This window comes from Periophthalmus magnuspinnatus, chromosome 15 (assembly GCF_009829125.3).
Source record: "Periophthalmus magnuspinnatus isolate fPerMag1 chromosome 15, fPerMag1.2.pri, whole genome shotgun sequence".
NCBI lineage: Eukaryota > Metazoa > Chordata > Actinopteri > Gobiiformes > Gobiidae > Periophthalmus > Periophthalmus magnuspinnatus.
Window position 1 is genome coordinate 5,942,392 of NC_047140.1, and position 288,358 is coordinate 6,230,749.

At 38.7% G+C, this 288,358-nt stretch overlaps 11 protein-coding genes across 13 annotated transcripts; 6 read left to right on the forward strand and 5 right to left on the reverse strand.

Moving 5' to 3' along the window:
- Positions 1-3,388: 3,388 nt before the first annotated feature.
- chst3a (carbohydrate (chondroitin 6) sulfotransferase 3a) lies at positions 3,389-19,349 on the reverse strand. The gene is made up of 5 exons (XM_033979844.2): positions 18,983-19,349; positions 14,779-14,941; positions 10,783-11,304; positions 8,610-8,865; positions 3,389-3,901 (listed from the first exon to the last, which is right to left on the reverse strand). Exons 2-5 carry the CDS (start codon positions 14,856-14,858, stop codon positions 3,461-3,463), a joined length of 1,299 nt encoding a protein of 432 aa, XP_033835735.1. The 5' UTR covers positions 14,859-14,941; positions 18,983-19,349; the 3' UTR covers positions 3,389-3,460.
- A 6,306-nt stretch (positions 19,350-25,655) lies between these two features.
- Positions 25,656-44,046, forward strand: cdhr1a (cadherin-related family member 1a). The gene is made up of 17 exons (XM_033979812.2): positions 25,656-25,769; positions 27,556-27,651; positions 29,447-29,592; positions 29,668-29,718; positions 29,788-29,877; positions 30,258-30,344; positions 31,115-31,231; positions 31,888-32,031; positions 32,278-32,356; positions 32,443-32,543; positions 32,617-32,820; positions 34,453-34,605; positions 36,359-36,523; positions 38,800-38,867; positions 40,705-40,933; positions 41,402-41,659; positions 43,455-44,046. The coding sequence occupies exons 1-17, from the start codon at positions 25,691-25,693 to the stop codon at positions 44,004-44,006; spliced, it is 2,619 nt and encodes an 872-aa protein (XP_033835703.2). The 5' UTR covers positions 25,656-25,690; the 3' UTR covers positions 44,007-44,046.
- Positions 44,047-53,270: 9,224 nt separating this feature from the next.
- Positions 53,271-56,498, reverse strand: lrit2 (leucine-rich repeat, immunoglobulin-like and transmembrane domains 2). Of its 2 annotated transcripts, XM_055227357.1 has the most exons (4): positions 56,379-56,498; positions 55,048-55,838; positions 53,847-54,586; positions 53,271-53,386 (listed from the first exon to the last, which is right to left on the reverse strand). In XM_055227357.1, the coding sequence occupies exons 1-4, from the start codon at positions 56,486-56,488 to the stop codon at positions 53,372-53,374; spliced, it is 1,656 nt and encodes a 551-aa protein (XP_055083332.1). In that variant the 5' UTR covers positions 56,489-56,498; the 3' UTR covers positions 53,271-53,371. The 2 variants fall into 2 exon arrangements, with proteins under 2 accessions (XP_055083332.1, XP_033836011.1); XM_033980120.2 differs by lacking the exon at positions 53,271-53,386 and having other exon boundaries at positions 53,787-54,586.
- A 1,687-nt stretch (positions 56,499-58,185) lies between these two features.
- Positions 58,186-62,499, reverse strand: lrit1a (leucine-rich repeat, immunoglobulin-like and transmembrane domains 1a). Its single transcript, XM_033980276.2, has 4 exons — positions 62,077-62,499; positions 61,000-61,460; positions 59,620-59,925; positions 58,186-59,273 (listed from the first exon to the last, which is right to left on the reverse strand). Exons 1-4 carry the CDS (start codon positions 62,196-62,198, stop codon positions 58,207-58,209), a joined length of 1,956 nt encoding a protein of 651 aa, XP_033836167.1. The 5' UTR covers positions 62,199-62,499; the 3' UTR covers positions 58,186-58,206.
- A 7,057-nt stretch (positions 62,500-69,556) lies between these two features.
- Positions 69,557-82,049, forward strand: rgra (retinal G protein coupled receptor a). The gene is made up of 7 exons (XM_033979628.2): positions 69,557-70,097; positions 70,317-70,473; positions 71,814-71,935; positions 73,502-73,655; positions 74,548-74,665; positions 80,863-80,976; positions 81,230-82,049. The coding sequence occupies exons 1-7, from the start codon at positions 70,019-70,021 to the stop codon at positions 81,371-81,373; spliced, it is 888 nt and encodes a 295-aa protein (XP_033835519.1). The 5' UTR covers positions 69,557-70,018; the 3' UTR covers positions 81,374-82,049.
- A 21,174-nt stretch (positions 82,050-103,223) lies between these two features.
- Positions 103,224-105,425, forward strand: slc18a3a (solute carrier family 18 member 3a). The gene has a single exon (XM_033979834.2). It carries the CDS (start codon positions 103,511-103,513, stop codon positions 105,059-105,061), a length of 1,551 nt encoding a protein of 516 aa, XP_033835725.1. The 5' UTR covers positions 103,224-103,510; the 3' UTR covers positions 105,062-105,425.
- A 612-nt stretch (positions 105,426-106,037) lies between these two features.
- On the forward strand, positions 106,038-134,244 carry chata (choline O-acetyltransferase a). Its single transcript, XM_033980122.2, has 15 exons — positions 106,038-106,197; positions 106,907-106,976; positions 109,237-109,428; positions 112,420-112,538; positions 121,593-121,646; positions 122,791-122,971; positions 125,249-125,426; positions 127,051-127,220; positions 128,518-128,618; positions 128,704-128,832; positions 128,895-129,017; positions 130,694-130,835; positions 131,037-131,093; positions 132,114-132,251; positions 133,191-134,244. Exons 2-15 carry the CDS (start codon positions 106,929-106,931, stop codon positions 133,542-133,544), a joined length of 1,986 nt encoding a protein of 661 aa, XP_033836013.1. The 5' UTR covers positions 106,038-106,197; positions 106,907-106,928; the 3' UTR covers positions 133,545-134,244.
- A 478-nt stretch (positions 134,245-134,722) lies between these two features.
- On the forward strand, positions 134,723-135,828 carry c15h10orf53 (chromosome 15 C10orf53 homolog). Its single transcript, XM_033980123.1, has 3 exons — positions 134,723-134,816; positions 134,893-135,012; positions 135,749-135,828. Exons 1-3 carry the CDS (start codon positions 134,723-134,725, stop codon positions 135,826-135,828), a joined length of 294 nt encoding a protein of 97 aa, XP_033836014.1.
- Positions 135,829-157,068: 21,240 nt separating this feature from the next.
- Positions 157,069-195,753, reverse strand: parga (poly (ADP-ribose) glycohydrolase a). Of its 2 annotated transcripts, XM_033979960.2 has the most exons (18): positions 195,595-195,753; positions 195,141-195,215; positions 194,494-195,054; positions 194,259-194,391; positions 193,189-193,311; positions 193,035-193,115; positions 192,280-192,354; positions 183,949-184,041; positions 180,532-180,686; positions 176,277-176,356; positions 176,144-176,204; positions 175,207-175,282; positions 173,138-173,285; positions 167,411-167,489; positions 166,945-167,053; positions 165,014-165,119; positions 162,174-162,302; positions 157,069-158,801 (listed from the first exon to the last, which is right to left on the reverse strand). In XM_033979960.2, the coding sequence occupies exons 2-18, from the start codon at positions 195,155-195,157 to the stop codon at positions 158,617-158,619; spliced, it is 2,211 nt and encodes a 736-aa protein (XP_033835851.1). In that variant the 5' UTR covers positions 195,158-195,215; positions 195,595-195,753; the 3' UTR covers positions 157,069-158,616. The 2 variants fall into 2 exon arrangements, with proteins under 2 accessions (XP_033835851.1, XP_055083331.1); XM_055227356.1 differs by lacking the exon at positions 195,595-195,753 and having other exon boundaries at positions 158,497-158,801; positions 195,141-195,238.
- Positions 195,754-196,156: 403 nt separating this feature from the next.
- myofl (myoferlin like) lies at positions 196,157-228,994 on the reverse strand. Its single transcript, XM_055227362.1, is given in 55 exon segments — positions 196,157-196,198; positions 196,265-196,412; positions 196,558-196,667; positions 196,736-196,929; positions 198,022-198,121; positions 198,197-198,338; positions 198,759-198,854; positions 198,932-199,020; positions 199,084-199,223; positions 199,636-199,784; positions 200,465-200,635; positions 200,709-200,800; positions 202,219-202,374; positions 203,190-203,318; positions 203,984-204,082; positions 204,338-204,352; positions 204,439-204,509; positions 204,582-204,744; positions 205,257-205,418; positions 205,513-205,614; positions 206,632-206,790; positions 207,162-207,343; positions 208,170-208,247; positions 208,402-208,489; positions 209,500-209,664; positions 211,277-211,416; positions 211,487-211,589; positions 212,424-212,538; positions 214,644-214,780; positions 214,782-214,808; positions 215,578-215,709; positions 216,088-216,243; positions 216,648-216,840; positions 216,951-217,057; positions 217,129-217,253; positions 217,387-217,564; positions 218,236-218,349; positions 219,095-219,210; positions 219,297-219,323; positions 219,407-219,489; positions 219,775-219,818; positions 220,549-220,617; positions 220,690-220,793; positions 220,854-220,977; positions 221,046-221,161; positions 221,978-222,008; positions 222,112-222,162; positions 222,254-222,316; positions 222,735-222,863; positions 223,814-223,983; positions 224,207-224,303; positions 224,394-224,502; positions 227,289-227,380; positions 228,470-228,525; positions 228,819-228,994. Coding segments are annotated over 55 exon segments (6,135 nt in total). The 5' UTR covers positions 228,907-228,994; the 3' UTR covers positions 196,157-196,159.
- An 18,890-nt stretch (positions 228,995-247,884) lies between these two features.
- On the forward strand, positions 247,885-261,696 carry LOC117382886 (cone cGMP-specific 3',5'-cyclic phosphodiesterase subunit alpha'-like). The gene is made up of 22 exons (XM_055227468.1): positions 247,885-248,352; positions 249,399-249,551; positions 250,612-250,701; positions 250,770-250,910; positions 251,859-251,933; positions 252,007-252,071; positions 252,158-252,224; positions 253,265-253,312; positions 253,386-253,535; positions 253,629-253,772; positions 254,275-254,340; positions 254,426-254,572; positions 255,584-255,691; positions 255,769-255,878; positions 256,123-256,210; positions 256,765-256,865; positions 257,092-257,199; positions 257,807-257,870; positions 258,242-258,316; positions 258,397-258,480; positions 260,283-260,436; positions 261,665-261,696. The coding sequence occupies exons 1-22, from the start codon at positions 247,885-247,887 to the stop codon at positions 261,694-261,696; spliced, it is 2,538 nt and encodes an 845-aa protein (XP_055083443.1).
- The last annotated feature ends 26,662 nt before the right edge of the window (positions 261,697-288,358 follow it).

Sequence of the window (288,358 nt, forward strand, 5' to 3'; positions counted from 1 at the left end):
GAAGAATGTTCCAAAGTATGGTTTTAGCTTTCTATTTCCATGCAACCATGAAGCTGACTCCAGAAAGTTACATACTGTACCTTTAAATGAATATGAAAAATATATATATCTTTAAGAATTGCATAAAACCAAGAAAACTCCCAATGCGCACTGTAATATTTAAACTTTACAGTGGTGTTTCCTCGAGCACTCTTGGCTCTCCTCCTCCATCGCAGGGCAGTACTTTGGTTGTTATAATGTATTCATATTTATGTAGTGAGCCAGCACCAGGGCAGGGACAGACCACTACTATATGTGCCTCCTCCACACAGCCGCCTCAGAGGTACCTCAGCCAAGTCCTTACAATAGTCCCTTTGACCCGCCTGCACACAACCTGCCTTTATACACCATCAGGAGGGCGGCCAGCGAGCTTAAAGTCACCCACGAGACATATTTTTCTGCCTTTAACAGCTCTTAATTGTATTATTGTAATGTTTCCTCGTAATAAACATACCTGGAGTTGTATTTTTGTGAAACTAACTTAAAAGTCCTATACTGTACAAAACTGTGAGCTTTTAGTCATGTTGTAATGCTGTTAGCTCATCAAAAACAAACCTGGAGTTGTGTTTTGTTTCATTCACACATGTCAGTTATCCTTTATTATAAGTCAAAATGCTCCGTTCCACCATGTACACCATGTAGTGTTAGTTTTCAATTAGCTAACCTTTTTTTTACCTATTTAAAGGAACAGTATGATAGATTTTGATTAAAATTGGATAAATTCCATGAACATGATTTGATTTGGTGTCTCAAGGCAATTATCCAACCAGAGCCTCACATGATTCTCTCATTTTAAGTTGCAAGTTTCAATGCTAAAATGCCTCTCTCTGATCTGAATGGTCACTACCTAAACTCCAGCACGTGCAGCCGATCATGACTAGTGCAGCTAGTGCAGCCTCTGCAGCTGAATTCTGGAGGTTCTGAGCTTCACATGAGGCCTGTCCATAAACTGAGAATGAGAAGAACTCGTATTTGTCCTCTATCTGCAGTTTAAGGTGCCAGAAACAGGTGCAGTTGTGATTGTAGTAACTTTTTTACAGACTACATCCTTTAACAACAATGAAAAAGAACCAGAACCAATCAAGCAGCTTTCTGTGGTTCACAACTAGCGCAGAATTTACACTATTTTCTACTGTTATTATTACTATTAGCATTACAGAGCTTTATTAGCCTTTGGGGAACACACACACTATTTAGTTGTACAAACTGAAACATCAATGTAAAGGCTACTAAAGCAAAACACTCTGAAACAAACTCAACACATTCAACGTGGTTCAAGACTCTGCTACTGTGTTTTTATTGCAAAAGCATCAGCATCTGTGGTTGACACATTTGATGAAAACAGAACATGTCTTCCAGGCCACATAAATATAAATATATCCATACATCATATGTGTCTCATTTGAATTGCAATGACTCTGATGGCTTCATTCTGCATTTGGTAAATATGAGGCTAAAGTGAGAATATACTTAAACATCTGATAGCATTTTTTCATATTTAGGATTTTACCTGAGATCAAATGGAAATATAGTGTGGTTGGTGCATAGCTGTCAATGTAAAACATCATATTTGAAGACAATGTAAATGAACTCAAAGTTATTATCTGGTTGAGCACAGTTCAGCCTTTTCACACTGCAGTTTTCTCTGTCTCATAATGTTTTCATGCTTTTTGGAGTAACCTCAGGTGCTCTGGTCGTGTCCTCAAGAGGCAATTTTGTCACAAGCAGCTACTGTAATTATCCTCATTCAAGGCACTTTCCGCAGCAGCCCAGAGAAACTATTTTGTGTTTTAATGTGAAATACATTTTTTTTTTTTCATTTTGGAGCAGATTTCAATGTAAGTGGATGCCAAATATTTTACAATAATAATTAAGATTTCTTAATTTGATTTGAATACATTTTACTTACATTATTGTTTAAAAAGTGTAACATCGAGCTGTGAGAACATGACCCGGTAGATTGTCCAAAACTGGGACAGTTTGATCCACAAAAACAAAGCCTTTCACCTCATGCCGCTGGAGCACAGTGTCATCAGTGTGGCTGTGTGTGTCTGTGTCTCCTTCACCATTGAGAGAAATATAATGCATTTCCCTCCACGGTTCTCCCTAGTTATTTTAGCTTATCAAAATGGGCTCATATTTCAGGACACTAACTTCCTTTTGAGGTGAATGCCACATGAACCCAATAATCTTCAGTACCAGACCTGGTACTTTGAACATAAAGTCCAAATAAACATGGAAACATCATGAGGCATTAGACCCAAAGAAGAGGCACATTGATGAGCATCACATGGGTGTTTCTTATGAACCTGTAGCACTTTATATTACAGCAGCAGACACAGCCAGTGGGAGGAGTTTACCAAAGTTTGAACTCGTTGCCATTTTGTTATTAGTAGTAATTTCTCTAATCTCAGTCTGGTTTGGCTGGTAAAATAGTTTGGGAAGAGAATAGACTTTCAAGTGAGGATTATCCAATCTCAACTGAACAAAATGCTACAATGCTAAACCAAAAATGTACCTGAAAATGTTTTGTTATAAAAAAAAAGTGCTAGTGATACAAATTTTTTGATTCCAGGGGGAGCAGTTTAGCAAGCATTGTCACCACAAATAAATTAAAGAACATATTATGCATTTTTTAAAAAGCTTTTAAGCATTGTTCCCTCATAAAAAAAAAAAAAAAAACTTTAAAAAACAGGGGTTGTATTTGCTTCATTCACGCTTGTTTAATTAATCCTGTGTATGAAATCATTTAACTCGGCACATCAGAAATCAATAAAAATTTCCCTGGTTTATTACGTTAAAGGTAAATCTTTAAAGGATCATCACAGTCGTTACTGTAGTCAAACTGCATTCATTACACCTGCGTTCTTATGTTAGCATGCCAGCCACATTAAAAGGCTAATAGAAAACTGCAGTGTCCATTGGGAGCTGACATCACCGCAAACATAATCATAAAGAGCAGTGTAGCTGTCGGCTGCACATCACACTAGTGAGTACCAGATTTTATTTTTTTTTCATTTATACTAAAATGGCTGCACGATGCTGCCAAATCCTACCTGTATCACGATTAAGAAAAAAAATTGGAGAACAAAGTACAAAGCGTGGATGCGTACTGAAAATGGGGGTAGATCTGAGCAATGACGTCTTGAATACAGGAGAATAAAGATGACTCTGATGAAATGAATCACTCTGAATACAACTTTGAGAAGGTAAAGAACGTGAAACTGTAACACGGTTAAAAGCTCTAAAAGGTCAATTTGCAAAATAAGTCTACTTTAACCCACTAATCCTCCGTTGAGTCAGACTCTTCCTTGGATTATTGTTTATCAGAAATGAATATTATCCCATTATTATCATTACTGAGCTGTATTATAAAGTGCTGACCAGGGCCCTTTAGCTACATACAGTCTTCCCTTGTGCATTAGTAGAACATCCTCTCCTCCAGCAGACTTATGGACTTATTCACAAGCGTCTTTTCATCATGGACGAACTTGTATCCAAACAGCCTCATGGTGGGCCCGCACACCCTCTGCACCACCTGCGCCAGCGTGAATGGGATGTTGAACCTCCACTTCTCCGCCTGCTCCGATGAGTTCTTCTGGGTGGAGTAGATCCCGCTAGTTCCCTGCGTGGTTTGGGTATTCCTCACGATCCACTCCCGGGCCTTGTTGCTAAAAGGTATCCCGGTGAAGCGGTACATCTCCTGAGCCTTCTCCATGGGGTAACGCGCGATGTCCTCGTAGCGCACTAGCATGTAGCGGCCTCGTAGCCAGCGCGGCTGCCTCAGTCCCACCTCCGCGGACATCCGGATGTGGTCACAGTTGCCCTTAAGTCTCTTCACCTCCTCGTCGTCTTCTGGAACCTGGAGTGAAAAGAGAGCATGGAAGGATAATAAAAAGCAGTGATGGAAGATGCACTCAAGTTTGTTACTTCAGTAAAAGTAAAAGAAAAAAAACTACTAAAGTAAAAGTATTAAAGTACCCGTTTAAAAATGTACTTAAGGAGTAAAAAGTAAAAGTGTTTTGCGCAGAGTTTGGGATCTAATGATGCTTTAAATGTAGCACTTCTGATTTTGTTCAACAGAAACAACTGAATTCATATATCTGTTTTTTCCTTGGATATTTTTTTTGGTCAAACTATGAACATGTTAAAATTAAACCCTCAGCCTTTTCAGCAGGTCTCAAACAATAATAAAAATAATTTTACTATTTCAGTCCTGTTCAAAAATGCACTAGAATAAAAAGTATCTTGAAAATCAACTTAAGTAAAGTACACATACCTAACTACTACTTTACTACTTTTACTTCATTACATTCCACCACTGTATCAAAGTAATACTTGAATGGATTTTGTATTGTTTGTATTGTTGGTAAAATGTTAAAAATGACTAAGATTTACATTGACTTGTCAAGCTTTTCAAACTCAATTTTATACTAAGGAATAGACTCAATACCATTACGATACCAGAATGAAAATTAAAAATGCAACTTTTTTGGAACTAGAATGTGACTTTCAACACAAAATACTACTTCGTTCTTCATGTTAGCATGACGTCTTATACTTGGAGTTGAAAAGTAGCACTTGCTATTCACTGTAAGTTAAGTTTATTTGTATAGAACCATTCGTACACAAAGTAATTCAAAGTGTTTTACAGAATAAGTAAGACATTAAAATCCCAATGCAACAAATCAAAACATAAATAATCATCATAAAATTAATATTAAAAGAGAAGAGGCAGAATAAAAACCTTTCAGTCTCAGTGAGTCTGCATCTCATCAGCTGCAGGCCTTGTTTTGTAACAATGTTTATTTGGCAGGACCAATGCAATCAGACATTAGGTTTTAGTTACGAGGATCCAAATAAATACAACCTCATGTCTGATTGTGTTGCCTCTGCCAAATAAATAAATAAATAAATACACCCTGATAAAAATAAAAAATAAAAATCATACTAAAACTGTTCAGGAAAACTCAATTTTTTGCAGTATTGATACCTGCTCAAATGAGTATCTCGTTTCAATATTAGTTTCAGTATCAGATTTTTGATACTTACCTAACAATAAGTCCATTATTGATTCACTTTCACTAGGCTGCAATGATTAATTGGCATAATGAATTAAAATAATTGTTATTGATTTTAATAATAAATGAAATTACTAATTAAACTGTTAGTGGTTATCAGAACTAAACCGTTAAAACACAAGAGGTTTTTGATCACAAACACAGCGACACTGTTAAATACAAAGGTCAAACAAGAAAAGACATTTTGTGATTTTTATCTTTAACTCACTTTATTTGTAAATACTCTGTATCTAGAAGCCTTCAGTCATCATATTTTACCTTCATATGGGTAAAATACATTTTAAAATCCTAAATTTATCAACTCCTAAAATAATTGTTAGTTGCAGCTCTATGTTTCACATTAATTCTGTGGCCACACCTGCCCTGAGGCTGACTGACTCAGTGTGACTGTGACGTCACCCATAGCGCTTAGCTCCAGTCAAATGAAACTCATCGAGGTTGGAGGTTACGGGATGAATTTTTGGAATTTTGACCACGAGTATCATAGCAATCAAAGAGCCAATCGAAGTTGTAGAAGGAAACACCCCTTCCTCCCCACACCGCTTGTTTAGCAGGGGGCAGGGGCTTAACAACGCTGTCAATCAAACCTGTTGCTAACGCTAGTGGGAGTGACCTCTATAAAAGACAAAGCCAGAGTCCATAGAGCTGGAAGTGCAGCCCATGATCACTTCCTACTTGGAACGCGGTGGCTAGCAGGTTAGCCATGTCTATTTATATAAACAGTCTCTGATTTGGATTCTATTCTGCTGCAAAGGCCTCTCTGACACCAAACTATCACAGGCAAAGTATTTTTCAAGATTTTTTTTTTTTAATACAATGGCACAGGATTGTCAAATTATCAGAAATCCAATACTAATCGATGTTTAAATATATTTTGTTTTGATGCCAGTTTTAAGTATCGGTACTAAAAAGGTCACATTCACAGGACAGAAATGAACCTTTTCTGAATAACCAGCTGTATCAAAACAAGTATAAGACACAGTATAAGACTAGTATACACTCATGAATATGAAAGAAAGTACTAGGCAAGGCAAGGCAAGTTTATTTGTATATGACTAAGTAGAGTATGGAGGGGGATTGTTTTAGCTCCATTTTGAATGAAACATACTCAAAAGATGAAAACACTCCAAATGACAATCTGTGAGTAACTAAATTATCTCTAAAAAATGCACACACACCTCCACCCTTTTTGTTTACTCGTGTTTCAGATTCAAATTTGAAGTTGGGTGGAGTTGATTCCACTAGAATTGCATTACCTGTGTTTTTGTCAAGCCATGTTTCGGTTATAAACATAAAGTCAAGACTAAAAGAAGAAATAAAATCATTAATTAAAAAGGACTTGTTATCATCTTACAGGGAATGTGAACTAAATGTCTCTGATTGGACAGTCTAACTGTCCTTTTGTTAATCAGTCTATGTGTTGTAACTGTAGATATAGCTCCATCACAGGCCTCAGCATATTATTTTTTATCATGACTGTATGTCCTGAGACAGCAGAGGTCCTGTGTGTCCTAGCTCTTGTTGATAACAGCTCTGGGGGAGGGCAGGGAAGGGCGAGGAGGAGGGAGTTTGGGTGAGGGACCGGGTGAGAGAGCAGGGGGGAGTTTGGGTGAGGGACCAGGTGAATGAGCAGGGGGGAGTTTGGGTGAGGGACCAGGTGAGGGCCGAGGAGGCGGAGCAGGGGGAGTTTGGGTGAAAGACGAGGGGGGATAGGTGGGTACGGGGAAGAGTTCAGCATAGTTGATGCCAGAACTCTCGATCGCTCTATATTAGGTGTGAGAGGAGCCATCTTAATTCCTGATCTGATGAGACTTTCTAGATGGTCGGGAAGGTCCATAGGTGAAGGTGGGGAGGAAAAGGAGAGTGAGGAGTCCCTAGAGGGAGTAGATGTAGCAAAGGGGACCCAGGGCTGGTCTGTGGGCAGGGGAGGTGAGGTGGGTGCTGCTGCGACTTAAACCTCTGCTGGGGCTGTCACAGACAGGTTCAAGGCCTGTGATGTGGGCCCTGAGGGAAGTGACGCTGGAGATGCATCCTTCACTTTTGAATCCTTCGCTGGGGGAGATGGTTGTGCTGCTGGTGGTGAGTCTTTCGCTGGGGGAGGTGGTGGTTGTAGTTGTAGTGTTGCTGGTGGTGCTGACACATTGGCTCGGTCTCTGGTTGGTGAAGCAGGAATGCTTCTCTCATTCCTCTTTTCTCTCACTGGCCCAGGACCCTGTCCAGGCCGGTTTCTCAGAGCGTGGAGGAGGTTATCCGTCAACACTCTTACTCCACCTCTGCTCAGGTGCGGGCCATTTCCCTTGAACAGATCCTCTCGTTTCCAGAAAAGATCAAAGTTCTCAATGTAGTGCAGCCCTCCGGCTGCACATTCGTTGAACAGCCATGTGTTCAGCTGAAGCAGCCGGGTAAATTTGTTCATCTTCCTCCTGTCTATGGTAGGAAGAGGTCCACTGATGAAAGTCTTAACCTCCACTTTATCAAGCTCCTCAAATAATTCAATGAAATGCTTTTTCAAGATTTCAGTCTGATTCATTCTGGTGTCAACTGCACCCACGTGCACAATCAGCTTTTTTAGCTCCTTGGTATGTTGACAAAACTTTTGGGAGGAGTTTTGTAATCTCAGAGACAGTGTGACTGGGGTACGAGCAAGTTTGGATTCCTCTGTGAGTCACATCTCTGATAGCCCCATCTCCTAGCAGCAGCATATCTCTGACCTTGACGTTTGTCACAGACCACCTGTCTGCCGCCGCTCTTTTGCCAACTTCATTGCTCTTGTTTTGTGACAAAAATCCATTTTCCGTTTGTATATTAACATCAACATCAGTCTGTGACAGTGGTAAAAATCTGTTTGTAATTTGTATTTTGGGTGATGTAACTATATTAGCATTGTCTCTTATCACTTGTCGCGTTGCCTTGAAATTCTTGTCTTTACAAAGTTTTGGAAAAGACACCGTATCACTCAGGTTTAAGTTGAAAGTAGCAGTTTTTTCACTCTCTTCTCTGAAAGTAACTGTAGGCTGCTTACCGCTGGAAGTCACAGGGAGCGTTCAGTGAAGTCCTTTTTCAGATTCTAAAACAAATATCCGTGCTTGAAGCTCAATAATTTGTTGTTGATAGTTCCAACAGCGTTCGCAGAAAGAATTTCTTTTGTTTCTTCCTCCGGACATGTTGGTGGCTCGTCAAAAATTTTGTTAAAAATGTAAAAATGGTTTAAAAATCTTGGTTTACTTAAACTATTGTTTAATGTTCAAACCCACATTCTATTATCTAAAGAGTGTTTTTTTTAATTATCATTTTGGTAAAGGAAAGAATATTGAATATTGAGTCTATTCCTTCAAAATTGACGTTTAAATTTTTTAATTTTTTTCATATCTTGGCAACTCTACAGTGGCAGGCTATACAAAAATATGTATATAACATCGTATGATGGCAAGTGGATGACTTATTTCATCAATAAAATGTTATCTGTGGTATAAATGAAAGTGAGCTGACCTGGCCGTCCAGCGCCCAGGTCTTCCAGGTCTGGTACTTAGAGGAAAAGGCCACCATGCGGGAGGCCAGGATGGCTCGAGGGTCCCGCACCAGCTGGATGATGCGGATGTCGAGGCGGGGGTCCTCCACTAGGGGCTGTAGTGAGTCGAGCTGCTTGACGCGCACAGTCTTTATGGCGTGGTGCTGTTTGGACAGACATGACTCAGAGGCCAGGGTCAGGTTGAGAGGGCCGCAGCGTCGACTCTTACAGTGATACCTCAGGACAAAGTACAACAAAAGTACATGTGATATGTGCATGCTTATCTACAAGTACACACTGATATCACACACAATCTTATCATTTTACTATCAGTTATCATTTTCTCATTAAAAAACATTTTTGTAATTCAATCAAAGACAAAGACAGATACTGAAGTGTCACTGCATTGTTTCAGTGAGTAAAGTGCACATTGTGGTGAGAGGCACAGGATGGAAACATTTCACTTCCTTTTGAGAAGCAGTGGGTGAAAGTTCTTACTCATAAGCACTAGTACATAAACATATACCTACATATGGTCATGTTTGAATGGTTGAGTTACTATGGCTTCCTCATTGTAACTGAAAGAAATGTGGATGAAGTCAAATATAACACATAGGTTAAATGGGGATGATGATTAGTGAGGCTTTCATTAGAATCCTGCTCAGTCATTTCAGTCAGTGCTGACGTGGCTCTACATATAAATCTTAAACTTTGTAGTACCACACAGTGCCCTCATCCGGGAAGTCCAGACTTTGGCCTGAAAGTCAAACTCAGAGAAAGTTTATTTGGCTGTCTGGCCTCTGGCAGTACCTACTGCATACTGTGTTTAATTAACCACTAAAATCCCAATAATAAGGATTACATTGCGATACAGACCTAAAATGAATGAGAGCTGCACAGGTAATCGTTATCACATCGATCATTTGATCAACTGTGATTCATGTGATAATTGATAAGAATGAGTGGTGCAATTATCACATCACAAAGGCTGCAGTATTTCAGATGAAAAGTCCTCCACAAAGAACACAATATCTGGTCTTTACAGAACAATGCTGTTGTGTGATCTCAACAAACATGTTCTGAAGTGCATGGGATTCTTGTATTAGTAAAAGTTGTTCAGTCTTCTCTCAAATGTCAATGGTCATGCATTGTTTACAGTGTGCACTCCTACTTTGAAAGGGCCCATATTACTCTATTTTTTAAAATCTCTTTTATAATGTTGTTTCCTCATCACAAACAGACCTAGAGTTGTGTTTAGTTTCACTCACACATGTTTAACACACAAACCCTGCAGATTTAGGCTGAGTTCTTCTTCGGATGGCGCAGATTGGCAGCCTCGCTTCCGTCAGTCTGCCCCAGGGCAGCTGTGGCTACAGTAGTAGCTTACCATCACTAAGTGTGGAAATGAATGAATAATGACTATAGTGTAGCCCTTTGACAAGCCTGTAAAGCGCATTACAAGTGTAAGCCATTATTATTATTATTACCATCTGTTGTTATGTATAGGGTGTATCTCTTGTTTGTGTCTAGCGGCCTCCAGCCACGTTGATTAGACTAAACTGGTGCGATTGTTTTGATGGTATAAATTGTCAGCTGAGGGCGAGACGACACTATTAGGGACAACAGCTCTTGTGCACAATTAATTCAATAAACCAGACTTTTTGATTCAAGACAAGTCTTCTCTGTTGATTTTCATATATATATACTATATACATATATAATTTTGTCACGCGCACATTAGTAACCTTTGAACTGAGTCACCTTAACTTATCTAAACTTACCTTATAATGAACAGATTTTTTAAAAGATACTGTCATTTTTAAAGCTATATAAATGCAAGAGTCATTAAAAAAAATAACAACAAAATAAAATAAAATTTTAGATTCAGCTCATTAGTGAGTCATGCTATTTTTAGAATGGGTGACATGGTGCATATATATATATATATATATATATATATATATATATATATATATATATATATATATATATATATATATATATATATATATATATATATATATATATATATATATATATATATATATATATATATATATATATATATATATTAGGTTTTTACTATTATAAATTCCACAACAAGCCCCTCTGTGAATAGGTTTGGGCAACCCTGCTCCAGCCCCACCCCCTCACCTCTCAAACACGTCCTTCACCGGGGCCGTGCACACTGGTTCCTCACACAGAGACAGACTGGACTCCCTCCTGAAGAGCGCAGCTGTCACGTGGTCATGAGGCGAGGGGGAGATGAACCTCTCCAGTGGGCCAAAGTCACACACAAACAGCCCCTGCAGCACATCCCTGTAGATACCCCCGGTGCCGTTGCTGCTCTCCGGCACGCTAGCTAACATCCGCTCCACGTGCCAAAGCGGCTCGAACAGGTAGAACATGCTCTCCCCGTGCTGGTTGAAGAACTCCCCCACAAACGAGGAGCCGGTGCGGGTGGTGGCCAGAAGGAGGATGTGCTTTTGACCTCCACTTGAACCGGATCTGTTCCATGCCTCCTGATCGTCAAGGAGATCAGAGAAATTCCTGTTGTTGATGAGTTTGGAGAGCAGGAGTTTGAACATGCTGAAGGATCTGTTGGTGTTGTTGTAGTCCAGGGGAGTCTGAGGCGTCTGCACAGGGTTCTGTCTCTGGATCAGCTTATCCGACACCCTGGTAAACAAGACAACAGAAGAATATTTACAATATAAACTGTATAGGCAATTTACATGGCTCTCATTTGTCATCAAGGTCAAGCAAAGCAGGATCTTAAAGGACAAAATTATATTAATGATAGATTCCTTGGGTCAGGTTAGTCTACAGCTGACCTAAGCTTAGGTCTTAAGAGGGGAAAAGTAGCAGGAGGTGTGGCTATTCTGTGGGACTGGACTCTGGTGTCACAGCACAACAAGAAAAAAGTGATAGTTAATGTATAATGTATATACTTTATATGAATGTAAACAAAACAAAGTGGAATACGCTCACTTTTATTAGTGCCTTTATACAGAATGAAACTCCTTCAAGGTGTGTATGTCACTGGTGAATGCAAATATTTTGGACCGGAATTCTACTTTTAGACATTTAGATTGGTGTAGAAAATCAACTAATTCTGTCTAGTAGAGAGCTCTTGCCAGAGCAGAGTTACACTTGCATAAGTGACACCTGGCACACTCATGGACTACTACATCCTACAGATGATGCCCATGCTGCTCTGACAGGCTTATATGAAATGCCCAGTGATCATCTCTGTATCCATGTCTATTAGATTTGATAACATACGTATCTGCAGACTGCAAATAATGTAAAAAGTGAATATTTGGACTGGTGTGATCTCTCTTCAGATGAGCTTGCCTGCTGTTTTGCTCACACTGATAAATTGTTTAAATAATACTGAGCTGCCAATAGGAGCAGTCATGTGTACAGACTCCAACTGCACTAAAGCACAGGGTGGGTATATCCTGTGACATATACATATATGAGCTGAGTCCATGGCTAAAAAAAACTTTTAAGTAACAATACTAAGGCTTTCTGGAAAGAGCTGAATATTAATAATGAACATATCCTGAGTAGGCTGAATAATCACATGATCTCCACAGACAGATCAGTTTGGTTTTAAAGCCTCGACACTGGCATGTGTATTATGCTTTAAAAGAATTATTAAGTCAATACAAAAGTAGACACTCAACTGTTTTATGTGTTTCCCAGATGCCTCTAAGGCTTTGGACCATGTGAACCAACCAGCTATAACTGACTGTGCTGTAGTGAGTCGCACAGTGTAGGGTCTAGTCACTAAAAGGAGTTAAAGGGGAATCATGGCCAGGACACTGGCCAAGTGGCAGGAGTTTTAACCTCAAGGTTAAAGGTGATCCTGGTTAAATAAAGGATTGAATGAAACAACAGAAATGATCAGGTTTAACATTTGTGAAGTACAGTGTCCTCAATAGGAAAAACTGTCTCTTGTGCTCCATCTGGGAGTATGACATCATCACATCTGAAAACCACCCAGCGGCTGCGTTCACATTTTAGAATCTGTCATAATTTCAGATGGATTTTGTGGGAGTTTAAAGAAATACCAAACTTATGATCCACAAATATTCAACCTTATCATTATTTGCTTGGGATTAGCTCCACAAACGTGCCATATCAATCTTGAAGTCCTTTCAACTGACATCAAGCAGGTCTTTAGGGTTGAATAATAGCACTACTTTTTGAAGCTATTGTGAAAACAAAGTATTACTTTTATTTCTTTGTGTTGAGAGAATGTTGAATTTGAACCAGTTTTGTTTCACGTGGACAGGTTAAGTAATTGCAGAGATATTAACCATAAAACAGGTCAACAAATCTGCAATCAGACAATTAAACAGCAAATTTTATCACAGAAATCTGACCTGTCATTTCCCGACAAATCCAGAATGATATCTGTTTGTATTTTTAAACAGAGGGACATCATTCTGGTCTCTGCTCAGTCGCGTCTCAAGCCAGAACCAAACATGATTGTGCCGGAGTTGATTGGTCATTTACATTCTGTCCCCTGTGATATTTTTCCCTTTTTTTTCTCGTAAGCAGCCATATTTGTTTTGATGCAAACGAACCAAGCTTGTCCCTGACTGGCTAATCCACCTGTCAATCACACCCATCTGACCTGAGGGAGATACAGCACTGACTATTGTGTATTCTGGATCCCAGGAAAGGCCTGTGCTCCAGCTTTGTGATGTTCAGTTGTTTCATATTTTATACTAATCACATTTTCAACATAAATGATTCCTTTTTAAACCCCATTATTGAGTCTGATCTGCATATTTCGCGTAAACATTATGCAGTTCAGTTTCCATGACCACTGTCCAATTCCATCTATTTATTACACATTTTTAACTCCATTGACTGTATAATTTGCAATAACTTCAGTTTCCTTGAGTTACCATAAGCCGATAGTAATAGTGTTGATATATTTATGCTGTTTGTTATCACCATCTGAGGCTTAGACATTACATGAGTCAGTGGCACATGTAATTCTAACCTTCCCTGCATGTTAAGTCTTCATCTGCACACACTGATATCAGCCTAAACATACATGTATCGTATACTGTGTTCCCCCTGTGGACCATGTGTCTTATGTTTATGTATTTTATCATTAGGATGTATGGTTCACATCATGGAGTCGTCCCGTTGGATCAATTAGACCTGCACACCCTGATGCTGCCTCATAAACACTACACATGTTGCATTTTATTATTTATGACAATGTGCTGTGGATCTTATAGGCTTCTTGGTACTTTAATATTTTACAGATTAACCCAGTTGGCTTTAAAAATGAATTAATACACTGCAGTTTGTCATTATTTATTTTTTAAATGTTGCTTTATTTTATGTTTCTTATATTATCTTCAGTGTTTTTATAGCTATACTCAAAAGTTCTATATTACATAAAGTTGTGGTGAGCTTTAAAGTGTTAGAATGTTGTTATCTCTTCAAAAACATACCTTGAGTTGTGTTTTGTTTCATTCACACATGTTTCGGTACTCCTTTATTATAAGTCTGTCTATATCTGCAAAGCTCAAAATGCTCTGTTCCACCTTGTGATGTCATGAAGTGGTAGTTTTCAAGTTAACAGCTACATTTTACCTTTAGTTCAGTTGAGATTGGCCATTCCAGAGCTGAAATTATCCAAATGATTCTAGTGAATGTGTATGGAGTTTAAAAACACAGCACTTCCTGTATTACCACATGATGACATCACAAGGTGGAACACAGTTTTTTTTCCATTTGAGAGAAGAACTCAGCCTAAATATGCAGGGTTTATGTGTTAAACTTGTGTGAGTGGAACAAAACACAACTCCAAGTCTGTTTGTGATGAGGATATTTCACAGTATGACCGCTAAGTTACAGGTCAGATCTCTGGAAAGGTGATCTTGTTCACAATTAAAATTCATTCAAATTCATGAATGCATATTTTATTACCATACTGTGACACATTCTCAGCAAAGCAATAATATCTCTATGGTGACTCCCTATCGGAAAAGTTAAATAGAGCAGCTTTAAGGCCTAGTCATCGTAGCAGCAAAACCATCAGCCACCTCAGACTCTCCATCTTCTCTTCAGACCTCACTAATAGTCTGTAAAATAAATGCTTGACAGAGGTCCCCTTACCTGGAGATGATGTTGCTCTCCTTCTCGATGATGACCAGGGCCACGATACAGATGAAGACAATGGCATATTTGGTCTTCATTCTTGAGTCCTGGCTTCGTTCATGAAACTCTACATAACACGCATAGTCCTCACGGTTTGTCGTACAGCGGCCGGAACTTCATACTGCAAACAAAAGGTGACAGGGACTTGTAAAATAGTCTTTTAACCCTGTGAATGCTATGCTAAAAGACCCATGTGTTCGTTGTGAATATAATTTGACTATAGAATGAGTCCGGTGATGGTTTATGGGGTGAAAAACTGCGTAGGAAAAGTCCAGAGTTTTATCTATGACGCAACTAAACAGGCAAAATGCAAACAGAGCATTTTTGAGCGTTCAGAAAAGATGAGTTTGGATTAATGGATTCATGAAACAAGCGTGAATGAAGCAAAAAAAATACAGCTCCAGATATGTTTTGATGAAAGGACAACTGTATAACAAGGTCAAAAGGTCAAACTGATGAACACATAAAGACAGTCTCTTCCTCTTCTTCTCTTCCTCTGTCTTTGACCTTTGTTTCAAGTTTAAGTGCAAAAAAGCGTGGGCGATAGTCTTTAGTTGATGAGAAATTGTAATTACTTATATATGCACAACTGCAGAAAGGGGAAAAAAAGTCAGTTAGTTGGACTTAGCGTTGTCAAAAGTATCAACAATCAGATACTCATCCATACTAAATCTAGTATCAACACTTTATACACATTTGAGTGAGTATCAATACTAGAAAAGTCACATCCACAGCACAGAAATGAACCTTTCCTGAATATCTTTAGAATGATCTTGAGCTGTATCAGCACAAGTATAAGACACATAGACTAGTATACGCCCATGAATGTTGAAAGTGTTGAGATCACCAGACCAGATGATTTTGGATGTTCCAAGACTAAAAACTCAAGGGGACTGGGCTTTTCCTGTAGCTGGCCCCAGACTCTAGAACAGTCTTCCTCTGTGTATCAGAACAGCCCAAACTTTAAATATTTTAAAATAATTGTTGAAAACTCATTTGTTTTGATTCTTGTACTGTATTGTATTTGCTGTGTTCTATTGTATTTTTGCATGTTTTGTTTTATAAGATTGCGCTTTATATTGTACAGCATTTTGGACAGCGGTGGTTGTTGTGTGCTTATGTGCTTTATAAATACATTTGACGTGACTTGGCATGAACCACTATGGAACCTACCTGGACCACTGAGGGATTATACAGATATAAGACTACATGGGAATATAAAGGATAGTACTATTATTTAATGTTCAAAATCACATTCGTCTGTAGTCAACCAAGAATTTTTTAGTCAACAAGTTCTGACCCTGTGCCACTATTGCTATAATATTTTGGTAGTAGTGGTGCAGGTACAGTATTCAGGTTACAAAATCTCAAACTCGATTTTAATATTAAGGAACCGATGTTGAATCTGGATACTCAATACCAATTCCGATACCACAATAATAATCAAAAACACTCTTTTTATAATAGAAAGTCATTTGCAATATTAAATCATAGTACTTTCCTTTATATTCCCATGTGGTCTTATATCTGTGTAATCCCTCAGTCGTCCAGTAGGTTCATATTGGTCCATGTGTGTATACTAGTCTGTGTCTTATCCTTCTTCTTATACAGCTCAACATCATTCTAAAGATATTCAGGAAAGGTTCATTTCTGTCCTGTGAATGTGAATTTTTTAGTATCGATACCTGCTCCACTGAGTATCTAGTTTTGATACTTGCTTTACTATCGATTAGTATTGGATTGTTGATACTTTTGACAGCTCTAATTCAAGTCAGTAGTAGTATCAGGGAGAACATGCAAGCTCCACATTCAAAACAAACAATCCATATGCGACAAAACGCTATTCAAGGGAGAATTCAAGTATCAAAACCAGACCAAAAAAAGACTCAAAACACAACAACTCACCGAAAATGTAGGTAGATTTAAAATGGCAGAGGTATGCAAAAATGTAGGCCTCAGTATGAATCACAAAAATCCTCAAAAAGCTCAAGAACGGACATTATCACACAGAGGTATAAAATGATCTATCAGAGAACAATGGGAAGGAGTGGAGTTTATATTCCTGAGACCTGAGATGGACCGAATGAGGGTGGAGTTCGCAAATCTACAGGGAGGAAACAATAATTAACCTGTTGATGGAGTTTTGATAGAGTTAGCCAAAATTTGTTTTAGTTGACTTATTATTTTGTTTAGGTCATAAGGTTGGAACAACAGTGGAAAGGAGTGGGTGATCTAGCTGAAGTTGCAGTACTTTATTGTATTTATATGTAAAAAGGCAGATTAAACTCTCTCTGTTTTTTGATCTATGTTGTCATGTTTTTAACTATGACTAAAAAAACATAAACGTTTGATCAGGCTGAACCCACCCTTGTGTCAGATGAACACATCCCTCCTCTCCTCTATCAGCCTTGTACACTGCAGCCTCAGACCTATAATCAGACCTGTCCCAATGTGGAAAGTGAAGAAATCACTCCACAAAGCTCCACCTGTGCGTGCTCAAGCAGACCCTGTGCTGTTTCCCAGAAGTCCTCACGTAGCTCAGAAATATGTCGAACAGAAATATCCAGGCAAATGAGGAGGGCAAATCAGGTTTCAGATATGATGAAGATTGGGCTGGTTGTCGAGGGTGATCTGTGACACGCCCTTAGTCACCCAAAGATCAGGAGGGGGCTGTGTAGACTGTAATAAAGAGAGATTCAGTCATTTCTGTCAGTGATCAGCCTTTCAAGATGTCCAAAGCCCTTCACGGTGCATTATTTATTCTCTCCACACACTGATTTAGCCACAGCTGCTCTGGGGCAGACTGATGGAAGCGAGGCTGCCAATCTGCGCCATCTGTCCCCCTGACCACCACCAACACTCACACACGACTCTCATGTTAGACAATATTTTGAACCACTGCTGCCCAACTGTGGCACCTGGTGTTCCCAGCAGACTCCCATCCACTACAGTGCACAGGGTCTATAAAGAGACTGTGAAATCCTTATTTTTGAGACATTATACCCGTATTTACCCAGCCAATAAGCACTGTCTGTCTCCCATATGGAAAAGTGTCCAGTCTTTATTCCCACTGCTCAGTAGCTCCAGAGGATATGACTGTGCACATCCACACACAAGGAAAACATGCAAACTCCATCCCTCAGTCAGATTTGACTTTTTCCACCATCCCCACTAATATTAAGCTGTTTGAATCCCAGAGGAGGAAAAAAAAAAAACACTGACAACGAAGGCAATTTGAAATGAGATGCAACTCAACGTGTTATTTTAAGTGCCAAAAGAGTAAATACCATTCGGATCTGTCAGGGGAGTGAATAACGTCTACGAAGCATATCATTAAGAAAGAAAGAGACACCGTTTCAGAGTGTGTGCGCCCTGTACGTAAATATCACCCAATTATCTAAGCTTAATACGCCATCGCCGTCAAACTGTCAGGCGGGCGCACGTACTTCTCCATATTCAGCAGTCAGCGAAGCGTTTGGCGAATCTGACTCGGTCTACTCGAGCAGAAACGGCACATCACTCCGTTTATCATCTCACTACAAATTACATTAATGGCTGCAGCCTTCAGAACGAGGGGGATGAGGAGGAGGAGGAGGCGAGAAACCCACAACAACTCTCCTCTTACTGTAACAATTAACGCGTAAGATTTAGATTTGGGGTGGCGTAATCTTTTTTTTTTTTGACGTGATTGAGAGATTTGACTGCGCGTTTTTTTTCTTTCTCTGGTGAATGGGAGCTACCCCCATCCTTCCTCCTCTTCTTTGCGCCCGTATAAAGCGGTGATTTAGGGGGATGGGGCTTCTCAATGGGCACAAACATCGCTTCAATTGAGTCCGTCTGAATACGCACTAATACGCGCTTGTGCATGTCATTAATACGTGATGAGGAAATCGCTCTTCACACATTCCTGCGTGAATATTCAAAACAAAACGTGCCAGGATGTGACTTGAAAGCCAATTGATTAGGATACGGGTTCTGTTGACGCGTTTGTCCAATAAAAACAAACGTTACAGTAACAGTGGCGCGTTAATGGTTCATTGGCGCGTTGTGTCTTCTTCATAAGGATGTTTATGTTTGTTACGCACGCTGATTCCTCCTCGCTTCGTATTTTTCATTGATAAAATCGTGATGCAAAGATGTACAGATGCGCATCGGTACAAACCTGTCGCCCGTGTCAGTCCAGGGTGGTAAACATCCAGCGTCTTGGAGAAAAAAATGTCATTTCTTGCTCAAATCCGAAGCAACCCGCCGCATTGTCTCACATAAGGACACACAGTGGTCCATTATGTCCACGGGCTCCTTCCCCCTCGTGGAGGAGAGGCAGCGCCGAGTGTGCGTCTTGGACAAACATCCGTGTCAAAAAACTAAGTGTGAAGGGGGAAAAAATACAAAACCCAACCAAAAACCTGAAAAGTTGCTGTTTTTACGTAAGAATCAGAGCACGTGGTGATGCGTAATGATGCAGTGTTCCAGAGTGAGTCAAGTGTATCGTCGTAAAAAAGTTTTATGGGGAACTTTTGCGCACCGCCGGGAGCAGGCGCAGACTTCGGTGAGTGAGTGAAGTGGCCACGCTTCACTTCTCCAGCCGCTCTCACCGTGTGGGACATCCTGTGCAGGCCAGACCACGTGACTCCAAACACCCTGCAATTTGTGCACACAGACCCCCCATGTCAGAGGAAGTGCCCGCTACTGCAGGCGCGAGGGGGTGGAGGGGGTGGAGGGGGTGGAGGGGGAGGAGGGGGAGACAACGAGCAAGAACAGGGACAGCAGGTACAAGAAGTGCTGCATAGTCTGTTTGCTCCAAAAATAGTTTATACAGACGTAAACAAATATCACAGCTGCACATTGGGGAGTTCACTGTGTTACATTTCACTTTTAAACATTATGAGGATCTCAGTGGTAACTTAAAGGTACACTATGTCACTTTTCTGGTGGAGGGTCTTCCTCCAGCTTGTTTCCATGGCGATTGCATTGCTTTCCCTGGGATGTTCCACACATTATGGCATTAAAGAAGAGTGCTTTTGTCTGATTTATCATAATCTATGACACCTAATACATTTGACCAGCATAATGAGTCAGCAATAGGGAAAAAATGTTTCAGTCATTTATTGAAAGGTTTCTTTCCAATATGTTACCTTAAAAAGTACTGCTCAAGCACAGAATTACAAGGAAATATAAATGAGAAAATAATTAAAGGTGAACAAATATGTTACTGCTTTGACAGGAATATTCCACAGTAGGGTAAAGCATTTATTTCCTTCACAGATCTGACCAGTGACACGGCCTGACAACATAAATGGTATTGGTAAATAGTTACATTTTTATATAGCTCTTTTCCGCATTTAAGGCCCATAGTACTTTACATCAGGAACCACTCACACATTCACACACACATTCATACACCAGTGTACACAGAGTGGGATTCGAACCACCAACTTTCAGATTAGTGGACACTCCATTATCTGCTTGTCTCCATGGAAAAAACAAACAAAAAACAAAGTAAAACCATCTCCACTCATCTTCCATCTCGAAAAGGAGGTGGTGGACCCTCTTCCAGAAAAGCTGCATAGTGCGTCTTTAAGGCTGATAAATGGACCAGGTATAACAGATTATTTGTCTGTGTGATGCTGTGATGCTGTGATGCTGATGGACGTCTCAACAATAAGCCCCCACATCATTTGAAAAGCTTATGTTTCTGCTGTATTTCCACACTTAAATACTGAAGTATTAGTGAGTGACACTCCCATCACCACTGTGGACTCCAGAACCTCTCACCATAAGAACAGTCTGTTCCTCTGCAGTGCACTGCATCGGGCCCTTGACACAAACACCAGGACTGCACCAACCAAACCCCACCTGCACACAAAATGATAATACCACACGGCAATGCACTTAAGGATGGAGCCGTGATATATTCAGACAAAGGTGTGAGTTTGTCCACTGACCCACAGGTTGATGGTTCGATTCCAGGTCCCACAGACGAATACTGTCGTTGTGTCCTTGGGCAAGACACTTAACCCACTTAGCCCCCAGTGTCTGCATACATTGGTGTATGAAATGTGTGTGTGAAAGGGGAAGTGGTTCGTTGATGTAAAGTGGTTTGAGAGCCTTAAAGGTGGAAAAGTGCTATACAAAAATGTGTCCACTGTTTTATTTATCTGCTTTTAATGCATGTGCTTAAAAAAAATCTATCATAGTTCACATTTACTCCTATTATTTCATCTTTTATGGTGCACCATAAAGTCAACGCAAGTTCCTAATTTTGCTCACTGACAATGGCAATAAAATGTGTTCTGACTCTAGTCAAATAAATAAATACTGTAAATCATTTATATCACCACTAGAGTTCTACCACTAGATGTCAGCAGAGAACAACAGAAGACCCCAGCTTCACACTCAAAGCACATTGTCCTTACTCCCTGGCTCTAATGATTATATATATAATTCTGTTTCTGTTTTCATTTAATATATACTTCAAGTGTCGTCATCAAATATAAATATTTAAAATATTGTTAATTTAATAATTGCTAATAATTTCCAAATATACACATGAATAATTATGATTTTAGTATAGGTAAATACATCATAAACATTCATTGTGAACTATAGAATTCAGCCTTACATTTGATGCATATTTCATGCACATATAAATATATTATTACATTTTCATTCTATAATCATAAACAAAATATGAAAAGGAAAATTGTGGAAAACATACATCATTTTCTGGATGCAGAGATTACCATGTGACCTACTTTTTGAATGGACCATGAAAGACAAACGTCCAGCCCAGATTATCAATAATAATCCAAATGCTGCAAACAGAGCAGGCATACAGAACAGGTGCTTTACTTCCCTTTCTATTTATAAACAGGACATTCTGGGTGAGCTCTGGACTGGGATTTTTTACCATAGACTATATGGGACCTGATACAGAAATGAATATTGTTGTTAAAGTGGAACTAAACACTGAATCAACTGTTTTTGCTACAAAACTGCACGTTTATGGAGTTGAACAACATTCTGCACTGTTCCTAGTGCTTTTTTGGTGTAATTTTAGTGCAAACTAGGTTAATTTGAAGCTTATTGGTCAGAAATGTGTAAAAATGACCTGGCTCCAGTTGCTTCTACAATTATAAGTGCTTGGTCACATCACACAGCACTGCCCTGATTACAGCCAGGTGTTAGATATCTGTTAGACCAATCACTTGGTTTCCTCATAAGCACAGAAACCGCTCCTCCGCCCCCTTTATGTCCTTCAGGTACTGCCCAGTTTATCAGCTCATTTTGAAATGTGCTTGTGGGCGGAGTTTGGGTGTTAAGTCCCACTTTAAAATGTTGTAAACAAAATGCAGTTGATATATGTATTGATTATGTGTGTGTATTAAGTGTCTGTCGCCCTCTGCAGGTAACAGTGAAGAGTGACGCATTTGGAAATTACAATCAAAAGCACTTTTATTGTAGTAAAAAAAAAACTATAATGATAATAATAATAATAATAATAATAATAATAATAATAATAATAATTTACATAGTACACATGTATTTTATTTAAACAGTAGTTTTTTGCTCATGCTCTACAACATTACGTAGTTTTTTCCCATCCAAATACCTACTATTGTAATTTTCAATAGAATTTGTTATATACATAACACCCCCCCCTGAAACGGAGGCTACGTTTTTTACTGTAACAGTCTGCTACTGTTACCTCTCTATCAGTCAGCTCCTCTCTCTCCCCTTCTATTCCCATCTCCACCGCTACAGCAGAACTATTAGCCTCCCCAACCCTCTAGACTCTTCCTCTTCACTAACCCTTCACTGCATCATTGACATCTCTACCTGCCAGGGACTAACTGCCAAACTTTATCCATCCATAGCAATTTAAGGAGACGTATTATGCAAAATTGACGTTTTGAGATTTTAACCATATTGTCATGCCAAAAACATGGACCTGGAGTTATATTTTGGTAGTTTTGTTGCGTCATAAGTAAAAATTCATCTAGGAGTATTTTAAGTTCCTAAACTATCACCAGACTATGGTCAAACTGTGTCCACAACAAATGCTGAGATAAGGACTTTGTTTACTTTACTTGCTCGTTCCTGTTGCGGTTTAATGACTCATTGGATATGGAAGTGTAGTTTATAAAGTGTGTTTTCCAAATGTAGACTATTATTTTAAATTACACAATGTGAAAAATGTATCCCGAGGTGACCAAAAGCATGTTTAAAAGAGAATTAAAATAAAAAAGAATGCATATGTGCTCAGTAACATTAAATAGTGTGGTTTTAGAGCAGCCAAAAGTCCTCAAAATGGTGGACAAGAAAAATATGTGATTGAAATCCATGACTCAACTTTATTATACACCAGAAGATACTAGAATGTGCTAAACATCCTCCAGACCAAATATGAGTCAGGTTTGTGGAAATGCAAGCCCACTCACAGTAAGGACGCACGTTTTTCTATATTTTTTTTTCTTTTGTACACTTAAACATCCATAAAGTCCATTATTGTGTCGGATGTTAGCCTTTCTGCAGAACTACATCTGATTACCAGGAAAACAGACTTACATTTATGCGTACTTCCTATAACATACTTTATTCATAATCTGCAGTCACTCACAGGTCAGTGGGCTACGTGTAATACTAATGTGGATTTGAATGGAAGGATATGGCTACTTAATGGTGCCATCATGGACTTTGTAAAGCCTGACTTGTGAACTCTATGTGAGATATACTGTTATGTCTGTGCAGCGATCTGTTTGCTGAAGGTCTGATGCCACAGTCCCAATGCGCAGACAGGCCGAGCAGAGCGGTGCATTACAAGATGAGCAGAGGATTATGGGAGAGTGGGTTAATCTGAAGGACGCCATCTGTCACCTGGACAGCACAAAGTCACAGGGCAGGTGAAGTGTGCAGGGAGTGCTCATATACTGCCCCAGGACCACATGCTAACATCTGTGTGCTTTCATTTGTTTTTAGAGTTTTTATTGCATCTTAAACAAACATGAAATGAAGCGTTTGAACTCCAGGTACTGTTGAGTCTTTTATTAACAGAGATGGCTTTCCCCTGGAGGTTAAGATATAGTGTCATGTATTTGACCAGCATCAAACTTAGACCTACCGGAGCTCATGGCAGATATGTGTAGCACTAGTAATAGTTGAGTTCTACACAACAAACTGGAACAGCTCAGGAAAACGAGGAACATCCAGACAAATACTTGAATCTGATTGGCCGAACCGTCACAACAGCGGAACAAGACCAAAAAAATCAAACTTTTGTTAAATCCAGTTTCCAAACCACAAATCTACAAACATCCTCTGCATTTCCGTTAGAATAGGCTAAAGTATGTCACCATGTTGGTTTTGATTCCAAACCATAATGCTGGCCTGTGATTGGTCTGAAAAACCAGGTAAACAGCAGTCACAGCAGTGGGATTCTCTTCTGTGCAGGGTTAGCTCAGGCCAAGAGTCTTTCTCATGACTGGATTTGGACTTGTGACTTTATTATGGGCAGTGGCTTGCGTGTCATCTGAAATGTTTTGTTCAATTTCTTATGGAAAGCACTTGTACTGATAATATCCTCTGCAGCGTGTACAGTATGAGTAGAGATTAAAGCGGTGCTCTGGCCTGTGTAAGAATGGGCTGTAAACGGTTTATTGTTAAGTGTAAATCCCTGTGCATGCGACATGGTTATAATAACTGTTCACATGTTCAGCTCTACACTTAATACAACTCTGTGTGCACGGACCATTGTGACTCTGTGATCTCATGTACCAGCTCTGTGTGGGATTATTGTTTACATTATTATTACAAATGACTCATGCAAACAATGCAATGAATACTGGTCATTAAGTATATCTGGCAAAAGGCATAAAGGAATATCAATAAAAGTATGTTATATCTGCAGTGAACACTTTTGACATAATAAATCAACAGCAAATGGCATATGGTATATTGTCCCACCAGCAAATATCAAAGACATGTAGTAAAAGTCTACCACATGACTATGTAGTAGTGTTTATTTAGCAGTAAATAAAAGTAGAGAGGATTAGCCGGAGTCACTACACAGACTCCTCTCTCTGAGCACACATTAGTGTAATTAATAGAGCACATTACACTGATTGGAGATTAGAGAAAACACAACACGGGATTCAAATACTACTTAGTGTCACTGAGCAACTTCTCTGTTCAACCACACGAATATATGAGAAAATGCCACTCAAAACATGAGTCATATATAATCTGTGCTGTGGTTGTGTTTACTGAGACTGGCAAAGCCCCCCTATAGTGGGCAACTATTGGTAAAGGTGCTGGTGCAGGGTCTGTCATCTGCTTGTCTCCATGGACATGTTCCATTGTATGGCATTGACTTTATCAATCTCCATGAAGATGAGCAGGTGGCACCACCGGACCAAGTTAAGTTTAGTGCATGTTTTCATGGCATTTTTTAAATCAGCCATTTAAACACCTGTTATAAAGGAGGTTAAGAGGAGTGGCTGGTAACATCTAACTTGGTTAGCAAGAAAACTTTATCTACAAATTAAATGTTTAAAATGAGATGGTGAAGGTGAATGGACCAGACAAGGGATGTTTTTATAAGAAAACAACATTATGATCTGTCAAAAAGCTAAAATGTAGCATAACGTGCCTACATTTAACCTTGTAGCACTTCCAAAAACATGTTGCCTGTGTTGTTTACAGGTAGTACGCAGCTGTCCGTTGGGAGTGCAGGGACCAAATGGTAACTCTCTAAGTCAAGAAGTGTCATTGGATTATCTGTGGTGCACCTGCTTTGGATCCAGGCTCTCCTCTCAGATCTGCACCTGTGTCTCCGGGCGCTCCTCGTGAGCCCAGTACCTGCTGAAATGACATGACTGCCCGCTTTACCATGAGGAATGTCCAGGTTCTACAACTACCACACGTTTTCCTCTTCATCCATACCTGCTTTGGTGAGTCACACATTTGGATTTCAAACATTAGCATTAACATGTAATTTGAGACGGCTTCTGAAGTCACTGGACTGTTGTCGAGTTTCTGAGGTTTCTAAAGGCCTGTGATACTCCGAGACTTGCAGAGAACTTAATGTGTAATGTGGCGCAGTGAGTTAAGAGTTTGCCCACTAATAAAAGGTTGCTGGTTCACGTCTTATCTGACCGCACAGGGTTGTTGTGTACATGGGGTAGGTTTAAATCGCATCTGCCTATATACAATAATAATAACTACATCTTAATTATCCTTAATAAAGCATGAACAAGAACTTCATAGGCTTCATAATTATTTCATTAATACCCTAAATCCAAACAACAAATTAATTATGTTTATTAAGGCTGTGAACAGTGTAGTTACATGAAGTGTTACCTAAAAGACTTTAATGTGGCAATCCCAATTAAATAAATCATTAAACTGAAGGGAAGTAAATACTTATATACGATCTTAGTCCAGCTTTAATCCCATGTACTCATACTATTGTTTATATGTTTCTGGGGCGCCGTGTATTTTTAGCTCTGACCAGTTGTGACATAGTTGGAGTGACTTGTCCAGTTCTCGTGATGTTGAACAGAAAAGAATGTACAGAAGAACTGAAAGAGATTAGGACTATGTATAGAGAGAGTATTTTTGGAGTGCCTTTAATCCTCAGAGCAAAGACTGGGTTTAATAGGAGCTGGTGAAGGCCTCTTTGTTTACGCCTTACATAAAATTATATTACATTCAACTGGTGGGTACAACGGGATATTTGAGTTTATACTTTGGATTATCATAAACAGTTTGACTCTTGGGCCAAAAAATGTATCGTTCAAGTTTAAATTTGTAAGTAGATTCAAAGGAAATAATTTTAGAGATGATTTATTTACAATTTAACATGAAATTGGACCAAGACAATTCAATTTATTTATTTAGGGCCAACATTTCTATATCCATTTTTTTATGCTCATCTGTCACTGAAATAGACTCTAACTCATTTTTATTCCGACGAAAACCTAGAAATGTAAATTAAGACAGACTCATTATGATGCAATCTGAACAAACAAAGCCCATAATTATAAGGCAAATGGTGTGTTCCCCGTGGATTTGAGCAACCATTGTCCAATAGGGTTGCTATAGTTAGAAGCAATAAAAGAAAGTATACCTGATAAAGTGGTCAGTGACTGTGCAGTATATTATAAGCTGTGGTGGAAGGTAACAAAGTAAAAGCAGTAAAGTGTACTTAAGTAGAATTTTTAGGTATCTCTACTTTACTTCAGTATGTTTTACAGTGGATACTTTTTACTTTTACTTCACTACATTTGAGAGCAGTATCTGTACTTTCTACTCTACTATTTTTGAACAGGACAGAAAAGTAAAAAAGTACTTTTCATATGATTTGAGGGGTTATTTTTACCATGTTCGTGGAAACATCCTGACTGAAGTTTTTGAGTTCAAACTTAAGCTTTGGGCAAACAAAAATAAATACTGTACACAAAATTCATGAGGAAAGTTAAGAAATTGATTTGTATTTCTTAATCAATACCACTATACATTTACACAACAAAATCTGTGAGAAATACTTTTTACTCTTTCAGTACATTTAAACAGGTTCTTAAATACTTTCGCTTAAGTAGATTTTTTCATGTGATACTTTTACTTTTGCATGAGTAACTTTGTACTTCTGTATCTGTACTTTTACTTAAGCAACACACTTGAGTACTTCTTCCACCTCTGATTGTAAATGAACATTTATCTGATGTGTCTCTGCAGCTCAAGCAGACTTCGGCCCATACTTCTACGACAATGGACCGTACAGCAAGAATGGAAACATGGCACTGTTCAGCCTCTCAGAAGACACGCCTGTTGGTAAGAAAAACACATTAAGCACATTTGCAATATGCTGAGGAGACTGATGGATCTGCTGCTCCGGTGGAGAAGAGGTGGTCAAGGGTGAAGAGGAAAGAGAGTGACTTGAGAAGTAAAGTTAGTGGTCTGTGATTGGCTGACAGAAAGTACCAAATGTCATAGTTCCGGGATATACAACACATTTGACTATAATGTAAACTTAACTATGTAATTTTATCCTCACTGGTTAAAAAGGAAATGTCTTTGGTTAGTCCCAAGTCCTGATAAATACTGCTGTTGAAGGGAGGGGCATCTGACGTAAAACAACAATGCCAAGATGCACACAAACGGCTTATTTACTAAACGGGTTTTTGGACACGGCTGAGTACTTGATGGGCACTTTGCATTGCTGACATTCCTAAAATGATAAAAAACAAGCTTAAAAACCTTATCTAACCTAGCTTTTTCCAAAATAAGCTCTTGCCTCTGACATCTTGGTCCTAATTTTAGAGCACTACTTGTGCTTGAATTCCTCTGGGACCAATGAGTTTCCCACAAAACTTCACATAGACTAACTCTCCAGACCCAGAGTGCAGCCAGTCAAGAGCTGGGACTAATCTGATTTTAGTCAACTGCAACTTTATAACCACCATAAATCTGCATAACAAAACTCAGTACCAAGTTCTTGATTACGAGTCAGAGCTTCCAAACATCTATTGGATAATGTCTAAAGCATGCGGCCTGTGAGCCAGCACTGAGGTGATCTGGTTTGTCTGAAGGTGCAATAAGCCACCCACGTTCTGTATTAATTGGTTTCATGTGACTGTGTGTTGTATGGGTGTGTCACAGGCCCCAGAGGCGGCTCAGTGGCTTAGCGGCTAGCGCTCATGCTTCATGGCAAGAAAGTTCTGAGACAGATTCTTGGGTGACCTGGGCCTTTTTGTTTGCATGTTCTGCCCATGTCTGAGTGGGTTCCTTTAGGCACTCTGATTTCCCCCATCAACCCAAAACATGCAGCATAAGTACACTCCTCCAGCTAAGGCAGTCTTGACCAAGACTAGCTCAAAGTCTGTCGATGGGTCCCTGGCAGTGCCTCGCCCTCTGCTCCGGACGAGGTGCCACAGTGGATTGAACAAATTCCCCTACGGGGTCAGTACAGTGTGGCAATGCCCCAATACGTAATAGAAAACAAAAGCTCCTTTTTTATTCCACTGAAAAACATGTCCTTACTGTAAATGGCCTTGCCTCTCCACAAACCTGGATCTTATTTGACTCTTGTCGCTTGTTTCTATGGAAATATTGTTCCTTTGGCTACAATCTCCCACAGTATGGCATACAACATAGAGAATGTTCCAAAGTATGGTTTTAACTTAATATTTCCATAGTGACATGCCACTTTCAGAACGTTAGATAGAGTTTCTTTAAGTCAGGGGTCCCCAAACTTTTTTCACCTAGGGCCACATCGTGAAAAATAATCGACATGGAGGGCCACAGACCAGGGGTCAATACAGTGGATAATTCAGATGGTGCATTTAACATACTTTAAATAAGGCTTAAAATATTAATATTAGGTCTGTATGACAGTGCAATGTGATGTTATTTAGGTTATACTGGTATGATTACTCAAATTTGCCTTAAAAAGTACTGATTATGATCAATTGGGCCAGTTCAACTGAAGACCTGAGGGCCAATAAAAATTGGTCTAAGTGCAAAACCACATACAGTAAACTGTGTCTACCACAGCAGCAGAACCATCAACCTCCCCAACTGCTCAATTTTCTCTTTAACTTGATTCCTTTCTTATGTCGTCCTTTAGGCACACAGATCTACTGTCTCAATGGCACGGACCCTGAAGGTAACACGGTGAGCTACGGCCTTTCATTTGACCCAGGAACCAAACAGTACTTCAGGGTCAACCCCAGAACAGGAAATGTTACTCTCATCGAACCACTGGACAGAGAAGTAATTTAAATGCTGTCCATTTATTATTTTATTCATACAGTTTGTTTTATTTAAATTTGGGTGCTACTTCTGCAGAGAAAAGATTCACTTGACGTCCTGGTCAGTATCAGCGATGGACAAAGCAAGGTAGGGTTTTTTATGTGGATGTTTATACTGTCTTTAGTTGTTGGTTTTGAGCAAGTTTATGTTTTATAGGTTGAAGAGCGAGTCACAGTTTTTATCATGGACACCAACGATGAGAAACCAGAATTCCAAAACCTACCAGGAATGACTAGTGTGCTAGAGGTAAGTCATACGAGGGGTTTTTGCTTTGGAAGTGTGTCTGTGTAATCCCTCAGTCATCCAGGTAAGATCCACACCAAAAGGAGAATTCAATTTTTTTGCTTTGCTTTGGAAACATTTCTATACGTTAAAATAAATGACCCTGAATTATATTGAATCTCGCTTTTGAGGGGTCAGATCCACAGATGAATGCTGTCATTGTGTCCTTGGGCAAGATACTTAACCCACCTCCCCCTCAGTGTCTGTGTACACTGGTGTGTGAATGGGTTAGTGGCTTGTTGATGTAAAGCCCTTTGAGTGCCTTGTGCTATATAAAAATGTGATCATTTGCCATTTATTATACTTGTCAAATACAAATGATTTTATCTGTTTGAATTTGACAGACAACTGAACCAGACACCAGCATCTACAGAGTGGACGCCATAGACAGAGACACGGGGTCAGGTGGCTCTGTAACCTACTTTTTACAGGTAATTTCACTAACCCGTTTAACACCACATACTATTAGCTCATGGAGGACAGTCATTTGATTTGCTGGTGTCATTGTTTACCTGTGAGCTCATGCTGTGTGACGAGAGGAGCTTAATCTTTGTCCTGCAGGTAGAGCAATGCTGGGGTCAAGTTGGCAAGTGTGTACATTAGCATTTTTGGCTGTTAGCAAATCAACAGCTGTCCTGTAGTGGTATGAGAGGGGTGGGAGCACATTTAACCTATGTGCCCCGCCCACCAACATAAGGGACCCATACATCCAGATGGACAGAGGATTTAGAGTGTGGCCTAGTTTGATGCCAACCAAGGGTTTTTGCAGCCGTCTGACTGCTTGGTGTCATGTGACTGTTGAATGATGGTCATATAATTCTTTGGTGGAAAGGGTTATTTTTCATATATAAAAGCGACCAATCACAAACAAGCGCTAATCTTCCTTTGGTTTGTTGTTTATAACTGCAGTGGAAATGATGTAGTCCACTTTTAGACCTGGTTTAGTTCTAGATTAGACCTGGAATAGTTCTGTATTGCACTCAGTTTAGATCCATAATCTGTAAAATTTTCTTAACACACTGGAAAATCATTTATTGAAACAAGTCACTGTAAATTTGTCTAAATCAAATATATTACTTCTGCAATGAAAAATAAAACTAACTCACTTTTTTCACAGTAGAAGGATCTTTTGGTGCATAGAACTCTACAAAGAAGATTATTGGTTAAACTTCGATAAATATTGTTGTTTTGTGTTTGTCAGGACCCATCGTCCAGCCTGTTCACCATAGACAGATACAGCGGAATCCTGAAAATCAAGTCTGGAGAAACGCTGGACTATGAGAAATCCAAGACACATTTTGTCACCGTGATCGCCAAGGTAATGGGGGCAAATTTTAAAGTAATGATGCACAATTGAATAGATTAACTTCTGATTCATTTTTTCCATGTGCTTTTAAAGAGATGTCTATATAGAATAATGCAATCAGCTGTAGGGTAACTGACTATAATAATACTTTGTATTTGCAAATAAATATTGTAAAGCTGAGTCAAAAAGGTGATGTGTGAATATGTTTTGTTATTTTTAAATTTCTGGTCATTGATCACCATATCAACATGTCCAAAATGCACAGCTAAGTAGCTAGCTCACAAAAAATATGTTTCTATTTTTTTTCCCAACTTGAACTGTAGCTTGAGAGTAGCTCAGTTGGTAGAGTTTGTCCACTGCTCCAAAGGTCAGAGGTTTGAATCCCGCTCTTAACATAAACATCACTGGTAGAGCTGTCAGATCCACTGATCCATAGGTTGGTGGTGCGATTCCAGCTCTCACAAATGAATACTGTGTGTTCTTGGCAAGACACTTAACCCACTTTGCCCCCAGTGTCACTGGTGTAAGAATGTGTGTGTGTGATGTAAAAGTGTTTTCAGTGCCTTGAAGGTGGAAAAGCGCTGTATAAAAATGTGGCCATTTTACCATTTGTGACAAGTATAGATTTCTTTGAATAAGAAATATCTCATATGTACATGTGATTTCAGGATGGAGGTGGAAATTACAAAGGAAAGGAGCAGTTTCTGTCCTCTTCTGCCACTCTCACCATCAATGTCATCGATGCACAAGACACGCCCCCCATTTTCATCGGGACACCATACTTCGGATACGTGTATGAAGTCACATCACCTGTGAGTCATGTGCAGCAGTTTGTTATCAATAACTCTGAAGCCTCACTGACACTGATCTCACACATAAAGGTGCACTAGGGAACTTTTAAGGTGGAGGGTCTGCCACCTGCTTGTCTCCATGGATGTGTTGTTGCTTTGCTGTAAATGTCCCACAGAATGGCTTTGGAAGTTACCTAGATGGATAGATAAGATAGATAGAGGGTAAAGCCATATTGCGGAACTTTAAAACTTAATTGGTTTCTTTAGGGATCTGAAATTTTCCACGTGGAAGCCAAAGATGGTGACGTGGGCAGTCCAAATTCAGTCCAGTACTCGTTTGACGAAGGTAAGAAATGAGATTGTGAACAAAGGTTAATCATTTACACATTTAAAATTAAACTTTTATTATTATTATTATTTTTGTTTTACTAGGCGCTGATGGTGTTTTCAGCATCAACAAGTCCAATGGGCGCATCACTCTTTTGACCAGCCCGGCCAATCTGAGGAGGGAGATCTTTAACATACGAGTGAGGGTAAGTTCAGGACTGTAATTTTTTTTCTAAAGTGTGTTTTTAGTTTTATTTCATGCTCATAAATCTTGTCCAGGCTACAGAGGTGAGCACAGATGGCGTTCTGCTGGACCACTCTTCCACTACAGTTGTAATCCGAGTGGTGGATTTGAACAACAACCCTCCCACATTCTACGGAGAGAACGGCCCCCAGAACATGTTTGAGCTGACCATGCACGAGCACCCGCCCGAGGGAGAGATCCTAAGGGGGCTCAAAATCACTGTCAATGACTCCGATCAGGTTAGAAACACTCATCATGTCACAGTGTGGTCCATTAAAGGGCCCAGACTGCACTATTTTCTGATCTACGTATGTTATGTTTCCTCATCGCAAACAGACCTGGAGTTATGTTTTGTTTCATTCACACATGTTTAACACACAAACCCTGCATATTTAGACTGCATTCTTCTCTCAAACTGAAAACACTCTGTTCCACCTTGTGATGTCATCATGTGGTAATACAGGAAGTGCTCCATTGTGTTTTTAAACTGCATTCACCCTCATTAGAATCAAGTGAATGATTTCAGCACAGGAATTGACAATCTCTACTGAACTAAAGGTAAAAGGTAGTTGTCAACTTGAAAACTACCACTTCGTGACATCACAAGGTGGAAGAGAGCATTTTGAGTTTTGGAAATGTAGACAATAATCCAGAATTACTCAAACATGTGTGAATGAAACAAAACACAACTCCAATAATGTTTTTGATAAGGTAAGAGCATTTGAACATAGGTTAAATCTCACAGGAGTCAATTTTGTGTAATATAGGACTTTTAATATTGTACCTGATAAAATCTATGATAAAGTTTGTGTGGTAGTTTTGGGCACATTAAACGTTAAAACAATATTAACTCGTCAGTCCTCCATTTTCCCCATTTTGGAGTCACTTGAACTGTCCTCCTATGTTTAGATTACAGCTGCAACTAGCAATCATTTTAATAGCTATTAGTTTTTCAATTAGTTGAATAGTGATGGCTTCTAAATAGACAATATTCACGAACAAAGTGTGAGATAATTAAAAATCGGAAATAGCTTTTGCTCTCTTTGATATTTTAATTCAATAATGCCACTGTCTTTGTTATAAAAAGGTCTTTTTGTATCTGTTTTAGGGTCTATATAGTCCAGATAATGGTTACAATGATCAGAATACGATTAGTCACAGTCGATTAATCATTTCAGCCTTGGAATATTCATGTTCCTTGTAATTGGGTTTGGTAAAATAAGTAATAAATAAATAAATTGGAATACATTTTTGATTATATTGTAGAGTTCTGATGTAAGGTTGTTTATTTCTGAACACAAGAGCTACTATAGGCCGTAATCCACACCAAAACAAGAGCAAAACAACAGTAGTCTCAACTCACTAAAGCCAGCCTCCAGAACTGTATATACTTTATCTGTTTTTCCTGTCAGAGAAGTTTGTTTTTTACCTTGATGATTATATATTTTTCTCATCTACTCTATTTGCTTGTATTTGTCAAGAGCGCTAATACTATTGTTACTATAATTATTACATAACTATTCCTGTTTTATAATGAGACAGATAGAGTGGTTTGTGCTGTAACATTTGGTCCACAGTGAATGAGAGCACGTCCTAATCGCAGAATAAATTATAACATTAGTCTGATTATGCAATTGTCTTTCTCCTACTTATTATACTGTGGCATTTGTGCTGTAATATTTCCCAGAATAGCACTACTGCAACTGATATTCCATCTCCTTCTCAGAGACACCACTATCTGAACAAGCCCCAAGCATTTTATTGATTAAATGGTGGATTACATTATGTTATTTGTGAATTATTTTCAGTGTATTACTATAAATAGACATTGGTATGAGTGGATATGTAACGTTATGTAATGTGCTTGACAGGGGGCGAACGCTAAATTCAACCTGCGGCTGCTCGGGCCAGGGCGGATGCTCAGAGTCGTGCCGCAGACGGTTCTCAATGAAGCTCAGGTCACCATTTTGGTCGACGACTCTGCCGCCATGGACTATGAGAGACACCACTTCCTCACATTCAAGGTGGAGCTGTAGAAATGTAGAGAAGAGAGGGCTGACAGTAGTTCAGCTGGTAGAGTGTTTGTCCACTGATCTGAAGGTCGGTGGTTAGACTCCTGCTCTCGACATGAAACATCATTGATTGAGCAGTGTCTGTGTACACTGGTGTGTGAATGTGTGTGTGAATGTGTGTGTGGTTTCTTGATGTAAATTGCTTTGAGTGTTTTCAAAGTGGAAAAGCGTTGTATAAAATGTGACCACTGATTGTGGGAAAGATGGACTGGTGTGGGCAGAGTTGTGTTTTAGTTTTTGTTTTTCCTCGAGTGATGCAGAAAAGAGGGAGCCACTGTCTGTGTGAATGGAGGAGATGGTGTATCAATGTTGAATTAAATATATATGTACATGCTATAACCTTGCAATCTATATAAATCATAATTCTTTATTTGCAATATGGTGTATTGTAAGGATTTATCAAACTTATTTCTAGAAAGTAATTATTTACGTTCTAAAAATAACCCGCAATGGGCGAAATCTGCAAAGTAGTCAGTTTTATTTTTTACAATTATTATATATATTTTAAGGCTGTAAAACCCCTCACCACACACCTTATACACATTAACATTTAACATTTTGTCACATTTCTCTCTTGTTTAAACTCTCTCAAAGTTCAAACCTTCGTAGGCGCCTTTGTCGGTGCAGAACGTTTCATCGTGCGTTTTGACGGGGAGAAAACTTGCAAACATACAGCACTTCAGAGTCACACTGTGATGCAACATTTATGTAAATTTGTGGGAACACATTCTGTACTGTACAGGAGACACGGCACGGAGGAGACTGATGGACAATGGTCTACAGTCCCTCAGCCAATCAGGACGCAGAACACAATGCACGTTCATACACTGTAAAAAAAAAAGGCATGCAAAATTGCACTAGAAAAATCTGCAAAACAGCGAGGCCACAAAAGGTGAACTGTGATATAGGGAAGGACCTCTGTAATTAAAATAGGTACATTTTCCTAGACAATAACTGGCTCAATTGAAATAGTACTTTACTAACTATTCAGGGGTTTCAACTTCTGGTTATATTCAACAATCTGAGGATTTTTCACCATATATTTTAAATTGTTAATCGCTATGGTAACAGTCCTATTTTTTCAAACACAGATAACATTCCCATTACAGCCTGTTATTATACAGTATGTGACTCCAGTGGGCAATGTGGGTAATGTGTCTTGCTAAAATGTCCTATTTGAACCGTACCATAGCACCAAACCGTCAGATCAACTGTTTACTCATTTATAATACATATCACCTATATTCTTGCTATCTAAATAAATCAAAAGTTTGGATTTTGTAATACGACAATTGCAATGTGATGGTAAATATTTGTAATGTGAAATATAAGCAACCAAATTATCATATTTTGCAAACAGGATAATAATTCATTCTATCATAACAGTATTTTAACCACATAAACTTGCATACATCTTGTGTATTTTCATATGTTCATATATTTGTGATCGGTGCCTTTTTATAAAACTCACTCTACCAAAGATTTAACTATGCAGATGCTAGTCCCAGCCGCAACCGTTTATACCATGCCACCGGACTAGGAAACTTTAACATATCTTGCTCAAGGGCACAATTTCGAGCAAGATCTAAACAATACCACTGTACCATCAAAGTTTCACGTCCACTGTCTTAAGGAGAATATATATTTTTTCTTCTACAGAGTATAATCATATTCCAAGATATTCACTCACCTCTTTCTCTTTTAGTTACTGGCAGTAGAGGTGGACACTCCAGAGCGCTTCAGTGCCACAGCAGACATCGTCATCCATCTTCTCGACACCAACGACAACGCTCCTAAATTCTCTGCCGAATACTACATCGCCCGCATCCCGGAGAACTCACCCGGAGGCACGGACGTTGTCACGGTTACGGTAAGACTGTACAAAAATATGACAACTACCAGACAATGATTCACATAATTGTAAATGAATGAGGTTCAATGAAACGTATATATGTACCTTGTTGGCCTACCTAGAAAATGGTGGGGATGAAGAGAGGGAAAACTGAGAGGCTGAGGAGGCGGATGGTTCTACTGCTGCAGTGGAAGTGTGGTTTATTTGTATATTTTCAGCGGTACAAAGTTACTCCTCACTTACCTAATGCTTCTTAATTATTAATCGAGATGAGTTTTCACAAGTTTCAGAGCCCAGAGCTGAATTTGCAGTCACAGTAACGCTAACAACAACTAGCATGCTAACTGGGAACCTCCTGGTTATCAGACAATTGAATGCTTTATAATTAAATGTAGGCAGTACACAGCAGACTTATTTTGAGCTTAAGAGCTGCTTGTACAATATATCTGTACTGGGACAGGACAAATTTTGCTCAAAAACATGGGCAAAAAATGAAATACAGTAAATGTAGCAGCTAATGTCATCTTCCTGGTTGAATTTAAACTTAATATTTCAGCATGAGTGATGTCAAGTCCTGTAAACTAAAGCCAGATGAGATCAGCTGCCAGATGGGGATCACTTTCATTTTATTGTGTAACACCAAAATTCATGCACTTTTAGGTTGTGTCTGAAGCATAGACTGTATATCTAAACGGATATAGCTACCCTGCTAGATGCCACATTCTAAATAGGAAGTGATCATGTGTGTGATTTCGGATCCATCGACTCTGGCTTCAATTCACTTTACATTGAAAAACTGTGTCCCCTCTCTCTATAACTGCTGCTGTCAGGCTCGTCATTTTAATCTTAAAATGTTCGTATTAATCCGCGCTACACGATCCTGGTATTTTTATTTCACTATTGTGTCCGTAAATCAAGATATGAACGTTAATAACAGACAAATCAGGCGTCTTCTTTCACCAAGGTCACTCCCACTAGTGCTAGCAACAGGTTTGATTGACAGAGTTACTAAGCGCTCGATCAGTGCTAAACAGTGTGGGCAGGAATGGGCATTACTTTTATCAGCCTCGCTCTGGATTGGCTCTTTGGTTGCTATGATACTCATGGTCAGAATTCCAAATATGGAACTCAGCTCCAAATTCACCCCTATAACCACTAGCCTTAATGAACTTCAACTGACTGGAGCCAAACGCTGTAGGTGACGTCATACTCACTTAATCCATTTATTTATCTGTTCAAAGTTCACATTTATTTCACATCCAGGTGCACTGACAAAAACACTGATCTATAAACTGATATAAACTGACATACTGATATAAAAATCACATTTCAGAACACGTTTGCACAGATCAGAACCACAGGGTTTTGCAGACAGGATATCTTGTTCTTTGTGAAGGAAATTATAGTACTTAAAAAAATGTGATTTGCTAATTGCTTCCATTTGATTTGAGCCTTATTCTGAAGCTTTGTCGCACGTGCAGCTGTAGTAGACAGATATGAACAGGGGACATTTTGGATTTGTCAGACAGACTTTGACATTTTCAGTGCTCTTTTATCCCCTGCCCTTGTGTCCGATGAGCAGCAGGGAGGTGCACTAATAAATCCGTGGCTTGTGTGAGCGAGAGTCAGGCACGATGCCTTGATCCAGGGCAATTTCAATCAGATAAAAGAACAAACCAACAGCGACCTTGTGCAAGCAGACAGACAGTGAAAGAGCAGATGTCCACCAACTAGTCACAAATTAGGTTCTGGAAAATATGTTTGCTCCAAAGTGTGAAAACAAAAGTTGACTCTTTTTATAGATGGAGATGTGGGTGGTGCTGATAAACCATAGTATGCATGTTCACATCATCAGCTGCTTGGCTGTCCAGTAAGAATATTTAAAGGACTCCTATTACACTATTTCTTTAACAGTATCTGAATACATTTTCAAATCAAATTTAACCTGATATTTTTGGTTAGTTACTTTGTTTACATTTGTTCAGGCTAAATGTAAAGGGGTCTACATATGTTTAGAAGAGGGGCAGGGGGCATTTCTTGTGTGCATTTAGTATGAAGTTACAGAAACTTGCATCTGTATGTTTGTATTTATGATGTAGTTAAAGCTACTGAAGTATTTTTACGAATTTAGAAACTTAAAAACAACAAATAGCATGCTAACAGCACACCACTGTCATTTCCTGGGTTGTGGATGATAAATACATGCAGACAGCACACATTTTGACCCTAAGAGCTGCTTTTACGATGTATCAGAGGTATTTCTCTATTAAAACAAAACGTCCTCTTTGCTGTAGGCCTCGGACCCAGATTCTGGACCATGGGGTGACGTGAAGTACTCTTTGTACGGATCTGGAGCTGAGCTGTGAGTATGGTCCTAACACTTTTTATCCAATCATGCAAAAGATTTGCTAAATAAAATGTCAATATTGTTGTTTGGTGAATACTTTGTAGTTCATCTATTTTTACTGTAGTAATAACCTCACAAACTCTCTGGTGTCTGTTGAGGTCAAATATGCAGCCGTATCTAAATCTTTGTTTACCCTGAGCTCAAGAGTGCCCCAAAGCGTTTCCTGGGTTTACAATGAACTTGACTTTTATTATATTTCCACGGCAACCAAAATGGAAGCTTAGAGAGCAATGGTTTGTTTTCTTGCAATTTACAATACAGTCAAAATGTAGCGTCTGGTTATGTAAACACTGTAACTCCTCTTTTTATGGGTCCTAGTATTTCAGACCTTAGTGTGACGTTTAAGAGCCTTCAAACAGAGTAATTCCAGTATACAAGTAAACGTGGAACATTGTTACTATAATACAGAGTGACAGGTCTTAGTCTTTAGGGATTTTCAAGTCAACCAACCTACTTCCAATAAATATTCTTTGGGTAAAAGCGTATTTTAGGAAGAACTTTAGGTTCTTAGGCAGAGATGTGTTTTCAAAAGAGCAGTTTTAGCAGTTCTAATGGACAGATTTGAAATACTTGAAGATTAGTCCATATTTATTTTGTCCAAAATCACTTTATATCTCTAGGGATTAACCTGAAATGCCCCCTAAAGTTTATGTTTCAAGCTTTTTGTTGCTAAATACAATGGCTCTGTGTCTAAAATTGTAGAGAGCTTTTTCCCTTGCTTTTTGGTTGCACACTTCAGAGAGTCACCAGGGGAAGTAGGACTGATCTTTGGTGGCGTCTAGTAAGCCTATAATTGGATTGTGTGAGGAAATAGACTGGGCCTTCACCTAGTTCACAGTGGGGAGTTTGTGCAGTAAACACTCACTACATAACCTTGCCTCACTGCAGTATCACGCTATGTATTCGACAATACTTTACTTTGCATGTTGATAGGTGTTAACAATGCTTTGAAGTACATTGTTTTAAAAGGTTACAGTAAAACACTGTAACTTTACTTCATGATTGTCGTTTATGAAATAGGTTAGTGTCAGTTGTGTGTGTGCAAGAGATGAGTGAGAGAATGTTTCACTGTGTTATTCCTCACTTACCTTATGTATTCTGAGTATCCTAATTATTCACCGCAATGAGTTAATAAGCACTTTTCCGTGACCAGAGCAGAGTTTTGCTGTGACGATGAAGCTAACATGACAACAGCTAGCATGACAACAAGCACTTCAGGACAGAAAAAAACTCTTTATAATTAGATGCAGGCAGCACACACAGACTAGTTTTGACCATAAGAGCTGCTTATACAATACATCTGCACTGAAACCAGATGATTTTTGCTCAGATGGGGAAAAAATCAATCACAGGCAGTATTGTTGCTTTTATGGCACAAACAACAGAATAAAATAATGTTTTCTGTAATGTCACTGTAAACAATAAATTTAGTCAGTCTTGTACGATTAGCAAACTAATCTAATACTGTTTTCAGATACACAAAGAGAATAGACTAATTGTGAAATGTATTATGTTCTTTCAAAATATATGAACTGTACTGTTATTTTACTTAATAATATAATAATGATTATACTACAATGTTATGTTCTCGTTGTTAACAGACAACATTGCAAAGACCTTAGGCTTTTAGTAATGTGACAAGGAAAGAATGTTGTTGTAAACTGTATTATTTCTACCAAAAAAAAAAAAAAAAAAAAGTGTTGTAGGAAATGTGAGAGGTAGGACAATTGACTGTACTGGAGATCCCTACCTCTATAATAAAGTCTAAACACATGCTCAATGCTCTCCATAGCTTCCTGATCCAGCCTGCGTCAGGCATCATCTACACACAGCCCTGGGCCAGTCTGGATGCAGAGGTGCGCTCCAAGTATAACTTCTATGTGAAGGCCGAGGACGCAGAGGGGAAGTACAGTGTGGCTGAGGTGTTTCTCACTGTGTTAGACCTGAACGACCACCCACCAGCGTTCAACCAGAACCTCATGGAGAAGACCATGGTGATCGGGGCTCCTGTCAAGATAGAGGTACTAGTATTATTTAAACATATTATGTATTCTACAGTAGGCTGAAGGTACTATAAATGCTCATTCCATTACTCACTGCAGTATAGAAAAACATGTTTTAATGTTAAATTGTGCAGCAGTATTTTCAACATAAGCCCTGTTTATCTTTGTGCAGTGTGAAATCCCAGCGCCCGATAGAACAGATTAAAGACTGAGATACAATGATTAACAACTACTGTGCTATGTTTAAAATATTTACAATTAAGTGCTCCATTCAAAATATTGTTGACCAACTACACATGTTTACTTCTGTATAAAGAGACATAAAAAATATTGAAGACACATTCAATATGGTGTGACAACATTATTATAACATTTACACTGTCACAGTGTAAAGTGTATATGTTTTTTGTTTAGTTTCTCTTTTGATCAATGTGTACTTTTTCTATGTTTCCTTCTCATGTAATGTCTTATCTATGTCTTCCACAGGCTGTTGACGACGATGCAGAAATACCCAACAATGTGATCGAGTACACGATCATGAAGGCCGAACCCGACCCGAACATTTTTGACATCAACGCAGACACTGGAGAGATCAACCTCAAGTCCTACATCAAGTCTCTGGCGATCATCCAGAACATCACCAACAAGCGCGACTACAGCTGGTCCCTAGTGGTGCAGGCGCGGGACAGGGGACAGCCGTCTTTTAGTACAACTGCAGTGGTCAAGATCGACATCACAGAGGCGGTAAGTTAAAAAAAATTAAACCACTTAAATATCTGGTTAAAGTCACAGTATGTAACTTTGTTTACCATCAGGAGAATAGACTGAAGTAAAAGCATGTTTTTTTCATTTTGGTTGTGTATGTTGCCCTGACAAAGGTACAAAATGATGCATCCTTATTATAAGTGAGCTTGCATTTCCACAAACCTGACTCTTCTTTGGCCTGGCGAAGGACCTCATCTGGCTCGTATCCATGGAAATGTTGTTCCTTTGGCTATAATATTCCATAGTATGGCATAAATCTTATCTGTCTCCATGAAGAATAATTTGAAGTATAGTTTTAACTTTCTATTTCCATTAAATTATGCAGATGACATGCTATCTCCTTTAATACCTTTAGTACGTTTTAGTACCTTTAATAACGCTAAGCAATTAAAAAAAAGAATAGATTCAAGAACATTTTTACAATGGGGAAATTCCAGAGTTGCAACGTAAAGCCCAAGAATAGCAAGAGCATAGAAATATGTAATAACAATTAAATAAAAATTGAGATAAATAACTCAGATATTAGAAAGACTTTAAACAGAGTTAAGGGCAAAAAAGGTGTTCAGATAAAGACAATAAAATACAACACTGCAAGCGCAGTAAAAATATCAAATCTGTTGAGAAGAGCCTTTTTTAAAGTTATCAATTTATTGAAACCAAATCTTTGAATATTGTTTTATACTTTATATTTTTAGAGCCAGACTAGAATATATGATATATTCTGGAGGCTAATCACTGAACAAGAATAAAAAGACAGAGAATTTAAGCTATTTTTGCTAGGTTTTTAGACAAGTCTATTGTAGAGTGCAATTTGTACACAACATAATTAAAAAGGGATTTACAAAATAAGAAAGATGCTTTTACTTGGATTAGCACCAATTTAACAATAATAGCAGTGCAGAAAACTGGAAACAAATTGGACATGGAGCTAGCACAAGAACAAAGAAGCAGCTAACTGAGCGAAAGCTAATATTACTACAAATAACTATGTAGCCTGTTACTAAAACACTGAAAGTTTTGAACCTCTGTTATGTAATAAGTGATTTAACATGTAGCTTTTGAAATGTGCCTTACCCAGATCCACTTGTCCTGTTGCAGATCAAATCCCAGTTTTATTCGTACTTCCTGAGCCTAAAGAAACGCCCCGGCAAAGTGTTTGGCCTCTGTCTGACCGTGGTCACGTTTGCCGTGGCTCTGACCGTCTTGATTTCCACTCTTATTTACTGGAACTCTGTGAAAAAGTCCCGCGTGAAACCAAAGAGCAAGATCAGAAAGATTGCACGGAGGCCTGTGACGTAGCCATGAGGTCACAGCACTATGCTAACCTGCTGCTTACCGTTACAAGTGTAGCGATTTTGTTTTACATCTTTGACTTTTATACTATGTAGGGATTTTGTAAAATTATTGCAAAGAAATTTAAATGTATAGGGTCTGTAAAGGAGTACTGGAGCACAATCTTTAATTTTATTTAATTTAAATTTGATGAATAGGTTATTTTTAAATAAACAAATTATAGAAAGTGAGGCGTAATAATTGACCAACTTTTTAAGCATACTGTTTTATTTGAATTTGTTGTATAGTCTCAGCAAAGGTTTCACCGCCAACCTTTCTGATCTTGACACGCTAAAACTAGACGCCATCATCAAAACTGGCAACGCAAAAATACGTAAACCAGCGCATATTTTCTGTGTTAGCTAAAAGTATATGAAGCTTTACTATTTACACGTTTGACTTCACTCCCATGGACGTGAACTCTCCTTGTGCTCTTTTACAGACCAAACTGAGTGGGGGGCCCTTGTCCACCATGATAATGCAGAGTAGGAACAAGCCGTTGCACGTGCTCGGCATGTTGGCCGGTGCCATCTGCCTCATGATCATAGTCACGGTCCTCATCTCCACTGTAATGTTCATGCGTACCAAGAAATCCAACCGTATCCTTCCCAACCGGCGAATACGCAGGAGAAAAACGCAGCCGCAGAAACCGTGGATCAGCAGCCCCTTCAAGAGACAAGACCCAGACAAGTTCAAAGTGGACGAAGTAGAGCACGAACCGGAGACTGCAGCTGAGAACGTGAACTCCAACAACAATGTCAGTAGCGTAGTGAGGATATGGCCGCCTCCTCCACCGCCCTGCGCTCCGTCGCTCCCTCCTCCTCCGCCTCTTAGCTTCACCAGGGACAAGCAGTGGACCGTGCCAACCGTGTCCGCCCACGTGGTGCCCAAACCCCGCAAGAAGCCAGCCATGACCCGGCAGGACACTGTGAACAAGGCGCTGGTGTCGGAGCTCAAACTAAGACTGGAGCAGAAACGGTTAAATTATCAATAATGTGATTTATGTGTAATAATAAAGGTCTAAAACTGCCACAATAAATACTGCAAAACTATATACGTGTCTAGTTTAAAATAACTTGAATTACGTATTTAGCTTGACTTTTCTTACTTAAAGGTCCCATATTACACAAAATGGATTCTTGTGAGCTTAAAGCCATGTTATAATGTTGTTACCTCATCAAAAACATACCTGGAGTTCACATTCACATGTTTGAGTACCGGTAACCCTTTATTATTAGTCTGTAACATCTCCAAAGCTCAAAATGCTCCGTTCCACCTTGTGATGTCATATAGCGGTACTTTTCAAGTTAACGGTTGCGTTTTACCTTTAGTTCAGTACAGCTTGTTAATTCTAGGGCTCAACTCACACAAATGATTTTAGTGAAGCATGTGTGAAGTTTAAAAACACAGTTGAGCACTTCCTGTTTTACAGCATGACATCACAAGGTGGAACAGAGTCTAAATATGCAGAGTTTGTGTGTTAAACATGTGTGACTGAAACAAAACACAACTCTGGATATGTTTTTGATGAGGAAACCGCATTATAACATAGATCAGAACATTGCGTAACATGGGCTCTTTAAATGTAACACGGAGCAAATTAATTAACATTTTATGCTGGTTATTGAAAATAGCCAGAAATACACTATTTATATTTTTTTAAGTAGACTGTAAATACATTACAACTTGTGTTTTGTCCATAATGGATAACTAAATTGTTTACCGTTAGCTTAAATGCTATACAGTAACTATTACATTGTTACATCTGTGTCATTGTTTGCCATTTAACAAACTGTTGGAATTCATAGTGAAAATGAACAGAACAGAACATATAACAGTATTTTTCATTGAAGACAACATTTATTATGACAGTTTTGGTCTTCTATCGTGTAAATGCCTTGTAAAATATATAAAAGCATAATCCGCGTGTTTACTGACAGAGAAGCGACTTTTACAGAATCCTTACTGGGAACTCATTCAGATCTGAACAAGTGAGACGTTTCATTTGGGATCAGCTCAAGCTTCTTACCAGAGATTTCCTTGACACTTGAACTGAGTAAAGAGATCAGTTCTGCGGAGGGGAGGTGCAGGGAGCGCGTTAGGAGGAAGGCGAGCTGTAATCCCACTGCGCAGGTGTAAAAGACAGTTGAGTAACACTGCAACAAAGGATGAAATGACTAGAATTCAAATGTAATTACTTTAGTTTTCCGTTGGTCTGCACATTTGACATGTTTTATGGTATTTCCAATTGGGTTAAAACCAATTGTGGAATGTAACAAAGTAAAAGTAGTAAAGTTTTAGGTATCTGTACTTTACTCAAGTAGATTTTACAGTGGATACTTTTTACTTTTACTTAACTACATTTGAGAGCAGTACCTGTACTTTCTTCTCTACTACAGTTTTGGACAGGACTGAAAAGTAAAAAGTACTTTTCATATGAGTTGAGAGATTATTTTGACCATGTTCACGGTAACATCCTGACTAAAGTTTTTGAGTTCAAACTTCGGCTTTGAGCAAACAAAAATAAATACACAAAATTCATGTCAAATTGATTCATATTGTTACTGATGACCAAAATCAATATCATTACATGAACACTAACAAATTATAACACTTGTGTGAAATACTTTTACTTTTTACTTTAATCTTAAATGTAATCAACTTGTTTGCTATTTTCTTTTTTGCAGTGTGTACACAGATTGTGGGTTGTTTACATTGGTGCTGGTGAAGCTGTTCCTCATTTAGCATTTCTGTTCACAATCAGATGGATTTTCTAACCAATAAATTGATTTTTAATTTTCTGTCATTCTGTTGTTGGAGTAATTAGAACATTGCACATGTGACGAGCTTTACTGCACATGTTTTGATTATTGGATTACTATATACTTTTCTGAGTCAGACTGGGATGAAGGTTAAAGGGTAAAGATTAGCGCCTCTTGAAGACACTTGAAATCTTCTGCCTACTGACACCTGCTGGAGAAAGACATGAAACTGCTTGGTATAAATGAAAACTCCCATGCCATGCTTTGTTTAGTCATTAGGAGATCATTGCATTGGTATTTTAACCTTTTATAGCTTCAGATAAGGTGTTCATTTGGATTTTAAGGGATTAGTTTCACTTTCATTTTCCTTTTGAATGACTGGATTAGGTGCCTGTCTCCCCCTACTGGTAACAGTGGAGGGTGTAGTGCAGAGGTGTCAAACACATTTTCACCAAGGGCCACATCAGCAAAATGGCTGCTCTCAAAGGGCCAGATGTAAAATAAATCTAACACATTTTTCAACTTGTTAATTAACTGTTTCTGTATTTATTACTTATTCAAGTTACAAATATTGCATATGCATTTGCCTAGATGTAAAAATATGGCTGTGTAACTGCGTATATCCTGATAAATTGAGATTTTAAGACCATCATACCTTTTGATTTACCCTGTCAAGGGCCACATAAAATGATATGGAGGGCCGCATTTGGCCCGCAGGCCTTGACTTTGACACATGTGGTGTAGAGTATCAGAAAACGAAAGGGAAAGGCCCAATATTAGCATGTCAAAAAGGTGTAGTTAGCATAAAGGAAACTTTTAAAAGGTAAGTTGCATTGTGTGTTTTGGCTATGCATATGGTTTAAGTATGGTCCTGGTGTTAGCCTCGTTTGAGTCCAAACACAGAGTTGGTTTGGTCCTGTTCTTGTCCCATTTTAATCCTGGTCTAGTCCAAATGTCTGAGTTTAGTTACACGTCCTGATTTTGATGGGGTGATTCTGTAAGTGTGGACGCTCCCTTAAAGTATCTCGCATCAAAATAATGGCATGTGCAGGAAATATAAAGACTTAAGTTTTATGTCAATAGCATAAAATACACGTGATAAGCTGGTGGAGCTATATTTGGAAAAAATAATCCACTGAAATCAAATGCTGCCATTTGACACACATATACCAATGGACACAGAGGACAACCATAGATTATTTTGTCTGAAAGCTAAGTTGTCACGAAATGTAAAATCAATCAATAAATGTATCATTTTGGTCAAGCTTTAAATTCATTTAAAAAACATGGCAGGTCATTAAAGGTATTTGAGCTGAATGTCTTGCTCCAGTTCAGATACTATATAGTATAAGGAGCTCTTTGGGTCAAAATATGTCCACTGTGTGTTGTCTGCATCTAATTACAAAGTGTTTTATTGTCCAATGATCAGGAAGTGTGTGTTAGCATGATGGTTGTTGTCAGCTTTATTGTGATGACAAAACTCTGCCCTGATCTCTGTTGTGAAAACCACTTCTAAACTCATTGTGTTGAATAATTAGGATGCTCAAAATGTATAAGGTAAGTGAGGAATAACTTTGGACCACTGCAAATCTTTAAACATTTTAAAGGTCCTATATTACACAAAATTGACTTGACTTGAGTGATTTTTAAGACATATTGTTACCTCCTCAAAAACATACGTGGAGTTGTGTTTTGTTTCATTCACACATGTTTGAGTAATCTTTTATTATTAGTCTGTCTACATCTCCAAAGCTCAAAATGCTCTGTTCCACCTTGTGATGTCATGCCGTGGTAGTTTCCAAGTTAACAGCTACATGTTACCTTTTGTTCAGTAGAGATGGACAGTTCCATCAAGATGTAATATGATGTAATATGGGCCCTTTAAGACAGCAAAAAATTAGGTGCAGTGCCTTTAAGAGCTTGTTCTTTAATGTCATGTCAATCGTGTGTTACATAAAACATGAAATTTTGCAGATTACCGTGTCTCTAATCTAGGGACTAATTTGTTTTTCTTTTTGCAATATTGAACCGTTGGCGCCCCACCAAAGTCCCAGTGCCCAAACCTCTGAGTTTGGCTGAAGCGTGTGTGTGGCATATTAGTTATGATGACGCAGACAGGACTAGGATTATCCTTATTTGACCATCTGAAATGCCAGTGGATGCAAAAATTTAAGACAGATTGAATTGATGTTATTTTTGCAAGTGTTTCTGTGCAAATATATTCCATGTTGTCAATAAAGTCAAATTTATACATCAAGACAATCAAAGTAGTGTTCTGGTATTAGGAAATGTGCAGATCTTTTTCTTTTTGTGTATTTTCTGAAACAACAGCAGTCCCAACTCACTAGAGCCAGTCTCCAAAACAGATCACAGAACACTCACGTCAACTCGTCACATTCAGAAACAGATACAACAACAACAACACAAACATTTACAAGAACAACAAAAATATCATAAAATATTTGATCATAACAATATCTATACCTATACCTAGCCATGATGATAACAGTCATAATTTGGTGCCACTGTGCCAGTTGTCTAGACCAGGGGTCAGGAACCTTTTTAGCTGAGAGAGCCAAAAAGTCACATATTTTAGAATGTGTTTCTGTGAGAACTCTGAATAAACTAAAAGTGTGATTTTTTTAAACATTTTTTTATTCTTTTTTAATAATGTTGTTATACTGAGGCTCTCCGATACATAAAATACTTCTTACCATTAATGTGACTCCTGGTGCTGTGTGGTTTTGTCGATGGCTTTGTCTGATTGATACATGGTGAGGTTAAGCTTCATGCAGACGTTGAGTCTTTCACCTGTTAAATGTGATCGCAGGTTGTTCTTGATGTTTTTTATATGTGGGAACGACATGGTTAATATGTCATTACTCACACGCTGCAGTGTGTGACATGTGACAGGAAGCTCGTTCCAAGTTTTGACAATCAGCTGATCCTCAGGTTGAAGTTTTTTCATTTCTGCCCACTTGTTTTTACTTGGTAGCTCTGCTTGCTGCCTTTCAAAATCTTCATTCAGTGATTTGAAGTTATTCACCCACATGTCTGAGGCCTCCAGATCAGCAACTTCTACCTCAAGATCTGATAGAGACACGAGGGATGTAAATCAGGTCGACTTTGTCCACTGGACACTCGCGTGGTTGAGTGATGAATTTAAAAAAAACAAGCGTGCTCACGAAATTCTCTGAAGCGTGCATTGAGTGACTACAAGAGATTAGATGTGAAGCCAGCGAGCTGCTGGAGATCAAAATGTTGAGCGGGGTCACTTGCTGTGCACGTATCTTTAAATTCTCTCAGTTTTTCAAAGTGTAGTAAACGACCTGTTCCAATATCCACGCTTGTTTTCAAAGGCAAACACTGCTTGTTGAAGGGATAAGACTGTATTTCCAATGCCTTGCATTTTCACATTGAGCTGGTTTAAATGTTCAGTCCACGAGATAGTACAGCTTCAGGAGCCACTCAGCTATTATTGATTATCATTAATTAGCTAATTCGGGCTGCTCGATGTCTTTCATTTCAAGAAGAGTCTGAATGACCAGCGACATCACCGAGCTGTGCATCACACAGTTGAGCACAAAGAGCCTCCTAATATAACATGCAATAAAAACTTAGGATGGATCTATTTTCATTTTCACAAAGAAACTCTACAATTCCTTTGTTTTTCCCCACCATACACAAGGACTCCATCAGTACACACCAAAATAAGTTTATCCATCTGAAGATTTTTTTCTTTTGCAAACGACTTGAATAAATCCTCTCCTCTCGTTGACACTTTCCTTGGCAAAACGACACACACACAGTGCGTCAGTGTGTGTACTTCACACTGAACTGGGATAAATGACTTACATCTGTTGATTCATCCAAAACGAAGGAATAATAAGTTGCTGCATTTATGTCCTTCATTTGTTTTTCGTCCACTTGATTTGCCATCATGATGAACAGTTCTTGCTGACAAAGGCAGGTCTTTTATTTGTTTGATTATCTTATGTTTATTCGTAAAGTCATCGAAAAGTTCATTAGCCACATCAAGAAACTTGCCATCTTTGAATTGCTTTCTGTTCCTCACTTTTCCTAAAGAGCCAACAAAGCTCATTGAATTCCCATCACCGTGTTGGGTTCATACATGGAGTTGCTGCTGACTGGCTTGCACTCTGTTTAGTAGCTCTTGGCAGGCCTTCTTCTTGCTGTCCCTTGCTGGATATTTCGATGCAAATGTGGCATAACATGTGCCGAAGTGTCGCTTTATATTTGACTGTTTCAGCAATGAAATTACCATTGTATATTAGACACACCGCAGTTCCTGCTCTCTTCACAAAGGTGAATTCCTCTGTCCATTCCTGCTGAAATGTACGGTACTCCTCATCTTTTTTTCTTTTCGCCATCTTCTTCATCAAAAGGTTTGCTCTGCATAAATCTGATAGCTGACTTACTAATTAAACGGCCTACTTGTGTAAGCTACTGCATATAATCCAGTAAAAATAGAGGTGTGGGACACTCCTGTACCCTGATTGGCTCCAGCACAGCCCTGAAAATGTGCGGTAAAAAAATAATGTATGGATTAAACCAAATTCATTTTTCGAAGATCATTTGTATCACTGTGATTTCTGTAAAGTTTTACTTGAATATCAGCAGATTTATTCATTACTTATTTTGTTAAGAAATGTCAGCTAAGATTTATCTGAGAGCCAGGTGCAGTCAAAAGAGCCACATCTGGCTCAGGAGTCATAAGGCCCCGACCCCTGGTCTAGACTACACCCCCAGTGCCTACACCAGTCAAAAGTTAAGGAGGAGGAACAACTGGAGTCAAAATAGTCACGACCTCCACCTCTACATACATGAGTCAAAAGAGCAAAAACACAAGCTGTGTGCTATAGCTGCATTATGTACATTTTATGATTATCTCCATATCTAATGTTATTTCTTTGCCTGTAAAGTTTGACAGTATGACATGAAACCTTTCTGTTTCCATGGAGACAAGCAAGTGACACCACCAGGCTAAGTTACAGATCAGATTGATGAAGAGGCGAGCCTGCTCACAATAAAAATGCATGTTTTTGAAGGTATTTACTTTATCAGTTAAACATTTGTAGTTGAATAAGTGCAAGATAGGTAAGTTTAATGCTATACTGTGTAACATTGCAAGCAAAGCAATAATATCTACATGCAGACAACCAGAAAAGTTACAAAGTGCACCTTTAGTGTAACTTAAAAAATGAAACAATTGTATTTGTACTTATAATGTGTACTTTTATTAACTCAAAGGATGTAAATAGAAAAGGACTGTATAATACATATAATACACATGGTCAGGTATATCATGTATTGCAACTTACACAGAGGGATTACAACCAAGACCACCCTCAATCCCCCAACAACTGAAGAGCAGATGCAGTTCAGAAAATGTTCACCAGGTCAACATCAATAATACAAACCAATCGAGGAGGATCGGTTGGGTTGCTGTGGTATTATGTCAAATGAACAATGGCGCGGTGTGCAGTGTGTGCGCTAAGCCGTCTGTTTGAGCGGTCAGATCCAGAGTGACGTGTTGTGCTTAGAGAGACACATGTATAAGATGTGTCGCCCGTGTGCAGTGACGCAGAGAGGCTTAAGCATATGCTCTTGTTAATGTACATCATTGAAACAGCAGCTTTGTGTAATCTGGCAGCATCTATTAAAGAGCAGACACAAAGACGCTCTAATGACTAAATCTCAACTCAATTCCCTTCCCATCCAAAACACACAGTTATAATTTGTAAATCAGTTAGACAGATTATGTAAAGTGTGCATTTATTTGGGGCAGTTATGGAATTTAAAGAGTAGATATGCAAAACTAGCATCCCCTCATCAAAAACATGCCTGAAGAGGTTTTAGATGTCATCCATGCATGTGTGAGCAATTTAGCAATCTCTCCTGGGCCTTATTCAACCCTTCCTTACGAGTTGGTTCAAGACTCAACCCACAAGCCTACATCAGCAACAAAAGCAACAAAACAATACTCTACAACTTCACAAACCTGATTAGCAGGATGCACATCAACTGTAGCAAAAGTAGGGGGACTCAGAGCATCAAAAACAAAAATGAAACCTAAGCCTCGTTTCTACTTTTACTTTTAGGAGCGAGTCAGTACAGGCTGCAAGTCTCTGCACTGTCTAAAGCAAACCACACTGTCTCGTTTGAAGGGTCCAAAGTGGGGGGGCCAGCGCCAAGCCTTCTGTGGATTGCCCTGGACCCAGAGTCGTGCTTAGAGCATAAAAACACAACTCGACTGGAAGGAGCTGCACCAAACAGATCTGCTCCATCAGGGCCCCAAGCAAACCATGCAGTGGAAGAGGTTTTTATTAAACATCTTAACGTTGAAGCTTTTATTTTGACCTTTCAACACTTATTTAACAATGTTTAAAGAAATGATAATGGCAAGACAAGAAACTGTGAACACCATATTAGACAAAGTATTTTTTTAATTGCCTGTTGCCATGAAAACAACACCTTTTTTGAAGGCTTGGATTTGTATTGATTTATTTTTCAATACTACTTGCTTTTTCAAGTGGTTAGTATCAAGTTGTAACATGCATGGATCATTATTTTACATTTCGTTGAAATCACAATATAAAGTGGGTTTATAATAGAAGCAGGTCCATTGACTTCCTGCTCCAAACTGCAGTAATATTTCACTGTAACAAGCAGCAAATGATCATTTAAGTGTTTCAAACAATACTGGATTACTCAAACATGCACTGGTCAGTCTAAATACTTGCCTGGCCAGCCAAAATCACACTACAAAGACATTTTGGTGGATTAACCAATCAGAGAAACATGTTTGTGTCAATACAGAAATGGCAATTTACTATTCAAATAAATAAATAACACAGATGACTGAGTAACAGCACAATTTCCTGCAGAATGAACAAACACTAAACTCGTATGTATCAGAGGTAAAACCTTTATTTATCCAGGAAAGTCCCATTGAGGCTACTGATCTCTTTTTCAAGGGAGTCCTGCCCAAGTCAGCAGCAGAGATCAAACAGTGCATCAGCAAACATTTAGAAGAAGAAGAAGAATTTTAAACAAAACCATAGATCTCATTTCTAAACATTTTACCATTAATTTAAATTGACCCACTGGAACCAGTTATTTTACTTTCCAAGAAGAAGTAATATATATTGTTCTGAATGATGCAAGAATATTCCAGAGGAGATGATACACATAAGGCTGTTACTGGACCGTCTCACGTGAAGACGGTTGTTTGATGCACTTAATGGTCTGGATCCAGACCTTTCTGCATTTAAACAGAAAGTAGGAGGAACTGGTGGGTCCAGCATCCAAAATACAACTTTGAGTAAGCTTAAGATGCAGAAATACCATGGCCAGAAGCACATTAAAGTCGATTTAATATGTCACAATATGTCCCCTTTAAACCTATTTTCTTCATAGAGATCATAGAGTTTATTATTTATTTTAAAATGGTTGTTTAGTAGAACTTTGTATGTAAGTGTGGCACAGTCAGCTGTGATGTTACATGTTACAGAGAGTTCAGAGATGAGCTGAGGCTGTGGCCTATAGCACTGGAGCCAGCGCTTTATGTCCACTATCACACCTCCTGGGCCTAGAACAGAGGAACACAGCATTAAGACAGAAAACGTCTGTGTCACCACCTCTACACACATGGTCACACTCAGGACTGGTCTAAGGGGAATGGCGGGCGGAACAGTTTGCTCCAAAATGCACAGGTTCTGTTGTATTTTGGTCATTTGGTCAATTTGACCAACTGTTCACATTACGGCACTGCTAACAATAACTAGCTTGCGAACAGCACATCTGCCTTACTTCAGGGTTAAAGGTGAATAAAACACATAGTGAATATAAAACACATAGTAATCAGATGCAGACAGCATAGAGCAAAACAAATTTTCCTTTAGCCTATTATATGAAAAAACATCTGACACAGGATCTTACTTTGCAGATTCCCAGACATCAAAACAGACATACTCATATTTGAAAAGAGTTCAGTAGAGCTGATCACTGAGCCTGCCTTTGTGCGGCCTGTCCTCTGACCTCCTCCTCACCTTGCGGTCATCACTGGAGTCCTTATTGACCAGGCCCTCGTCGCTGGCTGCCTGCAGACTGTCAAATGTCCCCTGCCTCTCCCTGTCCGCCCCCGAGGACCTGCTCGCTCTCCTGTTCTTCCACGAGCTAAGAATTCTCTCCACACATGCTAATTTAGTGTCTGTAGTGCACGCATACATCCCTATGGGCACTGCTAGCACCATGGCTAACACTATCACCACTATGTGAATCAGCTTCTCCCGCTGCTCCATTTCTGTGATGTCACTTCCTGTCACAAACACGATGCACTGGCCAGGTCGTGGATTTTGATTTTTTAGGGTGACACAGATTTCGTATTTGGTAGCAGGTAGCAAGTCGTTAACTGTGTAAGAGTGGATTCCCGGGCCGATAAAAATGGCTTCTTTCTTTTGGTCAATGCGTCCAAAGTGAAGAGTGAACCAAGTCTGATCGGCATGTTCTAAAGCAGCATACCACTCAATGGATATGCCCCGTACGGTTTGTTTGGCGATGCGGATGTCGATGTAGACGTTTTCCTCAGCAGAAGAGGGTGGGGCTGCATCTCCACGTGGGGACTGAGCAGTGGAGCCCTGAGGAGTCTGGATGTCCAGTTGGATGGTGGCAGAGGAGTTGCCCATGTAGTTGACGGCAGTGCAGGTGTAGATGCCTCGGTCGGACACTTGAAGAGAGGGGATCGCCAGGTAGGAGCGAACAGTGTCCTCATCCACCCTCTCCTGGAACTCTGCAGGTAAAAATGAGAATGTTTGCAACTGTCACTGTCAAAACTATAGCAAGAACATTCAAGATTCTGTAGTTTTTCACGAGAGTAACAGCAATGATTGTTGTGTAGCAAAGGATCATATTCCCTGAAATGTGACAGATCTCAAGTATCACTTTGTTTTACTAATGAATCAGATGATTTGTTCACACTGTGTCACTGTCGCTGGGCTGTATACTACATGTGAGAGTAGGGAAAGGTCAGGCGGAGCGATGCAGAGCTGGGCACGTTACATAGTGGACCACACTTTCATTCATTAGACCACAGTCCTCTGTAATCTCTTAGTCTTAATCAAGTTCACATGCACACGCACACACTATGGTAATTATACATGCGTTTATGTAGATGTGGAGCTTTATGTTCACTGGAGGACTCTGTGATTAAACCCTCTTGATGTGTCTGTGCTGGGTGTGACTGGCTCTCACCATGAAATCCTCTGATTATCTTGAGTCCATATGTCCACCACAGTGAGGCCTGGGGCCGCGCCTTGGCCAGGCACTGCAGGGTGACGTTGGTGCCCTGTGGCAGGCTCATGTTGGCAGTGGCAGTGCTGACCACAGGGCTGATGCAGGAGCGCACATCCACCTCATGGAAGAACTGTCCGGCCTTAAAGTCCGGCCCGGAGCAGCTCAAGTAAGAGTTCATGAGAATAATGGGAGGGCTCAAGGAGCGTGTGAACTCCACAAAGCCTTTTAGGCGGCAGTCGCACAGCCAGGGGTTGTTGTGCAGCGCTAGCACCACGTTGGGCCCCACAGCTCCCCCCTCTGGACTCTCCTGGCTCTGCAGCTTCTGATATAGGGGCCAGTTGAGGAAGACCTCCTTGGATATGACTGTTAGCTGATTGAAGGACAAGTCTAAGTAAGTGAGCCCAGGTAAATATTTGAGAGCATGCTCTGGAAGGACATCCAGTTGGTTGTGCTTCAGGTCCAGGATCTTGAGAGTCGGCGTGTCCTCGAAGGCGGTCCATGGCAGAGAGCGCAACTTGTTCCCCTGCAGGCGCAGCTCAGTCAGATTGGACAATCCCTCCAGACCTCTAGAATTGATCAGAGCGATTTCATTGAAGTTCAGCCACAGGTTTTCTAAGGCGGTGCTCCTGGAAAAGACTCCACGTGGGATCTCAGTGAAGTGGGACTTTTCTATGCGCACTTTAGTCAGGCCCTCAGGCAGCTCATCTGGAATACTCCTGAACAAACTGTCCTCCATGCAAGTGAGAGACCTACAGCCAAAGAATGTTAGGATTAGTAAATGTTTTTACACTTAGAACAGGCAAGAGGAAAGTATGGGAAATTCATTATTCATTATTTTCAAGATTTTCAAGATTCATTATTTTCTTCCAATCTGAAACAGTAAATTGAATTCAAATGTAAAACAGGCCTAGCTGGTTTCCCTTGAAAGGCACTCTGAAATTAGCTATTTTGTTGTTGTCAAAAGTCTAACACTTTGAAATTAAATTAAAGGTGCATTGTTGTTAAATGTCTCCTAAACATATGCATTATCATTTAGAAATAACTGGACCTTTATATAAGGTATTTTGTCATCCACAGCAATCCTGTTTTTTGTGGATCCAGTTTCCATTCTAGTTTCGGTCATTTCCTTACCACTGACTCAATCTTTATTGTTACAAAAAGCAGCACTAAAGCACTAAATGTTAGCTTTACCCTCTTATAAACTCCATATTGCTGTAGACCTGTTTATTGTCTCTCAGTGACACAGTGAGAGAGTTAAAAATACTCTGAGATTACTGGAGCAGCCTTACCTTCCATGTCGGTCTTCTACACAGCTACACCCACGCAAACACTGGGAGAATGCCGCACATGCCTGAATCTGAACCAGAACTATCACGAATAAAAAACCCAATATGTCCATAGTCCAACCAAAAGCCCAAAGTTTAGGGCAACATTCGCGTTCAAGTCATGTCAAGACAGCGGACAGGAGAAGCCTATTAGTCTTAATCCATGACGTGCCGTGGACCAAACAAGAGGACCTAATTCTCCCCCCAGATCATGATTAACACGGCACTGTCCGACTGCTGCCCTGACCCACAAAACTGCCATAGTTACTTAACCAAACAGGAACCTCCAGATTTCACAAATCACGCAAATGATGAGCTTCTTTGACAGGAAAGTGGAGTTGACATGCTTAAGCAAAGTGTCTGATATTTAAAACATATCAAATTGCACATTTTCTGTCAGATATTGTAACTTTTTTAATTGGACAGGGCAGCTGTGGCATGAAATGGGTTGAGACATTTAGTTTATGATCATGGTAGGGAGACGAGATGAGTAACACTTTAAACCACAGTAACCTGGATAGCATCTGTAATGTTATGCGAGAGTACAACAATACAGGGCAATTGAATTACAAACACAATTAATCAAATGTCTCCTTTTGAAAAGGTCTGTTGAAATTTGCTGTAAGACTAGCACTGATTTTAAGCCACAAGAGCCAACAGAGATGGGACTTTGTGCGCAGCTGTTGAGGAAGTCTCTGCAATCTATTATTTTTTGTGTTCATTTATTTATTTATTTTTTCTTTTTTTTTCAAAAATGAGATTAGAATTTAAATGCTAAGCATCAGTGACCAAAATTACACATTTGAAGTTTGCAATAAACATGAAACAAAAGTCAGAATAAATGCATAAATTGGGTTATTATTGATTTAATAGAAAACTTGATTTGACATAACTTGGTATATATACAGAATACATATTTATACATGAGAGCACAGGTCTGGGGCTAACATTAAATATGTAGAGAATAAAAATACATTAGATTTGATCTGTATTTACAGTGTCATAGTTGAGTCGCTCTCTCCAGCTCCAGCTCTCTCCTCACTGCAGTGTGACCATGCCTGTGTGTATATCTCCTCACAACATATGACACATGTATATTATACAGAGATATATACAGAGGCACACACTCATGGAGCTATATGTACCAAAACATGTAATCTAGATCTGCTCTTTCAGTGCCCTTCACAAATCAGGAGGCAGGGGGCGCTGGCCATGCTAAGAAAATCAATACTCACACGACCATCAGTGTAGACAATGATATTCTACTCCATGGTTCAGTTTTTCTATGCTGTTATTACACCTTTAGCTTAAAATAAAGTTTGGTTGTAGCAAGGTCAAACACCTGTAATGTGGTTCAAAATGTACATGTAGAACATCTTATCCAAAAGGTAGTGACTAGTGGGCAATAGAGGTGCAAAGTTCTCTACACTGATATCTCCATGATGGTGCAGCGTGCAAAAGCTCTCTGATAGAAGGTGGTCCTCTGTTGAGGTGGTGTGGAGGGCATGATCCAGCGAGGAGGGACAGGGGGAGGGCTGTCCCAGGGCAAAGAGGTGTGGGAGCGTGTTTTGGGGGTGCTGACCTCAGGAGGCCATGGTGGGTGGGGGTGCTGGAGCTGTGGGTGATGGTGGGTCTGCTGTAGGTGTGGAAGCGTACAGGGGTGTGGGATGGCATTCTGCTGGTTGGAATGTTGGTGATGCGGGTGCTGCTGGTGGGTGCTCAGGTGCAGGTGGGGCAGGTGATGGGGGTGCGTGTGGGGTGTGGGCTGTGGAGCCGGAGCTGGAGCATGATGTCAGCAGAAGTACTCGTTGGGCTGTCCTTCGATCTTGGCCGTGGCCTCAGAGTCCAGACTGGAGCGGGCCGACAGCAGCCGGTTGGATTCCTCTGGGTTTAGTCTGTTTAGATACTCTCCCTCCAGCCCTTTGGCCTTAGTGCCTGGGGACAAAGTCTCAAAGGTCACATAGGAGTCCTGGATGTCCTTGGATTTCTTCCCCCAGTACTTCTTAATACGCCTCTTGATGGCGCCGCAGCACACGATGACTGTGAGAGGGACAGCAATGATACAGGCCACTGTGATGACAATGACATTGATAAGCCTCTGTGTGCCTGTAGCACTGGCAGCCTCATCAGTAGAGAAGATGACGCACTGCTCCTTTCTGGGGATGAGGCCCTTTACACAGACACAGGCGATGTACTTGGTCCTGGGAACCAGGCCATCGATGGTCACCCGCATCTGTCCTGCTCCTACATTGATCTTCCTCATGTCCCTCTCTCCAAAGACTGCATACAGCACGCTGAAGGAGGTGGTGTTCTTGGCCTTAGGGGCTCTCCAGTTCAAAGAAATGGTATTGTCTGTGTCGCCCACCACTTTGACGCCTTTGACCATCCTGTCAGGGTCCTGCTGGAGGGAGGAGGTATTGGCAGAGAGGTTGCTCAGGTTGGTCCTCTCCAGCTCCAGTAGGGTGTCTGGGTTGGAGGTGGTGACAGGGGCGGGAGTGGCCTGGTCTGCTACACTGTAACTATCCACAGACAGCACTGAGCCCAGCCCCAGAGGGACCCCCGACTGCATGGCCTGCAGTGTGGGTGCAGTGGAGGTGGGTACCACATACCGAGCCACCAGCTTCTCCTGGTACGCGGCTTTGCCGACTGGACCAGACTTCTTCACCTTTGTCTTTTTATCATTGTTTGACTGACTTCCATCTGCTTTGGTTGAGTTGGTAACAACAAGTGAGATGACCGCCTCTGCGTTCCCAGCGTAGTTTGAGGCTTTGCAGATGTACTTTCCCGAGTCCTGATAGGACACTGCAGGCACGCTGAGGATGGACCAGGTGATACCCTCCTTAGATGTTTCCTGCTGGACTGTGAAGAGAACATATTGAGAACATGAGATCTAGGATGGTGTGTAATATGCAGCTACTTTATTATTTCCATTACCAGTGGAATAACACAAATGATCAGATTCAGTGTTGTAGTATATTGAGATTCTCTGCCCTGGGATCTGATCAGACAACTGTCCTTTGTGATTATTCAATGTTGAGTCAGTACTGATCATTGCATAACTGTGTAGCAGCAGCAGCAGCTGTCAGTCAGACTTAAGGCATTACAATCCACTCACAGCTTTCTCTTTAATTAACAGCTCTAAAAAACATCCTAGCTCAGACTGTAGATGTGGAAACTGCAGGGCACACTGGAGACTCAGACTCACCTGTACCATTGAGAGGTCGTCCATCGGCCCTGCGCCAGCTCAAGTCTGGGATAGGCACTCCGAGGGTCCCACAGCGGAGCAGCACACTGTTGCCCACAGCGCTGCGCACTCGGGCCACTGCAGTGTGGATGCGGGGCAGCTGGCACTGGCGCAGCTCAGCATCACTGAACAGGACACCCGACACACTCTCTGGAGCAGAACAGCGCAGCCGCGTGTCAATGAACGCCACAGACAGGCTGGGAGACTTCTGAAACTGCACCAGCTCGTATAGTCGGCAGTCACACACCCACGGGTTGTCATGGAGACCTGCGGGCAAAGGCACAGGGCAGCTCAGACGAGCAGGGAGAGCATCCAGCTGCGGACAATGTGAAAGAGCAGTCTGCAGATGGCAGTGTGGATGCTAGCATGCTAATCCTGTAAGAGGATTAACATTTAATTCATAAAGTCCGTACCCCTGTCCATGACTACACCAGGGATGAGCAGAACAGAAGATGGATGGACATGATGAAGATGAAGAGGATGCTGATGACTCAGGTGGTGGTTCTTCACAGAAAATGTGGAAATGAAAAGAATGTTCAGGAGTGAATAGATTGAACAAATCAGATATTTACTAAAAGTACACATATCACACGCATATCAGCAATGGCCATTTTGTCCAGTTGTGCCACGATTATGATGGTCAATATAATAATAACCAATAATATCACGATAATCTTTTTTAAATGTAAAAAAAAATGTAATGAAACATAAATATATTCAAATGACCATTCTATACACGTCATGCACATGTACTGTAAAAAGATATAAGCAAAACCTCATAAGGAAATAAGTTCCATGTTTAAACAACTGTTAAAGAATTGTCCACTGTACAGCAGTGATCTTGTGTGTGTGGATCAGTAGCTTCTTCCTGCTCTGGTGGGGTAATAACATTTGTTTATTTTTGTTGGAGATTATCACGATTATACAAAAAGTACCACAATGATTATTGTTATCCTTTTTTATCCCAATTACCAAAATGATTGTTTATTGTCCCGTCCCTACTCCCGACAACAGACCATGCACTATCTGTAATAAGAAACTGTGCAGTGAGCCGCTCCCATCAGCTCTTAAACCGGAGCTTACTGTCACTGTCACGACAAGGCATTTTATGAGTTTATCAAATCAAACAGAATGAAAAGTCCACATAGGAGAGTGATGTGGTTATTAAGTTGATCTGCCCTCATTCAACACTAACATGTAGACATGATTTATTTCTAATCATCAGTATGATCCAGAGCTACTTATAACCACAGATGGTCGCTTAGCAACAGTACTGTCCAGCTGTTGATGTGATGACTTATGAATGAGTTTTAATGAACTAGAAGATGACTGCACTCTTACCCAGTATCATTTTGGAGCTCTCCGGGCCCTGGGCGGGCCTCACTGCCAGCCAGGTGCTAAGCACCTCAGGGGGCAGGGTGAGCAGGCTGTTGCTGGACAGGTCCAGGTAGGTGAGGTTGCGGATGTAGGTGGTGGCCTCCGGGGGCAGGGAGCTAAGCTGGTTGTTATGCAGGTCCAACAGTCTGAGGCTGGGCATGTCCAGCAGACATTCCCAGGGAAACACACTCAGATCGTTCCCGTCCAGCCGCAGTTCCTCCAGGCTCAGCAGCCCTCTGAAGCTGTCCACAGCTACAGAGGACAGCGTGTTAAAGGACAGCCACAGGAACTCCAGGCTGCACAGGGAGCTGAAGGCCTCACTGGGGACTCTCTGGATGGACGTCTTCTCAATGCGCAGTTTGGACGTGTCCACGGGGAAGCCCACAGGCACCAGGGACATGTCTGGGTCATTACAGATGACACTCCTGCAGCACACACACAGGAGGTGAGGGATCGCTCCACACAAAGATCATATTCATTTAGTCAGAAACAGTAAATGATCTACTGATTTATCCACTTTTATGAATTCTGATTTGAGGAAAAAGTCAAACCTTTTCTGCTTTTACAAAACACATGGAAAACAGAAAAAGGTTTGATTTAAAAGAGTGAGGATTAAAACGGGACTTTCATCATCATCATCATTATTATTATTATTATTATTATTATTATTATTATTTTTTATGTTTTATTATTATTTTTTTAATTATTATTATTGTTTTAATTATTATAAATTATCCTACAGACAACATATTAATATATGAATTCAGTAATACAAGTTGAACTGCACTTAAAGCTCTGAGTCTGTAAAATACCGGTCCTGTAAATTACAAAGAATAAATTATAGACGGAGAGGCTGAAAGTGCCTTTGACACATAATCCTGCATTAAATAAAATTGGACGGACATGCACTCCCCGAATTATCTTGTGCACACGTGTTCACCTCTGCGCTCACATCTGTCGCACCAACAGGACACCAAAAGACGCAGCAGGACGCGCGTAAAAGTGATGATCAGATAAACATTTAGCTTTGTAGAGTCGTACCTGGCCTTGGATCCGTCGCTGAGGTTGTGGTAGAAGCAGCTGCACTGTGAGGGGCAGCAGCTGACCGCAGAGAACAGACCACCTGAGGCCAAGTAGAGCCCCACGAGCAGCACGGCCAGCATCTCGGCGCACTTTTACGCACACGCTCTGTCTTGGTTTGTGGCTCCAGTTTGCCCCCGCTCAAGTCCAGAAGCCCCGCGATTTGAGTCATTTACGGGAGTGTGCTCGTCATGGCTGTGCCCCGCCGCTGCCCTGTCCCATAGTGATGCCACGGCAGCGGGTCCCGAGATCAAAAGGATAGACAGGGATTAGAGAAAGGACTGGCGTTCTTTTCATTTGGATGCGTATTGCCTCCCGCTGAATCCGATAGGCTGCGCACAAACGTCTCAGTGTAGAGCGCACAAACGCTTCCGAATGCTCATAATCCACTGATGTTTGGATTTGTCTGTGCCTCAAATGGAGCTTGTTCATTTGGGTTTTGACGTGACTATAATCTGAGTGTGCGCTCTTTTGCCACAAGGGGGCCCCTGCACCGCGCCCTGTGGCCTTGGTCCTTGGTCTCTGCCTGTGGCCCTGAGCTCAAACACAATGCTCTGTGGCCCGTGTCTCTTGTCACAGTCTCACGTCCTTTAAGCATAAATAAACTCTTAATAATGTTTAAAGGACGAAAAAAAAAAATAAAAAATAAAAATATTTGCATTATCCCATATCGTTGGAAGAGGAGCATATATGAATATAAATGAATAAATAGAATACACATTTTGAGCATTTTGATTTAACTCTGTTTGATTAAAGCATAAGAATCTAAAATGTTTTCTTTGTTTTGTTTTGGGGGTTTTTCTTCATATTTGCAGTCTGTCATAGCCCTGCTTTTCTAAACTGACTGAAGCAACTATTGATTTGATTGGATTTGATTGGATTTATTTATTTATCAATTTTATTTATTCAACAATTTAATTTATTTATCAATTGTATTTATTTATTTATTTATTTATGTATCCATTTTATTTATTTGTTCATTCATTCATTTAAAACAAAGACAAAACAAAAAAACAACAACATTTATCTCCAGAGGAAAGGGTCTCAGATTTAGCTACACTCTCTGTTCCATGTGCAGTCCTTGGGCAGGTCCAGAAGACGTTAAAGAGCTTATTTTACATGAAAGCACCTCTGACAATGTTCCCTCTCTTATTATAAAGTTACTCTTGTGTATTTGAATTGTAGACCTATTGAGTATAAGTATTAATATTAACAACAATACACATTTTTACTTTTTGAGTGTCAAAATGTTTCTTGGTAAATAGTCCCATTTTTATATAGCGCTTTTCCACCTTCAAGACACTCAAAGGAACCACTCACCCATTCACACACACAGACACACATACACCAGTGTACACAGACACTGGGCACTGAGGGCGAGGTGGGTTAAGTGTCTTTCCAAAGACACAACAACAGCATTCATCTGTGGGAGCTGGATTTGCACAGCCAACCTGTGAGTCAGTGAATCTGACCGCTCGACTAATGATGTTTATGTAGAGTGCAGGATTCGTACTGCCAATCTTGGGACCAGTGGAAAAACTGAGCTACTGTCGTTCATCTTCTTGTTCCACTTCATATAAGCCTAACTTCAGACAGCATGATGTCTGCTTTTTACATTTAACATCTTGTTTTAAAGTGACAACATCTTTGAGGAATCTTATCAAACCAGTTGAATTTGACCTCCATCTTTGAGTTATCTAAGGATTACGACCCAAACTAAAAATACCTCTGTAGTGTTTTTCTATTACCGCAACTCTACTTTCTTGATTTCGTCACCTACTTTCTGTGTAACACTTTCAGCCTTTTAAAGCATGCCAACGTTATTAAAACTCACACCTTAACGTCAGAGCAACTTGGCACCATGAATGACCTAAATTTTAATTTGTCAAAAACATGGGGAAAAAAATGAAACAAGAAGTACAAGGAGTGTTTCTTTACTTTACTTTATTTTATTTAAAGGACAATGTGCAGTTACATTAAAAGATGGCTGCACCAGATTTAGCATAATGCTACTTTCCATCTGTAGTCCTAAAACAACAACTAATATAACAGTTAAACAGCAATTAAAACAACAATTAACACATACAATGTAAAAATAATACAGTACAGATCGGTGCAAGAATTCAAAAGTACAGATTATTCAGTGTTCAACAGACTAGTCTGATAACAGTTCCATCAAACTGCCCTTTAGGTCAAAGTTGACAGTGTGCATGCTATTAGGGAGGTGCAGGTCTTAACTATTGGGCAACATTAAAAACCTTAAACATTCCATATGCTAATCTCTGTATTTTAAGCCCTTTCATCAGAATTATGAACTGAAGAATGGGCTGTGAGGCCTGCAGTGTCACAGTTAGCCTGCAATGTTCAAAGCTATAATAGAGGAATTAATGATAGTATTAGTGGATTACATACTAGTGAAGTAAAGTAGTATTTGTTAGTATTAGTATATGTGGCATTAATATTAGAAGTATATTAGTAGTAATGGAGTTGATATTTGTAATATGTAACTGTTGAACATAAATGAATAAGAATAAGAAAAATAATTTTGATGGAAACTCAAAGACATTTTAAAGTGCATTATTCATTCACTCCACACTACTACTGTAGCCACAGCTGCCCTGGGGTAGACTGACAAAAGTAAGGCTGCCAGTCTGTGCCGTTGCCTCGTCTGATCACCACCAACAGTCACACACAGAGTCATACTAGCCAACATGGGCAAAGTGTCTCGCTAAAGGACATACTGACAGTTTGTACTAGAGCCGCAGTTTCACTGTGGCACCTGGTGTTCTACATCTACATCTAATGTACACTGGATGCACTGGAAACAGTATGATTTGTACGACTAGTACAATATATGCTATTTATAGTAAAAGTAACAGAAGTAGTACTAGTAGCAGCAGCAGTGGTTTGGGAATAGCCTAAATATAGGGTGAACTCGAGTAACTATGGATGGTGACTATTTTAAAGTCAGGAGTTGAACCAACGACTCCTGGTCCCAAAGCTGGTGTACCCACTTCATTACGACTGACACAGAAAAGAAGATTTGTCGGAGCTGATTTCTCTGCTCACACAAAGTTTAAGTGATGCCAGCTGTGAAGAACATGGCATGCTGGGTAATAAAACCAGTCAAACCTGTGGATGATGCTGTGAGCAGGACTGGGACTCTGGTCTTCAGAGTGTAAGGCCAGATTTTTACTCTTGACACATTTGCACCTCCACTTCACAGGCTGCTGATCTGATAATCCCCGAGCCGCACAGGGTTAAACAACAATGTCCGCCTTGTTCCATGTGTGGTATGAAAAGCTCTGGAGATGAAGACAGCGGCTTTATACCTCACAAACACATGACATGTAACCTACCCACAAACTGTTAACTTTTGAGATTAGACTTATAACGAGTTATACCATAGAGAGCACATACCTCAAACTCAGGCCCGGGGGCCAAATCTGCCCCGGGGTGGAATTATATTTGGCCCCTGAGATCATATCAATTATGCATTAGTTCTGCCCTGCTGGTGTATAGCACATGCACCACTAGTACTACAAATCCCAGAATGCTTTGCTAGGAGACATTGGAGACAATGGCAGAGTAAATCTGAATGTAGCAAATTGAGCTTGAATATATTTTTTCTGTATGCACTTTTTCTATGCCAAGGCAGGGACTGTTAATAGCTAATAGTCCAGTCGAATTTTCAGTTAATGAAATTATTATTATGATTATTTTATTTTATTTTTGTCAGCTTGTTTAAAAAAACAATACTTTAAAAAAGAACTTGAAAGGTTACAGAGAGAGCCATAATACATTTTATTTATTTAAATATGAAATAAATACTACTGATGTGTCTTTTATTTCAAATTTAATTTCTCTTTCTGTTTGTAATATTAAGCTTGAGTTGTTGTGTTTCAGCAAAACTAAACTTCATATGAAAAGGTTAAACATTACATATCCGTTTCAGTCAGTTTTTCAATAAATATTGAGTTTGGCCCATGAATTTGTCTCAGTTTTAAATTTTGGCCCACTGTGAGTTTGAGTTTGACCCACTGGTAGAGAGGGTCAAATGTGACCCATAGCTCCAGTACATTCAGAGCTCTCCTCAGCTCTGTCCTCAGATCTCCACTGGCTCCCCATCCCCCCGCACATCAATTCCACCTCCTCACCATTGTGTACAAGTCCCTCCATAACCTCGCCCCCGTCTACCGCTCCCCCCCCCCCCCCCCCACTCACCCTGTCCCTTCAGCAGTCTTAGCCCCTCCCCCTCTCACATCAGAGACTCATCCACACTCACCATCTTCAAAAAAAACCCTGAAAATTCACCTGTGTAAAACAGCACTGCGCTAAAATGATGCTATTTTCTGATCAATGTTATAATGTTGTTTCCTCATCACAAACAGACCTGGAGTTGTGTTTTGTTTCATTCACACATGTTTAACACACAAACCCTGCATATTTAGGCTGAGTTCTTCTCTCAAACTGAAAACATCTTGTTCCACCTTGTGATGTCATGTGGTGACACATGAAGTGCTCCACTGTGTTTTTAAACTCCATACACCTTCACTAAAATCATTTGGATGATTTCAGCCCCAGAATTACCAATCTCTACTGAAATAAGGGTAAAATGTAGCTGTTAACTTGAAAACTACCACTACATGACGTCACAAGGTGGGACAGAGCAATTTGAGCTTTGGAGATGTTACAGACTAATAATAAAATGTAACTCAAACATGTGTGAATGAAACAAAACACACCTCCAGGTCTGTTTTGCTGAGGTAACAACATTATAACATCACTTAAAGATCATAAGAGTTCATTTTGTGTAATACAGGACCTTTAACGTATTTGCAGGTTGTTTGCAACTTGTGAACAACTTTGAACTGAATTTTGTGTGTTTTGCCATTTTTACATATTTGTCTACTCTTCTGCATTCCATAGCTGATCTGTAATACCAATGCTCAGATCCTGTTCCCATGCCTTTTTTGTACTGGTGTTGCTCATGGCAGGCATAACAGATCTTTTTATTTTGCAGCTGGACAGTTTGGGACAAAATATTTTCTCGTTCATGTGGTTTTTTTTTGGGTTTTTTTTATGTGCTTTATATTCTGTAATCGACTTTGAGTAAGTCTATAAATAACATAATCCTTACTATAATGCTGAAATGAGATTATTGGAACATTTGTGTTTCTTGTGCTGCTCCTTCAGATATTTTTTTTCTCATTTTTGTGTTCTACTCTTTACATTTTAATGATTATTTAATGTTTTGTCTGTACAAATTCTTCAAGACCCTATAGCTGTTTTTTTCCTCATTACAGATATATTGTAAAAGCAGCTGTTCAGGTCAAAATATATCCATGTCATGCTGTCTGCATCTCATTAGAAAATGTTTTATTGTCTGAAAATCAGGAGGTGCGCATTAGCATGCTGCTATTGTCATGGCAAAACTTCTCTCTGTGTTCTGAACGTTGTGAATAGTAGTATAAAATGTCACTGCACTGAATAATTAGGATGCTCCACATGCTTAAGGTAAGTGAGGAAAATCTTTGGACCACTGTAAACTGTTTATAACTAGTTCTGTTTTTCATGTTTTTACGACAGTAAAAATCAGGTAGAGCTTCAACTTCAAATTATAAATATATTATTATTATTATATATGTCCACTCCAGACAGTTACCCTTACTATTACTTAAGCTCTAGTTCCCCAAATCCTTTTTTTTTACTTTTATTTGAATAATTTCTTTGACCAGAATGTACTTTTACTTGAGTGGTTATTTTTGACTACTCTACCACCTCTTCTGTGTGTTCTGTGTGTTCCATTGTCTTTTAAAAGGGTGTCATGTTTTCCAGACTGGTTCAGAGTCAGATTAAACCATGGTGGTGAAAGTGGTTGGATGTGGTTAGTGTCAAGCCTTAGCTTGATTTCTTAACAGGGATGGGACAAGGTCTTATGCCACAAAATCTCATGAGATAAAATTCCTGCAAGATTTTGCACACAAGAGGAAAATCATCTCATGAGATTTATTTATTTATTTTATATGTTTTTACATTTGGATCGGCCGTGCCGGTGAGTTTTACCTTGTGTGCCTCTAGCAGTGCTACATTGATAACAAAAATACTAATAAAATAAATTTAAAAATATACATATAAAAACTTAAAATTAGGACACTAAAACTGTGAACTGGATTGCACAGTTTACTTTTTATAAATAATGCCTTGTTGACTTATTTCATATCTCACCTTGTCTTTAAAATTGGCTCCTGTCCCTGTTTCATAATGTCGACGGTGCGTTCAAAGCATGACAGTGTGGCAAAGCATTACTTCTCACTTTTTCTTCTTTTTGGTAAATTACTTGTGTACTATTGATAAAATAATGTAACCTCCAGAACTTTGTTGTGCTTTATTCCTGAAAATCTAGTCAATACTGTATTCTAATTTTGTTTGTATGTAAGTATTTTATTCAGTCATTACATTCAAAATCAAACATTATTCAACTTGTATAAGGCTGTACATAACATCTCTATTAGTTAAAGCTGAACTCCAAATAAAGTCAGCTTTAGTTCAGTTCCCTGCAGCGTTATCATCAGCAATGACACCATCAACAGCCCAAACATGAACAGAACAGGTTTCCTCCAGACACACCTCTCCTGAGCAGAGGGAGGAAAACAACTCTGAAGGAACTTTAAAGGTTGTGGTGATAGTGTGAAGTTGTGGTGATAGTGCCTTTAAGCGGGGGGGGGGGGGGGGGGGGGGGGGGGGGGGAGTGTGTGTATGTGAGTGTGTGGGGGTGTGTGTGTGTGTGTGTGTGTGAGGCGCCCAGAATAACATCTTTATTCATGTCTCTTTCACACAGCAGTTTGTGTGTAACAAAGGCCAACAACAGACATGGAAATGTGCTATAAAGAAATATCGTTCAAAACAAATACTTTTGTAATGTAGACTTGTGCCCACAGGGTTGGGGTTACTAAGTTCCTTGGGTTAGGATCTCCAGAGCTTTGGGAGTTTTGAAAAGGCACTGCCCCATAGAGAAGAGAGGGGTGTAGTGAGGAGGGTCTGCCCCCAGGAGCCAAGAGCAACCAGGGATACACAGCATGAAGGATGTTTAGAGTTTTGAAGATTTATTTATTTATTTATTTATTTATTTATTTATTTATTTATTTATTTATTTATTTATTTATTTATGATCAAGTCATAAAGTGCCATAACCAGTGTAATGAAGTTATAGTTCTAATATGGCACTGTTTTGTTCCTCAGACCCATTTACCCAGGACAGCTTTGGTCCCACACCCTCTCAATGTATCACTGTGTTTGAATGTGTTTAACTGTGTGTAATTATTGTTATATGATTGAATAAACTTTAGTTCAAAGGAGTCAGAAAAGGTGGGCAGGTACTCGTTCACTCATCAGACCTCCCTCGTTCGCAGTGAACACCTGTTGTGCGCTCTGGCGGCGCATCCTACGTAGTGTCGTCGTCAACAGCAGCTGCAGCAGAGGCGCAGACAGACCCACAGACAGACCTACAGACAGCAGCATCCTCCGCGCGAGGAGCCGGACACAAAGGCTTGTTGTGTAACTAATTGAGGGCTTTAGTGTTGCGGTGGTCAAATGCGTATTAGAGCCACGGCTCGCGGCTGGTGTGGGTTCGATCATTAAGACATTCCTGTGCGGATAAAGGGGCGAATCGCGCAGAAACAGAGAGCGTAGCAGCTTTACATAATAAAGTGCCGAGGTTTTCACGTGAAATCCCTCTATATAAAGCGACCGAACCTTCAGCCAGAACCGAGGAATATCGTGAGGAGCAGCGCGCGGGGCAGAGGAGGAGACAGCGAGTGAAAAGTGAAGAGACAGCAAGAGTTGTTGTTGTTGTTGTTGTTGTTGTTGTTGTTATTGTTGAGGTGGTACGCCAGGCTTCATCATGGTCTCGTCTTACCCGCTGCCTGAAGGCTTCTCCGAGTTTGATGTGTTCTCCCTGGGATCGTGCCTGCTCGTGGAGGGTGAGTGAGTCTGGAGCCGAGCCAAGAGGCTTCCCTGGCTGGGCTTTATGCGCAAACCCGTTACTAGCCCTGCGCAATTGGCTCGTGCTTTTGTTTACACTTTGTAGCGGCTTTCAAACTCATTTTCACAGCACTTTGAGGCACACTAAAAGTTCTGGTTAATGTGACTTGTGTGCATTGTTACGCGTTTGCTTTTACGCACGTGTCTTCTCTTCACAGGGCTGTTGGGATTCTTCCTGAACGCGGTGACCATCGTTTCTTTCTTCAAAATCCGGGAGCTGCGGACGCCCAGTAATTTCCTCGTGTTGAGCCTGGCCATGGCAGACATCGGCATCTCCATGAACGCCACCGTTGCCGCCTTCTCCAGCTTTCTAAGGTCAGTGACGTAACCGCAGCGCACTTTCGTAATGGCTTTGGCAAGGTGACACCGAGGCGCGCCGAGGCAGATGCAATCAACTAATAATAATCAGTGATTGTCAGCTCCTGAATATGCAATAATCGATAGAGTAGTATCGATAGTAGTAATCGATAGTGCGCAGTCTGTGTGTTCAAATCAAGTAGTTCCTTTTTAATTTAATTTATTTTATATTACATGTTTACATTTTATTTTCTCTTATAAAGACTATGATTTCCATTTAACATATTTTTTATATTTTATTTTATTTTATATTACAATTTTTACATGTTTTTTTCTCTTATAAAGACTATGATTTTTATTTTATACTTTTTATATGGTGATCAAAAGTAAACAAAGGGCATCATGTGAACCTGTTTTAGAATAAATTAAGCATAAACAATAAATATCATAATTACAAAGACGCTAACAAAGATTTCAAATAAATAAACAAACTTGCATGTAATTATACGTTGTCACTGCAATAGGTTTGGAGCTCAATTTCCGTTGCTGTCTGGCTCTATGGATTTTTTCCATAATAGCTGAGAGAATGCAGAGAACACAGAGACACTGGTCTGAAGCTTCTATTATGTAATTAATATTTCTCCATCAAAGGTAGAACAACACTGTTTAAATGTCCTTACAGAGCTGTACAGATGTGTGGATACAAACAGACGAGACTAGAAAAACACTGCAGCTTTGTAATTCAACTTTTAATTTCATGTACTTGTCCCATCATCAGTGGTGGAAATACTGCTGAAAATGTGTACTTAAATAAAAGTACAGTTACATGACTAACACTGTGCAAGTACAAAATAGTGCTGTTTCTTTTTTCATGCAGACTAATGAACAAAAGAAGTAAGAATACATGTATCCAGTACGCTCAATGTATTTCTTTTTTTTCTTATTTAACCTCGAAAAGGAGCGTGAAGAAGAAAACGTATTAAATCCCACCCCAGTCTTCCTTTAAAACATAAGTTAAATCCTTTGTTTAAGCGCATTTTTAGTTGAACAAAAATATATGTAAAAATTGAAACCATAGTCCACATATAGTCTAAGTTATGTGTGTATTTAAAGTACTGAGATAACTGTGTATATGTATATGGACTGTCACTTCACTGTCACTGTACTCAGTAACTTATGTAGTTTTACATGTAGCTTGTTACTATTACATTACACCTGATTACAAGTACAGGCTTAAAAATATATTCAAAATAAGTACAAGTACTCAAAGAATCTAGTCAGTTCCACTATTACAGTATTTATAAGCAGTTACTTTCCTCCGCTGACCATCATCTTGTTGTGATCTCTCTTCCTCACAGATACTGGCCCTATGGCTCTGATGGTTGCCAGACACACGGTTTCCAGGGCTTCATGACGGCTCTGGCCAGTCTGCACTTCATCGCTGCTATCGCCTGGGACCGCTACCACCAGTACTGCACAAGTGAGCACAAAATACAAGCTGAAGTACCAAAAGTATCACATGAAGTACTTTCAGAGTAAAAAAGTAAAAGTATTTCAGCCAGATTTTGAGAGCTATTAAAACGGCAAATGCAGTGATAAAGAATAATGTTGTTTTTGTTGAACAGTGAGTTGATTTCTTAAATGAACTGTATGTGGCCTGCACTCTTAGAATTAAAAAGAGATACTTCATACTATACTGATTCAAACACATTTACCTCGTATCTGGGGATATGTTTATGGAAATAAAAATTAAAATCCTAAAAATGGTTCCTTTAAGTAGAGTACAGATGCCTAAAAATTTGAATTAAGTGCAGTACTTTTACTTTTCTACCGCTGTCCACAGCCCATAGGCACAACAAACACCTCTCTCAGCCTGGGCATCCAATTAACTGGCTTTGTTTACGACAATGGGCAGAACAGGTGGCTTGTGAATAAAAAATGTCAGTTTTACTGTGATAAAGCTGAGGTCAGTGGGATTGTGAAGTGTGGTTAAAAGCCGCTGGGTAAAATTAGCACAGGTGTCTGAGGAAGAAGAATGGACTGTCAGAGATTTTGTGAAAATGGGAAAGTAGACATAATTACCTCTCATTAGTATTCTGTTTCTTTCACACGGGTTTAACCTTCATGTTTAAATCCTCAAAAACATACAGAAGTAGTAGTAGTAGCAGTAGCAGTAGTAGTATTATTTAGTTTTGTTCAGTAGTATTTTGTGATGATTTATGGTTTACGGTGCTAAAAGCATCTGTCTGTTAGCCTTATGTTTGAAGTAGCCATGCTGCTAATTTGTAATTTCAACATGCTTCATTCCTCACTGTTGCCAGTAGAGGGCTGTAGACTACAATAGTGCCCCAAATCAGTACTTTTTTGGTTTATGTTCAGGAAATTAGTGTTAGAAGTCCTTTTTATTTGTCTTGAACAGACAAAAATAAATAACAAAAATCTATCAATATTGTTTAAGGGAAAAGAATGTGTCAAATAGCCCATACATATCCCGAGTTTTGTTTCATTCAGACATGTTCGAGTAATCTTTTATTATTAGTCTGTTTACATCTGCAAAGCTCAAAATGCTCATTTGCACCTTGTGATGTCACCGGTTGTTTTCAAGTTAACAGCTCCTTTTACCTTTTTCCAGTACAGATTTGTAATTCAATATCTGAAATGATCCAAATGATTCTAGTCAAGGTGTGTGGAGTTTACAAACACAGTGGAGCACTTCCTGTATTACCACATGACATCACAAGGTGGAAAAGAGTGTTTTCTGTTTGCAGATTTAGACTGGATTTTCTCTCAGAGTTTGTGTGTTAAACATGTGTGAATGAAACAAAACACAACTCCAGGTCTGTTTGTGATGATGAAACAACATTGTAATAGATCAGAAATAGTGTAATATGGGCCCTTCAAGCAACATGGGAAATAAAAGATCCTGCTAATCCCGGTTTATTAGTACAGGATAATCCCAGACATCTGATTTCTTGACCTGTTCCTGTTCCCAAAGACATTTATTTTGATCCCTTATTGACAATGTGTGAATGTGTTTTTGCCACAGGGACAAAGCTTCAGTGGAGCAGTGCCATCACTCTGGCCATCTTCATCTGGCTCTTCAGCGCGTTCTGGTCTGCCATGCCCCTCTTCGGCTGGGGAGAGTACGACTACGAGCCCCTCCGTACCTGCTGCACCCTGGACTACAGCAAGGGAGACAGGTGGGGGCAAGAAATCAGTTTGCCACCAAAAAAAAAAAAAAGATTGAAAAAGAGTAGTACAATCTGACAATATTTCCTCTTCAGAAAACAAAACATTTCATGGAGTCTTGATAAAGTCCCGCTGTTCAACATTTCAGCTGTTAAACAGACTTGGATAAAACTGCAATAAAAGTTTAAATGCAAGTGCCCACCACTGGACCAAGTTACATGCCAGGTTTGTGGAGAGGCAAGTCCAGTCCAAGTAAGGATGTAAGGTCTCAATCGTATTTTTTTTAGCTATAAAAACACAATAGTTCTTTTATTTAATGTTACACAGTGGTGCTTTTTATGTAACACAGTGGTGCTTTATGTATGAAATCTGTTAACCCTGTTTTTTAGAACTTTACAAACATGTTTTTAAAGCCAAAGTGCGGATTTTTTTTTTTTTTTTGCTAGAAAATACACTAGCTTCAGTTATTAGACTTTTGTTAGTTTTCTGTTCTTTGTCAGTTTTTTTGTGTTTATTACTCTGAAAAACTTGCATCTTTACTCTGAGCAGGCTTGCATCTCCACACTCCCACTTGTTTCCATAGAAATGTTGTTCCTTTGGCTATAATATTCCACAGTATGGCATAAAACTAATCTATCTCAAGGGAGAGAAACTTTCTATTTCCATGGACTCACGCACGTGACGTCACCAGAAATGTACACACTCTACTTTTAAATGCAAGTTTTTGTATTATTTTAGCAGTTAATATTTCATGCTTCTGGTAAAAAGATGTAATTGAACCTTGATTTTATTAAAAGAAAATAATTTAAATCTAACTGAAGTTTTAGTTCCACATTATACCAAGATGTACTCCCTGATTATGACATTACTTTGACTATTATGTTCATTTTTGTCTTTTTGTAGAAACTATGTGTCCTACCTGATCCCCATGACCATCTTCAACATGGTCGTGCAGGTGTTTGTGGTGATGTCCTCCTACCAGTCCATCGCACAGAAGTTCAAGAAGACTGGAAACCCCAGGGTAAGTCAATGTGTCTCTGAGGGCCTATAAATGTGGTGCACGTAGACCCTGGACTTGGTAGCAGTGGTGTACAGTCAGGGCAAGTGTGCTTGTCCAATAAAATCTAAAGTCATCGCATGTCAAATGTTTAAATTGGTTAAAATGTTACGAAATATATCCAAATAATCCCATTTTATCTTCACTTCTGTCTGTTTGAAGCATGGTTGTATTCACGGTGTCCTTTAGTACAGCCTATTGGCACCTGCATCGATCGCAGTTACAAATGTCTGATTAGCCTGTATTGTTGTTTTTACAACTGGAGAGGACGGTCAGTTGTTTTAGAGGCTTGTGCCTTTGTGCTGAAGACCACAGCAAGTTCAAACAGCGCTGAATAAACCCCATGAGGGAATCTGAGGAGGGACATCTGAAGAGATTTCTAGTGAGTGTGACTTGCTTCATGTTTCTAGTGATTAGATGTTAGTAATACAGACAGTCATTTAGTCAAAGAGTGATGTAGCTTCAGGACTAGTTTGTGTGAAATGGAGGATCTGGATGGAGCAGTGGAGTGACAGCAGCTGGAGAGGAGCTCTGCTGGTCTGTGACCTTTGTGTTTATGAAGCAACAGCATTAGTGGAATAATGGAAATATTACACATGTGTGGAGGAACATGTGGATGTTCTGGACTTACTCCGCTTCAGGGAAAAACTGGAGTTACTTCAGGAAAGACCTGGTGTCAGCGTGCTGTTCTAAAACAGGACTGTGTTAAAGGTGACGTTTGTAACACAAGGCTGTATTATAAATGCACCTGTCTGAGCAGTGTGCTGTTGCTGTTAGTATCTCTTCATGAATGTACATTTTGTGTAGTAAGTGCATCTGTAGAACTGTCATGTCAGTCATGTGGTTTCTAGATGCATAATGATAATTACATAGAGAGTAATAATACTGAAGGTTTAGCGGCATAAATGAGGTGTGAAGAAACAAATATGTGAAGAAACAAATGGCCCACTGACAAGGCCAGTCCAATATATACAAATATTAATGAAGTATAGGTCGAGACTTCTCTAATTTGATTCCAAACAGTTCAATATTTATGCATTTAGCATGTCAGTAAAAATAAAGATACTCATTTGCCTGTAGTTTATATCAACAAAACACGGACATTCACCCCAACTCTGCTTTACTATAAAAGTCACCACTGCTGTTTGGTACTAAAATATAATCCAGTCACAAGGCAAAATAAGTCCATACCTGAGCTATACAAACTTTGGAGTTTTTGTGGTAAAGTCAAAAATATCCGATAGCCAAAATATATATAACTAAGCAGGAATTCTGGTTTTAAATTATTATGTCAGATGCCCTTCCTGTCACAACCAGTCAACATAACAGTAGAAGTAGTAGCATTATTTGCAGTAATAGTAGTAGTAGTATCAGTAGTAGTAGTAGTAGTAGTAGTAGTAGTAGCCTTATTAAGTGGAGTGCTAGTTGCATTTGTAGCTGGTGAATAAGTAGCAGTATTATTTGCAGAAGTAGAAGTAGTACTTGCAGTATTAATAGTAATTGTGCAAGTAATACCAATAGTAGACCTCATTGTAGTTGCATTATATTATTGTAGTAGTAATAGTAGTAGTAGTAGCAGTAGCACAATTGACATCTTTCAAAACCCAAAACCTTGAGCTAGTCAAATCCCCTCTAGACCCTTACGTAATCTGTAAAAAAAAAATGCACTGAAAATACTTTTCGTGCTTTGAAGTCATCTGCTCGTATGACCTGCGGGAACGCTCCGACATCTTTTTTCCATTCTCCTTAAAGCCCCCCGCACCCACGTGGTCCTATTCAAAGCAACATAACACAGTGAACGCCAGGCATGCACTCAGAGCGCCAATATAGGTCAGGGCCACCCCACTGGAGCCCCGAGCAAAATGTGAGCTAGTGTCGTCACTTGAATAGTTTGTTATAGTAAAGAAGATGCCAGTATCCTCTAGGTGCACAGTGAGTTATGTAAAAGCTATTACTCACACTTAGCTAACTTTTTCATCAGACGCCAAGCTAGCTAGCAGTACCACAACAATCCAATTACGTAACACCTCAGAAATGCTCTTAATATCTCTCTTAGCGACGTTACCCAGGCGAGATTTTAAAGGGATTGTAAGGGATTGTAACTGATTGTCATGAAAAAGACAAAAAACGATTAGCGGTTATGTGTTTAAGTATGACAGAAAAAAAACACAAACACAGTTGTTTCCTCATGGTTCTCATCCAGCAGCGTCTCTGGTTGGACAAAAATGTTTGTCCCTGGCATTTGCGTCCAACGAAATGCTTTATAAAATGTATAGTCAACTTACTCTTACTGGTGGAATAGCTATGTTTTCTTTACGTAACTGTTAGCATGTAGCAATAATTGAACTAAAATAAACAATCGGCTGGTTGCTATGTTATTTTAGAAAGTTGGAAATAGATTATAATAACGTTTTAATGAGAAGGTTCCACAGTCAAATCCCTGATCCTGTAAAATGGCCTTTCGATGAGGAGTTTGCATGTTCTGATGGGTTTGTTTTAGGTACTCAGGGACACCCCCATTGGGTCACCCTCATTCACCCTAAGTGGTTGAAAACTGTGTCAAATCCTGAAGGCAAATTTCTGTAAAATTGTTGCTGCAAAACAAAAACAAAAAACAACTTTTGCAGAATTCTTTGTTTGCCAAGTTGTGTTTTTAGGTTCTTTTAGGTTTTTAACTTTATATTAGAGAAATAATAGCATAGCATATGATTAACAATGACTTTTTAATGGAGAAATAGCATGGGAGGATAAGCTGTTGCATCCACTTAATATTCTATAAAACATTTTGGGTTGTGCTGGGGTGTAACGGTCAAATGAAATAACTGTTATCTATTGCGTTAGAGGAAAGAAATGATGAAAACACACATGACAGATAGTTGTGTGTTTAGGGAGAAGTTCCTATGTGTGCCGTGAGCCGTTCTGTCATTGGAATGCACTGGTCACGTGGCATCAGGCTGGCTCCGCAGTGCATTTTTACTACACATTTATGGCTGTTTTATTTGGAAGAGTCCGTCGAAACTTATGATATACTGACAGTTACGAGTCACTTCAAAAGCTGTTTTTTGACTTTGTTTCAAACTATGTAACACGAGCTGAGTGGACCACTTCAGGTCTACACTGTTTTTTTTCATAGCTAGCTTCAACTTTTATCTTACATAGAGCTAATTTTTCCAGTTGAAGTGTCTAGCCAATGTAAAGAGAGATAATTTGACTAATATTTACTTGGGATGTACAAAGCAAAGAAAGAAATTAAACAAAAAACGTACATAAATAGAAGTTAGAAGTTGAAGTTACACATTTTTGACTCTGAAAAGTTTAACCTAATTAAATATATTAAGTATATAACATTATTTTGTCCATTCAGATAATTTATGTTCGATTAAAGGCGCTGTACCTGATTTTTACTGAAAAACTAGTTCATTTCAAACTGTTTGCAATGGTCCAAAGTTATTCCTGACTTACCTTATACATCCTAATTATTCACCATGATGAGTTTATAAGCACTTTTTACAACTCTCAGAGACCAGTAAAGCTAACAACAACTAGCTTTGTTTATTTCTGACAATAAAATGCCTGATTAAGTGCAGCCAGCTAATTTTGCTCAAATATATAGGAAGAATCAGGTACGGAGGCATTAATAGAGTCAACATTTCATTTTTAGAGTGTAGCTGGCTTAAAAAGTAGGTTGATTAAAACTATATCTTATCAGTAAGTAAAGAGTAAGAGGATTTCTCAAAGCTACTTATAAGAAAGAAGAAAAGTGTTTGATAAATTCTTGAGTAGGTCTGTGGACAATGGTCTTTTTGACCATTGGATTATATATAACCTTCTCAAGACTGAGCATAGAATCTTAAACCTGGAACATGCTTCTCTTTATCCCAGGCGTATGATTTCAGTCCTATGACTCACGGTGTTATGTCTCATACTGGTCTTAAAAGTCGTCTAAATTACGAGGATATTAAGAATGTAAAAAATGTAAAGTAGAGCTGGAAGATTTATCGCAATCAAGCCGAAGTTGCATTTGAAGGGACGCATTTAGCAAATCTCAAAGGCTGCAACTTTTGGAGTGCCATAATTTCCTCCACTAATAAAATCTCCTGCCTTATTTTGCATAAATAGTGCTAACCCTGTAGTTTAGATGTGTACAAACATGCTCTGAAATGTCCCTGTGTCAGATGCCCTCCCTGTGTCTCCATGGGATCTTATTGTGCCTAAAAACGGCTAACCCTGTAGTTTAGATCTGTGCAAACATGTTGTGAAATGCAATTCTTGTACTAGTTTATTTCAGTCTTTTTGTCAATTCTGGATGCATTTAAAAAGTGAACTTTGAACAGAAGCCATTTATTCAAACTTAAATTGCTAATCTAATCGCAAAAAAAAAAAAAGCTATTAGACAAGCAGATGGCAGCCACTTTTCTAGAGAAGTTCCATAGTGCACCTTTGAATTCTAAAACTGAAAAAAAAGAAATATATATATATATATATATATATATATATATATATATATATATATATATATATATATATATATATATATATATATATATATATATGCAAAGATGTCCAAAAGTATTGCTGGAGGTGTTTTACATGTATCTCTGTGGTGGAATGTTCATCAGTTTCCATGGTGATACAATGCACACATTAGCAAACACTGACAAATTGCTCATTCCTCATGTAAAGTGATGAGACTGTTGTGTTTGCAGTTAAGCTAAATGATAGAAGTACACAATGGTGATTGATTTGGTCCAGTTATAGTCCTGGTTTGGTCCTGTTATAGTCCTGGTTTGGTCCTGTTTGGTCCTGTTATAGTCTGGGTTTGGTCCAGTTATAGTCCTGGTTTGGTCCAGTTATAGTCCTGGTTTGGTCCTGTTATAGTCCTGGTTTGGTCCTGTTATAGTCCTGGTTTGGTCCTGTTATAGTCTGAGTTTGGTCCAGTTATAGTCCTGGTTTGGTCCTGTTATAGTCCTGGTTTGGTCCTGTTATAGTCCTGGTTTGGTCCTGTTATAGTCTGGGTTTAGTTCTGTTATAGTCCTGGTTTGGTCCTGTTATAGTCCTGGTTTAGTCCAAATTTAGTGTTTTGTGATGCAGCCTTAGTAACATTTAGAGTAAACTATAATGATAATGCAAATGACGCCTGGTATGCTAGAGTCATCTTGTTTTATGGAGTTTTATGCCATTTGGTGGAACATTCCAGGCAAAACAATAACACCTCTATGGAGAAAACTGATTGTACAATAGTGTGTTAAGCGCTCACCCACCAACCAAATGATCACCAGTTCACCAACAGCAAATCATTTCACCCATACGGCCTTTAGTCCAGACCAAGATTTAAACAAGAAAGGTCATTTAATCCAGTATTATCACGATGCGACTGGTGCACCAAGGCAACCCCCAGTTAGTGAAAAGGAATTATTCAAAATCTAATGATACACAGGTACACTGCTAATGAGTATGTGAGTGGTAAATGTGTCCTTGAAATTAAATTGTGTAAACTGTTTCAGAGCAGGGCTAATATTTCTATGTTGCTGGGTTTCAGATCACATTACAACATTCATCTGGCCAGGAATTTTTAGTGAAGATGCGGTTAATATTGTTAAAATGCAGATTTTTGTTGTAATACAGCAGGTTAATGGTTGGGTCTAGTCACTAATAGAAAAGATCAGGTTCAACATTTGTGAATTTACCTTTTGAATATTTCATGGCAAAGTGCAATGTAATCAATAAGAAGTATGACAACATCACATTAATCTGAAAACCAGTGATTAATGATATGGTATATATAAATCCACAGTGCATTTTGACATTTTCCCATGTCAATTGCTGTATACATTTCTATAGATTAGATTAAAACAGCAGTTAAAGGCACTGTGTCTTGATGAAACAAAACAAGTTCATTATTTCAACAGTTTGCAGTGGTGAAAGGTACTCCTCACCTACCTTATTCACAATTTTCAACAACTAGCATGCTAACTACACACTTTGTGATTCACAGAAAAATAAAATGCTTTTATAATTAGATGCAGGCAGTACACAGGGGACTTACTTTGACCTTGAGAGTCACTTATACAATATATCTGTTTCAGGTACAAGCCCTTTAACACAATACAAAACCTAACTCATCAACGCTAATTCACTTTTTCTGTTGACTTTTCCTACAGTTCAACCCTAATACTCCCCTCAAGACTCTGCTCCTGTGCTGGGGTCCCTACGGCATCCTAGCCTTCTACGCTGCTATCGAGAACGCCACTCTGGTCTCCCCCAAGCTAAGAATGGTACGCCCCGCCACCATCACCCATTTCACACCCCAAAAATGGCTTTTTTTTGTGTTGGCTTGTTGTGTTTTGTTCCATTCACACATGTTTAACACACAAACCCTGTATATTTAGGCTGTGTAATATTGGAACTTGAATGTTGAAAATGACCTCCTACTGTTGAAATAAATAATAACGCATTTTTATTATCATTGTGGTATTGTAATCAGTATTGAGTCTGTTCCATGACAATTCTACTATCTTCTTCCCTCAGATGGCTCCTATCTTGGCCAAAACCTCTCCAACCATCAACGCTTTCCTGTACGCTTTGGGCAACGAGAACTACAGAGGAGGCATCTGGCAGTTTCTTACCGGAGAGAAGATTGAAGTGCCTCAAATTGAGAATAAGTCCAAATAAACTAAGCATGTGATACTTTAAAACTCTGCTCACTGTCCTGGTTTCTGCAAGGTACCTTCTGTAGATGTATTTTGTTGTGCCTGTGTTAGTAGAAAGTCATTGGTTTGTACTGTTCAAAACGTTAGCGAAAATGAGAAATGTAGTATTTCCCATCATGGTAGTAAATCATGCAAAATGTGGTAAAAAGACTGAGCACAAAATTAGTTATTATTAAAATTATGAATATTTAAAGTACTCAAGTTACACAAGTCAAACTGATTAAATATAAAATGCAGTATTTTGGGGAAAATTTTGGAAAGGTAAACAGAAGGAGCAAGACAAGACGAAGATGACCAAATGCATGGCTATATATTTGGATATCACATTAAAAAAAAAGTGGTGGAAAAGCAGAAACACAGAGGGAACTACATAACCCATAATCCTTTGCTCCATTTCAGTGTGATATACAGCTGTTACTGAATGCTTTTTCAATTTATTTAAACATGATAATAATTAATGCATGCTAATCTGGGTATTTTAAGAAGAATGGGTTCCCAAGTTTTGACAATTTGAGTTTATCAACAATATAAGTCAATATTACACCACCAATGATGTTAAAAATTTGAATATTGTTGTGTTGATTTTATCGCATAGGCTACTTAATTAAAATATAGTAGAAAGCTATGATTCAAAGCTTAAAAATAAGAAAAAAACAAACAAAAAAAAAAAACACTCAATGCAGTGACGTGTGTAAAATTAAGTGGCATAGTGAGTTAAGCCTCCACCTACCTACCAGAGGATCATCAGTCCAAAACTCCTCTGTTGTTTTATAAATATAAGATCTGAAATAGAGTCATAAAAAGTGATGTCAGTATCAGTAGCCAAGAAAAACTGGGTGTCAGGGCGCATTGTAAACATTGGCTCTGTGAACAACTGCACTTGGAGGTTTTTGCAGAGTCACGCTATAAAATGAATAAAGATCAGGCAGTGGACAAAGAGCTGCAGGTGGAGGTCACTGACAATATGTTAAAAACTACACAAATAAAATGAATACATCAGTGGAGGACACTTCGGTATTTAGAAAGAGAGATGTTTGTGTCTCAGTGCTAATGCTAATGCAAATTTTGAGGTGTAATTGATATTGTAACAAAGAAGAAGTATTTTACATATATGATTTTATTTGAATACAGTTTATTTTATGTTTTTTGATTTTAATAGAAGTGACTGTTAGCTTTGGGACACAGCCTTACGACACACAATATTATGGTCCCTCACTTTAAACACTGAAGAATTATTGTTTACATTTGGTGAAACAGGGTCATTTAATGTGACATACCGATCTACAGATGAACCAGAACCAACTGCACCAACTGAAATGGACCATTATTTAGCACGTTGTACCCAATGATACTTGGTCACTGCAGCTTTAAATACTTTTAATTTGATAGCGTGACTTCCATTGTCCTTGTCCAACACTGACTATAATGCAGTATTTGTATAACAGGTAATATGATTATAGTTACATTTTAGTCTGTCCAAAACGGTGATGAATAATGATGGATGCTGATGCCAGGATTTCAGATAGTTTTGAGACACACAGAGCTTGAAATTTTAAATAAATTAGCAAATAGTTACCCTACATTTCCGTTGTCGCTCAAGTAATGGGCAAGTGATTTGTTAAAAAATATTTATATCAAATTTTTCTGACAGCTTCGTTTATGGTTTTATCATAGGCTAATTCATGCACTCTGAGCAGCTTTATATTGCATTGCAGAGGTAACTAAAGTTATCTACACCTCACTGTGATTGGTTGAATCCACTTGTCAATCACTCAGAGCATGACAGAGACTGACCAATAGGATGAGTGTGTAGGGAAAAGTGCACAGAGCAGCATTAAATTGGGGAAAAATTATCACATAAGAAAATATCACCAAAATAGCGTATCAGCAGGCCCGTCGACAGAAATATCAGGGCCGTGGGCAAGAAATCTCACATGGGCCCCCCTCATAAATTAATGAAGGTCCAATTATGGGCCCCGGGACAAGAGACCCCTTTATCCCCCCTGTCCACTCCCCTGCATGTCAGATCACAATTAGATTTTTATTGTCTTATCATCCAACCGTATCTCAAGTGTTAAATAAATAAATTGCTATGGGCCCTATATGTACTGACAATCACATTAGTTGTTAAAATAGACAAACTTTTTTTTTTTTTAAGTAGCCTATGACCTGAAGGCCATCATCTCCTCAGTGTTGGGGGTTTGTAACCTTAGTCGCTATTAGCATCACCTCCCCTTATAGCCCAGTTTTGTTTATTAGCATGTGAGGTAAAATCCTGTGTGCATTTACGACCACTAACCTCTTTTAATGCTAGGAAGTAAGAGCAAAAATGCTAATCCTATGAACAAAAGAGCTATTCTTTAATTTGTCCACCCCAACAACAAGTTACAGATTAGCATAAGTGGTAGATTAATTAGCTTTCAGACGGAAATGCCACGGAAATGTCACTGTATAACACATGTGACGGGACATTTGCAAGGATATTTGATTCGATTTGAGATAAATGCATTCGCTAATTAGCCTATCTTGCGTGAAATGCTAGTAGCCAAGTGACATTACGCTAGCACACACTTTGCTAATGGAGCAGAGATCAACAGTTCATGAAAAGAATGCAATTAATAGAGTTTGCATCTTTGAACGAAAGGAAAAAAAAAATTTAAAAGCCACATTACTTCAAATTTGTTCCTGTCTGACTTAATTTGCCACTAATTAAACCATTGTTTTGCCATTGCTTCTGTTTACTTCTCCATGTTACACTGAATGAAATCTTTATTTTTGTACTTCACTTATGGTGAGTGCCAAACCTGTCTGAAACACAATAATGCATTATGACAGTGCCAGTGTTAAAGGATGAAAAACCCAGTGGAGGGCTTTAATTGTAGGCTTTATGTAGAGATAAGAGGCATGGGCTACTTTGTAAACCCTTTAAAAGTGCACTATGGAACGTTTCTGGTGGAGGGTCCCTAATTGCTGGCTTGGAATTTTGCACAGTATGGCATTAAGACAAGCAGCAGACACAAACCAGCACAGGCGGCAGGTCAGATCTAGTTTTATAGCAGATATAGTTGAGATATGAGGCTGACACTCCTCACAGCAGGAGCACATGATGGTCAAGGCATTAAACACATCTAATTCAATATTTTCAAGAAGAACGAGTTTAATGCCAGGCAAATAGTAACATCTCTCCATGGAAATGTCTCCATGGAAACCCCATCAGAAAAGTGACATAGTGCATCTTCATGATCAATGCTGCGTGTACTTTGCCAAACTACTGCTGCTTATGTCTTGACTTGAAAGTATATGTCTAAACCAGCAAACCTGTATTCACCCGAGTTTGTGGCGTAACGTGATAACCGAAGCACAATGGTTGTTTTATTTTTTCAAACTGTTGATGATGTCATATGTCTATGTATATGTTGCTTTTTGACAGATGTGATTTGAAGAACAGTATTTTGAAATTATCCTGGAATGTAAATTATCAGATGAATATAAATTATAAATAAAGATTTTGAAATTTCAACAGTTTCTTTTTATTTATTTCTATAGCCTACCACACTGGTTACAACAAAATGAAAAAAAGAGAAATAGAGTCTTGGGCGTCATCGGTAAGTAACAAATTAGAAACGTAAATGTACTGTACTGTATTAGAAGTATATGTACTTCAGCACATTTTAAAGTGAATACTTTTCACTCATGTTTTAAGTATATTTCTTTATGGTTTCAGATCTGTTGAAATGGCGTGATGTTTAGCACATTCATAATTTAAGTTAGCATCCCAACTTTGAGCAAACAAAATATACAAATCACTACAATTCAGTACTTTTACCGAAGTAGATATTTTGTTAATGTGATACTTTTACTGGAGTAATTGTTTTGCTCTTGTATCTGTACTTTTACATACAGAATGAAGTACTTCATATGCCACTGTTGAGCACAGCTTGAAAAAAGATGTCAAAACATCTGGCTCATTTTGAGAGAATGACAGAATTTGGTTAAATTGACTAAAATGACTAATACCAAATGGACAGTAGCTGTATTCACGTGGGTCACAGAACACCACCCTGCACATTTACTTCCCAACAGAAGACACACACCACAAACTCACCATATTATTTTTGATGTCTTCTTGTCTCTGTACTTACAACAACTGTGTAGTCTGGTTCTGAATACTTTGTTTATTTTTGCCTCCTGGGAAAATGCTGAACTTTGGCCATTTTTGTTTATTTCATGTAAGACTTGGAACAAACATCAAGAAACTGTTTTTATCTAAACTCACCATGTCTGTGCTGGACCAGTATGCAACACAAATGAAAAATGAGCCTCTATGGACACTCATTAACCAAAACAATATCAGAAAAATAAACAAAAAAGTCATGTAACAAATCGCTACTGGTCACTACAGTAACAATAAACAATACATATAGTTTAGTATATAACATCTGAAGTCTCCATCGCATTGAAAGGCTATACTGAAAACTCCAGAAGGTTTGATCAAACTACTGCGGCAACAGTAGCTCAGTTGGTTGAGTGTTTGTTCACTGATCCGAAGGCTGGCAGGTCGATATAAACATCATTGGTAGAGCGGTCAGATTCATGGACCCACAGGTCGATGGTGCAACTTCAGCTCCCACAAATGAATACTGTTGTTCTGACTTGGGCAAGACACTTAACCCTCTTCACCCTCAGTGTCTGTGTACCCTAATGTTTGAATGTGTGCATGAATGGGTAAGTGGTTCCTTGATGTAAAGTGCTTTGAGAGCCTGGAATGTGGAAAAATATAAAAATGTAACCACCACCACCGCAAAGCAATCCCATACTCTTTATAGGCCCAGTCATTTCAAAGATATTAACCATAAATCAAGTTAAAACAGATGAGATGCGTATTCTGTGATGGAGGGCAAGTATGACAACAGCTTCTGAATCAAGCCTTAGTACCACAGCTCTCATACCCAGCTCCCCACATGTACCAGAGTGATTATGCGTTAACGGAAATTAAAACACTGCGGAGTCCTCAGATGTTGTTTTAAGCTGATTATTGACACATACTCATAGACTCCACTGTTGCATAATTACTCACCACACTGAACACTGATGAGCCATGTCAACAACACTTATGCCAACTATGCCAGTCAGCAACAACAAGCAGCAGTAGTGGTGCTAGTACAAGTAGTAGTAGTGCAACAGTAGTAGTGGTAGTAGAAGGAGTAATAGTGACAACAGTAGTGGTGGTAGAAGTAGAAGTAGTAGTAGTGCAACAGTAGTAGTGGTAGTAGAAGTAGTAGTAGTGCAACAGTAGTAGTGGTAGTAGTAGGAGTAGCAGTGCAACAGTAGTGGTGGTAGAAGTAGAAGTAGTAGTAGTGCAACAGTAGTAGTGGTAGTAGAAGTAGTAGTAGTGCAACAGTAGTAGTGGTAGTAGTAGGAGTAGCAGTGCAACAGTAGTGGTGGTAGAAGTAGAAGTAGTAGTAGCTGTAGTGGTGGTAATAGAAGTAGACGTAGTAGTACACAGTAGTGGTGGTAGTAAAAGTAGTAGTAGTACAACAGTAGTGGTGGTAGTAAAAGTAGTAGTAGTACAACAGTAGTGGTGGTAGTAAAAGTAGTAGTAGTGCAACAGTAGTGGTGGTAGAAGTAGGAGTAGTGCAACAGTAGTGGTGGTAGTAGTAGGAGTAATAGTAACAACAGTAGTGATGGTAGAAGTAGACGTAGTAGTACACAGTAGTGGTGGTAGTAAAAGTAGTAGTAGTACAACAGTAGTGGTGGTAGTAAAAGTAGTAGTAGTACAACAGTAGTGGTGGTAGTAGTAGGAGTAATAGTAACAACAGTAATGGTGGTAGAAGTAGAAGTAGTAGTAGCTGTAGTGGTGGTAATAGAAGTAGAAGTAGTAGTACAACAGTAGTGGTGGTAGTAAAAGTAGTAGTAGCACAACAGTAGTGGTGGTAGTAAAAGTAGTAGTAGCACAACAGTAGTGGTGGTAGAAAAAGTAGTAGTAGTACAACAGTAGTGGTGGTAGTAAAAGTAGTAGTAGCACAACAGTAGTGGTGGTAGTAGTAGGAGTAATAGTAACAACAGTAGTAATGGTAGAAGTAGAAGTAGTAGTAGTAGCTGTAGTGGTGGTAGTAGTAGGAGTGAAAGTAACAATAGGGTGGTGGTAGAAGTAGTAGTAGCTGTAGTGTTGGTAGTAGAAGTAGAAGTAGTAGAAGTAGTAGTAGTAGTAGTACAACAGTAGTGGTGGTAGAAGTAGAAGTAATAACAACAGTAGTCATGGTAGAAGTAGGAGTAGTAACAACAGTAGTAGTAGTAGCAGAAGTAATACCAAGAGTAGTGGTGATGGTAGAAGTAGTAATTGTACAACAGTAGCTGCAAGACTCAATGTCAGTCGTCTCCAGGTCTACTGTAAAGAACCTTGGAGTCTTGACCAAGAGCTCTGATTCACAGTATATACAAATCCTGTAAAAGCAAAGTAAAACTTTTAGCCTTTTATCCATACATTTGTGACATCCAGGCTAAACCGCTGTAATTCTCTGGGAGCGGTGCTAGTCCTAAAAGCTCTATAAAAAAAACAAAAAAACTTTCCACTGATTCAAAGTGCAGCAACATTCACAGAGTCCCTTCACTGTCTTACTGTTGAGCTTATAACTACATTGAAGTGACACAGTAGTATCTGAACTTTCTCTTTCTTTCTTTATTTTTATTGATACAGGGGAACCCAATGAGAGCACTGGGTGTTTTTCATGGGCTCCCTGTTCAAAAACACAACACAAACACAACAAATAAGTATATAAGTCCATATAAAACTTTAAAAACAGATGCGGGTGTGTGTATAAAAGTTTGTTGCCAGATTATTAAATTGCAATTGTGGCACCAAAGTATCCAATTTATCTTGACCTTGAAATATGTTCCAGTTTTGTGCAGCTGAGCAACTAAAAGCCTCTTCTCCGTCTCAGTTCTGATGCAGCTGGACCTTAGCCTTATGCATTCATGTGATCTGGTATTAAATGTTCACATATACAGTGCTGTTCTCTTCTTATAGACAGTGATGCCCAACTCACTTTTCCATCGAGAGCACAGGGATGGGCTTCAAATGCTGTAATGAAACGAAGGGCCAAATGAAAGTGTGGAACTAATGGTTTCAAAGCAGAGGCCAAAGCCTGCATGTATGTCTCTGCTCTGGACTATTGTTCTAGAGAGTTTCTACAAGCACAGTAGGAGGTAGAGCGTTTTCTCACAAGCTCCTGTGTTATGGAAGAAACCTAGAGTGTTCCACATGTGGCAAAGTGAAATATATTTCTACGGAGACAAGCAGATGACAACCAATATACCGCTGTGAGCTTTAAGTCATGTTATAATGCTGTTACCTCACCAAAAACAGATCTGGAATTGTGTTTTGTTTCATTCACACATGTTTTAGTAACACTTAACTATTAGTCTGTCTACATCTCCAAAGCTCAAAATGCTCTGTTTCACTTTGTGATGTCATGAAGTGGTAGTTTTAACAGCTATGTTTTACTTTTAGTTCAGTAGAAATTGGCAATTCTAGGTCTGAAATTATACAACTGATTGTAGTGAAGGTGTATGGAATTTAAAACACAGTAGAGCACTTCCTGTATTACCACATGACATCACAAGGTGGAACAAGGTGTTTTCAGTTTGAGAGAAGAACTCAGCCTAAGTTTTCAGGGTTTGTGTGTTAAACATGTGTGAATGAAACAAAACACAACTCTTGGTCCGTTTGTGATGAGAGAGAGATAATAATGCATGTTTTTCCAGAATTAATTCATTTTAAACTGTTTGCAGTCATCTAATTTATTCCTTTCTTTCCAAATGCATTTCTAGCATTATAATTATTCACAGTGATGAGATTATAAGCACTTTTCGCAACTCAGAGTTTTTCCGTCACATTAATGCTAATAACAACCAGCATTCTGACTTCCTGGTTTGTGGAAATAAACATACTGTACTTTATAATTAGATGCTGACAGCTTGCAGCGATCTCATTTTTATCCTAAACTGCTTATATAATATATCTGTACAGGGGCAAAAAATGGTACAGCCCCTTTAAGACAAAATGTTTCATGACGCACCTTTGAAGAGTAATTTGGGAGCCATCTTAAGCCCCGCATTAAAATGATTAGCGGGTTATTCGAGGATACAGCTAAACCTACGCCAATTAATCTTGTTTTTGTCTCCTGTCAGAAACTAGAACATGATTTTTCCCTTCGTTACATTACTGGCGCTTCAGTCGCCTACATTCGCTGTAATCAAATACCAGAGATTCTATAAATGGGCTCTCTGTCACCGCTGACGTGGGCAGATAAATTATTTAAAATACACTGGCATGAGATTAACATGGTGGATTATTTTTCAACCAAATCCCAAATTTCTGGCAGCCAAATGTAACCTTTTCTTTATCAGCTCATAATCTCGTACAGTCAAACATATTCTGGTATTTAGAGTTGACCAGGGATTACGTCTGGTTCACCAATCAAGATTTCTGTTTTTTGAGCGGATTAAGTAGAAATATGAACAGAAGGGAACATCGCAAAAACCGCAAGACTCATCCCAAAATGTCAACAGAATGTTCAAAATGATTCTAGACTGGAATCAACTGGAGGCAAATGAAGTATATATACATAACACTTAAATATGACCAATATTTAACTGATCTAATTGATAATAATTTTTGGTATTTCGGCAATAACCTAACCTGGATAGAAAGTTTGTAAATTTGCTTTGTATTTTCTGGCCTCCAAATTGTATTTTAATTATAACTTTTAACTGTTCACAACTTTTTGAGATCAGAGTGGAGTTTTGACATCATGGCAATTCTAACAACAACAACAACGCTTTTAATTAGATACAGACGGTACATAGCTGTCTTATTTCAAACCCTATATCTGTAATGGAGCAACACAAATTTCCACAAAAACATGAGAAAAATCATGTACGGGGTCTTTAATTAAATGTGGAACAATCTTTCTATACATATTTATTTTGCACATAGCACTCAACAGTGTCAGACATGTAAATCCTCTGGCATTTTTCTCTGAGTGTTGACAGCCTGTCTTCTCACATTACAACACACGTGTGAGTGTGTGTCCTGAGGTCATGTGCAGTGTGCCTCACCTCCTCACAGTGTGACCACAGTTATGTAAGCTGCAGTCTGCTTCTGTGGCTCGTCTGCAGTACACAGCACATGTATCTCTGGCTGTACAGTGGCTGAGGGGCTTAAAGAAAGAAAGAGTCCTGAATCGACTCCCGGGTCTTTCTGTATGGAGTGTGTCTGAGTCCTCATCTGGCTCCGTATCCAATACAAGGTCCTCCTGGTTACGTACAAGTCCTTCCATAACCTGGCCCCTCCTTCTCTCTCACTGACCTCCTCCATCCTCTGTCCCACCTGCCACCTCAGATCAGCCGACACTAACCTCCTCACTCCCCTCATCAGGACAAAGCACCGAACCTTGGGGGAGAGAGCCTTCGCTGCTGCCGTCCCCGCCTTCAGGAACTGACTCCCACAACCCATCAGGAGCTCGGACTCATTGCAGCACTTCAAATCACTACTAAAAAGTCACCTGTTCAATCTGGCATTACCCCCATGATTTCCACTGTCGTCTTCATCTACTGTTTCCTCATCGTATATAAAGTGTCTTAAAGTGTCCAAAAAGCGCTGTTTTAGTGTAGTGTTGTTGTTGTTGTTGTAATTTGCTTTGTTGTTGTTGTTGTCATTGTTGTTATGATTGTTGTTGTTGTCGTTGTTGTCATTGTTATTGTCATTGTCGTTGTGGTCTTTGCTGTCATTGTTGTCGTTGTTGTCTTTGTTGTCATTGTTGTTGTTGTCTTTGCTGTCATTGTTGTTGTAGTTGTTGTCGTTGTTATTGTCATTATTGTTGTGATCTTTGCTGTCATTGTTGTAGTTGCTGTCTTTGCTGTCTTTGCTGTCATTGTTGTCTTTGTTGTCATTGTTGTAGTTGTTGTCTTTTTGTTGTAGTTGTTGTCATTGTTGTTGTCATTGTTGTAGATGTTGTCATTGTTGTAGATGTTGTCATTGTTGTAGATGTTGTCATTGTTGTAGTTGTTGTTGCCGTTGTCATCGTTGTATTCGTTGTTTTCATCGTTGCCGTTGCAGTCGTTGTCATCGTTGTTGTTGTCGTTGCCATTGCCATTGTCCTTGTCATCGTTGTCATCATTGTCGTCGTTGCCGTTGTAGTTGTCGTCGTTGTAAACCCTGTATTGAGTGCACGTGTGTGATTGTGGCAGAGGCAGTGGACACAGGCAGCAGCTGTACTCTGATTAAGTGAATGGGTTTCACACATATGGGCCCCGCTGCCTATAATCTATTCAGACTCATGGATTATGCTATTAATCAACTCCCTTTATCTGTAAATGTAGTACACAGCAATACTACACACACATATTCAAGTACTTACACTACTACTGTTCAAATACTGGAGAATGGTGGGGTTGTGTGTATGGTCCTGTATATTTCAGGATTATGCATCAAGTAAATACTATAAGAAGTTTGAAGTGTGAATATTTGTACTGTTATATAACTTGTGGATGGCAGATGAGATCCTTAATGGCTGATCAGTGATAGGCCACACATCTCTACACAGCTATAAAAAGGCTAGAGTGTTTTAAAAAGACATATTGTGCTTCTATCTGCTATACAGCTATAATCTGAGACAGCCCTGGATCACTGTGTTATAATTTGCTCATTTTAAATCGCAATATTCTTCTAAAATGACTTAATAAAAAAACAAGTCCACTGATTTCTACGTTAGAAAACTGCAGTGCAGAGTGGGAGCTGATGTTGGAGTAAACATCTTCACAATAAAGAATCGTCACCTCAGATGAACAGCTGCAGATCACACTAGCAAGCAGCGGATTTTTTTTCATTTGTACCAAAACTACGCAATGCTCCTGAATCTCATGCGTATTACTGATTAAATACAACTTTGAGAGGGTAATTGAGAAGAGGAACCGACTATAACATGGTTAAATGTTGATTTGGTAGAATAGGTCTGCTTTAAACTAAATGTTTTTGAAGGAGGGTGAAATCTGTGAAGTATCAGCTTTATTTTTTACAATTATTCTATATGTTTTGCAGCTGTAAAACCCCTCACCACACACTTTATACTCTTTTCTCACACAGGCATTAACATTTTCTCACATTTCTCTCTTGTTTAAACTCTCTCAAAGTTCAAACCTTCGTAGGTCCTTTGTCGGTGCAGAACGTTTCATCGACATTGTGGGTTTTGTCGGGGAGAAAACTTGCAAACATACAGCACTTCAGAGTCACACTGCGATCGAATATTTATGTAAATTTGTCTGAACACATTCTGTACTGTACAGGAGACACGGCACAGAGGAGACTGATGGACAATGATCTACAGTCCCTCAGCCAATCAGGACGCAGAACACAATGCACGTTCATACACTGTAAAAAAGCATGGAAAATTGCACTAAAAAATCTGCGAAACAGCAAGACCGCAAAAGGTGAACTGTGATATAAAAGGGACCACTGTAAATGTATCTACTGCCATGGAGAAAAGCAGTTGGCACCACTACGCTAAGATAACGGTAAGAAAGTGTGCCTTTAAATGTAATATTCTGATTATATAAATGTATGAAGAAAGACAATTGTTTGAATACAGTGAATTTATAAATGTCTTAATTGCTATGAATAAAATATGATTTTACTGTACATCTGTTTGACTGTCTCTGTATGTAGTTGTATTAATCCTCAGGCTTTGACCCATCCTTTACTGTGCATGTTTTAGATTGACGAGGATCACAAAGACACATGGAGAACATTCAAAAGGTCACCTTATAAATCTTGGGACTATAACTGTAAACAGATGCCCCAGTCCAGACAACCCGTTTCCTTCAGGAGCAGCTGACATCTCTTCATCACATTCTCAGCCAATCATTATTCAGCTGTCCTCATTTTAAGTGTCCAAGGCACATGGTTTGGACCAGTGACACTGAAAGTCCATATTCTGATTTGTTTTTAGAGAGGGAATTTCTCAAGACAAAGATATTCAAGAACATTTATCAAACACAATAGAGAAACATTTTTTCATATTTTTCACCTCAATGGAAAGATCTATCCCGGCCCTAATCACAGGATTTCACATCACGTGTAACGTAGGATCTTCTGTGAGAGTGAAGTCAGGGTAAAAGAGGCAGTGGTGGAACAAAGTAAAAGTAGTAAAGTACTGTACTTAAGTATGAATTTTTGATATCTGTACTTTACTTAAGTAAATTTTAAAGTGGATACTTTTACTTCACTTTGAGAACAGTATCTGTACTTTCTAATCCACTATATTTTAGAACATGACTTGAAAGTAAACGTTTTATTATTGTCTGAGACCTGCTGAAAAGACTGAGTGTTTATTTTTAACACATTTGTACTTTGAGCAAACAAAAATATTTTAACAAAATTTTACAAAATTCAGCACAAATCTTTATCAGAATCACAACATTTGAAGCTTTATAAGACCTCAAAATCTGCATGAAATACTTTTAATTTTTACTCTTTAAGTACATTTTTAAACAGGCACTTTAATACTTTTACTTAAGTAGATTTTTTCATGTGATACTTTTAGTTTTACTTGAGTATTTTTCTGTGCTGGTATCTGTACTTTTACTACAGTAACAAAATTGAGTACTTCTTCCACCGCTGATAATGGATCATTAAGGATTACGTTTTTATATTATTCTAAATCGTATTTGTAGCACATTGACCTCATTTAAACCCATCATATTTTGTGTCTGGATCAGTCTAATCTGTGCTGGTTATTTTGTCTCTGCAGTGACGTTGTGCCCTTGAGCATTTGGCTGCACTGGTCTGGGGTTTTATGGATATTAATACTTTAGCTGTACTGTAGATTACACAGTGAGTTAGATTCTCCTGAGCATGGATCCAAATCAGATATGTGCAGGCAAAACACAGGAAAAACGGATCGTCTACAACAGCCAATCAGATGAGTCGTTACAGTTTTAGCCCCGCCTCTTCTCAAATGCCAATATAAATGTTTGTGTGACCAAATTCCAGGTTTTATGAAGGAGTTTAAGCTTTTCTGTTAACAGCGTGTTGACAGGAGAAATTATGGAATGTTGCCTCACCACAGTGACATAACAAACCTAAAAATAAAACTACAAATCTGGACTAATATTTATTATACTTTATTGCCATGGCGACGTCAAACTAAGCACTAAAGGGAAGTGGCTGGAAGGTTCAGTCATATTTAAGTAGACATGTTATGCTTTTCTATTCATGAAACTAATAATATGTGTAGACAGGGCAGCAGTCACCCCAGACGCTTCCTCGAGCTCCTCCGGTGGGACCCCAAGATATTCCCAAGCCAAGCGAGAAACATCGTCCCTCCCACGTGTCCTAAGGGCCTCCTCCCTGTGGGACATGTCTAGAACACCTCCCCAGGTAGGTGGGACAACATGTAGGACTTGCAAGTACAGTATACAGTTGTGGGCGGAGATAGGGGGTAGGTGAAAATGGGAATTTTCTGTGCACTCAAGTCTCAATCTAAATACTTTGAGTAAACTAATGATACTACCGATAATACTGTTATAACATTAAAAGCTCAACGAGTGTGGTAGTTTTGCACTTTTGTGGGTTATTTTACAGTCACTTCAGTATAGTGGGATGAGAGTATAGGGGCAGTATTATTTGCATATTCTCATGGACATAATCCACAGAAAGAACATCCAAAGGCAGCGAGTGTTCTCACTCAAGCAAGAGGCAGGTCTGACTTTCAAAGAATAAGGCTATGGGGACATCTGCTGGACACAAAAGGGATAGATAAATGTGCAGCACACACACACACACATAAACATGTGAAGGCTATTTCTGCTCTTTTTTTTTTATCAAATCTACAAGTTTAATTTTTCTTCTTTTGTGTCACTCTTTTGATTCATTTTGATTTATAAAATCAACTATCAAGCAGCTTTTGTGCCTGCTACGATACTGTCACATATGAAATACTATTTAACTACTGGCTCCAATAGAAATGTAACTTATTTTTCAAACCATTAGCGTCCATATAAACACGCCATAAAGAAGCAAAGACAAAAATATAAACTTTTGAATAGGCAAAATGTGAATAAAGAGGTTTTGTCTGTGTTTGGACAGAAGAGTAACAAAGACATGACATAAACACGAAACACTTAGTTAGGTTTATTAAGTCTTCTCTATTGATTAAACTTTAGATTTTTATGTACAAACCTCTGTTTCATACCTTGACAGTTTTGCTGCACTCTGCAAAACGAAAAACCATCTCATGGACTTGGACAAGGCTAAGGTCATATAGGCGGAGAGAGCATCAACGAGTGTCACTTTTGGATCAGGGGGCCATCGAGATCCATAAACGCGCCCCCCACATTGTGAATCAGGATAAAGGGGCTTTCACTCTGTCACACCAAAGACGGTTCTGAAAAAAACGTCCTGCAAATCTGTTTAAATCAGCTGAGCACACACATCACCACAACACAGAGGAGGACTGTAACGCAGTGCAAGTAATTAGTACTGTAACCTAAGTATATTTTACTGTGGATACTTTTTACTTTTATTTCACTACATTTGAGAGCAGTATCTGTACTTTCTACAAACCACCAAGATGGTTTGTGCTCAGAATTTTGTGCTACTGCCCTCCTCTGCAAAAAAAAGTACTCTTTTAGTCTTAAAGTACATTTGTAAGGGGGTACTTTTTCATGTGATACTTTTATCTTTACTTGAGTAATCTTGTTTGTACTTCATTCACTGCTGCTGCATCATGTAACACTTTTGAGGAAAGTGGATCCCAAAGTAAGAATCTAAAGTATGAAACATCCTTACAAATACACACAAGTGTGTGTGACTTGAGGTTGTGGGCTGGACCATGTGGAGGCGGGAACTAGTTTAAGTTCTTTTTGTTTCAGTGTTTTTGTGTATTTTGTGTTCAGTATTTTTGTGTTTTTATAGTTTTATTTTAAACACTGTTGTTAAAGAGACAGAGGGCCTCATTGAGCAGTTAAATGGACACTTTGTTAAAGTTAAAATCTAACTGGCATCTATGGAATGATTAGTATTTACCTGGAGAGAGTCTAAAAGAAGAGTGTAATCCATCAGGGGAACGTCAGTGTAGCCCTGGTGCACGTGAGGGTTTCCTTAGTTTTGTTTATTTCTGTTGCTTTTGATTAAGTTGAGCACAGTTCAATTTTGTAAATATGTATTATATTTTGCCACGTTTGACCAGAGAGAATCTGAATACATTTTGTTGGATGAGATTTTTTTTTCTCAGTCCGCCTCCTGCTTCATACCACATCAGCTGGCTTTATGTCTTTTATTGTAGTGAAGCACTGGTTTGCGATCTGTTTAGAGACAGAGAGCAGGTGAAACTGCTCATTGTAGCTAATCTTATCTGTGATAGAAATAAATCTTGTATCTCCTTGAATTACAGAAAATAAACTCTTCATGCAACCTTCTTTCTGTACAAGATTATGGAGATATAATATACATGCAGATTTCAACCTCTACTTTGAAACCTTTAGATACGTTTTCACTCAGCCCTTCATTTCATAACAGATGAAGAAAAAGTAGGTTGGCCATCACTATCTGTCACAAGAGAAAAACACTGTAAAATGTATGGTTATTCAATCTGTCAATAGACATCAATCTGCCCATCACTTGGTTATGCCGCTCCATGTATGTTTTCCCTGCAGCGTCTTTCACCCTGCAGTTATGTCCTGGATTGTCTCAGGGGCCTCTTTGCACAGCTACACCTTGGGTCTTGTCTGGTGTGGTAGATCTGGGCCTCTATCGCTCTGGTGCTCAAGGCCTGCTCCAGGATGAGCCTCTGTCCTTCAGTCCAGCTTTCTCAACCCATTGGTAGGATTTCTTGATATCAGCCACTTCAGTTATGTTCCAGTGGTACATCCCGGGAAGGGGCTTGACCTTCGATGACGGTTCCTCCTGCACCTCTTCCTCTGCACTCTACTGTCTGAGACGTTCACTGAGCACGTCATCTATTGTGGCCTTGTCCTTGATGTATTTATGGACCTTGGATGTTTCATCCTGGACAGAGGCTTTCATCCTCACTAGTCCTCTGTCTCCTTCCTTACGGCTCACGTACAGCCTCAGGGTGCTGGATTTGGGATGGAACACGTCATGCATGGTCAGGAGCTATAGCTGACTCCTTAGGATTTGCCTTTCTTGTGGGAGGCATTTGGCTGTGGCTGCTTTCCTTGTTTCCTCTTCAAGGTTGCTATTTGATTGTGGGATACTAAGGTACTTGTATCTGTACTGTACTCAATGTCTGAGGACAGTTAATCACTTGCTGCGCTACAAGAATCAAGTCATAATTTTATAAGAATAAAGTTGTACCCAAAAAAGTCGACATTTAATGATTTAGAGCTGGACACCAAATCAAAATGAACCCAGACTCAAAAGGCTGGCACTTGGATGAGTTAAGGCTAACATAAAAGCCCATTAAGGATATCAAACTTTGTAATACTAACATTTTACACCTCCCATAAGTTTGTAAGTTATTAGACAGATCTGCACCGCGGTTTAGCTGCACCTCTACACTCGTGCGCATCAGTCACAAACTGCTGAGTGAAGTAGGCTACATGTTCTCCCCGTGGAGTGACTGGACTCCTCCCTGAAAAAAAGCTGCAAAGCGTGGCACCCCCTGGGGCTCATAGGGCAGGACACAGGCTGTGCTCCAGCTGCAGACAGGTGGAGTCTCAGGGCACACCCATACTCCGCTCTGCTTCGCTTCTAAACATGGGCACTGTTCAAAGATGTGTTCATTGTGGACAACTTCAGCCCCTCATTATGGGCCTGTGGAGCCGTGTGCATTGGGCAGCCCCGGTGTTACGCACCGATTATAATGTAGCCAAAGTTCAATACCACATACTGTCCTCGCTGTTTCCCAGTACAGGCTCTGGAGCACTGCGCACACCCTGTATCTGTGGATGTTCCAGGTGCACTACGTGCAAACTCTCCAACACCTGCCAGTGTCCTGCCCAGGAGTGCTCAGCTACACGCAAAGGCGCATGGGGCTCATTTTTGGAGAAATGGTTCAATAGTTGTTAATGTTTAAAAGGCCAGCAGTAGAAAGTTCTACTGTCGTACGCTGGTTTTCATTTCACCTTTTAACTCAAATAACAAATTTATTCTGGTCAAATTGTTACATTAATGTCAAAATGTTACGATTTCTTGTAGTACCCACATACATACATACATACATACATACATACATACATACATACATATATATATATATATATATATATATATATATATATATATATATATATATATATATATATATATATATATATATATATATATATATATATATACATACACACACACACACACACACACCCCCACACACACCCCCACACACCCACACACACACACACACACACACACACACACAGTTATACAGACAACTGGTCCCGGGCTGGTCTGGGCTGCTGTGTGTTTATTGTGTGTTTATAGTTCCTCTTACCTGACCATCGCTGGTTGGACTCGAACCGACGTTCGGGCCGGTGGAATCTTCAGATTCAGATATTTATATCTTATTTAACTATGTTCTTCAATGTACCAATAGAAGTCAGTGCGATTTCAAAAGCTGCTGTATGCACAAAACAAGGCCTGAAATGACAGCTGCTGGCACTGTTCCCTCTAAACGCACTGCTGACACGGTCTCCGCGCACAGAAAATCTGTGCTGCGCACAAAAAAATCGAACCGGAATTGAAAATAAACACACAACAATTCATTCTGCGCTATTTTTCAGTATTTGTCAGTGAGTGTGACCGGGGACGAGCTGCTCCAGACAATTATGTGATTCACAGACGTATTTGCGCAGCTTATCCACGTCATTGACAGGCTCCTCATGCGCCGCTACCAGAGTTTTAGCCGATGTGGCCGATGTGGACTGAAGACTCGCTAATGATGCTAAGTGTTTATCCCCTTAACGTTCCGACGGCCCGCCCTCGGGCAAAGATCCGCGCGTAAAATTACGCACGCGTAATTGCTTAATTTTACGCACTGTTTTGCAGCAGTTTTGCGTTTTAAACATGACGAAACGGACAAAAGAAAGGAAGTACGCGACCGAGGACACTGTGGCTGTTTGTACAAGTTAAACTATTACATTTGCAAACTCAGTAAATGTAACATTCATTCATTGACTTGTGTTTGGTCATGTTTAGGCCAATTGAAGGTGCTGTTATTTTTTCTTCTATATATTTTTGATTGTTATCTCTGTAGTTTGAAGAACTCAAGGGCCTTTGTTTTATTGGGTTTGTGGTCTGATGTTATATTTATTTATAAGGGACTAGGTCATAGATTGTCTCTGAACTCTGATAAAGGGGATTTTAATATAAGATCTCATAATGGCCTACGTCTAAAATATGGCTGCACCAGAACAGAAATGGAAAATAAGCTTTTGGTTATTTTGCTTCTGACCCTAACCCCAAAAATGTGTACATTGTCCCTGTTAAATAAACTAGTATGTCAGACATTATGCAAATATATTTCATTAAGTCATGCCAAATAGAAGGTAGGTCTGTCTGTAAGGTCCTGTAAGAAGGCGTAGTGTTTAATATTCAGTCTCGTCTTGAGAGCTTAAAGGTGCTATATTACACAGAACTGACTCCTGTGAGGTTTAACCCATGTTATAATGCTGTCGCCTCATCAAAAATATACCTGGAGTTATTAGTTTGTATACATCCCCAAAGTTCAAAATGCTCTGTTCCACCTGGTGATGTCATGAAGTGGTAGTTTTCAAGTTAACAGCTCCTTTTGCCTTCAGTTCAGTAGAGACTGGAAATTATCTATATGATTCTAGTGAACTCCAGGTCTGTCAGTGATGAGGAAACAACATTATAATATACATCAGAAAATAGTGTAATAAAATGCTCCACACACACATTTATACAGATGTGAATAATGCACAGGCCATATAAAAACAGTGGTGACACCAGCACCTCTCACTTCGGCCTATATTGACCTGTAAATAAATCCCGTCTCAACTCAACCCTTTTCTTAAGTGGCTCTTTAACAAACAAATCTGTGTCCAATCACTGATCAAACAGGGCTGACTCCCCTGGGACCGCTCCATGGATCACGTTTCCTGTCTCTCTGTATTAAAACAACACATTTATCTTTTGTTGTTATTGTGATTTTAGGGAACACAAGTGACAACACATTTTGATTTGATTTGTGAATTATGTTTTTAAGATTCATCATTTGTAACACGTCCAGCGTCTGAGAGAAGACTGGAATCTGCTGAACTAAAACAAGAACCTCATGCATTTGTAGAGGTCTCAACATTAGGGTTAATGTTCTGTTTTATAAATAGGCAGAGGTATTTTGGATGCAGGACATAGTAAAAGAAAAATTCAATTCTGTCATGAAATGTTTTTGTTTTTTCTTTTTGTTATTTGTTTTTTATTATCATGTTATTTCATCTAAATAACTGCTGGAGAGTTGTTAATTGTGCCTATTCAAATTTTGATTTTGACTCACAATTTACCTGTTCATTTTATTTTTGATAGAACGTCTACTTAACTAAATGTTTTGTCATTTCAGACGTCAGATTTTAAACATTACATGCAGATCTGATTTCTTGAGTTATTGTAAACCCTGCAACCCTATAAACCCTGCATATTTACGCTCTGTTCCACCTTGTGATGTCATGTGGTAATACAGGAAGTGCTCCACACACCTTCATTAGAATCATGTGGATAATTTCAGCTGTGGAATTTCCAGTCTCTACTGAACTAAAGGTAAAATGTAGTTATTAACTTGAAAACTACCACTTCATGACATCACAAGGTGGAAAAGAGTGTTTTGAGTCTTGGAGATTTAGACAGACTAATAATAAAGAGTTATTCAAACGTGTGTGAATGAAACAGAACATAACATTATAATATGACATAGGACCTTTAAACTTTTGATTTGACTGAATAAAAAAGTGTAATGTGTAAACTAATGTGTAAAATGGTAAATAGTAAACGGTCAATTTTTATGTAGCGCTACATTCGCACACACATTTATACACCTGTGTTCACAGACAGTGGGGGTGAGGTTGGTTAAGTGTCTTGCCCAAGGACACAATGATAGCATTTATCTGTTAGAGCTGGAATTGCACCGCCAACCTGTGGGTCAGTGGATCAGACCACTCTACTAATGATGTTTATGTCTGCCAACCTTCAGATCATTGGACAAACTACCAACTGAGCTACTGTAGCTCCCATACTGGTCAAAAGACAAAAATTAAAGGCAAAAACAGGTTAAAGATTGAAAGTTGTTGTTGAGTTATTATTTAAAAATTCAAATGCAACACTTACTTTAAAAATCCATCAGACTGAATTAGTGGATTCCTGTTTTCTTTTCATTAGCACAGGTCTCTGCTCCATCTGTGCTCCTGTCCCCAGAGCTCCGGACCCCTCGGTGACCCTTGCACCTCCTATAGATATATGAACTGTTTTGATTTAGTGAATAAAAACTACATGTAAATAGATCATATATAACCCGTGGTGCCATGTAATAAAGTAAAAGTAGTAAAGTATCTGTACTTTGTGTAAGTACTTTTTAAAGAAAATTACCAGAGACAAAAACATACAAATAATAACAGCCAGAAAAAAATGGTTCATTCAGTTGTTTCTGTTTAACAAAATTCATCACAAATTTGTATCAAAATCGCTACATTTGAAGATTTATTAGATCTCAAAATTTGTGTGAAATACTTTTGCTTCTTACTCTTTAAGTTCATTTTTAAACAAGTACTTTAATACTTTTACTTAAACAGATTTTTTTCTTGTATTTTTGTTCTGGTATCTGTACTTTTACTTAAGTATCAAAATCAAGTACTTCTTCCACCACTGTATATATCTGACCTGCACAAAACGTAATGTTTCACTAACAAATTCTACTTCTATAGATTTCAAACTGTACATGTGGGCAACTGCTGTAATATTTTTCTGTTAGATGTGGATTTAAACGTGACGCTGCAAATAAACTTCGGCTCAGGCTGTGTTAAATGTGCCAGCGCGTGTATCCTCCAGTAGATGGCAGCATTGAGCCGCAGTTTATCAGCTCATTGTGCGCGTGAAGCTCAGGAGGGTTGCAGTCGTGACGCGCACAATTTGTAGCTCCTGTGGTTATCAGTGCTTATTAGAAATATACAATCTAAAAATGCAACCCGGTTTAAAAAAATAAATAAATAACATCGATTTGAAATAAACCATTAAAAGAGCATCTATTCCCTCGCTCACTGGCGAGATTTGATTTTGAGAAGAGTTACATTGCAACAGGCTCCAGATTTATGTGGGGAGAAAAACTTTCAATGCCACAATGAGAGCTGGGGTTGATTTAACGTGTCTGAAGCCGCAGTGCGTGACGCGTCCCGGAGCTGTCCTGGCGCGTGGTGCTGAAACCAGCGGCGCTGCTTTTCTACTTTTGCGCAGCATTTTATTAGACTTTAAACCAGACCAAAGACAGATCCTCAAATACAGAGTCACTTGAAGTGCCTAAACCAGAGCGGTTTCACTGGGGCGCTGAGGTAATTAGCATAAAAGATGTTCTGGAGAGCTGCGGGATTGTGCGTCATTGAGACAGCGCCAGAGCGGAGGGGGGAGGGGGACACCGGGGGGAATTAACAAACTGCGGAGTGAATTCCGTCCAAGGCCGACAAAAGCAGTCCTGCACGAGTCAAACGATGACTGGGCACAGACCAGAGCATTACAGGTAGCGGAGGACCGTGGCACAGCTCGGCACAGCTCGGCACGCGGACAGAGCGCAGCGCGGATGGAGCCTGCTCTACACTGAGCTGTGCGCTGCCCGGGACCAGCGCGTCACCTGAATGTGGAGACATGAGACAGGAGAGCGCAGGGGCAGAGGGGACACCGCCAGTCCCAGTCACGAGAGTGGGCTCGAGCCAGCAATGACTCACAGGGCGCGCGGAAAAGAAACGAGGTAAAGCAGTGGAACTTTTCACGAGAGAAAAGACTGAACTAATGAGCCACGCGCGCTCTTTCCTGTGAACTATCAACAGTTTGACCCTCGAGTAGCGCTTCCAGACAGAGGAAACGATGGAGCCGGAGGGCAACACCGAGACAGCGGCCACGAACCTGGCGCAGACCGCCGCCTCCAAACTGTCCCAGATGAGTGAGAGAACTAAACAGCTGGGCACGGTCATGCAGGACCCGGTGCGCCAGAAGCGCGTCATCCTGGTGATCGTGTGCATAGCGCTGCTTTTGGACAATATGCTGTACATGGTGATTGTGCCCATCATCCCGGATTACCTGGAGGACCTGCAGAAACAAGCAGCGCAAGGAGTGGTACGCACGAACTTCACAAACGGCACCGCGCCCAAAGTGACCAAGGAGAACTTTGACGTGCAGATCGGAGTTCTGTTCGCGTCCAAAGCCGTGGTACAGCTGATCGTCAACCCGCTGAGTGGCACTTTCATAGACCGGGTGGGCTATGACATCCCACTCTTCATCGGTCTCAACATTATGTTCCTGTCCACAGTCATCTTTGCCTTCGCGGAAAACTATGCCACACTGTTCCTCGCGCGCAGCATGCAGGGCCTGGGCTCGGCGTTCGCGGACACATCGGGCATCGCGCTCATCGCTGACAGGTACACGGAGGAGGCGGAGCGCAGCAAGGCGCTGGGGATCGCACTGGCCTTCATCTCCTTTGGGAGCCTCGTGGCACCCCCTTTTGGCGGGTTGCTCTATGAGTTTGCTGGGAAGCACGTGCCCTTCATAGTCCTCGCGGCCATGTGCCTGGGGGACGGTATCATGTGCCTGACGGTGCTCAAGCCCTTCTCCAACCGGGAGCGCGAGAACATGCCCGTGGGTACGCCCATCTACAAACTCATGGTTGACCCGTACATCGCGGTGGTGGCGGGCGCGCTCATCATATGCAACATCCCGCTGGCCTTCCTGGAGCCCACCATCGCCAACTGGATGGAGGAGACCATGCACTCGGAGCAGTGGCAGGTGGGCTTGACGTGGTTCCCCGCCTTCTTCCCGCACGTGCTGGGTGTGTTTTTGACGGTTAAACTCGCGGCTAAGTACCCCCACCTACAGTGGTTCTATGGGGCTATTGGCATGGTGTTCATTGGGGCGAGCTCGTGCACAATCCCCGCGTGTAAAACCTTTGGACAGCTCATGATCCCGTTGTGCGGAATCTGCTTTGGCATCGCCTTCGTGGACACGGCCCTGCTGCCCACTCTGGGCTTCCTGGTGGATGTGAGGCACGTGTCCGTGTACGGCAGCGTGTACGCCATCGCAGACATCTCGTACTGCGTGGCATACGCCATGGGGCCCATCGTGGCGGGAAAAATAGTGCATGACTTGGGGTTTATTCAGTTGAACTTAGGAATGGGCCTGGCTAACATGCTTTACGCACCGGCGCTGCTGCTACTCAAAAACGTGTCCAAAATGAAGCCGTCCTACTCCGAGAGAAACATGCTGTTGGAGGACGGCACCACGGGACTGTACGACACGATCAAGATGGAACAGCGGGAGAAGAAGAAGAAGGGCCTGTGCACCACAATAGACGAGAACGGCATCGAAACTTTCGCAAAGCGCTCCTTCTCAGAGGAGGAGTCCTCAGGCGGAGAGTACGCGTAAAGACGCACTGTTCCTCTATCCAAGTGCCAATGTAAACGTGTGTGCATCCCGTCCTCCCACTCGTCATTAGGGTTGTGTAATAACATCCATTATTTAGCGCGTCACGGGAGCGCCTCCTCTGGGTATTGTCACATAGAGTTAATTGCGAGATCGATGTCCATTAATTAACACTGTATTTATCACTGTGGATATGATATTCAGGGACTGTCTTAACTAAAGAGCGATTGTCATGTCAAGGCCTCGTGTTCGCTGTTTTCTTTTTGCTGCTAACTTAATATGCAATACTGTGTGTGACTGCGACGTGACTGACGTACTGTTTGTTTTGAATGATGTTCTGTGGAATGCATAGCCTCTGTATATGAGCTCCCTGTACATTCATGTATATCATGTATATAATTAAATGAACACAGTGGACACAACGCTCTTATGACCCGTCATTTGTGCCATCAACACATGTGTTTTAAACTTTACGCACAACAAAATGAAATCCTAATATTAATATGAGAAATACAAAAAATACTATAAACCATAATTGATACATTACACGAGGATTATTTTTTAGTCGGTCTAATCCCCACACCAAATTCGACTCCAGAGCGAACCTTTTACGCAAACGGCATAATTTGGTCCCTAACAGGCCACACACAAACCCAGTTATCATGTGTCACTCTTCATCTTCCCGGAACAAATTTGCAAATAGAGCGATTCAATCAGAAAGCGAGAGGAAAATACGCGGCATAAACAGAAGCCTAAACAATCTCCGCGGGAAAATTCAAAAATAATCCAGTCGCTCGCGCTCTCCAAAATGTCCTGGTGCCGATAATGGATCACGCACAGCGCTGATGGAAATAAAGTGGCGCGCGCGTGTCCGGTGCCAAACAAAGTTGTGGACGAATAGCAGGACTTCTGGGAGGAGGAGCCTGCGCGCCTGGAGAGCGAGGTACCACCAGCATTTCCACTCAGCAGACCAGGGACTGCGTGCTTTGTCTGATGGGGACGGAGCGGTGTGGCTGAGTGATGCGCGCAGTGGCACCGGAGCGAGCGCGTAAAAGTCACCGGCTGAGACGCACGAACTTGGATCAACATGGACACACCGTGACTGCGCTCCAGGACGAGGCGCGGGCTCCTTCTGATCGGTAAGACCATTTCTGATATGTGTATGTGAAATTATTACTATTTTCCAATTTCTGAAAATACCATATTGGCCTTGGTGATGTTTTAGCACGTGCCCTTTGCCCTCTGGCACTACATTACGCATCACTATATATTACAAAATATTTTGTATTCAATTTATTTCGCACGTCATGCGTAATTGTAATATTTAAAGATAACTGATTCACTACAATACTGCTATTCAGAAAAACTTACAGCTTTTTTCTCTACAATTTCGAGACACATATATTAAACTTAATCCAAAGAAACAACAATTCAGCTTGTCTTTTCGTCGATGCGTAAACAAACGTGTACAGCCAGTGTGGAGAGGGAGATCAGGTGCGTAATAGTGATTAATGGTCTGTGAATGTTATTGGTTTACACTAAACATTTATGTTACAAGAAACAGTGTTAATATTACTATCTTATGAAACTAGTTCATATAATTTCGGCAAATGGTAATAATAAATAATAATAATAATATTAATGGATTAAAATAATTACTTTTATGTGGTGTGGTATTATAAGTTTGAGGGTTTATGGTCAATGCAATGTTGATCTTAAAGAATACCTAATACTTGGGTAGTTCGTATTGATAGTGGATGTTTATTTTGCCTCTATAATTGATTTGAATACATTTTCCATAAACAAATACATGTGTGTTGATTTATACATTTTTGGTAGAATCTACAGTGTGACCTGACCCTCCTCCATCATGCCGGTCCTGGAGACAGAGAGCTCCAAAGACAAAGGAGGCGACAATGTGAGTGGATATTTTACATATTCAAGACATCTATTAGATGGTCCTATTGTTTTATATTGTTCAAATACTCAATGAACAATTTGTTAAATCCCCCTGTCACTCACTAAGACCATGACAGATCCTGACCAATCAGAGGAGTCTGTGGGGAAAAGTGTTTGTGTTTGAGCAGCTGGGGATCTCTACCAGAGGCCTGGGAGCTTGAGGGTTCTACAGTATCATTGCTGTTCCTGTACTACACTTTTCTGGACTGAGATGTCTGATGTTTTTCCTGTGATCTGCTGTAGCCACTCCTCCAGTTTGGGGGTCACTGCCCCGAGTGCTCCGATGACCACGGGCATCACTGATTCCTTCACCTTCCAGGCCTTCTCCAGCTCTTCTCTGAACCCCTGGTATTTCTCTAGTTTGGAATCATTTGAAATGTCCGATAGGATCTTGGCTTGATCATTCTCCACTACCTTTGGAGGAGTTTCCCACCTTGACCTTGGGGTCTCCAGTCCGTACTCTGCACAGATGTTTCTGTACACTATGCCCGTTACTTGGTTATGCCGCTCCATGTATGTTTTCCCTGCAGCGTCTTTCACCCTGCAGTTATGTGCTGGATTGTCTCAGGGCCTCTTTGCACAGCTACACCTTGGGTCTTGTCTAGTGTGGTAGATCTGGGCCTCTATCGCTCTGGTGCTCAAGGCCTGCTCCAGGATGAGCCTCTGTCCTTCAGTCCAGCTTTCTCAACCCATTAGTAGGATTTCTTGATATCAGCCACAGTTATGTTCCGGTGGTGCATCCCGGGCTTGTCCTCCCATGTTGGTTCCTCCAGCACCTCTTCCTCTGCAGTCCACTGTCTGATCTTTTGGCTTTCTAGTCACAGTAGACATCAAATCAATAAATAAAACATAACACAACTACACATTTGTTTTTAGTGAAGGAGCAACTTTTTAAAGGGGCTATGTTATTTCTTCATCAAAATCACACCTGGACTTTTGTTTTGTTTGATTCACACATGTTAAACACACACTTCCTGCATGTGTTCTTCTCTCAAGCAGAAAGTGCTCTGTTCCACCTTGTGATGTCAGCTGGTAATGTAGGAAGAGCTCCACTCCATGCAGCTTCAGTAGAATCATTTGGATAATTTCAAACCTGGAATTGCCAATGTCTCCTGAACTAAAAATAAAAGGTAGTTGTTAACATGACATCACAAGGTGGAACAGAGCATTTTAAGCTTTGGAAATGTAGACAGACTAATAAACCAGGATTACTCAAACATGTGTGAATGAAACAAAACACAACTCCAGGTCTGTTTTTGAGGAGGAAACAGCATTATAGCATAGCTTAAAGCTCATAAGAATACATTTAATTTAGTATATTAGTTTTTTTTACATTGAAAAAGTAGTTATTTAATAAAACAACCATTATCGCCTCAGCTTTGAGCAAGAGAGATCTGGCTGCAGACCTCCACCCAGAGGACCCCGCAGAAAGACCCTCACATGACTTACCTCTGTCCACAAGTCCCTAAAGTAAACACAGCAGTCATGCTAACAGACCATCAAAGCCTGCGGTTTCCTTACTACTTTCAAATTTACAAAAATGATAATGTTTTAGACTAAAGACAAGCCCAAACCCTTTTCCTAATCTTAACCATTATAGATTAGAGAAGTATTGGGAATTACACTATTTGAAATGCTAATATAAGTGCAAACCAATTTAAATTAGCTTTATCACCTTCAATAACATTTAAAGGGCCCATATTATCCTATTTTCTGTCATAATGTTGTTTCCTCATCACAAACATACGTGGAGCTGTGTTTTGTTTAATTCACACATTTAAGACAAAAACCCTGCATATTTAACCTGAGTTCTTCTCTCAAACAGAAAACACTCTGTTCCACCTTGTGATGTCATGTGGCTCCACCGTGTTTTTAAACTCCACACACTTCCACTTGATTCATATGGATAATTTAAACCCTGGATTATTCAAACATGTGTGAATGAAAGAAAGCACAACACCAGACATGTTCTAACATGGCTAAACGCTCATACAAGTCAATTTTGTGTAATATAGGACCTTTTAATAGTAAACTATGGCAACGATTTATATAAAGTGCAATTAAATAGCTTATAAAGAGTAAATTAATGAAAAAGGACATGCAGGTGGAGGTGCATCCTGGTGGAGTTCTGTGGGGTAGGGTCCTCTGGGTGGAGCACTACAGTCAGTCTCTTGTTTTAACCCACGTGTGATGCATATTTATTGTGTATTTTCCGCTAGGCCCTTCCTAAGCTGCCGATTCCAGAGCTGACAGACACTCTACACCTTTACCTCCGCTGTGTGAAGCACCTGCTCACAGACGAACAGTTCAACAAGACACAGACCATAGTCCAACAGTTCAGCGCCCCCGGAGGAGTGGGGGAGCTACTGCAGCAAAAACTCAAGGAGAGAAGGGACAAGACCGACAACTGGGTAAATATAAAACTTACAAATAATTTATGCGGCAACTTAGCGCCAAATCAAAGTTGAATTAATGCTAGTTTCTTTATTGTTATTTTTACACTTTAATTTTGTTGTCTATTCTGGTGTTGGAAAAGATATTGCAGGTTTATGTGTGATGTCACTTCCGGGACCATCAGCTGATTGAAAACAAAGATGTTACAATTTACTCTTTTTTTTGAACAACAACAGATCTCACATTAAAAAGGGATCGTAGTCGTTTAAAGCTAACGAGGTTATAAACATGAAGGCTAAGATAAGATAGCGTTAGCATGGAACAGCAGTTGGTGTATGTTATTCTAGTTCAGGGGTGTCAAACACATTTTCACCGAGGGCCACATTAGCAAAATGGCTGCTCTCAAAGGGCCAAATGTAAAATAAACCTAACCTAACAATAAAACCTAACAGGCTATTTATTTTGTAAGGTAAATACAATTTTCACGAACTGGAATATACTGAAAATTGTCGTCCCCTGTTTAAATCTCTCTTAAGTGAAACAGACCTATAGAACTGTATTATATCACCTAACACAGGATAGAACAGAAAATCAACAAGAACAACAGAAATTTACAAGAAAATGTTTAATCCACCCTGAATGAAGTGCATTTATTCATTTCTTATTACTATTTTTATTTCTATTTTTTGTTAACTTTCAACCTAAACAGTAGTAGTAAGTAGTCTGTCTGTGTAACTGTGCATACACTCTTTCATTTTCTTTCTCAAATGTACTTTTTATGCTAATTTAAAACTGCCACATTCACATCTTTTGCTTCATGACATTCATTTTCAACTAAAATAATTTTCTGAATGCCTCTACTTGCTCTTCACCCCATTTCATTATTATTTCACTATTGTGTCCTTAATGCTTTTGTGCACCTTCGTATTTCATTATCACTGTATTATCATGTAGTATGTGTTTATCAAAGGTAAAAGTGATTCAGCTTCTATCCATCGTCAGTCTGGAATAACTCCTGTTGATATTGTTCAGGAAGAGGAGGGACTCTCGGTGGAGTTTCAGCCAATCACAGAAGCCCTAATAGACACACACAAGAATAAAATACAAAGTGACACATTTAAAACCTAAAAACTGTGTACATTTAAAAAAAAGTGTTTAAAACTTTGAGGTTTATAAAGTTTCAGAAAGACATCGCACATCATTTATTTATTTATTTATTCATTACATTTTACCCTGGAGCACTTAAAAACTCATTATGGTGAGTAATTAGGATGTTTGGAATGCTTAAATGAGGGATAACTTTGGACCACTGCACACTGTTTAAGATGAACTAACTGTTTTTAATGTTTTTGAGACAGTAAAGTACATATGAAGTTAGACGACTACTTTCTCTAAAACAGTTTGTAAAAGTTGTAGTTTAGTTTTGGTGAAGTTTATAATTGTACTTCCTAATTCCATAACTGTTACCTAGCAACCATAAAGTTAATAAGGGTCAAAACTTGTCTAAATTACAAAATAGTTATGATTTGACAAATACAAATAAATGACAACACTTGTATTTTGTTAAATCAATGTTTAAACTGTCAGAAAAATGTCTTCCTTGTGCGTAAATTGTCTGTATTTTGGATGGACAGTTGATGGCACAGGTAGAGGTCTACTTTTCCACACAAACTGCCACTTAACTGATGTAAAATTATGATGAATTTTAACCTCGGGTATTACCCCACCAAACCAGGTCAGTTAGAAAAATATGTGAATATGTCCGATGCCTAAGAGCTGGTGAGCTACATCTCTTAAGAGGCTGTAGTTCCAAAAAGCACCACTAGGATGACAGCAAAAATATTAAATAAAGTAAATAAATAATGGTAAGTCCAAAAGTGTGAACTGAACCACACAATTTATTTATTACAAATTATATCAAAATCGTGTCTCATCCCGCCCCTAATACATACCTTTTCTTGTCACAGTTTCTGTCTAGTTCCAATGCCCCCTGGAGGTAAAAGTTGGCGGTGTTTAAATGAGGCTTCATACAGTAGCTGCAGCTCACTGTCATCTGTCTATATGACTCCTATTTACACACCATATAGTCAAATGTGAACTATAGCACACACGCCTCAAAGTGCAGTTAAGTTATAAAACAAGTTTGCATTGAGCTAAGGTCAGACCATATTGACACAGTGGCATCATGCTGGGGGTGTTCTACATGTGTCTCTATAGTGGAATGGTCAACCGCTACCGTGGTAACATAATGCACACATTAGCAAACGCTGTCAAAAAAAGATTTAAGATCGTCAGTTGTTTTGTGTTTCATATTCAACTAAAACGATGAGAATGAATAACTATAAAATCAGGCTAATGCAACCTAGCTTGTGACTGTTATGTTATTTGTGTTTAAAAAAAAAGAAGATCAGATTAAAGACTAACTTGAGTGACAGAGCTTCAGACAGAGCAGAGCCTACAGTTAGCATCAAACCCCCAGGAAATGTTAATGCAAGTGAACTAATTACATCTAAACACAACTCAAGTTAGATGTCCACACACTATTTCGAAACTTCTTCAATACTCTTACTTCACAACTAGTCTTGAAATAGTCTCTTGCATTTGTCAGTTATAATTCCCCGGGCAACTTCCTGCAATCTTGTGGCTTTCTGGAGCCGTGCTGATAAACTGTTTTTTCTAATACAGTACTGTAATATTACGGACCCTCATAGACACACACAGGTATATAATTAAAAAGTGACACATTTAAAACCTAAAATTTGTGTACAAGTTTAAAACTTTGAGGTTTATAAAGTTTCAGAAAGACATCGTACATCATTTATGTATTTATTTATTACATTTTATCCCGGAGCACTTAAAAACTCATCATGGTGAATAATTAGGATGTTTGGAATGCTTAAAGTGCTGTTTAAAATGAACTAACTCTGTTTTTTACGTTTTTAAGTAAAAATCAGATACAGCGTCTTAAAGTGCAACATGCCTATGCCTGTGTGTCTCCATGGCGACAGGTGTACGAGTACTGGCTGAATGACATGTACCTGAACAACCGGTTGCCTCTGCCCGTGCACTCCAGCCCCGCCATGGTGTTCCCCCCTCAGAACTTCAGAGGGCCCTCAGACTGCCTCAGGTACGACAACACACCTGCAACACACACCATATACAGTCACACACATTGAAAAGTCTATTTACTATTATGTTTTATTTGGTTTTTCGTGTTGGGACAAGTCTCAGGTCTGCGATTCAGATGACATCACAACATTATATACGTCAGTAATATTTAACACAGATGGAGAGGTCTAAATGTTGTTAAAACCGACACTGTGCACTTAAAAATGTTTATCTAAAATCTAATGTCTGAACTGAAGTGAACATGTGATGAAAGGTACAAAGCTGGAAAAGGCCGTAACCTTTGAACTTGGAGAGGTCATAAGGTTGAATGATCCCATCTTCTCTTCATCTTATCTGATTTGGTCACCTCCTCCATTGACTCCGCAGCTCTAAACGTAAACAAAAAACACATGACAGTTTAGATAGAAAATGTAAGTGAGAGCCCACATTTCCCATAATGCATTAGTGCAAAACAAGGAACGTCCACAACATTTCTAGCAAGCTATAATTAAAGCCACAGTATGTAACCTTTAAGCCAAAAAAAAAAACAAAAAAACATACAGTTGTTGTTGTTTTTTTTTATTTTTTGGTTGTGTTTATTGAACTAAAAACCATAGAAAAGCGGGCTTGCATCTCCATGAACCTGACTCTTGTTACCATGCAAATGTTGCTCTGACTATAATCTTCAGGATGGCATAAAACTGATCTGTCTTCATGGAGATTGTTTGCATCTCCTCAGTTCTGATCTGTAAATTTGCCTGGTGATGTAAACTTGTCTTGTGTCCTTGTCCTACACAGTGCACCTTTAAGGTTTGAGGTTCAATGCTCGCTCAGTGTCGTTGTGTCTCTGGGCAACACACTTCACCCACTCACCTTATGAATGTGGTGAGTGAGTAAATAGTTTGGTTGGTGTTTGGGTCAGACGGAATGTCAATTTTTTTTTCAGCCTAAATAAGGAGTTAGATTTTTTTTTTTTTAAAGGGCCCATATTGCCCTATTTTATGATCTCTGTTATAATGTTGCTTCCTCATCACAAAGCTGTGTTTTGTTTCACTCACACATGTTTAACAGTTCTTCTCGCAAACAGAAAACACTCTGTTCCACCTTGTGATGTCATGTGGTAATACAGGAAGTGCTCCACTGTGTTGTAAAACTGCATACACCTTCTTTTTAGCCCTGGAACTGCTAATCTAGCTGTTGAAAACTCCCACTTCATGACATCAGAAGGTGGAACAGATCATTTTGAGCGTTGAAGATACATTAATAGACAGTAGACAGACTGATAATAAATGGTTACTGAAACTTTTGTGAATGAAACTAAACACGACTTTTGATGAGGTAACAGTATTCTAACATGGCTTACAGCTCACAAGAGTCCATTTTGTGTAATACAGGACCTTTAAAATACGCTTCTTATCCACTTAGTTCCTTTTTATTAGCTACATTTTTATTATCACACTACAGTCAGTAGCTCGTAGCTCAGTAAAGAAAGAACATGAATTAAAAAATTAGACATTCCATATAAATCCAAGCTATTACTATTGTTTAAAGGTGCACTGTGGAACTTTTCTGGTTGCGTGTCTGCCACTTGCTGCCATGGAGACCCAGAGAGTGACAAGGAGCAAAAAAGAGAAAGAATGAGACTAACTAGAGGGGGATGAGAGAGGAGGGAGAAAGAAGAGAAACTGAGGAGGGGGGGCATAGGAGACAGAGAGTGAGGGAGGAGGGGAGAGGGAGAGAGGGGAGACATTGAAGAAGGAGGGAAAGAGAGAAAGGTAAAAAGACCAAGGACAGGGGAGGTGGAGAGAGGAGGGAGAGGGAAGAGAGAGAGAGGGAGAGACGGTGAGGAGAGACAGACAGAGCAGATATGAGGTGGGGGAGGAAAGAGGACATGGAAAGAACGTAGGAAAAAGAGTAGGAGAGGGAGGTGAGACAGAGAGAGAGAGCGGGGGGATGTGGGAAGAAAAGTGGTAAAACAGGTAAGATGAAGAAAAAAAAGAAGAAAGGGACAGACTTGACTTTTGAAGATTTAGGGACAAGAGAGAAAGGGAGAAGAGAGGGGGAGAGAGGATAAAGGGGGAGGAGAAAGGGATAGGGTTGGTTGGAGAGAGAGAGAGGGAGAGAGAGAGAAAGAGAAGAGGAACAGAGAAAGAGAGATGAGCAGAACTTGAGGGGGATAAGAAGACATAAGTATATGCAGAGAAGAAGGAAGAGAGAGAGGTCAGAGAAAGAGAGATGACAGGAGAAAAAGGAAGAGAGAGAGAAGACAAGAAAAAGGACAAGAAAAAAGAGAGATAAGGAGAGGAGAAGGAAGAAAAGAGGGAGAAGGGAGACAAAGAAGAGAACAAGAAGGGGAGAGGAGCAGGAGCGATGGGGTGAGGGACAGAGAGAGGGAGGAAAGAGAAAGTAGAGACAAGAATATGGGGGAGGGAGAGATGACAGACTCATTATAACATCACCTGTTCAGAAATCAGCTTTTGAGGTTTGGTTGTATTTAATTTTGGCGCGTTGCCGTGGAGACTGTAAACAGAGGTCACACAGGAATAGTATTAGTGAGAGTGGAGCTTTGTAAGTTTGATCTTTTACATGAGGCGGAGGTGAAGGAGGAGTCACAACGGGGCCACAACGTTTTCTCTCTCTGACTGTGTAATGAAGAGATCTGGGCAAGTTTATACACATTTAATTAAGGACAGTGGCTCAGTTGGTAGAGTGTTTGTCCACTGTTCAAATCTTACTTTCAACATAAACATCATTAGTAGAGCATCAGATCCACTGAACCACAGGTTATCGATGCAATTCCAGCTCCCATAAATGAATACTGTTGTTGTATCCTCGGGCAAGACACTTAACCCACTTCGCCCCCAGTGTCTGTGTACACAAGTATGTAAGTGTGTGTGAATGGGTGAGTGGTTCCTTGATGTGAAGCGCTTTGAAGGTGGAAAAGTGATATATAAAAATGTGACTATTTACCATTTGTTTACTTTCTAAAGTTTGTTCTAATGCCTAAATGCCTCATGGGAAACTGAGGTGTAGTTTATAAAATATTTTTTTCCAAATGCAGACATTATTTTAAGTGTTTTAAGTGTTGATATTGTTAAACCCATAGACCCCAGGTCCTTCTGTTCAGATCAGTTCAAACGCAGCACTCTGAGGTCAAAGTTATCCACAGGCCATTGTTTTGTATTGGCTTAAATGTGACCAGATGCATGCACTCAAATGGCTACCAGTGCACAAGGAGGATGAGCTCATTTAGAATGAACCTCATTGGATAAAAATCAGATTTACCTGATTCTTTATCAGATAAAAAATTCAATGTCCGGTATCCAATTTCTGCCAATATCATGACAGAAAGAGGAGGCTGAAGCCACAGTACCTGATTTAGATGCCATGAAAGGAGGAGGTATGTTTTTTAAATTTGTGTAATTTGTTTCTAGCTCTCACAAACCCTTAGACACATCTCTAGTATTCACATGCCTGAGATTTCAGACACGTTCACACCTTTAGAAGAGCCTGAACCAGTTCAGCAATATCTTTTTGACAAGCTAGCTTTTTTTAGGTGGAGCTGTCGATTTGTCAGCATATCATCTTGAGGGCACATCAGCAGGGTTTCCAGATGTATGATAACTATCGTATTTGTATAATAATTAACAAAAATTTGAAAAAAGGCCAAATATTCGATCATTTCAGAGTGCCAGATAAAGTCATCTTTAATGATTTATTTCCATTCTGCTGATGTGCTGCCTGCCTTATCTGGACTCTCCGGTTAGACAGAGAAACTGACCCAGGATCAGTAGTAACCGTGAGTGGACGCGTGTGGAGCTGTGTGTGTTCTGACATTTGATTGGTCAACACTGACATGTGCTCTGGCACCGGCATCTGTCTTGTTTATAAATGAGCCATCTGAAACGGACAGCAGAAGTTACCAAAGGAGTTGAAACACTGGATGTGTTCTGTGGACTGTATATATGGAAAAAACAGGGCGAGGACAAGCAGACCTCCATGAGAAGACAGAACAACACAGTAAGTGTCAGTGCAGTGTGATGTTTGCGGTTAACTCAAGTGTCCTGCATGAGTCCTTTATGTGATGTGTAATGTTGTTGCACGTTTCAGTAACATTGAGTTGTGAGTTCTCCCTGTTATACAATATATCTGTACTGAAGCAAGACACATTTTGCAGCTATGTTTCATTTTGTTTAAGTTGGAAACTTGCACATTTGTGTTGACTTAATTTACTGATGCAGAGAGTGGATCAGTTTCATGGAATTTACATTGAATACTTTTTATGCTATTTGTGAATTGAAATAATAGTATATATACTGTATAATAAATCAAAAATAGTAAATCTATTTGCATATTCATGTGTTTGGCCCATTCTATTTGCATAATGAGGTGTGTTAGGCGTGTTCTTATCAAAATGACGACTGGATTCGATCAGTTCAAATCTCAAAAGTTTATTCCCCTGACAGATACAATCTAATACAGTACCCGGGGTCAAAATGATCTATCCCTCGTTTGTGCAGCAGGCGGTCTGTCTGCTTTTCCCTGGCCCCAAAGAATAAAATGTAACATGTAACATGAATATGCAAATATTGTGATGAGTAGGTTGACGCCTTGGTTCCTCCTTCCAGCCTCGTTCACTTCTCCGGGCAGCACCGGTTTGTTTTTCGGCCTTGGGTCTCGTCCGGCCGCCTTATCTCTGTGAAAGGAGTTTCTGCAAAGAACCAGCTGCCCCCCATGACTCACATCTTGCAATGCCTCCTTTAATATGGGAGTATTATACTGAGTGAATAGTTTCGGTGTTAGTACATATTGTTCAAACTTTAGCATAAACATGGTGCCCATTAGATGACCTTAAAAGAGTGCAACATTCAAAGGATACATGAATTCAGTATACACATAGTGGTTACATGACAATATTCAAAACTTCTATGATTTCAGTGTCAAAAGGTATATATGTAGATGTGATGTACCTAAGAAGCTTTATTCAATCAATATGCATTCAATAATTTTGATATATGTATTTGTAATGCAACTCAGAAGCTTTATTATTTGTCATACCCTTCAGGTGACATCACAACACTCAATGAATGGAGTAATATTGTGGAGACGTGTGCTCTCTGCTGTTCATTTGACCTCAGACACAGACACAGATCACACAGACTCACTAGAGCTTGTGAACCATTATTGCAAACATGTCTCCAGTTTTGGAATTCACTGATTTCCAAGATGACCAAGATGTTGAGATGACAGGTATGGAGATAGATATAAGATCTCCAAAACCACTCATTGTGGACCAACAAACCATCCCCGAGACCAAATACAAGGTGTTGGGAATCGTTGGAGAGGGATGCTGCCGTGATTGAGGAACAGCTTTAAAACTCCTGAAAGATGTTGGAACCTTCTCGCAGAACCTCCACAGAGAGCTGGAGATGCTGGGTTGCATCAAAGAGCTTGGTCCAGATCTCTTCAACCTGATCAAACTGACAGACACCGTTGACTACACTGGCTGTCAGCGCCTGGCGTTTGAGATGCTTGATATGAGTGTCTATGATCTCATGAAAAAGACCAAGACTTTTACGCTGTGCCAAATTTGACCAGTGGTAAAGCAGCTCCTGATAGCTCTACACGGTTTGTGGCGTGTTGGAGTCATGCACATGGACATCAAACCAGACAATATTATGTTGGTGAATCACACGCAACAGCCGTTCAAAGTCAAACTGATTTTGGTTTGGCCAAGTACAGCAAACAAGTCATGACTGGAGAAATAATGCAGCCCATTTCATGCCCCAGAAGTGACACTGGGACTTCCACTATGGGAGGCTGTCGACATGTGGAACCTGGCCTGCTGCCTCCTGCATTGGTATGTCTGTGACTCAGATTTCTTAGGTTGTTCCGAATTCAACAACCTGAAGAAGAGTGTGCACTTCTTTGGGCTACCATCAGAGAAGCTGCTGAATGAAGCGTTGTACACCTCGAAGTACTTTGTGCAGGAAAACTCCAAGTGGAGACTCAAAACCTGGCCGGAGCTTAAAGAAACCACTGGGATCACTCCTGAAATGTTTTGCCAGTCTCCAGCCACAAACCTGGAACAGCTAATTAAAGCTTTCAGAATGTTTGTGCCTGATCAGGAGTCTAGAGACATGGAACAATTTCACCTGCTCAGTAACATGTTTAAATTGGATGTGGAAGAGAGGATCACACCAGCTGAAGCCCTTAACTACCCGTTCATAACTGTAGACCATTTACCTGAAGGGGATGATTACACAGAGGCGGCCCATGAGTTAATGCATGTTACTGAGACAGAGTTTGGACCATCGCATCAAGAAAGCAACAAATATGACCAAAATGTTGAGATGACAGATATGGAGATAGACATAAGATCTCCGACATCAGTCACCTGTGTTTCAAAGGACAATATTGTTGTCGTCACAAGTTTCCCATCTTATTTGAATCTGCAGTTGAGAGTGACACTAATCTACCTACAACAAAATCTCTAGGTGAGATTTCAGTTTGTGAGTCTGAAAAGTCCACTATACATCCAGGCACCAATGGAGATACAGGGATTTTGGTGCATTCAGCAAATCCATCTCCAAAAGAAATAATAGTTGGTTTGAATCAGATATCATCTGAACACTCAAGTGAAAATGAGGCAGTCAATGAGGAGATTATTCTCCTTGAAAAAAGAAAGCGCAAGTACAAAGGAGACTGGAGCAGAGCCAAAAGCCAGAGGCAGAGATTGACCAAGTGACCCTGAAAGCCTCCAAGTCCTTTGGCAGGATGATTCCTCATTCTCTCTGAGTGTTGTTTTCAAGGACGACTAAGCTACTGAAGCCAAACAAGCCATTCTTCCAAAAGCCAAAATGGGTCAAATATATATATATATATATATATATATATATATATATATATATATATATATATATATATATATATATATATATATATATATATATATATATATATATATATATATATATATATATGTAGATGTTTTTCCTGGGGTCTGCTGTAGCCACTCCTACAGTTTAGGGGTCACTGCCCCAAGTGCTCCTTGAGTCCCTGGTATTTCTCTAGTTTCTCATGTTCCTTTTTCCTAATGTTCCCATCACTTGGTCCTGCAATCTCCACCACAACGGATTTGCTCTGTTGTTTATCCACTTATCTATCACCTATCTGGAAGTCCCACAGGATCTTGGCTTGATCATTCTCCACTACCTTTGGAGGTGTTTTCCACCTTGACCTCGGGATTTCCAGTCCATACTCTGCACAGATGTTTCTGCACACTATGCCCGTTACTTGGTTATGCCGCTCCATGTATGTTTTCCCTGCAGCATCTTACACCCTGCAGTTATGTCCTGGATTGTCTCAGGGGCCTCTTTGCACAGCTACACCTTGGGTCTTGTCTAGTGTGGTAGATCTGGGCCTCTATCGCTCTGGTGCTCAAGGCCTTCTCTTGTGCATCCAGGATGAGTGCCTCTGTGCTGTCCTTCAGTCCAGTTTTCTCAACCCATTGGTAGGATTTCTTGATATCAGCCACTTCAGTTATGTTCCAGTGGTACATCCCGTGAAGGGGCTTGTCCTTCGATGATGGTTCCTCCAGCACCTCTTCCTCTGCACTCCACTGTTTGAGACATTCGCTGAGCACGTCATCTATTGGGGCCTTGTCCTTGATGGACCTTGGATGTTTCATCCTGGACTGTGGCTTTCACACTCACTAGTCCTGGACCTCCTTCCTTACGGCTTATGTACACTCTCAGGGTGCTGGATTTGGGATGGAACCAGCCATGCATGGTCAGGAGCTTTCAGGTCTTAACATCTGTGGTCTGTATCTCCTCCTTTGTCCAGCTTATGATTCCTGCTGAGTATCGGATTACTGGCAGGGCGCAACTGTTTATTGCCTGGATCTTGTTCTTGCCATTGAGCTGACTCCTTAGGACTTGCCTTACTCATCTCTACTGCACGCTCTAGTGCACGCTGGGGTCGCTCCCCAGAGCCTCTAACATGTGTGAAAACCACCTAAAATTCATATTTGTTTATGTTAATATTATCTCCATTAGGAATCTAGTTTCGCTCAGGGCAGATGCAGCAAACAAAGGGCCTTCTTGCGGTTCCCTGAAAACCCAGGAGCAGCCCTACTCCTCGCGGTTATGGACAGCCCTGATCTTCTGCTCTGACTTGCCTCAGAGAATATACAGATGATGCTAATTGTGGGTTTAAACAATTTAATTCAGTGTTATTCATCTTTCAACTGTTTAAAAGATCAGGTTTAAACTATGCACTTTGAGTTGCTGTTGAATGGATTTTTGGCAAGGTACAGTGTAATCAATAGGGAAATTTGTCTTCCCTCTGGGAGTATGACGTCATCACATCCCACAATTGCGAACACACACTGGCATTATGGAAGCTGTGTTACTCACGTTATGTTAAAACATGATTCAAAGTTCAGATATAGAATGAACTAGGTTAAGGTTATGGTTCAGATTAAGGTTAGTGACTATGGTGAAGGTTAGGATCAGTCTCCAGGAAATGAATGGAAGTCCATGTAGTGTCCCCAAAAACAGGGAAACCCAATTAATAAAAAGTTAATTATATATTTGTATTTATTTCAACAAGTTTGTGTCTTATGTACATGAGTTGTGTCTATTTATGTTTTTAAAAGGTTTATTTGTTATGCAGATACTCATAGATCGAAAAGCATACTGTAAATGAGTTTACAACACATATAGGCGTATTTATATATAAAATAATAATTGGTTCAAAATTGAATACAGAAATGTGCATTCTACTATTTTGGGGAGAATGCGTTTCTTCAAAGATGTCTATAACAGTGAAGCGAAGACTTGATGGATAGGGCCATTACCCAGAATCCCTTTGGGCTGTGGGGGTTAACCGGTGGTGAAGGTTGCTCTGTGATTAAGGCAGTATTGATCCTGCAGCACCTCCTTAACCAAATGATTTACATAAAGCATTTGTGTGTTAAATGTAGGGCATCCTGCAAATAAATCAAGGGTTAAACACACAATCCCTTAACCAATTTTTCTATTTTCTCGCTCTCTTTTTTCTTTCATTTTAGGTTCGCAGCACATTTGATTTCTGGAGTGTTGGACTACAAGACACTACTTGATGCGTGAGTAAATTGTTGCTTTAAATTATTTTATACAATGACTTTGATTTGTTTGGTAATGAGTAGTGCGGTAGTGTATCAATTTGTAACGTGTTATCACAGACTGTATATATAAATGGACACAGCCAACCTGCTAACTGCTGCATTCCAGATAGGAAGTGATCATGGAAGCGCTTCTGGCTCCATTGACTCTGCTCCAATTCCCTTTCTATTGAAAAACTGTGGCCCCTCTATCTGTAACTACGGCTAGCTGATCCTGGTGTTTTTATTTATTTTGTCCTTAGATGAAAATATGAACATAATTAACAGACTAATGAGGCACTTTCCCCAAGGTCGTATCTGCTAGCATTAGCAACAGGTTTGATTGACAGCATTGCTAAGCACCCGCCTCCTACTAAACCAGCAGTACGGGTGGGAAAGGAAAAGGTTACCTTCATTTACCTCAGTCCTGATTGGCTCTTTGGTTGCTATGATACTTGCGGTTAGAATTACAAATATGGAACTCGGCTCCAAATTCGCCGCTACAACTGCAAGCCTCGATGAGCTTCATTTGGAGTCGAACGCTATGGATGATGTCACACTCACCTAGTCCACTTCTTTATACAGTCTATGCTTGCTATTTATTATTTAGCAATTCATAGTAACATTTTATTTATAGTTAGCTTTGCCCAACAATTAAAGGGCAATTAATTCAAACTTCAACTGAGTGCGTACTAACATTGTGTCTCTGGACAAGACACCTCACTCTCATTGCCCACTGTAGTCACAACACATGTGGTTAGATGTGAAGGACATTTGACATAAAGCTCCACATACTGCATCTTTATAGAAATGTATAAGCCCAAACATTTCCAATCTCAGTGGAGTGTTTTTTTGCTTAGTTTTTGTTAATTGTAAATTTACATTCTAAGAATGTTCACATTCAAGTCACATCAGGAAGTGCACGTTAGCATGTTGTTTTTATGGCGATGGCAAAACTCTGTTCTGGACTCTGAAAGTGTGAAAAGCTTATAAACTTGCGATGAATAATTAGGATGCTCACAATGTATAAGGTATGTGAGGAATAACTTTGAACCACTGCAAACCTTTTTAACACAGTAAAAATCAGTTACAGCACCTTTAACTTTTCTTGTGTCCCCATTGTCAGCCGTGCCCTGCCTGTGGACTATGCGCGGGGCCAGTTAGCGGGGCACCCTATGTGCATGGAGCAATACTACCGCCTATTCACCTCCTATCGTCTACCGGGGCCTCAGAGGGACACACTAGTGGCCCAGGAGAGCAGCGTGATGCCCGAACCAGAACATATCATTGTGGCCTGCAAGAACCAGGTCAGTAATCCGTAACTTTTTAAAGGAATTGTATTTTCACTTTAACTTTTCTAACAGCATACTTTTGAGTCCTCCTACTTGAGTAATATTTTTATTGATGTAACAGTACTCTTCCTAGAGTAAAAGCTGTGGTTCCTCTTCCCACTGTGATTAAGTCTAAATGACAAAAGCTTTATATCGACAATATGAAACGATTCAAACATTTGTGCTTCTTTCAGCTCCTTCAGATATGATTTAGTTTGTCTCATTTTTGAAAATACCTAATTTTGTGCATTATTTAATGTTTGGTTCTTACAATTACATTAACTTTAAATTATAAATCTAATGCTATGTCCCAACAGTTACTCTTAAGTTACTTGAGTAATTTCTTGGGCCACTACTTTGTTTTTCTACTTTAGTAATATTATTTTGAGTAAACGTTACTGTTACTTTAGTATGATTTTTGGCTATTCTACCACCCCTGGCAGTAACACAATGTTCACAGTGGTCAAAATGAAATTCCTGTCTCCATTTAAATGAACAGGTTACAGGTTCAGTCTATTGAGCAAAAATTGCACCAGTACAGATACATTCTATAAGCAGCTCTTGAGGTATAAATAAGTCATCTATGTTCTATCTGCATTTAATCATAATAGTAATCTAATTATTTTCCCTCATAGGATCAAGAAGCATGCAGTTAGCATACTAGTTGTTGTTAGCATTACTGTGACAGCAAGACTCCTCTCTGGCCTCTGGCAGTTGTGAAAAGAGCTTACAAACTCATCGCTGTGAATAATTAGGATGCTCGGAATCTCCTTTCTTCATTTTTCTTCTGTTTTTATTTGTGTTCGCTCAAAGCCGAAGTTTTAACTCAAAAACTTTAGTCAGGATGTTACCACAAACCTGATAGAAATAACCCCTCAAATCATATGAAAAGTACTTTTTACTTTTCAGTCCAATTAAACATGTAATGGAGTAGGAAGTACAGATACTGCCTTCAAATGTAGTGAAGTAAAAGTAAAAAGTGTCCACTGTAAAACGTACTGAAGTAGAATTTTTAGGTATCTGTACTTTACTACTTGTATTTTGTTACCTTCCACCACTGCTCTGAAATGCATGAGATAAGTGAGGAATAACTTTGGATACAAGCCATTTAAAAATGAACTAGTTCTGTCCACAGTAAAAATCAGGTACAACAACTTTAAAATGTGCCTATGTAACAATTTGTATAAAGTTATTATTTATGAATGAATAGTTGATTTATAATGGGATAACCTAACAGGAACATGAGCTAATAGGCTAATGTTTACAGTGGTCAAATGAATGTGTTTACAAGATTTCAGCGACAGATGGACATATGTGCCAGTGCTCGTCGGTACTGAACCTCACAGTGACAGAAATGACTAATTAAAGCTCAGACAGGTGTGGTGAGATAATTAGCATCGTTACAGGTAGCATTTGCATATGGGTCGACAAGCTGTTTATTTCAATTCAACATTCATTTTGAGAAAGAATAGAATAATGATATAAAACGCAGATTCATTTTAGTAATCATTTATTTGGCCGCTCTGTTTCTGGCAGGGGCAGCTAAACAGTTTTCAAAGTGCTGCGTCAAAATGAGTTCATGTTTTGTCCTTCCAATTGCATTAACTCTAAATAATAAATCAAATGCTTAAGTTGCTTGAGAAGTAGTTTTGGCAAATATTTTTTACTCTAACCTAAGTAATTTCTTGGACCACTACTTGTACTTCTAACTTGTGTGATATTATTTTGAGAAACAATACTCTTACTTGGGTACCATTTTTAACTTGTAGTATAATTCAATTCATGTTTGTATTTTTTGTATTTGTCTGCTCTATTTCTAGCAGGGGTAAGTGATATGGCACATTGTATCTTTGTGTAATGAGGTTTTGATTCGGTTGTTGTAGAGATCGCCAGTTTGAAGTGTGCATACCTGTTGGACCAATCACGTGTTTCCTTATATCTCCAGACCCCGCCCCTGATTAAAGATGTGGTTTTGTGCAAAATCCATTTTTAGAGTTTTCTATCATGTTATAACATTCTATCAAAAACATGTCTGAAGAGGTTTAAAATGTCATGTTCATGGGCTGTTTCTGGCTAATATAGCATTTTCAAAACATTAAAAGGTAACGTGGTGATCTAAATACGTGAGCAGTTGAGCAGTTAATCCTCCACAGTAGTAAAATATCCCCTCTGTAAGACGATAAAAAATATAGATTTTTTCCCCCAATATCACCCACCCATAAATAAACACTACTGACCATGTTTTCTGTCCAGTTCTTTGTGTTGGATGTTGTGATAAACTTCCGTCGCCTGAATGAGAGAGACCTGCTCACTCAGCTGGAGAGGATCGTCAAGATGGCCAACAGCGAGGACGAGCGCCTGCTCCCGATCGGGCTACTCACCACAGACGGGCGAACTGAGTGGGCGGAGTCTCGTGCTGTGCTCATGAGAGGTCAGCTGTTTCTTCAAAATACTTTTATATGTTGTTTTTATGTTTTATATTGCTTTAGTCTGAGATTGTTCACCCCTCAGTTTCAGTAGTTATGCTCAGACTGAAGTGAGCATGGCTATAGCCAACAAAGTGTCATTTCAGTAATAGCCTCTTGATATCTGTCAAATATTTGTAGCATCTACCTGCATTCTTCTTCTTCCCAACAAAAATGTTTTTGGAATTAGGGTTGTCAAAAGTATTGAAAATAAGATACTAATTGATATTAAAACTACTATCGAAACTAGATACTCATTTGAGTAAGTATCGATATTTAAAAAATCACATTCACAGGGCAGAAGTGAACCTTTCCCAAATATCTTTAGAATGATCTTGAGTTGTATCAGAGCAAGTATAAGACACATAGACTAGTATACACCCATGGAGCACTATGAACCTACCTGGAGCACTGAGGGATTACACAGATATAAGGCCACAGAAAGTACTATGATTCAGTGTTGAAAATAACATTCTATCTAGTGGGTTTTTTTTTTCTCGTTTCAGAATCAGTATTGGATATTGATTTCCTTAGTATCGAAATTGAGTTTGAAATTTTAGTATCGTGACAACATTACTTGGAATTGTGTTTATCTTAAAGGAGATATATTGGATAAATTCGACTTTGTAGAGCGTTTAACCATGTTATCACTGCTCCTCATTCATCCACTCAAAGCAGCTCTGCATAGGAGGGGCCAGCAGCATACTGCACTGTGTTGTGGTGACGTTTACTGTCATGTACCGTAAAAAGGGGCAGGCGGGGGTCAGCTCCTCCTAATACCTAATTGGGCTCCGCAGTTTTCCAGCCTGCAAACCAACTGACGGTTTCTTTTATTAAGTAGTTTTAGATCAATATTGTGATTTAGAATGATCTATGGGTGTCAGATTATAATTATAGCAGACAAAAGCACAATATGTCATCTTGTCTATTTTAGTAATTCTGTGTTCTATGGGGTTAGTTTTTTTAGATCACATACCCACTCCAGGAAGCACTGATCAATCAACAACCTTAAACTCTATTTAAGTCTTTATTTTCTGATGTACCTTATAAGGTTGTTGCTCATCACAAGCATACCCAGAGCTGTGTTTTGTTTCATTCACACACGAGTTATTCTCTCAAACAGAAAACCTTCTGTTCCACCTTGTGATGTCATGTGGTGATACAGGAAGTGCTCCATTGGGTTTTTAAACTCCATACACCTTTACTAGAATCATTTGGATGATTTCTGCTCTGGAACTGCAAATCTCTACTGAACACAAGGTAAAAGGAGCTGTTAACTTGAAAACTACCACTTTATGACATCACAAGGAGATATTTGGTGGAGGTGGAGTATTTTTAGCTTGAGATGTAGACAGTTTAATAATGCAGCGTTACTCAAACATGTGTGAATGAAACAAAACACACCTCTAGGTATGTTTTTGATGAAGTAACATTTTTGTCGATTCTTTAGATTATACATTTTTTTACTGTCAGAAAATCTTAGGTTACAAACTTGCAATGTTACTCTAGGGATGACCAAAAAAATTAAATTAAAAATGAAAAAAGGCAAAAAAGATTCTAAACTCTTGTGTATGTGTGTGTTTCTTCCAGAATCGACCAACAGGGACTCTCTGGACATGATCGAGCGCTGCATGTGCCTGGTCTGCCTGGACGATGCTAGCGGGCCAGAGATTAGTGATAGCACACGGGCTATGCTAATGCTACACGGGGGAGGTCCAAGCAAGAACGGGGGCAACCGCTGGTATGACAAGCCCATGCAGGTTAGCAACAACCCCCCAGAAAATGAAACATGTACAGCCTACAACATTACATCATATTTCATAATACATTGAGTACCGGTATATGACTGTATAAAAAGTGGGACAAATGCTTTTAATTGGTGAGGCTAAAACTAGAGCCAAGCGGGGAGGGTTATTAGGCAGTGCTATGTAATGTATTTAATGTGGTATTTCTAGAGTCAGATCAAAAGTAAAGGGTCCCCTTGGATTAGGAGTACTCTCTAGTGAAATGTTATTAGCATAGACCTATATACTGTTATGTTTAGTTTAGGGGTTATTATTGCTTTAATTAATTATAATATAGCCTCTTCTCTTCTTCTCATTATATGGGCTGTGCAGTTTTGTCTTTAAATGTGTAAAAACTATGGCTGTGTGTTGTATAGATATATAGCTATGTAGGCATAGATAGGGTTTTTTGGTAAAGCAAGACATAATTTAAGACCTCTATGGACTAAATGCTGACACATACAAGCCAACTAAATCCCTAGAAATGTCTTGTTCCTATTGTAATGTCTGTGTAATCCCTCAGCTGATTCATAGCAAAAGCCAAAATTAAATCTGTCAACTGGACAAAAAGTTATAGGAGCTGTTTGCTCAGACCCAGTGCAAACAAAGGAAACAAAGAGAACAATAGAACGAGGCTGTAGAGCCATTAAAGGTGAATGGAGACCTTTAAGGCTGAAACTGTAAACAATAGCTGTTTCAGTGTAGTTAGCTCCTCCCTTCAGACAGATATAAGGCAGTGTCCAACAGCTATCTGACCAGAACTGAAGAAGCGGATTGGATGAGCAGTGAAACGTCTTCACTTCTAAAACATTTTGTCCACTTGACAGATTTAACTTTGGCTTTTACTTCCTATTGTAATATTGAAAATCTGACCATTGTCTTATGGAGGTGTTTTGGTAAGTTTGGTTCAAGTAAAGGATTTTAAAGTTGGATATGTTTTCTTTGGAAAACATGCATTCTTATGGGGAGCAGGTTTGCCACAGATCTGACCTGTCACTTGACCCGGTGGTGTGAGCTTGTCTCCATGGATATAGATCAGTTTAATGCTATACCGTGGAACATTTCAGGCAAAGCAATAACATCTCCATGGAGACAAGCAGAAAGCGTGCCATTCCTCAGAGAAGTTGTAAAGGTGTGATGAAATTCGTTCTATAGTTCTTTGTATGTTGGTGTATTACAGATGGCTAAATGAATAAGAAAAGTTTAAAAATGGTTGTTACTGTGTCAAGATGCACTTTTGAATAATTTAATCTAATAATTCTTTCCATGTCAGTTCATCATAGGAGCGGATGGCTGCTGTGGGGTTGTGTGTGAGCATTCTCCGTTTGAAGGGATAGTACTGGTCCAGTGTACGGAACATTTACTCAAATACATGTAAGGTGTTTTAGATTTTAGAACTGACATTAGGCTGCATGGTAATACATCATTTATTATTGTTTACCATTCATTGTTCCCTTAGGATTGGCAGTCCATCTAAACTAGTGAGAGCCGCCAGTGTGAGCGAGCTTCCTGCACCGCGGAGGCTCCGATGGAAATGCACGCCGGAAATCCATAAGCTCTTATCTGCATCTACTGACAAGCTACAGAGGTCAGCATGAAAACACAACCAAAATAAAACAAAAGTGCTACATGGGTCTTTTTGGGTGCCAGGTTGGTGAAGAATCTGGACATGAACGTGTACAAATTCTACAAGTACGGGAAGGAGTTTATAAAGAAGCAGAAGATGAGTCCTGACGCCTACATCCAAGTGGCTCTGCAGTTAGCGTACTACAGGTAAGAGAGAACAGCGTCACATTAGTTATTAGTTATCCTAGCTTATTCTTTGCACATTTACCTAGTCTCACTCTCCAAAGCTCATGATGCCATCCAGTTGGTTATCCAAAACATGCTCTTGGATGTCTTTAAAGAAGCCATATTGTAATGATCTGATATTTTGTGTTTAGTTCAGAGTTGATACCTTGTGTTGTTGTTGTCTACAGTATGTGTTGTTGTACAGTGTTTACAGTGGTCCCTTGTTTATCGCGGGGGTCTTATAATGATTTTCCTTCTTGTTTACCTATTCCAAGTTGTATTTAGAGTGATCCATGCATGTTTGAGTCATTTTTATTCTGCCCTACCCCCCATTGCTGCACTTAATTTTATTTTCTTAAGCTTGATTCACGTAGGATTCAGCAGTGTCGTGGTTCCATTTTGACACAAATAAAAAATATCTTCTACTTATTAATATGATCTAGAGTTATCTATAGGCGGGTCCAGTAGAGTGGTGCTTAGTAGTGACATTTGTGGTAGTTTGCGCTGCAGTTTTCAACCAGAAGTCAGTTTCAGACTTGTTTCTTGTATTAAGTCGTTTTATATTGCAATTTAAAATGTCCAAAATATAAAATAAGACACAGATAATGTAGCACAATATGTCTTCTTCAAAGTGGCTGTACCCAGTTGAGCATCTTAAGTCTTTTTTATAGTTCACAAACCAGGAAGTGCACTGTTAACATGCTGTTTAGTGTAGCTATTGTCAGCTTTACTGTGATCTCTCTGGCCTCTGGAAGTCTGAATCACTCCAGCTGAAAACAAACTACTTCTGTTTTTCACATTTTTGACAGCACCTTTAAAGTTAATTTCCCTTCACCTCAAAGAAAATAGAGCCTATTTCAACCACAACAAGACATCCAGCACTTTTACTATCACACAGAAAAAGAAAAATGGCTGTCTTCAGGGTATAAATTCTAACTTTAAAAGGTCACTGGGGCGTGTTTGATCAGATCCTGACTGAATAAATAAATAAGTGGGACAGCATTAGAAATAGTTCATTTAGTAGAGATGCCCAATAACTCAACAGTTGCTGGTTCAATCTGGGCATCACATGATTTTGTTGTGCCTTTGGGCAAGACACTACACCCTACTGACTGTTTTTCTTGATAATGGCTGAAGTAGTGAAGTGAACTACTTTGAATGTATAAAACATTCGCAATTTTAATTTTGCCAAAGGTTTCTATATTATGCAAAACTGACTTTTGGGAGCTTTTAGTCATGTTACAATGTTGTTTCATTCACACGTGTTTGAATTATTAATTATTAGTCTGTTATATCTCCAAAAGCTCAAAATGCTCTGTTCCACTTTATGATGTCATGAAGTGTTAGTTTGCAAGTTAACAGCTCCTTTTACTCTTTGTTCAGTAGATTCAAATGATTCTAGAGAAGGTGTATGGAGTTTAAAAATACAGTGGAGCACTTCCTGTATTACCGCATGACATCACAAGGTGGAACAGCGTGTTTTCAGTTTGAGAGAAGAGCACAGTCTCAATTTGCAAGGTTTGTGTGTTAAACATGTGTGAATGAAACAAAACACAATTCTGGGTATGTGATGAGGAAACAACATTATAACATAGATCAGAAAAAAGTGTAATACAGGCCCTTTAAAGAATCTATTTTTTATGCCTTTTTAACTACAGGTGTCATGGCCGACCCGTGTCCACCTACGAGAGCGCTTCCACCCGCCGCTTCCGAGAGGGACGAGTGGACAACATCCGCTCGGCCACACCCCAAGCTCTGGCCTTTGTTGTAGCAATGACTGATGGGAAATTGAGTTCAAGCGTAAGATGTTTAATAGCGGCTGTAGTCATTGTGTCACTGCTAAATAAATGCTCTCTCCAGCCAGCGGCGTACAATACAAATCTATCTGAATAATAAAACAATATATGGTGTTCCCATATTTTTCTAGCTGTCGAATAATCTTTCCTTCACTCTTTATTTAAGCTTGATATTAATAGGTTGTTTATTGATTCTGTGTTCCAGGAGAAGATGGAGTTGTTACAAGGCGCCATAGCAGCACAAACAAAGTACACTATTTTGGTAAGTGACATCATTAAAAGAAGACATATTGTGCTTACTATATACCGTATAGTTAGAATCTATGATACTGAGGATCATTATGTGATAATTTGGACATTTTAACTCACAAAATTAATCCAAAATTATTTAATAAAAGAAACAACTCTGCTGACTTGCGTGTAAGAAAAATGTGGAGCCCAGTGGGAGCTGATGTCTCCTTAAAAGTCATCGCAATAAAGACCATGTAGCTGTCGGCTGCTCCTATGGATAGTTGCAGATCACATTAGCAGATTGTTTTATTTGTGCCAAAATGACTACGTGATTCTGCCAAATTCTATGTGTATCATCGATTAAGAAAATAAAATCGGAGAATGAAGACAGGGTTGATTGGAGCAATGACGTCTTAAATACAGGAATATAAAGATGTAGAATCACTCTAAATACAACTTAGAGAGGGTAAATGAAAAGGGTAAAAAACTATAACACGGTTAAAAGTTTAAAAAGTTGATTTTGCAGAATAGGTTAGCTTTAAAAGTGCATGTTAGGGCTGTTGGAGCCATGAAGAACTGCAATGGTATTATTACCATATTTCAATATAAACAAAATAATAATTTTAGAATGTATATCTATGCCTTATTTTGCAAATCAGACCAAAATCAAAAATAAAAACTTAAAGGTGCACTTGTAACTTTTCTTGTAATCTTGTAATGTTTCACAGTATGGCATTAATCTTTCTTGCATCTAATCAATTACAGGTGTTTTCATTTCTCAAAGTATCTTGAAAAACGTGTATTCTGACTGTTAATATAAACAAACGTAAGATGAAAAGAAGGCTAATTTAAGACAAGGGAAATAAATACAGTATGGATTTCTCACATTTTCATTAAAAGCAGCAAACTTCTATCAGATGGAGAACTTTGGTATTATTGCGATGTACAGATATATTTACTTTGATGCTATATCAATTATATTGTGCAGCCCTACTGCATATCATAAATACTGGATGGTAAACACACTAGTTAAAGTATTTTTGTGTTGCAGGCGATTACAGGGATGGCCATAGACAATCACCTTCTGGGACTACGGGAAACAGCACACGAGCTGAAGCTGGAGACACCACAGATTTTCACAGATGAAGCCTACATCCTCAGTAACCAGTTCATTCTCTCCACCAGCCAGGTACGACTCTTTTACACCGAACAATTAACACACAAAACACTTTCCTCAATATGCCTCCTCTGAAGCTACACAATTCAAACTCATGTCATTCTCAAGGTTATCTGTTCTATCTGGATCTGATAATAATAGGAATGGCTTAAATTTGTATTCCACTTATTAGCTTGACAAGCCTCTCAAAGTGCTTCACTCTAGTCATTATGGAGCCCAACAGTCCCAGTTCAAAGTCTGCCTTGGTTTCAGAAGTACATTTCCCATTTATTTTTCTCATAGATGTTATGAACAATTTAAATATTAACATTTTAAAGTCATGCCAGAGTCTAACCAGCTAACAAGTTTAAAATTCAGCAAATATGAATTGTTTTCAGAAAGTCCATGGGGAAAATGAATGGAAAGTGGTGAGTGGTCACTGTTTAGTCCATTTGTTCTTTCCATACTCCTTGTGGTAAACTTCTGTAGCCACAGTTGCACTGGGGTAGACTGGTGGAAGCAAGACTGCCATTCTTCACAATTAGCTGCTTCAAGCACCAACAATCACTCACACGCCACTTTCATATATAAGGAAAGGAGGAGAAGTGTCAACAACAGCAGAGTCACTAACCACAAAACCACTGCTGCTGCATTTATTAGGATTCAGAGTAAGTGTGGGTGATATGACAGAAAAGGAGTTTAAAAAAAAGCTTTTTTACACTTTTGCTTTAAGGAGTTATAAAAGTGCTCTTCTTTTGAGATCCTGGTTATAAAACTGTGATTGGATGAATCCACCTGTTCACAAAAACAAACAAACAAAAAAACCAAAAACAAATTGCCATAACTAGCTCTGCAAATTAGCACATTGTCACAGGAACAGAAAACTTTATATTATATCGCCATAGTGACAGCCTTGACTCTAAGATGGCTTTTATTGCTTGTAACTCAATAAAAATGTATATTTCCCATCAGGTTCCTACGACAGTGGAGATGTTCTGCTGCTACGGTCCAGTGGTGCCAAACGGCTACGGCGCATGCTACAACCCTCAGTCCGACCACATCATCTTCTGCATCTCCAGCTTCTACGACAGCCCCCAAACCTGCTCCGCCAACTTCTCCAAAGCTGTGGAGCAGGCCCTGGTGGACATGAGGGACCTGTGCGACATCTGCAAACCTACCTGCAACACCAGTGAGCAAAGACCAGGCAAACAGGGTCAGAGTGTGGAGAGCACACACCGAGCAGAGGAACCCAAGAACCAGGCCCCTCTGCCCAAAGTGGTGGTGAAGGCAGCAGAGCAGAGCCCAGCACAGGGAGGAGGGCGCTGAGGAGGGCCACTGACAGATAGTACAAGTGCACTTACATAATGACACAGTGACAGTGTTCTATGTGAATAATCTGTGGAACTTACATTGTGCAGTAAGTAGTAAAAGTACTTTCAAGTTTGGATCAACTAAATGTTAATAAACAGAATAAATAAAGGTATATGTAGATTCAGTTAAAGAAATTCTAAAAGCATTATAGCCTATATATGAAAAAATGTACTGTTAAAGTCAGAGTAGCTGTATTCAAACATGCTGTAAATTATTAAATATCATGTAGATTACTGTGAGGTTAAAGCAGGTTTATTAAGAAGAGATACAGTATTTTATTCCTGAGACCACTAAACTGTATTTAGCCTAATGATGAGTGCATGTGGCTGTCATATTTATATTTATGTGGAACTATACGTTCTATGCAATTTGTTTGTTTTGTACAGTTTGTTTATGTGCAATAATAATAATGTTAATATTGAGTTGGAAAAACTCCAATGACTGAGACAGATACTGTGGTTATAAACAGGGAACTACCCCCTGTCTGACAATGATGTGCTAGAAAGTATCAAAGTAGGCCTGTGTAAGCCTACAACTATGTGTTAGATGTGCAACAATCAAAGTGTATTTATTTTGCAATACAAGAGTGACAATATGAGAGGCTGTACTGTAGCCTATATGATAAAAGTACAATGTGTACATACTCAGAGCAGAGTAAGCTATGGCACCATTACACCTATAATAAAGATGATGTTACAATTCAAAGCTCTATTTGTGATTTCATTTCATCTGCTTATTTTCTGTAGGACATAAGTTCAGTGACATATTAAACTTTATATGTGTTTACTCATTAATAGCTTAGAGTTATTGATGGCCTGATGCATGTAGAGTAATATTCTATTGCCCTGTATCTGAGGCTTAGGTGCTGAGAAAAATCCTGTATAATCATATATATATATATATATATATATATATATATATATATATATATATATATATATATATATATATATATATATATATATATATATATATATAAATTTAAATTATTGAAAAATAATGATTGATGAATGTTTATAGTTTATTATTAAGTAAGCCTAGTTAAAAATCATAATATTTGTACTTTAAGTGAAGCTGCTGTGTGGGGGTATCAGTTACAGTTACAGGGTCGTCAAGGCAACCGACCACAAACAATGAGCGCGCAGACGCTCGTGACAGTGCTGCACGGGCCCTACGAGGCATGTGGGCTCGTGCAGCACCGGACCTACCGCCTGCAGGGCATCCAGGGTAAGCACTGACACTTATGATACAAACTCTAACATCTGCTTTAGCTAACGTGTGCTACTTTGTGCTCACTGCGCAGCCGCGCTGGTTGCGCGCGGATACCGGTGCGCGCTCACGGAGACGCGCGAGTGGAACCGCGTGGAGCTGATGGTCCACGGCAGGATCGTGTTCAGCTGCGACATCAGGAGCCTCGAGTACGGTCAGTCACACGTGCCCTTACTCTAGGGACTACTGTAGTAGCCTACTATAACCTACCACAGCAGACTACTATAACCTACCACAGCAGACTACTATAACCTACCACAGCAGCCTACAATAGCAGCCTACTATAACCTACCGCAGCAGCCTACAATAGCACCCTACTATAACCTACCACAGCAGCCAACTATAACCTACCACAGCAGACTACTATAACCTACCACAGCAGCCTACAATAGCAGCCTACTATAACCTACCACAGCAGCCTACAATAGCACCCTACTATAACCTACCACAGCAGCCAACTATAACCTACCACAGCAGACTACTATAACCTACCACAGCAGACTACAATAGCAGCCTACTATAACCTACCACAGCAGCCAACTATAACCTACCACAGCAGACTACTATAACCTACCACAGCAGACTACAATAGCAGCCTACTATAACCTACCACAGCAGCCTACAATAGCACCCTACTATAACCTACCACAGCAGCCAACTATAACCTACCACAGCAGACTACTATAACCTACCACAGCAGACTACAATAGCACCCTACTATAACCTACCACAGCAGCCTACAATAGCAGCCTACTATAACCTACCACAGCAGCCTACCACAGCACCCAACTATAACCTACCACAACAGTCTACTATAATCGACCACAGCAGCCTACTGTAGCCTACATGTTGAAAAGCAGGCGCTTCTATGAGTCTGTTGTGTGTTTCAGGGGGAGATGGCAGACTGGACCCTCTGTGTAAAGATGCAGTTCTTGCTGTGGACAGTGCTCTGACCATGGGCCCTGAGTAAACTCATCTTTCACGTACTAGACTACTTTTGAAAACGTGCTTGTGCTCAGTTGTCTGTGTAATCCCTCAGTCGTCAGGTATGATCCATAGCAAAAGTTAAATTTTCTTGTGTCAGTTGGATAAAAGTTTCAGAAATCTGACCAGAACTGAAGAAGAACTGAAGAAGAACTGAAGGAGCCTCTTGGATGAGCTTCACTCTAAAACTTTTGTCCAGTTGACAGAATGAGAATTTTTCTTTTGCTGCTGCTCAATTCTAAATATAGACCTCCTGATGTTTTTCAGCTTTGATTTGTTTTTATACACTTTGAAAATTATGCAAATGAGTTAATCCCAGCTTTAACATAACTGCAACTCAGGCTTTTTATAACCCCTGGTGCATATTTCTTTTAAATATGATTAGATAGATTTTCAGTGGACCTCTTGGCCTGTCAGGTAGAAGCCATAGATCCTTGGTTGTAAACATGATGCCAGTCTTGGTGCCATCTGGCTCTTGTCTCCTGGTGAAGTGAGGTGTGACAGTAAATACCGATCCTTCCTCCTCCATCCCCAGCACACGGAGTAAACAACAGCCCCATAAAACTAGTCAAGTGCAGATCTGCCGTCATATCTGTAATTTGTCATTCAGATTCTGCATATCAAAGACTGTACAATTAGCGACAAAAGAGTACTACTGCCTGCTTTTATAGTAGTATGTACATCTTTATTCTAGCATTAAACACACCGATGTATTTAAAACATTAAGAGTCAGTGCCTTAACCTGCATTTGTACGACACCTACACAATTTTCTCATCCTCATGCCCAATGTTTTTGTAATTAAGAATAAATCAGCGTTACAATTGGACTTCATGGTTATGAATCTTTTTCTTTTTTTAGTACAAACTTTCACCTTCCATTAAATATACTCAGCCCTGTCAGCTGTTGTGATTCACATGTCCCATTGTCCCAGATACATGACCTCCAACTATTTGATGCATCTCACTGTACTTTGTCAACTTTCTTTCCTGGAAGACTCCAATTCCAAGTTGCTGTTATTTCAAAGTCAACATAAGATCAGAATCAGAATGAGGTTTTTTTTTTTTTTTATTACAGACATGTAGCTGAACAGCAGGAGTATACAGTTACCAAAATAATGTCAAGAAAATGTAAATAGTAATACAGTAAAAAAAAAAGAATAAGAATAAGTACAAGTCTTTATCAACTAAACCCCCAGTGAAAATAAAATAAACTTACATTTTAACTTCAATTATAAAAATATAGTGCCCTTTTGACAGCAGTTCCAGTCTAACGCTGAACGAGCTCTTGTAACTGACCGCTGTGGAGTGAGAGGGAGAATCCAGAATAGTCCTGATTTTGGACAACATCCTCCTGTCTGACACTATAGTCAGAGATCTCAGCTGCTCTCCTGCATGACCAGCCTTCATGATGAGTTTATTGAGTCTATTAGTGTCCCTCACACACAGACTGTCTTGGTTTTCCTCACATTCACCACCAGCTCCTTTGTCTTCGTCACATTGAGCTGAAGGTGGGTCCTCTAACTCCGGGTGACAAAGCTGTCCACCACAGTACTGTAGTCCCACCACTGCCAAGTCCTCAGAGGATTTATGAAGGTGGCAAGACTTTGTGCAGTAGTTGAAATCTGTGGTGTAGAGGGTGAAGAGGAAAGAGAGGACAGTCCCCTGTGGAGCCCCAGTGTTGCTGGTGTGTCAGACACACAGCTCTGTAACCACACATACTCTATTTTCTGGACTATACGTTGCTCTGGAGTATAAGTCGCACCGGTGAAGAAAATAAAGAAATGAAGAAAAAAACATATAATGAAGAAAAAACATATAAGTCGCACTGGACTATAAGTCACATTTTTGGGGGAAATTTTTTATTAAATCCGAGACCAAGAACAGACTTTTTTTTCTTTAAAGGCAAGTTATAATAATAACAATAAAATAGAGAACAACAGGCTGAATATCAGTACAACACACTAACATGACACATTTATATTTACCGTATTCAGCTACATGAAGCATAGACAGAACTGAACATGTGTCTGGTTTGTTAACATAAGATATTAACAGTTAATCAGATACCTAAACCATAAAAAACAAGCTAACAAGTTTACTCCAGATCTCACTTCAAATTACTAAATCCATTGAATTCTTCATCCTCATTGTCGTGAAAAACTCGCCTGCTCCAGAGGTAGATGAAGCGCCTCTTCTGCGTACACAGGTCTAGAGGGCCATCGCGCATTTGTCAGTGTGACAATAATGAAGATGTGAAATTATATATTTTAAATTTAATTTCACAAAGAGTCGCACTCCCGTACAAACTATGAACAAAAGTACAACTTATAGACCAGAAAATACAGTACTTCCAGTGAGGTAATCCACAATCCAGACACCAGAAGTGCACGTACCTGCATCACTGTCAGCGTCCCGGGCAGCAGAGCCGCCTGACAGTGTCAGGTTTGATGGAGAAGTCAAAGTGGTCGGCTTTTTTTTTTCAATTTTCTTTTTATTGCAGTTCATAGTGAGGTCCTAGAATAAGAAAAATTACCTTTTAGTGTAAAAATAGTACACTTTTAGTTTCACACAAACCAAAGAAGTCTAAGAAGAGATTTGTACAGTGCAAAAATCTTCACTTCAATTAAAACCAAGCGGCTGGTTTAGTGTCATCTGGGGCTTAATATCTGGAGCAGGTAAAGCGCGCCACACCAGCGCTGGGACAAACCAAAGAGTTTAGACTAAATACAAAGTCTTGTGTTCATCCATCCAGAGCGTCTTTCAGAACAACGCCGTCCCACAGGGATCGTGCTGCTCATTTGCTCAGAGCCGTTTTCTCATGGTCCACAAAGCAGCACATCGCCAGCAGACAGACAGGGGATCAGTTATACCAGCGCACGGAGGAGGAAGAGGAGGAAGAGGAGGGAGAGGAGGACATGCAGGCGTGATGAAGGTCTGATCTGGAAAATACACAGGTTTAAATAATTGTGATTTTGAGTGACAGATACAATTTTACATAGTTGGGAAAATGTAATGTACCAGATATAAACTGTTACACATGATGATAGGTACTGGGCATTTGTGGTAATGCTGGATAGTGGAATTTGACTGACTTTTGGAAATTGAATTTTTGCAAAGAAAAGAAAAGTTACATAGTGCACCTAAAAAAAAAAATTAAAAAAACACATGCGATCTTGTGGTTACAACGTATGCTAATGTATGTAAAAGTGACAAGTTTAAGTAAAACTGAAAAAATCATGTGGAAAAACAAATCAACAAAGACAGTAATTGTTTAGATTCCCAAGGCTTTTGTTCCTTCAGCTTAAACACATTGCCTCGCTCTCCTACAGTTACTCATCCTGGCCCTAGTGGACAAAGCTAATCCCTGGCTTTGCTCTGGCTAATAGTTTGATCAATAGCCCATTTGGAGATGTATCTGGCCGCGCTATGCTGATGCAGCGAGGAGAGGTGAACGCTTCCCTTTGTCGAGCACCCAAGGGACCCCGCGGGCACCCTAATGAAGAGACTCCGCTCTGGACAAATAGCCAATCAACATTTGAGCTATTAGCGATATGGGTGGGACATGAGTGAGGCTATTACAGGCTTAGGCGAAGAGTTAAATCATTTAAATTACTATGAGTTTTTAACTGTACCTGTCATGTGGTAATATAGTGAAGCGGTTTGGATTATCTCTGCTGATCTGGCAAAAAAGATTATAATAGATAGTATAGATTGCACTAAATGTAAACTATTGGCGCTATGTCATACTTGACCAATGTTTCCTTTTGGTTCATACTGCTGAAAAACCACTAAACCGAGAGTCAATGAACAGGTCAATATGAAGTGCACTGTGTTGTCTACAGTTTGAACGTAAAATGGCTTTCCACATCTGCACATACTGAGGGCTCGCATGGATAGACCTGATTTTTACTGTCTTAATGATGTGAAAAACAGAGTCGGCAGTAGTCCAAAGTTATTCCTGACTTATCTAATACATTCCAAGCATTCAAATTCTTCAGAGTTTACAACTTTTAGAGACCAGTGACGAGTTTTGCCGTCACTGTAATGCTAAAAACAACTAGCATGGTAACAGAAAATCAGTGTTATTTTCTGGTTCACGCACAGTAAAGTGATCTTTTAATTAGATGCTGATGAGCTGCTTCTTTTACAGTCAGGGGAAAAACTAATGTTACTTTATTACATGTTCACTTAAGATGGGCTAGTCATAGAATCACTTAAACCAGGTTTTGTTGGCGAAAGTGTCAGAAACAGTATGCACTTTGATACAGGTTTGAACTGGCTAGGTTTTAGTCGATGGGCAAATGCTCAACATGCTGTTCCACTAACACAAGCTCTGAATCAAGCCATGTTACCTTTTACTGTTTTGAAAATGCTATATTCACAGAAAACAATGTATTAACATGTTTTATAAGTTTTATTTTCATCTGAGTATCCACTCCCTTTGATCTCTGTGCTAAGCCACACCTCCTTCAGAGCCCTATCTCAACACAATCAGCCGCATCCCACTAATGAAACTACAGCACATCGCATCAGGTTTGTCAAGTTGTTGTGTACAGTTTGATTAATATTTTTGTATATTTGTGGAGAATTGTCACGTGGGAGCATGGGTGACGCAGTTAACCATAAGGAGGGTTCAAAATAGAGCCTGGGAGAGATCACTAAATTACTGAAACATACCTGGATGAGATCTAAAACCTCTTTGGGTCTGTTTTTGATGAGGAACAACTATGGATTTAGCATAATACCCCCTCTTTAAACTATTTCTTCGCAAATCTTGACAGACCCAGCAGTTAGACAATATTCAGTCCACACAGAGCCACTGGTAGATTACAAAATGGTGCAGGAAATGTATCCACTCTTATCCTGGACTTACAAGCAGATAAGCAGCGGATGAGATCTTTAACTCCCCCATAATTACAATAACGAGGCCATGGGCTGCATAATTCTATTGTTTCATCCTCACGCACTGTAGCCAAACCTCCTTTTGTAGAATCCCATTATAGAACACTCATTGAAATAACACATTTATTTACAATCATCAGACGCCAAAAAGTAGTCCGAAAAAAAATTGCGCTTTCTCCCGGATTGCCTCACATTTTCCGAAGTCTAATCCAGTCTCTCACACATACTCCGATACGCACGGTGGTCGGGTGCCTGGGGGCCCCATTAGTCAGGGAAGGAGGGGGGGAGGGGGGGAGGATGGGGGTTGGGGGTGCACACAAACCAAGCGCATATAAAGTCATTACTCGGTGCGTTTAGGTACTTCACATAGGCTGGTCCAGTCGGCCGTGACGCAACAATATGCTCCCCCAAAACTGGAGGGAGAGGGGGGAAAAAGAGGGAAAAATATATTATAAGAAGTACAATAGGAAAGAAAGTACATTTATATATTGCATTTGTGTTTGGACATGTGATGGGGTACAAACATGGATTTTTATTTGGTTTTGTTCATGGGGTTCAGATGTAAGTAAAGACATTTAATACAGGTCTTCTCTTAGGAACATATTGTTGGGTCATAGTCCAGATGCCCTTCCTGTAGTAATACGCCACATTGATTGCAGTTGGTGTTATTTGTACTAGCAGTCTATATACCAGAAATATACCACGTGCATTACCCAAAGTTTCTCTTAAATGTGTTTATCAATTTCAAACTTGTAGAAATGCAGCATGTCAGTCACTTTTTGGGATGAGAGCTGATTGGCTGTACAAAGATGCTCTACCTGCTTCAATTTTCTGCCTGAAAAAGCTGTTCTAAAGCTGTTCTAATGTCACTCGGGGTCAACCATAGACTGTATACATAAATGGACATAGCAAACCTGCAAGCCACTACGTTCCAAATACACAGTAATCATGGGTGTGCTTCTAGCTACATAGACTCAAATTCACCTTACATTGAAAAATTGTCACCCCTCTCTGAAAATGCTGCATTGAGCCTCATCATTTTGGTATTAAAATGTTAATATTGACCCGCTCTACATGATCCTGGTGCTTTTCTTTCACTATTGTGTTCCGTAAATTAAGATATGAACATTAATAACAGATAAATCAAGTGCCATCTTGCCCCGTGCTCACTCCTGTTGCTAATTGTGCGCAACAGGTTTGATTGACAGCATTGCTAAGCGCCCACTCTACTAAACCAGCGATGCAGACGGGAAGGGGCTGGCTCCGGATTGGCTCTTTGGTTGCTATGATACTTGGCTCCAAATTCGCTCCTGTAATTGCTAGCCTCGATGAGCTTCTTTTCACTGGAGCCGAACGTGGTGCAGAGCTTGGGTCCCATGTCCAGATCTTGAGCTACAGTACCTTAGCTGGAGGATTGTGCATGTTTTGGGTTTGCAGCTCTCTGCTCAAAAACACGTAAATGAGTGTGTCCTGGCTCCAGTGGCCTCTGCAATTGTGCAAAGTGCATGGTGACATCACATAAGACTGTCCTGATTACTGCCAGGTGGTTCTGATTACAAACACCTGGCTGCAGGGGCGGAGTTTGAAGTGTGGATACCTGTTAGACCAATCACACTGTCCCTTATATCTCCAGACCCCTTCTCTCCCCTCACTTCTTCTTCTTCTTGCGTTTTCCAGGTACTGCCCAGTTTAGCAGCTCTATTTGAAAATGGTTGTGGGAGGAGTTTGGGTGTTTAGTTTTAAAAAAGGACGCCAAATATTGTGTTTTGACTGCTGACATTTTTGCAGACCAGCACTTCTTTGTCAACAGACGGGGACGGAGACGAGTGGAGCAGGAAACACGTTGTAGTGGCGCTTGGTTAGAGTGATGTACGAGAGGAGAGAGAGAGCGGATGGGCAAAGGCAGGACTGATCTGGGACAGGCGCACAGGCGGAGAGGGGCTGCTGTGTCCATGTGTCACTTGTTCTTACCACAACATGACAACACCATGTGGGCCTTGGGATCCCAGGAGCTGCTGCTAACTGTCAGACGAGCCTGCGCCAACTCCTCTGACGCCGGGCCAGTAAATCAATTGAGCCTCTTCAAAGGGCCGACTACGTGCAGATTTCGCCTGGGTAGAAATAAATCACTTTTTATAGTATGAAATTTGTCCATATAGCAACGCATTACATGTCTTGTTTTATATTGTATTTTCAAAGTTGACAGCTAACCCGTTTATAAGTGACCGCTTTTTTCACCACATGCCTTACCCGTCACAACTAGCCAGACTGTAGTGAGCTAATGTGGCATGACTTACACTAGAACAGTAGCTTTTACGTATGAGGCAACGTTTGGACCATTTGTTTAGTAAATTCTCTCCACACACTGCTCGAAACGTTTTATTTATTTCATAGTTTTTTGGCCAAATTGGTGGCGGTACCCAATTTCGTCCAACATTTGTCCCAGAACAGATATAGCCTGATGGAAAAGCAGCTTTTAGGCTCAATTGAGACTGCTGCGTGCTGTCTTCACCTTATACAAGCTTCTTATCATCGCAGAAGCAGGAAGTGCACTGTTAGCATGCTGGTTGTTGTTAGCATCTTAAAGTGGTGACATGTTCATATAAACTTATCTCAGGGAATAATCAGGATGCCAGAAACTGTTAGGAAATGTATTTGGATCTTTAACTGTTTCAAATGTTCTGTTTAAAAACTAGTTATGTTTTTCACATTTTAAAACATAAAAAATCACACACAGAACCTTAAATGTGACAAAAATGGCGATGGGCTGCATGGGAACAAGCAAAGGATTATACTATATGTAGTTCCCTCTGCTTTAGAGTACTGTTGCAACAAAACGACCCATGTGTGAAGTGTGAAAACGTGTACGGCACTTATAAAAGTTCTAGGGATAGAGGTGGGCATTCACTTTTTAAAGAAATTGATTAATATAATTGAGATTTTCTGCATAATTTAATGTTTTGTCCTTCAAATTACATTCACTTCAAATCTGATGTTATGTCCTGACAGTTATTCTTTAAGTCTACCCACCTCTGACTAGGAACTGCAAAAGGTTCCTATGATGTAAAAACCCTGATTGTGATAAAGTAACAAAAGAACCCATTTGCAGCAGTAAAGCACATACCCTTTTACAGCCTAGCAAGTCACATGACTGAATACTGTGTCCATCAAACGTCGAGAACTAGCCCGAGACGTATTCCCCCTCATATATCTGTGACGCCTCAGTATAAACCACAGTTTAAACCAGCCGTTCAGAGCAGGAAAAACTACTCCTCCAACCCCATTTAGACTCCATTGAGCAGTATACACCCCACTCACTCACGGTGGCAGTAAATTGGAAGTACAGCGGCACCAGTTGCTTTTAGGCAATGGGTAATATCCAGTGTGATTGAATGCAGAGAGCACAGGAGAGGGGCTGAAAGAGCGTACAGTAGACTCAGCCAATATACAGTACACTTACAAATGACAAACAGCAACACCAGCTCATAGTCCTGTAGAAGCACTTTGAACAGCAGGGCCGAATCAAGACACAAGCATAATAAGGATATGTGCCGGGGCCCACAAGACACTAGGGGGCCCCGAAAAGATAACATATGTTTTGTGTTGCTATTGTTGTATGCAAGTGTCTTTCATAAGGTGTTGAGCAGATTGATCAAAGATGTTTTATTGAAAAACGGAGGAGGTGAGTATTGATGTCTAACACAAAACATATTACCTATTATTGCTCTGAATACCCCTCTCCATTTGCTCTCCATGCTAAGTCACTCCCCCTTCACGGCCCTGATCACATTACAATCATTACAAAAAAGAAACTACTGCACATCGTACCAGGTTTGTGAAGTTGTTGTGTATTGTTTTGCATCATGCTTTTGTATATTAATGTAAAACTGCTGTGTGGGAGCGTGGAGACGGAGGCTTGTGGGCTGAGCATTAGACAGAATCCTGAAATTAAATAAACTGTTTGCAATTCCTCACTTTCCCAACACACTCCTAGATCCTTATTCTTCACTGTGATGAGTTCATAAGGTTTTCACCACTTTCAGAGGCCAGAGCTGAGTTTTGCTGTCATGGTAATATTAAAAGAACTAGTTTGTTAACTTCCTGGTTCACAGACAATAAACATGCTTCATAATTAAATAATATACATCCCGGGACAAATCAAAGTACATTTTCATTACATGTAACAAAATCAGATAGAGCCTCTTTAATGAAGTAAAGCATTTCGAGCAGTGTACCTTCTCTTCTTACAGATAATTTGCAGAATGATTTTTCAATATTATTTTTTGAGACCAAGAAAATATACAGTAACAAAATAGAGACACATTTGTGCTGAATATGTAATGAAAACCACATAGCCCTCTACTGTATTTGACATTACAAAACTAATTTAAAACATTTTTAGCCTACTACTCTTCCTTAAGCTTAAAGCAGTGGTGGTCTTTCACATTCACTTAAAGAGACATAGCACAGGCCGACTCTAGGTTCCTGTGTGCACCTGAACGACTGGCCCTGCTCAGTGTTACAGTCCACACAAGAGGAGACAGGTGCAAATCACATTAACAACAGTCAAGACGAAACACAGCCGGGACATAGACACAACATCAGCTGACCAAGCAAGTCTCGGATCATTAAAAGGACAAATGTAATGCTTTACTCTGGACTGTTCTATCTTGGATTTATTCAATTACGAGTGTTTCTGTTGTTCTTACTGTGTGATCACCCCTCCACAGATCTGACCAGTAACTTTGCCTGGTGGTGCTAACAGTTTATCTTCATTGAGAAAGATCAGTTAAAAGCCATACTGTGTAATGTAAGAACATCACCATGGAGGCAAGCAGTGGTAGCAGAGTTACATAGTGCACACTAAAATGAACAACACTGAGATATGGACATGAAATAAGCCAATTTTTAGCCACAAGATGGTAACATCTTATTATGCTCGAAGTGAAAGCAACTTAGTATTTGTAAAAATAGTAAAATACTCTCCATATGAAAGTTTGTTGAATTTGACGTGTCCTTAAACTAGGATCGCATTGTACAACAGAAAAACGACCTAAATCTAGTACTAAGAAAAAGTACCCACAATATAAATTACCTCCTAAAATCATTGTTCCATCTAACATGTATTGAACGATAAGTCGATATAGTAATTATTGTGATAGGCCGAGCGACTGCAGTACAGAAGTCCCATCACCAAGTCCCATCTCCATATTTTGAGCCGGGACATGCTCCTTATACAGTCCTGGAATCAAATCACAGACATTCTTACTGTGCAGCAATATTGATCAGAAAAGTCTGGAGATGTTTTTGGCTAAATGAACGTAGCATCACCCACCAATTCTTTCCCTTGCTTCTGCAGTTATTAATAAATATTTTGGTCAAAAAATAGGCCTTGTGCTTTCTTCGCACCAAAAGTTGTGTGAAGCTGAAAATTCCAGCCTACAGCACAAATGTAAAAATGTATGATTGAAAAACAACTCTAAAGCATGGTAATTAACATGTAGAATGAATGAGGTAACACTACGGTGTGCAGTGTGATGACAGTTAAACACCGTCACACTGTCCCCGTCGCTCCCTGACTGTAGAAGCCATTAGCTCACCGTTCGATCGTGAGGCCCGGGCTGTTGCTCACACGCAGACGGTCGCTCTCTCAAATGAAATGGACAATGACAAGAACAGGCCAAGATTAATACTAGGCTTTAAAAGCAGGCAGCCTGTATAGACACTGTGGTGAGTCATGGTGGACCAAGACTTATGTTTTATTATGCAACACTAAATCTATTTATAGTTTTATCATGTTAAATATGAGGAAACACACACAGTGGTGTCTGTCTTTTATTATATCTGTTATATTGTTTGGCTGCTCTATGTTTGTATCTGTTTGTGAGTATGTCTAACACTGAATTGACTTACTTTGGTCAGCAGTGATTCATTAAAAGCACTCAGTCTCTTAAAATGATTTCCCACTTCTATACTGCTTTCCTAGCATCTTAATTATTCACCACAATGAGCTGATAAGCACATTTCACAACTTTATCAGGACGTTTCACAGGTTTCAGAGGCAGAGTGGAGTTTTGCTGTCATGGTTATGCTAACAAGAACTAGCATGATAACAGAGCACTACCTGGATCACAGACAATTAAAATCACTTTATTATTAGATGCAGACAAACAGTACATATTGGTTTTGTCCCTCTCACTGAAACTCTGCTATAAGATAAGATATGCCTTTATTAGTCCCACAGTGGGGAAATTCCAGTATTGCACCGCATAGTTAAAGAACAGAAGGAAAATGGTACATGCAATAAAACAAGATAATAGATAAATTGCTTTAAATAATTTTAAAAAATAGACTTAAAAAATAAACTAAAAATAGACTCTAATGTAACATCTTCGTAAAGTGACTGGAGTATTGCACATACGTATGGATGAATGACACATGTTCAGTGTTAACAGTGTTCAGTCTGTCACTGAAGCTGCTCTCCACGTCATCATCATCCTTGATGAGGCCAATGATGGCAGAGTCATCAGAGAACGTCTGCAGGACGCAGCTGTCCGTGTTGTGTCTGAAGTCTGCAGTGTAAAGGGTGAAAAGAAAGGGCGCGAGGACAGTGCCCTGGGGCGCCCCCACACTGCAGTTCTTGGCTCTCACAAACTGGGGCCGGTTTGTGAGATAGTCCAGGATCCAGTCTGCCAGGTCACAGTCCACCCCGGCGGACTCCAGCTTGTCCCTCAGGAGCAGTGGCTGGACGGTGTTGAAAGCACTGGAGAAGTCAAAGAAGAGAATCCTCACAGTGGTGCCGGGGTTCTCCAGGTGAGACAATGAGCGGTGCAGCAGGTAGATGACGGCGTCCTCCACTCCGATGTCAGGCCGGTACGCAAACTGCAGCGGGTCCATCGCTGTCAGGTGAGATGTTAGAGCCACCAGCCTGAAGCTGCTGAGCTCCTTGGCCTGTGGCGTCTTGGGCACCGGTACCACGCAGGAGGTCTTCCAGAGTTGTGGTACCACCCTCAGCTTTAGGCTCGTGTTGAAGTCATGCTCCATAACTCCGCACAGTTCATCTGCACAGGACTTAAGGAGCCTGGAGCTGATGCCGTCTGGTCCTGCTGCCTTCCTGGGTCTGATCTTCTTGAGCTCCAGTCTCACCTGGGTTGTAGCAAATGACAGTAGCAGGCTGGGGGGGTGAGTGAGTCCATGTGTAGTGGTGGGCTGAAGAGCAGAGGCAGAGGTGTGAAGAGGTGCCCCATTGTCCAGCTGGGGAGGGGAGAGCAGGCAGCTGGGTGGGGAGAGGGGTGGGTGATTGATCAAATCTCAGGAAGTGAGAATTGAAGTCGTTCACCCGCTTCAGGTCCCCCTCCATCTGGGCAGGAGGTGCTTTGAAGCCTGAGATAGTATGTGGCTCGTTCTGGTCTTAAATTATTCTCTACATGATCCTGTTGTTATATTTATCAATTTTGTGTGTATAGATATAGATATGAACATATGAACCAATCAGGAGCTTTTTTTTTCCCCCCCAAAGTTGCTCCCGTTAGCTTTAGCAACAGGTTTGATTGAGAGCTGAGAGCTGTCACTGCTTGTGGCACAAAACACCTGCCCTGTGAAACCAGCAGTGCCAGCCTGAGGGGGCAGGGGGGGACTGAGGGGGACTTGGTTGCAGATTAGCCGTGTGATGGAAATTTAAGAGTACTCATTGTGTAAATGAAGAGATCCAGACTAGACATTAACATATGTCTCTGTCCCATCCTCCAGGAAACTCTATGTTGTTCTACCTGTCTAGTGTAAAAGTTCATTATCTCATGGGTGTGAAACAAAAGTCACTCTGCTTTGAAATGTGTAGCTTTGTCATTCTGATATAAATACACAGAGCTCAGATGCCGAGGGGGGAGACCAGGGCCCAGGGGGAGAGGTGCTCTGGGAGAGAGACCTGTCCTGTCCCTATCTGCTGTAACAAAGAATACATCTTTTTTGTATTTCATAATTCACCAGGCTTCACAAATGGTTTACTTTTTATCTAGAATTGTAATTTTTCCACAACAGCCACTATAACTGATAGCCTTGACTGGCCTCATCTGGTTGCTACTGAACACTATGGGTGACGTCACACTCCCTCTGTCCACATCTATACACAGTTTATGGAACAGTCCCTTTAACTATTGCATTCACTCAGACAAACCCAAAGGTTAGGGATATGATCCTAGCTCTGATCTAAGCATACTGTTGTTTTGTCCTTGGGCACTGGGTCATAAGAATCACTTGGGTGACCTCCGTCTCGCCCACAGCAGCTGAGAGCACCACCTCTTCAACATGAGGGTACTCAGAGCAACTTAAGCATTCAGTGTGTGCACAGTGATTGAGCTAATAACAATAATGACTCACTACAAACACTAATTATCTCAAGACAATGATACTGCAGCTTTTAAGGGGGGTGCAGTGGGTTAAGCATTTGCCCTCCAACCACAAGGTTCAACTCAAATTGAAAGATTTTTGCTGATGAACAAGAGAAACAGCCAGAACCTATTGAAGCTAGATGTGGTAACTCTCTTGACAAGACTCCCCCTCCTCTGTAATACAAAGTGAATAATATAAATATTTGCTGGTAAAGTGGGACATGCAGTAGAATATGCTTATGACTCCAATGTACACTGTGTTAATTAGAAGGACCTGTACAGTTGGCTTTCATCAGCACAGCCTCTAGAATATCTCCATATGAACAGATGGGCTATTTATAGATCAGTGGTTTAAAAGTGTTGTACCTGATTTTTACCATCTTAAAAATATGAAAATCTGAGCTAATTTTAAGCAGTTTGCAGTGGCCCAGTGTTATTCCTCACAACCTTATGCATTCTGAGCATCCTAATTATTTACTGTAATGGGTTTATAAGAGTTTTTCACAACTTTCCATCACGGTAATGCTAACAACTAGCTTGCTAATGCACACTTCCTGATTATCTGACAATAAAACACTTTGCAATTAGATGCAGACAGTACACAGTGGACTTAATTTGGCCTCAAGAGCTGCTAATGCAATGTATCAGTACTGGAGTAAGAGGAATTCTGCTAAAAAAAAAGGAAAAAATCAGGTACAGTGGTCCCTCGTTTATCGAAATCCGCGAAGTATCAGCTTTATTTTTTACAATTATTCTATATGTTTTGCAGCTGTAAAACCCCTGACCACACACTTTATACACTTTTCTCACACAGGCATTAACATTTTCTCACATTTCTCTCTTGTTTAAACTCTCTCAAAGTTCAAACCTTCGTAGGTCCTTTGTCGGTGCAGAACGTTTCATCGACATTGTGGGTTTTGTCAGGGAGAAAACTTGCAAACATACAGCACTTCAGAGTCACACTGTGATCCAATGTTTATGTAAATTTCTCTTAACACATTCTGTACTGTACAGGAGACACGGCACAGAGGAGACTGATGGACAACGGTCTACAGTCCAACAGCCAATCAGGACGCAGAACACAATGTGCCTTCATACTCTGGAAAAAAAACATGTAAAATTGCAATAAAAAATCTGCGAAACAGTGAGACCACGAAAGGTGAACCACGTTATAGCGAGGGACAACCGTACAGAGCCTTTAATACAAGTCTGATATTGCATTTGTAGTACTGTATTACCGAAATCTACTCTTTATAGGTTATGGGGCCAAGGAAACTATTGCTAACAATTACAAGCACTTACCCGACCAAAGACTTAAGAGGGACTTGGCAGTTTTGTTCAGCAGTAATTACATCTTCTCTTTGATTGGTTAAATGTATTTGTGTTGGTAAATCAATTTAAATATGTAGACCTAATACATTTTAATACGTTCTGATGGTACCATGTTTAAAATGAAGCAGGTCTTGGGTTCCATTCCCTGTCAACGTGTTTGTGTATTCTCACTATGTCTGCTAGTTATCTATATAACATATTATTGCTTTTCCTAGAATGTACCGCACTATGGCATTAAAATACATCTTGCATTTATTAAACACAAGTGCTTTTATTGCTCAAAAATGTCTCGTAAACTGCACATTCTTATTGAGAGCAGGCTTGCATCTTCATAGATCTAACCTGTAACTCATTTGCTTGTCTCCATAGTGATAGGCAGAGATCATAACATTGAGAATAACACCTCAGTGAGTCCAAAATGATTTCAAAAAGACCCCCATTGAGGAGATGTTTAATGCCAGTACACTTACAGTCGCACATAACGCAGCAGGATAGCTATAAGCTGCTAGCGTAAAAGCGACTTTGGCCAATCCGTAGACTCTAAGAAATCCCTGGGCTAATACTCTGCATTAATTGGGGGCGAGGGGAAATGTTGCCACCTGTTTTGTTTAAGCAGTCTCTTTGATATTGCCGTTTTCAAAGTAAGGAGGTTAAGTAGGTTAGTGATAATCTTGTAATTAGCATAACCTAGCGCTGCGACAAACAAATTGTGTATTCCTTTTAATACGCGGCAGGGTAAACAGCTCTCAGTGCCAGTTAGCATCTGTTGTAGCACGCCAAGTGGGTTCTGTGTCTGTAGCTAATGCATTTTTCATTCAGGTACAAATAGACGGCCAATAGCGGTTACAGAAATGTGATGTCTTACTTAAAGGTTTTGACAGGGCAGGGTTCGGAAATACGAGAGAAACAGCGGTTCAAAGTTATTCCTCACTTATATTAGGCATTACGAGCATGCTGATTATTTACCATGATGAGTTTATAAGAGCTTTTCACAACTTTCAGAGACTAGAGCACAGTTTCGGTGTGCCTGTAAAGATAACAAACAACTACATGCTAACGTGCACTTCCTTATTAGATACAGACAACGTGCAGCTAGAGGTTACGAGTTTGAACACATCTACAGCCAGTGCATGGTGCCATTGTGTCCTTGGGCAAGACACCCACCTTCAGCACACTTCGAAGCCCCTTGAGGTTCTTATTCATTTTTCGCAGAGACATTTTAAAAGTTCCTAACACATTTTTTAGCAGGTCTGCAGTCCAACGAAGTTTACTTGGTCATTTATAAAGTTTGACAACGACGTTTAAACTAAATTATAGCTGCTTAGTCTCTCTTGGCAAGCTTATCAACTTTTATTTATTTTTCAGAATGCCTAATGGAAAAATGAATGGGCATTTTATTCTGGAACCTTGCGATGGGTGGTCACTAATGTGAGTGAGTGCGGCGGGTGAGGGATGGCAGTGACTGGACGGGCAGTTGGTAAAGATAGACTGCCCTCCCGTCTGCTCGCTCGTCAGTCTTGTAAAGTACAATACAAATGTAAGGTATTCACTGAATCATCATCTTGGCTTGTTGTGTCAAATCACCAAATCATCCAGATCCTCGGACAGGTGCTAGCTCTTCTGTGCGGTAGTGAGCACAGTCCCAGCAGCAGAGCGGAGGGCTGTCACTTTCCATTCCCAGCAGACACACTGGAGACATGAAGAAGGCACTTAAAGAAAACATGATTGAGTGGATGAATCGTCTGTGTCCAACACGATGGAGGAGTTTAAAAGGAGGTCTTGTCCATGTCCACATTTACTCCCATCTATGGTCATGTTATTTCGGTCAAATGGACGGAAGATATAGTAAAACGGTGTTACCACAACAACCACCACTACCATCCTCACCTTTTTAATGACTGTAGTTAATCTGCTTCTTATTTGCTGGGTTATAGGGCTGGAGGCAGGGGTGTCGGACTGGGGGGGTTAAAGGGTATGGTTTACCCAGGGCCTGGTGCAGGGAGGGGCCCCTCACAAACTAATATACATTTTTCATAAGACAATATGTAGTGTAGGCTGCCCAAGATGATTTTTACCTAGGGTCCAGAATTTGGTGCTACCCTCCTGGCCTGAACCTGAACAAAAACCTGAAGTTTTTTGATTGCACCTACTCTTCACCATTTAAATCAGTGAAAAGCTTCCATTATGTTCTGTAAGTGGCAGCTTAAAGAGGGGGTATGATTACTTTCCACCATGTTATAACGTTCTTTCCATCATCAAAAACATGCCTGCAGAGGTTTTAGATGTCATCCATGCATGTTTCAGTAATTAGCGATCTCTCCTGGGCCCTAATTGAACCCTCCTTCTGATTAGCTGTGTTCTGTCCAATGCTCAGCTCACAAGATACAAAACAATACGCTACAACTTCACAAACCTGATGCAATGTGTAGCAGTTCGATTAGCAGGATGCACGCTGATTGCGAGCATCAAAAACGAAAGTGAAACAATGAATAAAGCATTTTTAAAACAACAAAAAGGAACATGGTGATCCAAATATGTTATGTCTTAGCGGTTAATACCACATGGAAGTAAAAGACCTCCTCTTTAATGCTTAAAGATAACACAAAAAGCATCCATTCTTACTATGTGCTACTTGTCCCCAAAGAGAGACAAGCCATTCTGTTGAACATTTTAGGTAAAGCATTGACGTCTCCATGGACACAGGCAGTAGACCCCCTACCCCCAAGAAAATTCAGTCATATTGCTAACGCACTGTATACTATGCTAAACAAAATCTCAACAGGATTCAGTTTACATAAGGTTAAGCTAATTACAGTTCACAGACTTGTTTTTCTTTTAGGTTTTAACTGAAATTATATTACATTTTAAACTTGAAATAATCACATGTCATAATCATAATTAATCACTTATAACGACATGACTCAAAATGACAGGTAATCAGTTTAAATCGTATATACTGTTTGTTTCTTCATTAATTACACGGGCTAATTAAGCTTTCAAAATGGCCGACGGTGAATGATTGGGAGCAAGTAGTTACAGATGGATGGCCTTCTACACTGAGTGGGTTAAACAAAGGGATAATTGGTGCTCACTGCCCCCTGCGTTTCCCCCCAGCCCTCCCCCCTCCTGTCGCTCTTACTCATTTAGCTCTTCATCATAGTCATCCTCTCTGGTACACAAGGCAGGAACATTATCAATCTTAACTATATTGTACTGTATGTTGTCTATAAAAGGTTTTAGTGCCTGATAGAATAATATTACCTTAATGTTACCTTTTATTGTGTAGAAAATGCTATGTACATATTGATATTTTATACGTTTCTCCCCTCCTTTTGCTCTCCGCTCTAAGTCACTCCCCTTTCAGAGCGCTATTACAACACAATCGGCATGCATCCTGCTAACAAAACTACTGCACATTGTATCAGGTTTGTCAAGTTGTGTACAGTTTTGTAATACTTAGCTTTTCATAAACGTGCGAGTCTAGTTCAGAGCCATTTCTTTCAGTCTTCACTTATCACTGAAGGGTTAAATGTTAAATGTTTTTTTCAGTATATTTATTTAGATTGTAAAAATAGTAAAGAAATAGTAAAATGCATTAGTGGAGGGGTTACTTTTGTCATGGTTTAATATTATTGCTGGCAAAAACTTAAGTAATCATTGACATAACTTTGAATATGCATTTTCTATGAACACAATAAACGTTACATTTTCATTATAGCCTAGAATAAAATAGATAAATAAATAAATAAATAATAATTGAGCCAACATAAATCACTGTATACAATAGTCCAAAATTGTGCTAATTTCATTAAAAACATGAAAACAGAATTAGTTCATTTTAAAAGGTTTGCAGTGGTTCAAAGTTATTCCTCACTTACCTTATACTGTACATTTCAGGCATCCTAATGATTCCCTGTGATGGGATCTCCTCAGAGACCGGAGTGGAGTTTTGCCATCACAGTAATGCTAATAACAACTAGCATACTAACTGTGCACTTCTTGAGTATTGGACAGTAAAATAAGTTCATATTTAGATGCAGACAGTACAATCTGCATCACAGACTTATTCAAAGATCTGCTTATATAATATATGTGTACTCTGAAAGCTTTATATTGACAATATTTGATTATTTGAGCGTGTGTTTCTTGCCCTGCTCCTTCAGATATGATTTAGGATTTGTTAAATTGTAAATTTAAATCAGATGTTACGTCCATACTCTTACAATGACTTTATATGTTTACTCTTACTTTAGTCGTTTCTTGGATCACTACTTTGTACTTCTGAACTACTACTTCAGCAGTAGTCTTGCTTGAGTACATTGGCTCTGTTATAGTCGTACATTTACATCTTTGCATTACACAACAGTAGACCCTCTTTTACACTGGATTTTCCCATTTACTCTGTGTTTGCGTCTGCGTCTACAGCTGCCCCAGAGAACATGGGGTCAGGCAATTATCAAGTAAAATGGCATTGTGTAGTGGGGACTGCATGCGCTGACAGAGATGGAGTGAAAACCAGTTGCTTTCCTGTGGCTCTGTTATATTAATAGTTCCCATTGAAGAAAAGACTAGCGCCGCTGGGCTAACAATATGAGCCTGGTGTTAAATGAGATCCTGTTTAGAATAATTATAAGAGCTTTCAGTGTTTAGGGTAAGCCATCAAAGTAGTGTGGAGTCGTGATATCAACTTGGAATATATTTTGTGCGGGGTTTGAAGACTAAAATAATTGACATCGGTGATTGAATATGGATATCAGAAGTTAAAGTGAAAGTGAAACAAAGTGAGTATGTAGATGGTCATTTTAAATGGTAAATACTCAAACTTTAGATCACACACCAACACAGGCATCTAGCCAACCTCTAGGTGAATGGATCTGACCTCTCAACCAGTGATGTTCATGTCAAGAATGGGATTTGAACCACCAACCTTCAGTGGACAAACACACCCAACCAACTGAGCTACTGAGAGTTTTGTTTCCTCTTAAGCCCCACCTTTATACTCCAGAGTTGTGTGGTCTTTTGGTAGTTTTTATTTTCACTTGAAATGCTTTTATTTATTTTATCATATGGTTTTATTTTATTTTAGCCTATTTTTGTTTTTCAATTCTGATTTACTGTGGTCTGTGTTTGGTTTTGGTGGATTTGAATAGAGCTTCTCTTTTTAACTTCATGGAAACTACTGTGTAGGACTCTGTTTATAAAATGTACAGTATATTAATCACATGGAATATTGAAATAGGTGCTTTGAAGAGAAGCGAGATATAAAGAAAGAATATTGAGTGAAGACACAACAGAAGAGGAGCAGACACCTACAAAAGTGATGAAAGGATCTCCAGGTTTCTTCAGACAACAGCAGGAACACGAGGAACAAGAAGATGGGGAAAAAATTGATTTATTCAGTGATTATGTGACTGACACTACACTGGTCTCATGATGACACTATTATGACACTATCTATCTGTAAAAATACAGCCAAAAATTCAATGTACGTTGGGGTTGATCACATTATCACTGAAGTGGCCATATAAACTAGACTTTTGCAAGACTCAAACCAGCTACCCACTGGCTGGAATGTTAACACTTACATACTGCACCACTATTACTGTATATTATCTGAGAAGTTGCCATATTAGTGTGTATTATAATGTTGTTATGTTTATTCCAGGAGACTCCCTCATTAAAGTTCCCATCCAGGTGACTCAAGAAGACAGCCCCGGAGAGATAGGCCCAAACCCAATTACTCTTGTCCTGAGTCCATGGTTCATTTGGGCAATGTCGGTCCAGTCCTAAGCAGCAGATAATGTGTAATCTATTTAAGGGAGCCAAGCCTACACACCGTCTACGAGAGCCCACGTCACGCGCTGATTTAGGCTCTGTAATTCTTCTAATAAATGATGTTTGGACAATGAATTCAATTTGACAGAAGAGGTACCTGGGCTATCACAAAATGAGAAGAACACTGCAAAATGTTCGAGTTAAATGGCGTGAATCATGATTATTTTCTTCATTTGGGAAATTTTAGCAGTTTAGATTTAGTTAGTTAAGAATTTTAGATTTTTTTCAAAGTAATTCAGACTGGCTTCAATTTCATTTTTTCACCTTACTATAAACAAAATAAAAGGTAAATGGTCACATTTTTATACAGTGCTTTTCCCCCTTCAGGGCACTCAAAGCACTTTACATCAAGGAACCACTCACACATTCACACACACATTCATACACCAGTGTACACACACACTGGGGGCAAGGTGGGTGAAGTGTCTTGCCCAAAAACACAATGTCAGCATACATCTGTGGGAGTTGGAATTGCTCCGCCAACTCGTGGGTCAGTGGATCTGACTGAGCCAACTGAGCCACTGTTACATTATAGTAAGTAAAAAAATTTAATTGACAAATAATTATTTTTAGCATGTATTATCTATTTTAAATACCATGAACTAAATAATCCAAATCTAATCAAAACCACTCAAATTAAGATAGAAAATATTAATTCAACTAATTTATCACATAGAAATTTTGTTTTTGCCATGAAACATAATGCACTATTTATTTATTTTTTTTATTTTTAGTGTTAGTATTTTTGAGACACAAAGTCCAAACCACTTCAGAGGATATATTTTAATAAAGAAATTATAATAAAAAGAATACAACCTAAAAGTACAGTTTTAGGCAATATAATACACTTTTTACTTTATGAATTATTAAATACTGCTCCTGTCAAACAATATCAAAATAATCACCACGGTTACATTTGTAAAAACATAAAATAATATTTACGTGCAATTTTTTAATGATCTGTCTCTCCAATTAACAGATTGGAATGAGCCTTTAACATGTTGGCGCATGTGGACTATTTGGTGACAGTTAAATAAATGATAATTAGTGTTTTAAATGTTGACATCCCAGAAGATATCAAAAAGCAGCATTTAATTGTATTTTATGAATAATTGTAACCCATGCATAGACTACTATATGGTAAATCAGTCAGCACTCATCACTATGGTAAGATATTACAAAAACTGAACATTGTATATGGCAGAAGAACCCGCATCAAACTGAAAACTGACCACCATGCATATTACTAATACTCGGCCATTTATGGATATCGTTTGTTCTATCTCTCCCCATTACATCAAGACTAAAAGGCCTAAAACAGCAACCCGGATTTACTATTGCTATAAGTCTGGACACCACTAATACAAGGCTCCTACAGTAAATGCAGCCAGTGCTGAAGGCAGAAGTGTGTGGGGTAGTTTGTGTGTTGGTCTCACAGACTTAAAGGGGATGTCTGTGTGAGAGGTGAGCCTGGTTTGTACTAAAGTGGTACAGTGTATTTGTTTTGGTAAATAAGTCAATTTGAGATATTTAGTTAGAATGTATATAGTAATAATATACAGTTATTTCTGTTGGAGGCGTTGTCCATCTTCTAGTCTGCACTGAGATGTAAGTGCTTTGCCTGTAATGTTCCACAGTATGTCAGAATTTAAAGTTGTTTCCAAAGGCTACAGCCTCAACAACAACTTGACAAAAATGGAATTATATACCAGTGATTCCCAAGTTAATGGTTAGAATGCCAACAAAGTTCAACATCTTCTCTTGAATGAATCCAACAGAGTTAAAGCTAAAATACTGTACCACTGAGCGCAAACACGACTTCCATTTAAAGGACACATATTATGCAAAATGCTTTTGTTCGCCAAAAACTAAGGATTTCATATTTTCAAACTTAAAATGATGTCTACATTTGGAAAACCCACTTTATAAACAAAAAACACGTGACTGCTATGCTAATAGAGGCATGTGTTCTTTATGAACACAATTTGACCACTGAAAGAGTCTGGTGATACTTTATGCACTTAAAAACTACACAGGAGAAGTCCAGAGTTTTACCTGTGATGCAACAATCCAGGCAAAATGCAAACAGAACTCTTTTGTGAGTGCTCAAAGAAGACAACTTTGGATTAATGACACATACATACAATGCAACTCCAGGTATGTTTCTGACGAGGGAACAACAATATAAAATGGTTAAAAGCTAAAAAAAAAGCTCCATTTTGCATGACATGTGTCCTTTAAAGTGATTGTAGCACTGTAACTGTAACACCGACTCCTTGACTGAACATGGCTGTGTGGAGCAGACAGTCCTTGTGGCGTTAATGGGAGTCTGAGGTGAAGGAGCCGTGTCCAGGATCTTTGGTGTCGGTGACCCCAGCGCCCCTGCAGTGGGAGGAGGACACCCTCTCGTAGATGAAACTGTACAGGGTGACGTCCGGCCTGGAAGTGCGGCAGTTCTTACACACCGCACTGGAGTACTGGAGCAGCAGGTTGTACACACGGCCTGGGACCAGAGAGGGAACAGTAAACAATGAAAGGATTAACACAAGAGACAAATATAGAGGGCTGTGATTCAAAATAGGGGTATGTGCTTTTCTAGTTTACAGAGGTGCAGGGCTGTGGGCCTTTAGCGGCTTAGTCAATTAATTGGTTGATCAAAATCTGTATTAGTTGATTGATCATTTTATTTAGATTATAAGGATTTATATGGGACAACAGCAGAAAGGAAAGTGAATGAGTGAGTTAACTGAAGATTTTGTATTTTTTTGGTATTTAAAAAAGTAGATTAAATGTATGATTCACAAGTTTAATCCATCTTTATATAAATACATTATTTCTTTTCTGCACTTTTTTGCCTGAACTCCCACACATACGCAGTAGTTTTGAGAGCTTTTGCTTTAATTGATCAGCAGGACATTTTGACTAAGAATTTTAATGGAATACAGCCCCAAGTTTGTGTGTATGTAGTGGTTTAACAAAAAAATACACCTATAAAAATGTATTTGAATCTTTTAAATGGTGAATTTTGCCATAAATGTTGTGTTATATTTTTTGTTATTAACTACATAAAAGTACATTTAAATAGATATTTGTCACATATAATGCACAGTTCAATAAAATAGGGAAATGCCAAAGAATTCCTCCTTCTAAAACAGTCAAGCCTTGACAAGAAACTACAGTTTGAAAATGTTGGTACAACTTCAACTTTAGGGCAAAAGTTGTCACTTGGTTGGTTGCTTATATTCTAAACAAGAGACATGTTTATGCAGTGAATAGACCCCATCACAAGTTTTTCTTTGATTAACTCTATGTTACTCAATCTTGCCTAAAATGAAACTTCCGCTATTTTGCTATTTTGTTTCTTATTTATGGATGTAGTCAGAATGTTACAATTCGGAAAAAACAATGAGTCTAAAACTGCACGCACATTTTAGCAGCCTTCTAAATCACTCACACACAAATACACACAAGTCGTGAGTCGTCTCTCTACCTCCACTTTAGGAAATGGATGGCTAGAGGGGAATTTCTGTGAAAGGCTTCAATAAATGTCAGGGGAAGAAAAATGAAAAAGAGAGAGTTAGAACAGAGGAGGAGGAAAGGAGGAGGAGAGGAGGGGAGAGAGGGCGGGGGTGGTGGGGTGTGGGGGTGAGGGTCAGCTGAGGCGGTAATCCACTCTTCTGTGCAGGTTAAATGAATGGGCAGACAGAGAGATGGCCCATATAGTGGAATAACTTAACATACAGATGGACTGGGTTGTTATTTATGGGGACAGTCCTGGTAATAGCAACAATGAGGGAAAACCTGAATGATGTTTGTGCAGGACAAACCCACAACCTCCAGCTCAAGTCATACAGTGCTATATATAGGTGAAAGTCAAAGTGCATATGACAGTTTAGACTACTGATTTCAATAAAACAGAGTGGACATCATTATATTCAAGATCTGAATATGAAATGGTGTCTCGTTTTTTTCTCGATTTTTAATTTTGGTGAAGTTTATCATTTTACCTCCTTGTTGGACATGGGCAGCGTGGCATACGGAGAGGTAATTCTAGTTCTGTTACCTAGAAACCATAATGTTAAAAGGAGCCAAAACTTGTCTAAAATACATAATAGCTATGATCAGACTCATAACAACATATGACGACACCGCTGTTTTGTTACATCAATGTTTAATCAGTGAAAGAACCATTCCTTGTGTGTAAATTCCCTGCATTTTGACTGGAAATGTCTGTGTTGATGGCACAGGTAGAGGGATAATGTTTAAAAACCAACAGCTAAAGCTTCCTGTATTTTTGTTCTTTTGTATTCAACTTTATCTCCCCACAAACTGCCACTTAGGTGCTACTCCAACAAACCCAGTAATTATAAGAAAAACATAAAAAAACACATCCTGTCATATGCACTTTGGCCTTTGTTTAGAATGATCAGCACTAATTGACAAAGCAGTAGCATTGTCCCTGGGGAAATGGGTGGTTCACTCAGAGCCATATTATTAAATATTTCTGTTGTAATTTCTAGACTGAACATGGTAAGTGAATTTGAATGTAGGAATAGGCCCATCATGATACACACTTTATTGACATTCAATATATGAAAGCTGGAACAATATTTTTTTTATTTATTGAGTGTACTTTTTCTTTGCACTACTAGGAAATATTTGGCTATTTTTTATCTTTAACTTATTACAGATTCAAACCAATGACTTAAGTGTTTCAATCTGCTATTTATTTATTGCAGCTCATGATTTTTAAACCTGCTCTGGGGTTATTGTGTCATTTATTGTCTATATTTATTTCAGGAATATATCGGACTTCAAAATTTATTATCACGACAGGCCTATGTAGGAATGTCGCCACCTCCCTAGAGTGACAGAACAGATTCTTTGTGTAATCGCTAGCAACTAAAAACTATATACAACTTCACCAGACGCTAATCACAATCACGTCTTGCACTTAATTCAATGCACAGATCTGTTAGAATCATGTTGACAATGACCATTCTGCTAATTTGTCTTTTAAAAATATTTCTCTTCCCACTGTTGCCAACAGAGGGCATTAGACACCTAAACAACTCTGCTGGCCTGAAAGATGCTCAAAATAAATACATTTTCCAGATAAATTATAGTTAATTACATGCAATATCAATGTCAAGTTTAAAAAGATTTGAGATCTCCAGAAAAAAATGTTGATATTATTTTACAAAATTGGTACCGAGAGGGGAAATGTAAAATATGTTTGTGAGTTATAAATAAAGACTAGTGATGGGACTTTTGGCTCTTTCAGGGGATCCAAATCTTTTGGATCCATTTATTTCAAGCAGCCGTTCAAAAGACTGGCTCTTTTACGATTTATTTATATGACAGAAGCAAATGTGAGAACTTATTTTATCTACAATTCAATCACAGAGAGAAATGACCAGTGCTAAGAGCTGTTTAAAATAGTTCAAACTGATAGTGGGACTGTGTTTACCCTTTGGAATGATGGAAATCTAAATAAAACATTGCAGTATAATAATAATAAAAAACTAACTGTTATCATGATGTCAAATCTGTTTTTTTGTGCACAAAGCTCTCATTCGTGTTGCCTGCTCTGCTTCTGTGCTGATTCTTGTGTTGGTTTAGTGTTAATTGGTGTGAAATTGTATAAAAAATTATAAAGAAAAGGATTTGATTCTTTTCAAAAATGAGGTTCCAACCATTCACGCTAAGAAACCGTTCAAAAGAGTCGACTCGCTCACGAACATCACATCACTAATAAAGACGCAGAAATGGTTTCGGGCAGCAAAAAACAAGAGTATCATAAACTATTCCAGAAGCTAAAATTACAACAGCACAAAGATGGCAGGTGTGTAGTATTATGTGGACTCCATCTTACCCACTGCGACGCGTCTCTCCGTGAGGAACTTGTGCATTTGGTGGACGTCCCTCATCAGCTGTGCGTCTCCGAATGTGAAGTACGCCACGTCCCTCCCGGCCTCCGCTGCAGCCATCAGCTGAATAAGAGCTGGAGAATGACAACAGTGCAAGTAAACTCCACTGCTAATTGGTCAATAAGGCCCGTACGCTAGCGCTTTAGCTGGGAAACACAAGTGACAGGTGCAATTTGTATTTGAAGAGTGAATAATCCTCCACTGGTCGCACTGCCTCATCAACGCCACTCAATTTTTTATCCCTCACAAATTAGCTCTGAAGCCTTTAAATATTTACAAGAATGGCTATTGAGTTCAGATTAATGAATGTACAAAACAGAGCAGCGCTTGCAAAAGGCTTGTAATCTTTATAGCAACATAAGTACAACTACAGCATATTAGCATCTACCGCAAGTTATAGTTATGGTGTTCTAAAAATAGCAGTTAGGCTAATACAAAGGCTAATAGGCAGGGCGTTGAGGAGCTAATGTTATATAGTGACAAGTTGACCATATACAGCAAAGAAAACCATGTCAGTGGAAGTAAACGCTAAAGAAACTTTTTTGTGCTACTTAACTGTGTATACTGCATTTTAACAGTATAGTGTCCTAGTTCTGGTCTTTTTTGGTTGTTTTAGTACAGACTACAGGTTAATTTGCAGATTTCTGGTCAAAAACGGTGAAAAACTGTGCTGCCTCCAGTGGCCACTCCACTTTCAAGTACTATGTGACATCACACACCATTGCCCTGATTAAAACCAAGTGTTGCCGATTACAAACACCTGGCTGCAGAGGCGGTGTTTGAAATGTGGACTCGTATATCCAGAGCCTGCCTCTCCTCCCGCCTCACTCTCCCCTTTAGTTCTCCTGGTATGTCCCGTTTTATCAGCTTGATTTGAAATGTGGGTGTGCTAATGTGCTAATGTGTTAATCCTTGACACGCTTACAATGTGCACTCTGGACAAAATCCTCTGTGGTAAAACACAAATCTACCGGTAATAAGATATAATTATTAGAAAAATTGCAATGAGATTTTTTTAATAGTGCAGCCCTAAAAAAAAAGAGTTTATCCCTAAACTAAAGAAATAACAGATGACAAAAGTGATTTTTTTCTTTTACTATGGATCACACCTGGACAACTGAGGGATTACGCAGACATACAGGACCAATGCATTAGGGGAAGTCTCTGCATTTTTAAGCAAAGTGTGTTTTATGTCGCTCCAATATTTACACTAACCTAATATGTGATTACTTAACAGAATTACAGTTGAGAGCAGTAAATATGACAGCAGAAGGGCCTCGTCCCACTCAGACTGATGTGCTAAACAGTCCATTGAGAGCTGTTTGGGCAGGAGTTATGGCGTCTTTACCCCGGAATCAATTGGCCTATTAATGGAGGGCATAAACCTGTGTCAGCGATCAATACAGCAGGAAGGTACGGCTGAGTGACGGAGAGAGAGATACTAATTGACCAGGAAGTTTAGAATAGACTAGCAACTGTCAGGGTAGTGCAAGCTAGCAGAGAACAGAACATGGTAGTTATGTGTGGAAGAGGTGAGGAATACAAACCGTCTACAAGATAATAACCAGCTTTTTGTAAAGATATGACTTAAAATACAGTTAAAGAAATCTTATAACGTGCAGCCTATTCACTATTTGTGCCATACTTAAACCTCAACCGAGACATTTGCAGAAACTCTTTGTATATTTCTGAAAAGCCTGCAAAAATATAACGACAATAATAATGAAAATATAAGCAGGACAGTACAAAATTTTACAACATAAGATTGTACAAAGATTTTTCCTTTTTTCTAGATCTTTTTCCTGTTAGATTTAAGCTGTGGAGGGTTGAATAAATAACTTCTACGTTTCATTCTGATATTTATTTATTGCCATTTGTGTTTTTAACCGCATCGTAGATTTAGAATTGTTTTTTTCAGGGTTACTGTGTCAGTGGAAAAAATTAGTTTCAATATTATAATTTATCATCTATATTTTCTAAAGTAATATATCGCGCTTCAAAATTTGTTATTGTGACAGGCCTAGTTTTGCCATCACGGTAATGCTAACATTAGCATGCTAACAGCACACTTCCCGATAGAGCACAGCAATCGGATTTCTACCATAGAGCGGCTTATACAATATATCTGTACTACGGCAAAGCAAGTTTTATTTAAGCCACTTTAAAGCTGTGGTAACTGTGGTAACTAAACCATAAAAGGGGGAAAGTGGGTATTTAAACTGTTATTTATGACTGTCGCTAGTTCACATGTGACTTTTCTTGGGTTTGAGCTTTAGAATAGCTTTTTCAGGTGAAGCTAAGCAGGTCCTAGCTTGGTGCTCTCTGTATACTCAAAAGAAAACCTCTCAATCTGGTCGCCACCTCCTCCTCTTATTCTCAGCCCAAACTTAAACAGAGCCGTCCAATCAGGGTTGTTTATGTCAGTGACACATAGTAAAAACAGACAAGCTCATTCGTCACTTATCATTTAGAACAAACTCAAACTCTCTCAGTATTTGGTGCATCACTCATTGATTCTGCAGAAATGATATTTTCAGAAGTGATATTTTTTCATTTTTTCCTTGTAAGCAGTCATATTTGTTTTGATACAGATAGACCATGCGTGTCCCTGATGTCCAGACTACATGTCTTTGTAAACTATTGCAGTACCGTGTATTCTTGGCTGGCCAGGTATTCAATGAGATGTTACTGTATTTAATAATTACAGACAAATAAAAAGGCTGAGTGATCAAACGTGCATGTACTGTATACAATTTCACTATAGTTAAACTTAAACTATTGTTACCTTTTAGCCTTGTATCTCCTCCGAAAGCTCCACAGCCCCAGTTGCCCGTAGCGACGGCGGAGAGATGCTGGCGGTTGGCGTTGTGACGGAAGAATCCACAGTATGCCTAAAGGGAATCCAGGAAGTAAGCAGAAATACAGTATGTTAATGATGTTTGCAGAAGAAAAGATTGAACCGCGAGTGACACTAAAACATTGTACATTAATTAGTTCACCGACAATCGACCTCACGATATATGAGCAGGGTGAGAACGGGGGTTTCCAGGAGTGACGCAACATAGAAAGAGCGCAGTAGTTTGCAGTGAATATCGGAATCACAATTTGAATAACCCTAACAAATATTTCTGTTGTGTTTAAAGGCCCATGTTACGCTATTTTTGGATCTGTTACAATATTCTTTCCTCATCACAAACATATCCGGAGTTGTGTTTTGCTTTATTCACACGTTTAACACACAAACACTGTATATTTAGACTGAGCTCTTCTCTCAAACAGAAAACACTGTTTCACCTCATGATGTCACACCTTCACTCGAATCATTTGGATAATTTTAACCCAAGCTCACAAGAGTCAGTTTTGTGTAATATAGGATCTTTAAAATATCACAATACAAAACATTATCAAAAATAGTTATACAGTATTATGTAGTCCTGATTTTAGTCTTTAAAATTCCAACCATGAGATCTGCTGTGTTACAGATCAGTGATTATTTTATCTTTTATCTTTTGACCTGGAAACTCATTTACCTCTTCTACTAATGAAAAGTTACGCACAAGCTGCTTTTGCTTTAGTTTACCTGCGCACTGTTTAGACATTTTAGCTGATAAAGTACTTATTAGCATTGGCACGTCAAAAACCACTGTAATTAGTGATCAATAGAACGCAGTGTGCATATGTGAGGTTGACCATCTTTTCTCATAAAAGAGACCTCTGCTATAATACAGTAGCTGTCCAATTTAATTAGCTTTAAATGTTAAACTTGCACCATTAAAACAGGCTTGGCTCTTTGTGACAGCACTAAATTGGCACCTCTGTCCCTGTATGTACACCGCAGCACTGTTTTCAGATGCTAAACTCCCATTAGTGCCGCTATATCATGTCTGGAAGTGGGAATACAGACGCTCTATAGCACAAACTCTTACTTTCCATCTCAATATGAGCTCAAGAACAGGTATACTAGTATTTTATATAAGAGCACTGAGACGATTTATTGAGTTAAAACTTCAGCTGACCAAAGTGCTTCACATGAAAGATAAAAAAGCAAACAGATATACAAATAACATGATATATAGGAAGATAGTAAAACACCAATATATCCTGTCTAGCTGGTATTAAATGCCAGGGAGAAGAGGCGAGTTTTCAGTTTAGGTTTGATCTAAGGTTTGATCCACTGCCGTTCTGGCCTTCTCTACTCTACGTATAATTCAATCCGTCATTATAAACATAAGTAAAGTATTTGTGTTTGTGAATTGTTAGTTTTCCAATGACACCGCCAAAATTTTAAGTACTTGTGAGTGAGAAGAGAGCAGGCAAAATAACTATAGTTTATCTGCTAATAAAAGAGACTGCCTCAGCCACTGACACCAATTATCTGGTAATAAAAACTGCAAGGACAAAGAAATATTATTCCAGTGTTTCCCAAAAATAGAGGACAGTATTCTGTCTCCCTCATAGTCTAATTGTTGCTCCCATAGTGTAAAAATATGCTGAGCAAAATTGGTAATAGAAATGATACTTAATGCTTGCAGTAATATCCTCAAAATATAGAAGTAACTATATTTAATCTGTATTCAGTGCCGTTTGATGAGCAGAGTTACTCAGAGACATGTATACTCCATAAATTGTACTGCCACCAATAAACAATAGTCAATTTGTCACTTCTATCTAACTAAGTGTAGGTCAGGTCCACTATAGTTTACACATCGCTCTCACCTTATTAAGTTCTCTTGTAATCTTCTCCGGAAGGAACTGCTCCAAGAAATGCCTATATTTGTACGCGTCAATGGCCACTATTTCAGTACACCGCCTCTGCCAGTCATCCCTATAAGAGAAGCAGAAATTAGTAATCATTCAGTCATTTCAGTGGTGCTCCTCTTGGTTTAAGGGCCTGTACCAGATTTTTTTCCATGTATTTGAGCAAAACTGGTCTTTCCCCAGCACAGATATATTGTATAAGCAGCTCTTGGGGTCAAAATATGTTTAATTATAGAGCACCTTTTTGTCTGAGAAGCCAGAAATGCACTGTCAGCATGCTAGTTGTTTGTAGTATTACTCCAAAACCTCTGCTCTGGCCAACCTCTGCAAACCTCTTAAAATGCACTTGTCTGTAGTTAAGTTTTTAAGATAGTAAAAATCTGATACAGTGTCTTTAAATGAATGAAACAGGATTGATAATTACCTCGGCGTCTCATCTTTGTAACTGCCCACCCACTTGTAACTCTCCGCGTAACCCGAATATTTACTATACTGTTCGGTACCTGCAAGACACAACCAAACAATAGAGAAAATCCATTATGTAGTATTTGGCAGTCACAGCACAGAAATCTGAGCCTCGATAATTGCGTTACTGCCCTAATTCAATTGAGTCTATCTGTTTCTAGAGCTTGTACACTGTTGGGGTATTGGATTGTCATAAATAAAGTGCATTGATTGATTAAGTAATCCGCTTAGAGGGTTGAAATAAAAAGCCTTAGGGGCCAATACGAGGAAATTGTTACACAGGAGAAACTAACCTGGGCAACAAATGCTCATAAAAAATGAAATGGCCAACACTTGAATTGACACGTTGGCATTTAGACTTATAGGTTACAATGTTGTTTTTGTTCCCTCGCTATCATGATAAAAACAGATGAAGTTGATGCTAAAAATGAGGCCTATTAAAGCCCCCAGACCTTATACATAATGCATAAGGGGAAAAGGCGTGAGGGGGCGACACATTACTACAATGATTGGTGCCAGTTACAAACTAATAATAAATGTTTTTGAATGTTGGACTAAGGTACACTAACACTCTCAATCAAAAATGTCCAAAACATTGTACTTTTGTCACACAAAATACGAAAATAAGTGTCCAATCTGCAATGATCTGAAGATAAAAGTCATAAAACAAGAGTTACATATGTAACTATGGTTCTATGAACCCCACATGACTCTCAAAGGGTGGTGCGGAAAGCACTGAATGTTCCCAACGCATGTGCAAAGGGCTTTCAGCACCGCCCTCTGGCAGTCAGGAGGGATGAAATTGAAACTTTATTGAAATATTTTTGCTGAGAATGATCAGTTCCATACTTACACTTTACTTACACTTTAAACTCACTTCTGATACAAAGCAAAGGCTTGATAGTCTTATATTAGTTCTTATATAGATTATATAGGATTGTTCTAAAACTCTTGTTTTTCAGCATCAATATTTGTTCAAGTGAGATTCAACACTAGTTTTAGTATGATTTAGTATGTGGACATTGAGGTCTTTTGACAACCCTACAATGACTCAAGCACTAAACTACACATGTAATATAGTCAAGTGTTTGTGAAATAAAAATGGGCCAAGAATTTCCAATTTGAAACCCAGAGTAAAGATTATTTTTAGTAGCCTGATCACTGCAAACATTACCTAAAACATTACTACTAAACCAGTAGAAACATAACCTTGTGTAAAACCTACAACTCCAGAGTACACCCCTTTTAATCAAGGACTTCCAGTGGACGAGCGAGTCCTATCGTTACAAAAATAAAACACTTGCCTCACTCTCTTAATCATGGCTGCCCACTTCCTCCTTCACCTTTATCCCATTCATCCTGCCTCTGCGCCATAACGTCATCGCAGTTGTCCATTGTAAAACTACACCATAACTAATAACTGTCGACTTTCTTTGTAAATAAAAAATGGTGCCCATCTACGACAGCTTAAAATATGAAAAAAATAGAAATGCTTAGGCTTGGCAAATTTCTCAGACAGATTTTAAAAAGGAAATGCGTGTAGAGTTTTAATGCATCTATGGCGTAACTGGCCCATTCCATTAGGGGACCGCTGACCTTAGTTGGGTTATAAATTCCTTTCTGTCCAAATGTAATAAAGTTAAGTGGATGGGAGGCGGAGGGGTGGAGTGGCGGAGAGGCGGAGGGTGTGTGGGAGGGCGGAGACAAGCGGGCGAGCCACTGAAGGTGACTTGTGTGTTCCTATGCAGACAACATGGCGCTGTTCGATTCAGACAAGAGGGAGAGGAAGGTTAAGGTCTTTATCTGTCCTCCATATTTGAATGACATCAGAATCAGGCCCAGGTCTACAGAGGAGCAAAAGGGCGCAGTGCAGCCCGAGTTAAAAATGTCTGCGCTCTCGTTTCAGGCGCCTGAAATAATGTCACTGAATGGAAGCATGTTACATTTGCACCCCTTTGAAAATGTGTGAATATTTTGTTACTTTGTTGTAGAGCAGTCAAAAGTATCGGAAATCTGATACTAATCCATACTAAAACTAGTATCAAAACAAGATGTCTTGCCTTCATCTTGAGTAATTCTTACAATGAGCCTATTGCATCACGTTTGTCAAGTTATTATGTACAGTTTTGTATATTTATGGAGAATTGTCGTGTGGGAGCATGGCTAACACAGGCTTGTGGGCTGAGTCTTACAGCTAACTGTTAGAGAAATTCCATTTCTGTGCTGTACTGAGGCCTCGCCCTGCCAGCTCAGTCCTTGTTATCTTAGTCTGCGTCATCAGAGGTATAATACTCCCTAAGAGATCTGCAGACACCCCACCCTCCACGCACACCCCCACCCGAGGGTCCTACACAGCACCCTTTGCCTCCCGGAGCTACTGGTGTGTGTAGATCAGCTGTCAGCTAACACAAATGTAGGAGCTGAAGTAGAGCAGTGGAGTGGTAAACCTGATGGGCTGATTCAGTGTACATTGTAGCTTCATTTTAAGCCATCAAGAGATACAAGAAGTAAAGCCATGTGTCCTCCCAACACAAAATATTGGGAGAACACATTTTTCATTTCATTTTGACCCAAATTTTTCTTTACTACATGGCTAGCAAAGTTCAGTGCTAGTAGCAATTTGGGATTGCTATTTTTCTGACAAGCATTGAGATTAGATTTGTGATTAATGTTTTAATAATGGGGTTCTGTTCAAAGTTCATTTTAAATTTGTCCAGAAGAATTGGCAAAAATACTGAAATATGAACTGACAAAGTAATACAAGAATCACATAAAGAACATGTTTGTACAGATCTAAATTACAGGGTGAGAGGTTTTAGCATTTGCCTTTATGATTTGCTAATTGTGATTTCGATTTGGTTGCAATAAATCTTGTAGGCCTGCTGGGAGCTACTTTTTTGGAGCTTGGTTTACACAAATCATTGAATCTCTTGATATCTGTATTGCCAATGCTAAAATATATACATTTAAAATAGTTGAAAAATGCAAAAATAAATCATCATTAAAGATGCACTGCCACCTGCTTGTCTCAACTGAGATTTACTGAGAATGTTCCACAGTATAGGATTAAATTTATCCAGCTCCATACAGGTCAGATCTGCGGAGAGGCTGAGCTCTCAGTAAGAATGCATGTTTTCAAGGTATTTCTGAGCAATAAAAAACTGTATTGAAATAAATATTAGATAATGTCATGCTGTGGAATATTCCAGGCAAAGCGATGACATCTCCATGAGGACAACCAAATGGAGGACCCTCTGCCAGAAAAGTTACAAGGGAAGCATTGCCAGACTGGACCGTACAAGCCTGGAATGGACTACACTATCATAATATCATGAGGGTTCATGTCTCCGGGAGCTTGGTTCCTGTATTGATGGTAAATGAAGTCCAGCGTCAGGCCTCTCCTCTTCAACTCTCAGGTTATGACAATTTATTCCACAACACTAAGTGTAAGAAGGGTTTGAATAGGGCCTGGGAGAGATTGATAGATACTCAAACATGCATGGATGACATCTAAGTCCTCTTCAGGTGCAATTGTGATGGGGGAACAAGTTTATAACATGGTACAAACTTAAATGAAAAAACAATTTTGCATCATACCTCCTGTTTAATGAATTAGATCAAAGTACCACATTTTATGTTATCAAATGAAAAAAAAAGTTACTGTTAGTCGATACTTGGTGCGGCCATTTTGTGTCTTGGTTGATTCAGTGTAACACATTAGGCTTATAGTGTTATGTGCAAGGGGAGTTCAATCAAGGAGATGTAAGTTATAACATGTCATTTAAAGATTAAGAATCATTAATCAGTGCGGCTAATGGAGCTTATTTTTCACACAATCACAGAGCCTGGCATCTGTAATGAACTTGATTATTAATTTAATGTCTATTTAAACACATCACAGAAGAATGAATAATACAAGAAAAGTCAAAGATATATTAAAATAAGTCAAGTTAGTTGCATTAATAATAATTGTTCTATTATAGTCCCAACAATTTAAAGTTTGAGAGAATTTTTTTTTTTACTTTTTTGTAGTTATTTGTCATAGCAACCACTAAATCCATTAAGGACAATTTAGAGTTAATAAAAGTCATTTCAGTTTCAAATAAAGATCATATTTGAACAAATATTTTTAAATTGTAAAAAACAAAAACACTTTTATTTAGGCACTTGATGCTTGTGCTGTGATTAATAGATTGCTAATTATAGATAAGTAATGGTTCTGTGTAAATCTTTATTATCTCATTAACAATTGTTAATTTACAAGTGAAGTGATCAATTCATTCATCAATATAAATGAAACCTAAAAAATCTGAATAAATATAAAAACAGTAGTGTTTAAACCTGGACAGACCTTAGTTTTTAAATGCAGACTGTAGTGTGTGGAGAATGTGATTTTGAAAAATAGAGCAATTTTGCTACAGAAAAATGAACGATAACTGGGACGTCCCATGTGAATCAATGCAATAGATTTACCTTCAGACGAATGGACGGACAGGCTGGAAATGAACTGAGCACAAGAAACACACAGGGCTTAATAAAGGCCAGAAATAACTCAAGAGATCACAGCACGGGGCAACTCCACCGGGATGACCACAGCACGGGGCAACTCCACCGGGACGACCACAGCACGGGGCAACTCCACCGGGACGACCACAGCACGGGCCAACTCCACCGGGACGACCACAGCACGGGCCAACTCCACCGGGACGACCACAGCACGGGGCAACTCCACCAGGAGGGAGGCCCACAACACGGAGCAACTCCTCCAGGACAGCCACAAAGCGGGGCAACTCCCCCAGGACAGCCACAACGTGGGGCAACTCCTCCAGGACAGCCACAAAGCGGGGCAACTCCACCAGGACAGCCACAACGTGGGGCAACTCCACCAGGATGACCACAACATGGGGCAACTCCACCGGGACAACCACAGCACGGGCCAACTCCACCGGGACGACCACAGCACGAGGCAACTCTACCGGGACGACTACAACACGAGCTACTCCACCGGGACGACCACAGCACGGGCCAACTCCACCGGGACGACCACAGCACAGGGCAACTCCACCAGGAGGGAGGCCCACGACGCGGAGCAACTCCTCCAGGATGACCACGACATGGGGCAGGACATTTAATACAAGGGGGATGTTAGATTATTTTCCCATTTTATTAACGGTCTCTCTGATACTGATGAACGATGGACTGCAGTTAGTTTTTTGTGTCTTTCGTTAACCTGCTAAGACTGGACATGGAAATTAGCCATCAATTATTATTCTTCCTTTAAAACAGAATCAAACATAAATTGCGTGACAGTTGCATGACAGTTGTACAAAACATTACAATAAGTTTAGTATAAGTTGTAGTGTTGTCAAGATACCATTTCTGTTCTAAGGAATAGACTCAATACAAATTCTGATACAACACTCAAGGACACTGTACAAGACAAAGTTAAAAACACATATTTACAGATAAAACAGGGATACAAAACACTCAAGATCATGACAAAGATGATAAAGAAGGAATATCTAGTTTTGATACTCGTTTTAGGTGAGGGTTGTTACCTTTTAGGTCACATATTTCAGTCAATGCTTTTATTATAGGTTGAAAACAAACAAAGTAGAGTTTTATTGTTTGTGTGTGTGTGTGTGTGTGTGTGTGTGGGGGGGGGGGGGGGGGGGGGGGGTGAGACCTGTGATGATGAGGCATTCGTTGCTCTCCAGGGCCTCAGTGAAGAGGCGGGACACGATGAGCTCTGGGTTTATGACGAATCGGATCTCCTCCTGGACCAGACCGTGTCCTGTCACTCCCCCGCCCACAAACCTGTTTGCAAAGTCCACCTAACAACACACACATACACACAATATTAGAAATGCCATCTTCATTCATTTTTAGACTTTTCTGTGACTAAAATACCCTGCTTATTTTTTATTTACTAGAATCACTGTAACATGTATTATTTAAAGGTCCTGTATTACACAAAATGGATTCTTGTGAGCTTAAAGCCATGTTATAATGCTGTTATCTCATCAAAAACATACCCAGAGTTAAGCTTTGTTTCATTCACATGTTTGAGTAATCCTGCATTATAAGTCTGTCTACATCTCCAAATCTCAAAATGCTCTGTTCCACCTTGTGATGTCATGAAGTGATAGTTTTCAAGTTAACAACTGCCTTTTACCTTAAGTTCAATAGAGTTTGGCAATTCCAGGTCTGAAATCATACAAATTATTCTAGTGAAGGTGGGTTCACTCTCTGTATTACCACATGACATCACAAGGCGATCTTTTCTGTTTCAAAGAAAAAAAATCAGCCTAATTATGCAGTGTTTGTGTGTTAAACATGCGTGAATGAAACAAAACACAACTCCACGTATGTTTATGATGAAAAAACATTATAACATACATCAGGAAATGTGGGCCCTTTAATGTACAAAGGGCTCTATTATGCTCTCATATTGACCATAATTAGATCAGTGAAATATTATTTTTGCCTCAATATCCTACATGAAACCAATAACAGTAGATCAGTAGACAATGAAATCTCTGTTCGCTACAAAGATTACTTCCCCTCGAAATTGTAATTTGCAGAGTAGGAACACCACTAAAACTCTAATTATACTAAACTAATTTTGGTGTGTATATTTGAACAAAATCAGACACAAAATTGAAATGTTTATTATACAAAATCTAACAATCAGATCTTATTTTAATGTTGAACGCTGCAGCAAAAAACTGTTTTTGTGCTGAGGAGGTCCCACTTAGTAAGCATGTCACTATTTGCAGTCAGAGGTTGGGGTCACGCTCACTGGCCCATATCTTCGTCAGTCTGGTGACAGTCACAGTGTCTGTATGTATTCGGCTCCCTCTTCACCCATTCACTCCCTCACCCTTGGCCTCACCCCTTCACCGCTCGATCTCACCCAATGACAGGATGACAGGCCACCCACAGCATCACCGCGTCACTCCGAAGAGATCTGCGGACACCCCACCCTCCACGCACACCCCCACCCGAGGGTCCTACACAGCACCCTTTGCCTCCCGGAGCTACTGGTGTGTGTAGATCAGCTGTCAGCTAACACAAATGTAGGAGCTGAAGTAGAGCAGTGGAGTGGTAAACCTGATGGGCTGATTCAGTGTACATTGTAGCTTCATTTTAAGCCATCAAGAGATACAAGAAGTAAAGCCATGTGTCCTCCCAACACAAAATATTGGAAGAACACATTTTTCATTTCATTTCGACCCAAATTTTTCTTTACTACATGGCTAGCAAAGTTCAGTGCTAGTAGCAATTTGGGATTGCTATTTTTCTGACAAGCATTGAGATTAGATTTGTGATTAATGTTTTAATAATGGGGTTCTGTTCAAAATTCATTTTAAATTTGTCCAGAAGAATTGGCAAAAATACTGAAATATGAACTGACAAAGTAATACAAGAATCACATAAAGAACATGTTTGTACAGATCTAAATTACAGGGTGAGTGCCTTTATGATTTGCTAATTGTGATTTCGATTTGGTTGCAATAAATCTTGCAGGCCTGCTGGGAGCTACTTTTTTGGAGCTTGGTTTACACAAATCAGTGAATCTCTTAATATCTGTATTGCCAATGTGTTGCCAATTGCCATGTGTGTGTTTTTACTCATTGTCCTGGCTTAAATTGAAATAGGGTCTGTGCTTTGTCAAACGCAGGTGCACTATTTTGGTCCCGTTTGAAAATTCCTGGTTGTCCAATCTGACAAAGTGCATAAAGGAACGCGCACCTGCAGCATCCCGTATCCATCCTCCTCAATGGTCCCCTTACAGGTGATGTGTAGACGTGTCAGCTGACTTTGAGAGCTGGAGGACACAACAAAGAACTTCAAGGTTTGGGAATGACAAATATTCACTCTTGTGATGTTTGAACCATGTTAGAACATCAAATACATACCTGGAGTTGTGGTTTGTTTCATTTACACACGTTATTATTAGTATTATTAGTCAGTCTACATCTCCAGAGCTCAAAATGCTCTGCTCCACGGTGTGATGTCATGAAGCTATCTTTTGGTCAGTAGAGATTGGCAATTCCAGGACTGAAATCATCCAAATGATTCTAGTGAAAATGTATGGAATTTCAAAACACAGTGGAGCACTTCCTGTATTACCACATGACATCACAAGGTGGAACAGTGTTTTCTGTTTGAGAGAAGAACTCAGTCTAAATATACAGGTTTGTGTGTTAAACATGTGTGAATGAAACAAACAACTCCAGGTCTGTTTGTGATGAGGAAGCATTATAACATAGATCAGAAAGTCGGGTAATATGGGCCAAATGTACAAATTTCTATATTATGCCATCATATTGACCATAATTGGATCATAAAAATATTCTCGACTCCACTTCCTACATGAAAACAATTACAGTGCATCGGGAGGCAAAAAGTTGAAATCTCTGTTCGTTACAAAAATGACTTCCCTTTGACTGGAAATCGTAATTTGCTGAACAGGAACACCACTAAAACTCTAATTATACTAAATTAATCTTGATGCATAGATACGAACAAAATCTGACACGAAATTCAAAGGAACATAGCAAATTTGGTTGATTTATCGTTTCCCCTATATTTTTCCTACTTGAACTAAACTACTAAAGATTGGGACTTTTGAAGGCAAGAAGGAGCTGGGAAAAAAGGATAATAAAATGCATAATCTCATACATACCTATCCCAGTCTGGGGAACTAGTTAGTGTTTGTCTTGTAAATGTAACCACACCCTTTGGCCCTGGAAATAAGAAATATGATGATTAAAACGTAGTTCAAATGAATAACAGTATATATAGTAAATCTGACTTACTGTTTTGTGTAACTCTCCTAAAGTAACACAACAGAGTTTTCAACTTCTCAATCTTCCGGGTAGAAGAACCTTCAAATAATCTAGAAAACAAAAGCAAAATGTAAATAACTGTCACATATAATAATGAAGTTATAACCTTTTGTGGCAAACCATCTATTATGACTGTGTTACATTTAGAGATTGATCGATATGTGTTGTTTCATGGCCAATTCTGATACCGATTCTTTAGAATCCAGAGCCGATATAAGGCCAATTTTGATTATTTTCCCCAAATCATGTAATTCTTATGTAAACTCCCCCACAAGCCTTTTCTATCACAAACCTTTAAGAGAGCTGTGTATCACATTTAGTGCAGTTATCTCTGTGTTGGTAACGTGTTAATATAAAGTTTTGTGGGATTTTTAGGCAGCAGATCAATCAAAACAAAATATCGGCCTGTGCTGGAGTTTTAAGGCCAATAGCCTTAGCCGAAGTCCAAATGTCAGGACTGATTGGTCTATCTTTAGTTACATTTACTGAGAAACTTGACTTTATAATGATTGCACTGTGGCACTTTGGTGTAATAGAAGTGGTTGAAATTTGATACTACTGAAAAGACTTGAAACTCAATACAGATTTTGATATGAAAACGATCATTTTAAACACAAATTAACTTATAATAGTTCTGATAATAGATCTTTATTAAACTATTCAAAAGGTCCAACTTGGTCTTATTATTCTTTTAGGATTGTGCATGTTCAAATGAGTATCTAAAAATCATGATTCTTTTGACAACCCTAATTAAATAAAGCTTTGTAGGTGACTGAAAGTCTCTCAGTTAGCTGTGCACAACATAAGCTTTCCTGAACAGCTTTAGAATGTTCTTAAAATGTATCAGGACAAGTATAAGACACATAGACTCGTATACAGCCATGGACCAATATGGAACCTACCTGGACAACTGAGGGATTATACAGATATAAGGCCACACGGGAATATAAAAAAAGCACTATGATTTAATGTTGAAAATAACATTCTATTGTCTAACTAAAGACATGTTTAATTATCATTGCGGTATTGGAATCAGTATTGAGTATCAAGTCTATTCCTTAGTATTGAAATCAAGTAAAAACTTTTAATATCTGGACAACTCTACTGCCTACACACTTACAATGAGTTACGGCTGCCTAAACTGGAATATAACTTAGAATGAACACAATCTTATCAGAAAATCGAATCATAGCAAGTGACCACTACACTGGTAACATATCTTGGCATTCCCTTTGTGGCTAACACCAGTATCTACCAGACCACTTCAATAACCCAGTGTATCCCTGTGTCATTTTCTGCTCAAACTGAAGCAAACCTGAGAGACAGCGTCTCAGCCTTTTTCCAGCCCTTCCATCTATCCATCACTTAACGGAGGACAAACCCTGACACTTCTGCCAAAACAGCAATCAGCAGATTGCTTGCCGCTCTGCTCGCCCAAGACAGAGTGCTACTGTAGCCGATAAGCAAAGTGATGGACACTCCCTCAATTACAGCAGGAGGGAGGGAGGGGGTGCCGTAACGATCCACACACGTTTTCTCACTACCATTGTCCTGTCTCATCTTCTTCCCAACGCTAAGGCATTTCTTTACTAGGGCTGAACGATTGGGAATTGTGCTTTTCTACCAAGCATACACCAGTTAGAGTTGAGATTTATGTTTTGCTCAAAAGATTCTGTTCAAAGTTCACATTTTAAACAGGTCCAGAAGAACTGACAAAAATACTGAAATATGACAAACTAATACAAGAATCACATTTCTGTGACTAAAATATCCAGTTTATTTGTTGTTTACTAGAAGCACTGCATTATTTAATGTACAAATGGCTCTATAATACTATCATATTGACCATAATTGGATCATAGAAATATTATTCTCATCTCCACTTCCACATGAAAACAATAACTGTGCATCAGGAGGCAAAAAGATGAAATCTCTGTGGGCTACAAAGATGACTTCAGTTCAACTGAATAGAGCAGGAACAAACTCTAATTATACTAAATGCATTTTGGTTCATATATTTTTAACAAAGTCTGACATGAAATTTAAAGGTTTATGCAAAATCTAACAAAGTGATGACATTTTTAAACATACATTTTTTTATGTTTAAATGTTACTACAGTTCGTCCTTCATTTCAGAACATGTTTGCACAGACCTAAACTACAGGGCTAGGAGTTTTTATGCAGAATAAGACAGGATATTTGGTTGTTTGTGGGGGAAACAGTACTTAAAAAATGTATTTGCTAATTGCATCCATTCAAATTGTGATTTCGATTTGATTGTGATTAATCTTGCAGCTCTATTATTTTATTATATATTTTTTATTTTAATTTAAATGTGATTTTTTTTATTTATACATTTTTTTTGCTGTGAGAAGAAAAGCTTGTGGCAAGGGATCTGAAGCCGGAATCAATGCTTACATCGTTAGCTCGGCCTCCTCACCCGCGCTGCCCGCTGCCACACAAATCTGATGCGGGCCCAGATAGAGGCCACTTACACAGATGACTGATTGTAACAGGAGGCCAGAGGAGCAGATTAAAGTGACGAGAGCGAGAGAGGGAGTCATGTGAACAAGTGGCATGATCAATATGGCAGTTTGATCATAAAAAGGGCTCCGGGGGGAAGGACGGAGGCTAATGAGATTAACCAGAGGACATGTAGATTACAGGGAATGTCGGAACACGGGCTAAAATGGGACTTGTGTATGGACTAAACTAAAGTGTCAGAATTTAAGGTTATTTTGGAATGTTGACTGAAAAAATATTAAAGTAAAATAAAAATTGAAAACCATATCAGATTTTTTCCCCCTAGAGAATAAAATGGAATAAATATGGAAAAAAACACAAGTTTACCCAATGTAAAGTTCAATGTTTTGAGAAGTCCTTAGATCGTCTGCCTTATCAAAAAAAATTTAAAACAAATTTTAAAATAGATTTATTGTGTCAATCGGTGATAAGCCCAATTACCTGGAGCAATCCTGAATAATTGTATTACTTAATATTTCTTTGTATTTTTCATTGGTTCAAAATATGTACTGGATAAAATAATAGGGACAGGGCAAAGAGTTTCAAAGAATAAATATGTTTCACTTAGTTGACCCAAGTATCCGTGGCGTCTGTCTCTTCTGTGTAGGCTGAAAAAGACAACAACAATTTAACACTCCTACTCACTCATCCCCTCCCACGGTCTAGACTGAGAGCTGCCTTCAAATTAAGGAGTCCCCAGGTGCAATCAATTACCTCATGTTGCGATCACAAAGTACACTGTAGTACTTTGTGATCGTTTTATTAAATGTATTATTTCTCAATACTTCCCCGTACCTCCCCATACAATACTTGTAGGCATCTTTGCATTTGAATTTGATATAATGAAAAAAAGGCAAAGGTAGGTAATCAGACCTAATTTGCGTGCACACAAAACACCACTGATGCCAACAGAGTGCATAGACTCTAATGAAACAGCTTCATTATGGCAAAAACACTAATTGCTGGCTATTACTAAAATGTACACTGAAGTGAGCTCAGTCCATTAAAAGCACAGAGGAACCTCCCCACCTCTTCTTGAGAAGGAAACAAACTAGTAATGCTGAAATACTCAAAAAATGCATGAATGAAACTAAACACAAGATATGTAACTTTTGCTTTGGCTTTTCATGTTTTAAAACTTAAATAATGGCTAATTACACAATTACACATTATTACCCAGATTTGGTGCTCCCCATTCTGGAAATCGGTGCAGCTCACCATCTACAACCCACCTACCATCAGAGGGGATTATGATGGGGGGAAAAAATAACTAGCTGATAATCAACATGCCCTGACATGTTGATGTAAGCATGCGGTTGAAACGAAGATTTGAAGATAACGAGATTTGACGGCAGTCTGGAGATGACTTATAGCAAAAAAGACTAATTAGGATTTCTACCTCTGACGTAACAATCCTGGGACAATTCAAACTGCATGTTTGGTGAAGCTCAGAGGTAAAGGACTTTCACAGAAGATTACCAAATACAAACTAAATGCTACTCCAGGTGTTTTTGATGAGGAAACAATATTATACAGTACAATATGCTTCTTTGTATGTGCCTTTGGCATAATTTTAAAGAAAGATAACATTTATGATAATATATTCATTTAGAGGTTAAAAGCAACTGGATCCGATCACAGTAGCTTTTGGTAGACTAAAATGTGCCAGTAATCTCTGGGTATTTCCAGCACTCAGACATACCTGTAGAAGTTGATCTCAGGGTAGTTGCAGTACTCAGACTTGCGCGAGTTGCGTCGAGGGAATGTGCAGAAGAAGGCGTTGGCCAGCAAACAGGCAATCTGCTCCTGAGACAGCGTCAGTGAGTGGTTCATCCGAGACTTTAGTAAGGGAATGGGCTGCCAAAGAAACACAGTCTAATGTCACTGAATGAGGAATAAAGATCAACAGTTATGTGAAAGCTGATGATTGCTTAGTGAGTGATTCTAGAAAAAGCACTTAGGATTTCTGACTAAATCTTACAAGCAAATAACATGTGATTAGCTACTGTACTGCATTAAGATCTTTACAGATTTAGGCCGTCTACTTCTCTCAAACAGAAAACAATCTATTCCACCTTGTGATGTCATGTGGTGATACAGGAAGTGCTCCACTGTGTTTTTAAACTTCACACACCTTCACTAGAATCATTTGTATAATTTCAGCCCTGGAGTTGTCAGCCTCTACTGAACTAAAAGAAATGGTTGAAAACTTGAAAACTACAACTTCGTGACATCACAAGGCGGAACAGAGCATTTTGAGCTTTTGAGATGTAGACAGACTAATATTCCAGGATTACTCAAAAGTGTGAATGACACAAAACACAACTGGGTATGTTTTTAAGGAGGTAACAGCATTAAAACGTGGCTTAAAGCGCACAAGAATTTATTTGGTATAACAGAGGACATTTAGAATAAAAACTAATATTTTGATAATTCATTATATCACTGTGCACAACAAGACCCATGTGACGGTGGAGGGCGGTGCGGTTGGTCTTGGGGATAACACATAATTAGTTTAGCAGTCCGGAGCGGAGGAGAGACAAGGCGGGTTCCATTAGGTAAATTGGTGGCAGTAATCAAGGTCCTGGTTTCAGTTAGACCCACAGGGCTCATCCATCTGCACTGATTAGAGCTAAAGAGCCTCCCCAAGGCTGCCCAGTTAGCAGATCAATACAGCCTAATAACACACACATAAACATTAGCCTCGACTGTTGCCACACCGCAACCACTTCAGGCCAAACAGGGGAACCCCGCACTGCAACAAGTGTTTATGAGTTTAAAAAAAATCTAGACACGTTTTAATTACCGGTACTTTAAAGATTTCTCAATTCTGTCAATTTTTCTTATAGATGTTTAAAAATGACAGTTAGAGTGTCGCGACTACTCTTTTCACTAAAACATGGTTAACTATCATGAAAAAACAAATTTTTACACACTGCGGTATTCTAAAATAGTGGTTCCCAAAGTGAGATTATTTGAAGGTACATTAAGAATATGAATCTGTATTTAAAGGTCCTGCAACCAATTTTACAAGTATTGTAGAGATATATTATATAAGCAGCTCTGGAAAATATGTCCTCTGTGTGATGTCTGCATCTATTTATAAAGCATTTTATTGTCTGATAATCGGGAAGAGCGCAGTTAGAATGCTCAAAGTTGTTAGCTTTACTTTCATGGCAAAACTCCACACTGGTCTCTAGGAATTGTGAAAGTTGCTTATAAATGAATCATGGTGAATAATTAGGATGCTTGGAATGCATAAGGTAAGTGAGGAATAACTTTGGACCACTGTAAACTGTTAAAAAAAAATCAGGTACAATGCCTTTAAGTATTCATTTTAAATAGTGAGTGAAATAAGATTAAATAAATGTGATTTTATATGTTTTACAACAACAAAAAATGTTACTGGTGTCAAGATAATTTAGCATTATTATTGTGGGGGTCCTTGCCTGAAAAGTTTGGGAATCCCTGTTCTAAACTGTCCCTAAATGTAGAAGATTTTCTCATAGTAATAAAAAAAAATAAATAAATTGACTTTTTTCAGCTGTTTTAGTAGATTGATTTTGTTTAGCCAGACGTATAAAATCCAGTTTTCTTCTTGTGAGAATTGAATTTGATATTGATAAGCAGATTAGATAAATGCCAAACATGAAGGATATGTAACAGTATTTCATATGAATGATTGCTGATCTAAAATAAAGACAAATGGGCTTGACATTTAAAAACCTGTGAAATGAATCAACTTAAGCTATTTTGGGCAAGAAATCAACCATCCTTTTCCATGTGTGTTGTGTGTAAACTAGTCATACGTAAAAACATGAATGAAAAATCTTGCCTGAATCTCCCCAAGTGCACAAGCATAACACATAAAATGGATGACTGGGCAGGAGACGGACCTCTGCTCCCTCAGCCCTGTTATATAATGAAGCAATTTGTGATGCTGACCAAAAAGCCCTATTCATTACATTCTGGGAGTGAGTCATGAGCTGATCCTGTACTACAGCTCCCATTTAATCTTCAATAACCGTTTAGATGCCAACTCCAAGTCTCCTCATATGACATTTCTAAGTAAAATTGAGTATGGAATAAGAGCTTTGTGGTTCAGGGATTTTTGGAGTCCAGATCCAGTCCTTTCAGTTTATTAGTAACATTGTAATGGGGAGGGTAGTAAAAGAAGTCAAAGTCTCAATGGACGCTATGAGCTACCGTAATTGCAAAAGCTGCTATTTGTTGGGTACCATAATTTCTGTATTATTCTGCATAAAAAAAACTGGACATACATGTTCTGAAATGTGATTCTTGTATTAGTGTATCAGTTCATACATCAGTCTTTTTTGTAAATTTGGGCATGTTTAAAATTGGATTTTAATCCTATTACTGAAACAAATCACAAATCTAATCACAATGGTTGTCAGAAAAAAATTTATATATTCTGAGGATATTTCCCAAATTAGTCAGCCATATGTTGCAAAATATGAATAATGCCTTAGTAAGGGTCTGCAGTATTTAATTGCCTCAAGCTAGGAAATAAATGCAATCTGGCATGGATTTTTTTTCTGCTAGTTCAGGAAAACGTCTTTTGCAGAGTGCATTGTAAAGCAGCTATATATTAAATAGACAGTATAATATTGCCTCTACAGTTTGAAAGAGAACTACGAGGAAGTATCTGCCAGGAACAAACCATTTCATCCAGTCTAAGATCTCGTTGGACGGGAATCATGTGGAGACAGCTGCGTGTTACCAGGGGTGTCACACTGTTTACCCAGGGCCCAGTGCAGGGAGGGGGCCCTAACAAAGTGTGTAATGTGCATTTTTCATTCAATAACATGCCGTGCAAACCCATCAAGATGGTACCCAGAATTTGCTGCTACATCCTGCCTATTACTATTCCAGACAGTTGTTTCTCTGCCATGGTTCAACATCAGAATGAAAGAAGAGTGGCCAGTTCAGAAACATGTTCTTCACTCATGGTGTAAATTGTGTGCAGGTTGTTTAATAATAAAAATAATAACAGTGATTACTATTCTGGATTTGAAACATTAAAAAAAAAAAAAAAAAAAAAATCATAACTGATCATATCCGGACCCAAATATGCATTTTACAGAGAACTAATCCGTACCATTGTGCAGATGCGAGGAGCACTGAGGGCCAGGTCCACCATGGCAGGCAGCACTACTTCCAACAGGTGCTGTGCCTCACTATGCTCCAGACACTGAAACAAATAAATACAATAGATACATTATTACAGTGCTGAAATAGTACCATGAGAGTGACACTGACAAAAACAAACTTTTTTTTTTTTTTTTTTATAAATGAGTGTCATATAAATATGAACACAATAATAACAATAATAAAAGCAATACTCAAAGAAAACACAACTCCAAGTATGTTTTTGATGAGATAACAACATTCCAACTTAACTTAAAGCTGACAAGAATCCATTTTGTGTAATATAGGACCTTTAAAGAAACTGTGAAAAAAGTCCATTCACAATTTTTTTTACCATATTATTTTGACAGATGATGTTCTGTGACACTATGGTCCAAGTTTATTGATTACAAAAACACGGCCAGTATAAGATGAAAATTCTCTACTAGGATCAATAGGTGAAGGGGTCATGCTACAATCTCAAGTTGGCCATAAATAACACAAATTACTATCAAATTCAATTAACTTCACTCTCACATATGATTCAACAGGACAACCTAACAATCATTTTACACCCACCATAAATACTGGGTCTATTTCTGAAAGGCTCTGTAATACGACGAGCCTATTGCATAAAAACGCAACTTAAAGCCTAAAGTACTGTGACAAATTCCACGTTAAAGACGGGGTATTTTACTTCTATAGACGATTAACTGCTAATACGTCACATATTTACATCACCATCTTACCTATTATTATTAAATGCTATATTCACCCAAACCACCATTAACATGTTTTATGAGTTTAGAACTTTTTTGATGCTCTGAATCTCCCTTCCCTTTGCTCCCCGCTTCATTCCGCCTTCACTTCATTGTGTGGGAGCATGGATGACGTCGGCTTGTGGGCTGAGCTTTGGACAGAATATTACAGCTAACCGTAAGGAGAGTTCGAATAGGGCCCAGGAGAGATCGCTAAATTAATGAAACATGCATTGATGACATTTAAAACCTCTTCAGGCAAAAAAAAAAGTTTTTCATGCGCTCAACAAACTATGCTATTTATGCAGTGGATTATTAACACAATATAAGCAAAAACTTTATGTTCATGAACAAAAAGAACATCCCAATTCCGGGAAGTTGCGAGTCAGATCTGTGGAGAATCGGATCCACTTACAGTAAGGATGCATCTTTTTCACTGGGACTGCCGCTACTAGACACATGTAATGAAATAACTGCGTGCATTTTGGTCTGTTTATTGGGTGAAATATTCTGCGGACAGGAATTTAATTGAAAAATAAATTTGAAAAAGTAAATGAATAACTGTAAAGTTGCTCAGCAGAATTGAACACTCATGAATCTCCAATCGGTCTTGCCTGGTCCATACCGTCCATACTTCACCCTATAGCTTACCTCAGCATCCATCTGCAACTCCCTCCAAAATAAACATCCAGTTATACTTTCATAGCTGCAGATTTACAACGCAATTACTTATGAGCGTATTGGCTTCGAATGTCACCGCCATCAATCACGCCGCATATTCTATCAAAGTAAGCGGAGGAGCCCGGCCTGATTAAACGCACCTTTTCTTGGGGTCAAAAATGCAAATGACCAACTGTGAAGATAGAGAGAGAAAGAGAGGGAGGGAGGGGAAGGGAGCGCTTGATTTGAAACAGGGAGTCTTTGGTGGGCGATTCGTCTATAGGGGCGTTTATATTGCAGGGGAGCGGGCCTGACTAAAAGCTGTCAGAAGTAATGAGCTAGCAGACACCATAAAGTAGTCCTGTGAGAGTAATGGAGGAGGGATGGTTGGGGATGGGGCTGGTTGAGGAGAGAAAGATGATCCACGCTGTTTGAATTGCTTAAGCAGCTGGATAGAGAGAGCAGAGCACGGTTTATGCATGAGATTTATCAGTGTATGTAAGGAAGGCTAATACAAGAGCATGTTTAATACGGTTAACAGGGCAGGGTGATATGGCAGAGAGTTAAACAGACTTCAGGAAATGAATTCTTGTTTGAGAATTTATGAGTAAAAGTAAATAACGTAAGACAAGTAAATGTAAAGTTACTGTGTAGAATAGGCCTGTCACAATAAGAGATTTTGATGTGTGATACATTGATGAAGAAAATATAGATGATAAACGATAATATTGAAATGAATTTATGCCACTGACACAATAACCCAAGAGCAGATTTAAATCACAAAATATATTCTAAATGTACAATATTGTTACAAAACCATGAGCTGCAACAAATAAACAGCAGAATGAAATACTTTAGTACTTAGTTTGCATCTGTAATGAGTCACTGAAGTGATTTATTCCACCTTTTATGGCTTAAATATTATATTGCCAAAAAGTTACATATTGTTCCAGCTTTCATATACTGAAAGGTAAGTTAATATAGTAATTATCGTGACAGTCCTAGTGTAGAGTTAAAGAGGAATCATAAAATTTCAAAATGAAATAAATTGAGGCTAAGACTAAAGTTGCTAATTTTAATTAAAAAAAAAAAAAAAAAAAATATATATATATATATATATATATATATATATATCACCAAAAAGGACATTTTTGTGGTTTAGTTACATTTATTTCAGCAGAAGAACAAATTTGGCATAAAGCTCATTTCAGTTTGGAGTCTATAGCACTTTTTAAAGCATTTATATTGTGGTATTAAGTATATAAGCATATATTGTTTAGTATATTGATGGGTTTCAGATGAAAACATTCTATCGACCAATAATATTTAATGCAGGTGGGGGCAGGTAACGTGAATATTGTTAAATTGGACATTTTTGTTGTAATAAAGCAAGATCATGACTCTAGTCACTAATAAGATCTTTCCTGAAAAGTTTTATCTTGAGTTTTATGAGAACCACTGTAATTTGTTATTTTGTGTTGAAAATTACAATATTGTCTAAAAAAAAGAGCTTTTAAAATTATCATTTGGGTATCAGAATCGGTGTAGACTATTTAATCTTTAGTATCAAAATGGAGTTTGAAATTTTAGTATCGTGACAACACTAAATAGAAATGATCAGGTAACATTTGTGAATTTTTAATTTTTAATGGAATTGTATAATGCAATCAATAGGAAAACATAACATTTTAAAGTGAAATGTCCTTTATAAACTAAATGTGCTTAAGTGTTACAATACTTGTCTATTGAGTTAAACTAATGATTAAAGACGGTGCAGACTCCACACTGTGGTGCCTGCTGGGTGCCGCCTGTTGCCTCGGCAGGTGCAGCTCACTGGCCTGGCTCCTGCTCGTCCCTCACAGATTCATCAGTGATAGTGACACTCTGACAGTTTCATTTGGGCAGCTGCAGCATCACTAAGACAATTTATAGACAAGCTCTAATTTGGATAACTTGTTTTTTTTTTACCTGCAGCTATTTCTCGTGGAAGTGCCTGTCAATCACTCGGCCGGGGGCTATGCGTCACAGGTACACCGCTGCTACACACATTCTGCTGAATATTGAAATAAGCATTGTTGTTTTTTCTGTGTAAATGGAAAGAAAACTGTTGCATAGTAGAAACAGGATCTAGGGATGGTCTGATAATGATGACTCATTTATTTTAATAGAGATAAAGATAGATTATTTTTTCAGACAAAGGTTTATTTTGTTTTCATACCTGAAAGTGTTGACTGCTCACTAGTGTCGACACTCTTCCTCAGAGTGGTCACATGGTGTCAGCTGATTTAAACAGGTTTTGGCGCCGTTTTCCTGTCATTCTGCCTCCACAGTTAGGCAGCACCAAAACCTGTTTAAATCGGCTAACCGGACACACCACAGCAACATCACATGACCACTCTGAGGAAGAGCGCTAGTGAGCAGTCGAAGCTGTCAGACACAAAAACAAACTGGAAAAAGAACAGATTAAAATAAAGACCAGATGAACCTCACTGGACTGAGAGCTCATATTTGTCTTGCTGTTGTGATCGTGCCTGACCAGCCAGTCTCTTCTACATTGGTTTGGAAGGGTCTGGAATCTGACCATAGGACGCTCTAACTTGGAGCAATCCAGCCACAGTCGCTAATTTGTATCACGTGTCTCTCAAATGTGGAAGACATCAAAAATTCTCGTATCATTTAGAACAAAATATATAACAAGAGTTTGGTGTTTTGATTATTGATTCTACAGAAAAAATGCTGTTTTTTTTATCAGTCCTCTCAGTTGTTTTTTTTCCCCTCTTTAAAACATTAGCCACCATGTTTGTTTTTACCCAAACAGAACATGCGTCTCTCTGATTGGTTAATCCGCCTGTCAATCATGCCATCTGGAATCGGGGAGACAGGATACAGTTTCAGACCCACTCATCTTTGTAAAGTTCTGTCAAAGTGTGTGTTTTTGACTGGCCAGGTAAGTCGTGACCGATAACTAAAAATAAAAATCTATGTATTTTCTGAGCCAGTCACGATTTTGATTTGATCACAATTCATGCATTTTTCTATTGCCTTAAATAGAGGGTAAATAGTCATCTTTTTCTGAATGTTCATACTTTACTGTGAATGGTTAAATCCAGTTGTCACTCACTCAGAGCCTTGCAGAGACTAACCAGTAGGACGAAGAGTGGGTGGAAAAAAGCATCTGTGTTTGAGCAGACAACATTAAATAGAGAAATAGCGAACGGCGATAAGACCAAGACAGCAGATTGTCAGGGATTAGATCACAAGTCGATTTTTACAGCCAAACACTATCGATAAAGTTTTGTAAAAATAATTTCTGAGATATAATAAAAATCATTTGTTGTTGCTTGTGTAAACATACTATGCAATGGCTCACATAGACAGGGGGAGCTTAGAAACAAATACTGGTACAAAATATGAGTTGTTTTTTTTTAAACAACTGGACCAATACGATGTAATAAAAGCAATATGTGGGGTCATGGGGTCTCTTGCACATGGACAAAACAACAGTGTGGACTGGAAATCAAACTGCCAACCCCTGGGAGACTGGGCAATCCACTGAACACGCTACGCCCCTGCTTAAGTAAGAACACTGAAATCAGAACTTAAGTAGAAATAACAGGATCACCTCCCAATGTGGGATGAAACTTGGTAAGATGCATTTCATCCAAATAATTGCGGTACTTATCTGAACGAAAGAGTCATATTTGGTCCTTATCCAGTTTAAAACTCTAAAATGTTCCTAGCAATGTAAAAGGGGAGCAGGAATGCAGCTCAGACGCACTAAGTGAATGGGCACTTAGGAGTAGCAGATGGAATTAGCCTGTGTGACGGAGGGTGACTTTGTTGCTGCCAGTACTTAGCATCTTTATGGATTTCAAGTGCTCCTTTTAATTAAATTGGATAAAGCCATAAAACAGCCACACAGCTATTGATCAAGTAAGCTCCCTGCCCCACACAGAGATATTGTTTTACATCAGAGAGAAGGCAATTTGTCCTACTGTTATAAAAAAAAAAATAATTCCAAGAAATCTTAGACAAACAGTAAGGCTATTATGATTCTGAGAAAGGCACAAGGAAATTAGCAATGTTTTTACTGTGGATCCAAAAATTGCTCTCAAAACTGTAGCAACTTTTGCAGAATAGTGAAGGAAAATCAGATAGTGAATCGAAAATGATGATCTTGAGCTGTATCAGAACAAGTATAGGTGACCACACAGACTAGTACACACCCATGGAGCACTATGGAACCTACCTGGACCACTGAGGGATTACACAGATATAAGACCACATGGGAATAGAAAAGAAAGCACTTGGATTTAATGTTGAAAATAACAGTCTATTGTTGTATTGAAAGAGTGTTTTTATCATTGTAGCAGAATCAGTATTGAGTATCGAGTCTATTCTCTAATATCGTAATCGAGTTTGAAATTTTAGTATCGTGACAAAACTAAAAGGAACAATATATATTTTGTTTATTCTATTTATTTGTCCTTTGAAGCTATACAGTACAAACAGAGATGCAATGTCTTTTTCTAAGGCTCTTTCGAATACGTTTTCCAGTGGCAAAAAGCAAAGCCCCAAATTTTTGTAATGTTCTCAATGTCACTTTTCATTATATGTTAAAATATACCGTATATATTTCTAATTAGAGGCATTTTTCAGTGACCACTTCAATGCTGTGCCCATCCCCATTTAAACTCTGTAGTCTGTTTAAAGGTGTACTATGGAACTTTTCTGGTGGACATCTTAATTAGGGCAGCAAGATTATTTTAGTAATTGGCGATTATTTGTTAGTCAAATGATGTGTGCATATTTCCATTGCACAATGAGACTTTTTGAAAATATTATCAACCTAATAAAGTTTGTAATATGACAACTGGAGGCTTCTGGAGAGAATATTTATGAAAAAAGTGTATTATTGATGAAAATCAGAGGCAGTTTTAGATTTTTTGACATTTCGATTAAATCACACGACAGTCTTTGTTATAAAAGGTCTTTTTGTATGTGTTTTTGTCTGTGTTTAGTCTGTATAGACCCGATAATGATTACAATGATCAAAATACCACTAGAATTACATCAAGTCGATTAATTGTTACAACCCTAGTCTAACATGTTATTGCTTTAAACTTGTCTGCCCCCATGGAGACAAGCAGGTGATGCGAGAAGGCCAAGTTACAGGTCAGATCTGTGGAGAGGCAAGCCAACTCACATTAAGAATCCCTGCATGTAAAGTATTTCTCAATTATAAAAACATCTATAACTGAATAAATACAAGATAAAAATATTTATTGCCATACTCCAAGATTCCAGATAAAATATTGGCCGATATGAATATTAGCAGTTTGTCCATCTCCATTTCCAAGTGGAGATTAATATCACTATACCTTTCCCATTTCAAGACACCGCTTCCATCTATGAAGTAATATAGAGACAAGATACGTGCCGTCTCTAAGGAAAAGTGCCTTCAATAAGCATTATGTTTGGATAAATATTTTGACACAATGGTGATGAATAACAATGCCACTTGGGGAAAAAACCTTAGCCAACAGGTAATTATCAGCCTAAACTGTCAGATGATGCGGCACTGGAGAGAGACAGCCAAAGAAAAGGCATTCCCCTGGTTCACCTGCACCAGCTGCTGTCACAATGCTCCCGGCCCATCTGTGCTAACTGTGAGGTACAAGTGGGTTCCTCTGAGATCCACAGGCAGACAAGAGAGAAGAGAGGAGGCTTTGCTATGAGGAGATGGGGCTAAGGACTGACAAGGTATTTTAGAAATCTCTACAAGTATGGTTTGATGGGTAGGGTACTATTTTGAATGATATAATATGCTGTATACGGTCTTCGCTTTTCTGAGATTTTTCAAGGACTTATAAAATAGTAGCATCAAAAATGAGCTGAGTTACAATAATTTTTTAGTTGATTCAATAGGATGTTTTTAATAATAGGGAAATGAAAACAATAGGAAAACAATCAATAATGCCATTTAAAGGTCCTATATTAACAAAAATTGACTTTTGATCTTTAATCCATGTCACAATGTTTGAGTAATCTTGCATTATTAGTCTGTTTACATCTACAAAGCTCAAAATGCTCTGTTCCGCTTTGTAATGTCATGAAGCGGAAGTTTTCAAGTTAACAGCTACTTTTTAATTTGTTCAGTAGAGATTGGAAATTCCAGGCCTGAAATTATCCAAATGATTCTAGTGAAAGAGTTTGGAGTTTAAAAACACAGTGGAGCACTTCCTGTATTCCACAAGGTGGACCAGAGTATTTTCAGTTTGAGAAAAGAACTCAGCGTAAATATGCATGGTTTGTGTGTTGAACATGTGTGAATGAAACAAAACACAATTGTCTCCATAAAGATGTTATTACTTTGCCTGGAAAGTTACACAATGTGGTTTACATTTTAGTCTCCATGGAGACAAGCAGGTGAAGACATCAAAACTTTAACGATTAGTCAGAATTAGTGACACCATGACCAAACAGAGATGAAATCCTTAATGTTCTTTCATTTTTGTTTTCTAAAATGTTACAGTATGTGACCAGTTTTATGAATGATAAAGTAAATGTGACAAACGCAGCCCAGTAAAAAAACACTTTACATGAGTTGTACTTTTCTGGAGTACAGATTGAATTGGAATGATTGAATTTTGCTTATAAACCATCACCGTTTTTTTTTTTAAGCTTCCACGATCATATTGTGACCTGAATATTCATAATTATTGATTAACCTAATAATGTTCACATCCCTAGTAAGGATACAAATGTTTTTATATCATTTTACAACTCTTCCTGGTTCTAGACTAGACTAGACTAGAATAGAATAGAATAGAATAGAATAGAATAGAATGTATATACAAATACATCACCCACACCTCACTTACTTCAGTACAGAGCAGGTTCAGGGCAGTGAAGTCCCATTTCTTTGCATGGGCCGTGTTGTATCTTAGAATGGCATCCTAGAGGAGTCCAAAAAGACATTTAATGATAAAATGTGTACACACATGTGAAAAAGTGAAATATACACAAGTCATAACACAGATGTCAGTTGAAGAACTTTCAACTTTTGAAGAACTATACATGATCCGATCCTATTAAGTCTTAAGTGTTGAGCAAACCCTGCCATCTAGTGTCGATTTATGGAATTAGTTTTGAATGCCAAATTTCAAAACAGTTCAAATATTGGTTACTTTTTAAGTTTTTTGTTCAAACTTAGTTCATGGATTATTATTTATATATGGAATGGTGAATGAATGATGAATGGTGCTTAGATTTCCACAGCAGGTACAGGCCTCAAAGTATTTGGCTTTGGCTTGTAATATATGGAGCGTAAACCAAAACAAGCCTCAACGTTTATGCCAAAAAAAAAAAAGAATATCTAATTAAACATGTAGAATATTCTCAGATAAAACAGATCTAGAACCACAGGTTAATAAAGTACTGCGGTAAAAACTTTACATTTACATGAACTGCAATAATGATCTAGTCCGTCGTTAAAATGCAACTGACAAATCTGCAAATACATTCAGCACATTTACAGTGAATTTACTGTATTACATGATAAAATAAAATGACCCGTGACTATGTCCAAAGAATGTGTACTTCATTGGAAAATACTGCAGTACTTTGATCCACTTACCCTCACATCTAAGCTGCTTTTGAACCCTCCACGCAGGGCAGTGTGAATCAACTCCCATCGGCTCTGGACTCCTCCTCCATCCTATGAAAACAACACATTACTCACTAATATCTCATGCATCGAATAATCAAACTTAGCAGAGCGTTGTCCCAACCTCAGTCTCCATAGGAAAGAGGTTCTTGTCAGAGCAGGGCATCTTCACAGACACATCATCCCAGCTGTCCTTAAACTTGGTGGGAAAGGGTACAGGAAGTTCACTTTCTTTAAGGAGATCTGTCTGTACAAAGAGCAAACATGCAAATAAGAAATACTATATAAATGAAGGCTTAGCAGATCAGTTTTTTGTAGTGCAAATAATTTATATCTCATAAAATCAATTGCTATTGCAAAAGATATATGCAAAGGCCCAGAAAAGCAAGCATTTTTTATGACAAGCATTGTGATTAGATTTGCGACAATTTTATGTTATGACTCTGTTCAAAGTTCACGTCTACAAGAATTGACAAAAAGACAGAAAGAAATTACAGTACTTGAAAAATGTGTAGCCTTTGCGATTGGCTACTTGCGTCTATTCAAATTGAGATTTCAGTTCAATTGTCATCTTGGAGCTGTTGTACCAGCCTTAAAATATTTGACTTATAATATTTGGAGTGCAAACAACTTGTGAATCAAACAAGCCTAAACCTTTCTGTGGACGTAGGCAAAGATAACAAGGACTGAGCTGGCAGTGTCCTTGGAGCAGCACCTCAGAACAATTTCTCTTTCACCCCTGAGTGATAGGTTAAAATGCATATGATAGCTTAGACTACACATTTCACAAAAAAATAGTTTATAATTTTACTTCTTGGTTGAATGAACATGTGCAGTAAATATGACATGAGATAATTCATCAATATAAACTAGAAACTAATCATTGTAATTTTCAGATGATAGAATGTGGTGATGCCATACTCCCACATGGGTGCAAGAGCCAGATTTTTCTTATTAATTACGGTACATTGTACTTTGTCATGAAATATCTAAAAGGAAAAAAGGTTCACATATGTTGAACCTGGTGAGCAAACCCAAGAGCTCACTTTATTACAATAAAAATCAACATTAATTTTAGCTGCCATATCTGTATTAAATATTATTGGTTTATACAATGGTGTGATGTCACCTGAAGCCCAATAATATAAGCTAAAAAAGAGCTCATATATTTACATATAAAGCATGTTGACTTACCCTGATGGTGATGGTGTGGTTGGGTACTACCTTCAGGTGAGACAGAGGAGGGGCACACTGAGGCATTCTGTTCAGCTTGTCTATAGGTGTCCCAAGCCAGTCCCGGTCCATATTATGCAAAGCAAATGCTATGCTGCACAATCGAAAGAGAATCACATTTAAACTGTGTTTGTTTTGTTTACTGTTATTTTGGTAAACAAAACAAACCTAAAAGTCAAAACTGATTCATACATACCTCTCTGCCTGGGTTAGGAATTGAGCTGCCCCAGTTGATCCAGTGTGCACTGGTATCTGTGAATGGTCTGTTCCCATAGAAACAAGGTCTTCTCTTTCTTTGGCTAAACTTTGACACTCGGGGTGTTTGACAGGATGCGGGGACTCTCCAAATTCTGACCCATCTGAACACGCACTGCCTGCGTGAGTCCCATCTGTGGAGCTGTGCAGGGTTCTACACCCTGGGCTGTCTGGACTCAGCATCTCCACATCATTAGGCGTCCTCACACCTTTTAATGGACTACTACTAAGACACAAGGTGAGTTTCGGATTTGGTGAGTGGCCCACAGAGCAGGTGCTGGCACCAGGCTGGGAGGCAGGTGAACTGGCACTTGTTGCTCTTTGTCCTTTGGGACAAGTCTGACTTCTGCTGCAGGAGTGAGGATGAGCAGATGCTACATCATTTTGTACACAAGCTGTTACAAAGTCATTTGGATTGTCCAAGAGTCCGTCCTTTACAGCTGCTAGGCTCGTGTCTGGGATTGTATGGTTTACAAGGTCTGTTTTGGCCTCAGTGGTGACACTAAAATAGAAACACCGGTTATATTCTAGTAAATGGTAACAGTGGAGCTTAGAACAATGGCATGAAGCTATAATACACGTGCTCACCTTGTGTGTGGATCCATCCTTTCTTCTTTATTGACTTATCAACGCTGATAGGTTTCTATGGATTTCTACAGGTTTCTACATAAAGAGAAATGCATCTAGTTAATGTAGAACTTATAAAACTATATGAGTAACAATAAAAGAATGGAAAAGGCTATATTTTATGTTAACGCCATAACATAAGGCGTTGTCATCATTCTGTCACTCTTGTAAACAATAAGCTAGCTACTTTAATTAGCTTCGAACACCTTTCTGCCATTTACTTGCTCGCTATGTCAAATTAATTAGCTGGTCGCATAGATGTTGTAGCTACACGTTACATGGTCCAGGACAAGAGGTTTCAAGAACACACTCATCTGTAGCGAGCATTTCTGGATGGAAAGGTTAGCGTTGGGTAGCTAGCTTATCCATAAAAACATCTCTAGTCAGCCCGCAGGGGAGAAAGACGTGGACTTACAAGCATATCGCTGAGTGTGGGACTTCTTGGGGAGTATATTACATGTTTTTAGTGTAATCCGTTATTAAGGATAACGGGATAACGCCGCATTTTCCACCGTTCTGTTATTGCATTACTTTCATCTGGTTTGCAGCTGCAGTACAGTACAGGGAATCCCCTGGCCAATCAGATCAGCCCCTTGTGAGAAGAGGCGGGACCAAGTGCTCGTATCCAGGCAACGCAGCCGTAAAGGCGCATATAGTCGTGCTACATTTAAGGCGACAGTAAAACCTAAAATGACAGTGCTAATTATGCTAATAATTTAAATATCTAAGAAGAATTTCGACATTGTTTTTGGTATTTTGATAATAAATAAATATCAAAAACACGTTCTAACATTTTTATTATTATTTTTTTACATAATTCATTGTATTATTATTAAAACAACAACATACATACAAAAATACTGAAAGTGCAAATGTAACATTGATTAGGTAAATACTGATTTGGCAAAGTAGCATAAACATAAGTTGTTAAAAGCATCCAGTGACAGGGACTATAGTGTGTGGCTATATGGTGTTTCTTTTTAGGAGAAAGGTTTTACAATCTTCATGGAGATGTAATTCTGTGAAGAAAAAACATAGGTTAGAATTATGAAACTATTAAATTATTGAATATAACTGTTATTTACAGGCAGTGAGTAGAACAGGATCCCTAGGAATAAGATCACCAGCAGAAGAATAATTCCTATGATGAAAACCCATTTGAAACGTCGCCACACTATAAACTTCATGGTCTTACAAGGGCTGGTAAACCAGAAGAAGGATGTGTCTGGACGACTGCAAAAAAAATTGTATAATACATAAAAGTCAATAACAATGTCATGTTATATAGTAGTAGGTGGCAGTAGTACTAGTAGTAATAGTAGTAGCAGCAGCAGCAATAGCAGTAGTAGTAGTCATAGTAACATTGAATAGTTCCTACTTGGGTGGGTCCAGTCTAGGATTCATGTTGGGCTCATCTCTGCCTTTCCCAGCTGGTCTTTCCTCCATTTCCTTCTCTTCAACTATCTCCAAAGTCATCTCTACTTTGCCCTAAAGAAATATAATCTCTTTATAATCAAATGTACTTTTACTAAAGCATTGCATCGGGATAAACATACTCCAAGTGTACGTTCTCCATCCTGCTCGATGGCACAGGGCCACCAGCCGCGCACAGATCTCTGGGAGAAAAGAGAGTTTGCTGTGGGAGTGAAGGGACCAGAAGTAGCCTTTCCTCCAGGCAACATCCGAAGGCTGCACTTTTCTGGAGTTTTGGACGGTGGGATGAGGTTCAGGAGATCCAACTCAACAGAACCTATGGAAAAGTATTTAGACATTCAAGAAAATATATGTCATTTACAGAGGTGAGTAGTGCTTGAAATTGTACTTTTCAGTAGTAGTAGTATAGAGTACTTTTCTAGCAGCATATTACTTACTTATTACTTACTTTTTTAAGTAATATATTGTTCATTGTATAGGTACTCTTACTTGAGTAAAAGTTTTGGATCCTATTCCCACTGTGAGTAAATCAAGTGACAAAAGCTTTATGTTGACAATATGAAATGATTTGTGTTTCTTGCACTACTCATTTAGATATGATTTAGTTTGTCTCGTTTTTGTGTCTGTTTGAAAATACCAAATTTTGTGCATTACTCTTACTTGAGTTCAATCTTTGACTACTCTACCCCCCTCTGTCAACATGAAACTTATTCTGATACACTTACATACATTTAAAAAAAAAAAAACATTAGACTTATTGACAATTGAACTAAAATTTCAAATTTCATCAATTTTAATTTTTTAATTTAAAACTTTTCAGACAATAAAGGTGACAAAATCTCAATCCAATATGGCCGACCTCATGTTCATCATATGCTCCAATTCAACTTTAGGCTTGTCTCATGGAGCTCTGTCACTGTTCTAAATTTCATGAGTCTATGGGACAGTCGATCCAGTTACTTTGTTACTGACTTGGGCCAATATATCAGGCTTGGAAATACATATATATAGGTACAAGACTGAAAAGGTTTGCATATGTAGGTGCTAGTTTAGGGGTTGATTTTTAAGTCTCTATGTGAGAAAAATACATTTTGAGAAAGAGACATTTGAAATTACAATGTCCCGTATAGATCTATGGATATAAATTGATTAAATCAAATAATAAAACATCTTAGATCTGAGACTGGATAATGTTGTTGATTCCAGGTGAACTCTTATATATGCTGAGAGTACACTGACACTTTTTTTTTTGTCTCCCTCTTAAAAGTTTATTCCAGAGGACTTTGAGAGTGTGAAGGTAGAACAGTTATTAAAAGAATGGATAATACATTATTATTATTATTATTATTATTATTATTATTATTATTATTATTATTATTATTATTATTATTATTATTATTATTATTACCTAAGTAGTCATCCAGAGAGAATTTGTCATTATCCCAAATCTGAACGGTGAATTTCGGTGGGGTTCTGAATTCCGTTTTGTCAAGATTCCAAAAGTGCTCCTACAAAATAATACACATTAAAACATTTAGCATCAAACCATTTTACACTTATACAACTGACATAGTGGGGCTTACTTTTCTTGACACCACACACAGTTGTTCTGCAGGGAGGTAATCAAATCCAAACACGAACCTCCAGTTAAAATTGCCATCACCGTCCAGCGACCTATAGTGGACGTCTGTCTTCTGTTTGTCGTCCTCCATTCCTGGCATCCAACTACATCAAAATAGCATAAAGTTTAAACATAGCACAACAATTTACCAATATATTGCATGCACGTACTAGAATTGTCATAATTTCAGATGAAGGGAAGAGATTAACTTTTTTTTTCAAGAAATATCCCAAATTTATGACCCACAAATATTGAACCTTATAATTTTTGTTACCATTACTGAACTATAATACTGACAGAGAGGACACTGAACTTTGTGCCAGTTTTTGTTTTGTGCGGATGGGCCCAGTAATTAAAGAGATATTATAAACCGGGACAACAAATCTCCAATCTGACAGCAAATTCTACCATAGAGTTCTGACCAATCTCCAGCTCAATCAGTTTTATACAAAAAGAATTCAACCCATGCAACCCATATAAACTAAAGAGTGAACAAGATCTCACGTTATGTCAACAAGCGTTACCCTTTAACATAGATGTCACTCATGTTCTCTCCCGTGATGCTAGTTTCATCCAGAATGACGTCTGTAGTGTTCCAAATTACGGCACGCAAGCAATATCTGTTTTGAGATTTAGAAGTTTATAAGCTGTTGAAAAAAGTGCATAATTCATTGAGTTATGTTTAAATAAATATTACTTTTTGGCTTTTCGTGGGCTGATATCAAAAGGAGGCCCCGGTAATCCAAGGCTTTTAGGAAATATGTCAACCCACATCTGTATTTGTCCCTGTAAATTAAAAAAAAAATGTAATTTTGATTTCATTTTTTCTGTTTATTTCTGTTGTTGTACCTGGGGGAGGTTGGGTTGGTGAGTGCTGTACAGGGTCCTAGTTTCCACATGCTCTGGTACTAAGCCTTGTTTTCTGAGCACATGAAGGGCCAGTCTTTCTCTTGGTGGCCCCAGATGAGAATGGATGACAGTGTTGGCTTCTGTAAAACAAAATGACAAAATACACACACACACGATGAGAGTGAGCTTCATAGAAATTTGTAACCAACTGCGTATACTTAGGTGGACAAAATATCTAAGATTGTGAATGTAGTTTTGAAGGTATGAAACTTGATTAAAAACAGTGATTGTGGGTGAAGTACTCAGTTTTGTTACTTGAGTAAAAGTACAGATATTGAAGTAAAAAGTTACTCAAGTAAAAGTAAAAGTATCCCATGAAAAAATCTACTTAAGTGAACATATTTAAGTACCCATTTAAAAATGTACTTTAACAGTAAAAAGTGAAAGTATTGTAAAAGTGTTGTTAATTTGTTAAAGTGTTAAATGTAGTGATATTGATTAAAATTATACATAATTTGGTCAACAGTAAGTATTGAGTATGAAACAGCTCACCAAACTCTTGTAGACTGTATTGTTTTCCATCAAAGATCATTGTGGTCCCATTTGCCTCTACAGTGGGAGCAGTCACCCCTCTTATCTTCGCCACATTCTGGAGAATATGAGATGGTTTCAGCTGGTCTCTCCACTGATTGATCCCTGAGCTGAAAAGGTAGAAAATACATTACATTTTGAACACCAAACCAATGTATTTGTTTAGTGAAAACCACAGATATTTTAAAGTGGAACTAAACACTAATTCAGTATTTTGCTACTAAACTGTGTATGTGTTTAAATAGTATTGTCTACTGTTCATAGTCCTTTTTAGCAATATTAGTGCAAACTAGTTATATTTGTGCCTTTATGTTCAAATAAAAAAAATAAGTAAAAAAAAAAATCAAAAACTGCGTGTGTGCTGCCTCTTTTTTCAAGTATCAAAAATCAGATACTTATCAATATTAAAACTAGTATCAAAACTAGATCATTTGAGTGAAATCCAATACTAAAAAAGTCACATTCACAGGACAGAAATGAACCTTTCCTGAATAGTTTTAGAATGATCTTGAGCTGTATCAGGACAAGTATAAGACACATAGACTAGTACACACCCATGGACCACTATGGAACCTACCTGGACCACTGAGGGATTATACAAATATAAGACCACATGGGAATATAAAAGAAAGCACTACCATTCATCGTGGTGTCAGAATCAGTATTGAATATCGAGTCTATTCCTTATTATTGAAATCGTGTTTGAAATTTTAGTACCACTTTTTTAGTAACACTACATCCAGTGGCCATTTAAAGTAGTAAGTGACATCACACAGGTAGATATACTTACATACAGTAGGTTTCTGGCAGACCACAGGAAGGCCTAAACCGTGACAGAAGTCGGTTTTCTAAATCAATAATCGTTTCACCGACTTTTTCATCTCTGCTCAGTAAGTCGTAGTCATAAACAGAAATCTTCAGGTCCTTATCTTGAGGCAGGAAGCAGGACATCTCGATCATCCTAAATGAAAAGTATATTTTTATATAGTAAAAAAGTATAGCATTTTGATATGAGTATTAGAACTAGAGCTCACCTCCCAAACTCAGGATTAAGTGTATTTGGTTTGTAGTGATCTCTGTCATCCACCGTTTTCCTGCCCAAACTTATTTTTAGGTATGGATCACACTGAAATACAAATATGGGTATCAACATTAGTTATTCTACAGCAAATACATAGGCATAGCATATAATATTAATCTCTATACAGTATGTCTGTGTAATCCCTCAATCGTACAGGTCTGATCCATAGTAAAAGCCAAAAGCAAAATCTGTCAACTGGACAAAAAGTTATAGACGTTTTGGGTACTTCAGTACTGGTCAGATTACTGGTAGACACTGCCTTATATCTGAAAGGAGGAGCCAACTACACAGAAACTAACACACGCATTGTTTATAGTTTCTGTTTTTTAGCTAGGTCTAATGAGCTCCACTAAGTGTGAACTGTGCCTCATGAGTCATACTTACAATCATTCGGGCCTCTAATGGCTGATCTCACTCCTATAGCATACTAACTATGCCAATAGTTTTCTGTCCAAAGATGGATTCTCTTTCCTTACAAAAATTGCTTCTTTAACTCCCTTCTCAAACCATTTATTTTCTTTGACTAAAATCTGCACCTCACTATCTTCAAAGGAGTGGTTAGTGTCTTTAAGAAGGAGATGTACGGCAGACTGGCACATAGGTGTGTTAGTTTCAATGTAGTTAGCTCCTCCCTTCAGACAGATATAAGGCAGCGTCCACCAGCAATCTGACCAGAACTGAAGAAGTGGCTTGGATGAGCAGCAAGACGTCTTCACTCCCACAATTCCTTGTCCAGGTGATAGATTTGAATTGTTCTTTTACTATGGATCATACCTGGACGACAAGGGATTGCAAAGACATAGACACATGTAGACTGTCTGCCAGTGTGATTTTAAATACAAGTATTAATTGTTCCATCTGGAATGTCCCATAGTATGACATTAAACCTATATATGGGTCTTTCTACTGCTCAAAAGTGGTTTTAAAAATGTGCATTGTTGCTATGAGCGGGGTGCCTCTCCACAGGTGTGATCTGTAACGAGGCCTGGTTGCATCACCTGCTTGTCTGCATGTACATAGTAATGTTTAATGCCGTATGTGGGACATTCTAGGCAAAGTAATCAAATCTAGGGCTGAACGATTTGGGAAAAATAACAAATTGCAATTTTTTTGACAAGACAGAATAGCACAATTCTGTTCAAAGTTTAAATGTGACCAGAAGAATGAACAGAAAAGCAGAAATATGAACTGCCAAACTAATACAAGAATCACTTTCAGAACATGTTTGTATATTTTAATACAAACATGTATTTTATTTATTTTGTCGAATACGATATTTTTAATTGCTTGTGGAGGAAATTATGGTACTTTAAAAATTGCAGGCTTCACAATTTACTAATTGCATCCATTCAAATTGCGATTAATCTTGCTGCGCTACTATAAAGACAAGCAGGACTACCCTTTGCCAGAAAAGGTATGCAGTTATGCAAAGTTATGCCTTTAAGTAAAGATGCTAAACTTACCATGCCATTAGTGTCTTTGGGCTGTAGACTGATGCAGCGGACCACATAGATTCTGACCAGACACTCTTGAGGAGCACTTTCAGGGAGCTCTCGAAACTGACGAGGAGGATAGGGCACCCCAGGGTCATCAGGGAGAGGATAGATCTTGAAGGAGCCCTACAGTACAACAAAGACAATGCATCATCACTGTCTTACGTTAGAGCAATAGCTAAACTGTTGATTTTGCTTTTTTAATTGTTCAAGTGTACTATAAAGAATATATTTAGTTCCATGTATGTTCAGTATTGTTTTTAAGGTGTGACATATGGCAATAGAGCTCTAGATGTCTACAAAAATTATTGATTGGATGAAAATATTTCCTGCCGATTGACTGAATGCAAGTGCTCTCAAAAGTATTACCTACTATCTCTCTCTGACCCAAACTACACTCACAAGATTACAACTGCACTAGACTACTATTTATACTACTATACTACTATTTATAGTCTGGTATGTTTACATTCTTGTTGAATCATGTCTATTCATTAACATGCATTGTCCCAGTCAAATAATGAACTAACTAACTAAATAAATAAATAAATACATACATTTAAACCATGCTCTCACCTCTTACTTTATACCATTATTGATTCATTCATTTACTCAAAAGTAAAATGTAATTAAATAGCCCAATCTAAGCTCCAGTTACTGTCTTATTACCTATTTTTGTTATTGTTCTGCCGGCCTGTTGTCTATTTTGCACTAAAATAGTCAAGAATCATATCTAAAAATACATAGGTACAATGGTGATGATGTCTTTTGAATTGGGCTCTATATAATCCACCAAATAGAACTACATTACAATACCTGACCCTTATCATCCACCAGAGGGCAGACAAAGCACACTAAAAATAAATATAAGCACTAAAAGAACTGTAAGGCCCCCATATACTAAGCACACAGGTTATAAGATTTTGTAATTGTAAATGTACCTTGAACTCTCCAACCACAGATGGATCCTCCTCCTCATCATCAGTCTTCCCACGCTGCAGTTTGTACGTGCAGCAGAAATCTGTGAGGTTCTGAAACTCGGCCACTTCCTCCAGCTCACGATCATATACCTGAAACCACAGGAGGTTTAAACAGACATCTGAGGTTTTATTTAGATTAAAATAGACTGAAGTGCGTCTGTTGGCATCACCATGTTTGTTTCGGTTCACTTGCTTTGGTTCACTTGGGCGGGCCAATGACAAAGCAGCATTGGGATTTGTGCGGAAGTCACAGGTGAAGTGCCCGTCACTGGGCAAATTTGAACCTCACAATGGGAGTATGTCAAAATGGGTTCTCGTGAGTTTGTGAACTCACAAATATTATGAGAATCCATCTTGCTCTGCAAGATTAAAAAATCCCTTGACAAACATACATTCTTACTGGGAGTAATAAGGTCTCTCCTCCACAGAACTGACCTGTAACCTGGCCTGATGGTATCACCTGCTTATCTCCATGGAGATAGAGAGGTTTATTTCATACTGTGCAAAATTCCAGGCAAAACAGTATTTTCCATAGAAACAAGCAGGTGGTAGACCTTCAACAACAAGCTACACCTTTAAAAATGCTTCAACGTGTGTATCATATATATCATGTTGTAGCATAATGACCAACTTCCTAGAAATACACTTTGAATAAAATTAACCAGCATTCTCTTCCATGAAAGGTAAAGTGAGATCAAGTTTTTTGGTTTTATGTAACTCTAATATCACACTGCACTGCCTGGGCATGTCCGTACCTGTAGAGAATCATATCCTTTCTTAAGATAGGGCCCACATTTTTCTTGCTGTCCAACTGAGGCAAAGAACTTACTCCACCAGTCCACTGTCTCCTCCTCCTGTGTGAAAACAACAACAGGACTATTAAATCTTTCAATTATGAAACTGAACATTATATTTTTGTTGGTCCTTTTTGTTCTTTGCAAATTGCGTATTATATGGCACAGTACAATAAATTATTGCATTTTAGACAACAGGTAAAAAACATGCATTGAATTATATTTTTTCTTTAGTCCAAGTGTAGGCATTTAATAGTAATATAAATGTGCCCTTTTTTCCATCGTTCTTATATTCAATCATTTTAAAAGTCTTACCTGTTCTTTTTGAAGCTATAAAGAAAACAAAAGAGCATTAGTAACAAAACTAAGTATACCTAAACTGAAATGTTAAAGTCTACATATTTTGTATTATTTACCTCAGTTTTCACCATAGGTCTCTCTTCAATGTTAATGAAAACATCCCCACGTGATGCAGCTATCATTTCCACTGCAAAAACACACAGCAGTTCAATAAGTACTATAAATGGTGTAGTCTATGAAGCTTAAAGGTGTTTTTTACCTCGAGCAGACATGACCTCGTTGTTTACGTGGTACGGGTCACAGCGGAAGTCCTCCAGGCAGTCGATGGTGCACTGACCCACCACTGGTTTTCTGCCAAACGGACGGTGGTCTATGACTTTCAGCACAATCGGAGGAGTGTACATGTCCTCTTTGGGTAGGAGCTAGAAGGGAACAAAATATAACAAAACCACAGTATTTAAAACAGAACTAAACATTAAATCCACTTTTTTGTTACTAAACTGTGCATATGGTATATAAGAATTAGCTACTGTTCCTTGTCATTTTTGGCAGTTTTAGTTCAAGCTAATTGGATTTTTTTTGCCTGACAAATCCAGAATGATATCTCTCTGGATTTTTTTATACACATTGATATCAGTCTGGTCCCGACGTCCTGTTGCGTCTCAAGTCTGGTCAAACACGATCAGGCAATCAGATGCGTTTTTTCAGTGATACATGTGAAACGAAGGAGCTCATTGGTCACCTATGATTTACATATAGAGTTTAGTGCTTCGCTCATTGATTCTTCAGAAATCTGCCATGTTTTTCAGCCCTCTGTGATATTTTTTTCCATTATTTTTTCCAATGTCGCTCAATTGAAAACGGGGGAGATTCACCGGTGACCAGACTCGCATCTTCATAAAGTATTCAAGAAAATAAATATAAACACAAATACCACTTTTAGCATCAACACTGAACCAGGAAAGTTTGGGTTCTTCTTGAAGTTCTTGATGACAGCAGTTTGTACAATTTCACCACCGCATTCCACTACCAGACTGGGAGAGGAGACTGTGGCCAGCTGGTAAGTCTTCATGTTCCTCAAGCCCCAAGTCAACACCTTACAACAAAGGACAATAGAAAGCAGGTAAATACAAAACATTAAAAACATATCACACATTGTCTAATGATTTCTCAAATATCTGTATCTGTACCTCAATAGCGGTGAGTTGGACCACAGGCCTGATCCCTTGTGGAACCATGTAGAGCGACTCCCCTCGACGAGCAGGGACCAGGGGCATATTGCTGTCATTTGCCTACAATGAACAGGAAAGATCGTTACTATGTGTTACTCCTATAGAATTCATTTATTAGTTGAAAAAAGTAAAAATAGCGTGGTCAATTGGTTAAGTTGCTAGTAGGTTTTAAAGACACCTGATTTTTATTATCTTCATTCAGCACCTTAATGATTCACCACAATGACTTTATAAACGTTTTTCACACCTTTCAGAGGCTCCATCACTGTAATACTATCAACAACTAGAATGCTAACAGCGCACCAGCCTTACTTCCTGGTTCGCGGACTATAAGAAACGCTTCATAATTAGATGCAGACATGCACAGGGTGGTCTAATTTTGACCCTAAGAGCCTTTAAAATATACCTGAGGCAAAAACAAATATTATGTTATTACAAGTACATGATAAAATCTGGTATATACTGAAATAATAATTTTAGAGAAAAACACTAAAATATAAAGCTACGGTAGTATAAAACTATAAATTACATTACTATAATTGGACTAGACTTGGCCAAAATATCAGGACTAAACTAGGACCAAGTGTGAACACAGCCGTAAAGGTCCTATATTATGCAAAATTGACTCTCGGGAGCGTTGAGCTATGTTATAATGCTATTACCTCTTCAAAAATAACCCAGGAGTCATGTTTTGTTTCATTCACACATGTTTGAGTAATCCTGCATTATTGGGCTGTCTGCATCCCCAAAGCTCTGTTGCACCTTGTGATGTCATGAAGTGGTAGTTTTCAAGTCAAGGGATGAATTCAAATGATTCTGGTGAAGGTGCATTGAGTTTAAAAATGCAGTGGAGCAATTTATGTATCACCACATGACATCACAAGGTGAAACAGTGTTTTCTGTTTGAGAGAATAACTAAATAAGCAGGGAACTCACCCTAATTATGTAGGATTTGTGTGTTAAACATGTGTGAATGAAACAAGACACAACTCCAGGTCTGTTTTTGATGAGGAAACAACATTATAACACTGATCAGAAAACACAATATTATGGGTTTTAATATCCACAGTCCTATACCGTGTCTTTGAGTATGAGCTCTGCAGCCACCAGGACCTCCCCAGCACCACGTCCCTTCTTCACCACTGGGAACCACAGCAGCTTTGGAGCCACAGCCACAGCTGGGTTCAGCTTCACCACCGGGGGGCACGTGCAGCGGCCCATGGGCTCATCTTTACCCTAGTCGAGAGAGAACAGGAAATTAATACAGGAAAAGGGTTTAATGAGATGATCAGGCTTCAGGGATACTGTTTCAGTTACACAGGGTGGTCCGGAATATAACAGTTTATTATAACTTTGTCTGAAGCAGTATAAACATGCATTTGATTTATATAGCACTTTACATTACATTATTCATGATTAGCTGCTGCTGTGGGTGAACTGTTTTGTCTAAAGACACAACAGTATGCACTTGAGCCACTGTGACACCTGGTATTCCCAGAGGTTTCTCATCCAAGTACTAACCAAGTCCAAACCTGCTAAACCCCGAGATCAGACAAGCTCGAAAACAGCCCTAATTGTATGTTTCATTCTTATGTGAAATCACATACCACTTGGTCACTATCATACATTTCCAGGACCACATCAGGGGGGTTGTGGGCGACAGTCTGGGGATCTCCATAGATTTCAATATCTTCAAAGATGAGTGTCTGGTCCCAGGTTGGGTTTAGGGTGGCTCTGATCACCTCTGTAGTCTTGCTCACATGGAGGAACGACACATGTGCATAGGGATCTGATATGAAGAACAAGAAGAACAAGCATTTAGCCTTCAAGCTAATCTGTGTACTTCAATGATTCTCAAATCGTCTCAATAGTTTCCTTATTTCAAGAACTTAGTTTTAGTTACACATTTATCATAACATGCAATGAACTGATATATCAAAGTAAAATTAAATCGTATATAATGACATAATGACATTCTAAAGTGTCCATTTTACAATGCAGTTTTTTATTGTAAATATTGGGCTTATTCACATAAAAAGTGTGTATTCTATCATAAATGTGTTATTGTTGTCAAAAAATCTTAAAGGACCAGTTTTTTCACAACCATTTCAGCAAAATGTGTCTTGCCTCAGTACAGATATATTGTATAAGCAGCTCTTGAAGTGTGAATATGTCCGCTCCATGCTGTCTCCATCTAATTAGAAAGTGTTTCATTGTCTAATAATCAGGAAGTGCACGTTAGCATGTTAAGTGTTGTTAGCTTTACCGTCATGGCAAAACTCTGCTCTGGTCTCTGAGAGTTGTTAAAAGCACTCACCACGGTCAGAATACCTGAGGTATGTGAAGAATAACTTTGGACCACTGCAAACCGTTAAAAATTTACCAGTTGTGTTTTTCATGTTTTAAGTCAGTAAAAAACAGGTACAGCTCCTTTAATATGGCAAAATTGTGTACATAATTCTGGATGAAAAATGGTTAAGTGAGGTAAAAACTTTGTGGATTTTCAGTTTGGTTACTTTGTTCCCAGCCTTCCATCTAACACTATATGACATAAAATTGTACAGTATCTATAGACAATTTACCTAATAATTTTCCAAAAAACAAAATAATCATACCAGAAAAGCTATCTTTATCCATGGCACACAGATTCCTGGCTTGATACACGTACACTCTCAGATGATAGCGGTGGGAACCTAAACAACATTTGAGCACACTTTTATTAAGCAATGAACATGCCCATATCCCTTTAAATGAATGCTGTGATTACATGGTGTTGCTTTATCAGTCAGGAAATGTTTTAGAAGCAAACAGCTTTTAATCAAAACCAGGAATGTCCCTTGCACTTACGTTTAAAGTGGCAGGAAACTGTGGGCGTGTTGGCACCAAAGGTCTTGGCACCATCAGTTTTGCTGGTCTTTTCTTCCACATCAACTCCCTGTGAACACAGTCAAGCAAATTCATCTCTAGGCCCATAATTCTCTGATTTCTCAATGGGCTCCTCATGTTACTCTGCAGAACTGTTAATTTTAGATGTATTTCCTAACAGCTGCTGGGGAAGACACATAAAGGAATACTGTTGAAATGAGGATATGAGTCAGAGGGCATAATGAAATATGGTTGCTATGACTACCCAACCCATTTTTTAACAATACAGCACTGGTAAGATTAGAAATTGCAATTTTTCAATCATGAATTTGTCTGTTGTGTGAGGATAACACAAATTTCTTTATAGTTTCACACTAACAAACACTTTCCTGCCATTTAAATTAGGGATGACACCGGTACCAAATATTAGTATTACTGACAAATTTGCTGGAGCAGATGATGGTTCCATGATATTGGTTAAGCCTACATCCTGGTTGGGCCTTTAATTGGATGTAATAAGACTATTTACAGGCTGATGTCCTAGAACATCTGAACGAAGCTGTTCAGCAGAGATTTGAATGAAAAATAAGCTGCATAACACAATTGCATCTATTGTGTAATAAGTACACTGTGTGTTAAGGAAACACATGGCATTTTCCATCCCTACTCTGGTATTGGTTAATATTGGGTATTGTCAGTACCGGTACTTAAAGTCTAAGTATTGATATCGGAATCTCAAAAATCTGCACATCCGTAATTTAAATAAAGCTGATGAATTTGTACATGTTTATACTGATGTAACATGATAAAAACATCACGTGCCACCAATATTGAATCATCTCAGTGATATGAACTCATCACAGTGAATAGACAGGATGCTCAGAATACATAAGATAAGTGAGGGCTAATGCAAACCATTTAAAATGATCTACTTCTGTTTTTCACATTTTTTAGACAGTAAAAATCTGGTACAGCGTTTAGTACGGTAACTTTCCCAACCTCTACTGTCAGGTGTATCTAAACTTTTGTCATTTGGTGATCAAACCATTTTCTGAAACACTTGGATGTGTAATTACTCACTAGCGCCCCCTCTAGTTTAAAGATGGCAGAGGCCCCTATGCAATCAGATGGGACCATTTTCCTCCTCCAGCGGCGCCGGCGAAAAATATCAGCAGATCGTTCCTTCCTGTGAAACTTCCAGCCAATCAGTGATGAGTATTCCCATCCTTCCCCCGGATCTCTCCTCTGTAACAAATAATTCAACTTTAATTAACAAAATATCTTAAACAAATCTGCCTGAGGAGTGCATGACATCTCAATATTTTTTTTCACAATCTAACAGTATTTAGACTAGGATTAAAAATGTGAAAGTCAGATACTAATTAATACTAAAACTAGCATTGAAACTAGACACTCGTTTAAGCAAGTATTAATAGTAAACAAAAATGATATAACTGGATAAAATTTGACCTTTCCTAAACAGTTTCATCTTGAGTTTTATCAGAACTAAGGTGAGATCACATGGTATAATAAACACTATTAACACTATTATTTTGTGTTGAAAATTACAATTCAGTGACAGTATGGGCGACAGTAGCAGTTGGTAGATTGTTTGTTTGGACTGAAAGTTGGCAATTTGGATCCTGCTCTCAACATAAACATCATAGTTAGAGTGGTGAAATCCACTGACCCCCAGGTTGGCGGTGTGATTCCTTCTGTCATCTTCCTTCTATCTATATTAGGAATAGGTCCATTGATGAATGTCTTAACCTCCACTTTATCAAGCTCCTCAAATAATTTAGTGAAACCCCTTTTCAAGATTTCAGTCTGTTCTATTCTGGTGTCAACTGCAGCAATGTGCACAATCAGCTGTTTAACTCCTCAGTGTGTTAACAAAACACAGGAGTTTTGTAATCTCAGAAACAGTGTGACTGGGTTAAGAGCATGTTTAAATCTCTGATAGCACCATCTCCTAACAGCAGCGTATCTCTGACATTGGCATTTGGCACAGATGGCCTGTCTGCTAGTGCTCTTTTGCCAAATGACAAATATCCCTTTTCTGTTTGTATGTTAACATCAGTCTGTGACAGTGGTAAAGATCTATCTGTAAGCTCTATTTTGGACGATGTAACTATATTAGCGTTGTCTTTTGCCACTTGGTGTTCTTGTCTTTACAAATTTTTGGAAAGGACACAGTATCACTCAGGTTTAAGTTGAAAGTCGCATTTTTTTCACCCTCTTCTCTGAAAGTAAGTAATTTTTGTTAGTTTACTTAAAGGAAAATCATAACTAAACAAATATTCCAGCATTGGAAGCGGTTAAATAATCAAAAAGCAAAGTAAAGAAGGAAGCAGCAGAGGCAAGCAAGGTCTGCATCTGCACTTGATGTAAAGCTCTTTGAGTGCCTTGAAGGGTGAATAACGCTATATAAAAAAGTGACCATTTATTATTTACAATATTGCCTACAAAAGAGCTTTTAGAATTATCATTTAACTATTAAAATCAGTATCGAGTATCAACTCAATTATTCTTTAGCATCAAAATCAAGTTTGAAATTTTAGTATCGTGACAACACTAATTCAGACAATATTTCAACAATATATCAAGAATGTGCTAAAATGTGCCTGCAAATGTCTTGAGGTTCAAGTATCTTAAATGTAAATGGACCATAAAATGTACTTTGCTTGGGAGATGTTTTGATCTCTTCGAGGTAATTGATAGCTTATTTATAATTCATTTTGGATGATCTACTTGATATCCTAATTTTGCTAAAACAACAATTGCGATATTACCGGTATCTATTTTTGATATCTTTCTGTCATAATCTGTCTATGTAATCTGCCTATATAAACATTACCTCTGCAATCACCACTTTATCTGAGATCTTCTTTCTTCTCCGGACAAGTCTTCTCCGACGATGGATATGGTACATCTTTTCGGCTGCAACCCAGGATTTGGGCTTGTCATCGGGAGGGATGGTAACGCCGTATTCCCAACCTGGAATTTTAAGTAAGTTTATATACTGACTATACTGGGGTATATGACAAATGTAATTACAAATCCTCACCATTCTCATCAACAGCTCTGTTGGTGTCAAAGGTCCACTCGTCTTCCCAGGCCCATCCAGGGGGACACTCAAACTCTCGGAAACTTTGGGCTTTTTCTCCATTCTATATAAAATGTGTAATATAAAGTAACTGTTTTACAAAAACATATTTACTTTTTCTTGTATTATTGTAAACCTAAACCTAAGGAACCCAACTCATAATAAATATATACTTGAATGCAGTTAATGCATGCATGCTTCTGGAAATCTGAAAATTGAAATGAATAATCTTTTTTTGTTTTTTGTTTTTCTTGAGGAGTTAAACTAAAGGCCATTGGCTGTACATAAATATAAAACTAAAGAGTCCGACAAGAGCTGCAAGATGATTCATGATTTAATAGAAGCTACTATATAAATTGTTGCATGTAGCAAATCACCAAAGCTGAAATTATTTTGAGCTCAAAAAACACAATTAAATTAAATTACCAAAAATCTATATCTCTATACCCTGATCAGAGCTTCAAGGTAACAAAGTAAAAGTAGTAAAGTACTATACTTAAGTAGAATTTTTAGGTATCTGTAGTTTATTTAAGTACATTTTATAGTGGATACAAAGTACTTTTCATAGGATGTGAGGGGTTATTTTTACCATGTTCGTGATAACATCCTGACTAAAGTTTTTGAGTTCAAGGTTCTGTTTTGAGCAAACAAAAATAGATTTTAAAAAATCATGAGAAAAAATAAGGAATTGATTCATATTGGTACTGTTGACCAAAATATGTATCTTTTAAATACATGTCAAGACAGTTAACACTTTAACAAACACAGACTTTTTACTCTTAAAGTAAATTTTTACTTATACCCATAATACTTTTACTTAAGTTGATTTTTTTCATGTGATATTTTTACTTAAGTAACTATGTGTACTTTTAAAAAAATGAGTACTTCATCCACATACCACATCAGTGAATGGCTCTGCAGCAGGTTTCCACTCTCCACCAGGAAAACGAGTCTCATTCTCAAATACTTCATCCGTAAACTCTGTGTGCCCCGCGTCCGCTTCTGTCAGTAAACTGGACAAACAGAGAGGGAGTGGGGAGGGGGCTGAGTCAGGCTACAGCTATGTTCAACTATTAAAAGATAGATGGTAAAGTTCAAACTGGAGAATGTAAGCTCTTAGTCAGGACAGATAAAGGAAGGGGAAATGACCTTGCTTAAGAAAAGCATTCAACAACAGTACAACTCCAGTCATATATTTTTAGAAACCAACTTATTTTGAGTTTCTATTTTGTATTGTTCATGTTAGACAATGGAGCTCAACAGTTAACTCCCTCAGTGTTTCTTGAAGTAAATTTTCTATTAAAGAGGGGTATTTGACTTTTATTGGGTATTAACTGCTTAACACATAACATATTTAGATCACCATGTTACCTTCAATTGTTTTGAAAGTGTTATATTCGCCAAAAACAATGTAGTAACGTGTTTTATAAGATTCATTTTTGTTTTTGTCGCCCACCCCTACCCACCCTTTGCTTTCCATGCTAAGTCATTCCCCCTTCCGAGCGCTATCATAACACAATCAGTGTGCATCTCGCTAACAAAACTACTGCACTTTGCATCAGTTTACTGAAGTTCCTGTGTACAGTTTTGTATCATGTTTTTGTATATTTATTGAGAATCGTGGTGTAGAAGCATGGGTAATACTTGGGGGGGTATTGGATAAAATCTAACAGCTAACTGTAAGGAGGGTTCGAATAGGGCCTGAGAGAGATAGCTATATTACTGAAACATGCATGGATGACATCTAAAACCTCTTCAGGCAAGTTTCTGATGAGGAACAATGTCAGAATCAGTGCAATGCAGCATCTTTGGAACAAAAGTAGCCTGCATGGAACAGTGTGAAGGCGCTCTGGGTGAGTCCAAATGAGGAACTATATGCACTATGGACACGCAATGTATGATCTGTGACTTGTTTTTTTCCGCTGGAGCATCACTTTTATACTCATGAACTGTAACGATAACATGGCTGCCCTGTGTGCACAGAACAATGTGGCCTTGGACTCAAGTATTCAATGTAAAAATTCCATGACATCGGTCCACTTTCTGTATCAATAAAATAAGTCAACACAAATGTGCAACTTTCCAACTTAAACAAAATGAAACATAGCAACAAGGACCAAAATAGCACAAGAAAATTTTATTCTGTCAACTTTCCCATTTATGTGAGCAAAATGCGTCTTGCTTCAGTACAAATATATTGTATAACTCCATGAAACTAGAGTTCCATACCCTCTGGAAGCATTATTTATGCGTAAGGGGAGATGTAAGGCCTAATACATACAGGTAAACACTCCACAGCACAGACCGCAGAGCACCAAGACACACAAACACACACACACACACACACGTACAGCCCCATCAGCCTGTCGACATCACATAAAGGACTCATGCAGGACACTTGAGTTAACTGCAAACATCACACTGCACTGACACTTACTGTGTTGTTCTGTCTTGTCATGGAAGTGTGCTCCTCCTCGCCCTGTTTTTTCCAAATATACAATCCACAGAACACATTGTTTCAACTCCTTTGGTAACTTCTGCTGTCCCTTTCAGATGGCTCATTTATAAACAAGACAGCCACATTTGTCCAACTGTATGCTCTCTTATTTTGAACTGTTTTGGGGAGTGCAGAGAGCACATGTCGGTGTTGACCAATCAAATGTCAGCTCCACACGCGTCTGCTCACGTTTACTACTGATCCTGCACAATTATGTATTGTATATGAACTACTAGGCAACATGACCTTGCGATCATCTCTGGTGAACCTTATAAGTGGTTTTGTATTTTAAGAATTGAAATCATAACCTACATTTAACCTCAACACTAGTTGCCACCAACGATAGCCAATAAGAGGGACAGTCGGACCAATCATTTCCGGGGTAATGTAATGTCTATGAGGTTTTTGCCAAGCGCCACTAAAATCAAATCCTGCCAGATCAGACAGTGGACAAGGAGCTGGCAGGTGGATGTCACTGACATAAAACACTTTACAAATGTGAGAAAAACTTTACCAGAGGACACTTCTGCTTTTAGAAAGGTATGTCTAAAGTGGATTTAGCGTTTAGTTCCACTTTAAATCTAAACAGAGTAATGGATTGTATTATAGCTTTGAACGTACCATCGCTCTGGGTCAACAAACCAGTCGTCGGCCCACTCCCATCCCACAGGTGGCAGGAAGCGCTCTTGTTTGAGTTTCACTTTTCCCGTCACATCCGAGAATTTATGGCGCCCAACAAGTCCCGTGGTTCCCCATTTTTCCAATCACCTTGGCTTGGTTCTCATACTGCAATGAAAGAGATACTATGTGAAAAACTAAAAGATTACTTAAGAGCTATTTATAAACCCTTTAAAATGCTATATCGTCCGAATGTGCAAAATTCCAGAATGGAGGTGAATAGAGGCAAAATGAAAAGGACCACAGCAAATGTTCAATGATAAACTGACATTAGACTGAAATGCTAAACGTTTTAAGTCGTTAAAACAAAAAAAAACTACAATTTTGAATTTCCAGGGTAGAAATGACAGTTTGCTTTTCTATTACAAAATAAGAAGGAAAAAATCTAGCCTCAAAATTGTATTAAAGTGTCACAAAAAGCATAATTTGTGGTAAAGCATGTAATATATTTGTAGATAAAATAAAAAAGTACAGTACGTTCAACATTTCTGTCCAGTGAAACCTAATAATCAAGATATTTAAATAATCAAAAATGCTAAACATGTGCAATTATCTCTTTGTATATTTATGGAGAATTGGTGCGTGGAAGCATGACATAGCATGACTGTAAGGAGGATTCAAATAGGGCCCGGGAGAGATTGCTAAATTACTGAAACATATATGGATGACATCAAAAACCTCTTCGGGAATGTTTTTTGTTGAGGGAATAACTTGGCAGAAAATCTCCGTATTTAGTGATATTCTGAGGTTAATCTGAGTTTCTCTTTCAAAGTGCATTATGTTCTGTTGTCCCTAGTTGCCTCCATTTTGGAATTTAGAATATATTTTATTCCTTATAACTTTTAAAGGGTCCATATGTAGAGAAAATGTACATTACCAGTTCAGCATAGACACTGAAGTTCCCCTCGGAGTAGCTGTTAAACTTCTTCTCATGCTCTGACAGGCCGAGCCACATGTTGAGACGCACTTGGACTGGGATTTTGATCCCCTTGTTTTTATCCATGGGGTACTGAACAACAACAGTTTATATAAGGCTTCAAGTCAAGTTCAATATATTATGATTAATTTCATTGATATGTATGTTATAATTTAATACTTAAAACCAGAACATTGCATAATATGACATCTTTAATGAGTTTCTGAAGCTACTAAATATTCGATCAAAAATAGCCCCGCCCACTTAGAGATCACTGGCCAATCAGAAGAAACTCTACATACAGTCCACATTCATTGATATTATCTAAAACGGTTTCTGTTGATTTCTCAAAACTATTTTAAAATATGTTGTGAAATGGCATCATTTTCTTATCGAGGAAAAAAGCAGCTCTCCTCTATATGTGACCAATGTTATTTTAGTATTTTATAGAAGCTGACAGTAGAATTGTACCTGCATGAAGATAGTCTGGGTTCTTCCACAGTATTTGCCGCACGCTTGTTCACTGAAGCTGGAGAACAGCACCTGGTTGGCTGGGATCCTTGAATAAGCCACTCGCTTCTCTCCTCGTAACATCCATATGACGACATCAGGCAGGCTATTCTGAGGCTGTAGAGTCATAAAATCAAATGTTTATATTTGATTGTTATAGAGGAGGTATTACACATCTGTGGGGTGTTAATTGCTAACACATAACATATTTAGATTACCATGTTACCTTTTGTTATTTTGAAAATGCTATATTCCTTGAAAACAATGTATTAAAATATTTAACTTTGCTCTTCACCCCTTTAGAGCACTATCACAACACAATCAGCGTGCATCCCACTAATGAAACTAGTGCACATCGGTTTGTGAAGTTGTAGTGTAATGTTTTGTATACTGCTTTTGTATATATAGAAAAAATGGCCTGGGAGAAGAACGTTATAACATGGTAGAAAGCTCCAAAAAGTAAATTTTGCATAATACCCCCACGTTAAAAACAGAGAATATTGACTCTTTAATTCTTGGACCTCTTCTGCCAGTTGTTTGATTCGGTCCAACCAATCCTCTATTTCAGTGATGGTAGCCTTGATATCAGTGGCCTCCTCCCTCATGTGAGCTGCACCCTGCTTGATGTTCTCCAGAGCAGCGCTGCGCAAACTTTTCAACTGCAAATCCAATGCAGTCAAATTTGGCTGTCCCTCCATGAAGGGTAACTCGACACTGCTAAAAAAAATATTCAATTTAATGTTTATACAAGTCTGATTCACAAACAGTTTATCTCCCATCCCTACTAATATCTATGTCATTTCTGCAGTACAATATATCCTTACCAAAGATCATCAATCAACTGGTCAATTAATTTAAGCCAAATCTCTGCCAGCCGTGTTTCCGGTACTTTAGCAAGGACAGCCGTCTTCAGAGATGTTAGATGGGACTCCTAAAATCAAATTAGAAAATTTGTTTGTTTCTTATAAATAGATTGTGTTTTTCATTTGGAATGATTCTCACCAGTCTGTCTGCAATGTAGAGGAGCAGGTTTACTGAGGCTAGACGGTGGCTGATGTCCTCCCAGTATGACGTAAGGATCACCACAGGCTTTGTGTCGGCCCATGGAAGGTAATAGTAGTGATTACCTGTGGGGCACGACATAAATATATAGACAGTCACTAAACCACTATCTGAGAGTAAGTATCAAGAAAGCTTATATCTGCACTGTGAGATTACAATGTCACATGATAATAATAATAATGCATGTGTTTTTCATACCATCAAAAACTGCAAAGCTGTACTGCGTGGTGGAGGCCAGTGGTTTGCAGGTGGAGTCCAACTTGTTGCCGTAGTTTCCAATGCTCACTTCAAACTGAATGGGCTCTCCGGGTTCTTGGAGCATGCAAGCGCTGTGGAAGACCGCACATAGAGAGAACCGTCTCCTACGCTGGTATTTCTGAAAACATGAAGAAAACAATTTGACTAAGCTAAGGTACATAAACTATGTCACCTCAACCAACAGTTACATATAAAGATATATATGGTATGGTCAGCATTCCAGTCCTTCAGTTAAGAAGATGTTTTTTTATTCAGGAATGTCTACAAATAATTACATTTAAGGAACAGATACCTGAGCCACCTCAGCTGGCACCTCTCGACAGGGAGGAGCAGCAGCTCTATTCCAAGCTCCTCCTGTGTGACTGCGGAGGAAACTCTTTTCGACCATTTGCATCTGCAATCTTGTCCTTTCAGTCTTTACCCAAAGCTCATGATCATAGGTGAGAGGAGGAATAAAGACTCACGCTGCATCCTTCCCTCGCTTGTGAACAAGACCTGAACTCAAGACTTGAACTCATCAACTTGAGGCAGGGACTTCACACCCACTCAAATAAATAATCTCTTTGGAATTTGCACAACACCACCATGAAATTATATTGATTCTAATGGTGACTTCTTTTCCTTCTCTCTATCTGCCATAACTGCTTTTGGGCCAACAACCCTCCTCCACACCATGCCAACCAAAATGACTTTAGTACAACCTATTATCTAATTATTTAATTTCTTGAACATTTATATCTAATTATTTAATTTCTGGGACATTTCCATTGAAGATGTAACAGTGGTTACCTGAGCGACCAGAATGTCATCACTGCAGATGTCCTCCACAGCCTTCTCCGCCTTTGTATCCAGCTGTGTGGACAGCTCCACCAGGACTCTGCCTCGATACGCCACACCTTCTCCCTGCAACAAAATCACAATGCATAGTAATAGACAAAAGAGTAATTTATTTATTATTTATTAAGTTGATGGAGTATGTAAAATTCTTATTTAGGGTTTCGTTAATAAAAATAAAATTACTCTAGCAAAAAATAATCATTAAAATAATTACCCAGGGAACAAAATACTCCTCTACATTTGAGCAACTGTAAGTGTTAGCAAGAGTAGCCAAAGAGTATACTAGAGTAAGAGTAAGAAAATAATAAATAATATTACTAAGTACAAGTAGTAGTTGAAAAGTATTTGTGAAAACTACTAGTGAAGTAAGAGTAATTGAAACAAACATAGCATCTTTTTTCAAATATAATTTCATGTTAATGTAATTAGACGGACAAAATTAATGGTGAAAATCTGGTATTTTCAAAGGATAAGATAGGATAAAACAAAATCATATCTGAAGCTTTGGTCACTTTTAGACGTACTCACAGTGGGAAGAGTGCCCAAAAACCTTTAATCAAGAAATAGTACTGTTACTACTTCAATAAATGTATAACTTTTTTCTTTTTTGTATATAGTAGTACAGTTATTGAAAAAGTAAATTACTTCCTCAAGAGTGGAACACAAATACTATTCTCACTCAAAATTTCAAAATGAAGAGTAACTAAAAACAAAACCTTGTTGTTACTTCAAATGAATATGACTCTGTATCACATCAAGAAAATGCAAGTCAGCGCTCCCTACATTTGGATGGGATAAATGTGTTTGTTACCTTGCCAAAGTTGAGCTCCTCATAGGGGTCACCAAAAGCACTGAACTCCCGGGGGCTTCCATACAGGTTGACGTAGCAGGGGCCAAACACAGGAAGAAACCCAACCTCAGATTGAGCTGCACAAAGTAAACAAATGTGGTAAACAGAGCATAATTCCTGTTTCACTTTATGATAAAAGTGTAGTAGACCATGTTATACGTACATTCAGACATAGTGGAGCTGTTTGAGTCTACAACAACAACGCCATATTATTAATATTAATTAATTATATTCTCTAAACAAGTAAAAATTAAACACAAAATATAAAATAACCTTCAACTTCTCCTCCAGATGAAGACATTTTGCTCAGATTTAAAAATGTTGTTCCGATGGCATCATCTCTGGTTGCACGGTCCCTGGCAACAAAAAGCATTCCCCAAATATTATGGAAAATACGTGGAAATCATTTGACTTGGTTAGTGGTATGCGGACGGCATACAGATTTTTTGTCAATCCTCTTTTAGAACTCATTTAGCCATGGTTTAGTCCAATTTTACACCAGTTTCAGTCTTAGTTTTGAGCTGATATAATCCTGTTTTAGTCCTGGTTTAGATCTGGTGGTACTCAGAAAGACAAATATTTTCTTAGGTGGTACTTGGTGTGAAAAGTGAACTGTTGCTCTGTATAATAGTGCCACTTACCAGTCATATATAGTGAGTTTGATGCGTTCACACATAGAGGGAAACTAAACAAATAAACACAATTGTTGGTTGAAAGAGATAGAATAAATATTCAATAAATTGTTTTGTAGTTAAAATGGTGAAAATTAAAGGTGCACTATGTAACTTTTCAGGTGGCGGGTTGCCACTTGTCCTCATGGAAATGTTATTGCTTCGCCTGGGATGTCCAATTATGGCATTAAAATCATTTTCTTTCCATTTATTTCATATAGCATTGTTAAGTGTTTTTAAGTGTGATGTCACTTCCGAGTCCATCAGCTGACTGAACACAAAGAAAATGTTTGCAATTTCCTCTTTATTTTGTGACATCACATCTCACATAAAAAAGAGATTGTCATTTAAGGTTATGAGCATGGATCTATGTTTAGAACTGTGATTGTAATGTACGAGGGAGATTGAGGTAAAAAGCTAGGCTAAAGTAAGCTAGCGTTAGCTGTGTCTGGTAATTAGAGAAATAAACACTAACTAATCCTATTATGATATCTTATTACTGCATTATTTACATATTTTATAAAGAGCTTTGAAAGGTAATTGTCTTGTTTTATGAAAAAGTAATAAAAACAAAACCAGATTTCAGCTGTGAATTTTCTGGTTGGATCCGGAAGTAACATCATCACTTAACAACCCTATTGGGCGTACAATGATCTGTTGAACATTCAAGGCAAAACAACATTTCCATGGAAACTAACTTTATGCAAAAAACAAGTAAGATGTTGTAGTGTATAGTTTTCATACCTTCACCTGTAGATTGACAAGCTGATTCCACTCTGGGTTTGCATTTTTTTCTATTATTTTGGTGCATATCTTGAAAATAAATCAAGCAATTTAGCAACATTACCAAACCAAAGCCTTTGAATTTTGTAGTAACCATCTTACCTTCTTTCCGGCAAAACTAACTTCTAAATATGGATCCACTAAGTTTTTCCTGTCCCCATCTCCTCCTAAAACCTGTTTCATTGACTGAAGGAAGGCGTCATCCACTGTAGAGGACAAGATTTCAGAATATGGACATCAAAAATATTTAGAATTTTCTTGCTTACTTTGAGGCATATCTTCAGCGCGGAAAACTTTTAGAGTAAGCGTGGCCCATCTCATAGTAACTCCAGCTGGAACAAGTAGATTGCTTTCTATGTCATCCTGTTCTTCGCTTGTCTTCTTCTCAGACTAAAAATACAAGATAATTCAGCATAATATATAGTTTATTATGGATCGGTACTGTGTTACTGTAGTACCGGTGGGTCATCTCCAGTGGCTACTACAATCAGGGTGACTTTGAGGTAACCTTTGGCCCCTGATGTGGGGTCATCCGGATCACTCAACAGCAGCCATTTTCTCATCACAGCATGGCCTGCACAGGGACATTTAAATCATTATATAGTCAAATATATGTTAGTGTTACAACATTTGAATCAAATTTTAAAAATCTAACCTATTTTCTCCGGTTTCAGCTTCCTGTTTCAATATGATATTAGGAGGACTTTTGCCCATTCAAGAGATATAATATTTGGTTTTAAATTCTTGGTAAATGAGCACATTTTTATACAGCACTTTTCCACCTTCAAGGCACTCAAAGCGCTTCACATCAAGGGCATCATACATCAGTGTACGCAGACACTGGGATCAAGGTGAGTTAAGTGTCTTGCCCGAGGACACAACAACAGTATTCATTTGTGGGATAAGTGGACAAACACTCTACCAACGGAGCTACTGTCTTAATTGCTATGGCAACAGTGCTAGATTTTCATCATTCTGAAACCCATGGATATAAGGATGGATCACTTACAATGCAATAGAATACCTGATACAACAAAACAATACTGATAATGTAATGATACAGCAACACCATGATTAACACTGGCAGGAGATAAAAATCTATTGTGAGCTGATCCCTGTGAAGATTTGCTATTTTGGTGAAGTCATCATATTGTGATCCTGTTTAATGTTCCTTTTGGTCAGTCTCTATCATGTTTTGAGTGACAGCTGAATGACAGCTGAATAGTATCTGAATAAAGTATGAACTCTTAGAAACAGTAGATGAATTTAATTACTTCTAACAAAAAAAAGATACTAACTTTTTTTTGGGGGCTAATTTCCCATTATAATTGACATAATTGATAAGAGACAAACTGCACATGATAACTGGCCTTTTTGTAAACATACTTACCAGGTTCATCATAAATGTAGCCAACATCCAACTAGAGATATAAGAAAAGACATGTTAAAAAATGCGTTTCAAAAGTGATGTGAGTAGTACTTAGAAAAATGTACTAAAAGGCTCTTGGAATGACAAAGACACACCTTGAATTCTCCCATTAGATTGTCCGATCTGAGGGAGCAGGAGTCGTAAACCTGTCCAATGTATAGAAATATAGCTCATGTCGTCATGGATATCATTATAATGACTATGCTTGGTTTTAATATACAGCATATGTACACAAACCCTTAGAATGATGCTCTCGTCAAAGAGCTCTGAGGGAAGCATGTTCATGTTGTAGAAAAACATCTGGAATAAAGTTAGACAAATGGTGATTTTCCAGGTACTTAGAACACATAAGTAGATCATAACCTTATATTGTGTTCATTGTAAACAGGAATATTGATCTAAAATAGCATAAAAATAAAAATGGGACCAACTTTCTGGATGGTGATTCATGAGCACGAATGACAAAGAATCTTAATTTTTCAAATAATTGCAACAAGGGCAGGGATGTGGGTGGGGATAGGGGGTAGGTGAAAACTGAAAAATTTTCTTCTTAAGCCTTGAATGAACAGGGATAAGGGAACACTGTAATAAGGTTAAACGCTCAGTGAAGCTGATTTTGCTGAATATATTCCCTTTAATTATTCATACTCAGTTATGTCTAATTATATTTCTTCTTTACACTTATTATTGCTGTATACAGCTATTTTATGATTTGTACCTCATCGAAGAATGGGTTGTTTCCTCGTCTGATTCTGGTCCTGTGCGTTTGTCCACACACACTGAATTTCACCACTGGCTTTATATTGTTCCCAGGAAGCTGTCGGGCCTCAATAATCCGAACGCGGATCTGGTTATATCGGACATAACGGTAACAGTGAGTCAGCTGAGCATACATCAAGTGTGGATGGTACTCAACAGGTTTCAATTAAGTTAGTCAATCTATCAAGTACTGTATATATGATACTATATCATTTATTATTCACATAATATGTAAATAGGACAGATTTGCAAACTAGAAATTGGATAGGTTTTCAGCTAATCATTCCTATTGCTTTGTTGTTGTTGTGAAATAAAAAACAATAAATAAATAATTAACATTTTAAAAAAATATATATGAAGCTATTTTATGTATTTATTTATCTTTATATATACAGGGGAGCCCAATGAGAACAGCTAGGCGCTCTTTGTCATGGGCGCCCTAAAATATAATACAAGCAGAAAAACAAACAAAACAAGCAAGTATACAAGTCTATATAAAACATTAAATGGTTCTGGTTAGCTGTGCATATGACTGAAAGGGTTTTTTCTGCACTCTTCTCTTTTAATGTAAATTTTATGATGATTTGTGATTATTTAGTTTTCATTTGTTGTATTAATGTCTTTCTTATTCTGTAAAGCAAACTGTGTGCAAATTGTGCGATACAAATAAATTTGCCTTGCCTAATAAGAAACAAATCAGGTGCCTTCTTTCCTCGAGGTCGCTCTCGCTAGCGTTAGCAACAGGTTTGATTGACTGCATTGCTACGTACCTGCTCCCTGCTAAATCAGTGGTGCAGGCAGGCATTACCTTCAACAGCCTTGCTCTGGACGGGATCGTGGTTTCTTTGTTGCTATGATACTCAAGGTTGGAATTTCTCATAAGGATCTTGGCTTCAGATTCGCTCTTATAACTGCTACCCTCAATGAGCTTAATTTAACTGGAGCCAAACGCTATGGGTGACGTCGCACTTCCTTTGTCCACTTCTTTATACAGTCTATGCTTGTACCTTATGTCAGCAATAACAAAGAAAACAATACCTGGAAGTCCTGAGGTTTATTGGTCAGGGCCCTGTGCCTCTTTCTGTGGAAGCGCACCGGTTTGTGGCTAGGTTTCCCAGGCTGGTGCGATGAAGAGGTTACACCCGGAGTGGTACCCCCGGTCCCTCCATCAGCGTCCGGATCCCCTTCATCTCCATCCTCAGTGTGGTCTATTAAACCATAACAAGAAAAAAACAAAAAAACAAAAAAAAAATACATACATGCATAAATAATCACAAATAATCATCATAAAATTAACATTAAAAGAGAAGACGAAGAATTCAAAATAAATCCAAAATTGTTTAGAACTGTTGTTTTAAAATGAAAATAAGTGAGAATGGGTTGAAATTAAACTTGTACCATTTTGATTTTACTAAAAATATTTGCACTCACCTTCATCAACTGTTGACATGGCTCCATCAATGTTCTCATTCATATTTGGAGCACCGTGGGAAGGAGGTTCATACGCAACCAGCAAATTTATGGTTGTCTTCAAAATTGTATTTTAAAAAGTTGTTATTGTGTTATACTGGTATAATCACATTTGCAATTAAGGTTTACAAAACATAACAATATTTACCCCAATAGCCTGTTGTTTTTCATTGATCAATGGCACATTCCTGTATGGGAGGGCCTTCACTTGACCACTGGCCAATTCTCTCAGATAAACCTTTGCAGAACCAATAAACCTGAAAAAAGAGTAAAAAAAAACAACAAAGAGATTAAAGTGCATGTGACATATTTCCCTAAAACATATTTATTTAAACTTTTTCTCCCTACTAAACTGCATACATGGAGTTTTAATAGCACTGTCTACTATTCCAAATAATGTTTTGGCAACTTTAGTGCAAATTCAGTAAATTTGCTGCTTTGTGGTCAAATACATATAAAACTGTGTGCTTGTGTGTGCTTTCTCCAGGGGACATTGCAATTTCAAGTACTATGTGACATCACTTAGGGCTGCCTTGAGGGCTGCCAGGGGTTTGTGATTACAACACCTGGCTTCAGAGGCAAAGTTTGAAGTGTAGATAACTGTAAAACCAATCACACTGTTCCGTATACCTCCAGACCCCGCCCCTCTTCCCCCCTCACTCTTCCCTTCCTCCATCCCCCTGGTATTACCCATTTAAGCAGCTCTATTTGAAAGGTAATTGTGGGCAGAGTTTAGGTGTTTAGTCCCATTTTAAGAATTTGCTAAGAATCTTGCCTTATTTTCCTTATTTTTATTTTTTGGTAAGTTTATCATTTAACTTCCTGATTGGATATGGACTTATGAATAATATGTATCTATGTGGGCAGAAGACGTGACCATAAAGGATATTCCATTGTTCCCTGGAAACCATAACCACATTAAGCAACAAAAGCTGGTCTACGTTACGCAATAGCTTTTATTTGACAAATAAAAATATATGAACACAACTATTTTGTTAAAAGAATGTTTGAACTATCATAAAAATGTGTTCCCTATGCATAAATTGTCCCTGAATTTTGGATGGAATTTAGTTACTTCCTGCATATTTGCGTTACTTGCTGTAATTTTTTTAACTTTTATTCTAAATTCTTCATTGGTCTAAACTATGATGAATAACCTATCATATCCACCTGACATAATCACAATCTGTCATACATCACACGTTTGGTGTAGAAAGAGCTAACGACAAATTATTTTCACTTCTCATTTTCACTTCTTTGTGTATTGCATTGATCTATGTCGAGGGCACTATATTTCTATGTACCAAGTTGCTACACAATGGAAACTACCAGTCTTGTCAGCTGGTGTTAGTGGTAAAGGGAAGGATGAATGTAACAGTTGCTTATAATGAATCACCAATGATGACGGGTAATATAAACATGCGATCAAAGAGTAAAGCATAAAATATATATTACTGGGATGAACCAAAGAGATACCCTACGATACTTGGTTGAACTAGCTGTAACTTTGCACACATGGCAACAATTATCATTTGCCAAAGCTATGCACTGGGCGTTCCATGCACAATATAAACAGTATGGCGAGACCACAAAGCTCCATTCATTTGAGTTACTTAAGAAAAATCTGGTCTGCTGTTACTTTAACTACACTGCACCACTTTGCCGAGTGGCTAAAAACAAGAGTCTATTTTAAGCCATGGAATGTAAATAAATGGCAAAAGGCATTTTAAATCTTCTCAGTGGGAAACTTTGAGATACTTGAGATTTTGAACTTAGAAAATAGTATTACTTAAAAACATCAAGTAAACCTAAAACTACCTGAATTTTCAGGACCTAAACCCCAGCACCAGCAGCCAGGAAGAAGTCATGTGAGGGAAACTTATGAACATCTAACTACTACACTTAAAATATACTGCCTGCTTCAAGAAACACTACCACCATGTTTCCTTGCTATCTCTATCTTTCAGTATCATTGGAAGATAGTGCTACATTAGCATCTAGCACTAAAAAAACACAAACATTCATCCCCATTGTGTACATGAAAAGACTACTGTTTCTCATAAAGTGCTTTGCTAGTGATGACAAGTTTGTGCAAGCACTGTAGCTGAGTCCTCTCTAACAGGCACCAACAAGGGAAATATCATAGAGCATGACTGAAACGCCCCTACTCTTCAACACACACTCCTTAGAGCCTTCCCTAAAATAATTATAACTGCATATCAAAAGAGGAACTGTTGTGAATAGAATAATACATAGGACCAAGAGAACCAGATGAGAAATTCAAAGTAGGTGAAACTGATTAAAACAGTATATAGGGCATTCTTTCGTAGTGTAAACAGCCCAGGAGCTCTTTTGTATACAAGATCAAGTACTCTGTTAGCACAAGTCCAAACAAGGTACCAGTGAGCAATGTAGGAGGTAGGAGTATTCCAAGTTTAGAAAAAAGATATATTGTTACTACATGTCAGTACTATCTACTATTACCATATTAAAGTGGTCAGGTGGATATGACAGTGAAGCCCACACATTTCATTAAAACAGTATAATTATGTTTAAGATTTAGTTAAATATCTTATTTAGTAATATATACCTAGTATATAAATATCTAGTTTGACAATTTTGGTGAAGAAGTTTACTTCCTGGTTGGACATGGGTAGGAGTAATTCTACAACTGTTACCTAGCAACTGTACCATAAACAATGGCAAAAACTGATCAAATTTACACAATAGTTATGGTTTGACAGTGATAAATTAATGTTTATTATATTCCTTGCATGTAAATGGTCCCTGAATTTTTGATTACTTCTACTTTTGATAATTGTATGGTCCTACACTTTGGCCAAAAAATTGGTCAAAACCAAAACTATTTCTTTTTCTGTAAGTTAATTTCTTGCAAACTTATAAACTTTCCCCACCAAAGTCAGGTTCACACGATGATCTTCCTGTAACATGCAGTTTAAGTAGTGGCACTGTGGTTTCACATACCTAGTATCACATCCTGAGTGTAGCCTATGATTACACTATACAGATTTTTTGTACTTACTTGTCCTTTCCAATCGTTTCAAAGTCTTTCACCACCACATCAACAAAAGACGATGCATCCAGTGGACAGTTTTTAAGGTCAAATTCCAGTACCTATCCACAAAAAACAACATCAAATCGTTTAACGAGCCCTTATTACATTATTTTCTGATCTCGCTATAATGTTGTGTCCTCATCACAAACAGACCTGAAGTTGTGTTTTGTTTCATTCACACATGTTTAACACACAAGCCCTGCATATTTAAGCTGAGCTTTTCTCTCAAACAGAAAACACTCTGTTCCACCTTGTGATGTCATGTGGTAAAACAGGAAGTGCTCCAATGTGTTTTTAAACTCCATACACCTTCAGTGGAATCATTTGGATCATTTCAGCACTGAAATTGCCCATCTCTGCTGAACTAAAGGTAAAAGGTAACTGTTAACTACCACTACGTGATATCACAAGGTGGAATAGTGCATTTTGAGCTTTGGAGATGTAGATAGAGTAACAGTATAGGGTTACTCAAACATGTGTAAACTTAAGAAAACACAACTCCAGGAATGTTTTTGAGGATGTAACAACATTTTAACATGGCTTAAAGCTCACAAGAGTCAATTTTGCATAATACAGGACTTTTAAAATGTATATGACAGGTTAGACACTTTTCCACCAAAAATAGTTAACATCATTATATTTAAGATTTTACAGATATCTTGGCTAGTTTTGTCTAGTTCTTTAATTCTGGTGAAGTGTATAATTTTACTTCCTGGTTGGACATGGGTAGCAGATGTGACATACATAGTGGTAATTCCACATCCATTACCTAGCAACCAAAAGTTGTCTAAACTACACAAAAGTAATGATTAGACAAATATAAATAGATGACAACATCTTTATTTTGTTAAATCAATCTTTATACTCTCAGAAACATGCCTTTCTTGTGTGTAAACAATTTTCAGCTTTAATGACATACCTAGGAGGCATACTTTTTCAAAACTCTCCACTACGTCGTGTATTTTTATACTTCACATTTAGACTTTTTTCCCCACAAACTGTTACTTAACTGATGTAAAACTATGATAAACATTTACCACAGTCACTATTCCAACAAAAGTAAGTAATGACGAGAAAAACATTACGTTGTCATTAAGTTGTCATATGCTTTAACAGTAAAAACACTATGCTATATTTCTCCTTCATACCTCATTCCAAACAGGATTCAGTTCATTGTCAATAGCTTTGGTTTTCTTCTTTTCACCTGCAAGCACAAAGACAGCTGTTAGCCTAAAGATAATATTTATTTTCTTAGAATGAATGGGGCTTAGCTTAAACTACACTTGCACTGGCTAGAAAAACTATAAACCTGATTCCTGACCTTATAAGGACATGCTGCTCAATGAATGACTAACAAAATATGCTCCCAGTATAGTTTACGGAGATTGTCACATAACTTAGGTCACAGGAAGTTAAATTAAAATCCGGCAATGTTTAAAAAGAAAGAATAAAAGATGGGAAGAATTACAGATGAATTGAAACTAACAGATTTCTTACCTCTGAATAAAACCCCAACAATTGGATCAGGAATTCCAAGTTTCCTTTTTGGTATTCCATTGGCAGACTCTACCGTGACCCGCAGCATTTTGGAAAAGTTTGGTTTTCTTTTTCACTGATGAAGCATATTCCACAGAGAGAGTGCAGCCAGACAGACAGCAAGACACACAGCCAGGGGGAACTGAAGAGGAGGAGGAGGAGAGCAGATGTGAGGACGCACAAAAGCACTGCCCTGTGAGTAGGTGGTATAGTAGGTGTTGTTGATGGGACTGGGAGCTTGGCATTGTCTGTAAAAAATAAATAAATAAAATTAAAAATAAACTCATTAGTGTGTTTATCTTGCACTTTTTCACCGAAGCAAGTTCCTAGTTTGTGAACTGTGTTCACAGACTATGGCAATAAAAGTCTTCTGATTCTGATTCTGATCTGATTAACAAGCATTTACACAATTACCTACATAAAACGGATTAAATAAAAATAAATAAATATAAAGATAATCTAATAATAGTCTAGCAACATCTACACAATTCCCATATTTTAAAACGTAAAAAAGTAAAATATATAAAATAAACATGCGCTTCATCCTTCCGTTATTCCACTAATGTAGTTTATAATATAGCGACATCTAGTGGTCAACATGAATATTGTTTTCGAATTTTACATTATTTTTACATTATTATTGCGCTTACCTAAATAATAAAAGCACTATTTTCTTTTAATTTTTTTGTTTGTTTTTTTTCTTCAGAATTTCCCGTTCATAATTATAATTCAAAACTACAAACTTTGCGGGCCAAGTATAACCCGTATAAAACAGAAACAGTAAACTTTAACACATGGACTAACGGTTCAAACGATAAGCGGTAAACGGAATATGATATTTATATTCAGTACCATATATATGTTTTGAAACGAAACGAACTTTGCTTTTAAACATTTTAGGTAAGTAATCAACAAAACAAAATTCAACCATGCTAAAACTGTTCAATAGTATGCTAACAGGGCTAATTATGCTAACTTCTCCATAAAAATAATACGGCTTTTCTCGTTAAGTTAGCTCTCGAATAAAATTGCTGAAATAAAAAAAGCTTACGCAAAGGTAAACTTTTCAAACTTTTTATATATGATTATTTCTTTATTTTTTGTAATTATAATACAGTAGCCTATTTTGTAAGAAAGATGATTGCTTTTATAGTTACATTTATTTACTACCACAATTTGCTAACACGGTTGTTTCACCATTTTCATTATATTACGTAAAGTATTTGACGTTTCTTGGAATGTTTTTTTCTTGAAACTGAACTAATTATCCTTTTTCACATTCAGCCAGCAACTTACTTTACTGAGAAGATGCCACGGTCGTCTGCTAACCGCAAAAAGCTCCGCACAGCTGTGCAAACTCCCCGGGCTCGTATTATCATCAGCAATCTGAGAAGAGAAAATGTGTTTTTGTTGAAGACTTTGAATGACCTGGCTCAGCATCACAATGACCACAACAGGATTATAGAGGTAAGTAAAGAGATAAACAGGGCTCAACTGCTTTGATTGGAGTTTAACCAATTTTAGAATATCCATTTTATTTGGGTTTCAGCTGACTTTTTATAGGCTGCATTTTGACTTTTCACCATTCAAAAGATAGGATATTTTGCCAATTGCCATGGCAACGGTCCAGGAAATTACTTACAGAAGAGTATAAAAAGTACTGTCACTGTTAAATATATTACTCAAGTTGGAGTTAAAGTTTGGTGTCTGAAAACTATACAGAGAAGTACATTTTGAATGAAAGTTACTCAAGTAAATGAGTACTACCTAGGAGTTTATAAAATCTGCAGAGGGTCCCAAAGAGTCAAACTAGAATTATTGAATTATAATAAAGAAATGTATTACTGTTCTGTAAAATCTTGAAAAGCATAAAACTATATGTTTTAATCACTGAAAGAAAAAGATTCTGACATATTAGCAAATTGCAAAGGCTGCAGTTTTTGGAGTACTGTACCATAATTTCCTCCTCAAACAACAAAATATCCCTTATTCTGCATAATGACTGCTAACCCTGTAGTTTAGATCTGTACAAACATGTTCTGAAATGTGATTGTTCTATTGGTTTGTCAATTCACATTTAATTCTTTTTGTCAATTCTTCTGGATGTGTTTAAAATGTAAACATAACACATAAAATCGCAATTACATATTTTCTCCTAATTGCACAGCCCTATGTCCCATCGCATCATAAAACATTTCCCACTTTCACTAAATGTCTGTGTAGACCCTCAGTCGTCCAGGTCTGATCCATAGCAAACAACGAAGTTTAAATCTGTCATCTGGACAAATCGTTGTTGGAGCTGCGAAACGTCTTCACTTCTACAACAATTTGTCCAGCTGACAGATTTAAACTTCGTCGTTTGCCACTTTCACTAAAGTCTGAGGTGAATCAAAAAATGTTCTAGCTTTCTATAAAAATAACCCAGTGTGTGCATTTGTCTGGAATATGTAATTAGATCCCAGAACATGTATTACATCCCATCCCAGAACATGTATTACATTTTTCTTATTATCTCTTTGCAGAGATTTCTGGCCCTAATACCTTACCGCCCCTCATCACAAGAGTATGAAGCAGAGGATGCAAACTGCAATCCAGTGCTGATGCCAGAGGAGCAGAGGTGCAATGAAGAAAACCAGTGTGACGTTGTGAATCTGAGAAGACTGGCCTGTTACGCGAATGAGATAGCAGAGATAAAGGACCAGCTTGTGAGCATCTCAGCCAGGTGTCAGTATTTGCAGAACAACTCTGCAAGGGAACAGGTAAAGAAGTAGTAGTAGTAATGGTAGGAGTAGTAGTAGTAATGGTAGTAGTATTTGTTTTTGAAAAGAAATATCCGGATGTTAAGCTGTTATTTTTTTTAATGTTTTTTCATGTGTAATATTTACTTTTTACTTTAGTATTTTACTCACTGCATTTTATAGTGTTTTATCAGTATATAACTGTGCATGTTGTAAGATGAGAGGGGAGGTACAGGGACATCTGTTTTGGGGAAATTAACAGCTGGTAAAGTTTCTGCAATATTTACTTTCCATGTCTATTTAGTATTTTACTTAGTGTATTTTATATTGTTTCATCAATCCCTTACTGTTCATGTTATAAGAAGTTAGGCAGGAAGGACTACAGCTCTATACTGTAGCTTTATTGATACCATCTCAATATACACATTTTAGATGTGTTTTGCTCACAGACATACAATAATTAGCTTTTTAATGCATAGTGTTCAAGACACTACCACTTTATTCTGTTTTGTACAGGACTGTGCTGTTGATGTGCAGGGAAATAATGACATCATCACAGAGCTCCAAATCAGCCTCAGTGATGTAAGTTTGTTTATTTTATTTATTAGTTCATTCATTCATTCACTTTTTTATGTATTTTTATCAATGCATTATTATTATTATTATTTATTATTATTATTATTATTATTATTATTATTATTATTATTATTATTATTATTATTATTATTATTATTATTATCTGATGTGCTTCAAAAAACTAAAATTTTCTTTTCCTATTCCCATCCAGGCCATTGACAAGAATAAGCAGTGGGTAGAGTATGACCAGCAGAGGGAGCTCTACGTGAAGTCCATATTAACCAGAATGTTGTGGCTGGAGAAACACCTGCACGAAGTCTCTGAAACCCGGGTAGCTGAGCGCAAAGACTTTCTATCAGATGGTGAGATTCTGTTAAAGGAGCACTATAAGTTTATATGACTGTTTAAATATTCACATAGCAATATATAATAATATTTTATTATTAATATCTCGTGTATGTTACTATGATAATGAAATAAATAGTCTAACCTGTCATATTCTCATTTCTTCAGTTTGTTTACACATCATATATCTACATTGGGACTAAATCTGATCTCAGTTTGTATTTAACTAATACTGAACCAGGACCAAAGAAGAACTTGGGTGAATGTTTGTTTAATGCCCCTCGTGTGATTATCCCTTTACAGAAAAGAAGAAACTTAAACAGATGGAGCAGTACTATGAAGAACTTATGCAGAAAGCTGGTCAGGAGTTAGACATACTCAGAGAACAGGTCTGTCTCATCCAGGCAGTTCTGTCCCAGGCCCAGAGAGAGTAAGTGCTGTTTAAAGTCATTCCATCTTCATGGACTGTAATATTAATACAATTTTAACCTTTTTTTTTTTTTACTTTATTTCTCAAATAAATTACAAATGTTTTTGTAATTGGGAAAAAGCTTAATAAAATGGGTGCTTGTTCTGCCCCACAAAAACCCAGAACCAGAGCCATTAAGTCTAATTTATGTTGACTTTTAAACATTTATAGATTTGAAATCTATAGTTCTATACTTCCTCCGCATGTTAACTTTTAATAGTACAAAAATATTTATCCAAATAATTATCAGAGTTAGGTGGTGAAGGTAAGCTTTTACACAATAACATTACTCAAGTAGGACAAAGTTATGGAAGAAAATGTTCAAGTAAGAGTAAAAGTGTTCTGGAAACTACTCTGTGCAATGTCAGTATTTTCATTTTATGAAATTGGTCATATTTGAAGGAGCGGTGCAAGAAACACAAATGTTCAAATCAATTTAAGGAAGAATAGCATACAAGAACAGCAACAATGCAAAAATGTGCAATTTTGAATATTTTTAAGCGTTTAGAATATTTTTTGTATTTATTATTATAGTTTTTTTTGTAAAGACATATGTCTTTCTTAGCAGCACTTCAAATGAGCCACATTGTTCCAAGAGGCATAATTGTTTTTACAATCAGGATCAATGTTCATGTGTTCAGGCACCTAATAAATACTTTTTGCAAATCATTATTATTATACTTATACCCACTCACAGTGGGAAGAGGAAGAAAACGCTTCTCAAGTAATAGTATTGTTACACTGTAAAAGAAATTTTTGAAATAAAAAAGAAGAAAGTTACTGAGGTCAATGTACTTGAGTATGTGTAACTGTGTACTACCTGCCTTTGCTAATCATGATTCCAGTTACAACCCAAATATGTGGTTATACTTTTTCTTGTATTTTTAATCCATTCATAAATATTCTTCTGATACACAGGTGCAGAGAAAACCAGTTGGAGCTGAATGAACTCAGAGAGCAGCTACAACCTGACAGGAATACACCAAACCCAGTAGACATAAGGAGGGAAGATGAGGAGGAGTATCTGACCACTGAGGCAGAAGTCCTCCACGTGAGACTGAACAAGGAGAGGCGCAAGTCAGCTACCTTAGAGCTGCAGGTACCTGTACTATGAGACCGGATATTTAAATGTGTAAAAGTCATGGTTAAAATGTTTGTAAACAATTTGTCATCTTTCAGTCGGGACATCTACAGAAGTACTTCCTCAATCATTATCACAAGGCTCAGAGGCAGATAGCAAAGTTTAAACGCATGGTAAGAAAGTTTTGGATAATAATATAAACTTTAAATCAGATACTAATTGATTGATTCACTAAAACTTTGGAGGAAAAAAATCTAAACTAGATACTCATTTGATCAGTTATCAATACTAAAAAAGTCACATTCACAGGACAGAAATTAACCTTTAGAATTATCTTGAACTGTATCAGAACAAGTACAGGACCACATATGCTTCGTTTATGTGGTCCTCTGGAACTCAGGAAAATGTTTCCAAGTTGTAAAATGCACATGAATGCTCGCACAAATCCGTCTGTCCGACTTCCACACCTGACGTCATCTGCTCTGTGCAGATGAACTAAACACATTTTAGCATGTCTTAAAGTTATTACATCTAGGGGTTAACTTCAGTTATCCATATCATAAGAGCAACAGACCCGAGACTACAACTGTTTAATTAATTACCTATGTAACGTTAACTAGCTAAAGTAAACAGGCAACTTTTAGTTTTGGGAAGGCTAACAGCAAAAACTCTTACTTGTTAGCTCTGTTAATGAGTGGACTGAGTGATTTTATTCATGATGACATAAAAATCCCAACATTCCGAGATAAAAGTACATGAATGCAAACAAGTCGGAACCCCGACATCTCATTTCGGAATCCCGAGTTCCCAAAAGACCGCATGGATGCAGCAATAGACTAATATTGTTTAAATGTCTGCACTCTATGGGTCCTCTATATTTGAGAGAGCTACTGGAGCTCTATACTCCACCCAGAGCCCTGAGGTCAGCTGACCAGCTCCTGCTGCTGTCCCCAGGTCCAACCTCAAAACAAGAGGAGACAAAGCTTTTTCTGTAGCAGCGCCCGCACTATGGAAAAGCCTCCCTATGCCTGTCAGATCTTTTCTGTCTGTAGAGCAGTTTAAGAACAGACTAAAACCCACCTCTACTTCCTGGCATTTGGTTCGAGCTAGGCAGGATATCTTGGTGTTTTATTGCTTTGTTGTTCTTTGCTTATGTGTCATATTTTATGTATCTGTTTTTGTTTATTGTTGTTTATGTTAAGCACTCAACAGCTTAACAGCTTAAGTTGTACTTTAAATGTGCTATATACATAAAATTGAATTGAATTGAATGGTATACGTCTATGGACATACCTGGACGATTTAGGGATTACATAGATATAAGACCAGATGCTAATATAAAAGAAATCATCATGGTATTGGAATCAGTATGGAATATCAAGACTATTCCTTAATACTTAAATCAAGTTTGAAACTATTATGACAACACTGGTACAATAGGCCAATCCTCTAGTTAGTTACTTTTTATAATGAATTTAGCACAAAAAACTCAATATTATAAGGCTACTTAGATTTAGACAAAAGAAAAATTACTACGTCATAGTAGCCTCATAGTTACTGGTAACAGAATATACCTATAAAATAGGTAATACATGACTATAGCAAATGAACTGAATTGTCGTATACTCATATAGCCTATATAACATTTTGGTTTTCAGATTGAGATTTTGCTTCAAGATCTTCATGACGAGAGAGAGAACTGTTCATATCTAAAGCAGCAGCTGGAACTTGTCCAAGCTCAAACAGAGGAGAAAGAAAGAACTGAAAAGGTTTGAGCAGAAACAAGTGAACAGTTCAAAGGTCATGTCATAGTTTTTGTAGTGGATTAATATCCATAATAATACATTATATTGGTAATAGAGGAAGAGGCAAACACAGAATTCATTTTAGATGCAAAGAACATCATTTTTCTTTTTTTTTTGTTGTTGTTTAAAGCCATTTGATTGTCTCCATGGAGATGTTATTTTTTCTGCCTAGAAATCCCTTTATAAATCCCTAAAAACGTGCAGTGGCATCACCTCTCTCACCTCATTGATCTGACCTGTAACTTGGTCTGGGGATGTATCTTATAAGGTTATACCATTAGATTAGCTTTGGCCCAGGTGTAATCTGCTGCGTAACAGTTGTGGAATTACCTCCTCTTGTGACACATCTGCTGCCCATTCTCCATCAGGAAGTAAAATTATAATGACAAAAAAATAGGTCAGATGTTACCTTAAAAATAATTACAGTATGTACATTTTTTTTCTAGTTAATGACCTGGTCTGATCCGTCATATCACTTTATCTTTGTAGTAATAGTGTCTTGTTTTTCTTAGACTGACAATCCAACCCTAAACTTGGCTCAGCCCTCAGACCTCCCCCCTCTCCCTCCTAAGACCCGTGGCCCAGTTTCACCTCACAAGAGTGTGCTGGAGGAGAGCTTCATGGAATGTCCCATGTGCCACGCGGCCTATCCTGCAAGCCAATACAACGAGCTCATTGAACACCTTGACTACTGCCAAATCTGAGCTAAGACTAAGGACTGTTTCCATATGAGTTACCGGTACATTAAAACATATAAATTTGAATGAAAAAAAATGCAATAGAGATTTTTCTGACAAGTACTGTGATTGTAGATTTGCTTCTAAAGTGAAACTAAACTGAAAATCCACTTTTTTGTATATGGTGTTTTTTATAGCATTATCTACTGTTCCTAGTAATTTTAGCAACTATAATGCAAACGTCTTGCAAAAATGTGCAGTTTTCAGGCCAAAAATGCCTGAATCCAAGTTTGTGCTGCCTTTAGTGGCCCCTGTATTTTCAAGTAGTTGGTGATATCACAAAAGACTTCCCTGCTTACAGCCAGGTGTTTCTGATTACAAACACCTGGCTCCAGGGGCAGAGTTTGAAGTGTGGATATTGTTAGACCAATCAAAATGTTCTTTATACTTCCTCACGACCCCACCCCTCTTCTTCTCTCGCTCTCTTCTTTAGTCCTCCATGTACTGCCCAGTTTAGCAGCTCTATTTGAAATGTGGCTGTGGATGGAGTTTAGGTGTTTAATCACACTTTATTGTTTAAAAAGTAGGTTTGATTTCAGAGTTCACATTTGAGTAAGGACTGTTGTATACGCATGACATGAACTGCTAAACTAATGCAATAATACCATGCATGTTTAGATGTCTGAGGGTTGTTAAGCTTAAGGGTTGTTTTTTTTTTTAAATAAAAAGACAATGTTATTCTCTTACGTAAATAAGTGTAGTCTTTGTGATTTAAGAATCAAATTTTGATTTGATTTTGAAATATTGTGCAGGTCTAATAGACACTTTATAATAGTGACTGGTGTCCCAACCCAGGGTCTAATACAAATATAGTTGACAGGTTGTGTAAGTTAATCCTTTTCCTGTACTATTTAAAAACAGATTAGTATGCAGGCCAATACAATACAGTGTGAGTGGGGAGAGGGAACAGAAAATAGAACTGACCTATGCTACTGGCTTAACATGCTTTAGCAACCTTTCATATAATGTCTCAGGGAAAGTTGTTATAGAAGATTAGCCTGTCTAATAGTCTGTCTGAGACCAAGATGCACAGTACGTCCACAAAGATGTCGTGTGGCCTTTAGGGGGCGATATTACACACAAAGTATATTGATTGATTTTTGGTTTTACCTCTTGATAATGTATGTTTATATGCACATATGCACTTTTTACTATAGACAATAGCAGATGAGACACAATTTCCATCTAACAGATTGGGTCTACGTGATAGATCAGATTCTGAAATTATTTTGAATATATTAATTGTGATGTTCAGTTCACAATTTTGGCTTCACATATTTTAGTAATTTCATTTTACATTTTTTGTCATCGAGGCACTGATTTTTGAATCTCTAAAGATTAAGCTTTTTGTCCACACCAAATGCCACACCAAAACACATGAGATTATTTTTCACACATGCACACAACTTTGTGTAGGCCAGTCATGATAATTACTACATCAACTTATTCAATATATGAAAGCTGGAAAAATATATTTTGCGGCTCAGTATTTATTGTGTGTACTTTTGTTATAATAGGGTTTTTTTTATGTAATACAGTAAGATTTGAGCTTTAGACTAATTATGGGTTCATTCTGCTATTTATTTGTTGTAGTCCCCGGGTCACCCAGGCCTTTCTCTGTGGAGTTTTTCATGTTTCTCCCCGTGTCTGGATGGGTTTCCTCCGGGTACTCCGGTTTCCCCTATCAACCAAAACATGAACGCCCTTCGAGACAACTGTTGTTGTGATTTTGGGCGTTACAAAAATAAATGAATTGAATTGAAAATAGTTCATGCCTTTTAATGATCCTGCTTTATTGTTATTGTGTCAGTGTTATAAAGTAGTTTCAGTATTATTATGGAAGACAGTAGCTGAGTTGGTAAAGTGTTTGTCCATTGATCTGAAGCCTGGCAGTTCAGATTCCACTCTCGGTACAAAAAAAAAATCGGTATAGCAGTCAGATCCACTGACCCCAAGGTTGGCGGTGTAATTCCAGTTTCCACAGATGGATGCTGTTGTTGTGACCTTTGGGCAAGTCACTTAACCCCTGGTACCCCTAGTGTCTGCATATGAGACCATTTACCGTTGTTTATCATGATACTCCTCTGTAGCAATATGTCACGCTTCAAAATGTGTTATGGTAACAGACCTACTTTTGTGGTACTTTTATGTATTGTTTCAATGAAATCTTGTTCCATACATACATTTTCTTCTGCTTATCCGGGACCGGGTCGTGGGGCAGCAGTCAAAACATTGATTTGCAGACTTCCCTCACCCCAGACACGTCCTCCAGCTCCTCCGGTGGGACCCCAAGGCGTTTGCAGGCCAGCCGAGAGACATAGTCCCACCAGCGTGTCCTGGGTCGGGCCTCCTCCTGACAGTATACTCTATATATAGAGTATATAGGGTATACTCTATATATATGTCTTATATTTGTTCTGATACAGCTCAAGATATTTCTAAAGATATCCAGGAAAGGTTAATTTCCGTCCTGTGAAAGTGACTTGGAATGAGGATGTAGTTTCGATACATGTTTCATTATCGATTAGTATCAGATTTTTGATACTTTTGAAAACCCTGCCTAAAAGTTTGCCCGACCAAGGCCAAGTTGTAGCCTGGTATGTGACTCTGGCTCTATGTTCCCCTCCATGCCCAGTCCTCTGCCTGAACCTGCCCCATGTGGGTCACTGTGCTATTCTTAAAAAGCTCTCAGATTCTCTAGCTCTTTATTTAAGCTATTCATGTTTGCCTGCTGTATCATTACTCTATAAACAGCAGTTATCTCACAATAGCTCATCCCAGTTGTTTCCAGGACTAAAAATGCACAAGTGCTGCTGTCACTATGGTATAAAAGCTATGTATGCTATATTCACACAGACACAGTCCAGGCACCAAGAGAAGTTATTTACGCTCTGATCTCTACCTATAAACGCCAAAGTTTCTATAAACCATTCACCACTGATTGCGCTCTACAAGAATATAGTTAGCATTTTTCTCTAGCAAAGCACAGTATATTTAGCATTGCTTTCTTGTATGTAGCTACCAAAAGGATTGCTAGTTGTTTCCAAAATCCAGAGATGGTTATTTTGACAGGCACAATTTCTGAACATGAAACAGCAGACAGACAATTATATTATACACAGCCAAATGCTACAGTAATGAGTCTGGGTGGAAAGAATTATTCACCCAATGTAATATCTTTTGTTCCATCCAGCCTACAATGCCAACATAGTGCATTAATACACATTAGACAGAAAAATAAAACAATCACACAAAGATATTTAAATGAGACATGCAGACTCGGCTTTTAAGGTTATTAACCATGATTTAATGTGAACAACCAGTAAAAAAATTTAAATATTTACAGTAAAAAACATTTCAGGAGACTTGATCATGAGGTTGATTGAGAGAAGAAGTTTGCGTGCTATCAAATTTGGATCTAAAATATACAAAATATTTAGGGTTATCTAACATTTCTTTTTTAACTACATGATTTCATGTTTTGTCATATGTTTGATAGCTTCAGTATATACAAAGTAGTAAACATAAAGGAAAATAATTGAATGAGATGTGCATAAAGTTTGTGCTGATTCCTTAGTTCCCAGTGAAGAGTTTAGGCTGCTCCTGGGGTTGGCTGATGGTCCTTTTCTTCATCGGAGATGATAGTGTCTAGTTTCTAGAAGGTGTGGCCGCTGCAGACCTTCTTGTGAAGACTTTAGGGATTCTGAGCCACTTTGGTTTTCTAAGGACCGGCTTGTTTGTTGAGGTTCCCTTGCGCATCTGCGACCATAACTCACGGAGGGGGCGTGGGATAAGCCTCCCAAAAATGGACCTGGGGGCTGTCTCGGCCTCCTCAGAAATCTGGACTTCTGTAGCATCTCCCTCCTCAAACAGTGTCTGAATGTCTTCCAAAATTTCGCTGTAGTCAGATTCCTCCTTCATCTCATCCAAAGCTGGTACAATCTCCAGACTGCCATACTCTTCTTCCGGTGAGACGTCATCCTCAGCTTCTGAGACTCCTCCTTGCAGGTTTATTTCAGCCTGAGCAGCCTCGTGATTCTGAAGGAGCTCCTGATCGGTTGTCTCTTCAGTAAAAAACAAAATACCTCCTCCTTAATGTTAAAACGGCATATTGCAATGTTAGCTTGGAAAGACAACTGGTCATTTTCAACAAAAAAAAGAAAAAGTTGGCAATATTTCATCAACGTTATTGCGATCTGTTGATTTAGATTAAAACAGATCCTTGCTAATTCTGCTGTAATAATAGTATTACGTGTATATGAAACTTGGTGACCTGCAATCTTGGTTTGTTTGGATAAACCAGAGATGGGGGTTAGGCAAAGTGCTTACATAAAGGCAGCTGATTTCAGTGTTGTTTTATAAATTAAATGGTCCTGATCACTAGACCCAAAATGCTTTCAAATTTCCTCCTAAAATGTAGTGATCAACTTTAACTTCACCAGATATTTCATAAAACAGATACTCAACTTGCCTATATTGCTTTGTACCATAGTTTTGATACCAGCTTGACACACGATCCAGGTAGACAAACACTGGCAATCTTACAAAAAGAGGCAAGTGGTGTCAGTGTAAACAAACAACAATTTGGACTTTCCAAACTAGTGAAATGGCTCACATTTAGAGGGATGGGCTGCACATGCATATTGAAAGCACTATGATTATGTAGTTTTATACTAACTCTAATGTGGCACTTTTTAAAACCCTATGCCCAAGTTTCGAAATGGCGGCATTCGGACTGCCAATTATCCTGTTTGAAAACAATTGGCACATGCCTAATTCATAATAGAAATAAATTACCGGTACATCCCTTCACATGGGGTTAAATAAGGTAAGATAAGATAAAATTTATTATCCCATGAGGGGAAACTTGTCTTGGGCATGAAGTGCTAAATATACACTGCACTATTACCCAATGATTGTACTTGGTTTTCCACACTTGGCCTCTGCGTTTTATGTGCCCTTATTAAACAAAAGGTCTTGTAAATTTTACACGTGTGCCAAATGAAGGACCTAATAATAGCATAACACACACCCAATAAAAAGGAAGAATGTGAGATTGAAATGCCAAGTAAGCTAATATTGCAGTGATGGTATTTTCTTTGACTTAAACTAACACAAAATATTGATCCACTTGGACACAGTACAGTACAGTACTCACACACTGCAATAGCTATATTAATTAATAAATACATAAATAAACAAACTAATACATACATACATAAATACATAATGTGGTAGTACAATTCAAAACAATTAGAGTAGCACAAATAGTAAAATATTTGCCAAATAAGGTAAAAAAATAAAATAAAAAAAAAAGATACAGATTTATACTGTGTGTGTACTGGTAGAAGAGAATAAAATATAGCTAAATATTTCAAGGCTGTATACAAGAAAAGGGGTGAGGAGCTCATACAGTGCACAGATACAATGCTAGTTTTGGCATTACATCAGGTGTTGTCAGAAGTATTGGTAATCACATACTAATCAATACTAAAACTAGTATCAAAACTAAATAATGAAAATAATTAAAGTAGCAAAAATATTAAAAAAAAAAAAAAAAAAAAGTCAAATAAGGTAAACATACAGATACTGTATACTGTATGTACAAGAACAAATAAGTAAATTTAAAATATATAAATACATCAGGGCTGTGTATAAAAGGAGGGATAAGGACATATAATGCAAAGATAAAATGGTGGCTTTGATGTGACATTTGTTAAACAGATAGTACGGTTGTCAAAAGTATAAAAAAATCAGATAGTAATCAATATTAAAACTATCAAAACGGTATCAAGTACTGAGTCAATTCCTTAGTATCAAAATTTGTCAAGTTCTAAATGTTGGTATCGTGACAACACTAATCAGAAGCATAACAAAGATCATTATATAGCACTGGGAAACTTAGTCGTGGTCATTTCGTGCAGAGGTCATGACCCCATCTACAACATAGTAAAAGTGGTATGTTGATTCTACTCGCTTTCTCAAGTTGGAGTTAGGGTTCACTGACAGCCCATGTTAGCATAACATACTGAGAGCGATGCGATGAGCTGACCGGGCTACGCTAAGTCAACACATTTACAGTGTATTAAATGGGTTCAATGTACAGACACCTCATTAAATGCAAGTCAAACAACGAGAAGGACTTGTACAGCAGGAGGGCCCCCGCAACAGCCAATATATTCACTTTATATATCCACGGCATCTGAACTGTAATGGCAGTGCTACTTAACCTGTTTACCTGGTAACAATTTAATGGTGTTGGGATTAGGAATGGGACAATAAACAATAATATTATTTATCGTGATATAAAGGTTCGACAATAATCTAATGTTATATATATATATATATATATAATTCTGATAATCGTCAACAAAGATAATTGCCATTGTATCTCAAGAATTATTATAATATTATATATATATATATATATATATATATATATATATATATATATATATATATATATATATATATATATATATATATATATATATATATATAATATTATAATTATTAATATTCAAAACATTTTTTAACTGTGAGTCACTTTAATCTTTATCATGATATAATTGTTCATCACAATTACTTTGGCCATGATAATCACGCAACAAATTGAGATTATTCTCTATCATGGGTGCTGAGGTAAATTGAGGAATTTGATTTACTTCTAGTTCATTTGGAAGCAATTTGGTTTTTAGTCATTCAAAGAGGTAACTTCTCTAACTTGTCAAATTTTAAAGGAGGTTATCCTTTTGGGGGTTTCGCCACTTGCTTGGATGTTACTGCTTTGGCCAGGGCCAGCCCAGCCCATAAAAGGAATAAGCAGCTGCTTGGGGCCCTGAGGCCACTAGAGGGCCCCCAAGTCCCCACGCGTTTATATTGAAAATAATATTGGAAACAGACCTTGTGTGTTTACAGTAGCCTACAAGGAACCCTTCTCCCAAGGTGCACTGAGGCAGCTGAGGTACATCTGAACGGCTGTTAGATTCAAAGTTAGTGAGCTCAAGTTTATCTAAAGTCTTGGGCAATGCATCAAGAACACAAGAAGATTGTTTTAGGAAACACGGTGGGAGGACTCAAAATAGCCTGTTACTTAGATCTTGTTCTAATGGACCTGACATGCCAGGATAAAACAGTCAAGCAGGACGTTTATATAATACGTAAAGGATATATATCTATATATATATCTGAGCAATATGAACACAGCATGGAAAGTCAGCTTAATAAATTGTCTGCTTTTGACTGTTGTCTTTTTTTTTTTTCACAATCAGCCATCAACTAGGCTTCTGAGAATGTTTAGGCTCTGCAGGTTGCTCCTGTTTCAAATTAGTAATGTTAATAAACCACTGTCACATTTGCTGGATGACTGAATGGCTGTGAACGAGTTGTGACTCGTGAATGTGTGTTGTACAGATAATTAATATGTGCTGTTATGAGGATTATCCACTAAGTATGTATACAAATTTGACAATGCGTTACTCGACTGCTGACAGTGGTCATAATATAGTGATCACAGTCATCTTTGTCAGAGGGGGGTAATACTCAGTTACTCGTGTAGGCTACATTTACTTGAGTAAACCTTTTTCAAATTAAATTGTAATAGTGTTACTGACACCATACTCTTACTTAAGTAAAGGTTTTGGTTGAAGCACTACTTTGTACTTCTACGTGAATAGCCAATATTATTTTGAAAGGTACTATTACTTGAATACATATTTTTGCTTTTGCCCTACCCACCTCTGCATTTGATAATGTAAATCTTAGCCAACTGGAACACATCAAAATCCACCAAAAACCAGGAAAAAAAGTCCAGAATTTCAAAAATCTTCTGGGGAAGAGCCCAGTTCTTGTGGCTATAACAGTTGGGACATTCTGGATGTTTTCAGTCTGATGTTGGTCATACAAATACAAATACAACTGGTCGAGGTGATGAGAGCAGAGTCATAATGCTGTCAAATGTGAATCACCAAAAGCTGAGCCAGGGCACATCCACTACCGGGGGCCCCACAGACAAATTCAGCTTAGCCCCCCCTGAAAACTATGGCCGGCCCTGGCTTTGGCATTAAACTCTCTTCAGGGAACGCCACAAGTTATAGGTCAACTCTGTGAACATGCTTACTGTTAAATTCATGCCTTTTTTAGGAATAATAGCTGCTGCAATTGAATAAAGGCAAAATTAATAATAATAATCTTTTATATTACCATTTATATCTATGTTATATCGTTGTAACCCAGGTTCCATAGTGGTCCATGGGTCTATACTAATCTATGCAGGGGAGGCGAACACGCGGCTCTCGAGCCGCATGCGGCTCTCTGCCAATAGGAATGCGGCTCTTTGCCTCTTATAATATTTTCTATATACTGCGGCTCTTTGCATTGTATCATGTTTCACTTATTTTTTTTCTCTCTTAAAACACATTCAAATCCACCAGGGCTTATTAAAACAAACAATAAACAATATATAAAAACTGATTTATCACCTTTTTTTTTACGCTGCGTCTGACACGTGACCGCGGGTCATCTGCGCGGGTCACGTCTAATGCCGCGAAAACAAGTAAACATTTGATGCGCGTGCAGACTGTTACCGTGAGTCAAAATGGCAAAATGCTAAACTAAACGAAAATATGAGGATGAACACAACTCATTTCTGGAAGAATGGGAAGATGCTAACTTTTTATTGAACGGAATGGCAAATCACTCTCTGCAATACTACAATATCACATTTCAAGGCTTCAAATCTTTAGCCTCTCCAGGCTCATATGGACAAGGAATTCCCCAAAGGTTCTGAACTACACAAGCACAAACTGAGCACCTTGAAAAGCCAGGTAAAAAGAAGGTCTCAAATGTTTCAGCAATTGAAAAAGCATGGAGAAACTGACACTTGCATCCTATAAAGTGGCCTGGAAGATTGCCCGTGCTAAAAAAAAAAAAAAACGTACAACGAAGGAACAAAACAGTGTTTTTTGGATGTAATTGAAACCTTGGCTCCAGATAATAAAAAATCCCACTGAGATGAGCATCCCATCACTCCAACAAGGTAAGAAAATCTGTGATGTGGTTTGGAAATAACACCTGATTTATGCTTGTGTTAAGATAAGATAAGATAAGCCTTTATTAGTCCCACAGTGGGGAAATTCCAGTATTGCACCGCACAGTTAAAGAACAGAAGGAAAATGGTACATGCAATAAAACAAGATAATAGATAAATAGCTTAAAATAATTAAAAAAATAAACTAAAAATATTCCATCAGTTTACATTATACAGGCCCTACATGTGTTTCTGAAGTGTGTTCAGTAGTTGTGTGTGTCAGAGAGAGACAGAGATGAAGATAAAGAGCAAATGTGTGTGTGTTTGACAGAGTGAGAGAAAGAGAGAGAGGAAGAGATGCCTGTGTGTGTGTGTTTATGTGTGTATGTGGGGGGGTGTCTGACCTCTGGGGTAGGTGCTGTGTTAACTCTGGCTAAGCTGCATTTGATGTGTGTGTTGAGGGTGGACACTTATCTTGAAATGTAAGGAGAGGAGTGTTTTAAGGGAAATAATATGGTTGTAATTGTGTGTGCGTGTGTGTGTGAGTGTCTTGGCAGGTCAGTGCGTCGTGTTGCTCTTTGAGTGTTACGGTTGAAAATTTTGGCTCTTTGTACCTAACTTGTTCGCCACCCCTGCTCTATATAGTCTAATGTTTTATATCTTCATAACATCTCATTTTAATATTGCCTTGTTTGTGGATGACCCAGGTTTACAGTAGTGTCAACTGATCCTCGAACACCAACATTCATTGAAGTAATTGGATTAATTACTGTAATGAAAGAACTACTACCTGTAGGAAAACACTCTTCTAACAAAGTAAACAAGGTAATCTGATTTGCCGCATTGGGTGTGTATCTAATTAGATCGTTACAGATAACTCGTGATTACACTTGATTAACTGCCCTGGCACAGAGGGATTACCCAGCAGGACTTCTGTCGTGTGTGTGTGTGTGTGTGTGTGTTATTGTGGCATGTCTGCTTGTTTATCCCTTGTTTCTGCTCCTTTGATGGACCAGGTTTAGATAAGTTAGAACTCAGAAAGCAGTGTGAAGTAATGTGGCCTACGTTATGAATTCAACTGATTAAAGACACAGTATATAACTTTTTACCCAAGAAATAGACTAACTTTTTTTTCATCTTCGTTGTTTTTATTGCACTGAAAAATGTGTTCTTCCTCTGAGCAGGCTTGCATCATGACAAATTTGACTCTTACTTGGTCTGGAGTAAGGCCTCTTCCTGCTTGGAAATGTTGTTCCTTTGACTATAATCTTTCACAATATGGCATAAAAAGTATCTGTCTCCATGGAGATTGTTTCAAAAATTGACTTTAACTTTCTATTTCCATGGAATCGTGCTGGGGACGTGCAACCTCCAGAAACTTACATACTGTACCTTTAACATGTTTGGCAAGTTTGTTCTATGGAAGCTTTTTTAAATGTTCAGACTATTTTATATAGTTGTATAGTTATATAGTTTTATACATATATATATATAGATGTATAAATATACATAATTGAGGACTTTTGAACAGACAACTGACAATTTTCTTCACATAAACTCAAAATTTCAAACTTCAAAAACTCAAGCTGTTTTTATGTAATTACTCACTTAAACCCTTTGTCTCGTGATAATTACACTATTGCTTTCAACCCTGTTATTGTGTCTACATCTCTACATAGAAAGGCTTTCAAAGCCCACCCACATAAGTCCCCTGAACGCATCTTTTATCATGTCTGACCCTCATGTGAACCTCTTGAACTGGTAATATTTTTATGCTATTATCCTTATCCTAAGAATACTGCATATATCAAAAGTATAGGAGCATTCATTCATATTCAACAATATAATTAAACAACAGTAGTGGATGTATATATTTTCCAATGTATCTGTGTATGTTTATTAAGAAGAACTTGGTTGATATAGTCCTATCTCTTGGCCCCAGCAGCATAGGTTAAAGATGCCAACACTGACCATCATATAGCCGCTGATGGGATTAGCGTGTATGGATTATAGCGCACTAAAATGACAAGTGTGCATGGATTTACCCGTTAAGAAAGCTCAGGGGGCATTATGACTTTTGCGTCACAGGCCCCTGGGATCCCCTTAACAATAAGCTACTCTCTACCTTCTGCTGGAGGATGAGATAGCTTCTTCTACCTTGGAAAGCAGAGCCAGAGGGATGCAAGTGTAGTCAACCTTGGAAATTTTCTTGGATATTTTCTTGGGATATTTGTAGATCAGATTCAAGATGGGAGATAAAGATACAGTTGAGAAGTTCTTGGATAACAACCCGCAGTTCGCTACCGAGTATTTCGAGAAGAAAATCAAACCGGACGTGATCACAGCGGCATTCAACAACAAAGTCCAAGTGAAAGAGCCGTCCTCATACAAAGATGTCACCTCCATCCAGGAATCGGAGTTCATATTCGAGCTGGTGAAGGAGATGCAGGACAACAGCCAGATGGAGAAGACCCTGCACAAAGTTCTCCAGAGGATCGCGCTGCTCATCCAGGCGGACAGGTGCAGTTACTTTGTGTTTCGGAGCAGGAACGGGGTGCCTGAGCTGTCTACAGTCCTTTTCGATGTCACCCATAATTCACCATTTGACAAGAATCTAGTCAATCCCAATGTGGAGATCGTATACCCAACCGATATGGGCATAGTGGGGTACACGGTGCACTCAAAGAAGCCCCAGACTGTAGCAGATGTGAAGAAGGTGAGCTAACAAGACACAAATATATTTGTAAATTAGGACTGCACTATATGAGATAAACATGTTCAACAACTATGACTTGTATTGTGGTATTATGATATAATACAATACTTTGATGATACAAAATGTTTAGCAAAAAAAAATGTGTACCACTACATACTTAATGTAGTCACACTTAAAAAAAGTTAACAGAGGCGATACCAAAACCAAACCGGGCTAAAGTAGGTATTAATTAAGGAAAATCGTTAGGCAAGACCAGACATGGGCAAACTACAGCACAGGGGCCACACACGGCCCTTTGGGCTTATTAATATAATGTGCATATGTGTGCGTGCGTGTGTGCGTGTATATGATGTTTTTAAAAGAAATATTACTTTTATTGCAGTTACGCTATGCTACAAATAACTCAATAATGTTGAAATATAATTTTATTTGTTTCACAATGGGAAAATTTCAGTTTTACAACAGCATAGTCCCATATGAGCTGTAACAGAGATAAGGTCATTAAGGTAAAATATATTACATATTAGCAGTGGGTTGGTGTTGCCTAATAGATACAACTAAACTATTGCAAGTAATAACTTTTAATAATTTGCTGTAGGGTTCTGAAAAGTATCGGCTACTAACCAATACTAAAACTAGAATTTAAACTAGGTATTCACTTGAGCAAGTATCAATACTAAAAAAAGTCACATTGACAGGACAGAAATAAACCCTTCCTGAATAGCTTTAGAATGAGCTGTATCAGAACAAGTTTAAGACCACATAGACTAATAGACTCTCATAGACCACTATGGAACCCACCTGGATGACAGAGGAATTACACAGATATAACACTACATAGTAATAAAGAAGAAAGTACTATGGTTTAATGTTGAAAATCACATTCTATTATCTGAAGAAAGAGTGTTTTTTATTATCATTGTGGTATTGGAATCAATATTGAGCATCAAATCTATTCCTATTTTGTATCAAAATCGAGTTTGAAATTTTAGTATTGTGGCAACACTAATTTGCTGTACCAATTAATGTTACTGTTTAATCCTTAGGACTCTCACTTCAGTGACTTTGTGGACAAGCAGACCAAGTACACGACCAAATGCATGCTGACAGCACCGGTCATGAACGGGAAAGAGCCAATCGGAGTCATAGCGGCTCTCAATAAACAGGGAGCCAGTGAGTTCTCCAAAAGTGATGTTGATGTAAGTGTGTTTAATATATTACACATGTGACTCTTGATACTTTGCAGTGACATCACACTGGGGGGCAGCATGTATGTCAGTGGTAGAATGTTCAGATAAGTTTCTAGGAGAAAAAAAATGTATACAAATGTGATTTAAACAACACGTTTTCAGGACCATGAATACGGGTGTTCTTGGTCCTGTTTAGGTGTTTGATTTTCAAATAAAAAGGTGAGAGTGAATAACTGAAAAAGTGTTGGCTGATGCTAGCTAGCATGTGACTGTAATGTTATTTAAGAGGGACTTGTTTAAGAGCAAAAATCAGCTCACCTGTTCCAGCTAAGTCAGTTCTTTATCATCAGGTTGTGTTAAAACAAAGCTAAGATTTAGGTCTAACTTAGTAACAGAGAAGTGACTGAGTTTCAGAAAGAGCAGTGCCTCCAGTTAGCTTCACCCTCCCTGGAAATGTTGATGACATCAGCTGCAAAGTATCAATATGCATGTTCAGAAAAGGGTGGAAAGGTCATATGACTTATAATAGAATAGCCAAATATAGCCATCATTCCTGTCTTTGACCTGAATAAGTGTAGCTTGGTGCTGTAATCCAGTTATGAAAAGGCTTAGACATTTTAAATCTTGTGACACCAAATTTTAAACGGGGAGTATTATACAAAATTGAGTTTTCTACCATGTTATAACGTTGTTCTCTCATCAAAAACATGGCTGAAGAGGTTTTATATGTCACCCATGCATGTTTGAGTAATCTAGTGATCTCTCTTGGGCCCTATTCGAAGGCTCCTGATTACAATCCTGTCCAAAGCTCATCCCACGAGCCTATGTAGCCCATACTAAAGGCCAATGTAAATAATACACTACAACTTCACAAATTTGATGCGATGTACAGGTGTTTCATTAGTAAAGGGCACACTGATTGTGTTGCACTCTGATAGAGGAGGGGGTACTCCGAAACTGAAACTTTTAAATATGTTAATACATTGTTTTGCATATAACATTTACAACAAGTAACAAACATGGTGATCTGCTAATTTATGTATTCATGCATTTATTTTATATTTTGCAGCTCTTCACCAAATATATGAACTTTGCCACACTGGTCTGTCTGCAAGCACACACCGCTTACATGTGGGATGTTGAGTCCAGAAGGAGTCAGGTAATAAAAATCATTAAAAAAAACACCTTTTTAGTTAATTATTTCTAATATTTCTTTTTACTTTTTAGGTTTTGCTGTGGTCTGCCAGCAAGGTGTTTGAAGAGTTGACAGATATCGAGAGACAGTTTCACAAAGCTCTGTACACAGTGCGCACATACATCAAGTGTGAGAGATACTCCGTGGGCTTGTTGGACATGACCAAAGAAAAGGTTAGCTCCATCTGTTTAAACTTAACATCATTTTAAATATATGAAATAAATGAAAGTGAACATGATAAGGTTTCATGTTTATTACTTAGTTTGGGGGTAGTACTGCTAAATGAAAAAGTGGGTGGGCCATCACTGTCCACTAGTAGAGAACAGCACTGTATGAAATGTATCTATAAGGGACTACTTCAAAAACTGACAGAATACCTCACCTGAGTGTTAATCATTGATACCGGAACATTTAATACCAGATCACGTTACTGCATTAGACGACAGACGAGCCTCACCAGAACTGAGACGGGGAAGTGACACAAACGCAATTTAATAATCTCGTAACAAACTTTTATACACACACCTGCACCTGTTTTTTGTGTTTTATATGGACTTGAATACTTGTTTGCTTTGTTTGTTTTTATGCTTGTATTGTATTTTAAACAGAGATGCCGTGATAAAGATAACCCAACTGCTCTCTGTGCGTTTCCCTGTATAAATAAAGATGAAGACTAAAAGAAATGTTTATTATAGTTTTACATCAGTTAAGTGGATGTTTGTGGAAAAAGTAAAAAACACATTAAGAATCACTCAGTTTTAAATCCTCTATCTATGTCAGCAACACTGAAGATTCCATATAAAATACACGCATGTTTTACAAGCTAGGAACATTTCACCTTCATTCAACAAAATAAAGGTGTTGTCATGTATTTTTGCTCCTTGGTAACATTATGGTTGCCAGGTAACGGTTATGGAAGTACCTCTATGTATGTCATATTTGCTGCCCGTGTCAAACCAGGAAGTAAAATTATAAACTTCACCAAAATTACAAAACTGGAAAAAGATTCTCAGTAAAATCTTAATTATATTGATTTTAACAATGTTTTAATGAAATGTGTAGTTTAGTGTAATTTAAACATGTAACAGTCTATAAATTGTGATTTTTTTTCCCCATTGTAGGAGTTCTTTGATGAATGGGCAATCAAATTAGGAGAGCAAGAGGCGTACAAAGGTCCAAAGACTCCAGATGGCAGAGTAAGCATTGTACAATTTTAATCATAACAAATACATGTTTTTTGGTCATATTAATGCAATTTATCTTGTTCAGGAAATTGCCTTCTACAAAATTATCGATTACTTGCTGGAAGATAAGGAGGAAATTAAAGTTATCCCGTAGGTTGCATACAATTTCAAAAAAGTAGTTGTAAATGATATGTAATAAGTATAAATATAAATCACTTTGTTTTTGTTTTTTTCAGTGGCCCTCCTGCTGACCACTGGGCTTTGGTCAGTGGACTCCCTTCTTACGTGGCCGAGAATGGATTTGTAAGTTTGACAAATATATTTTAAAAGTAATGTATTTTATTTAAAGGAACTAGAGAGATTGATGATTGATGGTAACCTATAGTAAACGTTCAGTTCCAGCAGACATGTTGTGAGTGTAGAATTCTGCTCAAACCAATAGGCAGCTGGACACTTTCCTTTCAGTTTCCCCTTTAATACTTTGATAACCAAACTAAAGTTAAAAAAAAATCATTTTGGGTAATAAATTTTCTTTTAAGTAGTTTTGTATTTTTTGTAAAAACATAGTATTCATTCATATAATTCATTTTCGTAATTCTGAGAGTGACAGACGGGGTTTCTTTCATTATTAGGGCACAAATATACCATTATATATTCATTTTAACAGTTAAATCAATACATTTTCTTCCCTTAATTTTACATAATTTGCAGTTAGAATTTTGCTCTCGTTCCATTCACAAGATGGCCGCTGCATTCGCCATGGCAACAGAGCAGAATGTTCTATCTATGCCTTAATATATCACTGGGGTCCACCATCTGCTTGAGTCCATGTAGGCAAAGCACGGCCAATTTATTTGTGTACTACAATTCATACACAAAGTAATTCAAAGTGAATAGGAAAGGCATTAAAATCACAATGCAAAAATTAAAAACATAAATAATCATCATAAAATTGACATTAAAAGAGAAGAGTGCAGAATAAAAACCTCAGTCATTTACACAGCTAAACAGAACCAATGTTATTGTTTTTTCCAGGAATGTTGTACAGTATGGCATTTAATTTAACTATCTCCATGGAGACAAGCAGGTCTCATCACTAGGCTAAGTTACAGGTCAGACCTGTGGAAAAGTGGGCTTACTTAGGTTTTTGCAGTAGTGAGAAATAAAAACACCTGTATATTTGAATAATTACAAGGTGTGTTTGTTTAATGCCATACTGTGAAACATCCCTGACAAAGCAATAACATCACCACGGAGACAAGCAGATGGCGCTCCCCCAGAAAAGTTAAACAGTACACATTTAAAGAAGAGTAGTAGCTCACATACGCATTTGTCATTCACAGATCTGCAACATGATGAACGCCAGTGCAGATGAATATTTTACATTTCAGGTATTTCACTTATTTTTTTCAATTTGTAGTACTTTTTATAGTATTACTGACACATGCTTTTTTTTTTAAATAGAAAGACGCTGTGGATGAAACTGGGTGGAAGATCAAAAACGTCCTCTCTCTCCCGATTGTCAACAAAAAAGAAGAAATTGTGGGCGTGGCTACTTTTTTCAACCGCAAAGATGGAAAACCTTTCGACGAGAACGATGAACAGATTACAGAAGTACGTTCAAAATGCTCACACAATTTAAATTCTTTCCAAATATTTGTATTGATTATATTTATTTATTTATTTTATACATTTTTTTCTCCATAGGCTTTGACACAGTTCCTTGGATGGTCCACACTTTGCAGCGACACTTATGACAAACTCAACAGAACTGAATGGAAGAAGGATGTTGCTCAGGAGATGCTCATGTACCAGACCAAGGCCAGTCCAAGCGAAGTGCAACAAATCCTGGTAAGATGATAACTATGTTTACAAACTAGAATGATTAAAGGTTCTATAGTATGCAAAATTGACTTTAAATAATGTTATAATGTTGTTACCTCCTCACGAACATACCCAGAGTTGTGTTTTGTTTCATTCACACATGTTTGAGTATCACTTTTATTATTAGTCTGTGTACATCTCCAAAGCTCAAAATGCTCTGTTCCACCTTGTGATGTCATGAAGCGATAGTTTTCAAGTTCCTTTTGTTTAATAGAGAGATTGGCGTTTCCAGGGCTGAAAGTATCCAGATGATTCCAGTGAAGATGTATAGAGTTTAAAAACACACTGGATTGTACCGTCTGTATTACCACATGATATCACAAAGTGAAACAGAGTGGTGGAACCCTAAATATGCAGGGTTTGTGTGTAAACATGTGAATAAAACACTATAACATAGATCACAAAATAGCACAATATGGGCCCTTTAAAAAGATTTTTGCAACAACTGTATTGTTTTAAATGTTTATAGAACACGAAAGAGAAGTTTGACTCAGAGCCAGAAGACTGTGACCAGAAGGAGATGTACAAATTGTTGGTACGTCCCCTTAGCAAAAATGACATTTGATTATGATTTTGTAGTCTCACTGTCATCGTCTAATATAAATATTTACAATCCTTAGCGAACCAAGATCCCTGATGCCAAGAAGGTGGAGCTGCTCGAGTTCCGCTTCAGCGACTTCCCTCTGTCTGAATTTGAGCTCATCCAGTGTGGTATCCGCTGCTTCTTTGAGCTGGGGGTGGTAGAGAAGTTTAAAGTCCCAGCAGAGGTAAAAACATGTTCACTGAAATACTTCTTTTACAAAAACAAATTACCATGCCTCAAAAGCGTATTATTAATATATCAGGAGTACTTATTACTTCTTCATTCAAATACTGTATGTAATAGCAATTGGTGAGTTGTCTCTGTTTGAACAGGTATGGACGTTTTCAGCTCAATTTTATCATTTGAAATGAGAGTGTTCTCACACCTTCAGTTCAGGTCATCACTTAAATGCCTTAATTTATTTACTTATTTTAGGGATGTAAACATTTCTGTAAACATGCCAGAATTTGCCAGGCTAATTCACCCAAAGCTATCAAGCATGGATCTTTTAGTGTCATGTTGACATTAGTAGCCTGCTGATCTTTTTACAAATGCTTCACTCTCTGTCATTATAGCACATTAGCCTTACAGCATTTTTTCAAACAGTAAAAACTGCTACACAATTCCACAAGTCTTCATTCACTGCCCACTGACCACACTTTGTGTTGTTAAGTTACTTCTGTAGCCATAGCTGCCCTGGGGTAGACAGGAAACAAGGCAGCCAATCTGATCCTTTGGTCCCTCACACTTTCACATCACATTCATACATAGGAAGAGTAGCGTCTTGCCAAAAGACACAATGACATAATGCATTGGAGGTGGCATTGAATTGCTGCCTGCAGAGGCACCTAATGCAGTCATTACTCATACATTTAATACTCATACATATTAATTTGCAAAACAGGAAATATCAATGTAACTGCCAGGAAAATCCACATGTCCACTTTATTTAGAAAACAAATATACACACGTAGACAAAATTGTTGGTACCCTTCAGTTAATGGAAAAATACTCACAATGGTCACAGAAATAAAGCAATGTGTGACTTTCATTGGTTAAATTTAATAGAATTTGTGTTCATTATTTTTTTTTTTCAGATTCAAGTTATTTCTGTGACCATTGTCAGTTTTTCTTTCATTAAGCGAAGGGTACCAACAATTTTGTCCACATGTGTAGATTCATTTATTTCTTGCAGACCTTGACCAGATGGATGTACACTGTGCGCAAAGGCTACCGCGACATCACCTACCACAACTGGAGGCACGGCTTCAATGTGGGCCAGACCATGTTCACTCTGCTCCTGGTGAGTCTCACATCTGCTTTACACATGTATGGTTTTCCAAGTATTATTTTGTTAATCAAATCCGTTTCCATCAACAGACGGGCAAGCTGAAGAAGTATTACTCCGACCTCGAGGCCTTTGCCATGGTGTCAGCTGGATTCTGCCACGATATTGACCACAGAGGAACCAACAACCTTTACCAGACCAAGTAAGACTGGTTTGGCTCAGATGGGTCTGAGTGAGACATGGATGAATGGATGTAATCAAAATCAATGGAAAAATCTCATGCCTTATATGTGTATATGTATATGTGTGTGTGTATTTATATATATATATATATATATATATATATATATATATATATATATATATATATATATATATATATATATATATATATATATATATATATATATATATATATATAATGTTTTATATTCTCCCTTTCAAAGGAGTGCTTCCCCTCTGGCCAAACTGCACAGTACCTCAGTCATGGAAAGGCACCATCTTGAGTACAGCAAGACCCTGATGGAGAATGAGGTGGGGTTATTCTAGGTCACTCAAACATTTAAAGGTTTTTTCCATATATTTGAGCAAAATCTGTTTTAACCCATAAGAGGTATATTATATAAGCAGCTCTTGAGGTCAAAATAAGTCTACTGTGTACTGTTAGTATCTAAGGAAACATTTTCTTGTCTGAGAATCAGGAAGTGTACTAGTTGTTGTTAGCATTATCATTGTGGCCTGTGAATATGATTTAATAATATTTTTCTAGTCCTTTTGTAGCTTTATGCTTAAAAAAGTCAAAGTATGTGCTGCCTCCAAAGGCCACTGACAATTTCAGGCACTATGTGACATCATGCAGCACTACTGATTATAGTCAGGTGTTTTTGATTACAAACACCTGGCTGCAAGAGCAGAGTTTGAAGAGCTTGAACACTGGAACACTACAAACCGTTTAAAATGAACTAGTTCTGTTTTTCCATGTTTTTCAGGAAGTAAAAATCAGTTACAGCCTTTAATTTGAATGTAGTTATTGTTTCAGAATTAGTCAATATAATAACAGATGTTTTTGAATCTTTTCTTCCAATCAGAATCTGAACATCTTCCAAAACCTCCAGAAGCGCCAGTTTGAGACAGTGCAACATCTGTTTGAAGTGTGCATTATCGCCACAGATCTGGCCCTTTATTTCAAGTAAGTCATTTTAGCAATCTATACAATGAACGCTAACACAATACATCAAAACCAGGACTAAACCAGGACCAAACCAGAGCTAAACCAGGGTCAAACCAAGACCAGGACCAAGCCCAGGACCAAACCAGAGCCAAACTAGGACTAGAACACAACTAAACCAGGACCAATTCAGAACTAAAACAGTCGTAGACCTGGACTAAACTCATTTTTAATATTTTTGTTTTAGGAAGAGAACAATGTTTCAGAAAATTGTGGACCAAGCTCATGAAATCAAGGATGAGAAGGAAGTAGTCAACTTCATCTCCAATAACCCAACAAGAAAGGAAATTGTCATGTAAGGCATATATATATATATATACATACACATACACACACACGTGGACAAAATTGGACAAAATTGTTGGTACCCTTTGGTTAATAACTATAATAATGGCTTACACTTGTAATTCGCTTTACAGGCTTGTCAAAGGGCTACACCATAGTCATTATTCATTCACTTCCACACTTAGTGATGGTAAGCTACTATTGTAGCCACAGCTGCCCTGGGGCAGACTGATGTAAGCAAGGCTGCCAATCTGCACCATCGCCCCCTCCAACCACCACCAATCATTCGCACACACACTACTTTCATACCAGGCAATGGGGGCGGGTGAAGTGTGTTGCCTAAGGATACAATGACAGAACTTGGTCCGAGTGGGACTCGATCCTCTGACCTTTAGGTTGGGAGATCAACACTCTCACCACTGTAATTCTGTTGAAGCATGGTTGAAAAGCAATGTCTGACTTTCATTGGTTAAAGGTCATAGAATTTTTATTATTTCTTTTGTCAGATTCAAGTTATTTCTGTGACCATTGTGAGTTTTTCTTTTATTAACCGAAGGTTACTAACAATTTTGTACATACACATACATTATTGATTTAATTATTTTTTTAAATTCCAGGGCTATGATGATGACTGCTTGTGACTTGTCGGCCATTACTAAACCATGGGAGGTTCAGAGCAAGGTACATTTATATTGGTTAATGCTAGAATGTTGGACGGGAGGGATGCTGTGATTAGTCTTTTGTTTATTTTTAAGTTATGAAATGGGTTAAGGTTAGGGTTTGAGTTTAGGAACAGAATTATGTTAAGGTGAGAAAATTAAGGATAGGGTTAAAGAAATGTTTTGGGGTAGTTAAAAGAAGTAACTTCTTGTCACACAAATTTGTCACACCTTAAACTTGCATAAAAAAATCACTAGTCCAAAATATAATATAGTACATTTTTGTCCTGTTTACAGCTACATTGCTGTAGTAACTATTTATATTTATAACATGTAAAATTGCAGCATTATATTCTGTTACCATGAAGATATTGTTTACATGTTGTGTTTTAGGTCGCATTGATGGTGGCTGCAGAGTTCTGGGAGCAAGGAGACCTGGAGCGAACTGTATTGGAGCAGCAGCCTATTGTAATAATCCAGCACATATGCTTCTCTTATTTATATTTTAAATAACAACGCAACTAAAATTATTCTTTTTTTTATTATAGCCAATGATGGACAGAAATCATGCTGATGAGCTACCCAAGATGCAGTGCGGTTTCATCGATTTTGTCTGCTCATTTGTCTACAAGGTAAAGCACGTTAGTTAAAGGCACCCTACACAATTTTTTTTTTTTTTTATGTGATTAATAGAACTACCGTAAATTTCGGACTACAGAGCGCACCTGATTAAAAGCCGCACCAGCTAAATTTGAAGAGAAAATCAATTTTGTACATATATAAGCCGCACCTGAATAAAAGCCGCAGGTTTTCATATTGTAACATGAGATATTTACACAGAAAGACGGTGCACTGACACGCTTTTTTTTAAAACTGTGCCTGAAAATTGGAACCAACACGACAACAACACGGGATGAACACATCTGCAGGTTTAGAAAATAAAACTGCACCAAAACGGAAAATCTGCTTTTATTTCCTCTGAAAACTTTTGTCGTCTTTTACATTGACCAAGTTGGATTCATTGATGTCGAGCTTACGTGCAGTGGCTCTATTTCAGGAGTCAGCAACCCGCGGCTCCGGAGCCGTATGCGCCTCTTTCAGCCTTATACTGCGGCTCTGCGTGGCTGAAGTGTATTTTATTTGTGTTAGCTCTTTTTTGTTGTAGTTTAAATTGGAAGATTATTATGATCTTAAAATAAAATTATATTTTCTTATTTTTCGTTGCTCAAAATAAGCGTCACACTCGCGGAACAATGTTCAAAACAAACACGTCTCACGTCTCACAGACACAGACACTGACACACAGCTCACAGTCCTGCGTAAAGAGCCCTGATTTTCAGACGCTGTGCGCATATGGGTCAGGAGCAACTTTCGCCCCTCCCTAATGACACACTAATAAGCTCGTCCGTAGATGTATCATGAAAATCCTGCTGGAAATCGCCACAGAAATCTATTTGATGTTGTAGCAAGTTTATTATCTACTCTTGTCTCCGCGGTGACGTATCACGTATAACACATCAGACACGTCGCCCAAAAGTAGAGCCACAAGCGAGTGAAAATGAGCCAAAACAAAAGTCTTTGGAGAGCTTTTAACAAAGGGGAAAAGGACAACTGAGGAGCCAGAAGAGGAGACTACACCTCCAAGAAAAAGAAAGATAAATTTAACAGACAATACCTACTTAAAATCTGGGTTTGTCGCTGCAGGTGACTCACGCACAGAGTCCGCTCTACGTAACATACGGGAAAAGCAAATAAGGCAATGAAACCTTCAAAACTGCTTTGGCACATGGAGAATAAGCACCTGGGATTAAACGATACGCCTTTAGAGTTTTTGAAAGAAACTGCGGAGCAGAGTAGACATAATCACATAATCAGCGCAGGGCTCCCTCTGATGCAGCGGTTTGGTGAGTTGTATTTTTTTAATGCACTTAAGTTGTTTTTGCCATATTTATCTGCCACGTGTAGAAGGCTTGTCCGTGAAAATAAAACCCAGGGGCCGTTATCCAGTAAAAAATCCATAAATAAGCCGCACTGCTGTACAAGCCGCAGGGTTCAAAGCGTGGAAAAAAAGTAGCGGCTTATAATCCGAAATTTACGGTAGTTCATTTTAAACAGTTTGCATTCGTCCAGTTATTTCTCTTTTACCTCATCAGCGCTTTTCACAACTTTCAGAGGCCAGACGGGAACGCTAACAACAACTAGCATGCTAACAGTGCCCTTCCTGATTATTGGACACTAAAACACTTTATTATCAGATGCATACAGTACACAGGGGACATATTTTGACCACAAGAGCTGCTCATACAATGTATCTGTACTGGGGAAAGACACATTTTGCTCAGATACATGGGAAAATGTGTCTGTTATGAACAAAACTACCGGTATATATTGTTATTATTTTGGTAATATTTGGATGTTGTTTTTCCACTTGTAGGAGTTTGCACGCTTCCACACAGAGATCACGCCCATGTTCGATGGTCTGAACAACAACAGAGCAGAGTGGAAGGCGCTGGCAGATGTGCACGAGGCAAAGATCAAGGCCATAGAGGACGAGAAGAAGAAGCTGGAGGGAGGGGGTGAAGGTGGAGGTGAGGATGGAGCTTTAGTTTTTATATATATTTATATGTGAATAAAATGTATTGTTACTGTGATGACATTTGTTGCTGCCACTTTGTATAACTACACCTTTAACAGCCTCAATTAAGGATTAATAAGAATTGGAGTTGTGTTCTGTTTCATTCACACGTTTAACACACAAACCACTGCATATTTACTTCTTCTCTTAAACAGAAAACACTCTGTTCCAGCTTGAGATGTCATGTGGTAATAATTGTTTTTAAGCTCAATACACCTTCACTAGAATCATGTGGATGATTTCATTGCCAATCATTACTAAACTAAAGGTAAAAGGTAGTTGTTAACTATCACTCCATGACATCACAAGGTGGAACAGAGCATTTTGAGCTTTGGAGATGTAGAAAGACTAATAAACCAGGCTTACTCAAACATGTGTGAATGAAACAAAACACAACTCCAGGTTTTTGGACATTTAATTCATGATGAGGAAACAGTTTGTAAAGAATGGTGCAGTCTTAGTAACTACTTAAAGCTGGGATACCTGGCTTTTTTGTAAATTAGTAGTTTTAGGTTTTGCCCCCAAAGAATAAATTGTAAAAACAGCTGCACCCAGTTTGTAGCTAATAATAAAGTATTTGTGCATTCCAAAGGGGGAAGTGAAAGTGTTCACTGTTAAAAAAGTACCTTGTTCCTTTTCCTGCTGAATTAAACATCATCTCATCTTTACATAAGGGGTTAGGAGTTAGTTACTTTAATGGTTACTAAATCTGAATTATCCTTGATAAACTATTTTTATTTGTTGACTATTTGTACATTCTGAATTCTTAAATATGAAATGGTACACTGAAGTACAGTAACTTTGTAGGCTTTATTAAAGGTGCTCTATGTAAGGAAGACAACAGAACCTGGAATGTCCCACAGTATGGCATTAAACGTATCTATATTCATGGAGACAAAAACAAGGAGACAAGTGGGTCAGACCTGTGGACACTATCTTGAATAAATGTAAGGTTGATGAGTGTACTACTATACTGTTTATTATTCTGGGCAAAGCAATAACATCTCCATGGAAACAAGCAGGTGGCGGACTGCTTGTCAGAAAAGCTACATAGAGTACCTTTAAATTAGTGTTAGCAAGTTAGGTAACATACTTGAAGACTTGATTCCCTGACATTGTTTCACAGACCTATAGACTGCACTGATCTTCATTCCTGTATTTCGTGTATCTCCTTTTTACAGATGCCAAGGCAAAGACATGTGTCATCTGCTAGACGCATCAGACCAGTGGACCAATTCCTACTTTTTTCCAAGCTCTTGAGCGTCGCGCCGAACATTGGCCATTGCAGCACTTTCAGTAGATACCAGTATACTGTACTGGAACTGTATTCTGCAGTTAAAGGCCCTGTACCTGATTGTTTTTCCCCATGTCTTTCAGCAAAATATGTCTTGCCTCAGTACATATATTATATAAGCAGCTCTTAAGTCAAAACAAGTCCACTGTGTAATGTCTACATCTAATTAGAAAGCTTTTTACTGTCTGAGAATCAGAACATGCACTAGTTGTTATTACCACTTTGCCCTCTTAAATTTGTGAAAAGAGCTTATAAACTCATCTCGGTGAATAATTAGATTAGACTGCAAAAACATTTAAAATGGCTCTAGCTCAATTTTCCACATTTTTAAGATCGTAATAATCAGGTACAGCACCTTAACACAAAATATGCCATTCATTTTGGAGGATGGATTGTGTTTTTATAGCAATTAACTAAAACGATCAACCATGTAATGTCATGACTTTATCTTAAGGTTACAATTTTCCGGCATATGTCCCGGGCAGAAGAGTGAGATGTGTAAGAAGATTTGACCCTCTGTCTATTGGATTTAGTTATAATCTAGTGGGAGCTCCCTGGTTTCCATTTTAAGTCCTCTGCTTACATAAAGTAAAAGTACAGGAACAGGAGGTACTTGCAAACCATGCACCGTTACTAGAAAAATTACGTAAATACAGCGAGATATTAAGTAAATATAAGGGTTTATGATTGGCCAGCTTTGTCAGTGATTGTAATAGAGGTGGGTAGTACCTCAGTTACATTTACTTTACTTTTCTAGCAGGATATTTTTACTCCTGAGTTTTTTATTAAAGTAACAGTGTTCTTGAGTAAACGTTTTGGTTCCTTTCCACTGTGAGTAAGTCTACAAGTGACAAAAGCTTTATGTCGACAATATAAAACGATTTGAACATTTATGTTTCTTGCACTGTTCCTTCATATATGATTTAGTTTGTCTAATTTTTGTGTCTAATTTGTTGGACCACTACTTTGTACATCTACCTGATTAATATTATTTTGAAGTAACATATAGTCCTACTTGAGTACACAATTTTTGGCTCCTCTACCCACCTCTGGATCAGCACTGTTTTACACTCTTCTGTTTATACTGACATATATTTGTGCAATAGTTCAATTCAGTGTACAATATTTCAATGTAAATAAAGCCTATTTTCAAATCACTTTTCTGTTTTTTGTTAATTATAAGGATGTAGTCCACGCTAAAACAAAAACAGATTGTGTAGATTGGATGGAACTTTTGTAATTTGGGCCAATAGTAAATAAGACTGATCCTAAACGTATCCTGTTGACATGGTGACACTGAGCGAGTGAGGAGTGTGGTCTCTGCTGCACGCGGGTTAAGTAGCTTTATGACCAGCCCCACCTCTTAATAAACTGTTAACGAGCTTAAGACGCCAGTGTGTTAAAGGCCAAAGACACACACACACACACACTTTTCATCTCCACACTTCTGCCTGAACAATACTATGTACAGTGTTTTGTGTGAAGTAGACATATTAGGCAAAACTACACTTGTTCAAACAGCATGCACTCATCAGTTTGCATGTTCTCCCAGTGTCTGGATGGCACTCTGGTTTCCTCCATCGATTTAAAACATGCAGAATAGGTCAAATCCTCCAGCTAAGGTAGTCCTGACTAGGCATGGGACGATATTGAAATTTGGTGTCACGATTATCATGGCCAAAATAATTGCGATTAACGATAATATCACTATAATTATTGTTGCTGACAGTTTAAAAATGTTCTGGTTATGAATAATTACAATTTTAAAATTATGAATAGGTTCCATATTTATGCAACAAAGTATTGTACTATGTTATAAGTCAGGGGTGTCCAAACTATGGCCCAGGGGCCAAATGCAGTCCTCAGACCAATTTTTCTTGGCCCTCAAACCTTCAGGTGAACTGGCCCAATTGATCATAATTAGTACTTTTTATGGTAAATTTGAGTAATCCTACCAATATAACCTAATAACATCACACTGCATTGTCAAACAGACCAAATGTTTATATTTCAAGCCTTATATAAAGTATGAAGTCAAAACTATGTTAAATGCATCTGAATTATCCACTGTATTGACCACTGGCCCTCCGTGTCGAATATTTTTCAAGATATGGCCCTTGGTGAAAAAAATTTGGGCACCGCTGAGGATCATCAGGAGAAGTAGTTTTTTCTGCACATTCTGGTGACACAATGGCGATTATGTTTGTTGCCGATTATCATGATTATATAAAATGCCATGAACAATTACTGTCAACCCCCCACGATAAATCATATTATTGTTTATTGTCCTATCCCTATTTCTGACCAAGACTAGGTCATGGAGATGGGTCCTCGGGCACTGCGGCTCCTGACAGCCCCAGCAGAATTGACAGATGGGTCAAATCCAGAGGACAAATGAACTGGACCGATGGATACCTTATAAAGTAATAGTCCGGCTCTTGACATAAACATTATTGGTTGGTAACGGTCAGATCCGCTGACCCACGGGTAGGCGCTGCAATTCCAGCCCCCAAAGATGAGTGCTGTTGTTGTGTCCTTAAGCAAGACACTTAACCAACCTTGCCCCCAGTGTCTGTGTACACTGGTGTGTGAATGTGTGTGTGAATGTGTGTGTGAATGTGTGAGTGGTTCCTTGATGTAAAGTGCTTTGAGTGACTTGGAGGTGGAAAAATGCTGTATAAAAATGTGACCATGACAAATATTATCGTATTCATCTTATAAATTGCTTTTCCAGACGCTCAAACTCTCTATTCTTCTTCACGATTTAATCAATGCACACTCAGTGGTGGCTTCTACAAGCTACTATTCAAGCCACAGCCGCCTTGGGACAGAGTGACAGAAGTGAGGCCTTTCAAGATGCGTATCGACTTATCATTCAATATATGACAGATGGGACAATATTTTTGGGGGTCAGTATTTATTGTGGGGACCTTTTTTGTGCTAGTAGGGAAATTTTGGTAATTTTTCTGTTATACCATGAGATTTGAGCTGTGGAAGGTTGGATTATGAACTTCTATGACTCATAGATACAAACAAACTACTTAAATGTTGCATTCTGTTATTTATTTATTTATTGCAGCTCATATTTTTTTACTATATTATACATTTAGAATATGTTTTGGCGATAATTCTGCTCTATGCTTTGGTTCCGTGGTTATCATGACAGACCTAGCAAGGCTGCCATCCTGCGCCTGTGTGGTTGAATGCATTCGTCTTTGTCAGTGCCTATGAGTTATGAACTCCCAATGTAATATAAAAACCAAATAAACTTTTTTCTCAGATACTCACAACAATAGAACATGTCAAAGGTGACGCTGCCTGTGCAGAATCAATCAAATGCCATGTGCTGTAGTTCATCCAGCCATGGAAAGCACTGCAAGTCATCTTGTTGTTAGAAAATAACAAAAAGTTATTTCAAAAAGAGTTAAAGCCGTTCTTTTTTTCACAAGTCTTTATTATTATTATTATTATTATTATTATTATTATTAATTGTTCATTTATATGTTTTTTGTCTATTATTTAATGGTGTATTTCTTTATGTAATTCTTTTAAAATTGTATTTATGATTTAGAAATACACTGGGCTTTTTGTGTGCGTGTGTGTGTGTGTGTGGGGGGGGGGGGGGGGGGGGTATGTGTGTGTGTGTGCGCTATACAATAAAATGTACATAATAAACATGAGACGACTCCAGGGAGAAAAGCTTCGGATTTTAATTAAGACTCTTTCAGTGAAATGGAACAATAAAGTGAGTGCCTGAGTGTAAAACATGATTTAAGACATAAACAGACAACAGTGTCACTTTAGCTGCATCATAAACAAGACAAGTTCCCTGGTATTTAACAAATTAATTAGAACATTTTCATTATAAAAGATAACACACACACATTATCAACTAATAATGAACAAATAGTTTAAGAAGTATTCATTTACACTGTGATTAACAAATCCTGAATCGTTCTGTAATATTTGTTGAAGTAAGCCTTTCTTCATGTTTTATTAAGGCTAATTAAGATGTAGGTATTTTAAGTTGTTATCCAATCTAAACATGTAACTGTTTATTACATTGAACAAAGCACAAAGAACAGAACATTTCACAGAACAATCATGTCTTAATTAAATGAAGAGAAAGTACATTAGCATCGTGGCTAGCAGCAAGAGGCTAGCACTTTGAGCATTACCGTCGTTACAGTATTCTCCCTGGCAGCAGGTCATTGTGACGTCCTTCAAGGCCGGGATGTTCCGAAGATCCACTAAACAGAAGCTTTTGCTAACACAGCCCTTCAAGATCACGGTCTTCTGCCCAACTCCTGCTACAAATATAATGAAATCAAAGAAAAGTTTGTACACGCCTTCTCATTCAATGTGTATGAATTACACATAATTATTATTACTATTATTATTTAGGCTGAGCTCCTACAGGGCATAAAGCTTATTGCTTTCACAGCGATGAGTGCATGGGCTTTAGATTGTCTTGGCACATAAATTCATCCTCTCCTTGAATGAATGAATGGAAATCAATGGGAGGTCAATGGGCAGCCCTGACATCATGGCATATGACAGATGCAGCTGACCGCTTTCAAAAAATGTATGTCATCGTAATGTTAAAGGAAACATTGTTTTTGATAAAAAAATATTATTATTATTATGATTTATTCATATACATTTTTTCCTCTTCTGCTCTTTGAGCAGGAATTTGACCTCCTGAACCTATTTGTTCATATATCTATATATTCATCCATAGGGGAATGCCGGGTCGGCCGAGAGCGAAGCACAGCCCACGAGGGCCATTCGATGCGGCTTTTATTATTATTATTATTATTATGTGATATGCCGTGTCAGGGTCAAGAAATGCCAAGTGTCCAAAGCAGCGATAAGCGTTAAAGGGTGGCTATTTAAAAAATGTATTCCTCAATATTCCTCAATACAATATGTATGGAATATAGTGCACAGTATTTAGGCTACATATGTGCAGTACAGCTCTTCTAAGTAACTTGTAAATAAAAGATGGCACCATTTACCTAATACATCCACACAGTGGTCTTCATCCCCTACACAGTTCAGAGTTTTGTTGCAAGCTCCTTCTTTGTCACAACTGAAACACTTGTGTCCATTGGGTGCAGCTTTTGGGGGATCTATGATTTACAATAAGAATCACATGTTAGTGGTTCTTGATAAATTGTACAGTAGCACTGTTTTTTATATTTCAGGGATAAGGCGAAGTCTGGCAATAAAACATCCCACTCACTCATTAGAGCCAAGTATCTACAACAGTAAGTATGATGCAAATGAAACAGAAATCATATTTTTATTCTACGCTCACGACATTTGAACTTCCTTCTGGGCAATGTGCAATTTAGACACTTTACTAATAATGTTCTGCAATCTCAAAAGGTCCCAATGGGGAGCTTTAATAAGAAGATTTTACAATTCAGGAAATGTTGGTGTTCTTTGTGGATCCAGATGCTCAGTGGAGGAAGTTGCACATTTATTGCTGAAGATGTTTGTTTAATTTTTCAGAGATAAAATATCTAAGACTACATTAAACACTGATCTCTACACATTTGCTGATATAAACATAAATATAAACATTCAGAGCATTTACCTGGAGCGTCCTTAGAGTTGCAGAGGCTTGACTCGCAGCACTTAGTGGTAATGACTGATCTCCATTGTAGAAAATGTATAGAGCCCTGTAAACACTCATGTGTAGTTGCACAGGATCTGTGTGCAATACGATTGCCGTTTGAACTTCCTGCAAAACACAAATTTAAATTTCTTAAGTTCTGATTTTGGTTCACAACAAGCTGAAAACATTTGACTCACTCACCACCAGTATAGCTGGTCACTGTCATGGCTCCACATACATTATTTTCTGCCGAACACTTCATTTCAGAGCAGAGTGGTCCGAAACACCCCATGCATTTCAGAGTGTGAGCTGTAGGAACACAAACAGAGCAATCAGAATACAGCATATAAACTGTATAAGTGTGAACGCAGCCTAAATCAAGTCCAAGTCCAAAACTAAATTAAAGCCGCAAGCGGCATCGAACAGCCCTCGTGGCCGGGCTTCACAATCGGCCTACCCGGCACTCCCTATGGGTGGCGCTAACGTGCCGCTTGTCTCTGTTGTATTATGGCTTTGGGCTGTACTAGACACTAAACAAAGTTAAAAGACTCTGGAAGCGCTGATGGTCTAAAATGCAATAACATGGGTTTTAGAGGCATCGTCATGGCAACACTGTGCATAATATAAAGTTGGCCCCTTTGACTTTTTTGACGAGGACGACCTGAAGAATCACTGTGCCAAATTTCAAGTTCTTAATTGAAGGTAATAAGTCGTTATAAGTCTTTGAAATGTCTCAAAATTTGGAAATTTTCCCATTAGGATAAAATGGGCTATTTCGCGTATCACCATGGCAACCCAGTGAAAAATATAACATGGGTCCAATTGACTTTTTTGATCGGGATGACATGAAGAGTCATTATATCAAATATCACATTATTCCATCAAACTAACATTTTTGTCATCCATAGACAATTTTGGGATCACTCCCATTAGGATAACATGGGCACTTTGGGGCGTCAACATGGGTCTGATTGACTTTATTGATTGGGATGACCAAATAGAGTTTTGTGTCAAATTTCATAATATTTAGGGAGACAAAATTTTCCATACAAAATAATTTGTTATTCTATAGTAGGCGCAATTGCACAAAATTTGTTTCTTTCACAATGAGTAAGTGTAGGCAAGAAAGTTTTACAACTGATCCAAATTGGAGCCCAATCCCGTTTGCCCATTTGTATGGGCAAACGAGAGCAAATTTTGACATTGGAAAATTGAAAAAATTCCGATGGAATTTTGCGGCTTCGCCAGACGCAAACCATGATAGGTGTCAGCATAAATTGGATAACTTTTGATGCTCCACTTGTCTAGATAATGTACTTGTTATTTTCAGCCCTGCCAGTGAAGCCCCCTCAGAGGAGTTGATTAAAATGCGATGTCAGCGAAAATGCTGACTCCGCATTTTGGAATTTTTAGTCCAAGATGGCTGAATTCCTCTTTGTCAGGGAGTGTGGCTTTAATAATATATTGCTTCCGCAATGATGAGCTTCAAAAAACAATATATTCATAAACATTACAATGACATATTATACATTTTTTGAAAGCTCTCGACATTCCCCACGTCACTGTGGGGTCAATGGCGAATGTCGAGCACTAATGCGCTGCGGCATGGGTGCTTGAATGAGACTTGATTCTAGGAGTGTGTTTGGGGAGATGAGCTCTTCACGCTGTCAACATGTTCTATGGTCTGACCTCACACATCTCATCAAACCGAGGCTGTGCCATGGGCTTTGTGCGCTTTAGTCTTAATGGAATCACAACATCCAAAACCTCAGAGCAAATGCCATTGAAACGAGAGAGGAGACCATCCAGCGTGGTGTTTTTTCAATCATCTCCGTTCATACTTTCAGATTCACTCAATGCACCAGAAAACAAAAAAGCAAACACAGAATTTAGTGACTATACACCAAATTATGTAAAATGTATTGAAAATAAATATTCATAATTCACCACATTTCATCATAAAACCTGCAGAAAAGCTTTGGGTGGTAAACATGAAGGTTGTAGTAGATGGATATTGTTATTATTGGTAAGTGCTGTGGAAAACAGCTGTTGAATATTGATATTTAGCCTATTAGGCCTAATTATCATAACTTGTGGCGTGTGTGTTGTGGCTCTGTGGGCTTTTCTTTCTATTGAGAATTAACATTTTTAGTATTGCTGTTTGTCGACTGTCCCTGAGCGTTTCATCAGTGTATTTACAGAAATGTATTTCACTGAGCCCGAAATACAAACTGAGTTTTGTTTTTATTTTTTGTTTTTTTAATCCAATTGACCCTGGAAAATCAATTCTGTGAATTTGATTCTAACTTTATTTAACTAGCTAAGTGCTAACCATTGTGCGTAAACTGATGCTGCACATATTTTCTATAGCTGCAGTTAAATTTTGATAAAAACATTTTGATTTCTCGTTTTCTCAGAATTAGAAAAGTTCCTTAGTGTTGGCGCATGTGATTGGTCCATTTCTAATGTGACACTATTCTTGGTATAAGTATTCTGAATAAATGAGGCCAATTAGGACGTCTAAACACATTACAAAATACATTTCATCCCATGATTATAAATGTCGTGCCTTGTGGGCAGAGTACGAGCCCGATGATCAGAATGTGCAGCAGCATGATGGAGATGAGGCTACAGACCCAAATGTGACTGCAGGTTTTTATACATATACTAGACCTCAGACTACATCCTCTTTTTATGGTCTGCATGAGCCTCTGACACAGTGATTGAATTTCTGTGATGAAATGTCACCATCATGAACTGAACTGCTGTCACATATGTACATTTATTTTTTAAGGTGTTTTTGAAGTATCCAGTCCGTGTGAGATCATAGATTGTATTAATAGTGGCATCTTTAACACCACTCATAAGATTACCATGACTTTCCCCACTTAACTTTTTGTGGGTTCTGTAACTTTACAGGGCAGTAGGTTTCCACCTGTTTTGTAATGACATTATATCAGTATTTAAAGTGGAACAGATTCGACTAATAGAAAACGCTGCATTGACAAAGCACAAAGTCGATATGCAGAGTCAGCTTTTACGCACTCTGCTCCAGGGTGTCGTGAGCTCGAGACGGGTCACACGAGAGCTTATCTGTTAATATGATTGGATGAGCTGAATGGTCGCGTGCTCTCTTCATAGTTTCATACATACGGCTGGACGTAGGTCTAGAAAAGAGTGGATGGCGTCAGAGGTATAAGCCAGCTTTGTGCGCGCGCTCAGGGGCCATAAGACCGCAACAACATGTGTGAGGTCGTGAAGGGTGTCACTACTGTGCTGGCTGCTTCCTATCATTTTCTTGCATTTGCATTTTAAATGTATAAAACATGGTGCTTTCCTAAACCTGTGCTTTGTCTCAAAAACAGGCAGCTAGATGTAGACATACTTTTGAATTGCAATTATTGTAACAATTCTGTGAAGGGTTGTCAAAAATATCAAAAATCAGATACTAATCGATACTAAAACTAAAACTGAAACTAGATAGGCCTACTCATTTGAGCAAGCATCGATACTGCAAAAATCACAAAACTGGAGCTTTCCTGGACAGTTTTAGTATGATTAGTATGATTTTGAGCAGAACAAATATAAGCCCTCATGTTAAAGAAAGTGCTATTAGTTTGTATATGGAAATTACATTTTATTACTGAAAAAGGAGCATTTTTATCTTAATTGTTGTATGGTGATCAGTACTAAGTAGGGCTAGTTAGGGTTAGTTAGTTGAAATTGTAGTATCTTGACAATACTACTTCTGTGTCTGTGGTGTTTTCAATACGACAGAGCTGGAATAATAACAACACAATTCCCAGTGTCGTTGATTCTTTGGCCATTAACGTGAACAAACAGAACAGCAGCACTCTGGGCTCTTTGGCGCCCTCAAGTGGTCAAAGCATGTACTTAAAGCAACACTATGAAGTGTCTGGAGGAGGCACGTCACCTGTATGAGTCTGTAAAAGTTAAAACCTGTAAAGAAATATAAATAAATAAAGCCCCCCTTGTGTCTCCTGCGCACCACAGACTTTGACTCTAACTCTCTGTCCTCAGTTCTCATGCACCTCGCTCCACCTCGACTCTCATCCAATCAGAGGATGCCTTGGACTTTCTGTTGCGCAGAAGTTGTCAGTCTGTCGCAGAGTTCTCCATAAGCAACAGTGTTTTAGAAGCGCAGACTATTATTAACCTGCCTTACATCTGTATATCTGCTGTCCTCAGACTGTGCAGTGTGTGCGTCCTATGCAAGTAATTGTTGTGTGAAGAGTGAAAATCAGTAGTGCATTATATCATTGTATTTTTGTGTCTTTGCTGTGCTAAGTGTCAGCTCTGGTCTACTTTTACGTTGACGCCTCGTGCCTCACATTACATTTACAGTGTTAAGTTCTGCTCTGCTTTGTCAAATGAGTTCACTATTTCATGCTCTTGTATGGCCAGATGGAGTTATTTTATATGAATGGCATTTATTTCTGCCCTTGGGTAAAATCTGACGTTACCACATATAGAGACTTTTATTTAATTTGATTTAATGTCAGTTTTACCAGTTCCTTACCGTTTTCAATCATTGTATATTATTGTGAATCATTTATTGTAATTATATTGTGTGTGATTTGTACATTTATTCATTATTGTTCATACTACACATTCACGCTCACAATCAAACAGCTGTTCAGTACTTAATAAACATTATCCAATCAAGTGAAGCATCACAGTGATTCTGACCGATCACCTGCTGTGGGTTCCTCCTTAGAGATCCAGTAAATTAATATAGAGAGAAAGCCCATCCTTCCTCACAAAACCATACTTCGGTGACATTCTCCATTGAAATAGATACGTTTTATACTGTGGACGCTTAGAGCCAAAGGAACAACCATGAAAAAGTAAGTAGTGTCAGGTTTGTGGAGATTGTTTTTCAGTGCAATAAAATCAACCAAAATGAAACAAATGTGCTTTTATTTTTGATCTATTTTAGGCTAAAAATGTACGTACTATGATTGTGTGTTGCCTTTAAATATCTTCAAGCCAAACTATAAGATTGTGCTGCCTGTGTCGAATGCAATGCACTGTAGTTTACGCAGCCATGGAAAGCACTGCCAGTATTCTTGTTGTTAGAAAATCTGAAACTTGCTGGGCTCAGTGTCAGATCTTTATGTACTAAATTTTTTTTTAAATTATTATTGATTTCATTTCTTCTTTTAATTTTGACTTTGTTTTTTGTTAATCGAAACATGGCTCGACAAAAACACAGGTAATGCAATTCTAGTGGCATCAACTCCACCCAACTTCAAATTTGAATCTGAAACACTAGTAAACAAAAAGAAGGTGTGTGTGCATTTTTTAGAGATAATTTAGTTACTCAGAGGTTATCATTTGGGGTGTTTTCATCTTTTGAGTATGTTTCCTTTAAAATGGAGCTAAAACAGTCCCCCTCCATAGTCTACTTAGTCATATACAAACCTCTCCAGCACTGTCTGAGTTTTATTGATGATTTTACTGAGATGCTTTCAGTTGTATGGACAGACTGGAATAGTTTAGTCATTACAGGTGATTTTAATGTACATGTGGATAATGTGTTTGACAGAAAGGCTAAAGAGCTCAATTCTGTCCTTGAAACCTTTGGTCTGACTCAGCATGTCAGCGGGCCCACCCACAACATAGGACACACTCTGGACCTGCTCATCACAAAAGGAGTAAATATTTCAAATGTTAATGTGGTGGATGTGGCTCTGTCTGATCGTTTCTGTGTCTTTTTTGACCTGTCTGTTATTCCCAAACCAGCGGCTGGTCCTGCAGTTGTTCGAAGGAGACACATAAATGATAAAACAGGTGCACTGTTCGTGGAAATGATACACTTTGAAAATGCCTCATGTTCTAATGTTGATTATTTGTTGAACTCTGTGACATTGAGTGTTTTGAATGATCTGGACACCATTAACCAGAAAGCTCCATGGAGGAATGATGACTCGGTCAGGGCACAGAAAAGGGAGTGCCGGAGGGCTGAGTGGGAATGGAGCAAGTCAAAGCTTCAGGTTCATTATGAGATTTACAGAGAAAAGATGCAGATGTACAACCACAGTTTATGTAGAACAAGTGAGAGGTATTTTTCTGACATTATTGGAAGTTGTAGTAACAACTCTTGTGTCCTGTTTGCAACGGTAAACAGATTAACAAACCCCCCAGCTCCACTGCCGTTAGAACTAAGTGCAATGAGTTTGCAGTATTCTTAATGACAAGGTTCAGGGCATTAAAAATTCCACAACTCAAATAACACCCCTGCACCCAACTAGATACTTAGAGCTGACTCACTTGGCACCTGTAACTGACAAAACTGTTCAAGAGATCATCACCAGTCTGAGTTCATCTACATGCTGCCTCGATGTGTTACCTACTAAATTTCTAGAGTCTGTGCTCAACAGTTTGCTGTCACCACTCACTCACATAGTTAATATGTCACTTCAATCTGGAACATTCCCGAGAGCTTTGAAAACTGCCTTGATGTCACAATACTGAAATCTGCTGTTTTTCTACCAACAGCTTATTAACTTTCTCCAGATGAACAACTCCTTTGATGTTTTCCAGTCAGGTTTTAGACCCCACCACAGCACTGAGACTGCTCTTAGGTGAGAAATGACATCCGCCTGAACTCTGATGCAGGCAAAGTCTCAGTCCTGATTCTGTTAGATCTGAGTGCTGCCTTTGACACTGTAGATCATGGGATCCCCTTACAGAGACTAGAGGACTGGGAGGACATCTCTGGTACGACACTAAACTGGTTCAAGTCCTATCTAGAAGACAGGGAGTACTTTGTTGAAACTGGAAATCTGTTCCAGATAAAATATCCTTGACCTGTGGGGTGCCCCAGGGTTCAATCCCAGGACCCCTGTTGTTCAACCTGTACACGCTGCCGTTAGACCAGTTAATACACAGGCGGGTGCACTGTCTAGTACCCCTCCCAGGGACTCCAAGAAGGCCAGGTACTCTGTACGCCTCCAAGAAGGCCAGGTGCACTGCTGTTTGGCCCGTAGGCCGACACAACAGTGAGAGACCTGTCCCCGACCCGAAGGCGCAGGGACGCGACCCTCTCGTTCACCGGACTGAACCCCAACACGAAGCGGCTGAGCTGTGGGGCAATGAGCAAGCCCGCACCAGCTCGCCGCCTCTCCCCGCGGACAACGCCAGAGAAATGGAGAGTCCAGCCCCTCTCAAGAAGTTGGGTTCCAGAGCCCAAACTGTGCGTGGAGGTGAGGCCGACTATATCTAGTCGGTAACGCTCAACCTCCCGCACAAGCTCCGGCTCCTTCCCCCCCAGCGAGGTGATATTCCATGTCCCCAGAGCGAGTCTCCATGTCCGGAGATCTGTTCGTCAAGGCCCCCGCCTTTGACTGCCCCCCAGATCTCCATGCACCGGCCACTTACGGATCCTCCTGCGGGAGGTACAGATTAAAAAATTACAAATTCTGCAATAAAGAATAAACGTACATTTGGGCTGTCCATGACACATGCTCGCTCTGTCACATTTTCATATTTTCACCGCTCACTTTTAACTACTGCACTCTCGATTTCTTTTTACTGTCTGTGTTCATATTGTCTAAGCCCTGCAACTTAAAGATAGTCACATGACGCCATTAGAGGCCTTTTCCAAATCGCCAGTATGATGTTCCTCATGTCCTCCTGGCTCATTTATGCAGGATGCACCTGTAGATCCTGGGTAGGCCTCGGAGTGCTGCAAATTGCCCACAATACACTACAGTTTTAATTTTTACTTTATTTAAGAAGTAAAATGTATCTTAATTAAATAATTACACCATTATAAAAATATAATATTATACTAAATAGTTCTCAGTTTAAGCCACATCAAACGATGCACAAGATGAATTCTTGTGACTTATTTGCATGTGACGGGTCCTGACCAATCACAAAGAGCCAGCACCAAGAAGAAACCAAAACAAACATAGCGGCGCAAAAAAACTTACCAGAGCCTGTTTTAGCACAAATCCAGACTGCTGCATTTGTGCTGATCGTGCAGAAGGAAGTGTTTTGTACATTTATGAAGCGAAAGATGATTTTTTGTCTTGTTCTGCTGTTGTGATACTTCAAACAATCGACGTGAAGCATTCGTTTGAACGCTCCAATCACTGGTTTCAAACACTTTCAGTGATGAGAGCCAGGTGAGCAATTAGAGCGAAATGTTTTTACAAAGGAGATCAGGGATGAAATGATCGTCCGAAGATGTTTTAAGTTGTGCGTCTGTTTATTTAATGATGTGTTAAGGAGAGTCCTGCTTGTGTGAGCCCAGGAGTTGAAACTTAGGAACTATGGAATGTACCGGAACTCATGAAGATTTTGTGCACATCTCAGGACTCTCTTCTGTCCTTTCTGGAGAGTCCGTTGCTTTATTGTTCACATTACCTGTGTGGAACTCATTAAACTCTTCTGACTTTATGTTTCAGTCTCTTGGTGTTTGACGCTTACAATAGAAACAAACATTCTTACATTATTCTTATTGCAGTAATAATTTCTAATGATAATAATGTCTTCTTATTGTCTAGCAATAACTGCACATTCCTTTATTTCATGTAACCCCTTTTTAATCATCAAACACACGGCCTGTACAGATCTTTATTCAGATTTACCAGTTTCATGTCGCACTGTTCTAGATGAGGTAAAACAGTACAAACATTTGAATGTGTATTGCGCAGCGGACTCCATTTTCTTCTTTTTTGCGTAGTCTCAGTGCATGATGGGATATAGCAGTGCGTGAAGTGTGCATGGATGCACACCAGGACCAGACAAGGACCAAACAAGGACCAAATAAGGACCAGACCAGACCAGGGCCAGACCAGGACCAGACCAGGACCAGGACCAGGACCAGGACCAGGACCAGACCAGGAACAGACAAGGACCAGACCAGGACTAGACCAGAACCAGACAAGGACCAGACCAGGACCAAACCAGGACCAGACAAGGACCAGATCAGGACCAGATCCAGACCAGGACCAAAACACAAGTGAAAAATCCTATCTGTTCTGAGACGCATAAGATCACACAGAACAATACTGATCAAAACCACGACTAAACCAAATCCTACCAGGACTGAAAATGGTTCCTAACAAACAGCACAGTTTTGTCCTAAGCTGCAAGTTTACAGTCTACTCCCTGCAGAAGGAACTCAACCAGTATTTGACAAGGACTAGAACAGGATCCAGCTAAGATAAGCTCGCTACTAGGCCCGACTAAGACTTTACGCACTAAAAAGTTATATCCGGTTAAATACAAACATCCCCAGGTAAACAAGAATATTACCACTTTTATGCACACAAAAACATAAATATAGACCAGAACTTAACACAAACATCATAAGGATCCAGCTAAGACGAGCTACTAGGCCCCACTAGCACTTTAGCACTAACGGTTTCATCTGTAGAAATACAAACAGCCACAAGTTACGAGACTAAACAAGAATATTACACGAATATTAGCACTTTAACACACACAAAACATACATATAGACCATTAGACACACAGCACACGTGGAAATGACCAAATAAAAAATTAGCTACGCAACACAATCATGACAAAAGACTCATGACAAAAAACAGTAATCCAGTGAGCCGACTGATCACAAATTGACGAAAAGGCAGAGAAAAGGCAGTGTAAATTGTTGCCCTCAACTTTCAAAAGATGTAAACATTGAGCCTTTGTCATTTAAGGTATTATTTAGAGGCACACAGCAAAAATGGAAAACCATAATGAAATATTTTATAGATTGATTGACTGATTACTTTAAAATTATTATATTATAGATTATAGTTAAAAATGTTGGTGCAAAAAAAAAAAAAAAAAAAAAAAAAGTTTAAAAAGTAAAATGCAGCGGAACATCAGTTTGTGACTGTGCTGGTTAGTTCACATATTTACAAAGTTATTCATAATTTATAAATGCAAAAAACAGTCTGTACTGAGTGTACCAGGTGCTTTCAGCACAGCCACTAAACACTAATATCTTTATCATTATTATTAAATACAAGAAAACTGTCATGTTGTACTATATGTTTTATTACACATTTAGTTGTAGATTTACTCTTTTTAGGTGAACTGGGGGAGGGGGCTGGATACTTGTCCATTAGCACAAGCTAATCTTGCAGCTCTTGTTTTCACAGGCTTTAACTGGACGTGCTGGTGGTTTTACTGTCGACGTCTGTGAAAGATGTGGCATCTCTCAGGTACAACCTCTACCTGTCTGTTTTATTGTGAATCTTTGAAATTTGTGCTACATACAAATGTCTTTTTGTATCTTAACACAGGCGAACCTGAACAACATTGTTACTAAAGTTCAAAATTTCAGTTCATTCCTTCTGCGGCAGAGGGTGAGGACTGTTTTTAAATGACATGAGCCATTGTACAACATTGAACATCTCTGGACTGAGATCCTGGATCCTTTTGTCGCCTTGTCCACAGCCGACATGCAAGAACAAACTATCAGAACTTTTGATTAACTTGTTCCAGAAGAGGTCGTCATATCACAAAGACTGTCGAGTTAAACGTGGTGGTTCAAGGGTATTTGAAGTTAGGAGAAACCCAGGACAGATTTTCTTAAAAGTGTCCTCATGATTACTAATGGACTTAGTAGAAGGAGCAAACTTGTACATTTTTCTGCGTATCATCTCATAATGCACGTCATGCTTGAGGGTGTCGCGCTCTATGAGATTAAATGTGTTGAAGCACCTTATTTTGTCTGGAGATATTGAATTGGACTCATAAATTCAGGTAAACAAGGTTTCTCTTGTTCCCCTGTAGATCTAAGGCACAAGCCCCATCACTGTTACCACTTTATCCTCAAGTGATAACAAATGTGGGCAGATACTGATATTTTTAAAAATATTCCTCTTTATTGTGAAACTGTGATTTTACCTCATAACACTCTGATGTTCAATGCCAAGACATATGCTCCAGGAAAATATGATCTCACCGATGTATTATTGTATGAAAATGTTTAAAGAGGTCTGCAATAAAGAGATTTAAGCTATTTGTATCTACTTTTAAAGTGTTTTTGTTTAAATATCTGATTAATCCAGGTGTATAGAGTGTAAAGGTCTATTGGTCTGTTGAGTACTTTATATTTACAGATGAAAAACCACTGAGGTAAAAAAAAGTCCCATGGCATTAATGCTAATGGTATAAGCAGTTATAGGGTTGTTGTGATGTTTCTGAGATGTTCATAGGCAGGTTTAATGACTTGATGATAAAATACCTTAAAATAACTACATTAGTTTCAAGTTTCAAAACATATAAGACCTCGGGCATTTGTGCAAAACCTCAACAATGTGTCTTGATTTAATATATAATGTGCTTAAAGTAAGTTGTAATATCTAAATAAGATGGATCACGATGGAATATCTTGAGACAAATTAAAAAATCTCATTGAGACAAGTAAAAAAAATCTTAAAATTGATCTTTTAAGATTAATTTGCTTAATTTAAATTAGTAGAAATATGCTAAATAATCCTTTTTGTGTAATTAGGTGTCCGTCATGCTCACATCAGAGGTTGCACAAACGTGAGCAGTGCCATGTGTTTTTAAATGGTGCAATATTAGGACTTTGGCCTTATGAATTAACAGTATGAAACTAAATATTTTGTCTTTTGATGGTGAAAATGTCACATAAAACAGGAAGTTAAACCCATGAGTCCAGTCAGTGTTTCCTGTTTGACAAAAGCAGCAGCGAGTTATGTTCATTTGTGCATTGTTATTATTATTGTTAATTACTTTTTAAATTATAATTGTTAATTATTTTTTCATGTAGGACATTGTCACATCGTCTCAAATTATTATTTTGTTCTGTAAAGCACTTTTATTTTTAGCTGTGAAAAGTGCTGTATAAATAAAGTTGACTTACTTTTGTTTTTTACCCCTCAAACGAGCTCATTGTTAGATTATGTTAATCATAAATAACACTGTTTAGTGCAACTTTCAAAAGCATTGAGAGTATTTAGACATTTAGTCTGCAGAGAACATCATATTAGCTAAATAAGATACAGAACTGGAGCCTTTACTCTGACGAATGACCAGTCAAATACCAAATATTTTAAAACAACATTTCATCCTGAAGTCAGGACTGTTGAGTTACTCTCGCCTTGAATCCAGGACACACACTTCTTCAATACTTTACAAAGATGTGAATCTCTCTGACTTCAGATGGATGTGATTGACAGGTGGATGAGCCAATCAGAGACACTCATGGTCCAACAATAACAACAAATATGGCCATTTACAAGGAAAGACTTCTGCAGAATCAAAGAATGAAGCACTAAACTCTGTGATTTGACATTGTGATTTATTCTGAAATATATTTGTTGCAGGATGAAGGTTCACAGGGTTTGGATTTATCAGCACATTATAACAGAAAAACGGAATCAGCAAGGAATTCTGTCTCCACAGCACACCGATGACATCGTGCCGTCGCCACGGTGACGCCGTCTCCACGGTGATCGGTGTGCTATGTGATGTCATCGATGTGATGCCACAAAGTTGTAGTAGGTGAACTCTTGTAAACATTTGTCATTATTGACTTGGTGATCGTACAGTGAGCCACATTTGCATTTGTCTCCTTGACTTTTCACAAACAAACAGATTTAAGCATCCAAACGTTTAAATCAACTAATTTCTCCGAGTTCAACTGGTGAGTACGTGTTTGAAGCACTGGTTTACACTCACACAAAAGTCTCACAAAACACAAAACACAAAAGCCTGTTTCTGCAGAGTTCAGTTTTAGTCTGTTTAACTGTTTCTTGTAGTATTTTAATTTAATTTACAACCATGAACAGTATATTTTAACACATTTTGGCACATAATTATGGATCATATTATGTAAAACTCATGTAAGATGATTGTTTGGAGCTTGTGGAGACGAGAGTATGAAGTTTTTATGGAGTTAGATTGGGAAGAAAAAAAAATAATAATCTGCTTTGTTTTTACAGTTTTTCATACATCTCAGCTATGATCAACTGGAATCCAGACGATTTCATGAGCGGCTGGGTTGCCGAAGATGAGGAGGACCCTGCGTTCGCCCGGTGGCTGCCCTCTGCGCCTCCCCCTCCCCCTGCTGCACCTGTGGAACCAACCGCACCCCCACCACCTCAGGACAATCTACTCCAGAGCAAGTTGGAGTCCTTGGACGTCCAAAACCCCACTGAATTTATGTCAGTGGATGAGTTGTGTCATGAGGTTTTTAAAAAGAATGTTCCATTTGACACTCAAGACGATTTGGCGGTCATGAACAGCCTCGCACCTGCAGCACCAACGACCTCTGACTGCTCCGGTCCAAAGAGGAGGAGACTGTCAGACAATCAGAGAACTGACCCTTCTGCATCAAGGTCTACAGTAAGTTAACATTCATAAACCAACGATACACTGGACTTTTTCATTGATATTTAACTGTAAAAACAACAAAATGCAATGAAATGTCTTTTTGTCATATCTCAATGAATGTGATCTAATTGTTTTTTGTTTTTTATTTCAGCCAAACAACAGCCCTGGCATCCGCACACAGACGCCCTCGTGGACACTGTAAGTACTAAAGACATTTGTTTCCACACTGGTTTTGTCCCATAGCAGCCTGTACTAATGAATGTCTTTCTATTCTTATCTGCAGCAAAGAAGAAAAGCCGCGTCCAGGACCGTCCACCTCTGGTACCTCTGCTATGACAAGGTAAAGAACAGGACCATCTCTGTAGAAATATACATACGATCCTTCGTCCCATGAAAGGACATGCACCTTACATCTTTGTTCTCTTGAGAAGTTTTTGCAAAAGTCAATATTTCCATTGTATTTGTGTTTGTAGCAGGAGGACGCAGGATGCGGACGCGGAGAGCAGACCTTACATCAAAAAGCCTCCAAACGCGTTCATGTTGTACAGGGCGGAGCAGAGGCCCAACGTGGTGCAGGAGCTCGGCATCACCGACTGCGCCAAAGTGAACGTGGTGCTGGGACAGAGGGTAAGTAGAACACGCCAAACAAACAGGAGCATTCAAGATACGGCTCACAAATGATGAAGAGCAGAAGGTAAAATCCCTGTTGTAATGTGTGTCTTGTTGCAGTGGAAGATGCTGTCTGATGAGGAGCAGGCGCCGTATTACGAACGAGCACGAAAAGAGAGATTAGATCATCAGGCCAAGTACCCCGGATGGTCTGCGAAGGACAACTTTGTAAGTGTAACACACGTCTCACACACACGTCTCACACACGTCTCACACACACGTCTCACACACGTCTCACACACACGTCTCACACACACGTCTCACACACACTCATCTGGATCATTTCATCGATTAAAATGTATTTTTACTAAAACCTTTATGTCATTTCAGAGTAAAAAGGCCAGAAAGAGAAACAACACCGGCTGTCCAGTCACACACCCACAGGGAGCTACGCCTCTTGAGCCTGTGATGTTGGTCAATATTACTTATCAAGTGATCCGCGAGCACCACAGCAACCAGTGCCCCACCAAGCTGGTCCCCATCCAGACGGTCCCCATCAACCACGTCCCCAACAACCAGGTCCTGTCCATCCTGGCCCACATCAACCAGGTCCTGAACAACCTGGCCCCCAACAACCAGGTCCCGTACAACCTGGCCCCCAACAACCAGGTCCCGTCTAACCTGGCCCCCAACAACCAGGTCCCGTACAACCTGGCCCCCAACAACCAGGTCCCGTCTAACCTGGCCCCCAACAATCTGGCCCCCAACAACCAGGTCCCGTCCAACCTGGCCCCCAACAACCAAGTCCCGTACAACCTGGTCCCCATCGACCAGGTTCTGAACAACCTGGCCCCCAACAACCAGGTCATGTACAGCCTGCCCCCCAACAACCAGGTCCTGCCCAACCTGGCCCCCAACAACCAGGTCCTGAACAACCTGGCCCCCAACAACCAAGTCCCGTCCAACCTGGCCCCCAACAACCAGGTCCTGAACAACCTGGCTCCCAACAACCAGGTCCCGTCCAACCTGGCCCCCAACAACCAGGTCCTGAACAACCTGGCCCCCAACAACGAGGTCCTGTCCAACCTGGCCCCCAACAACCAAGTCCCGTACAACCTGGTCCCCATCGACCAGGTTCTGAACAACCTGGCCCCCAACAACCAGGTCATGTACAGCCTGCCCCCCAACAACCAGGTCCTGCCCAACCTGGCCCCCAACAACCAGGTCCTGAACAACCTGGCCCCCAACAAACAGGTCCCGTACAACCTGGTCCCCAACAACCAGGTCCTGTCCAACCTGGCCCCCAACAACCAGGTCCTGTCCAACCTGGCCCCCAACAACCAGGTCCTGAACAACCTGGCCCCCAACAATGAGGTCCTGTCCAACCTGGCCCCCAACAACCAGGTCCCGTACAACCTGGTCCCCATCGACCAGGTTCTGAACAACCTGGCCCCCGACAACCAGGTCCTGTACAGCCTGCCCCCCAACAACCAGGTCCCGTACAACCTGGTCCCCAACAACCAGGTCCTGTCCAACCTGGCCCCCAACAACCAGGTCATGTACAGCCTGCCGCCCGACAACCAGGTCCTGCCCAACCTGGCCCCCAACAACCAGGTCCTGTACAACCTGGCCCCAAACAACCAGGCCCACAGCAATCAGTCCCCCAACAACCAGGTCCTGTCCAACCTGGTCCCCATCAACCAGATCCTGATCCCCAACAACCAGGTCATGTCCAACCAGGCCAACAGCAACCAGGCCCACAGGAACCAGGCCAACAGCAACTAGGCCCACAGCAACCAGGCCCACAGCAACCAGGCCCCCAACAACCAGGTCCTGTACAACCAGGCCACAAACAACCAGGCCTCAAACAACCAGGCCACGAACAACCAGGCCTCAAACAACCAGGCCATGAACAACCAGGCCCCAGGCAACCGGGCCAAAGACAACCAGACCACGAATAACCAGGTCCATTCTGAGTAGACCTTTAGACAGCTTTTTATGTTGTAACCACACACACCCGCATTTAATTCCAAATATTATTTTTTATAATTTATTTTGATAATATTTTGTAATAGTTAATCATTCAATCATTCTATTCATTCAATCATTTCACTTAATGAAAAAAAAACATTTTATATATATATATTTCTACTTTTATTTAATAAACAATTTTCTATTGAAAATATGTGTCAGCTTTTTCTTTAATATGCATGTGGTATTAAGTATATCCGGGGACAAGTAACTAACCATGTTATTTATTTAAGCCTTTATTATTGAAGCAGTTTAAATAAGTGGTGGGTTCTGGTGCACCCAACTGAAAATCTTAGGTGCACCCGTGTACCCAGCTCAGATCATGAGTCTGGAGCCTGTAGAGTGTGAATAGTTCATCCTGTGGGGACCTGTCACACGCTCTGCTCCTTTGTATTCCTCTTTGCCCAGATTTTAGGTTGTGCTTTTTAAAAAGGTTTAATAAATGAAAATGTGGCAGCATTCGATGGCTCCATAGGATTACATGACATATCACGTCTGTCACATGATTAATCCAAGATGGTGGATGTCTGTGAGATATGGACATTCAAATTGTCTATAACCCTCAGGCGCTGACTGATGTGGATGGATGTGTTATAGAAATCTTTAACTTTACACCATGTAATGTTTGTCACAGTCACATTTAGACTTTGTGTGTTTTTCATGGTCACTTCATACATGCTGTTTTTACACACAGTGGCCGTGTCTCAATTCGCCAAATGCACCTTTTGAAGGTGCTCATCGAAGTACTCCTCAAAGTGTAGTTTGACGGTTCCGGACGAGAATGTGTCCTCCTCAGTGTAGCCGCCATCTTGCTGAAGTGGGACAGGCCTATACCACGGACCGCACTTCCACGGCTGTCTTTGCGTGTACGATACGTACATTACGTATGTTATTTTTAATTATTTATTATTTAATAGAAGAAAAGTCAAGATGTCGTCGCCGCAGCCGTTTCTTTCTGTTTAGATTGAATATCAATAGGCAGATATAACGTTCAAGGTGATTTTTTTTCTGAATTGTAGCTACTTCATAACTTTAACAAAATATACCTTGTGAAAACGTAATAACAGAGACAGAGGTGACAATATCATTTTGACATTCATAGTCTATAAACCAGAGAACACTGATTAATTGTGGGGCTTCTGAACCGCTCTTCGTCTGACCCGTCCCCCTGGACCTGTTTGCCATGGGTGACCCTACCAGGGGCATGAAGCCCCCGACAACATAGCTCCCAGGATCATTCGGGCACTCAAACCCCTCCACCACGATAAGGTGGCGGTTCAGGGAGGGGTAAAACATTCTCTTATATCATTTTTGTAATGGAGCTCCACCATGTGCTTATTTCCATGTGATGCTCCACAGTGTGGCATTAAACTTGTATATCTAGCATTTAATTCACTTAAGTTGTTTTAGAGTTCAAATACACAGAAAATATTCCAGTGAGTCGGCTTGCCTCTTTACAGATCTGAACTGTAACTTGGCCTGGTGATGTCGCCTGCATGTCTCCATGGAGATAAATCATCATCTCAAAGAAACGAGCAGTGTCTATTTCTACAGACACTAAATATTGCTGCACTACAAAACCCTGTGACTGACAGCAGATGTGGAAGAAGTAAATAAAAATACAGATACAGAGGTAAAAAGATATTAAAGTTAAAGTAAAAGTATCACATGAAAAAAATCTTCTTAAGTAAACATATTTAGGTACCCATTTAAAAATGTAGAAAAAGTAAAAGTATTTCACACAACTGTTGTTAATTTGTTAAAGTGTTAAATGTAATGATATTGATTAAAATGATTCATGTTTTGGTCAACAGCAGCAAGACGAATAATGTCTTAATTTTCTGTACTTATTTTTATTTGCTCAAAGCTGAAGCTTGACCTCGAAAACTTTAGTCAAGATGTTATCACGAACATGGTAAAAAATAAACCCTCAAAATATATCAAAACTACTTTTTATTTTTCAGTCCAGTTCAAAAATGTAGTGGAGTAGAACGTACAGACACCAGCTCTCAAATGGAGTAAAATAAAACTAAAAAGAATCTACTGTAAAATGTACAGATACCTAGAAATTCTACTTAAGTACAGTACTTTACTACGTGTACTTTGTTACCTTCCAGCACTGGTTGCTGGGCAGATACTTAAAGCACTGCAGTTTATTTTTAAAGGCTCTCCTGTTAGTGAAAGTTAACAAGAGCTGTTCAGCAGCCAAGGGCAGCCAGTGCAAAACTTCAAATACTGGATTGGAGTCTATGTGACAAAGAGAATCCTTGTGGGATATTTCTGATACTAAATCCTAAGTCTATTTTTCCTTTAACATCGATCCTCTTTGAATTGTCAGCCTATTTCTGGACATCTCCCAGTGTTGTCTTTGAGATTAAAACAACGTCAATGCCACCTCAGACTGCAGTATTAAGAAGAGACAAGTAACCACACTTCGCTCTCCATAAAAACCCTTACAATCCTTCTACTACAGTTGGACCATTATAAACAAACATGGCCGCTCACAATTGCACTATTCTTCACGGTAAACAAACCTCCACACTGTAGACTCCTCCCACGCGCGACAGCTCCGTCAATCAAATCCTTTATCTGCTTCCTCCATGAACCACTGCTGCAGCGGCCTGCCAATCAGAAAAACATCGCTGTCAAAAGTATAGGCTACTACGTTATATTGAAAAGCACCGTAGTATTATGTACATTAAACAGCCCATATCACTCTATTTTCTGATCAATGTTATAATGTTGTTTCCTCATCACAAACAAACCTGGAGTTGTGTTTTGTTTCATTCACACAAGTTTAACACACAAACCCTGCATATTTAGGCTGAGTTCTTCTCTCAAACTGAAAACACCCTGTTCCACCTTGTGATGTCATGTAGAAATACAGGAAGTGCTGCACGGAGCTTTTAAACTCCATACACCTTCTCTAGAATCATTTAGATCATTTCAGCACTGGAATTGCCAATCTCCAATAAACTAACTAACTACTGCTCCATGACATCACAAGGTGGAACAGAGCATTTTGAGCTTGATGTAAAAAGATTAATTATTCAAGGTTACTCAGACGTGTGGGTGAAGCAAAACACAACTACAGGTATGTTTTTGAGGAGGTAACAGCCTTCTAACATGGCTGAAAGCTCACAAGAGTTAATTTTGTTTTGTTTTTTTTGTTAATATAGGACCTTTAAAAGTACCAGGCTCAGTTACCATGTTGTTGTTGTTTTTACCTTAGAGTTGGTAGTGTTGAATACTAGTATGTTGAGTGCAATTATAAGGTTAGATTAGAGGTTCATTAATAGTTTAAAAATGTGCACACAGTGATTATTATTACCTAGTTGTTTTCATAGAGATGTTATTACTCCACTTGGAATGTTCCACTGTACGGCATTACACTTATCCTTCATTTGTTCAATTACAGATGTTTCAAAATTAGAGAAACGTGCATTGATATTGTGAGTGGGTTCACCTCTCCACAAATCTGACCAGTAACCTGGCCTGGTGGTGCCACCCATTTGTCACCATAGAGATAGATACTGTGGAACATTTCAGGCAAAGAAATAACATCTGTTAGACAGTGGTTTTCACAGGTGAAGACACTACACTGGATATGCAGGATTAATTAAACATACGTGCTGTAAGTGGCCAGTAATGCTCCTGCCATTCTCCTGCCCGCAGCGCAGTCCAAACACACCTGAGTCATGGTTTCACCTGGATACGTCACCACTGCGACCTGCCCATGACCTCTTTGCCACACCTCTCTCTTTCAGGTTTCCTCAGGGCTTACACTGTGGACGCTGCTTTTTTTCTTCCTATAACCAGACAACCGGTTTTACAGTGAGTTATTTAAAGTCTGTCACTGAAGTAGCCTATCTACAGCTGTTTAAAGGCACACTATGTAACTTTTCTGACAGGTTTTGTTTGGTTTTAATTAAAAACACTTGTGATTAAATAAGTGAATGCAAGCTAGACACATTTAACGGAACACTGTGGAACATTCTAGGCAAAGCAATGATTTTTTTCTGTTACCATTTTCTAGAGATATTACCAATGACAATAATGTGGGTTTTATCAAGAAGGGATGGAATTATATTTTGATAGCAGTAAAAAAGATTTGTTTTAGTATTACTATACTAAGTGTAAACAAGCGTCCAATGACTTTTACAAATGGCACTCAAATGAACTCTTTATTTCTATGGAGACAAGAAAGTGGAGGATGCCTCACCACAAAGGTTAGCTTATCCATGGTAATTAGCCTAAAGTTTAAGATAGTGACTAGTGAAAGTAGCTGAGGTAAATGCTAGCTAGGTTTACAGTTAGCACTTTTCCTCAACTCGCTGCTTATTTAATGTTTACCTCAAATATTTAACCAATCAGTTACTTTTCTAATAAAAAGTAGAGTAGCATCCAGAAAGAAGAACAAAACGGCGGTGTGACTGGTGGTAGTTGGGGCACAATGTTTCCGATATCACTTAAATAAATATGTTATTATAAAAGCAAAACTAAGTAGTCCTACACTTAATTCAAAGGAAAAGGGTTAATCTGAGAAAATACCATCTCCGCTCCTACCATCACCTCTTCTCTCTTCCAGCCGTCAACTGAACAGTGACCTTTGACCCCTGTGGCTGGCGCAGTGTTCACGCGCCTGGAGGGAGGGCCCGCGCGCTCAGGTGTCCCCGGCTCTTCTACATGTGTTCAGCCCGGAGCGCCTGTGGAAGAGCTGCACTGGACCTGGAGTCTGCCTCTGGAGTCTACACTGTGGGTTTATTATCGAAGCAATAGCGCCCTCAGCTGCGCGGTTTGTGTAGTAGCTGTGTTTTTAGAAATGCAGGGTGTAGTTTCATAGTCCACCGCTGGAGGCCAGTGTTTACCTGTGTGTTATACGTATTGTACTACGTTTCAGATGAAGTCACAGTGGGCCCATAACTCAGAGGTCAGTGGATCGAAACCATCCTCTGCAAAGCGTTT

Excerpts from the sequence above, each read along its gene's own strand:
- cdhr1a (XM_033979812.2), top strand. The coding sequence starts at position 25,691 with ATGACTGCCCGCTTTACCATGAGGAATGTCCAGGTTCTACAACTACCA. Across the intron at positions 27,652-29,446 it reads CTCAGAAGACACGCCTGTTG|GCACACAGATCTACTGTCTC; the intron begins GTAAGAAAAACA and ends GTCGTCCTTTAG. Across the intron at positions 36,524-38,799 it reads CGGACGTTGTCACGGTTACG|GCCTCGGACCCAGATTCTGG; the intron begins GTAAGACTGTAC and ends TCTTTGCTGTAG.
- chata (XM_033980122.2), top strand. The coding sequence starts at position 106,929 with ATGCCGGTCCTGGAGACAGAGAGCTCCAAAGACAAAGGAGGCGACAAT. Across the intron at positions 112,539-121,592 it reads GGGCCCTCAGACTGCCTCAG|GTTCGCAGCACATTTGATTT; the intron begins GTACGACAACAC and ends CTTTCATTTTAG. Across the intron at positions 131,094-132,113 it reads AAACAAAGTACACTATTTTG|GCGATTACAGGGATGGCCAT; the intron begins GTAAGTGACATC and ends TTTGTGTTGCAG.
- c15h10orf53 (XM_033980123.1), top strand. The coding sequence starts at position 134,723 with ATGAGCGCGCAGACGCTCGTGACAGTGCTGCACGGGCCCTACGAGGCA. Across the intron at positions 134,817-134,892 it reads CCGCCTGCAGGGCATCCAGG|CCGCGCTGGTTGCGCGCGGA; the intron begins GTAAGCACTGAC and ends CTCACTGCGCAG. Across the intron at positions 135,013-135,748 it reads CATCAGGAGCCTCGAGTACG|GGGGAGATGGCAGACTGGAC; the intron begins GTCAGTCACACG and ends TGTGTGTTTCAG.
- LOC117382886 (XM_055227468.1), top strand. The coding sequence starts at position 247,885 with ATGGGAGATAAAGATACAGTTGAGAAGTTCTTGGATAACAACCCGCAG. Across the intron at positions 255,692-255,768 it reads CCATGTTCACTCTGCTCCTG|ACGGGCAAGCTGAAGAAGTA; the intron begins GTGAGTCTCACA and ends TTCCATCAACAG. Across the intron at positions 260,437-261,664 it reads GGGAGGGGGTGAAGGTGGAG|ATGCCAAGGCAAAGACATGT; the intron begins GTGAGGATGGAG and ends TCCTTTTTACAG.
- lrit2 (XM_033980120.2), bottom strand. The coding sequence starts at position 56,488 with ATGGACATATTGGGTTTTTTATTCGTGATAGTTCTGGTTCAGATTCAG. Across the intron at positions 55,839-56,378 it reads GTAGAAGACCGACATGGAAG|GTCTCTCACTTGCATGGAGG; the intron begins GTAAGGCTGCTC and ends CTTTGGCTGTAG. Across the intron at positions 54,587-55,047 it reads GATAATCAGAGGATTTCATG|AGTTCCAGGAGAGGGTGGAT; the intron begins GTGAGAGCCAGT and ends TTTTACCTGCAG.
- chst3a (XM_033979844.2), bottom strand. The coding sequence starts at position 14,858 with ATGAAGACCAAATATGCCATTGTCTTCATCTGTATCGTGGCCCTGGTC. Across the intron at positions 8,866-10,782 it reads GTGAAGGACGTGTTTGAGAG|GTATCACTGTAAGAGTCGAC; the intron begins GTGAGGGGGTGG and ends CTTTGTCCTGAG. Across the intron at positions 3,902-8,609 it reads CCTGGGCGCTGGACGGCCAG|GTTCCAGAAGACGACGAGGA; the intron begins GTCAGCTCACTT and ends TTTTCACTCCAG.
- rgra (XM_033979628.2), top strand. The coding sequence starts at position 70,019 with ATGGTCTCGTCTTACCCGCTGCCTGAAGGCTTCTCCGAGTTTGATGTG. Across the intron at positions 70,474-71,813 it reads GCCTTCTCCAGCTTTCTAAG|ATACTGGCCCTATGGCTCTG; the intron begins GTCAGTGACGTA and ends TCTTCCTCACAG. Across the intron at positions 71,936-73,501 it reads CTACCACCAGTACTGCACAA|GGACAAAGCTTCAGTGGAGC; the intron begins GTGAGCACAAAA and ends TTTTTGCCACAG.
- slc18a3a (XM_033979834.2), top strand. The coding sequence starts at position 103,511 with ATGGAGCCGGAGGGCAACACCGAGACAGCGGCCACGAACCTGGCGCAG.
- parga (XM_033979960.2), bottom strand. Across the intron at positions 194,392-194,493 it reads TTCCTAACCCAGGCAGAGAG|CATAGCATTTGCTTTGCATA; the intron begins GTATGTATGAAT and ends TCGATTGTGCAG. Across the intron at positions 176,205-176,276 it reads TAGGAGAGTTACACAAAACA|GGCCAAAGGGTGTGGTTACA; the intron begins GTAAGTCAGATT and ends TCTTATTTCCAG.
- lrit1a (XM_033980276.2), bottom strand. The coding sequence starts at position 62,198 with ATGCTGGCCGTGCTGCTCGTGGGGCTCTACTTGGCCTCAGGTGGTCTG. Across the intron at positions 61,461-62,076 it reads AGCGACGGATCCAAGGCCAG|GAGTGTCATCTGTAATGACC; the intron begins GTACGACTCTAC and ends TGTGTGCTGCAG. Across the intron at positions 59,274-59,619 it reads ACGACCTCTCAATGGTACAG|TCCAGCAGGAAACATCTAAG; the intron begins GTGAGTCTGAGT and ends TTCTCTTCACAG.